Genomic DNA, 283395 nt, shown 5'->3' with positions numbered 1-283395 from the left:
TTGATGATGCTGCGTTGGGTCGCGCTACTGACTTCTGCGTCTTGCGATTGCGGCCGAGAAAGGAACACGTCTCGGCCTCTTGGGTTCTCGAGCCTGAAGACAAGGCTGCTATTTCTTACAAAGTTCACGAACCGAATTCGGCTTGCAATGTGCCGAATGTAATAACTGTGACACCTCACCTCGCCGAGAAGGCTAATGAGATGACCTCGACCAACAAGGATTCGAAAACCCTTCTCGACCGAGACTTGGATAGGTAATCGACCGTTCTCGCCGCAGTGCTGTTGATGCCAACGGAAGATACTGCGAGACCGACCGACTCTACGGTGACAGAGCTATCTATGCCGACTTAAGATATCACCGGTTGCTTCCACAGTGCTGTTGATGCCAACGAAAGATGTGTCAGCGAAAAAAGGAAAAGAAAAAGATCTCAAGTTGTGAGAGTTTGCGCAGGGCAATTTTGTATTGATTTTGTGGGGGTTTTTTCCATTGCTGAATGTCTTGTATTTATAGAAGCAGAACACCGAGCCCGAGTTCTAATCCTATTCGAACTAGGTTTCCTTCTCCGGATTAACGTTACCTCAATCAGTCCTACCTCTGCTAGGACTACGAATCTAGTCCTTAACTGAGCCGGATTCGCCTTCTAGTTTTACTGATCTCGTCGAGGGTCCCTATTGTATTAGGACTCGACTTGCACTCTGATTTAACCGATCTAGGCCTAGAAGCCCATGAGCTGAAGCCCCCATGACTTTCTCGCCGTAGTCTTCCCGGGCCGAAAGTGATACCTCCCTCGGCCCAAACTGCTATTTTGGGCCCAAACAGTACCACTCGTGTTTCGGTCACAATGAAAATTTTCTCCCTTCCCGGACGAGAATTTTTTTTTTAGATTCCCGTCATTCCACCTCGTATATGTACACGAAAACAAAACACGTAGCTGCTCTGTTTTGAAATTTAATTGCTTCCTAAATATTATGAAAGAATGGTTCCAGAATGAAACAAAAAGACTCCGACAAACATTTGCTTTCCCTGCCGTCAATAACTTTTGGATTCTATCTTCTAGGGCTGGGTTCGGTTCTTATCGGTTCGGTTTTTTGCCAAAACCGAAACCAAACCGAAATTTCGGTTCGGCCCAAATTTTTTTCGGTTCGGTTTCGGTTTTTTTCTGTTTTTTTTTTTTTTTTTTTTTTTTCCTCCAAAAAATGCAAAACAACCACAACATTACTTGAGTTATATGCCAAGCATCCATTTCTTTATTTGGTTCACAGAGTGCCTAGTATTTGGGTCATTGTTCAAAGTAGCCTTTCCTCTATGGAAAACAAATACAAAGACATAAACAAAATAAGAGACACAAAAGAATTTAATTCCCTTTTTAAGACTACACAGAGGAAGAACCATATGAAAATCCCAATGGGTCTTTGCTAAAACTTTACAACAAACCGAAAAACTTGAACTCAGCAATTTTAGGTACTAACCTTTCACCTTCATGCATTTTCTCACTAACCAAACATATACATTTTCTCACCTCAAAATCCCGAATATATTCAAGTAATTCAACTACTTATGATCAAGCAGATCGAGTTCAAATTTTCAAAACTTAAGCAAATACAAAAACATATATTCTTCAAGTACATCGCCAGGATTCAAAATTCTAAAAATTTAAAATTTACAAAATCATGAAATAATTCAACAAATTAAGATGTAGATCGAAACACAAAAAAAAAGCAAATAAGTTCGTCTAAATGTCATAATCGGACTCCAATATCGCATGCCCAGTGCCCACATTCAAATTCATAGTCAAGTCCACAATAGATCTAGAAAATTCCGAAACATATTCAAAGAAAAATACAAACTTTTTCACCTTAAATTACATAAATTTCAAATGGGTAACCATAAAATCGCCATGATCATAAAATTAAAAACCCATGAACTGACAAATAAATAAAACCCACAACCTTTGCTGCAGCAAAATCGCCATGATCATCGCAAGCTCTAACAATTCCTCTTTTCGTCGGGTCTCGAAAGGGGCGAGCGAAAATCATGATTTGGAAGAAGGAATCCGTGAGGAGGACATGAGAAGACTAGAGAGAAAGTGATTTGGAGGAAGAGAGGAATGAGAGGGAGAGGGAGACAGAGAGACTGAGGAAGCAGCGGACGGAAGAAAGAAGTGTGAGATCTGAAATGAAATGGGAGTGAGACGTCGGCTAGGGTTTGTAAAGTTAAGAAATTTTATAAAGCATTAAACATAAGAAACCTATAAATATATTACTGGTACAATTACAACAACACAAAGCCTATAGTTAAGTTGGCTAGCAGCACCTTACCCCAACCCGCAGGTCAGGGGTTCAAACCTTGACGCGGCCAACATATTTTTTTTTTTATAAATGATTTTTTTTTTCGGTTCGGTTCGGTCCGGTTCGGTTTCTGGACCTCAAAAACCGAAACCGAACCAACCAGATTCGGTTCGGTTCGGTTTGGCAGTTTCGGTTCGGTTTTTTTTTGCCTCGGTTCGGTTTGGTTTTCGGTTTTTTTCGGTTTTCGGTTTTTTGAACCCACCCCTACTATCTTCTTCTATGCGGCCTGAAAGAGGAAAAAAGGGATCTGCAAAATTATTTTGTGGTGGCTCCTCTTCCATCTTTAAATGGGCCTTACCCTTGAAAATTGAAAGGTAAAGTTCATTTAGGGATGGACAAACGGGTATAGGAACCATAGATCGGGGTGGGTAATCACGGTTCGGGACAGGTACAGGCCGGTTCTTAATTTTTAAAAAGAAAAACGGGGCGGGGCAGGTCCGGGCTTTGAAATTTTAGGGATGGCTCGATTCTAGAAGTATAAAAAAGGGTCCCTAGACCGGCCCGTTTGTAACATTTTCCCATTCATCTCCTGTCGATTCTCAATCTCATCCCTCTTGATCTCTCTCTACCACAACCTATCTCTCTTTCTCCTCGAACCTTGTTCTTCAAGTTCTTAATCCCAGCTAGGTTTTCCATAAATCATGCATTTTTAGCTTTTAGCCTAAAACCCCAATCTGGGTTTTGCTAATTTTCTCTGCATTTTCACTGCAAGGTTTGGGGCAACAACTGCCAAAAGCTCGCCGATTGCAGCATCAGGTTCGGCATGAACACCATGAGAGGTAAGTGGGGCCTGATTTATATAGTCACCGACAACTTAAAATGCGAGCTCATTATCAACAGCTCAGCGTCTACGTCATCGGTGGTGGATGCATCAACTATGGACCGTTCCTCCTACCTTTCTCACCTCCCTGCGATCTCCCTCCCTTTCTCTCTCGACAGTCAATGTACACTATCTTCCCCTATGAAGGTGGATGAGTTGAGGGGTCGAGATTCCTGAGATTGGGACTCTAGGGGCTTGAGGGATTCAACGTCGAAAGAGAGGACGGTGTGGCCTTGGTGAAGGGAATCGAAGGTGGCGATTTCACAAAAAAAAAAAAAAACCAAGGACGTGGCCCAAATCATGTCCGGTTCCTGTATTAAAATCCAGTGTCCTCGGCCCGTCCTGGTCCGTCTCTTTTAAACCCAAGTCTGAACTGGTCCCTTCAAAGTTGGATCCGACCCGGCTCGTGCCCACCCCTAATGTGAAATCTCGTCACCGGATGTTACGTATTACATATTTTGTATTTTTATTCATGGTTTCGACATGTTTGTATTTGGGCCGTTGAAATTTGTGGGAAATACTCTACTATTCTAAATCGAGTAAAACTATTGGTATTCTACATTTATTTACACTAAGAAGAATGAGAAGATTTGAACTTAAAACTTAATAGGTTAAACAGAAAGATCTTAATTACCAAAACAATTAATCCACAACTTGCTAATTCACTGTTAAATGATCTTATATAAAGTGATTGCTAAATAAATAAAAGCATACCTGAACAACGCATGTATATACATGGATGACATGCATGTATAAAATGTTGTTATTAACACCCTAAATTTATAAAAACACATGAAATTTTTCGTACCAATATCGAAACCCCTTACTCTATGTATATACACACACACACATTAACAAAAACTTATTGACCATATATTACCCATACATAATTGATGATTATTGATCAATATGTGGGTATTCAGGTGATAACCTGTCACATCCCAGTCTCGGCTCCGTCGTAGCACGATATTGTTCGCTTTGGATCCCGGGCACGCCCTCACGATTTTGTTTTTGGGAACTTTGACGAGAACTTTCTAGTGGGTCACCCATCCTAGGATTGCTCTCGCCCGAACTCGCTTAACTTCGGAGTTTCGAGCGAGTTCCCAAAAGGCCTCGTGCTATAGGAGGTGGCCATGTGCATATAAAGTACATCACCCCCTCTCCGTTGGTCGACGTGGGATGAAGTTGTATTGTAACATCCCACATCGCCCAGGGGAGTGGATCCTCTATGCCTTATATGTACATGCTCACCTCTATATAGCACAAGCCCTTTTGGGAGCTCACTGGCTTCAGGTTCTGTAGCTTAAGCTAAGCGAGAAAGGGGCCAGAGGACGGGACGGAACGGAACAGAACGGGACGGGACGGAACGGAGATGGAGCAAAGATGCCCTTAGATGGAAATAAAGAGGAAGAAGAAGGAGACGGAGATGTTATAATTTTATGTTCCACAGATGTGGAACGATTCGTTCCAAGGGGTGAGGCGAAACGAAAATTCACCCAAAATTCGTCCCGTGGAACAGCACGTTCCACCCGTTTTAGGCGCACCAAACGTGGGACGGAACGCCTCATCCCACTCCATTTCATTTCGTTCCACATACCAAACGGTACCTATATGTACATGCTCACTTCCATATAGCACGAGACCTTTTGGGAGCTCACTGGCTTCAGGTTCCGTAGGAACTCCGAAGTTAAGAGAGAAAAGATCCAAAGCATTCTTAGGATGAGTGACCCACTGGGAAGTTCTGCTCGCGTGAGTTCCCAAAAACAAAATCGTGAGGGCGTGATCGAGGCCCAAAACGGATAATATCGTGCTATGGCGGAAATAGGGCCAGACTGTGACAATTTGGTATCAGAGCCAATCTCTGGCCAGAAGTTTGCCGACGAGGACGTCGGGCCTCTAAAGAGGGTGAATTGTAACACCCCACATCGCCCAGGGAGGTGGATCCTTTATGCCCTATATGTACATGCTCACCTCCATAAAACACGAGGCATTTTGAGAGTTCACTGGCTTCGGTTCCATAGGAACTCTGAAGTTAAGCGAGAAATGGGCCAAAGCATTCCCAAGATGGGTGACCCACTGGGAAGTTCTGCTCGCGTGAGTTCCCAGAAACAAAACCGTAAAGGCATAATCAGAGCCCAAAGCGGACAATATCATGCTACGGCGAAGGCAAGGCCCGGGATGTGGTGGAGCTCGGGTCGGGATGTGACATAACTTGTCGTTTTCCTACAGTTGAATGGGATCCCTTTAGTGAGAGAAATTTTAGGATCCAACACTCAGACCACGCGTCTATACAAACTTTAAGGCACAAAAAAAAAAAAAGTTGGCTCCATTTATGTTCCATGTCATACAAGCCTATATGTTCTATAGAACACTTCTAATATGATTTTAGGCTCACAATGTCATAACAGTTAACATACATATCTTTCGTATTGTCAAGAAGATAAATAAACTCTTACATAACACAATATGACGTTCCACGCACGTAAACCGATGTATATACTATCTGGGATAACCCACTAACCACTATAGGCCCATTAAGCCCTACATAATCCCTAGTAATACATATTTTAATATTTAAGATCATTTTGTAGCCTATTGACCAAAAGTCAAATCTCTGATCAAATGTGGGATTCAAACCCTGTACAAGTCAATCTGGAATATCCTCACATGTATTCTCGATTCGTAACTTCTCAAGAGTCTCATTTATCTTCTAAAACAATATTCTGAAATTTTGAAACGATCTAACGGTCGGATCTCCACTAATTGCTAGAATTAGGTGACCATCAACGTTTGGTTTTACAAACTTAGAAATTCAATTTGGGAAGATCCGTATATCGGATTCCTAATCTGTTAGTTCCTATGGTCCTCAAATATTACGTATTATTATGTATTTAAGTTTGATGACGATCCAATGGTCGGATTGTCAATTCATATCATGACCCTGTAGCGGCTAACTAACTAGTCAACTACGAAACTATAATAGAACCTTATAATTTTTCTAATCGGATGTCAAATATGGAATCAGGGCATCAAAATTAGCCTAGGATGGTCAGGTGGGGTCTCGGCCCACGTGCTGTCGCACACGGCGGTTAGCCGTCTCGACTCGTGAGAAAATTCAACTATTTAAAAAAATTATCAAATTTCACAAGAAAGTAGAGTTCAATGAGAGAAACAACTTTCATACCTGGGCCGAAGTCCAATTCGGCCGAGAAACGCCTCAATTTACCCTCAATCCCACAAGAACCTTAGAAATATGTGGCTTCGATTTACCCTTTCCGATGCTCCTCCGCGCCATCCAAAGCTTGGGACTTGTTCCTGGGTTCAAGAGGAGTCGACCCATGGTGGTGGTCAACGGATTTGGCTTCAAAAACGACAAAATGCTGCCGTGGGTAACCTCAGACTCGGAGGCGAAGACGACATGAGTTTGTCATGAAATCTCGACCCCAGCCGCCAAACTTGGGTGAGAATGGAAGCTGGGATAACGTTAAGTTGATTAGTGGTGGTGGCAATGCCTAATTCGCTAGGAAAAGCCGGAATCGGAGTCGGGATGTGGGCGATTTAGGTCTAGTCATGCGGGTCAAGGAGGACCTGGCCGGTTCCTCTCCTTCCCCTCTTCCTCCTTTCCGGTTTCGTTATATTTTTTGTGTCAAATTAAAACAAACCGAACCATGCTCATCCGTAACCAAAACCGCCACTAAAAGTTTGGTTCGATTTCTATACCATTTGACTTTTTAATGGTAAAAGTTGAACCAACAACTACAATTTTCGTTAGCTAGTTTTCCATATCTTTTTTTTTTGAATTTTTTTTTTTATATTTCTACGGAAATATCAACCGTATCAAAGAAATTTCAAACATTGGTGAGTTCACAACCATGTGATCCAATGACCAAAGTTTAAAACTTTCCTCACCAAAGAAGAGATACTAAACCCGTTTTTAATTGAAAATAGATGAAAGTGAAATGGGACGTAGGTGATAACATTTAGCACAAAAATGTTTTTTTCCCTCCCTCCCACGGTGGATGGCATGACAACCTTTTGTATATCGTTTCGTGGCCAATAACCTCCCACGCCAAGTGTGATACAGACACTGCTTTTCCCCTTCGCTCAAAACTCAGACTCCGTTCCTCTCTGCCCTCCCTCTACTCTTATCTCCTCATTCGACAAAACACGGACACCGTCATCTCCAATTTGGCATTACCATCCGCATGTTGGTTCACTTTTAACCAATCTAGTTAAATTTATTGGTTCACTTTCTAATGCCTGATTGAAAGAGCTCTTCGTTGATCGGTAATGTTGACCACAAGTTGGCCCAGGATTTGAAAATTAGATTAGAAATTTCTGTTCTTTTTTGGCAAACAAAGAGAGTGACTTGCCCTGATTAAAAAAGTAGACAATACTAAAATCAATTCATATAAATTTACATAGCAATACTTTAAAACTATCTATTTAACTCAATAAGTTTCATAGTAATAGACTCCACATGGAGCTAGCAAGAAAAAGCAGCACAAGAAATGAAACAGCAAAACGGAGCACAAAATGCAGTCGTGCATGAAAGAGCTAATCAATTACGATGTCGTTGCTTGAGTTTTCTTTCACATATTACCACTTCGCACTTAACTATTCATATGCTAAGTTCAATATAGTCCAACTCAACAAAATAAGGAAAAAAAATAACAAGTAAAAGAAATACCCCAAACCTAAACCGTGGTAGGAGTTACTTGAGGAAGCTCATTAGTTTGTTCTTTTGGTTCCATTGCGAAACGTCGGATGATCATGTTCAGATGGTCTTTCAATTTGCCAAATGTATGAACAACTAATGCAATTGCATTTTCATACAACGTTTTGAGGTACTCGAATGCGTAGTCATTTCGTACAACTTTCCCAAACCAAACAACCCAGAGCAATCCGGCTACTAGCCCTAAAACTGGCACAAGGATCACCACTTCTAAAACCAAGGCAAGAGTTCCAAAGAGGAGGCTAATCTTATTGATGATTGATTTTGCCAAACACGAATCAGGGCCTCTAAAGCCAATTAGTGATCCGCCATAAGCGAGTATGGCAACGATAAGAGACACCATAGTTGGGTAGTTTGTATCGAACAGAGACTCATTTTTGGCACCCTGCTTCAGTTGGATGAAGACGCCTAGCATGGTGATGAGGGAAGAGATATATTTATGCAATACCATTGTAGAACGTTCTTCCTCCCTTGTGCTGTTATATATATGGTTAAACAGAAAATTAAATGGAATTAGAATATCTAGAAATTAATCAAGTCAATATATCAACTGAAATCAACTAAGTACACAAGCAATAGTAAGTTGTAACAGGTAGCTATCTAGCTGCTATTTTCTTAAATGATTGTTATAACGAATCGATCTAGACATTCGACGCTCTTAATTGTCAAAAAAAATTGCCTACACTTGTCAAGAGCTGAGTTCTTGATAAATTAACCGCTAATCAATCAGTTATTTTCTTCATTTTTAGGTTAGATACGAGGGAATGGAATCTTGGAACCCACCCTCTGTCACTATTTGGGGTAGTATCCCCCCCATAACTTAATAAGCTATTTCGGTACGTACAACGCATGAACCAATTTCATTTCCAACACAACATCGTCTATAACAAGTGTTGTTTTGGATGCCCACTTCCCCCATGGCCTCATCGCACAATAATATGGATTTATCGTTATTCAATCAAGTCGGGCTACATCCACTGCGTATATATGACATAAATATGTGCCATTAAACATGATATCCCAACATTTTCTCCAAATAAAAGGCGAGGAAAAAAAAAGGGGGGGGGGGAAGCAGAGTGTACGCTTACTCTTCCAGTTCCGAACGTCGAGGGACGCTAACAACAATGTCCGGGACACGATCCATCTGTATATGACACTTCTGTACAGAAGAAAACAAACACAAAATTCAGATCGTTAGATCGAAAACTCGTCACACCTTCACACAGATGCAAGAGCTCTGTTTTCTCTTTCCGAAAAACAAAAGCTCTGTTTTCTTTTCTTTTTCTTTTTTTTTTAATTTCCAGCGAAAGAGAACTCCAAAACAGAAACTAGAGACGAAGAATACGGTCAATAGCGGTTGTCAAGCTTAAGACAGTACATAAGATGGCAGGCAGATATTCAAATGCTACCGTAACCGGTCCGGTGTCAAGGCGAGCAAAAAAAGCCGGTTAGCTTTGAGCTACTCACAAAATGAAAGCACAAAAAAATAAAACAGCACTTACTTTTATGAGCACACAACGGTAGAACAATGGAAGGAGCTCAGTACAGTGTGAGTCGCCTGAAATGCAAATTACTGGATGAGAAAGCCGTCTCTGATTATACTCGTAGAGCTTCAGAGCAGGACTTGCAAATTGTGTGTGAAAGAGTGGGGCCAGGGTAATGTAGGGAAAGGAGAGCGAAAAGATCCTGGCTTGTCTAAACACTGATATGCCAAATATAATGACGTCAGATGGCACGTCAGTTTGCCAAAAAAAAAAAAGCAAGTGCTGTTTTTAATTTCATATAATTTTCATTTCTCCCTCCTTCCTCCCACAACCTCCTTTCATCCCTCTCCGTTACTTATTTTTTCTCAGATATTTTCTCTATCTAGCACAAAAACACATTAGAAAAGTAAATTATGTAAATTGCCAACACTTTTAGCAGGAATTAGGATGTCATTGCTTGAATTTCTTTCACATATTACCACTTCGCACTTAACTATTCATAAGCTGAGTTCAATATAGTCCAACTCAAAAAACAACACGTAAAAATAATACCCCAAACCTAAACTTAAACCGTGGTAGAAGTTACTTGAGGAAGCTCATCATTTCGTTCTTCGGATTCCATTGTGAAACGTCGGATGATGTTCAAATGCTCTTTCAATTTGCCAAATGTATGAACAACTGATGCAATTACACTTTGATACAACGTTTCGAGGTATTTACAGGCGTACTCAGCTACAACGTTCACAAACCAAACAGCCCAAAAGAATAGGGCGACTATCCCTAAACTTGGCACAAGGATCACCACTTCTAAAATCAAGGCAAGAGTTCCAAAGAGGAGGCTAATCTTATTGATGATTGATTCTGCCAAATCCAAAGTTGGGCGAGATTGGACGTGGAGTATGGTGATGAGGGATCCGACATAAGTGATTAGCACAACGATAAAGGACACCATAGTTGGGTAGTATGTATCGAAGAGAGACTCATTTCTGACTCCCTGCTTTAGTTGGAGGAAACCGCCTAGCATGGTGATGAGGGAACATATATACGTATGCAGTACATTTGTAGAACATTCTTGGTTTGTGCTGTTATATACATATAGTTAATAAAAAAATTAAATGAAATTGCATTAATGAATTATCTACAATATATATGGTTTCTTAATTAATAGAAAAATGTTAGGGAGACCATGCTTTTGTACTATTTGATGTGGCAAGTGATGTGTACATGTCATTTCAATTAATGAATTTATATCAAAGAATGTTGCGTATGTGTCACATTTCACATGAAATGGTACACTAATGTGATATAAAAAATGGGAACGTATGATCTACCTATAAATTAATCAAGCTAATAAATCATCTGAAATAAACAGATTAAGTAGGTAAGTTGTAACATGGTAGGTAGCTAGCTGCTATTTTCTTCAATGTTTGTTAATAACGAATCGATGTAGAGTTATAGACATTCGATGCTCTTAATTTCTCAATAAAAAAAATGCCTAGACATATCAAGAGCTGAGTTCTATAGATTAATTGCTAATTAATCAGTTCTTTTTTGGTATCCCATCATTTTCCCCAAATAAAAGGAATAAAAAAAAAGGCAAGCAAAGTGTACACTTACCCTTCCAGCTCCGCATGTAGAGAGACGCTAACAGCAATGTCTGGGACACGATCCATCTGCGTATATATGACACTTCTGTACAGAGGAATACAACAAAATTCAGATCGAAGACTCGTCATACCTTCACACGCACACACAGACACAAGAGCTCTGTTTTCTCTTTTCCAGAAACGAGAGCTCTTTTTTTTTCTTTTCGTTTTTAAATTCTGGCAAAAAGGACTCCAAAACAGAAATTCGCTACGAAGAATACGGCCAATTACAGCCGTCAAGCTTAAGACAGTACTTAAGAATGTCAAGCAGATATTCAAATGGTACCGTAACCGGTCCGGCGATGAATGCGAGCAAAAAAACGCGGTTACTTTTGAGCTACACTCCAAAATGAAGCGCAAAAAAAAAAAAAAAAAAAAAAAAAAACAGGGCACCAACTTTTGTGAGCAGACAAGGGTAGAACGATGGACGGAGCTCTGTATAGTGGACGTCGTCTTCAAATGCAAATTATTGAACCAGAAATATGATCTTCTGAGTGAAAAAATGCAACTGGGCCGAAGCCGAACCTAAGAGATATGCGTTGGAGACGGTGAGGGGGGGAATGGGTTCTTGTAGAGTGGTAGATGGCGTTAGAGAGAGAGAAAGCAGAGATGAGAACGTAGAGAGAGAAAATGTGTTCTAGTAAGAGAAAGAATGAAACTTTTAGAGAGAGAGAGGGGGAGAGAGAGAGAGAAGGGTTTTCTAGGTTTATAAAAAAGGAAGAGTAGAGACGGTGAGGGAGGGAATGAGTTCATGGATAGAGCGAGAGAGCTGGGCCGTTTGTATTAGAGAACTTTAACGAAAAAATTTCGGTGTTATTTATTTTAACGAAAAATCATATTTTTACATTAAAAAGTTAATCCTGATACTATTTACTTTACCCTTTATTTTGTCATTATCATTAAAACTCAAAATTTTCAAGCCCTTTTCACGAGTTTTTTTTTTTTTTTTTAAATTTTCAACCGTTGGATCAGATGAAATGAAGAAGTTCAAATGATAGAAATTAACAAAGAGTGTTGGAGAAGTAAAAAAAAAAATGTGTGAATAGCACACCCTTTCCACAAAACTATCAAGAAATATGAGAACAAAATCACAACATACATACATACCTATATACATGGCCAGTATATGAAAAAGGAGCAAACGGCCGGGGAATGGGAAAGAAAAGGAAAAATGTACTAACAGTTGGTACTCTGCTGTCTTTTTGTATGTCTAATTTGGTAATTTGAATTTTCGTTTAAACTCTAATCTATTGCCACATGTATGGCAGACATGAATTATAATGTTGCCGCGCTATGGTCTTTAGGGCGCTGTCCTGGGAAGAGGGAAAAATTATCCAAAAAGGAAAATATTAGAAAGTCCCTTCATGATAAACTTCAGCTGCTCTGTTTCTTTTCTTCTCTGTCACGGTTTGCTTTCTTTGAGATCTTCTTCTTTTTATCATCTTTATATATTGATTTGATAAACATGGAAGATGTTCTAATACCAACATGCTATTTCTTTTATGAAAGGTTTCCTTTAATTAAGCATGTTGTTTATCTACCTATGACACATGATATTTCAATCTACCTCCACCATATCTTTGAGTTTTTGTTGGGTTTTATTTACGTCTTAGATTAAATGTATTTATCTGCTTGTACCATTTTTTTTATAAACTACTTCTTCACAGGTTCTTTTTGTGTTTGAGAACGTAATCTACCTGCCTCTATTACAAATTTTATTTTCTATCTATAGAGTAGGTAAATATTGGGTTTTTTGTGTTTGCCCTGTAACGTAAGTGTATTATACCTGTCATATTTTAACCCTACAATGGAGGTATCATATACGCTTTCATTCTTTTTCTATTACATGTATTGTTGTTTTATTGGTATATACAACATTTCTTTAAACGGAAAACTAATGAAAATGACTTGAAAACTTTGAGTTTTAACGATAAGGACAAAATAAAGGGTAAGGTGAATAGTACCAGGATTGACTTTTTAGTGTAAAAATATGATTTTTTGTTAAAGTGAATAGTACCAGTAGCTTTTCATTAAAATTCCCTTCTTTAAAACTATTTTATTTTATTTTGAAAAAATAATAATTTCCCAGATAGGATGGAGGAGAAAAACTTGTGTGAAGCTTGGCTTGCTATTGAATTTTGTTGAGTAGCACTACAATCCACTCAAACTTCGCCACATGACCAGTCTTAAATATAATCATTTATCATTATTTTATATTTAACATTCTCATAATTTGACACACCCCGATCCTAGAATCAATGCGTGCTGGCCATCACGTGAGCGTGACGTAACCATAAGTGTGGTGCGGAAGCAAAGATAAGAAAATTACGAGAGAATAAAAACCAACTACTAGCAAGAATAACCAATATAGCATGCTAGAGTGAGTTAAAGTGTGAGTGCACACATAAATAGAGCTTAAGAACTAGGTGCAGTCAAGTAGGACTATAATTAAGTTACAACACCCGCAGGTTAGGGGAGTATGTCAGAATGCCGTAGAAGTCCTCGTTAACCACCAACTACTAACTAGAACCTGGAGGGGCGCAAAACAAAATTGAGTGGGTCAGTAAAACAAAGTTTTTCGAAAACCTTTCATTTAAAACATTACTAACCCATCGCTGTAAAACCTGTATACTTTCCCAGAAAATAGCATAATAACATAATATTTTTCATAAATCTCAAATCATCAATTTTTCTTAAACCAGAAAGTATGCCATGTTATAATTTCAAAAACAGAATGAATGATGCATCAATGTAACAGGTGACATAATGAATTAACCGGAGACCCTGCAGTTGGTCCTGTGCGGTTAATTTTATAGCTCAACATCCAATCCAACCGGAGTCACCTCGGTGACCTGTACGGCACTACACTGCATATAAGTCGGAACTACCTGAAATAGTCTGTATGACATAAATGGTGTAATAATACGCTCTAGTGCTTCTCTCATCAATCATCTGTGCACATAATCTAAGGTCACCTATCAGTCGGAACCCTCTCATGGTCTGTACGACATGTCGGAACCCTCACATGGTTTGTACGACATGCACCTACTTGGATCCAAGGTGAGCGTGCGGTGTGAGGTGAATAATATAAGCACTAACACCATGATTGCATGTTATGAGCTATTAACATAATACACATCATCAATAATGCACATGAATAACATAAAACTCACATGATACTTACCTGTGCATCCACAGCACCAATTCACATATATATATGCATCAATTATCAATTCATAATTCATATCATGCATGCATGGCATTTTGGAAACATACTTTCATTAAAAACTCAATTTCTGGGAAATTCAATAGCCTATAGGTATAAACAGAAAATACTGCCCACTCACTGATAAGTCGAAGGGTCGTAACCCCCGTGATGTCCCTGGATGCGCTCGTCCTCGGGATAGGTATCACCTATATGCGAAATAACTACAAAAACGTTATTTTAAAGCATATAACCAATAATTCTTAATAACTTCTCATACGATGCTCAATTTGGGTATATGAATATACCACAGTGACCTACTCGACGTCACGGACGTCGTGAAATTTTTAGAATAATTTTTTAGTGTCGCACGCGCCCCCACATGTCGTGGGTGGCACAGACCTACGCTCCCCCACGCGCGTCTTCTTCCTTAACCAGTCGCTGGACTGGTTTTTCCGGTGGCTGGAAACTGGGCAATTTTCAAATGCCTTGTTCTCCTTCGTTTCTCAACCATTTTTCACGCACTTTATATCAAAATGAAGCCCTAAACATGTAGTTTCACGCTATACTACTTTAAGGCTCTAAAAATCACGAAATCTCACCGGAAAAATTCCAAGAAAACCGGCCAAAGTCGAACCCAGTGATCCCGACGTCCAAAACCTTCAAACGAAGCACTCCGAGCTTCCTTGGGACCTTACTAAGCTCACTACAAGCTTAGAATTCCCTGAAAATCGACATATTACGATTGCATGAATAGTGACATAAAATGGGGGTTCGGGTTTCACGTGCTTTCAAAGGTTTCACGTCCTAAAAATTGTACCAATGAACTCACAAGGTTACTAGGAGTTCAAATCTTACCTTAGAACCTTCGATCCGTGAAGAAATGGGAGGTTCCTAGCTTGTCCGTACGTGCACAGTGCACGTGAAGCAGAAAAATCGAGAGGAGAGAGAGATAGAGACACGGGGAATGGCGAAAGAATGATGGACTGTGTGTGTGGTCCAACATACCCCATCACCATCCGTTTCTTTTTTAATCCCTAACCACACAAAATATAACCTAATTTTAATCCAACTTAAAATATTTTCCAAAAACTTAGGAAATAGGAAATATTCAAAACATGTCACACACACTTACCTTAGTAGCGTCAAGGGTACTTTCGTCCTTTCACGTCCTTAATAAGAAAATCTCGGGATGGGCTGTGACAATCTTCCCTCCTTATAGAATTTCGTCCCCGAAATTCATACAACCAATCAAACCACTTAATACTTATAAAACAACCTTGGATACATCTCTCTCATTCGATCTTCTGTCTCTCAAGTAGCTTCTTCCACTGAGTGGTTCTTCCACAATACTTTCACCAAGCTCACCGTCTTATTTCTTAGAACCTTGTCTTTCTAATCCAAGATAGTGACTGGTTCCTCATCATACGTCAAATTCGGATTGATCTCCAAAGGTTGAGGAGGAATCACATGTGAAGGATCTGAAACATAATGTCGAAGCATCGAGACATGAAACACATTATGAACTTTAGATAACTCCGGAGGCAACTCCAACCTGTAAGCAACTTTACCAATCCTCTCAATGATCTCATAAGGTCCTATGTACCTAGGACTTAGCTTGCCTCTCTTTCCAAACCGTACTACACCTCTCCAAGGTGACAATTTCAAGAATACCAAATTACCCACATCATAAACTCGATCAGTAGCATGTCTATCTGCTAAACTCTTTTGTCAATCTTGGGCCGCTTTCAGGTTAGCCTTAATCACCTGAACATTTTGAGTAGTCTCATCCACAATCTCGGGCCCTCTAGTACTCTTTCACCAACCTCTGACCAAGACAATGGCGTACGACAAGCTCTACCATAAAGTGCCTCAAATGGTGACATACCGATGCTTGAATGAAAACTATTGTTGTAGGCAAATTCCATCAAATCTAGGCGATCATGCCAAGAATCACCAAACTGCAACACTGAAGATCTCAACATATCATCTAACGTCTGAATAGTCCTCTCTGATTGTCCATTTGTCTGAGGATGATAAGCAGTACTGTAAAGCAATTTCGTACCCAGAGCCTCCTGAAAAGCTATCCAAAACTTAGAAGTAAATCTTGGATCTCGATCAGAAATAATATTCACTAGAACTCCATGATACTTCACAATCCTCGTGATGAACAGCTTAGCCAATTTATTCAGAGGATACTTTTCTCTCACTGGAATGAAGTGTGCTGACTTGGTAAGCCGGTCTACAATCACCCAAATGCCATCAAATCCATTTTGTGTACGTGGAAGCTTATACATAAAATCTATAGTTATATTTTCCCATTTCCACTGAGGAACGGGAAGTGGTTGTATCCGACCAAAAGACTTCTTTCTTTCAGCTTTGACTTGCTAGCAAACAATACACCTACTTACATACTCTGCAATTTCCCTCTTCATACCCAGCCAATAATAAAATGGTTGAATAGTATGGTACATCTTAGTTCCTCCTGGGTGCATCGCATAAGCCGAACAATGTGCTTCATCCAAAATTTCTTTCTTTAGTTCCTCGTTATTCGGCACATACATTTTATTCTCTTGCATAAGCATGCCATCCGATTCCCGAATCTTGAGGTCTTTCTTTTTCTCTTCATTTCTCAATTGAATCAATTCTTGAATCTCCTTATCAACCAACTGAGCTTTAAGTACACGATCAACCAAAACTGGCATGACTTGGAAACTAGCAAGAAAAGCCTCTCTTCGCTCTTCCATTTCCAACTTCACTCCAGTAGCTCTCAAATCTGCAAGTAGAGGAACACGGCAAGCATACAAGGCATTAAATCGACCTTGAGGTTTCCTACTCAGTGCATCAGCTACCACATTGGCACGACCCGGATGGTACTCAATGGTGCAGTCATAGTCACTTAGTAACTCCATCCACCTTCCCTGACGAAGATTAAGATCATGTTGAGTGAAAAGGTATCGAAGACTCTTATAATCTGTGAAGATCTTACATTTCTCGCCATAGAGATAATGCCTCCAAATCTTCAAAGCAAAGACAATGGCTGCCAACTCAAGATCGTGAGTAGGATAATTTCTTTCATGAATCTTCAACTGTCGAGAAGCATAGGCGATCACTCTGTTATGCTGCATTAAGGCACATCCCAAACCATTCAAGGAAGCATCATTGTAAATCTCATAGTTACCACTATCGTCAGGAAGTATCAATACTGGAGCATGAGTGAGGCAATGTTTCAACTGCTGGAAACTTTGCTCACAATTCTCATCCCAAACAAACTTAACATCCTTCCTGGTTAACTTCGTTAGTGGTCAAGCAATCATAGAGAAATCTTGAACACACCGTCGATAGTAACCTGCTAGACCAAGAAAACTCCGTACCTCGGTGACGGTTCGTGGCTGTTCCCAATTCTCCACTGCTGCTATCTTTTGAGGATCAACTTGAATTCCTTGTGCCGATACTACATGCCCTAAAAATGCCACTTGATTCAACCAAAACTGACATTTACTGAACTTGGCATACAACTGATGCTCACTTAATTTCTTTAGTACCAAGTTAAGGTGTCGAATATGATATGCTTTCGACTTAGAGTATACCAGAATATCATCAATAAAAACAATGACAAATCTATCAAGATATTGCTGGAATACTTCATTCATCAACCTCATGAAAGCTGCAGGTGCATTAGTCAATCCAAATGGCATCACCAAAAACTCATAATGTCCATAACGGGTCTTGAAAGCCGTTTTAGGTACATCCTCATCTTTAATCTTCAACTGATAATATCCAGATCTCAAGTCAATCTTAGAGAACACACATGCACCCTTAAGCTGATCGAATAAATCATCAATACGAGGCAATGGATAACGGTTTTTAATCGTTACCCGATTCAATTGCCTGTAATCAATACACAATCTCAAAGTTCCATCTTTCTTTCTTACAAACAATACCGGAGCTCCCCAATGTGAAGTACTAGGTTGAATGAAACCTTTATCAGTTAATTCCTGTAACTGAATTTTTAACTCTCAATTCAGCTGGAGCCATTCTATATGGAGTCAAAGATATAGGGTCCGTACCTGGAAGTAAATCAATCGAAAACTCCACATCTCTGTTTGGCGGCAATCCAGGCAAATCATCTGGGAATACATCAGGATAGTGCCTGACTACTCCAACTTCCTCAATACTGCTAGGAGCAACATCATTTAACACCACATGTGCTAAGTATCATTAACAACCTTTCGATAACAACTTTTTTGCTCTCATGGCTGAAATAACACCATGTCTCACCCCACTTCTTTCACCCACAGAAGTAACCTCTGGTAGTCCAGGACGAAGGAAAGTAATTGATTTCCCGTAACAATCTATATGGGCACGATTAAAATGCAACCAATCGGCCCCTAGAATCACATCAAAATCCACAATATCTAACGAGATAAGATTAGCTGGCATAACTACGCCATCTACCATCACTGGACACCCTGGATACACACTATCAACATAACATTTGTCTCCTCTAGGCATAGCAAACTCTAAATCAAATCCTAGAGGTGTAGGGTGAGGTTGTGTCATTTGAGCAAACGTATGAGAAATCACAAAATGGGTAGCACCACAATCAATCAAAACTCTAGCAAAGTGACCAAGGATGTTTAACGTACCCATGATCAAGTCTGGATAGTTCTGAGCATCCTGCAGTGAGATGTGATTAACACGTCCCTGGGCTTGCTGTCATCCACCACGACCTCTGCTTCCTTGATTACCTCACCACTGAGAAGTGCGTCCTTGGCCTGATTGGCTAGCCTGTCTAGACGGTCCTGCACTGCTAGCAGCACCCTCTCCCTGATGAGGCTGATTTCCCTGATACCGCTGAGACCCACTAGCTGCCATGGAAGAATATAAAGAATAACCTCCAGGATCTTAAGAATACCCAGACTGTAAATAAAGGTCCTGAGAATACTGATTCTGCCCGGAAGCATAGGGAGCAGCATCACCCTGATAGTGGTAAACACCACCACGACCTGTCTGACCCATAGTTCTGCTGAGTAGGTACTGAGGGTGGCATAGTAGACTGCTAAGGTCTCTGTTGATTATGGGGACACTGTGCAGCTCTATGTCCCATCTGCCCACAAGTAAAACAACCACCACCACCACCACTTCTCCTACATTCTCCATGATGCCTGAAGTTACATCGACGATACAACGGAGCACCTGAACCACCAGTTCCACTAAAATCTCTCGGCCCTTGAAACCTGGGTCCACCAGCAAATCTTCCACCTCTCCTCGGGCCTGTCACACTAAATCCTCCACTGGAAGAACTCGAGCTCGCTCCACTCCTCTTGAAAATCTGCGTCCTACGGGGTCCCGGAATGGAGATACCTTTTCCCCTGTCATCTCTCATCTGATTATCATTTTTCTCCTCATCATCCTCATTGTTACTGGGGAGGTTATCGGAATCCTCCATCCGAACCAGAATCTCAGAAAACTCATGATAATCGGTGCAAGGAAGTGCACTAGCAAAAGTCCGCCATTTCCTCTTAGTTCCCAGCTTAAAGCGGTGAAACATCTCTACCGGATTACCAGCTGTTTCAGGATCATAACGAGATAAGTCTGTAAATTTCCTGTAGTACTCATGCGTCGACATATTCTTTTGCTTCAGTCGGGCGAATTCTTGCTTCTTACGGTCGATATACTCTGGAGGGACAAATCTCTTCTTAAAATTCTCCTTAAATACCTCCCAATCAGATGCCATCTCTGGTGACATAAACTGAGCCTGATTCTTCCACCAACATGCTGGCTGTCGTCCCAAAAACCAAGAAGTGGTTTCGACCCGTCTGTTAGCAGGAAGGTTTCCCTGACTCTACATCACCTGAAAAGTCTTCTCAATATGATCTAGCCATTTCTCGGCCCCTTCATGCCCCTCATTTCCCATAAAGCGGTCTAACTTCAGATTGTACATGGTCTCCAGGGGTGTTCTCTGAGGAGGGGGAGGAGGACGAATTGCATTCTGAAAAGCATGGGCAATCTCTTCCCCTAATTGAGCTATATCAGGGAAGTTAGACTCAGAAGTACGACGTGGTTCCCTACGAGGCGGCATTGTTCTGACAGAAGACACCAAAAGATCATTAGAGCATTAACAATTATATAGGACTGCAACCTAGGCTCTGATACCAAACTGACACACCCCGATCCTAGAATCAAGGCGTGCTGGCCATCACGTGAGCGTGATGTAACCATAAGTGTGGTGCGGAAGCAAAGATAAGAAAATTACGAGAGAATAAAAACCAACTACTAGCAAGAATAACCAATATAGCATGCTAGAGTGAGTTAAAGCGTGAGTGCACACATAATTAGAGCTTAAGAACAGTCAAGTAGGACTATAATTAAGTTACAACACTCGCAGGTGAGTCCTACATTAGGGGAGTCTGTCAGAATGCCGTAGAAGCCCTCGTCAACCACCAACTGCTAACTAGAACCTGAAGGGGTGCAAAACAAAATTGAGTGGGTCAGTAAAACAAAGCTTTTCGAAAACCTTTCATTTAAAACATTTCTAACCCCTCGCTGTAAAACCTGTATACTTTCCCAGAAAATAGCATAATAACATAATATTTTTCATAAATCTCAAATCATCAATTTTTCTTAAACCAGAAAGTATGCCATGTTATAATTTCAAAAATAGAATGAATGATGCATCAATGTAACAGGTGACATAATGAATTAACCGAAGACCCTGCAGTTGTTCATGTGCGGTTAATTCTATAGCTCAACATCCAATCCAACCGGAGTCACCTCGGTGACCTGTACGGCACTACACTGCATATAAGTCGGAACTACCTGAAATAGTCTGTACGACATAAATGGTGTAATAATACGCTCTAGTGCTTCTCTCATCAATCATCTGTGCACATAATCTAAGGTCACCTATCAGTCGGAACCCTCTCATGGTCTGTACGACATGTCGGAACCCTCACATGGTCTGTACGACATGCACCTACTTGGATCCAAGGTGAGCGTGCGGTGCGAGGTGAATAATATAAGCACTAACACCATGATTGCAGGTTATGAGCTATTAACATAATACACATCATCAACAATGCACATGAATAACATAAAACTCACCTGATACTTACCTGTGCGTCCACAACACCAATTCACATATATATATATATATATGCATCAATTATCAATTCATAATTCATATCATGCATGCATGGCATTTTAGAAACATACTTTCATTAAAAACTCAATTTCTGGGAAATTCAATAGCATATAGGTATAAACAGAAAATACTGCTCACTCACTGCTAAATCGAAGGGTCGTAACCCCCGTGATGTCCCTGGATGTGCTCGTCCTCGGGATAGGTATCACCTATATGCGAAATAACTACAAAAACGTTATTTTAAAGCATATAACCAATAATTCTTAATAACTTCTCATATGGTGCTCAATTTGGGTATATGAATATACCACAGTGACCTACTCGACGTCACGGACGTCGTGAAATTTTTAGAATAATTTTTTAGTGTCGCACGCGCCCCCATGCGCCGTGGGTGGTATTATAGAGCCAATTCTGATTCTACCAAATCTGAATTAGGGCGAGCTTGCACGTGAAGTATTATAGAGCCAATTAGTGATCTGATGTAAGCAATTAGCGTACTGATTAGGGACACCATAACCGGATGGTCCGTATTGAATAGAGACTCATTTCTAGCTCCCTGCTTCAGTTGGAGGAAACCGCCTAGCATGGCGATGAAGAGGGAACATATATATTTATGCACCTTTGTAGAACGTTCACTTGTGTTGTTTTAAAGACAACGAGAAAATTAAAAGGAATTGCATTAATGAATCATCTATAATAATATGATGTGACAAGTGATGTGTACATACCACGTCAATTAATGAATTTATCTCATTGAATGTTTGTTGTACACATCACATGTCAATATATCTGTAAATTAATCAAGTCAATATATCATCTGAAATCAACTAATTGAGAGCGTATGATACATCTATAAATTAATCAAGTCAACGTATCATCTGCAATCAACTAATTAAGAACGTATAACATATTATAATTTAATCAAGCCAATATATCATCTCAAATCAATTGATTAAGTAGGTAAGTTGTAACAGGGTACCTAGCAAGCTGCTATTTTCTTCAATATGCGTATATATGAAACTTCTGTACAGAGGAACACAAAAACAAAATTCAGATCAAAGACTTGTCACACCTTCACACACACAGAGACGCAAGAGCTCTGTTTTCTCCTTTTGAAAGACAAGAGCTCTGTTTTTTTGTTCTTTTTGTTTTTGAAATTCCGGCAAAGGAGAACAAATCAGAAATTGGCGACGAAGAATATGGCCAATAGCGGCCGTCAAGCTTAAGACAGCAGTTAAGATGGCAAGCAGATATTCAAATGGTAACGAGTGAAATGCGAGGTAAAAAACGCTGTTACTTGAGAACTACACACACAAAATGAAAGCACAAAGAATAAAAGGGACTTACTTTTGTGAACCAGAAATATGATCTTGTGAGTGAAGCAATGCAACTGGGTGCCGTGCGGCGGTGATGTTGGGCAGAAGAGAAGGCGATCTGTCATTCTATATGGATATGGTGTATGAATAGAAAAGTAGCCCTACTTCGAAACATAATTTTCCCAGAGCGAATATTTTTAATTATTTTAATATTGTTTTTCTGTCAAAAGTCCAGGCCAGAGTGAATATTTTTAACATTGTTTTAATATTGTTTTTTCTATTCACTAATGTTTTAATATTGCTTTTCCATCAAAAGTCCAGGTGAATATTTTTATTCTTCTTTTTCCGCCTACATGGGAGTAAGGTATTAAATATCGATGATATCGGAAATATCGGTAGTTCAAAAACACGAAAATATCGATAGAAATATCGAGATATTATCGATATTGATAAAAATAATATGGAAACCACGGAAATTGTAAGAAAAACTTAGAAATTTTTATTGAAACTTTGCAAGATGTTTATTTAGTCAATTATCTATTAGTTTATCATACAAAATTGAAAGGAAATGCATTGCATGATGGATTTATCTGATTTAAGTTGATTATATAGCGAGCTGACAAACATTGTGAATGTAAAAAATATGTAGTAATTAATGAAAGAAATTTAAACACACCATAATCATTTATATATAATGAATTAGTACAATATTTTACACTTTATACATTGCATGGTAAGATACATGAGTGACTTAGTACCACATAGAGTTCCTATGAGGTTCAAAATTTTCACTATCTTCATCATCTCTATTTGTAGAGTAAGTGTATTGTGAAGAGTAGTCAGCAACCATGGCAATGGTTTTCAAGAACCAAAACCCAAAAGTCAATAGGAAACCGAATAATTCGGTATTTTTCGGGATGGGATTCCCGAACTTCAGGATGGTTTTGGTTTGGGATTTTTCGGTTTGGGTTTGGGACTTTTTCGGTTTGGTTTGGGATTTTCGGGAATTTTTTCCAGCCCTACCATGTAAGTGACCAAATAAAAAATAGAAAAATTAAAAACCACATGCCATTGACTAAGTAATTAATTGACACAATTTAAAATATAATACCACAAAAAATTTGGAATATGTGCAAATTTGTTTCTTGTAAAAAGAATTCAAAACAAAACCATATATATAAATATAGTAGCATATTATCACAACAACATAAGTGATATGGTGGTTAAGGCGTTAAGGAGTCAAATGGGAGGGGTTCGAATTCCTCTATGCTCAAAATTGAGACTTTTCAGAAATTTTCAAGAATTTTTGGATGTCATATCGCGATATTATCGATAATATCGCGATATTTTGACGAAAACTCATTGGATACCCATTAAAATATCGGTAACTCAAAAAATTTCGCCGATATTTTCGATGTTTTGGTCCTTGTATGGGAGCGAGAATGTGGTCCCTACACCCCTGACGAATTTACAAACTAAATGACATGAATGTGGTCCCTACACCCCTGACAAATATACAAACCATCCTAAATGACAGGAGTATCCGCCTAAAAGTGAAAATTGTGGGTGTAGTGAGGTGAATAAAATATGGTGGAAGATTTTCTCCTCTCATATTCTCATCGCATTCCCTCCCCTCATTTCATATATTGTTTTTTTTCTTATTATTTCTATAAAAAATAAATATAAGATATTAATGGCTAAACCGTAACCATTCAAATAAGAGAGGAATGAAGAAGAGAGAGATTAAGAAGGGAGAGAATCATCCTCTATAAAATATTGGACACATTGGTAGAACGACATGATTACCCCCTCCAACAAGAAGATAGACCAATCCCAAATGCACCTTCAGAATTCAGACCACCTGATTTTAATTGTGCAAAGTTTCCATAGAAAAAAAAAAATCCGGTTGTTTGTCAATATTATTATTTTATACTAGACTAATGAGAAAAATAGCGTGAATCCGAGACGCAATGAAATTAAGGAGAGATCTTTCGATGTGATTAAACACGGAGTGTTACATCACATATCATTAGACAAATAGTGGACTATATGCGCTAAAAAGTTAATAACTTAAATAATAAAAGTTTCAACCATTTGTATAAAAACACATAGTGTATCATCCGTTTCGATCACAATGAAAAATTTCTTGAATTTAAGAGGATTATCATAACCGTCAATGCAATCCTCGACTTGCTTTCTTATTTGTTATTAGTTAACGTTAAGAGTATTTTTTTCTAGTTTACTAAAATGAAAACCCAAACAATTATTTTGTAATTACGTTTCTACATGTTAGAATAGAGAGGGTCAATATTAACACTTGCATCCATTACGCAAATGGGAAGAGGCCCTTTTTTCTTGTACTACAAGTAATATAAAGTGATAAGCAGCTTCAAAGAATGAGTAGTGGTAAGCAGCTTCAAAGAATAAGAATACTTCTTTTGCTTTTTCTTTTTTTCTCACTAGTTTTGAATTTTTTGATGATCAAATTACAGTCTCTTTAAATGAAAATTGAAAGGTCTTTTTCTCTTTACAAAAAGAAGATTATATCTTAACGATTAATTTAAGTTACTTGAACATATCTTTGCTTTTGTTCTCCTTTTGATTATAGAAAGATAAATTCGCGATTGCAAATTGTTTGGGATGTCTAGAGACTCAAAAACTCAGAAAGGATTACGCATACTTCATGGTTCTGGGTTCGAGGGCTCCCGCACTTTATGTTATAAAGTTACACTCTCTCAGTTCAACAATATTCAAGTATTATTCAACTAATATAATCAAAGCAAGAGTTCCGAACAAGAGACAGATGTTATTCATGAATTCTGAGCAAGATTGTGTACATTTATTTCTTATGATTTCCTCTGCTTTTGATGAAATGCAGAGGCGAGTGGGTGTAATTGTATTCTCTACATGAGTTTAGATTTTCACCGAACTAAGACGCCGACGATGTCAGAATAACTCTATAAAACTTTGAAACTCCCAATTCCTTGAACCCGATTTCCAGAAAGTGAGATGTGCAATTTGAACCAAGGAGGAGTATTCACAAATCACTGAATCCATGCTCCAGAAAAGTATTAATTGAAAATGAAAGGAGGAGAGGATTGGGGTTCGATTGAACCTCTTTGGGTGGTTTTGCTACGCGTCTCCTTAGAGAGGCAGAAACAGTTATAGATATATAAAAAAAAAGGAAATGGAAAAGATAGCAATAATTAAGGCACGGTTAAATTCTAGCTGCACGAGCTCATTAAAGAGTATGTGACAACTAAATATATCATAGGAATTTATGTTACAAAACAAAAATTATAGACTAATTTGGTATTCATTTCAGTTTTAATTTTTAACCATTTTTTGTGTTATACATAACGAAAAACTACGTTTTCGAGAAATAAGAAATGCAAAAGAGTGAAGGAATGATGGTGGAAGAAATGTAAAAATAATGTGTACGAAACGTCACTCACGACAAAAACTTAATATAGGATAGTTATCACCATATCAAGTTTTTAATTTCATATAATTTTGTTCATTTCTCCTCCTTCCTCCCACAACCTCCTTTCATCCCTCTCCCTTACTTATTTTTCTCATATATTTTCTCTCTCTAGCACAAAAAATACATCAGAAAAGTAAATTAAGTTAATTACCAACTATTTTTGCAAAAATTAGGATGTCATTGCTTGAATTTTCTTTCACATATTACCACTTCGCACTTAACTATTCATAAGCTGAGTTCAATATAGTCCAACACAAAAAAAAATAACAACTAAAAATAATACCCCAATCTAAACCTAAACCGTGGTAGAAGTTACTTGAGGAAGCTCATCAATTCGTTCTTCGAATTCCATAGCGAAACATCGGATGATCATGTTCAGATGCTCTTTCAATTTGCCAAATGTATGAACAACTGATGCAACTACACTGTGATACAACGTTTCGAGGTATTCGCAGGCGTACTCAACTACAACGTTCACAAGCCAAACAACCCAAAAGAATAGAGCGACTATCCCTAAACCTGGCACAAGGATCACCACTTCTAAAATCAAGGCAAGAGTTCCAAAGAGTAGGCTAATCTTATTGATGATTGATTCTGCCAAATTTGAATTTGGGCGAGCAGGGACGTGGAGTATTCTAGAGCGAATTAGTGATCCGACATAAGTGATTAACGCAATGATAAGGGACACTATAGTTGGGTAGTTTGTGTCGAAGAGAGACTCATTTCTGACTCCCTGCTTTAGTTGGAGGAAACCACCTAGCATGGTGATGAGGAAACATATATACTTATGCAGTACATTTGTAGAACGTTCTTGGCTTGTGCTGTTATATACATATAGTTAATGAAAAAATTAAATGGAATTGCATTAATGAATTATCTACAATATATATGGTTTCTTAATTAATAGAAAAATGTTAGGGAGACCATGTTTTTGTACTATTTGATGCGGCAAGTGATGTGTACATGTCACTTCAATTAATGAATTTATATCAATGAATGTTGCGTATGTGTCACATGTCACATGAAATGGTACACTAATGTGATATAAAGAATGGGAACATATGATCTACCTATAAATTAATCAAGCTAATATGTAATCTGAAATAAACTGATTAAGTAGGTAAGTTGTAACATGATACACTACTATTTTCTTCAATGTTTCTTAATAACAAATCGATATAAGGTTATAGACATTCGATGCTCTTAATTTCTCAATAAAAAAAATGCCTAGACATATCAAGAGCTGAGTTCTATAGATTAATTGCTAATTAATCAGTTCTTTTTTGGTATCCCATCATTTTCCCCAAATAAAAGGAATAAAAGAAGAGGCAAGTAGAGTATACACTTACCCTTCCAGCTCCGAATGTAGAGGGACGCTAACAGCAATGTCTGGGACACGATCCATCTCCGTAAATATGACACTTCTGTACAGAGGAATACAATAACAAAATTCAGATCGAAGACTCGTCATACCTTCACACACACACGCGCACACACACAAGAGCTCTGTTTTCTCTTTACGAGAGCTCTGTTTTCTTTTTTTTTCTTTTCGTTTTTAAATTCTGGCAAAAAGGACTCCAAAACAAAAATTCGCTACGAAGAATACGGCCAATTACAGCTGTCAAGCTTAAGACAGTACTTAAGAATGTCAAGCAGATATTCAAATGGTACTGTAACCGGTCCGGTGATGAATGCGAGCAAAAAAACGCGGTTACTTTTGAGCTACACTCCCAAAATGAAGCGCAAAAAAAGAAAAAAGAAAAAAACAGGGCACCTACTTTTGTGAGCAGACAAGGGTAGAACGATGGACGGAGCTCTGTATAGTGGACGTCGTCTTCAAATGCAAATTATTGAACCAGAAATATGATCTTCTGAGTGAAAAAATGCAACTGGGCCGAAGCCGAACCTAAGAGATATGCGTTGGAGACGGTGAGGGAGGGAATGGGTTCTTGTAGAGTGGTAGATGGCGTTAGAGAGAGAAAGCAGAGATGAGAAGGTAGAGAGAGAAAATGTGTTCTAGTCAGAGAAAGAAGGAAACTTTTAGAGAGAGAGAGAGAGATAGAGAGAGAAGGGTTTTTTAGGTTTTTTGAAAAGGAAGAGTAGAGACGGTGAGTGAGGGAATGAGTTCATGGATAGAGCGAGAGAGCTGGGTCGTTCTTATTATGCTCACGACGAAGCTGAGACCGAAGCCGAACCTGAGAGATATGCGTTGAATGAACAAAAAGAAACACTGGTTTTCTCAACGCTGAGATGAGAAAGCAGAGAGAAAGTAGAGAGAGAAAATGTGTTCTAGTCAAAGAAAGGAGGCTTTTAGAGAGAGAGAGAGAGAGAGAGAGAGAGAGAGAGAGAGAGAGAGAGAGAATTTTTAGGTTTATAGAAAAGGAAGAGTAGAGACGGTGAGGGAGTGAATGGGTTCATGCAGTGCCGGTCTAGAGATTTTTGAGGCCCGAGACGACGTTAAAAAATGTGCCTTAACTTCACATAAGAAAATTATTTATTTTCACATAAAAGACATCGATAAAATTATACGTAGAAAAACATTTCGAACTCAATAATTTTGAAACACAGAAAGACTAATTTATTTTGTATCAAGAGAAGGAAACCAAAAAACTCCTGGCTTACAAGTAGATAAATGAGTTTTGTTTTCCATCTGAACTTTTAAAGTGTTTTTGTATAAATTGTGAGATGTTTTTTCTTATTTACTAACCTTGTCAATATGGGACTAAAAAAATAATAATGTTTTTTAGTCTTTAATTGATATGTATAAGTAATGAATGTGCACTAAATTAAACCTTATGATGACACATCATATGATTTGTAAATTTGCTCTAAAAATTTGGTCTACGCATTACTGTTTGTTGAATATTAGACTTGAATTTGAACGAATATTTAAAAATAGCAACTCATATAGCTACTAGCTAGTAACTAAAAATAAATTAACAACCAAACAAAAATTTGTTAAAATTGAAAAGAATAAACACACACATAGCATTTCAAACTTAGGACCTCTCGTTAATTTTAAACAACAAAAATCATTGCTTTTAATTAAACTTCTTGAGTATTTAACCAAATTTTATAAATTTATACTCTTACGAAAAAAAAATTGAAAAAATTGAAAAGTAAATAAGCACACGTGATGTCTTGAACCCAAGACCTTCTCATTAATTTCAAATTACAAAACCACCACTTCTAGTTAAATTCCTTTGTCATTAAACCAACTTTTTTAAATTTATACTCTTATAAAAACATATATAAATATATCATCCGAATAATTTTGGTGTCCCCAATTTTTTTGGGCCTTGGACAGTCGCCCTGCCCTGCACTGGGCCTGGCCGGCCCTGGGTTCATGGATAGAGCGAGAGAGCTCGGTCGTTCTTATTTATACTCACGAAGTCTACACCGAAGCTGAGTCCGAAGCCGAACCTAAGAGATATGCGTTGGGTGCAAGGAACCCACCTCCTTCTTTCCTTTTTATATACCTGTTCAAGCTGTGACATGGCTTTAGCCTTTGGTGACAATATATACTATCCATTTAACTAAAAAATTAATACAAAATCTTTTTTTTTTTAATTTTCTCGGCGTCTCCGGTAGTCACTATGAGCTCGCGATCTATCAGGTGAAAGTTATTTGTCAGTTTTCGTTTAGTTTCTCATGTTGGTTTGCTGATGTGGGAATACGAGTCTTATTTTACTTGATACTTACCTAATTATCATATTGATTACTTATTCAGTTTTTGTTGCTGATTTACTATAAATTGGTAAGAAAAATAAATATTGTTTGTTTGATATAGGGATGATAGTGCATCTGTTTGTATCAGTTGATTTTGCACTACTAATTTTGCACCGCATGCTCTTGTTGAGGTTAATTAATTTGGTATACCTGTTCAAGTCTTTATTGGTTATTTTTTTGGCATCATATACTTATGTCTATACAGATAGAGAGGCAACAATTTTTTGAGGCTCACGCATTGAGGGTAGTATTTCACTCAAAGTTGTTTGTTTGGAGGGGTGTTTAGTTAGTAATCCACAACAGTCATAACATGTGGTGTTAGATCCCAATTTATTTTGGGCACAATCCGTGATTACATTGACGATGGGCATCATCCCTAATAAAAACTGAGGTTTTTTACTACGTCCATATTCCAAAGAGGAACAGTGCCTGTGGTAAATGAGCTTTTGTCTTGTAGCGTGCGTAAGTACATAAATCAACAATCAACATCATGCCAGTATTGTGGTCTGTGAGGCCATCTTCAATCGAAATGGTTAAACATAACTCCGTTCAGAATTATAGTCATACAAAAAATTATTTTAAAATAAACAGTGAGGTTATACTCATGTACCATATCTAACCAAATGGGGTAAACATAGCCCCCTCAGTAATTAACTAATTCTAAGTTTATACTTTAAATTTATTAATTAATTTAGTTAAACTACTGTTGGATGTTTTCAAATCGAGCAGTTGAATTTGAATCAATTATTTCAACTGAGGATCTGGGTCCCAAAAAATGGCTAAAAAGAGCTACATTTGGCCAGCTTGATGCCCTTTTGGCTAAATTATAGTCTGAGTGGCTTTATAAAATTATAATCTAGCAACCGATTGTAAATGAGTTTTTGGACAAATTAAGCCATTTTTGGACTTTTGTACCTTTAATCTTCTCTACTAGAGGACTCTAGGCTCCTAGCATGGCAAGGAGAATTGTACTGGCCACCCTCCTCCCACCCTAGTGATGCTGTATTATAAACAACATATAGGATTACGATGTGAAAATTACATAGAAACAAGTGGCATTGTACTAATATTAATGAATAACAGGGGTTCCTAATTAAGAACACGAGTCAGCAACCGTTAGAATATCTTACCCACAACCTGCTAGCCAATTAAGAACATGAGCTTATCCAAGACCCTAGTTCTTCGCTCTTCTTCATTCCTCAATTCTTTCATACATCTACACATTTTTCCTCTATTTGTTACTCACAAATATTAAAAACAAAATAGTAATCAAACATGCATAATTCAATTCCACAAAAGCCTATCTAATCAAGTTAAAATGTCAAAACACCCCATAATCCAAAATTTTAGGCTTATTTTGCCTTGCGTTTACTTGGACTCACTCCAAAATTAACAACGCGTTCTAAACAGAAAGCAAAAACTTTTTTCCCAGCTGATTTTGAAAGAACAAAAATGAAAAGAAAAAAAAAAGCCTTCCACAAAACTATCAAGAAATATGAGAACAAAATCACAACATACATACATGGCAAAGTACATGAAAAATGAGCAAACGGCCGGGCAAAAGGAAAGCAAAGGAAAATATACTAACAGTTGTTAAAGTTAATGTATTCCAAACTTTGCGTCGGCTGCTTTGCCCTTTTATCGTACTAAAAACGGTTGTAATCGTGGGTTTTCACTTTAATGATTTTTTCTTCATAAAAAACAATTGTTAAGGTTAATACTAGTATGTCTAGTTTGGTAAAATAAATATTGATTTAAACTCTAATCTATCGCCAGATGTATGGCAGAGATTGTAATGTTGATGCGCTATTGTCTTAGGGAGCTGTCCTATGTACTGGGAACAATTATCCAAAAGGAAAATATTAGAAAGTCTCTTCATGAAAAACTTCAGCTGCTCTGTTTCTTTTATTCTCTGCCACTGTTTGCTTTCTTTGAGATCTTCTTCTTTTTATCATCTTTATATATGGATTTGAAAAACGTGGAAGGTTTTCTAATACTAACATGGTATCATAGCCAATCTGATCAAAGAGTGGGATGCTTTTTTATTCTCAAAAGAGGGAATATTCAAACTGAAATCCTAAAATCAAAATCTTCAAATCCATGGCTGGTTCAAAGAGTTTCGTATCTCGTGATCTGTGGAGCTTGATTGAAGATGGCCATGTGGTACCCTTAAGTATTGTAGTTTTACAGGGGCTCAGATTGAGGAATTGAAGGAAAACATCCAGAAAGATGCAAACGATCTTGGGGTCATTCAAAGTGGTATCTTGGACGAAATTTTTCTGGGACTATCAAATGAAACTAGTGCCAACTCTGCTTGGGAGGTGCTTGAGAAAGTGTACAGAGGCTCTACTAAGGTAAGGAAAGACAAACTCCAATCTTTGAGAAGAGATTTTGAGTGCATAAGAAAGAAAGATGGTGAATTGTTGGATAATCATCTTAATAGATTGTCTGAAATTATTAATCAAATGAAAGACTATATATGGTGAAACCTTTTCTAATGAGAGAATAGTTCATAAGTATCTAATTAGTTTACCACGAAAGTATGATAACATACTCTCAATCATAGAGGAGACCAAGGATTTGTCAACTTTGAGTGTAGAAGAGGTGATTGATTCACTCAAAGATTTTGCTGAGAGACTATTCAGGCATTGACAACAATGATGTTGAAAATATTTTACAAACACTTGCAATGAATCCAAAAACTGAAGCTAGTTCGAGCCAAAGCAAGGCCAAGCTCAAAGAAGAATTTGAAAGGCAAAAACAAAAGAGGTATTCATCAATTTCCCCCTTGAACTTGTGACTATTGGCCAATTTCCCCCATCAACTTTAATTTTGGCCAATTTCCCCCCTCAACTCTCATAATTAGTCAATTTGCACCATACTGTTAATTTTTTAATTTGATCATAATTAAACAAGTGTGTGTAAGAAACTAAATAAGATGTATGTTAATCATTTTCCTAAGTCTTTATCCTATTACAAATAGATTAAAATTTAGAATTTTACAATTTATCATAGATAGTATTATTAGTTATAATAAATCAATATGGAGTAATTTTATTTGATTTTTTACTATACAAAATTGATAACGAAAAGGATTGATGTGTGCATTTTTGTATGTGAATACAATTTTCTTTATAAAAGTGAAAGCTAAGTTCAAGTAAATTGCAGAGAATCGAGCTTTAGTGCAAAAATGGTTAGTCAATTCATAATTTTCGACTCCTTATTAAGAATAACCCATTTTATTGAAATAGGTCTGATCCATGAGTTTAGGATTATTATTTCTTCTTCTACATGCTTTAAACCCGATTCATAACTTTTTCTTATAATCAACCCATATCACATACTAATTGTATTATGTTTTTGTACATTTTACCCTATATTATGCAGGTGAGTTTATGTTAATTTTAGTACTTTGTTAGAAGTTATTAGAAAGATTGAAAGAAAAAAAAATAGATGGAAAATTAAAAAAAAAACAGTAGGTTGCAAATTGACTAATTATGAGAGTTGAGGGAGGAAATTGGCCAAATTAAAGTTGAGGGGGGAAATTGACTAATTATGAGAGTTGAGGGGGAAAATTGGCCAAAATTAAAGTTGAAGGGGGAAATTGGCCAATGGTTACAAGTTCAGGGGGGAATTGATGAATACCTCAAAACAAAAAGTGGGAAGGAAAGAGTAATTTCGAAGAGAAGAAAAAATTTGAGAAGGGTTCACATACTCAAAAGTGCAAAGTTTGTGACAAACCTCATTCTGGTGAATGTTGGTTCAAGGGAAAAGTGAAATACCATGAGTGTAATAGATTCAGGCATATACAAAAAGATTGCACCTATAAGGATAATCAGCCAGCTCACTACACAGAAAGCACAACGTGAAATGCCATAAAAATTGCTCCGCTATCCAACCCGATATTCCACTGCTGCAGATTTATATATCGCCGGAGAACTTCGTCAAACTAAGTGACTCTAAATATCCTAACAAGGATTGTATTCCAGAAAGTGCGTGCAAAAATGCTATACATAATAAAAATCATTCCTTACAAGTTCTCGAATCTTACGTCTCCTCCTCATTTTCTTATACTCATCTAGTGTCTACCCTCCTCATCCTTCTTCCGCTCCTTCCTTTATCAGTTTTTTTTTTTTTTTTCATTCAACTTTCTATTGCTTAATGGAAGAATTATATAGATCTTCCTCACCTTTTTGTTTTCTTTTTTCTTTATACTTTCCTTTTTTCTTCTTTCTCCTTCGTTTTGTTCTAAAACTTTTTCTTGATTAGAAATTTAAGGAAAATTAATAAAAATGATTTGAAAACTTTGAGTTTTAACGATAAGGACAAAATAAAGGGTAAAATGAATAATACTACGATTGACTTTTTAGTGTAAAAATATGGTTTTTCGTTAAAATGAACAGTACCATGTGTTTTTCGTTAAAGTTCCCTCAAATTTATTGCATCATGAAATCTTTTTTTTTGTGGTTTGCTACTTATCTTTTTTTTTTTTTTTTTTTTTTTTTTTTACTTCACGCATCATCTGTTTTTTTGTGTTTTCTTCAGTTTTTTCCTCATGTACCATCTACTTGTGCAGCCAGTGATACTCGCGCTGGGGATTATATAAGGGGAGGTGATGCAGGAAAAAAAACAAGGGTCTCAAAGAGACAGGGGGATAAATAACTTGGAATCACTCAACCTGTGATAGTGGAGTCCGATCAACGTTGCTAATTATGGATACACTTACACGATAAAGCCAAACACTTGATTGCAGAAAGTGAAATCACTCACTTCAAATGTAAAAGGCAAATAAACTATTTTTCATTAATCAAGTCTCCCAAATAATTGTATCACATCATAATTTAAAGGAAGTGAAGATAAAAGAAGCATAAATAAATTACAACTTTCTAAAAGACTGTCACTACCATATTCTAAATGAACTTAACAAATTTTTAAATAATTAAAAGTGCACTTTCATTATTATTCCAATTCCAATATATATGAGCAATCTCCAAGTTGTATGATTGCTCCCAAATCAGGAGGAGTACTTGTTACCTTCGAACATTTCTTACATCATTTCATAAAAGTTCATTGATATATTGTTTTTATAAATTAAATCGGTTAGTCTGGTCAAATGACCTCCAACCGAAAAGTTGTAGCTGACTTGGCAATGGGCAGCACAAACGAGAACGGATCCTCTTCGGAGCTAAAGCAGCCGAAGCCTCCTCCTCAATAAATGTACTGACCACCGTCCTTCCCTAGTGGTGCTGTATTTTAATTTTTAAACAACATATAGGATTAGGATGTGAAAATTACATGGAAATAAGTGGCATTGTGCTAATATTAATGAATAACAGGGATTCCTAATTTTCAATTTCTTCCATATTTAGTTAATGACATGCGAATAACAACCTGCTAGCTAATTAAGAACATGAGCTTATCCAAGACCCCGTTTCTTCGCTCTTTTTCATTCGTTATTTCTTCCATATATCTACATATTTCTCCTTATTTATTGCACACAAATATTAAAAACGAAATAGCAATCCAATGGGCACTAATTCAATTCCAAAAAGAAAAAGCCTATTTAATCAAGTTAAATTGTCAAAAACTCCCCACAATCCAATATTTTAGGCTTATTTTGCCTTGAGTTTTCTTGAACTCACTTCAAAATTAACAACGGGTTCTATGCAAAACACATAAACTTTTTTCCCAGCTGATTTTGAAAGAACAAAATTGAAAAGGGGAAAAAGAGTTTTCCGCAAGGGATGTGCTATCCACACATCCTGTTGTACTTCTCACACTTCTTTTTAATTTTCGACCGTCGAATTAGATGAAATGAAGAAATTCAAATGACAAAAATTAACAAGGAGTGTGGGAGAAATAAAAAGAGATGTGTAAATAGCACACCCATTCCACAAAACTATCAAGAAATATGAGAACAAAATCACAACATACATACCTATATACATGACGAGTATACGAAAAAGGAGCAAACGGCCGGGCAAAAGGAAAGAAAAGGAAAAATGTACTAACAGTTGGTACTCTGCTGTCTTTTTGTATGTCTAATTTGGTAATTTGAATTTTCATTTAAACTCTAATCTATTGCCACATGTATGGCAGACATGAATTGTAATGTTGCCGCGCTATGGTCTTTAGGGAGCTGTCCTGGGAAGAGGGAAAAATTATCCAAAAAGGAAAATATTAGAAAGTCCCTTCATGATAAACTTCAGCTGCTCTGTTTCTTTTCTTCTCTGTCACGGTTTGCTTTCTTTGAGATCTTCTTCTTTTTATCATCTTTATATATTGATTTGATAAACATGGAAGATGTTCTAATACCAACATGCTATTTCTTTTATGAAAGGTTTCCTTTAATTAAGCATGTTGTTTATCTACCTATGACACATGATATTTCAATCTACCTCCACCATATCTTTGAGTTTTTGTTGGGTTTTATTTACGTCTTAGATTTAATGTATTTATCTGCTTGTACCATTTTTTTTATAAACTACTTCTTCACAGGTTCTTTTTGTGTTTGAGAACGTAATCTACCTGCCTCTATTACAAATTTTATTTTCTATCTATAGAGTAGGTAAATATTGGGTTTTTTGTGTTTGCCCTGTAACGTAAGTGTATTATACCTGTCATATTTTAACCCTACAGTGGAGGTATCATATACGCTTTCATTCTTTTTCTATTACATGTATTGTTGTTTTATTGGTATATACAACATTTCTTTACAAGGAAAACTAATGAAAATGACTTGAAAACTTTGAGTTTTAACGATAAGGACAAAATAAAGGGTAAGGTGAATAGTACCAGGATTGACTTTTTAGTGTAAAAATATGGTTTTTTGTTAAAGTGAATAGTACCAGTAGCTTTTCATTAAAATTCCCTTCTTTAAATCTATTTTATTTTATTTTGAAAAAATAATAATTTCCCAGATAGGATGGATGAGAAAAACTTGTGTGAAGCTTGGCTTGCTATTGGATTTTGTTGAGTAGCACTACAATCCACTCAAACTTCGCCACATGACAAGTCTTAAATATAATCATTTATCATTATTTTATATTTAACATTCTCATAATTTGACACATCCCGATCCTAGAATCAATGCGTGCTGGCCGTCACGTGAGCGTGACGTAACCATAACTGTGGTGCGGAAGCAAAGATAAGAAAATTACGAGAGAATAAAAACCAACTACTAGCAAGAATAACCAATATAGCATGCTAGAGTGAGTTAAAGTGTGAGTGCACACATAAATAGAGCTTAAGAACTAGGTGCAGTCAAATAGGACTATAATTAAGTTACAACACCCGCAGGTGAGTCCTACATTAGGGGAGTATGTCAGAATGCCGTAGAAGTCCTCATCAACCACCAACTACTAACTAGAACCTGGAGGGGCGCAAAACAAAATTGAGTGGGTCAGTAAAACAAAGTTTTTCGAAAACCTTTCATTTAAAACATTTCTAACCCTTCGCTGTAAAACCTGTATACTTTCCCAGAAAATAGCATAATAACATAATATTTTTCATAAATCTCAAATCATCAATTTTTCTTAAACCAGAAAGTATGCCATGTTATAATTTCAAAAACAGAATGAATGATGCATCAATGTAACAGGTGATATAATGAATTAACCGGAGACCCTGCAGTTGGTCCTGTGCGGTTAATTCTATAGCTCAACATCCAATCCAACCGGAGTCACCTCGGTGACCTGTACGGCACTACACTGCATATAAGTCAGAACTACCTGAAATAGTCTGTATGACATAAATGGTGTAATAATACGCTCTAGTGCTTCTCTCATCAATCATCTGTGCACATAATCTAAGGTCACCTATCAGTCGGAACCCTCTCATGGTCTGTACGACATGTCGGAACCCTCATATGGTTTGTACGACATGCACCTACTTGGATCCAAGGTGAGCGTGCGGTGTGAGGTGAATAATATAAGCACTAACACCATGATTGCAGGTTATGAGCTATTAACATAATACACATCATCAACAATGCACATGAATAACATAAAACTCACCTGATACTTACCTGTGCGTCCACAGCACCAATTCACATATATATATGCATCAATTATCAATTCATAATTCATATCATGCATGCATGGCATTTTAGAAACATACTTTCATTAAAAACTCAATTTCTGGGAAATTCAATAGCCTATAGGTATAAACAGAAAATATTGCCCACTCACTGATAAGTCGAAGGGTCGTAACCCTCGTGACGTCCCTGGATGCGCTCGTCCTCGGGATAGGTATCACCTATATGCGAAATAACTACAAAAACGTTATTTTAAAGCATATAACCAATAATTCTTAATAACTTCTCATACGGTGCTCAATTTGGGTATATGAATATACCACAGTGACCTACTCGACGTCACGGACGTCGTGAAATTTTTAGAATAATTTTTTAGCGTCGCACGCGCCCCCACGTGCCGTGGGTGGCACAGACCTACGCTCCCCCACGCGCGTCTTCTTCCTCAACCAGTCGCCGGACTGGTTTTTCCGATGGCTGGAAACTGGGCAATTTTCAAACGCCTTGTTCTCCTTCGTTTCTCAACCATGTTTCACGCATTTTATATCAAAATGAAGCCCTAAACATGTAGTTTCACGCTATACTACTTTAAGGCTCTAAAAATCACGAAATCTCATCGGAAAAATTCCAAGAAAACCGGCCAAAGTCGAACCCAGTGATCCCGACTTCCAAAACCTTCAAACGAAGCACTCTGAGCTTCCTTGGGACCTCACTAAGCTCACTACAAGCTTAGAATTCCCTGAAAATCGACATATTACGATTGCATGAATAGTGACATAAAATGGGGGTTCGGGTTTCACGTGCTTTCGAAGGTTTCACGTCCTAAAAATTGTACCAATGAACTCACAAGGTTACTAGGAGTTCAAATCTTACCTTAGAACCTTCGATCCGTGAAGAAATGGGAGGTTCCTAGCTTGTCCGTACGTGCACAGTGCACGTGAAGCAGAAAAATCGAGAAGAGAGAGAGATAGAGACACGGGGAATGGCGAAAGAATGATGGACTGTGTGTGTGTGGTCCAACATACCCCATCACCATCCGTTTCTTTTTTAATCCCTAACCACACAAAATATAACCTAATTTTAATCCAACTTAAAATATTTTCCAAAAACTTAGGAAATAGGAAATATTCAAAACATGTCACACACACTTACCTTAGTAGCGTCAATGGTACTTTCGTCCTTTCACGTCCTTAATAAGAAAATCTCGGGATGGGTTGTGACAATCTTCCCTCCTTATAGAATTTCGTCCCCGAAATTCATACAACCAATCAAACCATTTAATACTTATAAAACAACCTTGGATACATCTCTCTCATTCGATCTTCTGTCTCTCAAGTAGCTTCTTCCACTGAGTGGTTCTTCCACAATACTTTCACCAAGCTCACCGTCTTATTTCTTAGAACCTTGTCTTTCCAATCCAAGATAGTGACTGGTTCCTCATCATACGTCAAATCCGGATTGATCTCCAAAGGTTGAGGAGGAATCACATGTGAAGGATCTGAAACATAATGTCGAAGCATCGAGACATGAAACACATTATGAACTTTAGATAACTCCGGAGGCAACTCCAACCTGTAAGCAACTTTACCAATCCTCTCAATGATCTCATAAAGTCCTATGTACCTAAGACTTAGCTTGCCTCTCTTTCCAAACCGTACTACACCTCTCCAAGGTGACAATTTCAAGAATACCAAATTACCCACATCATAAACTCGATCAGTAGCATGTCTATCTGCTAAACTCTTTTGTCGATCTTGGGCCGCTTTCAGGTTAGCCTTAATCACCTGAACATTTTGAGTAGTCTCATCCACAATCTCTGGGCCCTCTAGCACTCTTTCACCAACCTCTGACCAACACAATGGCGTACGACAAGCTCTACCATAAAGTGCCTCAAATGGTGACATACCGATGCTTGAATGAAAACTATTGTTGTAGGCAAATTCCATCAAATCTAGGCGATCATGCGAAGAATCACCAAACTGCAACATTGAAGATCTCAACATATCATCTAACGTCTGAATAGTCCTCTCTGATTGTCTATTTGTCTGAGGATGATAAGCAGTACTGTAAAGCAATTTCGTACCCAGAGCCTCCTGAAAAGCTATCCAAAACTTAGAAGTAAATCTTGGATCTCGATCAGAAATAATATTCACTGGAACTCCATGATACTTCACAATCTTCGTGATGAACAGCTTAGCCAATTTATTCAGAGGATACTTTTCTCTCACTGGAATGAAGTGTGCTGACTTGGTAAGTCGGTCTACAATCACCCAAATGCCATCAAATCCATTTTGTGTACGTGGAAGCTTATACACAAAATCCATAGTTATATTTTCCCATTTCCACTGAGGAACGGGAAGTGGTTGTATCCGACCAAAATGCTTCTTTCTTTCAGCTTTGACTTGCTAGCAAACAATACACCTACTTACACACTCTGCAATTTCCCTCTTCATACCCGGCCAATAATAAAATGGTTGAATAGTATGGTACATCTTAGTTCCTCCTAAGTGCATCGCATAAGCCGAACAATGTGCTTCATCCAAAATTTCTTTCTTTAGTTCCTCGTTATTCGGCACATACATTTTATTCTCTTGCATAAGCATGCCATCCGATTCCCGAATCTTGAGGTCTTTCTTTTTCTCTTCATTTCTCAATTGAATCAATTCTTGAATCTCCTCATCAACCAATTGAGCTTTAAGTACACGATCAACCAAAACTGGCCTGACTTGGAAACTAGCAAGAAAAGCCTCTCTTCGCTCTTCCATTTCCAACTTCACTCCAGTAGCTCTCAAATCTGCAAGTAGAGGAACACGGCAAGCATACAAGGCATTAAGTCGACCTTGAGGTTTCCTACTCAGTGCATCAGCTACCACATTGGCACGACCCCGGATGGTACTCAATGGTGCAGTCATAGTCACTTAGTAACTCCATCCACCTTCCCTGACGAAGATTAAGATCATGTTAAGTGAAAAGGTATCGAAGACTCTTATAATCTGTGAAGATCTTACATTTCTCGCCATAGAGATAATGCCTCCAAATCTTCAAAGCAAAGACAATGGTTGCCAACTCAAGATCGTGAGTAGGATAATTTCTTTCATGAATCTTCAACTGTCGAGAAGCATAGGCGATCACTCTGTTATGCTGCATTAAGGCACATCCCAAACCATTCAAGGAAGCATCATTGTAAATCTCATAGTTACCACTATCGTCAGGAAGTATCAATACTGGAGCATGAGTGAGGCAATGTTTCAACTGCTGGAAACTTTGCTCACAATTCTCATCCCAAACAAACTTAACATCCTTCCTGGTTAACTTCGTTAGTGGTAAAGCAATCATAGAGAAATCTTGAACACACCGTCGATAGTAACCTGCTAGACCAAGAAAACTCCGTACCTCGGTGACGGTTCGTGGTTGTTCCCAATTCTCCACTGCTGCTATCTTTTGAGGATCAACTTGAATTCCTTGTGCCGATACTACATGCCCCAAAAATGCCACTTGATTCAACCAAAACTGACATTTACTGAACTTGGCATACAACTGATGCTCCCTTAATTTCTTTAGTACCAAGTTAAGGTGTCGAATATGATATGCTTTCGACTTAGAGTATACCAGAATATCATCAATAAAAACAATGACAAATCTATCAAGATATTGCTGGAATACTTCATTCATCAACCTCATGAAAGCTGCAGGTGCATTAGTCAATCCAAATGGCATCACCAAAAACTCATAATGTCCATAACGGGTCCTGAAAGCCGTTTTAGGTACATCCTCATCTTTAATCTTCAACTGATAATATCCAGATCTAAAGTCAATCTTAGAGAACACACATGCACCCTTAAGCTGATCGAATAAATCATCAATACGAGGCAATGGATAACGGTTTTTAATCGTTACCCGATTCAATTGCCTGTAATCAATACACAATCTCAAAGTTCCATCTTTCTTTCTTACAAACAATACCGGAGCTCCCCAAGGTGAAGTACTAGGTTGAATGAAACCTTTATCAGTTAATTCCTGTAACTGAATTTTTAACTCTCAATTCAGCTGGAGCCATTCTATATGGAGTTAAAGATATAGGGTCCGTACCTGGAAGTAAATCAATCGAAAACTCCACATCTCTGTTTGGCGGCAATCCAGGCAAATCATCTGGGAATACATCAGGATAGTGTCTGACTACTCCAACTTCCTCAATACTGCTAGGAGCAACATCATTTAACACCACATGTGCTAAGTATCATTAACAACCTTTCGATAACAACTTATTTGCTCTCATGGCCGAAATAACACCATGTCTCACCCCACTTCTTTCACCCACAGAAGTAACCTCTGGTAGTCCAGGACGAAGGAAAGTAACTGATTTCCCGTAACAATCTATATGGGCACGATTAAAATGCAACCAATCGGCCCCTAGAATCACATCAAAATCCACAATATCTAACGAGATAAGATTAGCTGGCATAACTACGCCATCTACCATCACTGGACACCCTAGATACACACTATCAACATAACATTTGTCTCCTCTAGGCATAGCAAACTCTAAATCAAATCCTAGAGGTGTAGGGTGAGGTTGTGTCATTTGAGCAAACGTATGAGAAATCACAGAATGGGTAGCACCACAATCAATCAAAACTCTAGCAAAGTGACCAAGGATGTTTAACGTACCCATGATCAAGTCTGGATGGTTCTGAGCATCCTGCAGTGAGATGTGATTAACACGTCCCTGGGCTTGCTGTCATCCACCACGACCTCTGCTTCCTTGATTACCTCACCCCTGAGAAGTGCGTCCTTGGCCTGACTGGCTAGCCTGTCTAGACGGTCCTGCACTGCTAGCAGCACCCTCTCCCTGACGAGGCTGATTTCCCTGATACCGCTGAGACCCACTAGCTGCCATGGAAGAATATGAAGAATAACCTCCAGGATCTTGAGAATACCCAGACTGTAAATAAGGGTCCTGAGAATACTGATTCTGCCCGGAAGCATAGGGAGCAGCATCACCCTGATAGTGGTAAACACCACCACAACCTGTCTGACCATAGCTGCCTGATCCATAGTTCTGCTGAGTAGGTACTGGGGGTGGCATAGTAGACTGCTGAGGTCTCTGTTGATTCTGGGGACACTGTGCAGCTCTATGTCCCATCTGCCCACAAGTAAAACAACCACCACCACCACCACCACCACTTCTCCTACATTCTCCATGATGCCTGAAGTTACATCGACGATACAACGGAGCACCTGAACCACCAGTTCCAGTAAAATCTCTCGGCCCTTGAAACCTGGGTCCACCAGCAAATCTTCCACCTCTCATCGGGCCTATCACACTAAATCCTCCACTGGAAGAACTCGAGCTCGCTCCACTCTTCTTGAAAATCTGTGTCCTACCGGGTCCCGGAATGGAGATACCTTTTCCTCTGTCATCTCTCCTCTGATTATCATTTTTCTCCTCATCATCCTCATTGTTACTAGGGAGGTTATCAGAATCCTCCATCCGAACCAGAATCTCAGAAAACTTATGATAATTGGTGCAAGGAAGTGCACTAGCAAAAGTCCGCCATTTCCTCTTAGTTCCCAGCTTAAAGCGGTGAAGCATTTCTACCGGATTACCAGCTGTATCAGGATCATAACGAGATAAGTCTGTAAATTTCCTGTAGTACTCATGCGCCGACATATTCTTTTGCTTTAGTCGGGCGAATTCTTGCTTCTTACGGTCGATATACTCTGGAGGGACAAATCTCTTCTTAAAATTCTCCTTAAATACCTCCCAATCAGATGCCATCTCTGGTGACATAAACTGAGCCTGATTCTTCCACCAACATGCTGGCTCTCGTCCCAAAAACCAAGAAGTGGTTTCGACCCGTCTGTTAGCAGGAAGGTTTCCCTGACTCTACATCACCTGAAAAGTCTTCTCAATATGATCTAGCCATTTCTCGGCCCCTTCATGCCCCTCATTTCCCATGAAGCGGTCTAACTTCAGATTGTACATGGTTTCCAAGGTGTTCTCTGAGGAGGGGGAGGAGGACGAATTGCATTCTGAAAAGCATGGGCAATCTCTTCCCCTAATTGAGCTATATCAGGGAAGTTAGACTCAGAAGTACGACGTGGTTCCCTACGAGGCGGCATAGTTCTGACAGAAGACACCAAAAGATCATTAGAGCATTAACAATTATATAGGACTGCAACCTAGGCTCTGATACCAAACTGACACACCCCGATCCTAGAATCAAGGCGTGCTGGCCATCACGTGAGCGTGATGTAACCATAAGTGTGGTACGGAAGCAAAGATAAGAAAATTACGAGAGAATAAAAACCAACTACTAGCAAGAATAACCAATATAGCATGCTAGAGTGAGTTAAAGCGTGAGTGCACACATAAATAAAGCTTAAGAACAGTCAAGTAGGACTATAATTAAGTTACAACACCCGCAGGTGAGTCCTACATTAGGGGAGTCTGTCAGAATGCCGTAGAAGCCCTCGTCAACCACCAACTGCTAACTAGAACCTGGAGGGGTGCAAAACAAAATTGAGTGGGTCAGTAAAACAAAGCTTTTTGAAAACCTTTCATTTAAAACATTTCTAACCCCTCGCTGTAAAACCTGTATACTTTCCCAGAAAATAGCATAATAACATAATATTTTTCATAAATCTCAAATCATCAATTTTTCTTAAACCAGAAAGTATGCCATGTTATAATTTCAAAAATAGAATGAATGATGCATCAATGTAACAGGTGACATAATGAATTAACCGGAGACCCTGCAGTTGGTCATGTGCGGTTAATTCTATAGCTCAACATCCAATCCAACCGGAGTCACCTCGGTGACCTGTACGGCACTACACTGCATATAAGTCGGAACTACCTGAAATAGTCTGTACGACATAAATGGTGTAATAATACGCTCTAGTGCTTCTCTCATCAATCATCTATGCACATAATCTAAGGTCACCTATCAGTCGGAACCCTCTCATGGTCTGTACGACATGTCGGAACCCTCACATGGTCTGTACGACATGCACCTACTTGGATCCAAGGTGAGCGTGCGGTGCGAGGTGAATAATATAAGCACTAACACCATGATTGCAGGTTATGAGTTATTAACATAATACACATCATCAACAATGCACATGAATAACATAAAACTCACCTGATACTTACATGTGCGTCCACAACACCAATTCACATATATATATATGCATCAATTATCAATTCATAATTCATATCATGCATGCATGGCATTTTAGAAACATACTTTCATTAAAAACTCAATTTATGGGAAATTCAATAGCATATAGGTATAAACAGAAAATACTGTTCACTCACTGATAAATCGAAGGGTCGTAACCCCCGTGACGTCCCTGGATGTGCTCGTCCTCGGGATAGGTATCACCTATATGCGAAATAACTACAAAAACGTTATTTTAAAGCATATAACCAATAATTCTTAATAACTTCTCATACGGTGCTCAATTTGGGTATATGAATATACCACAGTGACCTACTCGACGTCACGGACGTCGTGAAATTTTTAGAATAATTTTTTAGTGTCGCACGCGCCCCCACGCGCCGTGGGTGGTACGGACCTACGTGCCCCCACGCGCGTCTTCTTCCTTAACTAGTCGCCGGACTGGTTTTTCCGGTGGCCGGAAACTGGGCAATTTTCAAACGCCTTGTTCTCATTCGTTTCTCAACCATTTTTCACGCATTTTATATCAAAATGAAGCCCTAAACATGTAGTTTCACGCTATACTACTTTAAGGCTCTAAAAATCACGAAATCTCATCGGAAAAATTCCAAGAAAACCGGCCAAAGTCGAAGGTTTCACGTCCTAAAAATTGTACCAATGAACTCACAAGGTTAATAGGAGTTCAAATCTTACCTTAGAACCTTCGATCCGTGAAGAAATGGGAGGTTCCTAGCTTGTCCGTACGTGCACAGTGCACGTGAACCAAAAAAATCGAGAGGAGAGAGAGATAGAGACATGGGGAAGGGAGAAAGAATGATGGACTGTGTGTGTGGTCCAACATACCTCATCACCATCCATTTCTTTTTTAATCCCTAACCACACAAAATATAACCTAATTTTAATCCAACTTAAAATATTTTCCAAAAACTTAGGAAATAGGAAATATTCAAAACATGTCACACACACTTAACTTGGTAGCGTCAAGGGTACTTTCGTCCTTTCACGTCCTTAATAAGAAAATCTCGGGACGGGCTGTGACATAATTATTTTTATACTAATTAATATATATCATACACCATGAGATCAATCTAATAGTTCTTTTTTTTTTCTTTTCCTCTCTCTCATTTTTCTTCCCAAAATTTTCAGATCTCCGTTGTCTCAGCATTCTCCTGTCAATTGAAAAACTCAAAATTAGACTAACATATTCTTAAAATACTCATAATAAAGAAAAGTAGATGTTGTTTCAAACACATAGCCAAATAACAGAATTCATATTATAAATATAAGGAAACCTCCTCACCCGAACCCAAAAACCCTAATACGCGATCAAACAAACTATTGTATAAAGAAAAAAAAAAGAGTTGTTTAAAGAACCAAAAACCCACAATTACCACTGGGTGCCGACATTTTTTTTTTAAAAGAAAAGCAAGAAACAGGGAGAGAATAAAATGAAGAGTCCTACAGAAAAATATAATTTGGAGGGAACATTTGGGAAGAAAAAAGGGGACAAGAAGAAATTAGATTGATTTTATGATGGATATTAATTAGTATAAAATTAATTATGAGAATGTGAAATATAAAAAAAATGATAAAAGACTACATTTAAACTTGCCATGTCGTGAATTTTGAATGAATTGTAGTGCTATTCAGCAAAATTCAGTAGCAAGTCAAGCTCCACATAATTTTTCTCAGAATGGAGAGACTAGTGGGGCCCAAACCCCTTTTTATCCTATATATGGTGGGTTGGTGTTAAGAATGTGTACATTTTGTATTTTAACCCTAAGATGGAGATATCATATATGAATATGATGTGAAAACCAGTTAAGAATCTTCTTTTAACTATGAGCAGTACTACACCTTCTTCTTCATCTCTTCATGCGTAAGTACATCCTATATCTAGCTTCCTAGCTGCGCTTCTATACTTGAAACTACTCCTACTTTTGGTTATGAACAAGTATTTTTTAGGTTTACAGTTTTGATACGTAGGCTTACTTTTCTAATCATATATTTATAATAGAGCACAAGCTGAGTTCAATATAGTCTCTCTTTAAATTATTATTATTAAGGAGAAGAGGGAGAATTTGAAACTATTACAATGATTTTGGGGAAGGGAGTTTCGAAATTATGTAAGGTTCTAACTAACGGATTTGGATCGTCTCCTGAGCTAATGGAGAGGATCCTTCTGACCAATCATCGTGGGCCGTTGGATTTTTATCCAACGGTTATAATTATTATAACTTTAAAGGGACCCCCTTGTTTGTAACTGTTGGATAAAAATCCAATGGCCCAAGATAATTGGTCAGGAGGATCCTCTCCATTAGCTCCGGAGAGGATCCAAATCCCTAACTAACTAGTATATGGGCCCACACACAAAATGTGTGCCAAATTTTTTATTTTTGTTATTAAATTTGGAGAGAGTAAGAGAGAACGTGAGAGTGGAGATGGAGGAAGAGAGGTTTTTTTTTTATATATAAAACAAAAAATAAAAAATTAGAGATGTTAAAATTACATGTAGGTGAAGCTTAAACAAAAAATAGCAAAATTTTGTTTTATGAAATTACGTTACTACCCTTAATTTTTTTTTTGTTGTGATAAAAGATTAAATAGTCTTTTCAGCCTATTTTGGTTGCAAAAAGGGTTATATTAATATGTAGTTTAGATAAGTCGTTTGGTAGTTTGAGAATTTTTAAACTGAAACATAGTTTTATTTGACTTGATAAATATTTATACATCAGAAAACTTAATCGTTTGATTGCATTGGAATGTGAAAGATGTGTGGATGCTTAAAAGATTGAAACTCTAGAATGTTGAACCCTTTTTTAATATTTGTGTTGGACTAGGCATAAACCAACCCAATCAAACCGATCAACAATGATTTGGTTCGATTTCAATGGTGATATTGATAAAAAATAAAACCGAACTATTAAATGGTAATTAGTTTTGTTATATTTTTTGTGTCAAATTGAAACAAACCGAACCATGCTCATCCGTAACCAAAACCACCACTAAAAGTTTGGTTTGATTTCTAAATCATTTGACTTTTTAATGGTAAAAGTCGAACCAACAACTACAATTTGCGTTAGCTGGTTTTCCATATCTTTTTTTTTCGAATTTTTTTTATATTTCTACGGAAATATCAACTGTATCAAAGAAATTTCAGACACTGGTGAGTTCACAACCATGTGATCCAATGACCAAAGTTTAAAATTTTCCTCACCAAAGAAGAGATACTAAACCCGTTTTTAATTGAAAAGAGATGAAAGTGAAATGGGACGTAGGTGATAACATTTAGCACAAAAATGTTTTTTTCCCTCCCTTCCACAGTGGATGGCATGACAACCTTTTGTATATTGTTTCGTGGCCAATAACCTCCCACGCCAAGTGTGATACAGAAACTGTATTAAATAACGATATGGATTTATCGTTATTTAATCAAGTCGGGCTACATCCACTGCGTATATATGACATAAATATGTGCCATTGATATCCTAAGATTTTCTCCAAATAAAGGGCGAGGGAAAAAAAAAAGGGGGGAAGCAGAGTGCACGCTTACGCTTCCAGTTCCGAACGTCGAGGGACGCTAACAGCAACGTCTAGGACACGATCCATCTGTGTGTGTGTGTGTATATATATATATATATATATATATATATATGACACTTCTGTACAGAGGAAAACAAACACAAAATCCAGATCGTCAGATAGAAAACTCGTCACACCTTCACACAGACGCAAGAGCTCTGTTTTCTCTTTCCGAAAAACAAGAGCTCTGTTTTCTTTTTTTTTTAGTTTCCAGCGAAAGAGAACTCCAAAATAGAAATTAGAGACGAAGAATATGGTCAATAGCGGCCGTCAAGTTTAAGACAGTACATAAGATGGCAGGCAGATATTCAAATGCTACCGTAACCGGTCCGGTGGTCAATGCGAGCAAAAAAAAAGCCGGTTAGTTTTGAGCTACTCACAAAATGAAAGCACAAAAAAATAAAAACAGCACTTAACTTTTATGAGCACACAACGGTAGAACAATGGAAGGAGCTCTGTACAGTGTGAGTCGCTTGAAATGCAATTTACTGCCGTCTCTGGATTATACTTGTAGAGCTTCAGAGCAGGGAACGTAATGGTTCTTGATTATATTTGTCGTGGGTAAAGTCGGGAGAAGGGCGAATCGAAAAAGTTTTTTAGGTAGAATGACCTAAATGCACCCGGTATTAACACCACATGGTGATTCTTGATTATACTTGGCAAAGTCGGGAGAGTAGGATAAGAGAAATTTTTAGTTACGACGAGAATACAAGTGGTACATCACGTATTTTAATAGGAATGGTGGAAAATATTATTTTTTAAGTTATTAACTTTTTAGCACACATATCTCACCATTTGTATAGTAATACGTTGTGTACCATCTCGTATACCGATCACACAGAAAAATCTCTCATATGGCAGGGTAGAATGACATGCACCCGGTATTTAACATTGACCTGGTGGCTCTTGATTTAAATATTTATTTCTATTTCTTGTTTGTTTTTTATTACAAATGATATGATTATTCCATACCAGAATAATGAGAGATGGATAGGGTGCCGGTGTGACGTGCTGTGCGCGGGTATAGTATATTAGTATGCCTGTGTTTGTTGGGTCAAAGAGATGAAAAACTTGGAATTCTTGACATAATGGGTAAATGAATGGTATGATTCCTCATCCAGAATCAGATTGCCTTGTCCTCCCAAGGTGTTCAATTCCTTCAAAACAAAGAATTCATTTTTTAACACAAGCGATATTCTACAGTAGTTTTCATTACGAACAGAAAGTCCGTATAACTGCTTTATTACTGTTTTACTTTTTTACTCTTGTTGTAATTAGTCCATTCCATACTAGTATAGAGCAATATCCATGTCAGCAAACTGAAAAAGAACTTTCGGAGTTTTGTTAGTACCAAACAGGTTGCTGTAGAAATAAACGGATTTGAAAATTAGATTAGATTTTTCTCTTTTTGGCAAACAAAAAGAGTGACGCCCTGACTTAAAAGAAGTTTAATTAGGTCATTTTTTTAAAGAAGAATGTTACGATATTTCATTGATTGATAAAAGGGCATTACAAATATATACCTTGAAGAACTCGACCCCAAAAGAATCTTTGCAAACTAGACCTAATAAATATTACAATAAAACATCACTAATCGCCAAAGCAATGTATTTCTACTAAAGGTAGACAATACTAAAATCAATTCAAATAAATTTACATAGCAATTGTTTGGATTAAAACTTAACCTTTGGGTTCAAGAAAGGAGTTGGCCCAAAGGGATGCCTAGAGGAGAGCCCGGCCTAAGCCCAGCCAAAGCCCAGAAAAGCAGAAAGGGCATTTTCTGACTTGGTGTAGCTCATGAAGACCACTTGCTTACCTACCCAAGGGCCAAGTGGTATAGAATGACCAGCTGCACAGCCCATAAAGTACTTTATGGTGGCATTACATGTAAAATAGCTGATGAGTCATCACCCTCAAACTGCATTCGGGCAAGGCTGCTGGTACAGGAGGCCAAGCCGAGTTGTCTATATAAGAAGAAAGAGAAGTCAGGAATAAGGACACTCAATCAAACAAACAAATGCAAGCACAAACTCTGCTCAAAGCCAGATTTGCCTTCAAAACGAAGCTGTAGTCAGCCAAGCCTTTATCCCTCTCGGGACAAGCCTTCATCCCTCGCGGGATAAACCTTCTTTCAAACCTTTGTAATATCTCTGCTACCCTGTTCAATCTTGTTGTAGTATCGATTCATCTTTTGTACTCTCTCTCTATCTCTCTCTCTAAGCTTTCAGACCCTTGACAAAACTATAAAGATAGGAACCTGCAGGACGAGCAGCCTTACCTGATAAGGTTTAACCTTGCCTGACCTTCTTTGCTCTGTTTTTGTCTTTTCATTCATTAAGCCTAGCAATATGTTGTATAATTCCATTTATATGCAAGTTATTTCTAGCAATATGACTATTAAAAGGCTTTCTCAGTACTTGGATCCGATTTGAATATATCTTCAGTGTTCAAACCAGATCCAAGTCCTAAGCCCTCGGGCATGCAAATCTGATCAGTTAAAAGTCCTTGGCCTCAAGGCATAAAAAAGAACCTTATGTGGACTTAACCCATCCATGACAGTCCTTGATAAACGAGAAGTCCGAAGTTACTTGGGGCGCAAGTAATCGACCTACCCTCTAGTTTTATTTATATTATATTATGATTATCATAAAACACTTGAGCATGGAATGGATTCTGATGGGAAGCCTCAAGGCCTACACCTAAGGCCCCACAAAGGCATCCATTTGGATTCATTCCGTTCTGCGATCTAGAGAGTTTGAGTATAAGAACCAATTCTGATGGGAAGCCTCAAGGCCTACACCTAAGGCCCCACAAAGGCACCTATTTAGGTTCATTCTACCTCTCGGACTCGGGTAATCAGAAGTATAATAGTTATAAAACTCCTGCAATCACGAGAACAAATATGATGTGTTCGAGCACTGGTTTAGTTATTGATGGGAAGCCTCAAAGCCTACACCTAAGGCCCCACAAAGGCACCTGTTATAACTAACGCGGTTTCTCGGATATATACATATATACAACTAAAACTTGACATCCATTTTACATCTGCCATGCTGAAGATGGCAATGGCACGCCTGAGCACCTAAAAGTTAACCTTGATTGTGAGCTTCAAGGCCTACACCTAAGGCCCCACAAAGGCACCTCTCAAAGTTAACTATGTCCTTCTCTTTCAGCCTTGCCAGACGAGCCTTGCCCGAAGAGTCTTGCCCGACGAGCCTTGCCCGACGAGACTTGCCCGACAAAGCCCGACAGTGAAGCAGAAGCCCGACAGCAGCCCTCAACCGGCGCCAACCTCCCGGGGAGCTGTGTGCTCGTCGGCCAGGGAACATCCCCGACGAAAATTCCTGACGCGAACATAGTTTTGGCATGCCCGGTGGGATATCTTTTTTATCAGAATATATATGACAAAAATGCCAGAAGATTTGCAAACCACGTTGCTACAAATGTTGCAAAGATTGGAGAAAGCCTCCACGGGCTCCAGAAACGAAACAGACTTGATTCTTCCCGAGGGAAAGAGACTTAAAACTAGCCAGCCAGATGAGGTGGTGGTGGACAAACCAGCAGTTCCCTTTTCAGATGCCCCTATAAATATGATCAATGTGGCATGGGTTGAAAAGGGAAAAGAAAAACTTACAAGGGAACCAGAGGAAGAAAGATTGGCTGAAAAACCTACAGGAGGGGTGATTAAATCACCCGAATATCCAAAAGCGGCCATAATCAAGGGGATGGTTATGTGTAGCAAATGCCAATGCGAGTGTGAGCTCGAAATTCCCCCGGTTGGAATCCTCATTGATCATGAGCTGATCAGGAGGAAGGAAGAAGATGAAAGGAGAAAAGCCCGCGAAAAGATCAGGCAGGCAACAATAAAAGACACTTCCCGAAGCGTTTTTCAACTATTAGGAGGTGATTCCCAACCCAAAGCGTTGTCAGAAGTATTTCGAAACCATAAAGCTTCTGAAGAGGCAGAAGATATGGAGGCCAAAGTACGAAGGGGTGAAGATCATCCCCAATATGGTCAGATGAGGAGGGAAATCAAGAAGATTGATGGGATAACAAATCCTGTCAGAAAAGGAAATTCTGCCCACATCGGGTGAAAATGGTACGTAGTCGGAAAGAACGGACAGCCTACCAAACCAATGAGAGCTTCCATGATCAGGAGGGTTCAAAGGCAGCACAAAGCCTACATGAATTCCCTGAAGACCCCCACAACATCCGAAGCCTCCAAAAATCAAAAGTTGGAGAAAACAGCATCTGGGGGAAGTAGTCAGCTCCGTTGGAGAAGTAAGAAAGAGGTGGAAAAGGCCAACAACAAGACAGAAGGTGAGGGGGATCACGTGCCGCAGAGCCAACACCCTGGGAAGTATAGGATCTTGAGGAGAGCTCAAGAAGATCTGATCATGGTGCCAACCCCTGGGTGGAAGCCAGAGCCTATTTGCGTTGGAACTGTTTCATCTGAGAGGAGACCACATTCTCTGCCATTGGTGGATCCTTTTGGTGAAGTTCCAAAACAAACACTGTATGCAGACATGAATCAACAGCAACAAGAGGGGGCACCAGAACCACTACTTCCAGCCGATGCAATGGCCTGGTTGGATGAATTTATGGACCAAATGGGGAGCAAGAAAGAAGATATGCTCGAGCCTAGTAATTTCCATATCAACATGGCATATGTATTATCCGCCACGTTTGGTGCCAGACCTGGTCAGCCCGCTACTATGGAGGGTGATTACTTGACGACTGAGCCAATGATAGCACATGTCAATGTGGAGGTAGCCGAAGAAGAAGAATCGGGCAAAGCCGAAGCATCCAAAGGGGGTCCTCTAAGGATTCATACAAATGAGATGGTGTTCAGCCACCCGAACATCTCGATGGCCAATCACTTGAAACCCATATACGTTACAGCTCATTTGGAAAGGGTGCCCTTCAAAATAATTTTTATAAATGGGGGAGCAGCTGTTAATGTGTTACCAACCAAGCAGATGAGGAAAATGGGAAGAGGCACGGAGGATCTTATTCTCACAGACCTCACGGTCTCTAGCTTCTCAGGCGCTATCACCAAGACTCATGGGATATTGCCTTTAGAAGTAGATTTGGGATCTAAATAATGCTAGCATTCTTTGTGGTGGACTGCATTTCCACTTATGGGGCCTTACTCGGAAGAGATTGGATCCACCAAAGTTTGGCCATACCCTCCACTCTTCATCAACAAGTGGTTGTTTATCATGAAGCGGGCACAGAATGACCAGGCTTTTGGGAGATGGTAGAGGCCGAATCATGGCCATTTCTCCCCACAGCCAATGTTGCGGAAGCAAGTTTCTACAACCCCAACGTAGGAATCTTGAAGTGTTCAGGAGCTGATCAGAACGGCCGCCCTACCAAGGTGACGGCCCAAAAGCTTTTGGAACAAGGAATGCTCCTTACTAAAGATGAGTGAGATAGACCTTGTATCATCCCAAATCCCCTACACCATCAATGACTGAACAAAAGAAGAAAGATCAGGTAATGGCAGTCATATCCCTGATTAAAAGACTGTTGGTGTATGGGAAGGGAAGGAGGCAAGAAAGTGAGCTCTTAGATAAGGAAGAGCAGGAATGGCAGGAGGAAGCTTCAACCAGCCAGCATGAAAGCAAGGAGGAATCTTGCAGAGAGGAACTGAATAGGGCTATTCAAATGCCCGAGTGCATATATGATCTAGACGGGCCAGACGACTTGCCCGAGAGCCCGGAGCTGGTCGAATTTTTGTGTGCAGAACCGGATAAGCCACCATCAGAAGTCCAGGATCATCTGGAAGTTATTGATCTAGGAACAGAGGAGGATCCGAGACCAATACAGATCAGTGGTTTATTGGAGGTTGATGATCGGGCAAGGATTATTTGTCTTTTGCAAGAATTCAAAAACTATTTTGCTTGGCATTATACCGAGATGCCAGGGTTAGATCCAACCTTGGTAGAACATAGAATGCCCATCAATGAGGGATATAAACCTGTCAAACAAGCACCACGAAGGATGTCAAAGGAGATAGAAGAAAAGGTCAAGGAATAGATTGAAAGGCTGGTAAAAGCTGGCTTTATTAGACCGGCCAAATATGTGGAGTGGTTAGCCAACATTGTACCCGTTTTAAAAGCTGTAACAAAAGCAGTACGATGTTGTGTTAATTACAGAAATATTAATAGTGCCACACCAAAATATGAGTATCCCATGCCCATGGCCGATTTATCCATAGATGCAGTGGCAAAACATAAAGTCTTATCTTTTATGGATGGAAATGCCGGATATAATCAGATAAAGATGGCTCCAGAAGATATACATAAAACAGCTTTTAGGTGTCCCGGTCATGTGGGGGCATATGAATATCTGGTCATGCCATTCGGGCTCAAGAATGCCGGTGCAACCTACCAAAGGGCAATGAATGCCATCTTTCACGATCTGATTGGCCAGAGCATGGAAGTATATAATGATGACATCGTGGTAAAATCTAAGATAGAAGAGCAGCATCTGGTAGACCTCAAGCAAGCATTGACAAGGATGAGGATCCACAAATTGAAGATGAATCCAAAGAAGTGCGCATTTGGAGTGAGAGCGGGCAACTTCTTGGGATTCCTGGTGCATCAAAGAGGTGTAGAAGTGGACAAGAACAAATCTCGGGCAATAATGGAGTCACATTCACCCACCAATAAGGTGCAACTCCAGAGGCTACTAGGCAAAATTAACTTCTTGAGGAGATTCATTGCCAATTTAGCGGGCAAGATCCAGCCGCTGACTCCTCTACTAAGATTGAAAGATAAAGAAAACTTCGAGTGGGGACCACCACACCAACAGGCCTTTGACAGCATCAAAGCCTATTTAACTTCTCCACCGGTGTTGGTGCCACCTCAAAGGGGGAAGCCCTTAAAGCTGTATATTTCTGCTTCAGAAAAGTTAATCAGAAGTTTGCTAGCCCAAAATAATGAAGGCGGGAAGGAGAAGGCCGTATACTACCTCAGTAGAATTTTGACCGAGGTAGAGACAAGATATTCTCCAGTAGAGAGATTATGCTTGGCTCTATATTTTACTGCCAGCAAGCTAAGGCATTACATGTTACCCTGTCACATACACATCATTGCCAAAACAGATGTGATAAAGTACATGTTGTCAAAGCCAATGCTAACAGGAAGGATTGGGAAGTGGATTCTAGCATTGTCAGAGTTCAATTTTCAATATGTACCCAAAAGGGCAGTCAAAGGTCAGGCAATTGCCGACTTCCTGACCGAGCATCAAAAATCTCAAAGTGAGGTGATCAATATCCCGGGAAGCCTGGAGGTTACTAGCATTTGGATCCCGCCAAGAAAAGATATTTCGGGCAAAGAAGATTGGGTCCAGCAAGAGATAAGAAGAGTAGCTGGTCTCTGGATCACTTTTTGGAAGTTGTATTTCGATGGATCTCACACTCAGAAGGCTTCAGGAGTGGGGATAATGATTGTAAACCCTCATGGGGTTTATCATTATTACTCATTTCTCCTCGACTACGAAGGAAATACTAATAATCGGGCAGAGTATGAGGCCCTAATAATTGGTCTGGAAATCCTGATGGATTTGGGGGCAGCAGAGGTAGAGGTCTTTGGTGATTCAAAGTTAGTAATAAACCAGCTAAATGGTGAGTTCAAGTGCAGAAATATCACTATGGCGGGGTATTACTTGGCAGCTACGCAATTATTGAGTTTCTGGGATTCTGAGATATCAGTCAATCATGTTCCCAGGGGATCCAACTTAGCGGCCAACGAAATGGCACAACTAGCCTCAGGAGTGCCAATATAGGAGAGGAAATATGGGGTAGATGTCGATATCCAAAGAAGAAACCTTACTTCTATCTTAGAAAGGGGATTCAGTCTGGATATAATGGTTCTAGAAGTCGAGATAGAAGATTGGAGATCACCTATCATTCATCATTTGAAGGATCCCTCTTCGCCTACAAGCAAGAAGAATAGACAGCAAGCCACCAAGTATGTCATATGGGCGAAGAACCTGCTAAGGAAAACTCCAGATGGGTTACTATTGAAATGCTTAGGCCAAGAAGAATCCATGAGAGTAATGGCCGAAGTACATGAAGGAATATGTGGAGCACATCAGGCTGGGACAAAGATGAAATGGTTGCTTAGAAGATACGGTTATTTCTGGCCCGACATGGAGAAAGATTGCAAGTCTTATGCCCGAGGTTGTGAAGAATGTCAGAGGCACGGACCTCTCTAACATGTGCCTTCGGTACCTTTAAATCCAGTAGTCAAGCCTTAGCCTTTCAGAGGATGGGCGATGGACTTCGTCGGGCAAATCTATCCAGCTTCTAGTAAAGAGCATACCTTCATAATTGTAGCAACGGATTATTTCACCAAGTGGGTGGAAGCATCAGTAGTAAAATCCATAACTTCAGCCACATTCAAGAATTTTATCGAGACCAAGATTCTGCACAGATATGGGGTGCCCGAAACCATAGTAACGGATCGTGGGCCATCTTTTATTTCAAAAGAAGTTGAGGAGTTTGCAAGCAAGTACAAAATAAAGATGATCCAGTCCAGTCCGTACTATCCTCAATCAAATGGCCAGGCAGAGGCCAGCAACAAGATCTTAGTCAACATTATCAAAAGAATGGTGATGGATAGTCCAGAAAAGTGGCATGAGAGGCTGGGGAATACGTTGTGGGCATACAGAACTTCCAAGAGGGCAGGAACTGGGACAACTCCTTATGCTTTAACTTTCGGGCAAGATGCAGTGCTCCCCATGGAGATCAATGTTAGTTCTGTTAGAATTCAAAACCAATTTGGGTTACATAGTGAAGAATACATCGAAGCCATGTGTCAAGGAATTGAAGACTTAGATGTAGTCCGAATTGAAGCCTTGAACCAGATTCAGGAAGGAAAGAAAGCTGTTGCCCGAGCTTATAACAAAAAGGTGAAGATATAGTCTTTGAAGGAGGGAGACTTAGTATGGAAGACAATCCTCCCGCTAGGAGCTCAGCTTTGGGGCTTTGGAAAGTGGAGCCCGACATGGGAATGTCCTTTCATTATTCGTCAGGTATTGGATAAAGGAGGATACTACTTGGCGGACCTCGAAGGAAATGGGCAGAAACATCCCATTAATGTTAAATTCTTGAAAAAGTACTGTCCTACATTATCGGATGTTAGAGATTGTTACATTGAAGATGGGGCAAAGTAAAGCAGGCTTCGGGAGTTTCATATGCAGTGTTTGTTCATCAACCATTCAAAGAAGACAGAAAGATAAAAGTTGCTGAAATAGTATTTATTTCATGTCGACAAATTGGTGAAATTAACAAAAGATTCAATTCCCGCGTATTACATTTGACTCTCTCTGGATATAGTGATGTTTTCAGCTGGTTTTCCGATGCCTTCATGAAAAGAGTCCAATCAGGTGATCGGGTTGTGCGGCCAACATGAGCCTGGTAGATGATCCTCCGACAGGACCGTCACCATATGTGAGGGTGAAGCCCGACTTATCACCACAACAAGCAGGAAGACAAGCCTTCAAGAGGAAACCGCTTGACCAAGGGTGTTGGAGATAGCAGTCATTTGATGAAAACCCCTTTTCTCACGAAAATGGAGTTTTAGGAAACCCCACTCAAAGCCTGATGAACCCATTTCTCAGTTTTTGAACGCTCGAGGAAGATGGAGGAGAAGGCCGAAGAGGATTTGATGGCTTGACAAAAGGAATTCCGAGCCAGAATTTATAGGCCCCAGAGGATAGTTCAAAGGTCGTGAGAAGAGCAAAGGGCACAGAATCGCCTTCATTCTGTCTCGAAAGCACAAGTTCCAAAAGATTGATATACACACATGCGGATATTCAATCAATGATGGCGCCTGGGATTCCAACCTTAACATTAATTGAAGGGGGCATTGTTTGGATTAAAACTTAACCTTTGGGCTCAAGAAAGGAGTTGGCCCAAAGGGATGCCTAGAGGAGAGCCCAGCCTAAGCCCAGCCAAAGCCCAGAAAAGCAGAAAGGGCCTTTTCTGACTTGGTGCAGCTCATGAAGACCACTTGCTTACCTACCCAAGGGCCAAGTGGTATAGACTGACCAGCTGCACAGCCCATAAAGTACTTTATGGTGGCATTACATGTAAAATAGCTGATGAGTCATCACCCTCAAACCACATTCCGGCAAGGCTGCTGCTACAGGAGGCCAAGCCGAGTTGTCTATATAAGAAGAAAGAGAAGTCAGGAATAAGGACACTCAATCAAACAAACAAATGCAAGCACAAACTCTGCTCAAAGCTAGATTTGCCTTCAAAACGAAGCTGTAGTCAGCCAAGCCTTCATCCCTCGCGGGATAAACCTTCTTTCAAACCTTTGTAATAGCTCTGCTACCCTGTTCAATCTTGCTGTAGTATCGATTCATCTTTTGTACTCTCTCTCTATCTCTCTCTCTAAGCTTTCAGACCCTTGACAAAACTACAAAGATAGGAACCTGCAGGACGAGCAGCCTTACCTGATAAGGTTTAACCTTGCCCGACCTTCTTTGCTCTGTTTTCGTCTTTTCATTCATTAAGCCTAGCAATATGTTGTATACTTCCAGTTATATGCAAGTTATTTCTAGCAATATGACTATTAAAAGGTTTTCTCAGTACTTGGATCTGATTTGAATATATCTTCAGTGTTCAAACCAGATCCAAGTCATAAGCCCTCGGGCATGCAAATCTGATCAGTTAAAAGTCCTTGGCCTCAAGGCATAAAAAAGAACCTTATGTGGACTTAACCCATCCACGACAGTCCTTGATAAACGAGAAGTCCAAAGTTACTTGGGGCGCAAGTAATCGACCTACCCTCTAGTTTTATTTCTATTATATTATGGTTATCATAGAACGCTTGAGCATGGAATGGATTCTGATGGGAAGCCTCAAGGCCTACACCTAAGGCCCCACAAAGGCATCTATTTGGATTCATTCCGTTCTGCAATCTAGAGAGTTTGAGTATAAGAACGAATTCTGATGGGAAGCCTCAAGGCCTACACCTAAGGCCCCACAAAGGCACCTATTTGGGTTCATTCTACCTCTCGGACTCGGGTAATCAGAAGTATAATAGTTATAAAACTCCTGCAATCACGAGAACAAATATGATGTGTTCGAGCACTGGTTTAGTTATTGATGGGAAGCCTCAAGGCCTACACCTAAGGCCCCACAAAGGCACTTGTTATAACTAACGCGGTTTCTCAGATATATACATATATACAATTAAAACTTGACATCCATTTTACATCTGCCATGCTGAAGATGGCAGTGGCACGCCTGAGCACCTAAAAGTTAACCTTGATTGTGAGCCTCAAGGCCTACACCTAAGGCCCCACAAAGGCACCTCTCAAAGTTAACTCTGTCTTTCTCTTTCAGCCTTGCCAGACGAGCCTTGCCCGAAGAGTCTTGCCCGATGAGACTTGCCCGACAAAGCCCGACAGTGAAGCAGAAGCCCGACAGCAGCCCTCAACCGGCGCCAACCTCCCGGGGAGCTGTGTGCTCGTCGGCCAGGAAACATCCCCGACGGAAATTCCTGACACGAACAGCAATACTTTAAAACTATCTATTTGGTACAAGTGTTAAACAGCAACGATATCTTCTCAGCAAGTCCCAAGTGGTTATTGGAACTTTATGAGTTTACGGCCGCAAAGCGAAAGTTATTGGAAGCAAGGCCTTTTCTGTTGAGTCAAATATATAGAAGACAAACCTACAACTCTAGGAATATGAGAATTGAATATACCATAGGAATTTAAGTTACAAACAAAAACTATAGGATTCGTTTCATAATCATTTCCGATTGGTTTTATTTTTCAACCATTTTTTGTGCTATACATAAAGAAAAAGTATGTTTTCGAGAAATAAAGAATGAAGAAGAGTGAAGGAATGATGGTGGAAGAAATGTAAAAAGAATGTGTACAACACAAAATGAAAACTAAAAATTAAAAACAATTTTCAGTTTTTTTCATCGAAGAAAATTATATAAAAAAAAAAAAAAAAACTTCATATAGGATAGTGATCACTATATCAAGATTTTAGTTTCGTGTATATATATATATATATATATATATATATATATATATAATTTTCTTCATTTCTTCCTCCTTCCTCCCTCAACCTCCTTTCAACTCTCTCTCTTACTTATTTTTCTCATATATTTTCTATCTCTAGCAGAAGAAATATATCAGAAACGTAAATTAAGGTAATTATCAACTCTTTTTTGCGGAAATTAGGATGTCATTGCTTGAATTTTCTTTCACATATTACCACTTCACACTTAACTATTCATAAGCTGAGTTCAATATAGTCCAACTCACAAAATAAGGAAAAAAATAACGAGCAAAAATAATACTCCAAACCCAGAACCTAAACCGTGGTAGAAGTTACTTCCTCATCAGTTTGTTCTTCGGGTTCCGTTGTGAATCGTCGGATGATCATTTTGAGATGTTCTTTCAATTTGCCAAATGTATGAACAGCTGATGCAATTGCACTTTTATACAACACTTCGAGGTATTCGCATGCGTACTCAGCTACAACGCTCACAAACCAAACAACCCAGAAGAATAGTGTGGCTAGCCCTAAACCTGGCACAAGGATCACCACTTCTAAAATCAAGGCAAGCGTTCCAAAGAGGAGACTAATCTTATTGATGATTGATTCTGCCAAACACGAATTAGGGCCTCTAGAGCCAATTAGTGATCCGCCGTAAGCGAGTATGGCAACGATAAGGGACACCATAGTTGAGTAGTTTGTATCGAATAGAGACTCATTTCGAGCTCCCTGCTTCAGTTGGATGAAGACACCCATCATGGTGATGAGGGAACATATATATTTATGCAAAACCTTTGTAGAACGTTCTCTGCTTGTGCTGTTATACATATATAGTTAATGAGAAAATTAAATGGAATTGCACCAAATTATCTAGAATATATTTGTAATCTTAACTAATAAGCAAATGTTAGGGAGACCACATTTTTGTACCATGTGATTTGAAAAATGATGTGTATATATCACGTGTGGTATAAATATGTGGTCACCCTAATATTAATCTAACTAATAAGAAGAATGGGAACATATGTAGGATATATCCAAAAATTAATCAAGCCAATATATCATCTTAAATACGTAAGCAAGTTGTAAAAATAGCAGCTCCCTGTTACGACTAGCTGCTATTCTTTCAATGTTTGTTAAAAACGAATCGATCTTGACATTCGACGCTTGTAATTTGTAAAAAAAAATGCCTAGACTTATCACGAGCTGAGTTCGATAGATTAATCGCTAATTAATCATTTCTTTCTGGTCTCCCTATCATTTTCCGAAAGAAGAAAAAGAAATGAAGGCAAGCAGAGTAAACACTTACCCTTCCAGTTCCGAACGTAGAGGAACGCTAATAGCAATGTCTGAGGCACGATCCATCTGCATAGACATGATAGTTCTGTACAGAGGAATACAAAAACGAAATTCAGATCAAAGACTCGTCGCACCTTCATACACACACAGAGACACGCAAGAGCTCTGTTTTTTGTTTTTGAAATTCCGGCAAAAGAGAACACTCCAAAACAGAAATTCGCGACGAAGAATACGGCCAATAGCATCCGTGAAGCTTAAGACAGAACTTAAGATGGGAAGCAGATATTCAAACGGTACCGAGTGAAATGCGAGCTAAAAAACGCTGTCCTGTTACTTTGGAACTAGACTCACAAAATGAAAGCACAAAGAATAAAAGGGCACTTACTTTTGTGAGGAGACGAGGGTAGACGAATGGAAGGAGCTCTGTAGAGTTTACGTCGGCTGCAAATGCAAATTACTGAACTAGAAATATGATCTTCTGAAAAAATGCAAGTGATAGGTGCGGGGATGTTGGCAGGAAGAGAAGCCCTCTCTGATTATCTTTATATGGTGTAGGAATAGGAAGTAGCATTTGCCCACAATGCCAAAGCCTTGGGGTCAGATCCTCTCCTGAGCAGATGGAGATGATCCCTCTCCTTACCAAGCTCATTGGACCGTTTAATTTTTATTCAACGGTTATAATTATTATAACTTTTAGAAAACTCTCTGTTTGTAGCCGTTGGATAAAAATTGAATGGCCCAATAGGCCTGGTCAAGAAGATGATCCTCTCCATTTGCTCAGAGGATCAAGCCCTTGGGGCGACAGGAAGAGAAGCCCTCTCTGATTATCTTTATATGGTGTAGGAATAGGAAGTAGCATTTGCCCACAATGCCAAAGCCTTGGGGTCAGATCCTCTCCTGAGCAGATGGAGATGATCCCTCTCCTTACCAAGCTCATTGGACCGTTTAATTTTTATTCAACGGTTATAATTATTATAACTTTTAGAAAACTCTCTGTTTGTAGCCGTTGGATAAAAATTGAATGGCCCAATAGGCCTGGTCAAGAAGATGATCCTCTCCATTTGCTCAGAGGATCAAGCCCTTGGGGCGACATACAGCAAATTGCCATGGACGACATCTAATATTTACCAAATTGCCATGGGAAAATTGCTGGACCACTTTTTATATTTACCAAATTGCCATGGGAAATTTGCTGGACTACTTTTTATATTTACCAAATTGCCATGGGAAAATTGCCATGGACGACATATGATATTTACGGCAAATTGCCATGGACGACATCTGATATTTACCAATTTGCCATGGACGACATCTAATATTTACCAATTTGCCATGGGCAAATTGCCATGGACGACATGCTACAACACCTCTAGACTAGAGAACTTGACTAATATTTAAAGAGAATTGTTATTTGCCACACAATGAGATTCATTTGTGGTCTGACTAATATATATTTGCACTACAAAAATTTTATTTTGTATTTTAAATTTTTTATAATTAAAAAGATAAATACATTTGTAAGAAGTGTAGAATAAAATTTTTAAAATCCTAACAACAGTTTCCTATTTAAAAAAAAAAACTTGACTAAAATATGATACGTCTAAAAAGATTAAAAACTTCTAAAAAGATTAAAAAAAAAATCTAAAAGGACAAAAAGCGACGAGCGCACAATATTACCGACGACACACAATATTACCGAATTGCCATAGGCGACACAATGGGCCTACCATCTACAACACTTCTAAACTTAAGACCTTCTAAAAATATGAAAAATATTCTAAAAAGATATAAAGCCACGCGTGTCAAGTTGTGACGTGGCCTTAAATTTACGTGATAATTTATCAAATCTGTACTTTTTTTGGGTAACAAAATTAGTAGTTGTTGAATCAAAGCTATACTTCATTATATCTATTTAACTGAAAAATATTCAGAGAATTATAGCAATATGCCAATATCTAAACAATACTCTGTATTACTTAAGAGTTGGCCGATTTGTTTTCAATAGAAACTTTTCCCTTACGCATTAAGTAATTAACTAAGAGTTACTCAGTATTACGATCTGATGGTTTTTACTTAAAAGTGAGAAATCGTAGGTTCGAATCTCGTGGATGGCGAAATCGATACCAAATTAGGCTACTCATTGTGTGGCTTAACCAAACTCCTCATTCCCTTAGTGTAAAAATATCTATGTACTAAAAAAAACAAAAAAAAACAAAGGCATCCCTTCTGGTTTTAGGGTTCTTCAGTGCCATGCAGTTTTATCATCAACTCCTTCTTTTTGTTATTGCTATAACAAAGAGTGTCGAATATGCTTCCCACGTTAATGGGAAGAGAAAGCATGTATGAAATTATAAATAAGTTAAACTGCTTTCTATATTGCTAATTAGTTTAATAGTTGGGATTTTTGAACATTAATCTTTGCAAAAGATTAGAATTAAAAAATAAAAAAAATAAAAAAACCTTATGCTCGATTACATATTAAATTTATACTTTTATTAAAATTTAGATTCTATTGTTGTTATTTAATGTCTCCACATTAAAATTTTAATTTTATTAATATGCACATATTAGTTCTTTCAATTATAAATGAACATAAATAAGAAAATATTAAAAGAAATTAGTGACACATAAATATGTAAATACATAAGTGTACCGAAATGTTTGTACCAATATATATTATAATGAATCTAAATGTATGTACCGAAATGTATTATATGGAATTAATGTACAGAAATGTACGTACTGAAATGTAATATGTTGAATTAATGTACATACAAGTATAAACAGAGACGGCTTTCTGATCCACAATTTGCATATTCTACAAGTATAAACAGAGACGGCTTTCTGATCCAGTAAATTGCATTTCAGGCGACTCACTGTCCAGAGCTCCTTCCATTGTTCTACCGTTGTGTGCTCATAAAAGTAAGTGCTGTTTTTTTTTTTTTTTTTGTGCTTTCATTTTGTGAGTAGCTCAAAGCTAACCGGCTTGTTTTGCTCGCATTGACCACCGGACCGGTTACGGTAGCATTTGAATATCTGCTCGCATTGACAACGTTCAGAGAAGATGTCAGAATATAAAACTTTGAAACTCCCAATTCCTTGAACCCGATTTCCAGAAATTGAGATGTGCAATTTGAAGTTTTGAACCAAGGAGGAGTATTCACATATCACTGAATCCATGCTCCAGAAAAGTATTACTTTAAATAAAAATCCAAATCCTTAAACCCATTCTCCAGATTGTCCACAATCATCAAAAGGAGGAGGGATTGGGGTTCGATTGAACCTCTCTGGGTGGTTTGCTACGCGTCTCCTTAAAGAGAGGTAGAAAAAGGAAAAAATAAAAGAGGAAATGGAAAAGATAGCAATAATTAAGGCACGGTTAAGTTCCAACCCCACGATCTCATTGAAGAGTCTGTGACAACTGAATATACATTAGGAATTTAAGTTACAAAACAAAAATTATAGACTAATTTGGTATTTATTTCAGTTATAATTTTTAACCATTTTTTGTGCAATACATAAAGGAAAAGTATGTTTTAGAGAAATAAGAAATTCAAAAGAGTGAAAGAATGATGGTGGAAGAAATGTAAAAATAATGTGTACGAAATGACACACGCAACAAAAACTTAATATAGGATGGTTATCACTATATCAAGTTTTTAATTTCATATAATTTTCATTTCTCCCTTCTTCCTCGTACAACCTCCTTTCATTCCTCTTCGTTACTTATTTTTCTCATATATTTTCTCTCTCTAGCACAAAAATACATTAGAAAAGTAAATTATGTTAATTGCCAACTCTTTTCGCAGGAATTACGATGTTATTGCTTGAATTTTCTTTCACATATTACCACTTCGCACTTTACTATTCATAAGCTGAGTTCAATATAGTCCAACTCAATAAACAACACGTAAAATTAATACCCCAAACCTAAACTTAAACCGTGGTAGAAGTTACTTAAGGAAGCTCATCATTTCGTTCTTCAGATTCCATTGTGAAACGTCGGATTATCTTTTTCAGATGCTCTTTCAATTTGCCAAATGTATGAACAATTGATGCAATTACACTTTGATACAACGTTTTGAGGTATTCGCATACGTACTCAGCTACAACGTTCACAAACCAAACAACCCAAAAGAATAGGGCGACTAGCCCTAAACCTGGCACAAGGATCACCACTTCTAAAATCAAGGCAAGAGTTCCAAAGAGGAGGCTCTTATTGATGATTGATTCTGCCAAATCCAAATTTGGGCTTGGACGTTGAGTATTCTAGAGCCAATTAGTGATCTGACATAAGCGATTAGCGCAACGATAAGGGACACCATAATTAGGTAGTTTGTGTAGAAGAGAGACTCATTTCTGACTCCCTGCTTTAGTTGGAGGAAACCGCCTAGCATGGTGATGAGGGAACATATATACGTATGCAGTACATTTGTACTATAGTTAATGAAAAATTTTGATGGAATTGCATTAATGAATTATCTACAATATATATGGTTTCTTAATTAATAGAAAAATGTTAGGAAGACCATGTTTTTGTACTATTTGATGTGGCAAATGATATGTACATGTCACTTCAGTTAATGAATTTATATCAATGAATGTTGCATATGTGTCACATGTCACATGAAATGGTACACTGATGTAATATAAAGAATGGGAAAGTATGATCTACCTATAAATTAATCAAGCTAATATGTCATTTGAAATAAACTCATTAAGTAGGTAAGTTGTAACAGGATACGTAGCTAGCTGCTAGTTTCTTCAATGTTTGTTAATAACGAATCGATATAGAGTTATAGACATTCGACACTCTTAATTTCTCAATAAAAAAATGCCTAGACATATCAAGAGTTGAGTTCTATAGATTAATTGCTAATTAATCAATTCTTTTTTGGTATCCCATCATTTTCCCCAAATAAAAAAAGAGGCAAGTAGAGTATACACTTACCCTTCCAGCTCCAAACATAGAGGGACGCTAACAGCAATGTCTGGCACACAATCCATTTGCGTATATATGACACTTATGTACAGAGGAATACAAAAACAAAATTCAGATCGAAGACTTGTTGTTTGGATTAAAATTTGACTTTGGGCTCAAGAAAGGAGCTGGCCCAAAAGGAGGCCTGAAGGAATAGTTGACCAAGGCCCGGCCGAAACCCAGAAAAGCAAAAAATGACTTTTCTGACTTGGTGCAGCTTATGAAGACCACTTGTTCACCTACCCAAGGGCCAAGTGGTATAGACTGACCAGCTGCACAGCCCATAAAGTACTTTATGGTGGCATTACATGTAAAATAGCTGATGAGTCATCACCCTCAAACCGCATTCGGGCAAGGCTGCTGCTACAGGAGGCCAAGCCGAGTTGTCTATATAAGAAGAAAGAGAAACCAGGAATAAGGACACTCAATCAAACAAACAAATGCAAGCACAAACTCTGCTCAAAGCCAAATTTGCCTTCAAAACGAAGCTGTAGTCAGCCAAGCCTTCATCCCTCTCGGGACAAGCCTTCATCCCTCGCGGGATAAACCTTCTTTCAAACCTTTGTAATAGATCTGCTACCCTGTTCAATCTTGATGTAGTATCGATTCATCTTTTGTAATCTCTCTCTCTCTCTCTCTCTCTCTCTCTCTCTCTCTCTCTCTCTCTCTCTAAGCTTTCAGACCCTTGACAAAACTACAAAGATAGGAACCTGCAGGACGAGCAGCCTTACCTGATAAGGTTTAACCTTGCCCGACCTTCTTTGCTCTATTTTTGTCTTTTCATTCATTAAGCCTAGCAATATGTTGTATACTTCCAGTTATATGCAAGTTATTTCTAGCAATATGACTATTAAAAGGCTTTCTCAGTACTTGGATCCGATTTGAATATATCTTCAGTGTTCAAACCAGATCCAAGTCCTAAGCCCTCAGGCATGCAAATCTAATCAGCTAAAAGTCATTGGCCTCAAGGCATAAAAAGAACCTTATGTGGACTTAACCCATCCACGACAGTCCTTGATAAACGAGAAGTCCGAAGTTACTTGGGGCGCAAGTAATCGACCTACCCTCTAGTTTTATTTCTATTATATTATGATTATCATAGAACGCTTGAGCATGGAATGGATTCTCCTACACCTAAGGCCCCACAAAGGCATCCATTTGGATTCATTCCGTTCTTCGATCTAGAGAGTTTGAGTATAAGAACGAATTCTGATGGAAAGCCTCAAGGCCTACACCTAAGGCCCCACAAAGGCACCTATTTGGGTTCATTCTACCTCTCAGACTCGGGTAATCAGAAGTATAATAGTTATAAAACTCCTGCAATCACGAGAACAAATATGATGTGTTCGAGCATTGGTTTAGTTATTGATGGGAAGTCTCAAGGCCTACACCTAAGGCCCCACAAAGGCACCTGTTATAACTAACACGGTTTCTCAGATATATACATATATACAACTAAAACTTGACATCCATTTTACATCTGCCATGTTGAAGATGGCAGTGGCACGCTTGAGCACCTAAAAGTTAACCTTGATTGTGAGCCTCAAGGCCTACACCTAAGGCCCCACAAAGGCACCTCTCAAAGTTAACTTTGTCCTTCTCTTTCAGCCTTGCCCGACGAGCCTTGCCCGAAGAGTCTTGCCCGACGAGACTTGCCCGACAAAGCCCGACAGTGAAGCAGAAGCCCGACAGCAGCCCTCAACCGGCGCCAACCTCCCGGGGAGCTGTGTGCTCGTCGGCCAGGAAACATCCCCGACAGAAATTCCTGACGCGAACACTTGTCACACACACACAGATTCAAGAGCTCTGTTTTCTCTTTTCGAGAAACGAGAGCTCTGTTTTCTTTTCTTTTTTCGTTTTTGAATTCTTGCAAAAGAGAACTCCAAAACAGAAATTCGCAACGAAGAATATGGCCAATTTCGGCCGTCAAGCTTAGGACAGTACTTAAGATGTCAAGCAGATGTTCAAATGGTACCGTAACCGGTCCGGCGGTGAATTTGAGCAAAAAAACGCGGTTACTTTTGAGCTACACTACCAAAATGAAGCACAAGGAAAAAAAAAAAAAAACAGGGCACTTACTTTTGTGAGCAGACAAGTGTAGAACGATGGACGGAGCTCTGTAGAGTGTACGTCGTCTTCAAATGCAAATTACTGAACCAGAAATATGATCTTCTGAGTGAAAAAATGCAACTGCGCACTGCCTGTGATCATATATATACATCGGTGTTGGAATAGGAATTTTACTTAGGTGGAATGACTTGTTCGAAACAGACATTTGACTAAGTTGACATAAAGGAACTAAAAACAAACTAAAGGCACTTACTTGTTTTAGCAGCCAAGGGTAGAAGAATGGAAGGAGCTTCTGAGTGAAAAATGGCAAGCAGACCATCTGAATTTGTTTTTTGTCCAGACGTCTAATAACAAGCATCCCAAATGACATGAGTATCACTAAAAAGCGATGTGAAAATTGAAAATTGGGACATGAGTATCACTAAAATTGAAAACATAAGTGAAAAGGATCATCCCAAATGACTCCACTATAAGTGAAAAGGATTCACTAAAAGTTGTGACATGTGTCACTAAAATTGAAGTGCATGAGCATCCCAGACGACGTACACTCTACAATGTATCAAAACATATTATCATTATTTGATCATGACAGCTTGAAAAAAATGTAACATGCGTAGTACAATTTAAAGTTAACATAATTTTTATTTATACATTTATCAAACACAGGGGCGTACAGCGCGCTAACATAAATAAAATGTCTTTCGCACGAACAAATGCACATGCAGAAAATCTAGTATAAAGAAAGAGAATTGATGAGAAGGTGTGTGTTGTAGAATTTCAGCAAATGAGAATGTGCATATTTCAGAACATCATAGATTTTGGACCTCTATCGTTGCTTTTCAGTTTTCTACCACCGCATTCGGCTCCGTCAAACATTATTAATGTAATAAAAATGCTTTCTGGTTTCCTTTGGAGTGAAACGCTACTTAATAGATTCTTATTCATCTAAAAGGGCTTTTACCTTGTACAACACGATAATGCGTAAGCACATTCATATCTATGAGCAGTACTACACCTTCTTCTTCATCTCATCATGCGTAAGTACATCCATATCTAGCTTCCTAGCTGCTCTTCTATACTTGAAACTACTCCTACTTTTCAACAAGTACAAATAAGATAAAAAAAAAATAACGAGTAAAAATAATACCCCAAATCTAAACCGTGGTTGAAGTTACTTGAGGAAGCTCATCATTTTGTTCTTTGGGTTATGTTGCGAAACGTCAAATGACCATGTTCAAATAGTCTTTCAATTTGCTAAATGTATGAATAATTGATGCGACTGCATTTTTATACAACATTTTGAGGAATTCGCAGGCGTACTCAACTACAACCTTCACAAACCAAACAACCCAAAAGAATCCAGCGACAAGCCCTAAACTTAGCACCAGGATCACCACTTCTAAAATCAAGGAAAGAGTTCCAAGGAGGAGGATAATCTTATTGATGAATGATTATGCCAAATCCGAATTCCGGCGAGCTTGCACGTGGAGTATTCTAGAGCCAATTAGTGATCTGATATAAGCAATTAGCGCAACGATTAGGGACACCATAGCCGGGTAGTTTGTGTTGAACAGAGACTCATTTCTAGCTCCCTGTTTCAGTTGGAGGAAACCGCCTAGCATGGCGATGAGGGAACATATATATTTATGCACCTTTGTAGAACGTTCTTCACTTGTGTTGTTATACATATATATAGTTAATGAGAAAATTAAATGGAATTGCATTAATGAATTTTCTACAATATATAATAATATGATATGACAAATGATGTGTACATATCACGTCAATTAATGAATTTATCTTATTAGATGTTGGTTGTATACATCACATACCAATATAGCTATAAATTAATAAAGCCAACATATCATCTAAAATGAACTAATTGAGAACCTATGATATATCTATAAATTAATCAAGTCAATATTTCTTTTAAAATAAACTAATTGAGAACGTATGATATACCTATAAATTAATCAAGCCAATAATATCATCTGAAATCAACTGATTAAGTAGGCAAGTTGTAACACGGTACCTAACTAGCTGCTATTTTCTTCCGTGTTTGTTGATAACGAATCGATCTAGAGTTCTAGAGATTAGACGCTCTTAATTTCGCAAAAAAATGCCTAGAGTTACCAAAAGCTAAGTTCTATAGATTACTTTCTAATTAATCAGTTCTTTTTGGTCTCCCCATCATCTTCCCCACGTAAAAGGCAAAAACAAAAAAAGTACAAGCAGATTATACATTTACCCTTCCAGTTCCGAATGTAGAGGGATGCTAACAGCAATGTCTAGGACACGATTCATCTCCGTATATATGAAACTTCTGTAGAGAGGAATACAAAAACAAATTTCAGATCGAAGAATCATCACACCTTCACACACACACACACAGACGCAAGAGCTCTGTTTTCTCTTTTCGAAAAAGAGAGCTCCGTTTTTCGTTTTGTTTTGTTTAAATTCCGGCAGAAGGGAACTTTCCAAAACAGATTTACGACGAAGAATATGGCCAATTGCGGCCGTCAAGCTTAAGAGAGTACTTAAGATGGCAAGCAGATATTCAAATGGTACCGTAACGGTCCGGTGGTGAGTGCGATTTGAGCTACACTCACAAAATGAAAGCACAAAAAAGGGCACTTACTTTTTTTGAGCAGCCAAGGTTAGAAGAACGGAAGGAGCTCTGTAGAGTGTATGTCGTCTTCAAATGCAAATTACTGTACCAGAAATATGATCTTCTGAGTGAAAAAATGCAACTGGGCGCTGCCTGGATGTTGGGCAGAAGAGAAGGCCGTCTTTGATATTTATACCGCTGCAGGAATAGGAAGTAGGATTTTGGTAGAATACACTTCTCCGAAACAGCATTTGGCTTGGCCATAGTCGATCGTTGGCCCAGCATCTACAATGCCTCGATTCTTTCTAAAAAGGTATTAAGGCAAATCATTCCCTACAATGTCTCGAATCACCTTTTCGTCTAAACTCTGAGGTTCTTTGTTTACTGACTCTTGTCAAGAGCTCTCCCCTTTTTGTCTAAAGTTTTGTTCTTGTCAAGTAAACTTTACCAAATGGGTTTTGCATCGACTCACGGATGGTTGTGGGTAGTGGGTTTTATATGTGCGGATTAAACCTTGGTTAAGTTAGAATTAAATCCTTGGTTAAGTTAATGTGCAACTGGGCGGTGGCGCCTGCGGACTCTGCTGAGTCGAAGAAGATTGTTTCCTTTCGTTTTACTGGAGTCTGGAGAAGACGATGTTGGATGATGGACCCTTGGGTAGAATGACATGATCATCCCCCTCCAACCAGAATATGACATGATTATCCTTCATATTGACCTTACCAGTGCATCTTCATAATCCAGACCATGTGATGATTTAATTTGAAGTTTCCAAAAAAGGAAAAAAGTAAAAGTTTCAAGCTATTTGTAAATATTATGACATGCTGGTTCCTGATTTTATTTTTTATTTTATTTTTTTGTTTGTTCTTTTATGAACGATATTATTATTCTATACTAGATTAATGAGAAGAATAGTGTGAATTTGAAATGCAATGGATTGAAGATGAATGTTCTAACCATCAAGGCAATCCTCAACTTGCCTTCTTATGTGTTATTAGTTAGAGGCTATTTTGATCCAGTCCAAAAATTTGAGCTGTTGTTGAATTTAGTCCTTTTTTTTTCAATTTTAATTATTATTATTTATTTATGCATCTTTACTCAAATTTTTAATTTGAATATAAAATCTAACCACTTTCATGGAAAATAGCTTAAAGAAAATTTATATGATAAATAAAATTAATCCACCTATCATCCATGAAAATAGTTCAAAGAAATTTCATCTTCCACATATTTATAAATCCATACTAGTATTATATTGATAGATATACATATATATGTAGTACCTTCAGCATAGATTAATTAACACAGTTAATTTGTGATGGCAATAAAAGAAAAAATTGAGATACGAATTAGGAGCATGAAAAAGGAGAAACAACATTTAATTATTATATTTAATTCTAAAATTGAGTAAAAGATAAAATACAATAAGAAAAGCTGATGTGTATAATGGACCTAATCCAACAAATAGGACTAAATCCAACAAGGGAGTCTTAAAAGATATTTTTTGCCTAAAAAGTCACTTCTGGTACTATTCATTTACACATTTAATTTGTCCTTTTGATTAAAATTAAAGTTTTTGAGCATTTTTCGTTAGTTGTCCTATCCAAAATAATGACTCACAAAATAAGACTTATATCACGTCTACTCTATTAAATGTTTTAGTGTTTTTTCTAGTTTACTAAAATGAAAACCCAAACAATTATTTTGTAATTACGCTGCTACATGTCAGAATTGAGGGTCAATATTAGCGATTGAATCCATTATGCAAATGGGAAGAGTCGCTTTTTTCTTCTTTTTTTTTCTTGTACTACAAGTAATATAAATAGAGTGAATTGATGAGAAGGCACGTGTTGCAGAAAGTTTTTTTTTTTTTTTTTTTATCTTCCTATTGCTTAATGGAAGAATTATATAGATCTTCCTCACCGTTTTTTTGTTTTCATTTTTCTTTATACTTTCCTTTCGTCTTCTTTCTCCTTCGTTTTGTTCTAAAACTTCTTCTTGTAATTTATTACATCATGAAATCTTTTTTTTGTGGTTTGCTACTTATCTTTTTGTTTTTTGTTTTTACTTGACGCATCATCTGTTTTTGTTGTGTTTCCTTCAGTTTTTCCCTCATGGATCATCTACTTGTGATGTAGGTCTCTAAAGTTTTTTTTCTTTTATGAAAGGTTTCCTCTAATTAAGCATGTTATTTATCTACTTATGACACATGATATTTTAATCTATCTCTACCATATCTTTGAGTTTTTGTTGAGTATCATTTATGTCGCAGATTAAATGTATTTATTTAATGGGTAAATTACATAATAGTCCTTCAATTTTAAGGTCTATTACAACCTCATACAACATCTTTAAAACATTTCACTTTCATACCTTACATACTATTTTATTTCAAAATAATACCTCCGTTGCATTTTCCATCCATTAATCCGTTAAGCGCTAACGTGGCTGCCAAATGTGTGCCACATGACAAAAATAATAATTTTTTTTTTTAAAAAAAACCTAAATCTTCTAACAAAAAAAAAAAAAAAAACAAAAGAGAAAACCCACCCTTGTGAACCCCCCCCCCCCCAAGAAACAAATCACCCCCCCCCCACCCCCCACCACGAACCAGAAACCCCCCCAGGGACCCTCCCTCCCCCACGACCCACCTCACCCAGAAACTCACATCCCTCCCTTCGCACCCACCCTCTTCCCTCCTCTACCACACCCCCACTCTCGTCTACACACTCCTCACTCCTTAAATCCACATCCACAGCGATGACGTCGTACACGGGATCTGTTTTTTTTTCTTTTCCCCAGGTTGCAGGTAGGGGGTCGGGGGAAGAAGATGAAGATGAAAGATTATCGTCTCACCGAAACTCTCGAGTTACAAAAATGGAGGCCAGTGTTTGTGGGTTTGGTTTTAGGAAACAAGAGCCGATGCTATTCCAAAGATGGTGTTGTGGCTGCTGGGGTTGACAAGGACAGAAACAGTGGGTTTGGTTTTAGGAAGCAGAAGCCGATGATATTCCAGAGATGGTGTTGTGGCTGCTAGGGTTGACAAGGACAAAACAGGAAGAGTGAGAGATGCACGCGTATAACCCAGCAATCCGTGCCAAATTAAACGGACAAAATTACCCTTTGAATTTTGAGAATTACCCTTTTAGCTGGTATTTTTGTAAGAGAATGCGTTGGGGGGGACCCACGATGGGGTATTGTATTAGTGATTAAAAGGGAACACGTTTGTAAATGTATTCAAATATGATAGCTGCACCCCTTGTGCTCTATTTTGTTCACTTCTGCTCAGAAAATGCGTTGGGGGACCCACGATGGGGTAATGCCTGTAATCCCTCCTAAATTTAATGCCTGTTGTCCAAAAAAGGAAAAAAACTCTTGAAAAGGAAGGAATTGGGGAGAAATACCTAAGACATCTAAGATTTGGATATGCATATATGGGCGTGGCCTACTCGTTATTATTTTTTTATAGCATGAAATTGAGCCATACGTACAAAACTACCCTCTGAATTTTTGAGAATTACCCTCCCAACCCAACCATTTGGCTGGTATTGTTGTAAATAGAGTGAAAACGAGTGGCAAAGAATTGATGGAAGCTACATTGCCTTTTCCCTTTCTACTTTAAACTAAAGTAATGTAAGCGGTTGGCCACGAGTTTTGCACTCATGAACACGTCAATATACCCAAGAGAGAACAGAAAAGTGTCCTCCTAAGGGATTGAAACCCATATGGAAATTTTGTGTATAGCACTATTTACACACAAAAATACTCAGATCTGGTTATTTACGTACAAAAATACTTGACCTAGTTGGAGCCTTTGGAGTAAGAGTTGTGTCTGATATTTCCTTTGCTGCAACATCACTTATACAAATGAAAGTCTTAGTAAACATTGAGTAGTGTGGAACTTCAAACAATAATAAATTTGAGATAAAGATATACATACCGTATTTTGGGACACATAAAAATGATTTCGGAATTGTTTGGGATTGCTTTGGTTTTCAAAGAGATGATAGGGGCACCTCGAAATTTGAGTCAAAATCTGATACGTTTTCTATAGAGTTTTTGTGTCATCACTGAGGTGTAAAACAGAGGACAATTGAAGGCATTAGTGAACATTTAAAATGCAGAGATTAAAATTAAAGACATTAGATAGATGTAAAATACACTTGTATTTATACGTAAGTAATAATACCAACTTTGACACTAAAAAAATAGTAGGTCATTGTATATTTAATTTAACTCCCTTTCCTGATTTCCTTTTCTCAGTTATAAAGAAGGCCTGAAATTCTCAGTGATAAAGAAGGTCCAAAAGGCCTGATTTGCTTGAACTCCGAAATTTGGATCAACTTTATGGTTTTCATGCATAATTTCGCTGATCGGAATCCAGTGGTGATGAGTGTTTTAACTTTTTTGTTTCTTTGGAGTATTTGACCATCCAAAGTGATCGCTCTCAAAGTCAATGGCTTTTGGCACCACTTGAGCGATCGGGTTCGTTTTGGCCCCACTGAATGTCTCATTGTGGGTTGCTTTTGTGTAATTTCTTCATAATGCATTAAGCCCCCCTCCTAACCTTGAATTTTAGATCCGTATGCATAGATACTCTGGTTTGCTTGAACTTTGAAATTTGGGCCAACTTTTTGGTTATCATGCTCGGTTCCATGATGATAACTTAATGTAATAATTTTATGTTCGATTTTGTCAAAGATAAATTTCAATAACATTGTTATGGTTAGCTAAGTGTGAGGTTGCTCAATCTTCTATTCTCTTAGTGTAAATAACACCGTTTGTTTAAAAAATAAATTACAAGCAAATTTGATGCTTATGATCTCAATGTCATTTTTTGTGACTCAATTAATCTTTTTTTAACTAAAATGTTGCATTCCAATACGATTTCAATTATCTCCAGGGTTGCACTGTGCTAATTGTTTGTTGCTTCATTACTTAGTACATTGACCCAACCCTACCCTACCCTACCGTACTTCGGGCTTTGTTCACACAGTGGGCCCCACTGACCAACTCCTCCATGGCATTCCTGTCCCCTGGTAAACATCGTAAACCCGTTAGAAATTATATAACATGCTTCTGACCTGAGTCTATTTTTGTGGAGAAATGGCTTTGTACAACACTGAGAGTGATGGTTCAAGAAGCTGGCAACCGACCTGCAGTGACTGTGAGCAGTAGCACCCCTTCATCTTTATCATCTCGCCATGCGTAAGTACATCCTCTATATCCAGCTTCTTATCTGCTCTAATATACTTTAAAAACTACTACTACTTCTTGTCACGTGAACAAGTATTTTTTCAATCACACTTCTTCATGTTGTTTTAGAAGGTAGCCCTTGTGGCCATGAACTTTTCAAAACTACTTATATCCGCTCTATCAGAAATATACTTGCAATTAACATATTTGTCACCATATAAATTTTAAGATTAGAATAATTCATTTTTTAATCATTATATAATAATTATCTTTACAAAAAAAAATTAATTAAATCGAAATCTTAAAATGATGCATATAAATGATAAATAAAAAATCCCCTGTTTTTATTTTTTGGCCAATTTTTTTTCGTGATACTTGTGGTGATACCCTACTTTTAAATAGACCCTTGGCATGAAAAAACTATTAATTGTAATCCCATGAAATTCGTTATCAATCATAGTCCAAATTGGATTTTTCCTCATTCTTCTGTTATTTGTAGGGGCAAAATTGTTATTTTCATTTTTATTGATTCCATCAACCAATCATAAAGCGCCATATGGACATAAAATTTATTTTTTTTAGAGCTACAATAAAAAATAAATAAACAATAAAATTACAAGGTTCATATTATCAGACTTTCTCGTATCAAGAGGGCTAAGAGTCCAAATTCAAGATTTAAAAAAAAAATATTAGGTTAGAATATAAGTTATTATGCAAACATTGTATTTAGTTTCATTTTAAGGATAACGGTGGTGGACGGGATAGCTAGGGTTATGTGAGAGAGAGGGGGGAAGGTGGTGGGTGGTCGTTGTGGCTGTGCCTGACAAAGGGCAGGGGTTGGGAAGGGATTTCTTCTTCTTTTTTCCCTCTTTTTTTGTTGATTATAAAAAAGTGGGATTACCAAAAAGAAAAGAAAAGAAAAAAAGAATGGAATGACCTTTTTACCCCTACATGTGGATGAGAGATTTTGACATAAATTTCAATTTGGACTACGATTGATAACAAACTTCACCATAAAGTTAAGATTAACATTTTTTTCACCACAGTGGTCGATTTAAAAGTAGTGTCTCACTATAGGGATCAAGAAAAAAATTTAGCCTTAATTTTTTTAGAGACGGTTTTTAAATAATAATCAAGAAAATGAACAATTTTAATTATAAAATTCGTGGTAAAAATAGGTTAATCTCATGGGATGGGATAAGATGATGCACCTTATGGAGTTGATGAAAGTATTTTCCTTTAGATTAAACTTCACATATTAAATGTGTGGCAGAGTACGTAGGTGCAACCAGAGCTTTCATTTATCACCGCGTCGAGCTTAGAATTTTATCTAAGAGGGCTTGAAATGGGATTACATTATATTTCCAACAAAGAAAATGTTGAACTATAAAGATTAAGTACAATTTTCTTTTCTTTCGCAAAAAATAAGTAGAAAGTTCCCAACTGAGTATTTGATTTGTTCAATCAATGTTATTTAGATGTACAATATTAACACATTGTAAATGGAAAAGGATCCCTGCTGGATCCTCTTTGTGGGGATCTTGGAGATCAAGCAATCATATTCATTTATCGTACATCATGTGGTCAGAAAAATTATATGTTAGAATCTCACATTGAAAATATGGGAGATTTCAATTCTAAATCACTGAAGCATTTTATGATAAAATTCAAAACCTAGTAATAGGTGCTTAAATTTGGACCATATTGATGATGCTTGTGGTGAACCATGATACGTCTAAAATGTTTATCACTATATACCTAGATGGAAAATGCTTATAACCCAATATAATTTTCTAACCATATATTTATAATATAGCACAAGCGAGGCCGGGGAACATGATCGTCAAAGTTCTTCAAGGGCATTGCACAAGCGTATTATCTTTGCCGTCCCCACGCTAGCCGGGTTTATCCAGCTTAGGTACGGAGCTGGAGCTGCAGAATATCTGTTGTCCACGGAATACGACATGTTAGTGGCTTTGATTGTTGCTATTGTGGTTTACATCAGTTCATGGGCACTGGCAGTCAAGATATTCCCAGCTCGTGAAAATCCAGATTTGTCGGAGTTCATGGATAAGATTAGCCTCTGGTCTGGAACACTCGCCATAACCTTAGAATTGTTGATCATCGTTCCAGCTTTGGGGTGGTTCGCCATGGCAGCATGGAGCATTTGCCTTGTGATTGCAGTAACAAAGTCCTACCATGAAATTGCAGATGTTTAGAAAAGTTTGTATCAGAGAGCACGTGAACAGCTTCTTCAGGTTTTTGACAAACTGAAAGATTTGTTCATGAATATTGGTGCAAGTGCAGGAGTTGTTGCATCCGGAATGTTTGACAAACTGAAAGAGTTCTTCATGAATATTGGTGCGAGTGCAGAAGTTACTGCGTCCGGAATGTTTGACAAATTGAAAGAGTTGGTTATGGGATCCGATCAGCCGAATGGTGCAAGTGCAAGTGCAGGAGATGTTGAAATAACATCCGCAGCAGTCTAGGAGAAGATAAGAGCAAGTCCACCCCTAAGGACTTTGCGCCAGCACCCAGCGCATTTATCCACTCAAGTGAACAGTAATAGACTGGAGTGAACAGTAATAAGCCAAGGCATCTCCACTCTTAAAAAAATGCGCTGGCACCCAGCGCATTTATTTGGTGTGTTTTTTTTTTTAAGTTTATTTCGGATAAGATTTTTAACCAATTTCAGATAAAATTTCAAATAAACTTTTAAAAAAATACACACTAAAATAAAATTACATACTCATCAAATAAACTATAAAAAAAAACACACTAAAATGAAATTACATAAACTCATCAAATACATTTTATTCTTCAACCACAAGCTTTTTGGTATTTTTTTTTCACACAAAAAGTATATGAAAGTTTTGGTAGAAAGTGTAGAAAATATTGAAATGTGGTGTAAGGTAGAAGATGAGAGTTAGGTATTTATAGAAAAAATAAATATTTTTTTTTTAAATTTTCTGTATTTTTTAATATTTTTATGTATTTTTTAATAAAATTTAATTTAGTTAATTAACGTGGACCGTTGATCTGTGATCGGACGGTATATTTTAAAAGTAAAATTTAAATTTTTTTTACCGTTGGAAATCCAACGGTCTAGAAAAACTAGCCGTTGGAAATCCAACGGATATAAGCATGCCACGTCGCTGATGGGATCCGGAGCATAAGTGGGCTGACAGCCCTGTCGGCTACTCGCGCCCAGGCGCGCTTGTCGTGCACGCGCCAGGCCAACAGCCCAGCTTCTTGCTCAGTCTCTTTTGGGCTGGTCCAGAGCCCAGCTCGGGTTGGGTACCTGTCAAGTTGAGGGGGTGGACTTGGTTGACAGGGTGCTGACCTTGTTTTTGTGCTGGGTCTTGGGCAAAGTCCACTCCGGTGGACTTGCTCTAAGTAAACTACCTTCGAAAATTGTCCACGTAGGGACCCACTTCTTAATAAAAATAAAAATAATAAATAGGAAATGTTCGTGAAACCAACATGGAAGACAAAATACTTTCCCTGTATTATCTCATCAGACTTTTCTTTCTCATTTCATGTCAAATTTCAGTTTTCTTTACCAATTGAGGCCCTCATCAACTTTTGTAATATATGTACATGTAGTATCAGTTTTCTTTACCAATTGAGGCCCTCATCTACTTTCATCTACTTTTGTAATATATGTATATGTAGTATCAGTTTTCTTTACCAATTGAGGCCCTCATCTACTTTTGTAATATACGTATATGTAGTATCTACAACATAGATTAGTTAACATGGTTAATATGTGATGACAGTAAAAAAAAATTGAGATACAAATTAGGAGCAGAAAAAGAGAGAAGTAATATTTAATTCTAAAATTGAGTAAAAGATACAAATATAATATAAAAGTTGATGTGGATAATGGACCTAGTTAATCTGTGTTAGTGTCAAGTCATGGTTGGTGGAATTTCCTTTGCTGCAACATCACTTATATAAATGTAAGAGTTGTGTCTGATATTTCCTTTGCTGCAACATCACTTATATAAATGTGTTTATACCATACTTAGGGTCTCCGTATTTAGATCTCGTACAAATACTCGAATAACTTAAAGGTAATTATGTAATAAAGGAAATGGCAAATATGTAATAAGTGAGGACCCTTATTTTATAAAAGGATTCATCACCCTCACAATTAGGAGAGGCCAATTCATAAGCCTACTCATATCGCCTAAGCTCTAAGCTCTCTCAAAGCTCTCACTCTCATATTCAGAGCTCTCTCTCTCAGAAATACAATATCAGTGTGGATGTAGCCCAAACCTTGAGGTGAACCATGATACATCTTATGTTATTTAGTTTCTTGCATATTCACAATTGGATTTACGTTGTTCCAATACCCCTCCGGTTTTGTGCATCAACAAAATGTAAAAGAGAAAAATAAAAGTCTTAGTAAACATTGAGTAGTGTGGAACTTCGAACAATGAAAAACTATCAACTTGATACGAATAAATTTGAGATGAAGATATACATACCGTATTTTGGGACACGTAAAAATGATTTCGGAATTGTTTGGGATTGCTTTGGTTTTCGGAGAGATGATAGGGGCACCGTCGAAATTTGATTCAAAATCCGATACGTTTTCTATGGAGCTTTTGTGTTATCACTGAGGTGTAAAACAGAGGACAATTGAAGGCATTAGTGAACACTTAAATACAGAGATTAAAATTAAAGACATTAGATAGATTTAAAATACATTCGCATTTATACGCAAGTAATAATACCAACTTGACACTAAAAAAACGTAGGTCAGTGGATATTTAATTTAACTCCCTGTCCTGATTTCCTTTTCTCAGTTATGCCTGAGATTCTCCGTTGACAAATGAGGCTTTAAGTTACAAAGAAGGTCCAAAAGGAGGAATTCCGCCCAATGGTACGGATATTATGGTTTGTTTGAAGTTGAACTTTGAAATTTGGATCAACTTTTTGTGGTTTTCATGCATAATTTCAACGATGGGATTCCCAGTGATGCTAGGGTTTTTTATTGGACGCATCCGATGATCGGTTATATTTGGCCCCACTGAATGTCTCGAATCATCCCTGGGATGCATTATGTAATTTATTCATATTGCCTTACGCCCCCTCTTTAACCTTGAATTTTAGCTCCGGATGCTTTAGACATTGTGGTTTGCTTGAACTTTTAAATTTGGGCCAACTTTTTGGTTATCATGCTCGGTTTTATGATGGTAATTTTAGATTCGATTATCTTCAAAGGTAAATTTAAATAATATTGTTATGGTTAGTCAAGTGTAAGGTTGTAAATTCTTCTATTCTCTTAATTCTTTTAATGTAGATAACATCGTTTGTTTAAAAATAACTCACAAGTAAATTCGGTGCTTATGATCTCAATGTCATTTTTTGTGACTCAATTAATCTTTTATCTATTAAAATGTTACATTCCAATATGAAAGAAGATCCTTCAATTATCTCCATATTTTGTGTAACTCGATTAATCTTTTATCTATTAAAATGTTACATTCTAATATGAAAGAAGATCCTTCAATTATCTCCATATTTTGTGTAATTTCTTCATATTGCATTAAGCCCCGTCTTAACCTTGAATTTTAGCTCCGGGTGCACAGATATTGTGGTTTGTTTGAACTTTGAAATTTGGTTTAACTTTTTGGTTTTCACGCGTAATTTCAACCACGACATCAAACACGACATTGGTTCCTTAGTAATAGTAACCCTACGCCAGGGATTAGTAATAGTAACCCTAATCTACTGGTGGGTGGAGAGGTTTGGGTTCCGTTCATACACAGTGGGCCCCACTGACCCGATTCCTCCATGGCATTCGTGTCCCATGGTAAACATCGTAAACCCGTCAGAAATTATATATACATGCTTCTGACCATGAATCTATTTTTGTGGAGAAATGGCTTTGAACAACACTGAGAGTATGATGATTCAAGCAGCTGGCAACCGACAAGCAGTGACTGTGAGCAGTAGCACCCCTTCATCTTTATCATCTAGCCGTGCGTAAGTACATCCCTCTATATCCAGCTTCTTATCTGCTCTAATATACTTTAAACTACTACTACTTCTTGTCACATGAACAAGTATTTTTGCAATCACATTTCTTCTTATCTGCTCTAATCCCCAGTTTTTTTTTCTTTTTTTAGAGATGGTCTCTAAATAATAATTAAGAAAATGAACAATTTTAATTATAAAATTCGTGGTAAAAATAGGTTAATCTCATGCGATAGATTAATTAAAGAAGAAATTAGGTTCTCATCCTTTCTTTTACTACTCCATTGATTAAAACCTTATTCTTTTTTCAATTTTTAATCAAGGTCTTTGGTATTAATAACATCATTAATTATTTCAATAATAAAATATTTTTATTTCTAAATATATTTATTTAATGTTAAAAATGTTACAATTAGTATATTTATATTTATGGCTAAATTTTTTATCATATATTTTTATTTTTAGTTTGCACTCATTTTTAATTTGCAACCCTTTTTTAATTTGTACCAATTTTCTTTACAATTTTAATTTGTACCCATATTTTTTTATTTATATGTACCCATTTTTAATTTTGCTAAATGTACCCATGCTAATTATATGTACCATTCATGTAATTTTTTTTTCAAAATTTAAATCTTAAAATGTACACATTCTTAAATATACCAATTTTTTATATGTAAAATGTACCATTTTTTTATATAAAATCGATTCAATTTTTTTTTCTAATCCATTTTTAAACTTAATTATATGGGTACATTCTTTTTTCTTTTATTTGAGAATGTATCCATGTTAAGTTTAATTGAAAAAAATTACTAATTTTATTAAGCCTAATATCTTTTCTTTTTTTTTTTGTGATTTTGAAGAATGTACACATGTTTTGATACAATAATTTTTTGGTTAATTTTGATGAATATACCCATTTATATATATATACACACACAACAGTATATTTATATTTTAATATTTTTAATCCCACAAATTAAGGTTTTTATTTAAAATCCATCAATATAAACAACTATAAATTTCAATTTTTAATTTAAAAAAATATAGTAACGTACATATAAATGAATTATCATATTAATTTCAAAGACTTGGATAAAAAATTAAAAACCAACAAGATTTCAATTAAAGAATATTCATCATTAAAAACCGCATCTAAAATCTCCCTTAATTAAATCATAACCCTGTCAGATGGGCTCTCAAAAATTACTCCCAATCTTTCTGACGAGGCGGGATGTCTTATCAACAACTTACTTACATATCGTCTTGCGATAAATCCGTAAATTCACGGGATGTCTTTCAACAACTTACTTACATACTCCCAAACGGGATGTCTTTTCAGCAGCTTACTTTATATACTCCCAATCTTGGGATAAATCCGTAAATTCACGGGATGTCACCATCCCACTTACGCCCTCCAAATCCTCCAAATTTTCCAAACTAATCACCCAACTCCTCCATTCCTGTCCCATGGTAAACATCGTAAACCTGTCAGAAATTATATATAGAGAAATGGCTTTGTACAACACTGAGAGTTTCATGATTCAAGCAGCTGGCAACCGAACTGCAGTGACTGTGAGCAGTAGCACCCCTTCGTCTTTATCGGATCTGGATTGTCTGCCCTCCCCATCCCATACTCTTTCCATCTCTTTCTATTTTTGTGATCACGATTAAATCACGTCAACATTTTATATTAATTTTTTAATATAAATAATAAAACAAAAAGCAATGAAAATATAAAATGTTAAAATGGTTTAACCGTGACCACAGAAATATGAGAGAATATAACGTAATGGAATGAGGGAGAGACAATCCAGGTCCGTCTTTATCATCTCGCCGTGCGTAAGTACATCCTCTATATCTAGCTTCTTAGCTGCTCTAATAAACTTTAAACTACTACTACTTCTTGTCACATGAACAAGTATTTTTGCAATCACACTTCTTCTTCTTGTTTTAGAAACTAGCCTTTGTGGCCATGAACTTTTCAATACCATTGGATCTGCGACTATTTAGATTTCAAAATTACTTATATCCGATAAATATACTTGCAATTAACATATTTGTCACTATATAATTTTTAAGATTAGAATAATTCATTTTTAATCATTATATAATAATTATCTTTACAAAAAAAATAATAATTAAATCGAAATCTTAAAATGATGCATATAAATGATAAAAAACAATCCCCAGTTTTTATTTTTTATTTTTTGACCAATTGTTTTTCGTGATCCTTGTGGTAATACCCTACTTTTAAATAGATCTATGTGATGAAAAAAGCTATTAATTGTAATCTTGTGGTGAAATTTGTTATCAATCATAGTCCAAATTGGATTTTTCCTCATTCTTATGTTATTTGTAGGGGCAAAATTGTTATTTTCGTTTTTATTGATTCCATCAACCAATCATAAAGCGCTATATGGACATAATTTTTTTTTTAACTTTTAGAGCTACAATAAAAAAAAAGTAAACAATAAAATTACAAGGTTCATATTAACATACTTTATCATATCAAGAGGGCCAAGAGTCCAAATTCAAGATTTAAAAAATATTAGGTTAGAATATAAGCTATTATGCAAACATTGAATTTAATTTCATTTTAAGAAGAATATTGGTGGACGGGATAGCTAGGGTTATGTGAGAGAGAGGGGGGAAGGTGGTGGGTGGTCGTTGTGGCTATGGCTAACAAAGGGTAGGGATTGGGAAGGGATTTCTTCTTCTTTTTTCCTTCTTTTTTTGTTGATTATAAGAAAGTGGAATTACCAAAAAGAAAAGATAAGAAAAAGAATGGAATGACCTTTTTACCCCTGCATGTGGATGAGATTTTGACAGAAATTTCAATTTGGACTACGATTGATAACGAACTTTACCATAGAGTTAAGATTAACACTTTTTTCGCCACATGGGTCGATTTAAAAGTAGTGTCTCACCACAGGGATCAAGAAAAAAATTTAGCCTTATTTTTTTTTAGAGACGGTTTTAAAATAATAATCAAGAAAATGAACAATTTTAATTATAAAATTCGTGGTAAAAATAGGTTAATCTCATGGGATAAGATGATGCACCTTATGGAGTTGATGAAAGTATTGTCCTTTAGATTAAACTTCACATATTAAATGTGTGGCAGAGTACGTAGGTGCAACCAGAGCTTTCATTTATCACCGCGTTGAGCTTAGAATTTTGTCTAAGAGGGCTTGAAATGGGATTACATAATATTTCCAACAAAGAAAATGTCGAACTATAAAGATTAAGTACAATTTTTTTTTTTCTTTCGCAAAAAATAAGTAGAAAGTTCCCAACTGAGTATTTGATTTGTTCAATCAATGTTATTTAGATGTACAATATTAATTAACACATTGTAAATGGAAAAGGATCGCTGCCGGATCCTCTTTGTGAGGATCCCGAAGATCAAGCAATCATGTTCGTTCATCGTACATCATGCAGTGAGAAAAATTATATGTTAGAATCTCACATTGAAAATATGGGAGATTTCAATTCTAAATCACCGAAGCATTTTATGATAAAATTCAAAACCTATTAATAGGTGCTTAAATTTGGACCATATTGATGATGCTTGTGGTGAACCATGATACGCCTAAAATGTTTATCACTATATACCTAGATGGAAAATGCTTATAACCCAATATAATTTTCTAACCATATATTTATAAAATAGCACAAGCGAGGCCGGGGAACATGATCGTCAAAGTTCTTCAAAGGCATTGCACAAGCGTATTATCTTTGCCATCCCCACGCTAGCCGGGTTTATCCAGCTTAGGTACGGAGCTGGGGCTGCAGAATATCTGTTGTCCACGGAATACGACATGTTAGTGGCTTTGATTGTTGCTATTGTGGTTTACATCAGTTCATGGGCACTGTCAGTCAAGATATTCCCAGCTCGTGAAAATCCAGATTTGTCTGACTTCATGGATAAGATTAGCCTCTGGTCTGGAACACTAGCCATAACCTTAGAATTGTTGATCATCGTTCCAGCTTTGGGGTGGTTCGCCATCGCAGCATGGAGCATTTGCCTTGTGATTGCAGTAACAAAGTCCTACCATGAAATTGCAGATGTTTTGAAAAGTTTGTATCAGAGAGCACGTGAACAGCTTCTTCAGGTGTTTGACAAACTGAAAGAGTTCTTCATGAATATTGGTGCAAGTGCAGGAGTTGTTGCATCCGGAATGTTTGACAAACTGAAAGAGTTCTTCATGAATATTGGTGCGGGTGCAGAAGTTATTGCGTCCGGAATGTTTGACAAATTGAAAGAGTTGGTTATGGGATCCGATCAGCCGAATGGTGCAAGTGCAAGTGCAGGAGATGTTGGAATAACATCCGCAGCAGTCTAGGAGAAGATAAGTAAGCTACCTTCGAAAATTGTCCACGTAGGGACCCACTTCTTAATAAAAATAAAAATAATAAATAGGAAATGTTCGTGAAACCAACATGGAAGACAAAATACTTTCCCTGTATTATCTCATCAGACTTTTCTTTCTCATTTCATGTCAAATTTCAGTTTTCTTTACCAATTGAGGCCCTCATCAACTTTTGTAATATATGTACATGTAGTATCAGTTTTCTTTACCAATTGAGGCCCTCATCTACTTTTGTAATATACGTATATGTAGTATCTACAACATAGATTAGTTAACATAGTTAATCTGTGATGACAGTAAAAAAAAATTGAGATACAAATTAGTTTTTTGTTTTCATTTTGCATAAAGTAATGTTTTATATGTGTTGTTCCACTCCCCCTCGCAAGAGGTTTTTTTTTTTTTTTTTTTTTTATATTACGGTGTAGCGCCTCTAAAATCATCTTGCAGTAGTTGTTCTTCATTGTAATAGCTAAAGCTATTCCGTTTACGTATTGTGGTTAATTAATTGCATTAAAGTCCAAAGTCAAGCTAACTCCATTTCATTTTTTTTTTTATTCACGTTTTGACTATTGACTCTGGCATTGGCCTCCTCTAAATTTCAACACCAAGCAAACTTCTTTTTTTTGTTAGGCTTTTTTTCTCTAACGTAAACAAACTTCTTTTTTTGGAGCAGCCTCTCCATAAATGGGGGTAAGGCTAGCCGACATTCACCTCTCCCAGACCCTGCGTAAAGCGGGAGCCTTGTGCACTGGGTACGATCTTTTTTTCTCTAACGTTTCAGTTACTCAGTACTGAATTGCTTAACTATTTTTCTTTCTATTTTTTTTCCTTCTTTTTAGTATTTCTTCTCCATAGGCAGTGCATCTCACAAACATGTAGGGAACCAAAAAAAATAAAAAGGAACAAAAACCTAACAAAGAGGAAATTATTTATAATACATCCATGAAAATTAAAGAAAACCTTATAATATGTTTCGAAGACACATTTGTAGTTACCAACATTAAAAATAAAATAAAATAAAAACATCCATGAGTTAAATTTTCTTGCAACATGAGCGCCATGCCATGGTTGCCACCCATTTGTTTTCACGTGATGCTTCAAGTTTTCATTGTGAATCTACAAACAATATGAGGAAAGCATCATTAATCAGTTCTTCTGGTCTCCCTATCATTTTCCACAAGTAGAAGGCAAAAAAATATGACACTTCCATACGCAGAAATACAAATACAAAATTAAGATCGAAGACACAATCAATAATCTATACGAAAAACAAGAGCTTTGTTTTTTGTATTTTTCTTGTCAATGTCGGACACTTCTTCGAAACAGCATTTTTCCACAGTCAATAATCTATATTGCTAAATTGAATATTCTATGTTGCTAAACTGAATTGCCTAAAGTGAAGCGTATATTGCTAAACAGAATTGCTCATGGTTCTGGGTTCGCAGGATCCTGCAGTTTATGTTACACTCTCTTAGTTCAACAAATTCTTCTGTAAACTTATTTTGACTAATCGTACAAGTTCACTCAGAATACCAGAAACCAAATTAAGGATTGTGTACAATTACAACTCCACGGCTTAAAAACTCCGAGGGAAGATCCATGCATGTTAGCTCTACTCCGATGCACTTCAGTATCTCTATGGAAAGGACCTCTCCATGTTTATTTTTGAGGAACAGGAGAATTATCAATCGGCTATCTTTGCCGTGGTGGACGCTTTGTCCTCTTACCCCAACAAGTTAAATTTCTCTCCTCAGGTCCCTGCAGCTCCTCGCATTTTGGTTGCTCAATCTGGGGCTGGCAAACTTCAGCCACATTAGTAGACGGTGTGCGAGTGTCCATACGTTTCCTCCCCCTTCCCCTACCACCCTTACCAGAATTTCTTTTTGACAAACTTGATTGCCAACTCCCACCAGATTCCCTAATCAACCCTTCAATTATTTGAAGATCATCGATCACCTCATTTTTTGATAAAGAAGCAAGACCGGGAAGTACATCTCTCTGGAAATCCTTCCGTTGCCTTCCCCTCCTCGATTGGCCTCTTCGTGGCCGTTTCGACAATGTCGCTTCTTCTGTGAGGCTGTCTGAATTTGGAGGCACATAGCATTGCTGCTCTTCTTTGGTTTCCACCAAATTTAATGTCATGTGCTCAAAAAAATCCATGTCAACGGGAAAAGCCTCTTCATCACAGGAAGTTTGCTTAACCTCTGCTGCATTTCCATTGTCAAGATTTCCATCATGCGAAGAAATTACTTCTGCAAACCAAAGAAGGGAGTTGTTTTCTGAAGCCTCCAGATTGCAACAAGTGGCTTTTTCCTGCATATCGGGAGCTTGGGATGATGAGATGGCAACCAGAGCCTCGGCTACAACTCTGATAAGGCCCTCATGAGGTGAGTCAAGAGGTTCCTTACGTCTTCTTTCAGTAGAATCTTCCCCATATATATTTGTTTCAACTATCACAGGTGCCTCCAAATCTGTCACAATTTCTGTCCTCATAACTGGGGAAGCAGCAGTCATTTCAGTTTCTTCTTCAGTTAAACATCTATTTAAATCTATTTGGTGTCTTGGACCAGAATTCTCATTTGAAAATCCCTTGTCTAGAACCAGACTGTCTGCTTTCAGTTGCTCTCTACACGTGCGCCTGCTTTCAATTTCTTTGGAAGATTTGCCATCGCAAAGTGGCACTGCTTCAAGCCAATGCAATCTTCCTTGTTGGCCTTCTTGGTTCCTCAGCCCATTGAGAGAAATTATACTTTGTTCACAAGCTCCTCCATGCAGATATTTATTAGGAGGAACATCATTCGCACCAATAGCAGGTTTGACATCCACCCGGTGACCTGACGTTGAATGGTTCCCTTGGCAGGCAAGGCTCATTGAGGGGTGCCAAGCCTGTAATTGATTGGCCTCCAACTTAGTGCGGAAGAAAAAACTGCTTTGGTGTGACACTTCGTCTTTCAGACTGGGAGTTGACGGTATTGAATTACAGTCAAGAAGCAATCTGTCCCGGGTAACTTCACTGCTTTGTGGCATCATGATTGAAGCCCTATTAGATTGTGTGGAGGTATTAACGGAAGTGCTTACTTGAATTGATGTTAAGTTCTCGCTCAAGCTACTTGGAGGTATTGTCCAATTAGGAGATGACTCGGAAATGGCTGCACCAGATTGCGAAGTCATAGCAGATGAACTTATATCGCTTTCAGAGATTTCTATACCAAAAAGTGTCCTCTTTATTTGTTTCTCCGTTTTATTCTGATCAGAAGTGAAAAGCTTAGCAGAAGGAGCACAGGTTACCGTAGCTTCGTTTTCTGACAATTCACATGGCTTATTAAAATCTTGAAGACCAAACTTTCCACCAGAAGAACTTCTTATTTGCTCTGAAAAAAAGCATATCAATCCGTTAGTCCAAAATGAAGAGAACTGCAACCCTTTGTAAGATTTTCCAATCTTGAGCCTTATTAGCAGTAAACTAAACGATGGAGGAAACATGATTAACTACTTGTTTGGTGATGTCGGTAAATGGTAAGAAATTCACCAGGGATATATTCATGTAGTCTAACCATGAAATAACTAAGAGAGTTTCTTCTCTAAAAATGAATTCTAGAGACAGACTCCCTGCCCGACCGCCCCCTTCCCTTTTGTAGATATAATGACCAGCGTGCATCTGATAAGAGTCGTATGTGCAGGCAAGAATTTGAAAGTAATGAAACTTGTAATGCGGCAAGATTGAACAATTATGGAATTTAGAGCTTAAGTACAAAATCTGAATCACAACGGAAGTAAACACGAAATAAGATAACTAGACCCTTACCATCTCTGAGAGCATTTGTTGACCACTCTTTTTGGATTTCATTCTTTAAATGCAGATCACCAACTCTTCCATCCTTCCCTGTTTGTGGGTTTTCAGGGAATTTCTTTGCAAAAGGCCACACGCCTTTGTACGCATTTGCAGATAAAACCTGCCTTTCTATCTCCTCTTTGGAGCTCGGTTGGTTGCCAGACATAACGACAGAAGTTGAAGCAGACACTTTGTCTATCTGAATAGGTTCATTCAGATCAGCCAAACCATTGCTTCTTACTAAATGCAAACCAGAGCTCGACACACTATTGTTATAGCCAGATTTGTCTGTTCCCGACCCCAAACCTCCTTCTGGTTCTTCTTCATCACTGAGGTATTCATCGGCTGGAAGTTCAAGATTGAACAATCTTCTTCGTGGCTTCTTCACTCTGGAATCCGAAGATTCGTAGTCCTTCATCCCTACTCTACTTTGGCTGGGGACACAGCTGTTTTGCAGGGTTTTTCCAATAGAATCGCGAGGAGGTTGGCTGATACAGGTACTCGATGCAGATTGCCTACCATAACTGGAATCCAACAAGGCTAAATTAGAAATATGCCAACTCTTTCTGTCGTCTCCAGTTGGAAAGCCGGATGATGAGAAAGTTGATTGTGATATCCCGGCTACTTTTTGATGTTTGAGAAGCTCTTTGCTTTTGATCTCGTTCATCAGGTCCTTTTGCCTTTCGTAAAGACGATGGAGTTCATTGAGCTGAATAAGAAAATCACAGACAAAGGCAAAGGCATTATACTACTGGCTAACGAATTTGAGCACTCAAAGTTCGACACTTTCTTACCAATATAAAACCGTTATTCAATCTTTCTAAATACTACGATAAGATCTATGACCATTACTACACTTTAGAACTCAACATATATAGGTTCTAGAATATACACCTGATGCCTGAAAATTGTCTCATGCTTCAGAATAGTTTGCCTCAGTTGCTCCTTATCGTGTCCGTGAAATCCATCAATAACTGGCCTTGTCAAGAACACTTCGTATTGTTGCCCATTCTTCAAGTTTGTGTTCTCGTGGAGTAGGGACCAGCTCCCATGGCCGACATTGCTGCTTAGATTCTGTATGGAACAATATTCCGGGAAATACATCTTCAACTGCACTTCAGTTCCCATTCCTGCAATTAACCCGAGAAGCATTAGCAAAAATCAACTTAGATATAGTGAGAATTCAACTTAGCCTCAGTACTGTCAACACAATCAGCAGAACCACATCATCAGATTGCACACTGAAACTCGACGCAACTCACTAGTTCCGAAATCTTTAGTCACCAGATAGAGTAAATCAGCAAGAACCAGTGAAATGCCTAGCTTTTAACACATAATTTCAAAGTTGCATTTCTTTTTCTAGTGATTATCATTAATCCTAGCTCCACATTAGCACATTTCAACCCAATGTTCCTTTCCTGTCCATGATCCATCCAAGATTCTGGTCAAAAAACGCGGCTGAATTTTCTCGAAAGGAAAGAATTTACTATCTTAAGATACAAGCAACTCCAAGTTACCATTCAAAATTTGAGTTATGACTGTTAATCTTACGGATTAAGAAATAAACAGAGTCCAAAATCTAAGCCTAGATTGAAAAACAGCAGATCCAAAGATATAAAATTATATATACATACATACATATATAATTATATATGTAGAGAGTCAAATATACAAAGAAATTTATAAAGAAACAGATGACAGATAACTAAATTACAAATTAATCTGCAGACTAAATTAAAAAAATTAAAAAATTGAAAATTAAAACAGAAAATTGAAAATTACCTCATATGGTTAATAATCTTCCACAAGGCTTTCTCAGGATTGCCCTACAAATTCACCAAAATTTCCGATGACCCACAAACCAATCCAACTCCATCAAACTTCACAGCCGCAATACAAAACAGCAGCAACAAAAGTAGGTACTTCTGTTCTGAACTAACATTAAACAATCAGAAAAAATATATAAATATATATATATATATATATATATATATAAGAAAACTGAGATTACTGTCACAGAGCAAATCAGATCTGCTGCTGGAGCAGAATCTGATGAGAAAATCAGAGAAAGAGGTTTCCTTTTCAATTTCCCATATCCCAAACACAGAAAGATCTTTCCTTTTTAATTCCCCCACACTCAGAGAACCCAGGAACCAACAACAACAAATGACTTGTTCAAGAACAACAGTGACTGGAATTTGTCAACTTGTGGTCTGCACATTTATTCTAATATTATGCCCCCCACCCAATTCTCTTTCTTCTTCTTTGGCTTTTGCTCCAATGATTTTTTCCCACATTTAATATTACTTTTTTTTTATGGGTTTTTAAGGAAATGCTAGATAAAGAAATATATTCTCTTGGTCACCCGATGACCAACGAATACATGATTATTCATTTTTCCATTTGATATGAAGGGTAGAAATATTCATTTAAGCTTTTTATCTAAATTGATTTTTGAGATTGGCATATATTTAAAATTAATAAGAGTAGTTTGAGATTATCTACCATTAATTATTTTGATTTTTCAATTTAAGCGAGATTTTCACATAATGATCAAAATGATTGATGGTGAACAATCTAATAGATTATTTCTATTGATTTTAAATTTCAAGGACTAAAGTAAGGAATTCTAACAATCTTAATAACTATTTTAGTTGAAAATTTTAAATACTATATTTTTAATTTTTAATCTCAGCTTTTAATGTTAAATTCTTCGTCAAATAATTATACATCTACGATTAAACCAAGTTACCGAGAGAACGAGACTCGTCAAAGACATAATCATATTTTAATTATCTTAATTCTGTGTTTTCAACATTTTCTAGATTCTCTCCACGTTCCGTGCTTTTTGGGTGAAAATGTATTTATATTCAGAAAGTACTTAAAAAGATGGAGACAACTGGGTTCACTGAAGCAACAACTTAACAGTTTCCGAAAGTGGCTGATTCCATACAATCATTCGATCTGCCTCGGAGTGTGTTATACACGCTAGTGATCATGTTCCGCCACGTAACCCAACCGTGACATTTGATGTCTGAGGTGGCCGTGTGTCTTTTCCACCTGCGTTGAAAAGAGCGTGGCTCCAGGTCTTCTACTTCAGACTAAACAAATATGAGAGAGAAATTTGAAAAGTGGAAACATTTTTGTATTAAATTTTTATTTGCACACAATTTAAAATTTTGATTGCTTTTTTGGATTTTGCTTTTGTTTTTTTTGTTTTGGTCCAAATCTGATTGGTCAACTCAAAGACTCAAGACTCAAATTCTTTTGGAAATTTAATTTTAATTTCATCCTTAATATTCAAATATATTTGCATTTTGGTTTTTTTTTTTTCTGTGCACAATATTACTACAAATTGACATGTTAAATACCATGCTAATCAACAAATCACAATGTTACATCTACTAAATAAGTCATTAATTCAAATTACCATCCTTTTGGAAATCAAATTTTATGTACTCATTTTGTGTGTGGTCTTATTATGACCTCTATTATTTATTGATACGTGTTAAATTTACGACAATAAAGTTAAGAGAGTTAAGTTTATTCACACATGTCAATGAATGATAAGTCACATAGTGACCACATACAAAAAGAGTGCAGAAGATTCTATCTCATCATTGTGTGTTCTTATCCATATAACTTGTGGAAATGTAGAACTTAGTTTATCCACTTATCCAGTCGTTCAATTTTAAAGAGGAGTTGATGTTATTACTTTAATTTATAAATTAGGAGAACAAAATAATTTGAATGAATGATTATGGTCCTGAGTTTCTTTTTCATATTCTCGCAGATGTAAACGTTACAATTAGTCTCTAATAAAGTTCTCCTTTGAAAACAAAAAAAATCGTACTTTATTATTTTTAGATTGTTTCTAAATTTTTCAATAAATATAATTGAATACGCAGGATCGTGCTTGGCATGACAATTTCAATTGTTCATTAAGTAAATAGGGTGAGATCTATAATAAGATTCATACTTCTTATTAATCAACACTTGTCAATTATGTACATAATTGTTACATACGTGAACGACTGATACTAGCAATATTGAATCCAACAACCGCAAATGGATTTCACCGGACCTTCCGACGGCCCATAAGCCCAAGGACCTTCTCCCAAAGGCCAACACTTCCCACACTCCTCAAATCAATCACACTTGGGCTACAAGCAGCCACAGTCCAATAACCAGATGTTATTTCATCCTTCAACTGCTCTTTCTCCCACCCACAGTACCCATCAAAAAACCTAAACTCCCCAAGCCCAACCATGTTCCTCTTCACCATCTCAGCCGCACACCCCACACTTTCCTTTGTCCCATAGTACAACCCCTTCATCACCTCATCAAAAACTCCACTCCTCCCAACTACACCATCACCCCCTTTGGGCCTCACCAAGAACAACCCCTCCTCCAACGGCCCGCCGAAGAACAAGGGCCGGTCCGAGAACGTGCCCGCCACGTCCAGAGCGGTTGATCGCGTTTCCTTGATCGACATGAGGGAGGGCCGGTTGAGTATGATGCCCCACGGTCCCAATGGCCCAGTGGACAACACCAGAATGACCGTCCGTTCGAATATGTGGACCCCGTCGAGCTTTTCGGTTGCAAGGAGTAGGCAGCCCTTTTCAGGCTCGTGGATTGCGTGAGCCCATTTGTCACCGACGGTGACGGGCTTAGGCTGATCCACCACAGTGTCAAGATCAAGTGAGGAAGTTGAAGTGGGCTCTTTTGGCCTTGATTTCTCTGCAGCTACCAGTCTTGCTCTGAATGATCGCCAATCTGCATCAATGGAAGGCTTGTGATCATCGTTGGACGGCGTTGATGACTCCCCGCGGCTACCTATCATTCGACAGAAACCCCGTTAGAATATGCAAGAAGAGCATGGAATTTTTCCCTGCTTGAAATAAAAAATCAATAGAACAACTTACATGTTATTGAAGATGGAATCCCAACTCTTTTGGATTGAAATTGAGTGAAATTTCTGTTGGGAGAAGTAACAGTTTTGGTGAAGGAATTTGAGGCAAGAAAACAAGCTTCCATTGATGAACTTTTGACGGTAGATCAAAGCTTCACAGATGGCAAGAAAAAAAGAGGAGATCATACACTGATATATAAGCTGATAATATATGCAAAGACTGAATGAGTGAGAATAAATGTGCACCACATGGTGGTATTTAATCCAATCCCAATCCATGTTGGATATTACTTTCTAATTTGCAAGCTTTCAAAGTATGGGCCAGTGGATATGACTTTACAAATGGCACAAAAGGACAGGGACCTCCTCCTCATTTGTGCGTAAGGGGATTTTCTAATCAATCAAACCAATCTGGGTGACGTGTCATACTTGTACCCAGTTGTTTGTTGGGCACTTGCTCACCAAACTTTGAAGCACAATAACTTGTTAGATGGAACGGAGGAGTTATTTGACGGATGTTACTGTATCAGTATTCTAAGTCAATAACACACTATTATGTTAAAAAAGTTAAAATGCATGGCAAATTGTTTTTAAGATAAGTTTTTCTTCTGTGAATGAAATAGCTTACAACACAGTAGTTCGATGTACAATTGTTTTTAAGATAACATAATTTCGTTAAGAAATTCAAGGTTGAGTTACAACTTACAGCATATCAGCAAGAGCGATCCTTTCTCATCCCCTTTTCCCGCTGTTTGATTGCGATATTATTTCCTAAATTTGGAATTGATGGCAGAGCAGTGACAAGCAGTGATATGGATACGGTGCTATACCTGTAGACACTTCCCCAGCTCTCTGCAAGAATTGTACTATTGTGACACAGTAAGGCAGTAACAAACTTATTATCTCACTGATAAAAATAAATGGCATTGATCATTGTTAGAGGTTAATTCCAATCTACTGATACACATAAGCAACAAATCAAACGATTGATCCCCTTCTATTTATCAACAAGTATACAAGTTTATAATCTAAGAACATTGGTGAGAAGTTTCCCCTTGGGAATTTTCCAATTAGGAGACTTGCAGAAGTGTTTCTGGCCAAGTTTAAGTCAGCTGATGCTCACCAAATAAATGTCTTTTACAGTTTATCCACCTATCCCATTGCTAATACTCCGCGATGACACATTCAATTGCTTGAAATCCACACGAAGTCTGTCGATCATCCCATACACTTCGTCAGATTTAGGGTGTAATTTATCAAAAACTGTAAATTCATGGACCTCTTCGTCCACCTCGATGGAACTAGCCCCAGAAGGTTTCTGGACTCCGGTGCTCCTCATTTGCATCCTTACATTAGCAACATTTGCCCAGTCACCAGCTGCAGCATAGATATTTGACAACATGGAAAAGTTTCCTGGTTCAGACGGGTCTAACTTAACTAGGTGATTAAGCACCTCCTCTGCTAGTTCCCGATCATTATGCATCCGACATGCCCCCAAAAGGGTACCCCATATAACAGCATTCGGTTCCATTGGCATGCTATGCACAAGCCTAAAAGCCTCCTGGAGATGCCCACCACGACCCAAAAGGTCAATCATGCAACCATAATGCTCAACTTCAGGTACAATCCCATACTCCCTCTCCATCGTGTTGAAAGTGTGAAGACCTTCCTCCACAAATCCTATATGTGTACAAGCACATAAGACCCCAATGAAGGTAACTTTATCCGGAAAAAACCCATCTTTCACCATTCGAGAGAAAAGCTCAAGAGCCTTCTCGCCATGCCCGTGCATGGCTAACCCTTGGAGCATGGCATTCCAAGACACCAAATCTTTTTTTGCTATCCCATCAAAGACTCTAAATGCTTCATCCAACACACCACACTTGGCATACATGTCAAGCAAAGCATTCGACACAGGAGTACTACACTTGAACTGAGTCCTCTCAATTGAGGCATGAACTTTCCTACCCAATCCAATCAAACCAGACTCTGCACAAGCAGCCAATATACTAATAACAGCACCATTATCAGGCTTCAATCCAGCTTCCTCCATTTGATCATATAGCATTATCGCCTCCTTCGCAAGCCCCTTCTCGGCATAACCAGATATAATAATAGTCCATGGAACCAAGTTCCTGAAGGGCATCCTATCAAACATCATTCTTGCCATACTCATATCCCCAGCTTTGCTATAACCAGAAACCAGAGTCGACCACGAGACAACATTCCTCTGAGGCATTTTCTCAAACAATTCAAAGGCTTCATTCATCTCCCCAGCCTTCACATACCCATCCAATATCGTATTCCAACTAACCGAATCTCTCCCAGGCATTTCTTCGAACAAGCGGCGTGCATCACTCAGCTCCCCAGCTTTTGCCAACCCACCAATCATTGAATTCCAAGACACAGTATCTCTCTCTTCCATCACCACAAACAGCTTCTTCGCCTCGCTAACACCAATCAATCCACACTTTGAATAAGTATCAATGAGCGAATTAGGCACGAAGATGTCCAACCCAAATCCAAATTTCTCAATGTGGGCATGAATCATTTGAACTACCGGCAGCCATGGCCGGCCCAAACAGGCTTTCAGAAGAAATGGGTAAGTAAAATTATCGGGATAAACCCCATTAATCTGCATATCGAAGAAGGCCGCGAAGGCCTGAGAAGTCTGCGAGTTCTGAATGTGAGCTCTGATAAGAGTGTTGTACAAGTGGACATTTGGGTAATCAATCTGATTGAAAACGTTTACCGCCAGCGCCATCTGCCGGCAGAGGGAGAAAGCGGCGATGAGCTTGGGCGCCGTGTGGATGTCCTGGTGCAGGTCGGCTTTGAGGATTTGGGCGTGGACTTGCTTGACGTGGCTGAGGTTTGTACATCTGTGGAGGTCGGAGAGCTTCTGGTCTAAGATCCGTCGCCGGGAAACCCACGACGGGGATCGAACTGGTACACACATTTGCATGGCGGGAGAGAGAGATTGGAGCAGAAAGTTTGGATCTTTTTGGGTTCAGTGTGGAAAAGCCATGGCCGTTATTATGGTTTGTGGGAAGCAGAGGCTAGGATTTGATTTTTCATCTCACACACAGAGAGAGAGAGAGAGAGAGAGAGAGAGAGAGAGATTTGAGGAGGTTGCTGAGTGGACTGACCCAATTTGCAAGAGCTAAATAAGTGGGCTTTTGCAGCCCAATCTCTAGATTCACTCAAATTTGCTTTGATCCAAACAAATTGATTTTGATTAACGTAAGTTTGGTCAATTGATCAGAATAATGGGCTCGATTCTGTCCTCCAGGAGAGATTTTTTAAGGTTTTGGGCTCATAAGCTAACCTAAGAGCACGGAACTCCAGGTCAGCATATGAGCCAAAAACTTGGAAAAATTTATTGTTCTCAAGCTCGTATTTTTTATAATACAAAGTTTAGGATATGTCATAGTGTCCTAAAGTAAAGGGTAGTGATTTTCACTATTTTTATTGTTCTTGTTTGCGCTCCTTACTTCTCTTTGTTTCTTTAGTTAACAAAAACATAAAAAATAAGATATACGAGTGCAAACAGACAAAAATGAGAGTGTGAAAATCGTCACTATGAACTAATTTTGGTTGCCAAATTCCCTTGTAGTGATGTCCAAAATATAGGATAGTTCAATCTAACACGTTTCCTTCTAGAAAAGACTCAATGAAGAGCATATGTCCTAGTTGCCTTCCCTACTAACTATTCCACTCAATTATATTCTTTCACCACTAAATGCTTAAACAAATCAAACATTAATTCAAATAAAAATCGAAATGTCATGTGATAAAGAGTTTAGGAATGAAAGTGGAAATTTCATGGTCGTTTTTGTCTTGTTCTTTTTTTCTTAAATAAACCCATGTGAGAAAAATTGTTCTCATTCTCAAATTGTTCCTGAAACACATTTAAAATGAAGACCAAACTTAGCAGGTCACTGGGTATGTGAGAACCATTATTTGTTCTATCCACCTAAGACACCGTTGATAATTATTTAGGATTCGTTTGAAATTATTTTTAAAATTGCTGAAAACGGTTTTTATGAAAGTATTTTTAGAACCAAGTTTTAGTTAAAAATGCAAGTGAATCTTAGAAAAACACTTGAAGTGCTTCCAAGAAGCACATAAATGGTGATTTTTACTTGAATCACTTTAGGTGCTTTTGGAAGTGCTTTTAGTCATTTTAAAAGAATGTATAAACGAGCCCTTAATTAGTGATATAACTTCCCACTCACGATGTCACAGTAAAGGTATTTTATATTAATTTTTTGTATAGTTGCACATATTTAATATGTAACTGCGTGTAAATGACATGAAATATCATAACTGTGACATATCACATAAGTTCCATTACAATAAAAAAAAAGGACATAAAATAAATTCACAGCCACGTAACGTTTTCATTTAATAATGCACTTCTATTTGAAGAAAAACTGTATTGAACTAAAACGTCACCGCAACGTGAACGGAAAGACTGGAACTCAAGTGTCGCACATGCTTACATCCAAACAAACCAATCACGACAAAAAGTCTCAGAAAATAATGTGCAGGGGTCTTGCTTTCGTTTGTGTCTTCAGCCTACCCACCACCAACTCAACCTCTACACCTACCCCCTCCTCCCTCCCCCTTCCAACCATCACCGTAGTATTTCTCCCAATTCCATACCTCCATTCTTTCTCCTGATTTCTCAAAGAACCCATCTCTCTCTCTCTCTCTCTCTCTCTCTCTCTCTCTCTCTCTCTCTCATCAATGGAGGCCAAGCTGCTGATGGCCTCCTCTCCTGCCGCTCTTTCAGCTCCCCATGTTTCCAATTCAAGACCCAATTATTTGTTTCCCTTGAAAGCAATGCAATCCAACAGCTTTGCATGCCTCAATTCCTCCTTACCAAAGAAACCAAATTTGTCTGTCCAGGCTGCTTCGACTTCCATTGGGTACAAATCCAGCAACCCTTTTGCCTAAACTTGTTGGGTTCTATGATTTTCTTTCTTTGCCCTTTTATGGATCTGCTGGTTATTCTGGTTTTATGAGAGAGATATGTGTGTGTGTGTGTATTCTGCTTTTGTATTGTTATTCTGGAAATTGGCATGCTTTTATTTTTCTGTGCACATAAACTCCATTGATTGATTGAAGTCTCTAATTATTTAATAAGCACCAAATAAGATGCGTGAAATTATTATTTTTTTTCCTCAAGTCTAGAGTAAATAATTGTTCAAAAATATTATTTTGAAACAGAATTTGGGAAAGGCTGCTCCTTTGTGGCTGAAAGGTCACGGTGAGTTGTGAAAACAGCTTCTTTGTAAAGGCGTAAGGCTGCATACAATAAACGTTTCCCCGACCCTCACAAAGCGGAGAGTTTTGTTAGCTTGAGGTCGCCCTTTAGAATTTAAGTACTTGATTATTTTTGTTATTGTTAGGGAGCTTTTGCTTGATAAATTGATTAATTAGTCAGGCTACTTCAAGTATTCCGATTAATGCAAGTTCAAGTAAATATCGTTTGCTCAAGTTTTCAAGTTGGTTCAAGTACAAGTAATCCAGTTAGTTGAGTGATAGCTTAATTGTTTACATTGAAAAAGATGTTTTTGAAAGTACTATGATTTAACTTTTTCTATGACCCCTTGGGGGTAAGAATGCTGGATCCGCCACTGGATGTAACCATAAAAATTCTCAGGAAGTGTTATATATTGCTTCAAATAGTATTTGTAGCTTAGATTGTTGTGATATCTGGCATGTCTTTGCTGTATATATTTTTTGATGTTTTTGCATAGAAAAGTATGTTCGTTGCCACTCAAATCCATCTTTCATCATAAAAATGCATATTATTGATTACTGGATGGATTATGAGTCTTGCTTTCAATTTACTATGGCTAGATTCTGATACTAGGCTGGCTATTGTGTAGATCATTGGCTACGAAGAAAAGGGTGGATGAAACCGATAGTTTGACACTAGAAGGTATAAGACATTCTTTGATCCGGCAGGAGGATAGCATAATTTTTAGCCTTTTAGAGAGAGCTCAATACTGTCATAATTTGCCTACATACGACCCCAATGCTTTCCCTGTTGAGTGTTTCCATGGCTCCTTGGTAGAACACATTCTTAAAGAAACAGAAAAGCTTCATGGCCAGGTATGTTAAACCGTAATGTGGACAATAAGAAAACTCGAAGAAAGGATTGTTCTGGGGTTTCTTATCGACTTTGCATTGTGATTAGGTGGGCAGATTCAGCAGTCCTGATGAGCATCCTTTCTTTCCGGATGACGTACCTGAACCAGTGTTGCCACCTCTGCACTACCCTCAGGTAAATATAACACACATTAGGAACGATGAAATTGATTATGCCCAAGCTTGTGCTTATCTTTACGGCAAGGCCATATGCAGGCCTGGCATGGCAATGGCCTCCCACATCCTCCATGTGGCTGTTTTCACTTTTTACAAAATTTTAAGAATATATTTAATAGTTTAGAAAATTCTGAAAACATGCGTTCTTTATCCCTCTCCTGCAAGGCTGCAAGGGACAAACTATGAGAAACATTTGAAAAGGTCTAGTAAATAACTTACTTGAACGGGGCTGATTGTGATCGAGAAAGTTGTGTTGAACATGGAGGTTTTGTTTTCTTTTTTGGCCGATGTGTGAAGCTCAACATGGTCTAAAGCACAGAAAACGGAGTCTTTTCATGGTATTACTTGCTCAGAAGAAAATTATATCTGAAACTATTTAAGAGATAACTCGATCTATAACATTCCTAGATAAATTTAAAATGTTAGTCAATTATGTGTATCCATCTGCAACAAAATATTTATTCAGAAAATTTGATTCTACCGAAAAACTTGACATATAAAAATCTAACACTGATGGGAAACAGTTAGAGGTCGCACTTGGTGCGATGGCAAGTGCCTTCGCCCATGAGCAGTAGGTCTCGGGTTCGAGACTTGGGAGCAGCCTCTCCATAAATGGGGGTAAGGCTAGCCGACATTCACCTCTCCTAGACCCTGCGTAAAGCGGGAGCCTTGTGCACTGGGTACGACCTTGATGGGAAACAGTTAAAGAAACAATGTCTTGTCGGTCATAGTTTAACTGAAATTTCACTACAATGAGCTAGCCCTTCCGATAGGAGAGCTTTCTTTATCTCCCCGTTTTCTGCATCTATCCTATTTGTACGACCATTGTTGTGTGGCAGCGGCAATCGTTGTTCTGGTTTTCTGAGTGGCAACCACTTTCATTCTGAATATATATGTCCGACTTGCAAACAGGTACTGCATCCCATTGCCAACTCAATTAATATAAACAGCAAAGTTTGGGAAATGTACTTCAGAGATATTATTCCAAGACTGGTTAAAGAAGGAGATGATGGTAATTACGGTTCAACTGCTGTTTGTGACACAATGTGCTTGCAGGTATTCAAATCCTACCCATCTTATCGTTCTCAACTTCCATTTCTTGTTCAATTTGGAAGGCGAAATAAGCAATGTCCTTCTTATATAGGTTAATAGATTCAGTAATTATATGTGAGTAGTTTTTTAAGTAGCATTTCTAAATGCTGACGTGGGGTGTCCTATGACGGCAGGCTCTGTCCAAGCGAATCCACTATGGTAAATTTGTTGCGGAGTGCAAGTTTCAGTCCAATCCAAAGTCCTACGAAGCTGCCATTATCGAACAGGTACATGATCTTGAATGGATTTCTCTGTCCTCCTCTGTCATAAGTAGTTTTGGATGTTCCGTGTGCTTAGTCAGTTTTCTTCATTTTTCAGAACAGGGACAAGGTGATGGCTTTGTTGACATTTCCGACGGTTGAGGAGGCAATCATAAAGAGGGTAGAAATGAAGGCTAAAACTTACGGGCAAGAAGTGACATTGTACGAAGGGGAAAAGAAAAGTCCCAACCTCGTGTACAAGATAAAACCGACCTTGGTTGCAGATTTATATGGGGAATGGATCATGCCAATGACAAAGGAAGTTCAAGTTGAATACTTGTTAAGAAGGTTGGACTGAAGGGCAGCTAAACTAGTCTTGAATATCTATTACTATCCGCGTACATAAATTTGTGCCTTTATAAATTGTGCTTATTTTCAGAAGCATGGGGAGCTGCTTATGCTTTTATCTGTTATTTGCTGGTTGATGTGGATGCTAAGATGGGAGGCAAAGACATGTTATTGTTGTATGATTAAAATAAGTACAGGCCCGTTCTGCAGCCTATATGTATAAGTTTTGCAGCCCACTCTAGCTTACTGAAGTTTTGAATGTTAGTGCCACCCAGCTAAAAATGTTGGGTTGTTCTAGACACCTAGTGAGGAGAAATTTTTCAATATGACAGGTATACAACTCGTTATTGGTTAGATGTTTTTCTTTCAAGTTTTCAACTAATTATACTACTACACTTAGTGTTGGGTAGTGTCCCCGGCATACCGAAAATTTTCTCCCCAATTAGAGACTGGTATTGGTGCTCAAAATTAGTCATAATTCACTTCTCAAGGTGTAAATATTTTCCAAATAGTTTGTAAGTGAAGAGGGCTAGGGCTAGTGAGGTTATGTTTGTACTGTTTCTGGAAGGTTTAACAATCAAATTTGCGAATGATATATGTGGCGAAAAATTTTAAAAACACTTTTATGTATAGAAGTGTTTTCTTAAGAAAATACTTCTTAGGCAAAGGCTTCCAAGTGTCTTGTGTTTCTCTTAAAAACACTCAATCAAAAGACTAAAGGCCCCTTAGGTCGCCAAACTAGGACGAGAGTTTCGCCTTTTGAAGCGCTAGTCGCATAGGGCGACCGAGCCAGGCTGAGTCAGAAAGGCTTTGATGACTCAAGGTTCATATTAGGGAAAGGAGAGCAATAAAAACGCTTATAAATAAAAGTGCTCGCATGTTCTTATTCTCAAATAGTCAACATTTTCAAATGATGATAACTAGGGGCGGATGCATTGAGGGGCAGGGAGCGTCAGCTGACCTCCCGAACTTCGGTAAACGTCTATGGATACCTTGGGTGCTGACTCCCGAACTTCGATGAATGTCCATGGATACCTTGGGTGTTGCCTTTTTGAAGATTAGAGTTGGTCTCATACATGCCCTCCAACTAACTTTAGGCCTACCAAGACTTGGTGAATGCCCATGGATATCTTGGGTGTTGCCTCTGCATACATTAACATATGTGCAGTATGCTTTTCCAAATGACTTCAGATCTGGCAAGACTTGATGAAATTGCGATATGCATGCTATTTCTGATAAAAAAAAATTTGCGCACTACACACGCTATTCTAACTAACCCACTAATATTATTTCCTGAATCTGCCACTGATGATAACCACTCTTTAAATTATGTCCTTGTTGGTAAAATATATAAATAAAACACCCTGGACAGCGAAAGCAGCTGAAAAGGCACATGCTTTACAACGTGCCAACGACAACCATCATAACCATATTTGATTTTTGTGATGGTAGCTTTGCATAACTTGATCTTGCTTTAGTCCACAAACTTTAATAAATCTAAAAATTGGCCGGCAAATCCTTCTGGCAGATAGCATTTGCTGAATATAATTTTCATATTAGGAAACTGAAAAAATATAATGCATAAGTTACTTTTATGATAAAAATTAATACTTAACAATAAATGAATAAGTTAATACAATATCAAGGTAGTTAGGAGTGGACCAATAATCTATCTCTCTAACCGTATTTACCCATAATATTGTTTACTTTTGGGAAAACTTATGTGCTTTTAGGTTTACTTGTTATTATGAAAATGTCACAATTGCAATCATCTTAGTCGAACATGGAAAGACACTATTGATTGAGGTCTTATTTTTCCCACCCAACAAAATTTAAATGCGTACGCTTTATGAACCTAACCAAACCTTATACATTGGTCATTAGTAGAAACAATCTCTTTATTTTATTTTTATGCAAGTGGTATTGGCCGGAAAGGGATCGTAGGGGTTTAAATATGCAACGTCGAGTGCAAGGTTGAATGCTCTCAATCATTTGAGCTACAAATGACTTGTAATAACTTCCATCGTCTTAGGCATGTCGTGTTAGAGAGGAATCTGGATCAATGTGATCACGTGTGTCATTAATTTATGCGTTTTAATAGAGTTGTATTACATAATATGTCATGAACTTAAGGTAAGAAACACACGTATTATAAAATAAGTAAATATAATCACAACACAACTGTGTGGTTCAAAATCACACTGAATTCCTCATCAAGTTTTGCTTCTCATTGTTTGGTTTCTTAAGAAATCTATAACCCACAAGTAACTCTGAGCTGGATTTCACTATTTTGCTCAAGATTTAACTTACAAAGATTGCCTAATTAACTTCAACAGCAGCAAAACAGCACATTCAGACAGGAGAAGCTTGTCCCATTGACCTGGTTTGAACACTGTCATCAACCAACACTGAATCTTAAATTAATTATTTTTAATCACTAAACACTCAATCTTTTATTAATTTATAACAATTAGGTTCTTGCATTTATGCACAGGCACACATAAAAGTTCAAATTAAGAAATATAATATTTGCATACAGCCATACAGGAACTCAAATTATCTGGATAAATAGCCCACGGTACTTGTAGATCTGGAAACCGAAACCTCATATAAACAAACTACCCCAACTAAACTAAAGGCCCAAAAAGCTCAAAAGCAAGCGGCTTTTTTAGACGGAGCTCTCTAGAGCAACTGCTACTGCTTGTGAGAGAGTGAGAGAGTAAGAGAACAATGGAGAAAGAGAGAGCAATGGCGGTGGTGGTGCTTTTGTGCTTGGTGGTGGTGGTGGAACTTCCAGAAGCATCAGCTACGAGATTTATGGTGGGAGGGAAAATGGGTTGGAACAGCAATGTCAACTATACAATTTGGGCTCAGGATAAGCACTTTTACAATGGAGACTGGCTCTGTAAGTTCATCTTTCTTTCTCTTCTCTCAGATCCATTAAGTTTCTGCCCTTTTGTTTTTTGTTTTTTTCTGTCAATGCTTATGGTTCTCTGTTAGTTAATTCTCAGCTCAAATGTTCTTGTTTTAGCTCTTTTTTTTTTGTTGATGTTGCTTTTTATTGTGTTAGATCTGAAAATTGCTTAATGGGTTGAGCTTAAAATCTGCTTTTCCATTTTTGTTTGACTAAAGAAAAGCATTTTTTTCCATAAGTTTGTTTCTTGATGTGTAAAGCTCAAGTTAAAATTCAGTTTTTCCTGCTGAAAATTGCAAGAAAAAGAAGCAAAGATTACAAGTTTGGTTATTCAAATTATATATGGGGTTGCTTTACTTAAGTTGTTATATACAGTTTGAATATAATCAGATTACCAATTAAGGAGCTTTTCTGAATTTTGTCTCTTGATGTGTAAAGCTTATGTAAAATCTCAGATCTGCAACTTTTTTCTAGTTGTTTTCCTCTTTGCTTTTGCTGTGAAGAAAAGCCAATGTCAGTTCAATTTAATTTCATATTTTTGTGTATCTTTTGGTTAGTTCTAAAGGGTGGTAGAAGATATGGAAATCCGGAAATAAACAAGAGTGCGCGGAAATCATTTCCTTATTAAAATGTCACCCTGCACAACACGAAAACTTAAAATAAGTACCAAAGATTAGTTTGCTACGAAGAAAACCTTATATTTTTATCCAGTTGGTAAATTTTTTTTCTTTTTCCTCCAGTTTTTGTTTATGATAGGAACCAAATGGATGTTCTAGAGGTGAACCAGACCAACTATGTCTCGTGCAATGCCGAGCATCCCGTTCACAACTGGACCACGGGAGCCGGAAGAGACGTGGTTCCACTGAACGTGACAAGGCACTACTACTTCATTAGTAGCAAGGGGTCCTGCTACGGTGGCATGAAGATCGCTGTTAAGGTCGAAAACATGCCTCCGCCTCCCAAAGCTGCCCCGCTGAAGAGCAAGAGCAGCGTCCTAACACCTTCCTTCAGATCCCAGTTTGTTTTGTCTGCGGTTTTCGCCATTGGCGCAATGTGGGACGCTTTGGTTCGGCTGTGAAGGCATATGATCCGTAAACTTATTCGCTAAACAGTGAGGATTATCAAAATCAAAATTAGACAATTCTTCTAGCTAAGTAAGCTGAGCCATTGATTTGGGAAGCAACTTGAGATTGCCATCCACTTTACTTAGATTTAATTTTTCTTTTGGTTTTTGGGGGTTTTGTGATTTGTTGGTGTTGTTTTAGTTTCACCTTGATGGAGTAGAAAGAGGACAGTGGTTGTGATTGAGGAAATTTTCAAGTGTTCTTTTCTTTTCTGGATGATTTTTAATACTTTTTATTTATTGGATCTTCATATGCGTTGATTACGGAAGTTTGTTGAAATTAATTGTAACTTATTTCGCGGTCCTCCAATCATGGAGCTGGATCCAGCCTTTAAGCGTGTTGTTTTGGAGATACTTTTCAATTTACCAGGGACACGGTTTTTTTGTACATCAAGTGTAATAATACAACCGGTTGTAGAATTTTTCGTCGTTTCGAGCTTCCCACAAGAAGAAAACTTGCATTAAATCCACATCACACGAGCATACGAACCTATGGACCAAAGATGAAAAAAAAGAAGGCATGGGTTCTTTGGGCTCATTTGTTCTCATTGCACTTCCATGTCATATCTAATAGGTGAATTAGGTGCACATGGGGCATTATCCCTTTTGCATGATTTCATTTTGCTCTGTAGAAGTTGTAACATGTAAGGGCAGTGTGTCCGTCCTTTTTCTACAAGTCTGACCTCAGTTTTTTATTAATTTTTCTTCAATAGTTCGGACTGCTTAGTAGTACGGAAAATTGATGGTTATGATTGAATTGTAAAAAAATTATTTTTGGTTACTTGTTAATCGAATGAATATAAAGCTGGACTACCTAGTAGTTCGGAATATTGAAGACTTACCAAATTTTTTTTTATACATTAGAGTGGTTCAAAGTATAGTATTGTTAAGAAATAATTTTTGTTTACCCATCACGTGGTTCAATATTCTAGTGGATAGGGTGTTGGGTTTCTATTCATGAGTCTCAGGTTCGAAACTCTTTCTCCCTTAAATCAATGTAATAGTTTTTCACCCTCTCCGTCTTCTTAACAATAGTAATTTCAATTTTTTTTTAAACAGAATTTCTGTTTACTTTCTTTTGTCTTTTTTTTATATTTTTAATTTTTTTTCTTGCTATCTTTGTTTCTTTGTAGGATCAAATTTGCTTTTATTCTTCCTTCTTTTCCTTTATTTGATACAGTACAAGTTCATCCTCTCTCTATCTCTTATGCTTTATGTTAATGCTTTTTTTAAAAAAAAAAAATTAGGCAGGCTTTAATTTTTTTTACTTTTCTTTAGTTTCTCTCTTCAAATCAATTCAAAATCAAACCAAAATCAAATTTTAAGAATCTGTTTGTTTGCTTTGCAGCAGGTTGCTTGCTTCCCCCCCCCCCCTTACAAGCCTTGTTCTGCACTGAACCAGTTACAATACCAACATCAAAACACTCCCAAACTTCAGAAATTCTCCTTCTCTTACACTCCGTGGTATCTTACTCTGAAAATTTTGACTGTTAAATTTATGTAATTGTATACTTGACGAAGAACCTAACTCTTAAAAAACTGTGAAATACAATTAAAAACTTCTAAACAATATATAAAATAATTGTAATGTCCTTTCATTTCATCATATTATTTTTCGAATGTGAGCATAAGTCTAAGGGCGTTTAGGCCAGCTATTAATTTTGATACGATAATTCATTTGGATTTTTGGAAACCAAAACTTTTGATTTTATTTTAATCAATTATTATTCTTCAAATTTGAGCATAAGTCTAAAGGTTTTTAGGCCTGCTATTAATTTTGATATGGTAACTTATTTGGATGTTTGAAACCAAAAATTATGATTTTACACTCAAGGTATGATTCTTTATAGATTTTCTACGACCTCACAGTTCAACGTTAATTTTTATGCCAACATAATAAAACTTTGTGCAAAAAATATAAAATGACAGAGAAATTATATAAATAATTACACATTTGAAAGAATCTTTTTAGCATTTCTCATACATATTTTATGCAGCATAATAAAAATCTCCTCAAATTCAATCAGTCAGTCAGTCTCAGTCGAGCAAGTGTAACGATTGTAACTGCTCTGAAACATTCTTTGTAGGATGGGAGTTGAGATGACTTGGACCCCACCAATGTCACCAAATTATTTGTAACCACCAATCACCTCATGCCACGTACCCAAATAAACCAAAAAGCCTTCGTGTCTCTCATGCAAGTGTGTAAGTAACCATTACGTAATCTTGACTCACACCCTCGTACTTTGAGCTCGAAAAGAAAACCCCCACGTTCCTCTCGAGGCAGATTACCATTCGTCCCTTCACCTTCCGAATAAATACCACCATTACCATCACCATTATTTGCCAAACAGTTATAAATTAGGGTTTACAGAGAAAGCAGACATTAGTGTGTGAAGTTAAGCGATGCGGATGATGAATTCGGGAGTGATGGTGGCCGTAGTAATAACGATGGGGTGGCTAATGGCGTCTGCAACCGCTATTCTGCATAAGGTGGGAGGCAAACAGGGTTGGGATCAGAACGTCAATTACACTGAGTGGGCGGTAAATGAACAGGTTTACGTCGGCGAATGGCTCAGTACGTTTGTCATCATCTCTCTCTCACAAAATATATGTGTATTTAACATCTTCTAAAACAATTCTCAATTCAAAATTTTGATAAATTATATTGAGAAATAAGAGCCTTGGCGCAACCAAAACGTTGTTCGTTTGTAAAGCAAAGATAAAATTGCATAATTGGAAACAGTTTTGTTGGTCTGAGATTGTCCCTTTTTTTTTCCTTTAGTTGTGCATTAGAAGTTGCTGACTTTGAGCATACATTGCTTTGTTTTCAAGTATTCAACTTTGACAAGAGGTACTACAATGTTCTGGAGGTGAACAAGACGAGCTACGAGAACTGCAATGATCAAGGCTTCATAAAGAACATAACCCGGGGAGGGCGAGATGTGTATCAACTCACAGAGGCAAGGCCGTATTACTTCCTCTCCGGCGGAGGTTACTGCTGGCATGGCATGAAGCTTTATCTGACTGTCCACGATGGGCTCCCACCTGCTCCAGAACTTGCTCCAGCACTTGCTCCGGCTACAAGTGTGGCTTGTCCTCCAAATTCACTAACCTCCTCCGCCGCTGAGATGTTGTTTCTATCCATTGCCCTTTGCTTAGCTTTAATGTGGACGCTCTAGCTAGTTAGTTATATATAAAAGCGAATTATATGTGGTGGTGATCAGGATCTTCTGTATGTTCTTTTGGGTGCAAGGCTATGCAAGGCATTTAATTGTAGCCTTGAATTGAATGAAATTCTTGAACTTTCATACCCAGATTCAACCCAATTTGCAATTTTTTGGTGTTCTTTATCCCTTGCGAATTTCTAAGCTTGCCCAATGCTTGGCATGTTATTTATTTATTTTTTATTTTTTATTTCCTTTTTCTAGCAAGAACCATTTGTAATGGTTTCTCCTCATTAACAAGACTTCGCTGAGATCTTTGAGCGTTGAAAATTTATGTCTGAGAGAGAAAGCGATGTATCATGTAGTATTATTTTGTTCTACTTTGTTTAAGGGAGAGAGAGAGAGAGAGAGAGAGAGCAGCAGCAGCAGAGAGTGGGTGGCGAGAGAGATTATTTGGGGATTTTGAAACGGAAAAAACATTAACAAACGACTCATTAAATATGTTGGGTAAGAGAATTATTTCAGTGTGTAGGGAACAAAGGCCGATACATCATGTGTTAATTTAATTTGATTAGAATTTGTTTTAGTTTTCAAACAATTATATTATTATACTTGTGTACCGCATAGTTCGGCATACTGAAAAATCTCTCATTCTGTAGATTGTGAACCATTTAATGAGTTGTAATGGATAATGGTTTGTATTCAATTGAGATTTTGAAATATTTTAAAATAGTTATAAATTCATGGAGTTTAACATATACGTGAATTTTTGGTGAAATCATTAAAAAAAATAAGGGCTGAGGCCTGATTCTATCAAGCCTCAAAAACATTATAAAATTCCTCTAAATCCATCAAAATTTATTATTATTAAAATACTTTAAAACCCAATTATAATTGAATACATTTGAAGTTTTATGAACTACTTCAAATGTAAATACACTCTGATTTCCATAGAATTTTATAAACTTTTTAAAAATCTATACCCATAGACTTCCATTGCATACATATAGATTTATAAGCTCATTTAAAATCTCTCTTCCAAATTTATGTCGTGTGTTACCCATTTACTTGTTTCTCCTTGTAAACATACTTTAAAACCCAATCATAATTGAATACATTTGGAGTTTTATAAACTACTTCAAACGTGAATACACTCTGATTTTCATAGAATTTTATAAACTTTTTAAAAATATATCCCCCTAGACTTCGATTGAATACATATAGATTTATAAGTTCATTTAAAATCTCTCTTCCAAATTTATGTCGTGTTTTACCCATTTACTTGTTTCTCCTTGGAAACGTACTTTAAAACCCAATCATAATTGAATACATTTGGAGTTTTATGAACTACTTCAAACGTGAATATACTCTGATTTTCATAGAATTTTATAAACTTTTTAAAAATCTATACCCCGTAGACTTCCATTGAATACATATAGATTTATAAGCTCATTTAAAATCTCTCTTCCAAATTTATGTCGTGTTTTACCCATTTACTTGTTTCTACTTGGAAATATTTCACAAGATAAATGTATCATCATTGCGTTCGCAAATGAAAGTTGACCCCATCGTTTAACTAACATGTAGCTCAAATGTGGTCCCTAGTAGTAGTAGTACTAGTAGTACTAGTAGTAGTGCTACCTCAAATGTGGAGCAAAGATCGAGTGTTGTACTAGATGATGTGGGGGGTGTGATCGTAGATATTGATGTAGCTTCAAGGATGGCAAAGAAGATCCAACGAAAGAGAGCGGAGGCACAACAAAATGAGATAGCCAATGAAGTGGATATGTACTTCAATGATCCACATCAAAGCCTAACATATGAGGGTTTCAATCTTTTGGATTGGTGGAAAGGAAATTGTGCTCAATATCCAACTCTTAGTAAAGTTGCTAAGGATGTATTGGCCCTTCCTAGTAGCACCGTTGCTAGTGAGAATGCCTTTAGTCTTGGTGGGAGAGTTGTTGATCCTTTTAGAACTTCCTTAACACCTAAAACGGTTGAGGCTTTAGTGTGTACTAGTGATTGGCTTAGAGGAAAGGAATTTTGTTTCTACAAGGAGCCTACACTTGACGAATTCCATTTCTACCAAGAGCTTGAACGCTTAGAAAGAAGTAAGTAAACAATTTAATTTCCTCTTTTATTTTCTTAGTATTTATTATCTATTAGACTATAATTCAATGTAAATGATTTGTGGTTTATTGTTTTAGGTACGGCTAATTTGGGAGGTGAGGAGAATACAACACACGAAAATGAAATGCCACCTCCACCTCCTCGACTACCTCAAGTTCAAGTTCAATAACGTCAAAATCAATCACTACCTCCACGACCATCCATTGTAAGGGGAATGGCTCAACCATCAACATTAAGGGGAAGAGCACAAGTACCAACAAGAAGGGAGCAACCACAAGCATCAACAAGATCTAGGGGCCGAAGGGGCCGAAGAGGCCAACAATCTTCATAAACTTTAAGCTTTGCTTTTTGGCTTTTGGTTTGTAACTTAATTATTGAAACTTTGGCTCGTATTTCTTTTGGGTTTGTTACTTTATTTATTTTAAAACCTTGGCTTGTAACTAATTTTTTTGCTTTTGGATTTGTTACTTAATTTATTTTTATTGCATGCATTTGTAGTAGAAATTGAATAGGCAGATTTATGCTATTGTTATTGTGCACAGATTTGTGCTATTGTCATTGTGCACAGATTTGTGCACACTGCACAGATTGGGCAGATTGGCACACTGCACAGATTTGCACACTGCACAGATTGGCACACTGCACACTGCACAGATTGTGTTATGGTTTTATTCGTTGAGAACTCTATGTCATTTCATGTTTTAGTTAGTTAGCAAAATTTCTCCTTAAAAAACAAAAACAAAGAAAAGATTTGTGTCTATATGGTTATATTCAACAGATTGGCAGCCCAAATACCATATCAAATTTTAGTCCAAAAGCCCAAAAGCCCAAAAGCCCAAAACTATTTTGGGATTCCCGATTTTCCCGAAATTCCGAAACTATTTCGGGATTCCCGAAAATTGGGATTCCCGAAAATTTGGTTTGGAATCGGGATCGAAATTGGAATTCCCGAAAATTTAGATTTGGGAATCGGGACAAGGGTTTTGGTATGGGATCCCATACCGAACCACCCCTATGTTATTGCTTTGATTTGAAGAGGGCTTTACCCAAATAGTTATAGGGGAAAAAAGCATGGGCCTTTAAAGCCCATTTTTGAGATAAGATGATAAAACAGCGCAGCGTCTTCTCCTCTGTTCTGCTCTGAGCTCTTCACAGTTTGCTTTCATGGCTTCCACTTACTGCTACTCACTTTCACTCCCTCCCATCCCCAACCCACCAAACCTCAACAAAATCCAACTCCTACCCACCAACCTTTACACCACGAACCCGTTTTCTCGCTCCATTGCTACAATCCGGAGCCCCGGAATCCGAGCTTCCAACTTGTCTTCTTCCACCGCAGTCCAAGATGAAGCTCGAAAGCCCAGCGAGGAAGCAATGAGCATCGACAATCTTTGCGGCTTCGTTAATCTGAACGTGGGAAATTGGCAAGGTTCCTTCTTTGTAAGTAACTGGTTTGGTCTCTAAAATTTGGGATGTGTTTGATTGAGAAAACGCATGAAAAAAAATGAAAAATTTACATGGGATTTTGTTTTATGTTTTGTTTGGCAAGACTGAAATTTTCTCAACTTTCTGAGAAAAATGCATGTAAATCTTGCTGGGTTGTTGTTTAATTTGGTTTTCTGGGATTAGTTAATGAAAGATTGAATTTTTATTCCTGCATTTTCTGGGTAGCCAAACAGATAATGTGTGTTCAGATAACAGGAATCATATGAATTCTGGTGTTTGATTAGTTCAGATTATTAATTAGTTCGAGTGATATTTTAGCAATTTGATACTGTTGGGAATCTGTTGCATAAAGTGAGTACAAAGCTTGCAGCTAGCTCTTATGGGGAAGATGAACTCATCAGTCTCATTCAAACGTAAGCTTCGGATAAGCGAAAAGTTTATGATTGGTCGAAATTAAATTTGTTTATTGAATATTAGTGAGCATGTTTAGTTTGTTCTGATGGTTTAATGATATCGTGCTTTGCAGATTATATATTAAACAAGCTCCATCAAGCACTTCATTTTCTGAATTAGATGAGGAGGTGGAGTGGGCGGAGTACAAAATTAAAGAAACGAACATGTTCACGGTGGACAAGTATCAGCAGGTGAGGTTTTCAGAGTGTTTGGGGATTGGATCACTGATCGGTTTCTGCCCCGTTAAGATATAGCTTAGAAACAAGTTTTGTGATGAATTGTTTTCCGTTGAACATCCGTTGTGATTAGTCTGCAGATTGGCTTCTTCCCCAATGAGAAAGCATTTTCGCTAAGGTACCAGACCGCTGGCATGTTAGAAACAGTGCTGAGACAGGGCGTTCTTGGGGAAGATGACACCGGTGAAGAATCACCAAAGTGAGTGGTTCCTCCGTCAGATGACGCTCTTTATGATTCACCGATGTAACTATACACAATGAGACTATAGTACTTAGTATAAAACATGTTTCTTGTCCATTGGTGTGATGAATTAAGGTGCATTTCGTCAATATGTTTTTTGTTATTTAGCTTCTTGTTTCTTTACTTTCATAATTATAATATGTTGATCTCTGTCCTCTTCAATTTTTGTTCATCGTGTAGAAATCTAAAGCTCCCTTCCCGTCGTCCTGCTATTGTATGTGAAAGTTGTCTGCATTCACTAGAGAAGGATATGCGAGTAAGAGCTTTCCACATCATGGACCCTAAAGGCATTATCGAAATGATTCTCATCTTCCTGGAGGAAAGAGGAGATGGCGCAGTTCTTCCTCCTGCCCTCTACAATAACGTGGTAAGTTTCACAAAGAAGGCTTGTATCAACGAAATTTTGGTTTTTATAGTTGCGTATTTGTTTTTCGGTGTGATGCATATAGTTAAGTTTCCTTGAATGGTCTCAGGAAAACACAGACAGGATTGTGCCATTTCTTGGTACGTGGAAAGGTCACTCCGTAACAAAACGAAGTGGTGTTTATGGATCAACAATGGCTGAAGCTGATATAGTAGCAACACTTGAGATGGATGATAATGGCCACGTTATTCAGGTATCTTCCACTCGAAGAAAATCCCTCTTGAGAGAACATGAAACGTAAAATCAGAATGCCTCATTGAGTCTTTTCTTCATCGTTTCATTTCTCATCGTTCATAAATTATGTCAGGGCATCACTTCCACCTCCGCTGCGGGTGATGTTACAACTAATGTGCCTTGGACGGGGATCAAGTCGGACAACTTGATTACTTTCAACGGAGGTTATCAGATGACTCTATTGCCCGGAGGCATGTACATGGGATGCCCGTGCGAGGTAGGAAACAATGTTGCAGAATCGTTGTCGTTCCATTTGGAGTTCTGTTGGCTTGAGGGACTTGGCAAGAGACAGAGACTGGTTCGCACTTACGATGTTGAAGGTCAGGCCGTCTCCACAACTTACTTCCACGAGACTAAAATGTGATCACTCCATCTCCACCGTAGAGACATACCTTTTGAAAGGGCAATGGATTCTTCCATCGATGGTTTTGCACCGTTCTTTAGAACCCCCATTTGATGAGCCAATTTGTATTTGCCTGAAGCCTTGAAGTAGTTGAAGAGTCGAAAGTCTTGAGACAATTTTTGTATGTCATTTTGCCATTAAAAGGTAAATTTTTAGAAGAAAGGTGAAATTGTCTATGAATCTTTCCCAATATGTCAATTCCTAAAGGAAATTTACATTAGTTTATGAGCTCATTTGGAAGTGCTTTTAAAATGACTGAAAATGTTTTTAAGGAAAATATTTTTGGTTCCAAAAGTACTTCAAGTGTTTTTTTTTTTTTAGGATTTACTTGTATTTTGACAAAGAATTGGTTCCAAAAACATTTTCACTAAAAACGTTTTCAACCATTTAAAAGCAGTTTCAAACGAACTTTATATTATTGGGACATTGCTTGGCTCATTCCCTGCAAAGAGTCATTCATCCTTCCTATAAATCAAAGTTTAACATGTATACGTAAACATCCCATAAAAATCACAGAAAGGAAAATCTCTATTCGCATGTCAAACTATTATTAGATGGAAAGTAGGAGCTCCTATTTTTAGAAGGAATCAAGTATTATCCTCGTCGTTAAATATTTTTTATTTTTTTTCAAAAGGAAAAGGAAAAGTGAAATTTGTGGATAAACAACTTTGATTTTGTTGAACCAGAAATAAATATTTCTTCACAAAAATTAGTACAAGTTGACAATATGCAGCACGTGTTGGGGACTTCATGTTGTAATTCACTCACTGATATGATGAAGCACAACTTGGTTGAAAATCTTGAGATAATGTCCCCTCGCCGTTGTTGCCGTTGTTGCCCCCAACCACCAAAAGTATGAAAATCCAAGATCCCCACCAAAGATTAATGCAACCACTCCAAGTCCCACCTTTCTGCTTCTATTACTGGTATGGGAGTGTGTACAGTTGCCATACTTTATACTTCTGGGTTATTTTATAAAGATTGCTTCTACAAAAAAAATCAATTAAAAATAAAGTCGTTTAGTTATTGAACTGTATAAAAATAGATACACGAAATTGACAAAAGCATTACGAACTATCTATGTATTTGCTATAATAAATTGACTAAACGATCTTAGTTTATTTTTTTATTTTTTGACAAAGATGATATTTACAGAGTGATTCATAATGTAAATGGTTATGATTATAAGCAGTGGCGGAGGCAGGATTTTAGGTGAGGAGGGGCCTCACATAAATGTGAAAAAAATTAAATAATGCATGCTTGGAGTTGTGAGCTAATTATTTTTGAGGCTCTAAATGTTTTTTCTATGTCGAAGTTAACCTTCCATTCTCAAGTCAATGAAAAATGCTAGGGATACTATATTTTTGGACCATATTTTAGAAACCACGTAATGTGACCCCGTTGATGATTGGATTCCTTATTTGGTTATTTAAAGAAGTAGTCCAACCATTAAGTACTATACAATTATGTGGTCACAAAATATGGCTCAAGTAGAAGCTATCTATAGCATCACTCCCAGTCAATATAGAATAGATTGGGAATTTTCGAACAAAAAATGAGAATTATGGATTGGGAATTTGGTGAACAAAATATATGAAATTTTCAAAATTTAGTAAAAAGTTAAAGAGAGCAAAGATAAAATATATAAAATTTCAAGAAGTGGAGAAGGAGAAACTCAAAGTTTATTATTCTTTAGTTGGCAATGTAAAAGAATATTTTTTTGATAAAACTAAACTAGACTTTAGATTTTAATTTTAAGAGCTATTGATTTGTTTATAAAATAAGATTGTAAATTTATTTTTAGGACGAGTGTTGTTGGGATTCAAAAGAAAAAGAGACTTCTTATTTTAACTATTAGTGAATAGCAATTAAGAGTTTTGTGTAAACTAAAAGAAGTATAATATTAAGTTTATCCAAATATAATACATAATTATTTAGAAAGGTTAGTTGGGGGATACTTAGTGAGGGTAGGCCTTGGCCTATGGTGGCCTTAGAGTGCCTCTGCCCCTGATTATAAGCATAAAACCATGTGATTCGAACTCAAAGAGTTTTGAGTAAAAGTTTTTACTCATTCTTAAGTAGCCAAATATTTTTCATATGTGACATATATAGAACTGCAAACTCAATTATGCATTGTCATGCTAATGTGAGTCGTGGGTTCCTCTGCACCTAAGTTCAAGTTCTTCTTTTCATAATTAGAATTGCAAACTTGATTATACATTGTCATGTAGTTTAAATTTTTTAAATGGGATTTTTGTACTCTCATTTTCACCTCTTACACTTCTCTTTTTCACATCTTACTCATTTCCACTACTGTGATAAAGGGCCACTTGCAACTCCAGCTGTTCTTAAATTGACATTTTTTTCAAATTTTAATTCATGTTCATAGCTTGCGTACGTCAACAAGTTAATTTAAGCATCCACATTCCACACGTAGATGTATGTATTAACAAAATATTTTTTTTATCAAATTATTAAAATATTAATGTCAATTTTCGAATTTTCTTCAATGTATATGACTACTAGAATGTTCTTTGCGGCAGCACTTCATTTACTTGTCGGTTGAGAAAACCAAAAAATGTTTTGATAATTATTAAATTATACGTGTAAAAATATAAATAATTAAAAAATGGAAGCGTAGCGTGTATTACTTTTATTATTTTCTTTTTTAATTTAAAATGTCGAAAAGTCAGAACACATTGCCGGTTGCTTGCATTGGCTGCCAAAATAAAATGATTGTGGTGGCTGCGCATGGAAAATAACTCAAGAAAACAAAAGAAAAGGAAGGGTGGTGATAAATGATAAATACAAAATTAAAATATGGTTTTGGAGAATTTTTTGTTTAGAAGAATAATTAAACTGAAAAAGACACATCTAAAAAAATTAAATTTGGAGAAATATCTCCTTTTTTTTAACGATCGAATTGTTAGTTTGTAGAATGGAGGATGACTTCTAAAATCAAATTCGCATGAAATGCATTAATACAATTATTTTTCGCCGTTGCGTTAAAACGTCGTCTGCTACACAATTGATGATGATAACCAAATCAGAGTGGGCTTTGTCTATCGTGGTTCCCCTGTCACTGCACGTCATAAAGCTAAGTGTTACATGCCATGTATTTTTAGAAAGAGGAGCCACTAATATTGCGGTCTAGTACTATTCTTCTTCACTTGTAAGTGAGAAGTTTTAAGTTCGATTCTCATTAAAAAGTGAATTTGAACCACATTATTGCTAGTTTATTATAAGGCTAAGCCCACCCCCTTCCCTTAGTGTAAATAATATCATTTGTTCAAAAAAAAAAAGGAAGAGGATTCTTCTCTCCCATCCTCATCTCTCTCTCATTTTTTTTCTTCTCCTACTTAAATGATTACGATTAAATCACGTCATCATGTTATATTGAATCTTTAATAGAGAAAAAAAAACAAAAAGCAAAGTGAGAGGAGAGGGAGGAGCATGAAGCGAAGGAAAATAAGAGGCGTGATAATCCTACTGTATTGTCTATACGAGTTTGTCATATGATCAAAACCTAGCTACTTCGCGGTCATTTGTTGTGTTTTACTTTTATTTTTATGATACATGTAAATTTTCTCTTCATTATATTTAGCAACGACAAAATGCCCTTTTTTCTTTAGATAGAAGCAATATTGGGGATCGAAGATCTAAACCCATAACTCAAATACAAAAATAAATACGCTTAATTACTTGAATTACAAATATTTTACGATTAAACTGTTTAATCACTTGAGTTACAAATATTTTACGATTAAACGAGGATTTAGAAGTGTTTAATCAAAGTGGTAGTTTGCCATTACATGGACTCTTGTGTCTATGGAGACTAATGTTTTTGTTGCGTTGGGGGGGTGGTCTTGATCCTAGATGCCGGCCTCCAAGGAGATCAAATTTCGTGCATCCAAAATGAGTGTGATTTGCCGTGATTACTGACTAAAATAATTAATTTTATGACAATAAAATTATAAAAAAAAAACAGAATTTTATAAACAGGTGTCCGTCAGCGGAGAGATCGCACTTGGTGTGATGGCAAGTGCCTTCGCCCATGAGCGGTAGGTCTCGGGTTCGAAACTTGGGAGCAGCCTCTCCATAAACGGGGGTAAGGCTAACCGACATTCACCTCTCCCAAACCCTGCGTAAAACGAGAACCTTGTGCACTGGGTACGATCTTTTTTAGGTGTCCGTCAGCGATTGAAACCACATAAGGACTAGTCTATTTTGTGTGCAGAAGAAGATTTGATCTCGTGTTAAAGGGCAACGAAAAGATCCCAAACATCCATCTGTCTCAAATTTCACTTTGGAGCAAATTTGCAATTTGGACATAACTAAACCAAATAATATCTCGAAAATAAAATATGTAAATTTTATTTTCTGCTCCGTGGACTTTCCGCTTCAAGTTGAGGATAGCACCGCACGAAACCACCAAGAAAAAAACCCAATCGGTTTCTGAGAGCAGAGCACAAAACCAAGCAAACAACACCACCTGCAGTACGAAACAACACAGAAAAACAGAGAGTTTTAGAGAGAGAGAGAGAAAAACAGAGGATTCTAGAGAGAGAGAGAGAAACAGAGGAAAAAGCTGCTTGCTTGATTGCTCGATATTACTATCAATGACCGCCAAAACCCAAGACTCGAACAGGGTCGCAGTTTCAGCTCCGCCGCCACAGAAGCAGCCACAAAGACCAGTGATAACACTCCCGCCGCGGCCGTCCGCGGAGGCCCTTTTCAGCGGCGGATCTGGGGCGAGCCCGGGTCCCATGACTCTTGTCTCGAGCTTCTTCGAGAACTACCCTGAGTCGGATTTCAGGTCCTTCTCTCAGCTCCTCGCCGGAGCCATGGGCTCGCCGGTGGGGTCCACAAGGGGGATGAACTTTTTTAGCGATAGCCCAGCTGATGGTTTGGGAAAATCAGGCGGAGGTTCCGAATATGGCGGGGAGGGCAGTTCTGGGTTTAAGCAGAGTAGGCCGATGAGTTTGGCGGTGGCTCGGCCGCCATTGTTTACTGTCCCGCCGGGACTCAGCCCCTCTGGGTTGCTTAACTCGCCTGGCTTCTATTCACCTCAGGTAAATTTTGTTTAATCTCTACGAAATTTACTGTCACTGTTGGGTTGGTAAAAGCTGAAAGCTGCTTTCTTTTGTGTTAAGTATTAAGAAATGATGAATTTCTTCACAAAATTGTATGTAACGGAAGTTTGATTTCTTCAAAAAAACATAAATTTTGTTGCCTATGCTCTTCACCAAAGTTGTGTAAAGATGTTGCTTTTTTAGGCGCAACTATATTAGTGCTTCCTGTGCTTGTGAGTGCTGAAAATATATGGCTTGTTTAGAAGCGTTTTCAAAATGATGAAAGCACTTTTGGGGAAGATGTTTTTGGGTTCTCAGAGCACATAAAGTGCTTCCTAGGTTTCATGTGTTTTTCCAGGTTTCATTTGCATTTTTAGTAAGGATTGATCCCAAAAAGATTTTCACCAAAAGCAGTTTCAGCCTTTTTAAAAGCACTTCCAAACGAGCCCATATAGTTTTGATTTTTCGATTGCTAATCATGTTCATTCTTGTAATGTGGTTATAATTCCTGATTAATGCTTCTTGTGATTGTACTTTTGTTAAAAGCTTCTCAAATCTGGTTAAACATATCAATATATTGATGCGTTCTTGTGACAGACCATATGGAACTAGACTTGTGTTGGTGTTATTCTGTATTGTCTTTCTACATGATACAATATGATTTCCGAAGGTCGGTGACTTGAATTAGCATCCGGTTTTCATTTATGTTTTCTTCATATCGTTGCAGAGTCCGTTTGGAATGTCACACCAGCAGGCCTTGGCACAGGTTACTGCTCAAGCTGCATTAGCCCAATCTCGTGTGTACATGCAACCTGATTACCAACCTTCTTCAGTAGCAGCCCCGACAGAGCCACAGGCATGTCAACCATCTTTAATGCCCGAGGAAGCTTCTCGGCAGCTTACATTGCCCTCAACATCTGATACTAAAAGTTCTGTGAGGCAATCCTCAGAGGCATCTCATTCTGATGGGAAATACCAACCTTCATCCACTGGTAGGCCTGCGGACGATAGCTACAACTGGCGGAAATATGGGCAGAAGCTGGTTAAGGGCAGTGAATTTCCTCGAAGCTACTACAAGTGCACACATATGAATTGCCCTGTCAAAAAGAAAGTCGAGCGTATTCCTAGTGGCGAAATAACTGAGATTATCTACAAAGGTCAGCATAACCATGAAGTCCCTCAACCGAGTAAACGCCCAAAAGATGGTGATCTGAATGGGCCTAAGCCTGAAAACGGATTACAAAGAAGGGTAGGAGATTCAAATAGGTTGAGTGAAAATGTAGCTTCTCACTCACAACCTGAAAGGGATCAGGAATCTACTGAAGCCGCTTCTGGACAGTTACCAGGGGGAATTGACAATGAAGAGTTGGGCGATGGGGAAACTAGAGAAGAGGGAGATGCTGATGAACCAAATGCAAAGAGAAGGTATTTTTCAAGACATTTTGCATAAAATCATAGTATATTGTTTACCTTACTTTCTTCTTAATATTAAAGTATCCTTGTAAATGAGCGCAGGAACATAGACGTTGGCGCATCTGAGGTAGCTTTGGCACACAAGATGGTCACAGAACCAAAAATCATTGTGCAGACAAGGAGTGAAGTTGATCTTCTCGATGATGGCTATAGGTGGCGCAAGTACGGGCAAAAGGTGGTCAAAGGGAACCCTCATCCAAGGTGGTAACTTCCTCCATATAAATATTTCTTACTTTCAGTTTTACGAATCGCATTATATGCAAGGGCAAGCAGGTTGTTCTCTCTACATTGTTTCTTACATGTTAATACTCACTATTAATGAAGTAATAGGCTTGCATCTTTCTCGGCCGAGTTAAAATGGGTAATAAATTATTCCGAGAATTCTTTGCACATTATTTGATTGATGGAGGTGAAATCAAGAACTATTAGATGATATATAGAGTTGGATTGGGGAAAATCTTTAGGGATTGGGATGAATTCAGGATTACTTATGCTCCGATTGATTGAGAAACAACTACTTTCTGATCTTAGAGCGTCACATCCTTAGCATACATTTAAGCAATATGTGAACAATTTAATTCTAATGTTTTTGTTTCCACTGGAGAAATGATTTCCTTTTTGTGAGCTTGTTATCTGATACAAACTTGTTAACAGGAGCTATTACAAATGCACGTTTGCGGGGTGCAATGTCCGTAAGCATGTTGAGAGAGCTTCCACTGACGCTGAAGCTGTCATCACTACATATGAAGGCAAACACAACCATGATGTTCCAGCAGCAAGAAACAGCAGCCACAGCACGGCCAATAATAGTGCATCACTGTTAAAACCACCCGCGTCCAGGGCTCCTCAGCATACCCTACAGAAGGGCAGAGAATATGGAAACAATGATCAGAGACCGGTACTTCTTCAGCTAAAAGAAGAACAAATAGTTGTTTAAAGTGCTTCAGCGAAATCCGTTATGTAAGTAAAGGTCAGTAGTCAAGTCCAACAACTAACACGATGCTAAGTAAAGGTCAGTAGTCAAGTCCAACAACTAACACGATGCAAAATGAACGAATACGGAGAATAAAGAAAGGAAAGGTTTTTAGCGTGGTGAATGTCACTGGTGTGTGATCTTTGTTGATATGCATTGCTGCACATGTAGATGGTTTATAGGTTTGGCTTCATAGGCCCGACATTATTTGTAAATACAAATACAGAAATAGGGTCGTATTTGTGTAGAATTACGTCACGCTGAAATGCGAATATACAAGTATACAACTGATGTATAAATGTGCTTTAAATCTACTCCGCTTTTTTCAATTATTTCCGTCTACGTTTTTTTTTCTTTTTCGTTGTATTTCTCATATGTAAGCTCGTGTGCCATTCATGAGATAGCAAATGTGAGACATCCGTTTCATGAGACAGGTAAAGGTAAGTTCTTAGGCTGTTTTTTGACCGGCACAAAGCGTAGCTACCTGGCTTTTTAGATGTTCGTACTTTTTGGTGCGTCCTTTTGCCGGTTGTCTTGTGAGTGGCACAAAAGCAACCAAAACAAGTTGAAGCAGGACAACTGATCTGCCGTTTGGGAGATTGTTTGTATTTTGACTGCGAAAATACATCCAACATATTTCTGGTAACTCTTTTTTTCTTTTTCTTTTTTGACAATCACGAAAGAAACCATCTATATCTGTAACTAGCAACTGATAACAAGGAGGAGCTAGCTAAAAAAAAGCCTGAACCCAAACAGTCAAATCATCAGCAACAAAATTCTTTTCATAGTAAATATGACGGATTTCACAAAATCAACTTTGGCGTATAAAAGCATGACAATTCAATGCTAAACTTTTCAGGGGGATTATCCACTTTTGCATTTATAATCAATTGCAGGATTCGATTTCACTATAATATTCTTAAATCATTTATTCTACGCAAGTTGCAACCTAATAAAAACACTCCAAACTTCACCGCATAGAATCTACCTTGACTAAGATTAGCACAAAAAACCAGAGGCCCATGCCCCCGACGAGATTTTGAGGACACCGCCAACACTAATGAAATTGACCACCCCCTTGCGACATCCATCAACATTAAGCTTTACCCATCCCTTAGGAGGAGGTTCTCAATGAAGAAAAACATGTGTTAGAAGGGGATTTATAGAGAAACCATATTCGCCTAAACCAATTTTTTAGGGAGAACAAAATCTTGTTAAAAAATACTTTTGTTTCGCTAGTGCCACAAGAACTAGGAAGTGATACACAAAATAAGTCTCCATTCCAAATTGTCCAAGACTAATATTTTGAAAGAGATTCTTTTACATATAAACTTATCTAACGAGCTACCAATACTATCCACATGAATATTGATACTTAGTACTTACCCCCAATTTTCCGATAACTTGTGGGTTGGTTTCAATTGTTTGGTAGCCCGTCCAAAATAATAAAAAACTGAAACTCACAATAATTTGAATCAATTAGTTATTTGATCAAATTTGCTTAGTTTCCCAACTCATAAAATCCAGCACGACTAATAATATACACCCTGCTTCTGGGTATAATCATACGTAGCATTGGGGCTGTTGGGCAGTTTGCCTGCAATCTCCATCACCACCCTCACCTCCCCATTTCATACAACATCACTCATCCCACAACTCACTTTCTCTCTCTAAAGTTTCTTAGGCGACGTGCTATTGGAACAACTAAATGTGTTTTCTGACAATTCAAAACGTTTCTGACTATGTTGTTAGAAAAATTCAAAAGCATTTACGTACTATGGAAATATTCTCTAGAGAGGCACCTCGAAAATACTTTCAAATGCTTTTTTAAAAAACACTTTTAAGTAAGCACTTGTGTGCGAAAGTACTTCCTACTAGTTTTGCTCTCTAAACTTTCCTTCTCTCTTCCCTGTCACTGTGCGACCGACAGTCCATTTTCCAACCAGACACTAAACACCGTGAAAGCATGAAAGCAACAAACAAACAACGGTTACATTCTTAAATTTCCCACCTTTTCCTCTTTTCCCAAATCACAAACCCCAAAAATAAAAGCAAAACACAAAAACCAGAGAAAAATTATCAAGAAAAACAGGGACCCACGTACGCAAATCACTGTCGATAAAAAAAACATTGTAAAAACGATGTTGTTGTTGCTTCCTCTGTTTCCGGACCGTTAGTCACGACATCCTCATAATCCCCCCGCACATCTCGCAAAAACCGAGGAGGGAGGACGACCGGCTCATTGGGACAGCCACCCAAATATGGCCGCCTCTGTTTTCTCAATTTTTTTGGCATCGAGAAAATGACTTCCTTAATGCTGTAGGGGTGCCCTTCCCTTCCCCCTTATCGACCCATCTCCCGATCTCCGCCGTTCGATCCCTCGGCGATCTCCCCCCACATTCTCCGATCGATCGATGCTGGCGGGATTTGGTGGTGGCGATAAATGGGTTGCATCAGCTCCAAGCGGGCGGCTGCCTCGGCGTCTCCTTGTTACGAGTACTCGGCCGCCGTCGCCGGCAATGGCTCCGTCCTCCTCGAGCCCTCTTCGTCCTCCTTAAAAAAGAACAACTCCGCCTCCGCTGCCAGCAACAGCAACAACGTTAGCCGATCCAAATCCAAACCAAAGTCCAAATCGAACTCTTCGGAATTTAAGAAGAGTGGTAGCAAGAGGGAACCACAGAATCAGAATCATCGTCCGGGCGACGTGTCGGAGGATCGGAGTGTCGTTGGCGGCAGACAGTCGAAGAAGAGCAGGAAGGAGAAGGAGGGGTCTTATCACAGCCATAATAGTCACAATGGCGGGAAAGGTAGTGCCTTTAGCTTCAGATTGGGTTTTTCAAGTCGTTCTTCTTTGGAGGCTGAGCAAGTCTCCGCCGGCTGGCCCTCTTGGCTCAGCGCCGCCGCCGGCGAGGCCATATACGGGTGGATCCCCCTCAAAGCTGATGCTTATGAGAAGTTGGAAAAGGTACATTTTGATTGATCACCTTCCCATTTTGCAGTAGTTTTAATGACATTATTAATTAATCACTAATAAATGCTAATGCGATGTTTATTACGTATAATATTCACATTTTAGATTCCATCACGCAGATGTTTTCCTTCATCCATGTTGGTTTTGATTTTGTCTGATACGAGCGATATACTATTTTAAACTAATCTAAATCGTGAGGTGATAAATTGAATTCGGAGTGAATAAGAGGATCACGTATGCACTATTGTCATTATGACTACGCCCACGTCCACACTTTTGGTTTTGATTCTTTTAAGTAAAACATATTTGCTTACTTTCTTCTTTGTTGTGCCCCAACTTCCAGTTTCTCGAGAGTGCGAAGTACGAGTGGAAAATGTATCCTCCTATCGAAAAATGTGTTTGTTCCAGTTGAAAGTGCACATCTTTAGTTTGTTTAAATGTGCAAGCCTTCAAGAATCTTGTATTGGTTTTGGTTCTTGATGTAATTCAATGTTAGTTTCTAATGGTTTGCGCTACATTGTTCTAGATTTTGAATTTGCTTACAGTTCATTGATTTTTTACATTAGTTCATTTCGAATGCGTGCAGATTGGACAAGGTACGTACAGCAGTGTGTTCCGAGCAAAGGAAGTCGAAACTGGGAGGATTGTTGCACTCAAGAAAGTACGTTTTGACAATTTTCAACCGGAGAGTATTAGGTTTATGGCTAGAGAGATCATGATTCTTCGCAGGCTTGATCATCCGAACATCATGAAACTGGACGGAATAATAACATCTCGATCATCAAATAGCATATACCTTGTATTCGAGTACATGGAGCACGATCTTGCAGGACTTGTAGCTAGTTCCGAGATCAAATTCACTGATATGCAGGTTAGTTTCTTGCCTAACAAGTTTTGCTGAACCGTATGAACATTGCCATACAAGTCAATAAGTTTGGTTGGTCTTTCTTCTGTGTAGATTAAATGTTATATGAGGCAGCTATTTTCCGCAGTCGAGCACTGCCACTTAAGAGGTATTATGCATAGAGACATCAAAGCCTCCAATATTTTGGTAAACAACGAAGGGATTCTAAAGTTGGGAGATTTTGGATTGGCGAATGTCATTAACTCAAAGAGCAAGCGACCGCTGACCAGTCGGGTGGTGACCTTGTGGTACCGTCCTCCTGAACTTTTGATGGGGGCAACTGAGTATGGAGTTTCGGTGGATCTCTGGAGCGTGGGCTGCGTATTTGCAGAACTGTTTCTAGGAAAGACTCTCCTTAAAGGAAGAACTGAGGTGATTACAACGTTAATGTCCAACGCTAAAAGTTTCTCTAATTATGAATTTTAATACAATCCTCATTAGCAATATGGGATTTAGAATTCGTAATGAAGTTAATAGCTCCCCTCTCGTTTTACAGGTCGAACAATTGCACAAAATTTTCAAGCTTTGTGGTTCGCCGCCTGAAGAATACTGGAAAACGTCTAAACTTCCTCACGCAACTATGTTTAAACCGCAGTACAACTACGAAAGTTCTCTTAAGGAGAGGTGTAAAGAGTTTCCAACTACTGCACTAGACATGTTAGAGAATCTCCTTTCCGTAGAACCTTACAAGCGAGGGACTGCCTCCTCTGCCCTAATGTCCGAGGTAAAATTCCATGAAAATACTCTCGAAACTTATGATGGCAAAATACTTTCAGCAGTGTATGAAGAGACGTTCTTAAAGTATAGAACTTCTGCCTTTGCTGATTTACTTGTTTATCGTGGCCTCTGTTCTTCCAGTACTTCAAAACAAAGCCTTATGCCTGCGATCCGTCACATTTGCCAAAGTATCCTCCTACCAAAGAAATGGATGCTAAAAATCGGGAGGAATCACAAAGGTAAAATTCTTCGTTTAAACTAAGGTTGTAGTTCAGATGTCTGTGGGACTCTGCAGGTGTTTTCCCATTTCTAATTGCGATGTTTACATAGAAGTGATTTCAAATGTAATACTTGTAGATTAAGACCACGCTTTAATGTTTACGTAGGCATAATTAGACGGCTGTATTACATTTTTCAGGAAAAGACCTGGTATTCGAGCACGAGAGACAACAAGGAAACCAAGGAGAGTCCGTAAGGCCTTGCACGAGTCAAATGGTTCGGCTAAAGTGGCACCAAAAGAGGTCTTTCTCTATCTCTTATTGCTTGCCTGTGCGTGCGTGTGTTTTTGTGTAATGGAAGCTAGAAGCAAGAAGCAAGCTAGTTCTAACTGAGTGATTTATCCTTCGACTGTGCAGGATGGGCAAGACGATCATACTCAATCTGCTCGTCGAATCAATGGTGGTAACCCGTTTATCCCAAAGGCGAAAGGAGGGCTTCTGCGCCGAGAGTCTAATCTAAAACCGCAATTTGATACAGTTTCGGAGAATTGCGAGTTGAATGCAGCACAAGGATACAGTACATTGTCTTCCGTACAAACCTCAGCAGCAAGCGGCTTTGCATGGGCAAAAAGGGGAACAGAGGATGGTACTAAATCTGCAGTTTCAGATGGCTCGAAAAGCCAGTTCAGTGCCCTCGATGCAAACTTCGCAAAGAGTACATTTGACCTAAAACAAGGATATAGAACTGGCAAGACTGCGATACGAAAGCTTAGAACTTTCGACACGTCTGAACTTGCTAGTACAGGAGAGCCAGACGATACAGGAAACGACATGGTAAGGACAAAGAACGCAACCATCGTCTTTGACACAGTTGATCCAAATGCTTTACACTTAATCACTACGACTTATCCTTCAACAATGTTATAGGATTCCGTTGTGGAAGAGAACCGTGCCATTGAGTTTTCCGGACCCCTACTTTCCCAACAGTGTGGAATCGACGAACACTTGCAAAGGAACGAAAGCCATATACGCCATGTATCTCGAAGATCAAGGTTCGAAAGAGGTATGTGCGCGAATCTTAATCCAAATGGAGCATAAATTATCGTGTTATTATACATATACCATATTAACTACTCGTTACATCGCTCATCGCTTATGTTACAGAGGTAGAACCCCAGCCTTTACAGGTGACCATATGAGACAGTGATCCGTAAACTTGGTACAAATATTTGTATTATACACGACAATGGCAAAGGCGATTACGTGTGATGAATCGAACTTAATTTCCTCAAGAGAAACGATGCAAGAGCAGGCAATGCTTGTTGAATCAAGCCATCAAGCATTGGAGCTCAGAAGACATTTTTCTCTTGCCACATTATTTCATGAGTCGCGTACACTCTGCGCCCTAAATCAAAGAAAATCGAACTTCTTTATACAAATTTGTGCAACACCACCATCGGGCATTTTTAGTGAACATCTTGGCAACCCCAATCAAATTTTTCACAAAAGCGAGAACTCTGAGCCTTGAACAGTTTGCCACTTCCATTTTTCAAGTGCTGCAGATTTTTTTTTTCTTGAATTATTTGATGGGCATCATGAAATTTAATTTATTTAAATGCAAATATAGTATTATGTTAAAGTCTACAAACAACTATTCTGTTTTATCTGTTTGATTAACGGTGTGATATCTCTAAATTACTCTTGATTCACAATATCTTAACCAAAGTGAATGCAAAGAAATAGTGATAATATCGTAACTAATTGACCTAACTCACATCTGCTGCAGCTCGTTGTCCTCCAATGGAATTGTTGGTTGCTTATGTATCGCTTCTTTGAGTACCATGCTATAGTGCTTTTCATATTATCAAAAATTCCAAATCAAACCTTGATTGCCTTTTGAAAAATGCAGATCAAGGGTGGACAAATTTGTAATTTCCTTGTGGAAATTAAAAAATAGGGGAAATGAAACTAAAACAAAAAATACAGAGACCAGGGACAATGAACTCGTATTGGATTTACCAAAAGCCAAAAAAAAAAAAAAGAAAAAAAAAACAAATTGAAAGAAACAAATGGTTTTTTTTCAGAGATTTTAAAAGCAATAAATTGGGTTTATAGATTTTAGAAGCAAGAAAATTGGGGGTTTAGAGAAAAAGGAAGATGTAGGGCAAACAGATCGCTTGTGCTGCAAAAACTGGAGCAGCAGAGCGGCCATGGAGCCCCCAACCGCAACCTCCCCCGTTAAGACAGAAGGCTGGGTTGTTAATGTGCGCCCAACGCACTAACGTGCGCCACGAATAAACCTCTCCCGTGGAATACCACGCCGCCTCTTCCTTAAGAGGGAAGCGCCCGGCCTCGGGCGTCATTTTCTCTTCTCTCCTCCTCCTCCACCTTTTTATACTCAAACCCTAATCACATTTCCTAACATGCCCTCGCTTTTTCAACTCACTGTCAGGTAAATGCTTTTTCTGTTTTACATTTTTTTTTTTGAGAGATTCTAGTTACTTTTTTATTTGCCCTTTATTTATTTATTTTTTTTAATTTAGTATTACAATCCAATCGAATTACTCTTCACTTGCAAGTGTGATGTCTTAGGTTCGATTCTCGCTAAAAGATAATTTGAACCACATATTATGGCTGTCACATTGTGAGGTTGAGTCATCTCCCCAATAACTCGTTTGGAAATGTTTTTAAAATGATTGAATGCGTTTTTAGCAAAAATGTTTTTAGGTTCTTAAAACACTTTAAGTGTTTTTTTCATGATTAACTTATATTTTTACTAAATATTAATTCCAAAAATAATTTCACCAGAAAAGTTTTCAATCATTTTCAAACGAGCTCTTAAAAAGTAGACCATTTCTCTTCCCACTTACTCAACCATCGTCACCCACCCATTTCTTACATCAAATTCATAACCCAACCATGGTTCGGTTTTGTTCGGTTTCAACCAATAGCTACAATTATAACCAAACCAAACCAAACTTATAACCAAACCAAACCAAACTAAACCAATCCGTTCTATAGTATGATTGTAATTTGGACATCAAACTGACCCAAGTTGGATGTGTCCACCCAAATTGGTTGGGCATGAACATTGTATCATCAATTCCATGTAAGTTGTGAACTTGTGATATAAAAGGGACTTGAAGGAGAAGATGTAATTGCAAACACATTGTTGCTCTGGTAATCCGAATATTAAACCTTAGACCTAATAAATCCTAACTCCTAAAAACTAGTTTTATCAAGCTAATGCTAATACATACAGGCTACAGAGTTATACAAGACTCACCAGTATACATGTATTTTAACGCTAATTAATCGCGATTATTGAAACGCTACTCCAAACGAACATCTCGATGACCAATTTCGCCAGTAATGTGTGTATATCCGTAAGTCTACGGCTCATCCTCTATGTCATTCATCGTCAATGGTCACTAGACTCGGTATTTGGCCGTGATCAACAAAATCAATCTTGTTCAGCCTCATACAACAGAGCAGTTCCTCCGGCAGTTCTTCCTGTTTTTGTGCCTACAAAAAGCGCGAAAAAAGCAAGTTAGTAACACGAACACAATTTGGAGACAAACCGATGAATATGCCAGCATTAGTGAATGTGACAGGGTTTCTGGTTACCTGGATGGTTAAACCCATGTCCAGAATTCCGTTTTTTAGACGTTCTCTAAAAGATTCGAGACCCTTCCTCGATATGTAGCTGAAGCGATGAATGTCCAGATCGATCTCAAAGTAATTAGGACCCTGCATGTGAGAGTGCTTGATGAAGTCAAACAAACATGGTATTTTTCAGTATTGTAGAACTCAGCAATGTCAAACGTTAAGTGTTTACCTTATAAAAATTGTGCTGAGGACGGGAAAGAACTGGTTTTTCGTTATATGCATTTACAAGCTTCTTTTCAGCAGAACTCAGACCGAGATCCTCAGGATTAACCAACCCTGCCATGATCTTTAGCCTTTCTCTAAAGGGTACAATGGAGTCCTTCGCAAATCCTTTAACCTTTTCCGTTTCATCGTCAACCAATTTCTGAAACATCACATAGATCAATGGACTGAGTATACCAACAGACTGAGTATACCAACAGAGAATCCAAACGTTAAGTCGAAGACAATTTCACAACGAGGTAATTCGAAATAAAGTTACCTTGATGCTGTCCTGGAATTGAGGAGAGATGTCTTTCTCAAAATTCTCAGAAACTTTGAAATACATTACGAGACTAATTCCTTCTCCATCACTATCACCAAGGAACATTGCAGCGGGATAAGTAGGCAACTGCAATAATGCAGAAAGCAATATCATAAGAATCTGTTGAGCACAATGTAAGTAATAAAACATACCAACATAAATTTGTTCTCTGAGAGCACCTGTATATTTACGATGAGGAACGGAGGCACTTTTCCATCGGCTTTTACTTTGGGAAGCTCAAGATGCTGGGCAATGTGATGTATCTTCTTGGGGCATACAAATAGATCAACACCTATTGGAGTATATGGACTGTAATTTGGAGCAGGTGACTTGCGTTTATCCCTGATCAACAGAAAATATTATTCTCATTAGAACAAAGAAAAGAGGTCGCACTTGGTGCGATGGCAAGTGCCTTCGCCCATGAGCGGTAGGTCTCGGGTTCGAGACTTGGGAGCAGCCTCTCCATAAATGGGGGTAAGGCTAGCCGACATTCACCTCTCTCAGACCCTGCGTAAAGCGGGAGCCTTGTGCACTGGGTACGACCTTTTTATTAGAACAAAGAAAACTTGAAAAAAGAGTAACTAGTTTCAAATTCAGTCGAGGTTGGTTTTCAGAAAGAAAAACCAAATTCATACTTGAAATAGTTCTCCCCACGGAGTTTAAAAGTTGAGGGTGGAATCTCAGACCAAGATCCTGGAGTCGGCTTTTCCACTCTACAACATGGAATGATATATCCTGGTCTAGGACGATACAGAAACCTTCTTGATTGACCTGCGGATACATCGATGATATGTTCAATTACAACAACAACAACAGCAAAGCCTTTTCCCACTAAGTGGGGTTGGCTATATGAGTCCTAGAACGCCATTGCACTCGGTTCTATGTCACAGATGATATGTTCAATTACAATATCAAAATTCTAAATTTTCTTCCTATTCAAAGACAGTTAAAAGTATTTGGTTACTTACATTGTTCAATGGTTTCGTCTGCATCACACGATCTCCTCTTAAAAGAAAGCCTGAAAACTGCCGATGGCTTTCTTTGCGCCTGTGGACCCAAACTCTGTGCACTTAAAATCTTATCGTTGAAACTTACAGAAGGTACCAATCGAGGTAAGCCAGATTTAAGCATACTGTCTTGAATTTTTTCATTAGAATCACGTCGATCCTCTCTAAGTCCTTTAAAGCTTCCATAAGAATGGTCCAAAATATTCTTCCTCTTGCTACGCAGTTCGTCAGCCTTCCCCATGAACTTATCTGATACACCTCCATCTATTTTCGTATAGCTTTGGTATTCTTCATACTTACACCCGTTATCCACAAAGTGTGAAGATCTTTCGTACTGAACGACTTGGCCACCTGAGATATTCCCAATTGGGTTGCCTCCTAATGGAAAACCATCTGTTGAACAAGGGAAGAAAATTAAAACCAAAACAAAACAAAACCGCTTTCCAATAAAACATGACGAGACCAATGTCTATACTCTCTGCGTGTGTGTGTGTGTGTGTGTGAATGTGTATAAGTGGTTGTAGGCTGATGGCCAATACCTCCGTGTATACTGATAAATTCATCATCCGAGTCGGACTCCAGAATACTCACCGAGTCGAACCAAGCTTCCTCTTGGGATATTACTGCAAGTGATAACTTTCAAATATGAGATTCAAGAGCTAAAATGATCATTAGTCAGCATTTTCGGTTGAAAGACGTTGAAATCTGAAGAAAATAGAGCACAAACCATTTGAATCATATTGGTGGTGCCACTGCATTTGGGTGAGTTGGAACGTCGAACTAGAAACCTTAGATCTTCTGCGAGTAGTTGTTGCACCATTCTCAAAGTCCATATGAACAAACTCACTCACAGAATAATCAGTTACGCGAGCTCCTGCATCGCTGTTTCTCTTCTTGGCACCGCTATTTCTTTTCTTGGTACCATCGGAAGCAGAGCAGGTTATCTTTCCATGGCGTTTGCTGACCCTCTGATGGTGTTTCTTCCGCGATTTAATTGTCCTGGACGGGGTTGACACGCAACCACCCATCGCTGCTCTTTCAGATCATACAAGTCCAACTACAACGATGTCATCACAAAGTCGTCCAATTTGTGTTCCTACGCAGAACAACTGAAACAAAACGCATCACAGAAGTATGAGATTTGCAGAACTTCTTCACTCTTTAAGGGGGAGGAGAAAAAACTCCAGAATCTGATGAGGCTTGATCAGCATATTTTTTGCTGTTGACTTCTTATTTACCACTTTAATGTTCTATTAAAGTATGATTAAATTACCTTAGATAACAAGCTATCAAATTAAGCATGCCTTACAGATGCTAATATGGTATTTGGTCAAGCAATTAGGATCCTGCTAATGTATCTTACATGTTTTAGGCTCACATTTCACTTGAAACAACTGATCTAATCTCAGAATTGCAGCACTAATAATGGCATAAAAAACTTCAAAAAATATATGAAAAATGAAAAGAAACAGAAAGAAGCAAGAGAATATCTCTGCAAAAGGAACCACTGCTAGTATCAACCAAAAAGTAAGCAAATTTCAAAGCACAAATTCTCAAAAGTTGCAGCATTACCTTCCCGGAAAACAATTCTGCATCTTTTTTTATGAATTTCAAACTGACAGATGCATACATTTAAGGGGGGAGAGAGAGAGAGAGAGAGCCCTTTGAGTTTCAAGGAAGCTCCAGTTTTAACTTCCAAAGAAGATATTAAAAATGAAAAGGTAGAAGAAACGGCAGGAGACCCCACTTGGGCCACTTCCACCGATGTTAAAGAAGACAAATGAATAGGTTTGCAAGCAATCATAAATAAAATGTTAAGATGACGCTTGTGTTATCCGGAATAGGATACTGGGATCCGAATGATGAATCAATAGTTTTTATTTATTGTATATTGTGCGGTTAGAATTTATTTTAAATTTTTTATTTAAAGTTGAATATAAATAGTATTTAATAAAAAATAACCGCACGATATACTATAAACATATATGATTGATTAATCATCTGGATCCCCATAGAGAAGATCCTTATCTGTGTTATTCCATGGGACAAGGATTGTCTGCCCTCCCTTTTTTTATGTCTTCTGTTTGTGTGATCACGATTAAGTCACGTCAACATTTTATATTACTATTTATTTTTGTCTTATTATCTTTATAAAAAATATAAAATATTAACATAACTTAAACGTGACCACACAAAACAGGAGGGCATAAAAAAAAAAAAAAAGAGGGCAAACAATCATTGTCCTATTCCATGAGCAAACCTACTTGTCCTTTCAGTTACAATTAATGAATTTTTAATGTCCAAATATCATAACTGAAATTGTTCATTCTTTTTATTATCGTCTAAATTTGTAATATATGTAAAAACTTATTTTTTTGCATTCTTATTAGATGATGATAAAGAGAATGAAGATTTTGATTACGAAGTTAAAGATTTTTTAATCGTAGAAGAAGAAGTTCAACTGGGTTCTGATGAAAGGACGCAAGCATTATACAAAAGTTAATATTTTTTAATGAAAAAGGAAAAGACCGATAATTCGTCCCCATCAAAAAGACAATATAAGTGTAAAAATGTGATATTTCCCGAAAACCCCAACAAACAAATATGAAATAAATCACAAACAATGTAGAAAATGCAGTTCCAAAAAAATTAAGAAAAAACTAATGCAAGTGCAACATATGGAAAGTGAGAGCCTTTATGGATGAAACTCAAGATTTAAATCTTCCAACAAAACCCCAGAAAATCAAACGCAATCAAATTTGAGGAAAAACAAAATCCAGTGCAGGATATGGAAAGTGAGAAACCAATAAATGGCCAAAAAATAGACAGAGATCGTTAAAAACATCAAGCCTTACCTTGTTACCGGAATGCTGCAGACTCCCTCTCTCCGAAGCAACAAAAACACAAGAGAGAGAGATTCAGACGGGCGGATGTGTCCGACTGCTACAGTGTCGGATCTGGGTCCCGTATCGGAGCTAGCTGCTTGTCTTTCTTGAAGCTTGGATTAGTTAAATTACAAAAAAATAAAATAATAAACACTTTAAATATTAATGGAAGAACAAGAAGAACAGGAGATACGATGAGAAGGGTTTTATTTTTTTTGCAGAGAGGGGGTTGGTGGCTGTTGTAATGTTCGCGTGTATATTGTTGGCCTTTGAGTTTAGCAAACTGTGTCCGAGATTTCGGTGGGAGAAAAACAGAGAGAGAGAGAGAGAGAGAGAGAGGGACAGAGGGAGAGAGTTGAGGTTGTCAATACTTGTCATCACCTTCAACAAAATCCGGATTTAGCAGATTTTTTCCCACTCATTTTTTTGTTTTTGTTTTTGTTTTTAAATATAAAAATAGATGAAAAATGCGTTTGACAAACTGTTTCGTGAAAATATAGTAAAAAACAAAAAACACATGCACCAATGTTTAGCTTAAGTTTTGTTTAACTTCAAATTATTATTTCTTCCGTTTTTCAAAACAATATTAGAGTTTTAATAAATAAATAAAAGTTATAAAAAAATACATTATAAAAAAAGTTAGAGGTTTAATAAATAAAATAAATTTAGGTATGCCACTACTATTGTCATTAATGTCGTTGTCACCACCATCATCGTCATTACCATATCCTCAATCATCATCACTTTTGTCACCATAGCTGCCGCTACCTTTACCAACTCACAAACGGCCATAATTGATACTGTCACCATCTTAGCATGACCACCATAACTTGTACGTCCGTTGCCACCATGCCCACCAGTAACACCACCATCTCGCACCACAATCACCACCACCTCCACCATATCTGCCAAATCATCCTCACCTCTCAACTACTATTTTCACATCCATCCCTCATAACCATCATTAACACAACTACCATCATCGTAACCACCACTACCACCACCAGGAAGCCCTCCACCATCGCCCTTTGCCCAGCTATTGCCACCACATATATCCCACCACTACTAACACCATTATTCTCACCGCTACTCCAACCCCTATTTTTACACACATCCCGCTTACCACCATCCTCATATTCGTTTTACAAAACAGTTTTTGAAAATCATTTTGTAAAACGTTACCCTAAATTTTCTAGATATCTTGTTGCTATCCGTCCTATGAAATATGAATTGTTTTTAGTTCCTTGGTTGTTAAAATGTTTACGCTTATTTCGAAGAATGTGTATTGTTAGATTCCCACACAAGAGAAACTTATTTAGACAGAAAACGACAGTGTGGCAATCTTTAAGCCACTCACACCTGTAATTCAATCCGTTTTACTATAATCATCATTTTATATCTCTAAGTTCATTCCTTTTCATAATTTTCTAATTGTTAGTGGAGTGTTAGTTTAACGATATTACCTTACTTGTGTTTCTAAGTCAAATGAAATTTGATGATCTCAGCCCTTCATCTTGATCTAAGCTTATGGGAAACCACAAAATCACGTGTGTTAACATGGAAAAAATTTCCATTCGATGGAAACACAGATGGTACGCCACGTGTTTTTATGTAAGTGATGAAAAATTTTGTTTTTTAAGTTATTAATTTTTTAACACACATATCCCACCATTTGTATAGTAATACGTGGTGTACCACCCCGTGTGCCGGTCACACTAAAAAATCTCTCGTTAACATGTAGTTAATGATTTTTTTTATTAACATGTAATTTAACTACGAGAATTCTAACGTACTTTCTAATGCAAGTAAGTTTCACGTATAATATCAAGACTAATCTTAATTAGAGAACTAGCAAATGAGCACGCACTCTGTGTGTGTGAACAACTGCCCACCTCCTCCCACGTTCTCCTCAAGCACAACCGCTTCAGTTCATTCAAACTATCCAAAAAATATCATGATTTCCCTTACGTGAATGAAAAAATGATGATGAGACAATTTGTAACATCCCACATCGCACAGGGGAGTGATCCTTAAATGTATATTCACATCTCTACCTAGCAAGAGGTCTTTTGGGAGCTCACTGGCTTCGGATTCCATCGGAACTCTGAAGTTAAGCGAGTAGCGCGTGAGAGCAATCCCATGATGGGTGACCCACTGGGAAGTTCTCGTGTGAGTTCTCAAAAACAAAACCGTGAGGGCGTAGTCGGGGCCCAAAGCGGACAATATCGTGCTACGGTGATGGAGCGGGCCCGGGATGTGGTGGATCCCGGATCAGGATGTGACACAATTTCTCTTAATAAGTGCATATTTTTAATCTTATATAAATATTTCGATATAAAATCACTATTTTGCCCTCTTTATGTAAATATTGTGTATCAAAAGTGAGGGCAAAATAGGGAAAAAAGTTCAAAAAATACAAAATTACTATTTTACCCCCCTCATGTCAACATTGTGTATTAAAAAATGAAGGCAAAATTTGAAGAAAATAGGGTAAAAAGTTGACAAACCCTCTTCTCTTAATAGAATAGATGTAGCTGTAATACGGTGTATAAGATTGTTATTCAACAATTGATTCATCGTATATATAATTCAACGTTGCATGAATTGGCATGGGCCACATGGTCACACATGCAAACTCGTGCTATAGTAATATGACAATTGGATGTGACCCAAACAAAAGAAATTGTCCGCCTGCTGTTTTGCATAATTATATGGTTTACAGCTTCATCCAGCTGCTTTTGCTTCCCTACTTGTTTTTCTTCTTTGCTCTTTCCTGCCCTCACAGACTCACAAGTCCACAAAATTATACCTATTTGGATGCATGCCTTATGAAAATACCAACTGCTACCAATGCTTATAAGTTACAATCAGCATCCAAGCAAATTTTACCATACTTTTCATCAATTTTAATTCCCTATATATTTAACCTTTTTATGGCTAAAACTTTTTTACAAGGTGAGACTATTCATACACCCCTTTTAACCCAAACAGCCCTCTCAATTTCCGGCCATCGGATTAAATTAATCAAAGAAGATTAAAAAACATAAATTAACAAAGAGTGTGTGAGAGGTAAAAATGGGTACCAAAATTTTTGTTTAAGCTCAAATAATGGATGCCATGCACATCACAATCATGCTAATTAAAGAAGTGTTAGATAGGGCAACGTGCATACAATTTTGAATCCTTCTTTCGTAACTTATAATAATTTAGAATATCATTTTGTTAATAAAAAAGTATGTGAAAGAACATTTTCTTTAAACTTTGCTATATTATTCTCTCCGATGGTAAGCCAATAATACATCAACAAAACTTTTCACTTTTTCCCAATCATGCAAGATTGTCGAAATGGAAATTAAAAATAATAAAAGAAAAACTAAGAGAGAGAGAGAGAGAGAGATCACCGCTCATAGTAAGAATTATCATTTGTTTTGGGGTGCGGGGGTAAATTATATGGTCTTTGAATCCCTTTTGTTAGGCAATATATACTTTACTCCTCACAAAGTCACAATAATATTAATTTTTTATGCACTTCTATAAGCAGTGGAAGTGCTAAATAGCTAGATAGGCTTTTTCTAAAAGCTGTTTTACTATTAGGGTAAGTGCCATTTTTGTTAAATTGTAAACTGAGTGGCATGAACCTAACTTGAATGGAAGTCGATGGAGATTGAGACGGAGATGTTTGTATCGCTTTTTTTTTTTTTTTTTTAATTTTATTTTTTATGAGATTCAACACCAAACACGAAAAAGACAATCTAAAAGCTATACGATGATTCATCTCAGCCGCAGAACTGTACTTAGGAAAAGCAAAAGTTAATTATTTTGAGTGCTAATCATTTCCATCAATAAAAGAAATCTCCACCTATGATTATGATCCTTGTATAGCTTAGTAAGAACTCACCTCATATAATAACTATCTCATTTCAACGTGCCGCACCACATATTGGTTTCAGAACATACTTGAAAAGTTTGATTTTCTTTTACTTTCTATAACGATGATCTATCCATGCTTCTCGTATGTAAGAAGAGTCTTTTTGTCAATTAATGTGGTTTGAACCACAACATACGTCAATTATGGATTGAACCACAAAATTATTTTAACTGTGATTCAACAAGAAACAAAATTCAAATCATGTCAACTACCATGATTTGCTTCTTATCATATTGTACATTTTCGCACTTCTCATATAATGAATAATTGTTGCAACTAATTAGAATAATTTGTTGTTAGAAATGATTCATTATTTGAAATAAAGCAGAACTGCTCCAATAGCTCATTTACCCTCTTTATTGGTCCTTCTAAAGTCGAACATTATGATGTATTTTATCACTCAACTTTTGGAATAAGAAAGCAGCTTATAAAGTTTTGAAGCATGATGATGACTTGAGGTAGTGGAGTTTGTATGTGCATGCATGCATTGCTTGCTCCAGTGACAAAAGTGCGTGGGTTAAATCGGGGGTGGTAAATCAAGGGTGGTGCTCTCTACACATTTATTTTTACTTTACACACTTGTTTTGTTAATTTATGTTATTTGATCTTCTTCAATTTATTCGATCCGACGATCAAAATTGAGAATGATGCGTAAAAGTATAAGATGATGTGTGGATAGTACACTCCTAAATTTACTTGATAAGTTGAAAACACAACTATTTTGTATCAGACAAGATCTAATTTGAAGATATTTAGAGATATTTGCAGTTTAATATTTGATCATATATAAGTTAAAGCTTAACAAAAAACAGTACAGTTTACGATAAAATTTAGTCCATATATAAGTGCTGCAAAATCCTCCCAGGTTGTGGTCTTGAAACTTGAAACAGATTAGGGCTTAGGACGAGAAACAACATTACAGGCAAAACGACATGAACCTTAAACCTCTCCTATCAATCACTAATATAATTTAAAGAAGTGGCTCTCTAAGCAATAAAGTAAATAACAGACGAAGGAAGTAGCGATGACATGCATGCACGTTCACAAGAAAGTGCAGAAAGCACGTGCCCTGCACGCAAATGCACGAGCATATTGCAGAGAAAAAGAAGTTGGATACATACATGCACAATTAATTAGCATCTTTTTTTAATAATGCAATAATGTGGGTTTATTAATCTAAGATCATCACCTGCACATGCATGTCTCCTGCATTATGCTGCATTATATAATATGTATGTCTATAAATATAAAGCCAGCATCCTAAAACGATGAAGCTTTTAATATATTAAACATGCCCCTTTCATTCTAATTGGAATGACTATATCGAAATATATATCTTCCAGTTTGTTCAAGACATTGCTGGAAACTTCATGTGTGTTAAAGATGATCTTCCCAGTTCTTTCTTGTGCCGTTTCTTTCTCTATTATAATTCCCCATTGTAACTCTCATGGCTACTAATTTAATTTCCCTCCTTTTCCAGGGTTCAAATACGGACATGCATAGCCAATTATATACGATTTTATATACATTTTGATCGAGTCAACTCATACGAAAGCTATATACCTAGTTGCATTTTTTATTTTTTGGTTAAGCTGCCCTAAACTAGCTAGTTGCATTCTGTGTGTTCTAAATGGTTTAGGATTTAGGGTTTAGGTTTAGGAAAATCAATGGTAACAAGATGACCAACCTAATTTTACCTAACATAAGTTGGCATCGATCTCTACTAAACTGGTCACTCTTACAAAATTGATAATCTCTAGAGATGTCATAAGAGCTAGATGTCTACAACTTATTTCACTAATTGCTAGTTGCCTTTTGATTTATGGGTAATGCTAGGAGACCAAAATTTTAAACCAAATTTGCAAACCAAATGATGTGTCTCCAATAGGAAATAAACACGTTAATCAACACTTAAGTAATAATTCAATCACTAATAACCATGTTATTTGATTTGCAAATTTGATCTGTCTAGCATTATCCTTAAGTTATATGTCAATATTTGATTAATATGTCGATATTTGATTAATATGTCGATATTTGAATCACACTGTAAAATGATTATTTTAGTCACTTTCCTCTTTATTTCCTACTTCCAATCTTGTATCCATCATTTCTTCCATGTATATATGGTTTTATCAAACGGAATTTAAAAGGTGTGTTTTAATATTTTGAAAAAACAAAAACAAAACAAGAACACTAAATTGTGTGGTCTTGGACTCTTGGCTAGGCTTATCTGAATTTTAACAATAGCCCATTTACTAGCTCACTCACCCGAGCCCGTTAACCCAGTTACCCAAATCTTCCCTCCATCCCGGGTCCCTTCTGCCCTCTTCTTCGAATTTTCTTCCCCACCGTTTACTGATTCACCATAACCTAATTGATCTCCATCCCTTCTGTCAAGTTTTTGGGGTTTTTTTTTTCTCGCCGACTGAGAGGAAAGTTTCAATCTTTCGTTGTAGAATTTGCAGAAAAGTTTCAAATTTTCAATCGCCGGTTGAAAGGGCAAGTCTCAGGTTAGTAGATTCGTTAAATTCTTGCAATTTCAGCATCTGGGTTTGCTTTTTAGGATCCATTTGGGCCCTCCAATGCTTCGTTTTACTATTTCCGTCCTGTTTTTTCAGATGAGTACTTTTGTTGGTTAATTTATTTTTGTGTTTGTGCTTGAATTTTGTATTATAATTAACCTTAATTGACTTTGATCTTCATATGACTAATTGAACATAATTGTCTACTGTTCTGCAAATTGTTTATTTTTTGTTTCAGCCAATGAATCTGTGCTTCAAACAGTTTCTCTATGTTTGCCTGCGCTTGTTGTATGCAGAGTTTTGTTTCCTTGTTCGAAGGAGTATACATTATCGTATACCGTCGTTTAGATTTCGATATGATAGTCTTCGATTGGTTGCATTTCTTAATTCTTAGAAAAAAAATAGAATCTTGCATTGTCAAGTTCCTGTCATATGGTTTATGGGTTTCGACGTTTTTATGCCACCTTAATTGCAGTGTTGTAACTTGAAAATGCTGTTTGAGGTTGTTTTTCATTTTCCCATATGCCTTGGCCGAGGAGGTGGGCCGTTCGTTTTATCCTTAAAGATGTTGTGAGACGGTTTTAGTTATCTGCTCCGTTCTGATCCTCAGGTCTTGTTGAACATCCTTGGTGATGGCATCTAGGCGCAATGTTCGTTACAGTCCTCTTGCTACGGATGATGATGATGTTTATGGAAGCCCCAATGACCCTCGGTTTGACTATACGCCAAAGTCTTTTGATAAAATCCCGTGGAAATCCATTGTTCTTGCTCTTTTCCTGCTTTCTCTTGGATCATTGCTTCTGTTTCTTTCATACTTCATTTTCACCGGTCACATGGGAGGGGAGCTGGCTCAAGCCTATGGCCTTTTAGCTCTTGGGGTTCTCACCTTCCTCCCAGGTATGTCTAAAGATATCTCCATTCCGTACTTTAATTTTACGTACCTTTTGTGACAACTTAGAGTTATATGACTGATCCGACTATATACTGAATGCTATATATATATAATTCAATAATTTTAGAGTTTAATATGAATGAATGAATCATTTCAAAGCATTGGAAAATTTGTCTTATCGATTACCTCACCATACGATTAGAGATAAGGAATACTAAATCATTTGGTTAGAGGAGACGGCATTTGATTCTCAAATCGATAGCCTCATATCAATTCCCTAATTCTTATGTTGAATTTCCTCTACTCTCTTTGGTAGAATGTTGAATTTCTTTTGATGTAACTATTTGAGCTTAGGAGTAAAGCGTAAACTGTTTACGAGTCTGGCAATTGGCTATCTGGAGACGTTTTCTGAAATTCTTTTGTGAACTTTGATATGCTGACTGGTTTCATTTGATTCTAAGTCTTAACTTATGCAAATGCTTCATACATGTTTCAGGTCATCGATTCACTGACTGATTTCTTTAAAAATATTGTGACCTGCAGGCTTTTATGAGACACGAATTGCATATTATGCATGGAGAGGTGCAAAAGGATACCGTTTTGCCTCCATTCCGGACTACTAGGGTGCTTTTGCCTTCAAATTTCCAAATAATGCTTGCGGTGAGAGGCACAGTCATGTAAAATCCATATTGTATAGAACAAATGAACGAACCATATGTAACTTCTTTTCCATTTACTTCTTTTTAAATGACTTGTTGCTATTGAAGCAGTGGCGCACGCACGTAGTTCATTGTACTGGGATTTGCTTTTCTGGCTTGTAGGCTGTAAAACTGTTTATCCAGCAGAAGTTTGTAGTTCATATTATTGTAGCCAAATTATGTCGATTTTTTCAATGTTTTGATTGAAACTGTGAGAATGAAACACCCTAGTTGGGGTGAATGAAATGTGCGGCCGGCCGGCCGGCCTACGGCGGGAAACCTGGAGCTATGGAGGGGTGAATGAACTGGAAAATGGAGGGTCTGTTTAGTAGATCAGAATCAACGATGTCATCACTGCTATCCTAATCAATGATGTTTTATAGAAATCATCAACGTTATAGTTTATGGAATGGATCCCTTCCACCAAATCCTACCAATAAACAAATCCGGACTCTTGAAATTTGATCAAACAACTAAAGTTATTATAACTTTTAAACGGCTTCCCGTTTTTAGCCGTTGGATCAAATTTCAAAAGTTCGGATTTATTGATTGGTAGGATGTAGTGGAAGGGATCCCTTTCCATAGTTTATAGAGTTCATAGGAATCATCACTAAATTAAATTTTACTTTTTCTTTCTGCAATAAAACGTGTGATAAGTGTGACATTTTATTTTATTTAAAACTTTTGCATAGGTTGCAGCTCCCTAAAATTTTTAGGGCAAAAGACTGTTTACTACCTTCATGTTTTGTGGTTTTCAACATTTAGTACATCAATTTTTTTTCGTCCCAGAGTCATACCTAAAGTGTAAATTTTGGGACAGTCTTATACATCCGTTAGTCAAACTGTTAAGTCTGCCGTTAACTGTGACGTGGCGCCCATGTGGCCAATGACTGGGCGCCACATGTCATTCACGTGAAAATTTAAAAAAAAAATTATAAAATAATATATATATATATATATATTATAAAATTAAAAGAAAAAAAAAACTGGGCAGATTCGAAGAAGAAGAAGAAGGAGAAGGAAGAAGGAGGAAGAAGAAGGAAGAAGAAGATGAAGGAGGAAGAAGAAGAAAAAAAAAACTGGGCAAATTCGAAGAAGAAGAAGAAGAAGGAAGAAGGAAGAAGGAAGAAGGAGGAAGAAGAAGGAAGGAGGAAGAAAAAAAAATAAAAAAACTGGCCAGATTCGAAGAAGAAGAAGAAGGAGAAGGAAGGAGGAAGAACGAGGAAGAAGAAGGGAAAAAAAAAAAAAAAACTGGTCAGATTCGAAGAAGAAGGAGAAGGAGAAGGAGAATGAGGAGAAGGAAGAAGGAGTAAGAAGAAAAAAAAAAGGGCAGATTCGGAAGAAGGAGAAGGAAGAAGGAAGAAGAAGAAGGAGAAGGAAGGAGGAAGAAGAAAGAAAGAAAGAAAAAAAAAAAAAAAAAACAAATCTGCTACCAAGATTCAGAGGAAGAAGAAGGAAGAAGAAGATGAAGGAAAAGAAAGGAGGAGAAAAAAAAAAAACGTTTTTTTTTTTAAATTTATTTATTTATTATTTTATAATATATATATATATATATATATATATTTTTTTTTTATAAATTTCCATATGAATGACACGTGGCGCCTAGTCATTGTTCACATGAGGGCCACGTCACTGTTAACGGCAGATTTAACAGTTTGACTAACGGATGTATGAGACTGTCCCAAAATTTACACTTTTAAGTATGACTCTGGAACGAAAAAAACTTGATGTACTAAATGTTGAAAACCACGAAACATGAGGGTAGTAAACAGTCTTTTGCCCAAATTTTTAAGTCCTCATCAATTCATCAATTTGGTCAAATTAAACGATTGTGGCTAGGGGAGGCACGTTATGGGTTATATTCTTGGCACTAATGAATCATATCAGAGAAAACTGAAAGGTCTCTGTAAGTCTTTTCACCTACTGTAGAGTAGACTGTTGTGGTGAAACTACCAACGGATTCCCTTTAAAAAAAAAATAGACATTTGGTTAAATTATTTTTTTTTATAACTTTTTAACTATTGTTAATGCCGAAAAAAAAGTTACTGAAAAAAATTTGATATAAAAATTTATCTACTTTTTTCTTCTTATTAAGAGAATAAATGCATATGAGATCAACTAAATATCTAATTAATTAAGTGTAATACTTGAAAATTTATAAATTAGATTGATTCGATTCACAACATTTCTTGTCTTAAGTAAATATTTCGGCTATCTTCTATTAATTAATAACTTACTAAATTTTTAAGAACTAAAAAAATTGTTATTTCGGTCAAACTTAAAACTTCGATTCATGTCAAGATAGTTGGCAGAAAAATTTGTAAAAACAGTTGAAAATCCAACGAAGACCAAATACATGAAACTCCAAGAACAATCATATGAAATCCCCAGTTTGCCCCCTCGGAAAGTGACTTTCACCGTTGTTTCACCGACCTTCGATGGGCGAATCAGTCATTTGAGGAGGAACTAATTAAGATTAGTAAATTAGATTAATACGAGTTGATGTTGATGGTGGCGTAGTGAGTGAAAGTCGGGAAGCGAAGCGAGAAAGAATAAAGACAACAGGTAATCCCTTTTTTCGAGTTTCTGGGTCTTTGAGGCTGCAATTTCCTCAATCCAATTCGAAGAGACCCATTTCGCCTTGCGTATTTGCGACTTCAATTTCGGGTTTAATTTTCTGTAACTCTCTCTCTTGTTTTCTGTATTATGTGTTTGTGTTGAATTGCATGAATCTTTGATTGTTTGTATAATTTTCCAATTCTGTGTTTTTATTGGTGGTTTCTGAGATCTGTTGCTGCTGGATTTGTTGGGTTTCTTTGGAATTAGGCAACCATTGGAAAAATTGGGGGAAAATTTTACAAAATTGGGAATTATTATTATTTATTCTGACTGAAGATTTTACTGATTGATTTGTGCCGAAAATGGGTTTCTGTTTCTAATTTGAAAGTGGGGGTTTTTCAATTTCCTTTTTTTTCCCCTGTTGTTGCTTATATTCCTCGAAGTTACTGTGTTTCTGGATTTTTACATGACTGATATCGAAATCGGCGATGGGAGGGCAATTCTAAGATAGATAGCTTTTTGCTCTTGTGGTGTGTTGGAGTAACGGAAAAATTCAAACTTTTTATGTTGTTTATGTGTGTGAAATCAAGTGTGGTGCCTTGCTTTTCCCATTCTGGTGGGGTTTGAGTAATTCTATATGTACACTTGAAGAACTAGAGTAGAGAGCCGGAGTAGAAAGAGAGAAGGGTGTGAAATATGGAACCAGGGGCGATTAGTTGGGACAATTAAACTAAGAATAAAATAGGAGCCAGTTGAAAGTGAGGATATGTATCATACAATTCTCAGGTCTTAAATTTATTCTTACTTTTTTAAATTCCAAGCGGGTATATTCGATATTTTTGATTTGATCAATGACTAAGAGGTATCTTTCAAAAGTATATATGGACATTACTATGTGACCTTAACTGTCATTATATGGTGGTGCATCTCTTATTACATAAATTCGCTATTGTCTCTCCCCACTAACCATGACCATGAGGATGTCTATGGCTGAGAGATATCTTCTTGCATGATATTTTGTTGGTATAGACTATATATTAACACTCCTAATGAGAATGTAACCTTGTGTTATCTCTTGTACATTTATCTGAATATTCGATTGTGTGTTTAGATTAGGAAAATGGATGGACCTGTTGGCCGTGGTGGTAGCAGTGCAGATACTTATTTACCAAATTACAAGCTCGGAAAGACTCTTGGTATTGGTTCTTTTGGAAAGGTTAAAATTGCAGAGCATGCATTAACTGGACATAAAGTTGCTATCAAGATCCTTAACCGCCGCAAAATAAAGAACATGGAAATGGAAGAGAAAGGTCAGCCCTCTATCTTTGTAAATCGATGGATGAATTTGATTACTTGTCTTATCTAATATAGAGTTCTGTCCTGAATTCAGAATATTAAACTTTTGGACTTGGTTGTATTATCTTTCCCTTTTCCCCTTAAATTTGATGCAGTGAGAAGAGAAATCAAAATATTGAGGTTGTTTATGCATCCTCACATTATACGACTCTATGAGGTCATTGAAACACCATCCGACATTTATGTCGTGATGGAGTATGTGAAGTCTGGGGAGCTCTTTGATTATATAGTAGAGAAGGGTAGGCTGCAGGAAGATGAAGCTCGTAACTTTTTTCAACAGGTGATTTGTCAATTGTCTTGTCGTATTTATTTTACTATTGTGTTGCTTCTTATATGAGTTAATATTTTTTTTGGCAGATAATATCTGGCGTAGAGTATTGTCACAGGAATATGGTTGTTCATAGAGATTTAAAGCCCGAAAATTTGCTTCTGGATTCCAAATGCAATGTGAAAATTGCTGATTTTGGTCTGAGCAACATAATGCGTGATGGCCATTTTCTCAAGACAAGTTGCGGCAGCCCGAATTATGCTGCTCCAGAGGTAAAAAGATTGCAGTTAGGTGTAGTTTGCATTCATTATTTTTGTATCTTGGCTTGAATTCTCTTTCCAATGATACATCTGTTTCATCTTTCATAGGTTATATCTGGCAAGCTGTACGCTGGGCCTGAAGTGGATGTGTGGAGTTGTGGTGTTATACTATATGCTCTTCTTTGTGGCACCCTTCCATTTGATGATGAAAATATTCCAAACTTGTTTAAGAAAATAAAGGTATTGCTAGATCTGGTTCTTTTGTTTGCTATAAAATTGATTTTTCAGTTTTCATCGGATATATTTTCCTTTTGTTTTCGAATTATATTAAGATCAAATTCTGTTGTGGTTTTTGTGTCCACTGACAGTCAATTTTTCCATTCACTATCTATATTAAACAAGCTATAGCATAGCATGAATCAAATAGTTATATGCATGCTGATTATTAGTTATCTGACCTAAGCCTATGTCATTTTGTCTTCAGGGTGGGATATACACTCTTCCTAGTCATTTGTCACCTGGTGCAAGAGACTTGATTCCAAGAATGCTTGTAGTTGATCCAATGAAGCGAATGACCATTCCTGAGATTCGACATCATGCATGGTTCCAGGCTCATCTTCCTCGTTATTTAGCTGTTCCTCCACCAGACACCATGCAACAAGCAAAAAAGGTTTATTTATATCTTCTGTTTACTTTTGTAAATTGCAGTTATAATAAATGCTCTGGTTTGTTCTTCAAGATGTGCCAAGTGATATTTGCCACATTGTTTAAATGGAATTGTGAAATATTTCGGTTTTTTGGTCCATAGTTTAATGTAACAAGTAGTTAACACGTAGCTGATCCTTGCTCACTGTACTCCATAGTTTACGTTCTTAAGTGTCACCTTTCTTTATGCAGATTGATGAGGAAATTCTTCAGGAGGTAGTTAAGATGGGATTTGACAGGAACCATCTGGTTGAGTCTCTACGTAGTAGAGTACAGAATGAGGTTTGTACCTTAGGAACTCATCCTCTTGATTTTCCAACTGAGACTTACTATCTGCATCATGTTTCAGGGAACAGTTGCATACTATTTGTTATTGGACAACCGTTTCCGTGTATCCAGTGGCTATCTTGGAGCTGAGTTTCAGGAGACTGTGGTATGTGTCCTCCGTTTTTGATATTATACCAACAGCTTGGTTAGAAACTAAAATTTCCTCTTTTAAGGCCCAAGACTAAGCCTGTTGGCCATAATCTAACAACGTGAAAGAAGAAAGAAGTTAGGGGGAACTTTTACAGCATTTGATACAGGAATATGATACATTTGTGAACGAACATAATTTAGGCCAAGATTTACGTGACATGATTGGGTCAAATTTATTCAAAAGCTTGAATTGTTTTTATCAAGCTCATCATATATTCTTCTCTGCTGTTCAGTTTCTGTCAAGATTTGGCACAATTTGTGTTTCATTTTTATTGATGTGGTCCAGGATTGTGGTTTCAATCGTATGCAGCAAAGTGAGACTGCTGCTTCACCTGTTGGGCACCGCCTTCCTGGATATATGGAGTATCAAGGAATGGGTTTTAAACCACAGTTCCCTGTTGAAAGGAAATGGGCTCTTGGACTTCAGGTTAAATTTCTTTGACTTTTGGCCAAGTATTATTATTTGGGAGCAACTCTTCTAGACGTTCAATGGAGTGAACTTCAAACTTTGATATGATTATTGTTGATCTATTGCTGCCTTTTATTACCAGTCTCGAGCACATCCTCGTGAAATAATGACAGAAGTCCTTAAAGCTTTACAAGAATTGCGGGTTTGTTGGAAGAAGATAGGACACTACAACATGAAGTGTAGGTGGGTTTTTGACAATACAGGTCAAAACGAAGGCATGATCGACAACCCTGTGCACGGTAACCATTATTTTGGAGATGAGTCCAGCATCATCGAAAATGATGGTGCTATGAAGATGCCAAATGTGGTCAAGTTTGAAGTGCAGGTAAGTTTTTGTTAGATCGCTCCCTAATCCCATACTTTTCTAGTTCCATTCAGTCATCAATCTACTATTGTCTTTGGTATTAAAGGAGTTCACTGCTCGAGCATCTGCCCAGAACATAATCCTGACATATTTTGCCGCTGTTTTGGGTATTAACAGCTTTTCAAAACTCGGGAGGAGAAGTACCTGCTTGATCTTCAGAGGGTTCAGGGTCCGCAGTTTCTCTTCTTGGATCTTTGTGCTGCTTTCCTTGCCCAACTTCGTGTACTTTAGAGGTAGAGAGCTAGGCCTTCAACAAGTCCTCTGTGAATCTATCGTGATGCTCGTGAAAAAACCTTTTCAACGTGTATATATAATCTGCCCTTCAGTTTGTGCTGCTGTACTTATTTCCGTCGCATTCCCCAGTTTTATATGGGTAATCGTGTTGTTATTGAGCCAGTATTCAACACTGGCCTTTGCCGAGTCATTTCTAGTTTGGTATATGAAGTGGGTCTGTCCTGAATTCTCCTCTTTACGAACACAAATTGGTATGAAAGAAAGAACTAACCTCCTTTGGAGAAATGATTTGACATATCCTTACAAGGAATTGTATCCTCTCCTGAGCACAAGCTCAGGATCTTGTTGACCAGCTCACGTGAACTGTTGGATTTTGATCCAACGGTTATAAACAAAGGGTCCCTCTAAAAGTTATAATAATTGTAGCCGATGGATCAAATTTCAACGAATCACGTGGGCTGGTCAGCAGGATCCTGAGCTTGTGCCCAGGAGAGGATGCAATCCCTCTATACAATTCAAGTGTATTTTAAAGTACTGTAATTTATTTATGAAACGAATACTTGTAGATGCTCCGGTTAGAAAATACGATAAGAGACAGAGACTCAAGTCAAAAAGGGTAGATGAAGACATGGGAAGGCTCGAGAAGACTTGGAAAGAAACTTAAAGTAGAGATATAGAGTACTTGGAGCCAGCAGAAAACTTGACATCAAACTGAGGATAAGGGTCTGTTGTTGTAGTTGTAAATGATTTACCATCATCAATATCAAATCAGTTGAAACGTCTACTTCAAGTTTTGCCTGCTTGTTATTATCTCTTGTGGTGTGCAAAAGCACAATCACTTTGCACCACGTTTGTGTTAATCTACTGTCAGCTTCGACATATAGATGAAAAGTTCGATATCTAATTATAATTGGTCAATAACCGCTCTAACTGGATATTTCATCAACTCTCTGAATTGCTATAATTTTAAAGGGACCTTGCAAATTATTAGTTTTGGGCTGTGTTTGTCTAACATGTGCTTCCCTTGGCTTATGTCCAATACGCACGAAACAAAACCTCAAATTTTCCAAATTATTGAATCAAATATACAATAAAACCTACTAATTTATTTATTTGTTATATTTTTTTAAAGAATCATAGGAAATGATTTCTGTACTCCTACACGTAGGAATTAAAATAAATAAAAAAAGAATTAAGGGGCAAAAACAAGACAAAGGTAATGAACACAGAAGGAAAAAAAATGATTTGAGGAAAACATATTCCTTTATTATTACTTCATCGGGTCGAAGTTTGAACCCAAGGTTCGAATTACATAAAATTCACTATTTCTTTTAAATATATTAGAATATCAGAAAATATTGCAAAGAATGGAATTCCAGATTGATATGTGGAATCAAATTAGAGCATGAATTTGGTAAAAAAATAAGAAAGAAGAAGAACTAATTAGTTGACAAAAAGCAGATTGGCGGCAGATCAAGTGAGCTCCAGAGTGACAATTCACCATCACTACTCAGAGAAACATCCATTGACGAACCCTGCTCCTCCTGTTTCGAATCATTTCGTTGGTGTTCCCCCGCCGCCGCCACAGCAACAACAACCTCCTCTTCTTTCTTGTTACTGCACGCTCTCTGAAGGTTGCTCAAACACTCGGACACCCCTCTACCTTTCCCATTCCCATTCACCGATCCGATTCTTAACTTCAAACACTCGGGAATCCCATTGAAGGCGTAGAGCGAAGCCGAAAACTTCCTCTCGTACTTCATTCTCTTCATGGCGGCTCTCAGCATCGAAGGCTCGTCGGTGTAGCTCTCAGCCTCCAGAACCGGCTCCTCTATCTCCTCAGCAATCTCGAAAGGCGATGGAGAGTAGCAGTTTGAGTTGGATGCTCCGATATCATCGACAAACTGGAAGTCTATAACTCCAACTTGATCTCCGTTCATTTCCTCTTCTTGTTCTTGTTCTGGATCAACATCTTCCTCCGATCCTTCTGCTACGAAATTTGCATCTCCGCAGCTGTAAGTCTGTTGCACCAATTCACTCAAGTTACCGTACTCTATGTGATCAGTTTCCTTGTTATTTAAGCATGACTCTAAGCTCGATGTCATGTAGTCAATGCTGCTTGCACTGATATGATCAGTGATGATGTCATGATTGTTGCTGCTTGTGATGTAGTAATCTTCGGGATCGTTGAGGAAATCCGTGTATGTTTCAGAGAATTCGGTTTTTGCTGCTTGTTCGTGAAGATTGTGATCGTGTTGGTGGTTGATGATAGGGAGAGGAGCAGAAGAAGGAGGAGAGCAAGAGTTGGCGTTGTTTCTTGCTTTCAGCCTCTGGAGGAGGAGGTTTGTGATCTTCGAGGGGAGCGCCGGGGTTGAAGACGGCGAATGGGAGCAAGGCCAGAAGTTGGTTCGGGTGTTGGCACCGCGAAGCAAGCAGGCAGCCTCATCGTAAGCCCTAGCTGCTTCCTCAGCAGTGTCAAAGGTGCCTAGCCAAACCCTAATTTTTTGAATGGTATCCTTGATCTCGGCCACCCATCTTCCAGAGGGTCTTTGCCGGACACCAACAAAGCGCTTTCGCGCCCTACGTGCTCCGCCTAGCTCGGCAACAGCGGAAGCTTCATTCACCATCTCTTCCCAACCCATGGTTCCCTCACTTGAAGTAGCGTTGTTGTCTTCCACTCCCTCACCAACTTTTCTCTTCCTTGCCATTTCTAGCTACTAGCTATTAAGTTCTTTTGAGTTTATGTTTTGTACTTGCAAGTGATTGATTTAGTTGAAGTTGGAGGCTTTGATGCTAATGTGCATATTTATATGTGGGGAATAGGAAGATTTTTTCGTAGGATTGAATATGAAATGGTCTTATAGCATTTGTTTTTATTTCTTTGTTCTTATTAATCTCGGGCTATAAACACTAACCTAATGGAAAGAGACCTGCAACTGTTAATTTTGACCAAGCCAAAGATGCCAATATGATCTCTCTTCTAGGCTATCATCATCATACAATGATCATCTCTATAAAAAACTCATTTAATTAAGAGATTGCTTAGTCGTTTGTGTGTATCAAACAAATTACCGATTTATCATAAGGACGTTACTTGTTATTATAACTGTTGATTTGTTCGACACATATGATTGACTAAACGGACTCCAAGTGAAATAAATTTTTTAGAAATAATTCTTCGATGATGATCAAAAGAATGAATTATCCCGATTATCTTATGACCTGGTGAAACAATGTCACATTAGTTAAAAATAAAACTTTCCTCCTTCGAGAAGGACGAGAAGACTGTTGTTATTTAAAAAATATATATCACAAAATTAATTATATGGAATTGTGAGCTTGAACTAGTCGTATCTTCTTTTACATGTATTTTATATGTTTAATAAACTATATTTTATAAAATTAGTGAGTTACGTTTTAGCACCAAGGAGATAAAAACATAGAAGTAAAGAAAGGGACTAATTGTACCCTTGTATTGAATATCTAAGTGCATCAGCATTGAGCAAAGCAATTAATCAAATGATGCCGAAGATGGACAACAAATGGAACCTAATTAGTTCAACATATGTTTAGTGAGCTAATTACAATTAGGGGCAGAATATCCTTATCAGTACAGGATAATTATATTAATTAAACCAGCTTAGAAAAAATTACCACCAAATTGATCACCACCCTTATTGAAAGTCATCTAAGGCAACTAGGGGTTTATTTAAGTTCATCTACCGGAGGAATGAATATCCACCGGAAGCATGTGATCCAATATCCTGACGGATAAGGTGTTGAGTTTTTACCCATCCGTTCCGGATTTAAAACTCCACACTTTCCTAGACGAAATCATGAAATGATGGATTAATCAAGGATATAGAGGGAGTCTGGTAGGAGAGAAGACGGAGAAATGCACAAAATGACATACGAAATGAAAATATAAAACTAGAAATGAAAATCTACTTAAAATTGTTTTTAGTTTTTATGTTTTGTACCATTCTATGTACATTTTTCTACATCTTGTCACCACCGTTCTGCTATCCTTGTTCACCCTTCATTCCCTCGTTGCATTTCCTTTTCTTTCTAACAAAAAAACAGAGAAAAAAAAGAAACTAAAAACGAAATGATTATCAAACAACATACAGTCACATTTGAAATTATATACAATAAGATTACCTTAATACAAGGGGATTGCAGCACAAGTGATTGAAAGAATTCATCCTTGCACGCAAGATCGCTTATCCAGTTCTCATTTTGAGTTCTCTATCCCACAATTTCACTCGTATAAAAATAATAATACTAACACTAATAATGTAAGTGACAATGACATTTTCATGAAGAGTAATGTTAGGTAAACCATTTTTTAGACCATAAACGATGTGATGTGTTACAAATAAAAAATAAGCACATTAATTAACATTTAAATAATAATTCAATCTTCAACAATCACGTCATATGATTTACAAAATATGGTTTAAATTGATGGTCTTCTTACCAGACCTTTTTCATGAAATAACGACACTGAAGACTCATTTGGAAATATTTTTAAAATGACTAAAAATGTTTTTGGTAAAATATTTTTAGAATCAATCCTTAGTAAAAATACAAGTGAATCTTAGAAAAGTACTTGTAGTGCTTCCTACAAGAAGCATCGGTTTTTATTGGAAGCACTTTAAGTATTTTTAGAATTTAAAATTATTTTTTTTTAAAAGTACGTTCAGTTATTTTAAAAGTATTTCTAAAAGATCATTAATTTCTAAATAATAATTTCGTGATAGTTCCAATTTGCTCTTCCTATCCCAATCAAAACCAACACAATGGATCTAGATTCTCTCCTAAAGCTAAAGCCACTAGCTTTCTTATGATGGGACAAAAATTAAGGGGCAAACATTCTTAATTTTTTTTATCTTGGATGTGACTTGTAGAACAACGCGTTTTATGTCACTTTCATGGCCATATAAGGTCAAAATTTACATTGCCTTGGGTAAATAACCTCACAATAAATTAACCCTACTAGGCTAATCATTCATGAAAAAAAGTTAAGAAGGTCGATTTTTACAAAGCCACCCCTACAAGGAAGCATGTCCAGCCCACTCTAGCACATATTTAATTACAAGATAAGTGTAATTTGATTTTTTAATGTCATATTATTATATAATCATGTGTTTTTAAACAAAAGTTGTGAACTAAGTCTCAATTTTAATCAGTTTTTTAAAGCTCTGTATAAAGAAACTATATTTTTGTGGCATTTTGTAGCAGTTTTTTTTAGCTAAAATGGTTCATGAGATTGACATAACTCTTTACTTTGATCTCTGAGATTTAAAATGGATAGAACTAGTCCTTAAGTTTGTCCACCTTAAATCATTTTGATATTTTCGTGAAAAATCTTCATCAAATAAGGAAAAATGACAAAAATACCCTCAATTTTTATCAAATCATTTTGACTCATTGTTTATTAAGCTGATGGTATTTTTATCATTTTAGTTATTTAATAAAGATTTTTCACAGAATTACTAAAATAATTAATGTTGAATAAATTCTAAGACAACTTCTATCAATTTTAAATTTCAATGACCAAAATGAAAAATTATATCAATCTTATAATCATTTTGACTAAAATACCTTTTTCTGCACCATAAGCTTCTTAAAAGCCATGTAAGACATTTGAGAGATGTTATGGGCGCCGAATAACCGTTTACGATCCTACGTTCAAATTTTCCGAAAACATCAAGATTAATAATTAACATTAAGCAGTTATCAACTTTGCTGGGTTAGTTAGTATTAAGAAGTTAGCAACTTTGTTGGGTTAACAGCTGATTTGACATCTGAGAAAGCACAAATTAGCAAGAACACATCAGTGAAGAAGATTTAAGACAAAAAACAACGATGTAAACACAAAAGAAGAAACAAAAAAGGGTAAAAAATATCAGGCAGCAAATCTAACGGATTGTATGGCGGCCATGGAAAAAGGAAGAGATGAACAAGTCCGAGGCTGCCGAATCTTTCGATTGTTCACATTTTGAAGTTAACCATGAAACCATTAAAAAATGAAAAATAAAAAGAAACGCTAAGAAGAATCTCTGAAAGTAAGGCTCTCTATGGAGAGAATTTCAATGTGTTCAAACATGAGACGGTACATCACGTGTTACTATATAAATGATCAGATACTTGTTTAAAATATTAACAACTTAAAAATAAAACTTCCCTCACTTATATAATGACATATAATGTATCATTTCACAGTTTAAAGTTAATTCTCATGCCAATATTATAAAATACTGTGCAAAAAAATATGAGGTCGTATAGAGCCCATGAAGAGTCCAATTTTTTAAAGAGTTTCATTAGTATTTTTCAAAAGTAATTACCTAGATTCTTTAAAATCTAGGAAAGTATTTACAATAAATTGGTTACAAGTTTCCAATAAAATTAAATCTGAAGGGATACACACTATATATACAATAAATTGTATATATATCTTGGCTTATTGCATCTCTTTTTGTCTGTTTAGTGTCCATGCAGTTTTATTTTTTATTAAAAGTTACATTATGTATTTTTAGAGTAGTGTTATCTACACGCTCATTTTTCTTCTCATACACCTCCCTTCATTTCTGGTTGTCGAATCGAATGAATTTATAAAGATCAATGGACAAAAAAAATTAATAAGGATAGTTAAGAGGTAAAAAAAATAGCACAACCTTATTTTTATTGTCTATTTAATGCCCTTTGAGTTTTTTTTTTTTTTTGAGTACATTGATATTTTTACATTAATGAGAGGGGGAGTTCGGCAAAGCCACACAATTAGCAGCCTAATTTGGTATCGGATTCGTTATCCACGAGATTCAAACCTAAGACCTCTCACTTCCAAGTAAAGAGGAATACCACTAGACCGTAGTCCATTGAATTCTATTTATTATCAGAAATTATAACCAACTCTATTTTAGCACAATTTACGGACACTATTCCTTTTTGTTTTCTTTCTTTAGTACATCTTTCCTATCAGTTTAGCGTCCACCCGGTTCTAGTTTTTATTGAAAGTAACAACCGTCCCTGCTTCTGCACAAGTTACATCACCATTCCTTTTTTCCCCTTATGAAGAAGAAAAATATAGATTGGACTGCACTTAAGGTTTGTGGTGCTGCCATGTCTGCGTGTCATGTGTTCGTCACCCTAATTAATTTAAATTACAAAGAACATTATTTAAAGTTAGCATGGAAAGGGTAGTTAATAACATTGCGTCAAGTTAAACCTAAACTTTTTATCATCCTAACGTTTTCTAAGGGACATTTTGACATTTGACCTAAAAAATAGGGGTACGTTTTGACCAAAAAATGTTTTCCAAGGAACATGTCAATAGCCCTTTGTTGTTGCTCCACGTGGAGGCCAGAAAACAAGCCAAATGTCAACATCCTTAAGCCTCCAATTTCTAAAATGTAGGCTGTTTCTGGCAGAGGGGACACAGTCCAGAAAATTAAGAAGGAAAAATAAAAGTGTGACATAAATCACATAAATTATAGGTAAGGTTGACAAATGTCAAAAGTCTTTTACGTTAATAATCTGGAAAAAATGGAACTGTTCCAATCTTCAAGAATGTTGTAGAAGTTGGGTTTTGAGTTGACAAATGGAACATCAGATTCAGCATGTTTTGGGAATTGGTTGCCAAAAGTTAGTTAAGTTAGTTGAGAGAGTATAAAAAGAAATTTTCTGTGTTGGGACACAACTGTAACCAATATCTAAAGCTAATCACATCCTGTCGTGCGATATTTCACATCTAAGAATTGAAATATCATTCAACACAAATATTTTTGCATGAAAATACACGTTATTCAAACCGCATACATCAATAAAGATGTGAAAGATTACTGATATTACAACGACAATCATTACGATAATAATAAATGTTTACCATACAACCGTACTTCTCGAAATCAAGGGTTTGTTTGGAAGTGATTTTGGAAAGCCAGGATCACTTCTAGACGAGAGGTGCTTCTCCAAAAAATTCACATGGTTCACAAGCCTAACTGAAAGATCATACTCATAACATTTTACATGAAAAAACAGACTCACCACACACATTTTTAGCCAAAACTTGTGTCCCCGTACTCGCGGCACAAGCTGTTTCGTTCTTCGTATTTTATTTTCGTAGAGACAGGTAAGTTCATTTTTATGTAACGAGACAAACCGCTTACCTCAGACGACAGATTGAAGAAGGGGAGAGCTGTGTCCATCAGTGCTCCGCGGATGCTGCATTGGCATCAGAGCTGGATCCCTATAAGCAGTGGTTAACTTTTCATAAAATGCAAAGATTGTGGGATCCTTCTCGTCTTCTCTATCTTTCTTTATCAAACACTGCATCAAAACGCGGTAATGAGGTTCTTATATACATGCCAAATCGTCGGCTGAGATTATATTCCTATAGTTTTTAATACAAGGGACCAAATTAAGAAGATTATAAACAGTTCGATGTCACTGTCAGATATCGATTGTCTGATGAGATAGGGTATATGCAAGGTAGAACCAGATTTGGAACATTGACTTACTATAACTCCGTTGCAAATGAAATAAAAAGATAAGTTGATAGCATTAGTACCGACATACCTCAGCTGGATAGTCTTGGAATATTGGAAGGAATCGTTTGCGGCAGTACTCATTGAAGAGAAGCGTGAGAATCGGAAGAGGAATAGTCAAAGTGGCCGCTAAGGGGAGCTCTTTGAGCCCAAACATTCCAATTGCAATAATGTGCATCAGCACCAAGGAAAAAATTGTTGAATTGTGCACTGTTGGCCAAAATCTTCCACCCGTTTCGTACTTGGGTTCATACACATTCAGAAACTGTTCAAAATTGTCAATATATAACATCAGAATATAAAGAACCAAAACTTGTTAAATACAACAAAATTTACAATAAAACTTCGATCAATGACCAAATATATACTTAGATTGTACAAAATATGAAGTAATGTTGAAGTGTCAGCCTACTTTTTTAGTACAAGTTAGTAACTCAACTGGATAGGATCCTATATGAGCTTCTAAGATCACTAAAACGAATTGCCAAAAATTCAAGACATAACAACAAAGCGAAAAATTGACCTTGCAGAAAGCTTTCCTTGTCTGAGGTTTGACAGTGCAAGAGGAGTTTGGGGTTGCACCAATTTTTTCATTTATTTCTCATTACCCTTGCACCAATATTTAGTCATGACACAACCTACATTTTGGAGTTTCAGTCTGATCCATTTGAAACGCTAATAGTTACTAAGAAGGACCCAATAAGTTGCATTGGGAGTTTTCAAAACATGAAGTTGTATTGTGTCCTTAATACCAACTTCCCACCCATGTCCATCTTCTCTCTAAATTAAATTATAGTTGGCTTATTATAGTTAGAAATTAATTTTTAAACAATGAGAGAGCATCGAACTAACCTGGTTACGGAAGATTATGTATCCCAGACAACAGTAAACCACGAGGAACGGGAGAATTAGTGGAGCGAGGAAGAAGTATGTTAATCCGAGGAGTCCAAAAAAGAGAACTTTAGGAATTGCACTGTGGTATGGAAATGGAGGAGCTTCAAATTCATCATCTTTTCCTGAAAATGGTCTTTTTATGATGCTCAAAATCAGGCGAGTCAAGCGGAAGAGTTCTGAAGATAGAAGACTGGTCCATCCAGATGTCACAACATATGCAATGAAGAATGATGCCTACATCCAAGATAACGAATCTATATAATACCCTTCATCATGAATTCGTGATGCAAACAATTGGTTTCAAAAGTAAAAAATATAGCACTTCAACTGATTCTCAAGTTCACCAGACAAATATACGATCATAGAAGTACCACTGGTCTTTGATTGATAACGATGATCGAGGATAAGTTTTTCAAAAGTTACGGATCAGGAATCCAAGTTCAAATTTCTGGTCTTAACTTCGTACTTTAAACAGTTGCACAACGTAATGAAGTTGCAAAAAGCAACTAAAAATTAATATGATTATTCTAGCGAGAGAATGATACATGCAAACATGACGTATGTATTTTTACCTGTGCTGGAACAGCATCAGCAAGTATCCCCGGAATCTTTTTGGGCTCAAGAAAGATTTCGAACCCATAGAGAAGTGTTCCTGATAGTGTATTTGCCAAGAAAAGATTCCATATTGTGAACCCCAACATCTTGCTGCATGCACTTTTTTGTATCTGACTGAAAGAGATGTATCCTTCCAAGGAAGACAACATTATCATGACGGGTGGCACAAACGACATGAACATTTGAAGAATAAGACTTGGAAGATATCCTGTTATGACTGCACTGACAACTGTTCTGCAAGTCAAGAAATCGTACGATTCAGCAGACGTTGTAAATAAAAGAATCAATTAGTAAAGCTGATAAATTTCTACTTACAGGTCCAGTATGCTTGTCAGAAACGGGAACCAGGTTTCCAACTGATTAAGATTGGTAAGGCCTTGCACTACTACAACTGGAATGAGGAATAGAACTGTAAGAGCAGTATATGCAACCACCACCACCAGCTTGGAGATCCATCTTTTCATAAAAGATGCAGAAAAGAAGGGCCAGTGAACATCCTGGGGCTCCGGAGCCCTCTCGGTAACCCATTCTATGGGATTTTCTCCTTGCTGAATGTGAAAAGCTACTGCAGCAGCAAGCCGGGACTTGAACGACACAAAGGCAGCTGCAACGTCCTATAATTAATATTTTTTGGGTATCATGGAACGAATGCATCAAATTTCATGTTCATATAAATCAAACAATTTCAGAAAAATCTATTGGAACTATGATTTTTTTTTTCCTCTAAAATTCCGACATGTCTTTTACAAGTCAACATGTGGGTTATTCATACAATTCCTAAAGCTAACATAACAAAAATAATAAGAGGAAGATTGTGCGTTACTCATTTCTATTATATTTCCCAGATACTTTTGTTTCACCTCTTGCGTTAAAAATTTGCTAAATGAAGTCTTAAGCAGAGGAGAACGTCTTTAATACCATTAGCAAACAATTACTATCACTCTCTTGAAAAAATAATAGTACGAATACCTTTCCTGCCACTGACGTTTGCTCCATTCTCACATTATCTTCTAAATCATCCAATTTCTTTCCATAGTAGTCTAAAGCATCAACTTTGCGTCCACACAGCCCCCAACAGCCCTCACGCCTTAATCTTTGCTGAGTATTAGTTTCTGATCTCAGGCGCATAAGCTTTCTGTATAGTTTCCCTGCCTCACTCTACAAAGAAAAGAAAATGAATTGTTCACATATCTCATTGATAGAGAAATGTTAACTGTTACAGTTTTGTTCAAATGCTGTCTGGTGTGATGTTTCAGAAACCCAAAAAATACAAGTACGACGGACACCCAGGCAGTGTGGGGTGAAGCAAGTAGAAAGGGACTCTGAAGTGTGACGTGTAATAATCTAAATAGAATACACATAATAATTACAGAAGCACCAAGCAGGGACTAAGAAAACAACCAAAAAATTAACTTGTTTGGGCTTTAGTCTGATACTCATTGAAAACTATTTAATTAAGTAATTAAATGTTCCAAAAGCTTAGCCTCGTAAAAACTAAAAAGTCAACCCAATGAAGATGACAGAACTCGAGAACAAATTAAGTCATAAAGCTTTCGTTTTTCAGCAAAGAATAATGAGGTATTAAGGGTACATAAACAGTTCTATCATGTCTTTGATTATCTGCCACATTGTCAGGATTATCCAATAAAGAATGCAATCGAGCATAGGCACACGTCAGGATTATAAGTGAAAAGCAAATGAGGTCTCACACTTATTTTCCAAAATATCAAAAATAAACTCCCACAATCAATTCTGACCCCTGTCGGTGTGAGGACAAAAGATTAAATCTATAACAGATACTTACAGTGAGTCCTTGGAGTTTGTTAGTTCGATGAACCACTGAATGTGAAAGATAAGTAGAAGGATAATTCTCTGTAAAAAAACTCTCAACAGTCTCACTGCAGCTGCTCCCAGATGATACAGGAACAGAACGAACTACTACTGTAAACTGATGAGGCTGAGGTTTGGATGAATAGAAATGAGCAATTCTTTTCGATGAGATATAGCTATACTCCTGCAGTTATAGTCATGAAGTTAAAATCACAATTGATTCTTTCTTTTCGATGAAACAGAAAATTGTGATGGAATAAGCCATGAAAGAGAAACAAAACCAAACTTACATAATAAAGAAGATAGCAGACAACTCCAGTGACAATGTATGCTGCACAAAAGTGAACCCATAACCTTGGGAAACCAAAAATAATTATCAGGGTATCTTCAGAATAATTTTACTGTGCCTAATATAAATATAACAAAATGTACTTGAAAATGATCTAGCAACAACAATGAGGAAAACAGAAAACTTCACATAGATGTACTTGATGAAGTTATTTTGAACAAGTGAGAAAGTTATTTAACCGACAAAAGTCAAATCTCGTCATGTGCTTGAACAACTTCGGTTTCACCTCCTAGTCTATGATTGTGAAAGCACAAGAAGTAAGAGAAAACTCAAATACAGTTGCAGATCCCTATCACAACATATACCAAGTAATATTACATTTGCAGAGTCTGGACAAATGCTTCGTGGGATGTGTGGGCACACGAAAAAAGGATAAGATTGGGAATGAGGATATCCAAGGTAAAGTAGGAGTAACCGAAATTGTAGGAAATATGAGAGAAAATCGGCTCCGGTGATTTTGAACATGTGCAAAGAAGGCCGACTGACGCTCCGGTTAACTCCGCCTATGTCTTACATGGCCGGTCCCAAGCCCGGATAAAGGAGGAGGGGGAGGGCGTCAGGTAGTCGACAGCCGGCACTCCATGATCACGTCGAATCCTTATGAAAATGAATCCAGAACAAAATCGCGCTAAAGCTAGGGCGTCACCCGTAAGTGGCGCGCTGTGTGGCCTGAGCACAGTGATAAGTGAGCAAGGGTCGCTGTATCTCCATCGGCACCCGGATGCAGTGTTAAATGAGCAAGGGGGCCATAGAAACTTCTTTTCGAACGACTCCACTCAAAGTTGTTTGGGAGCATATGCTCCTATCAACTTTACCCGGGACACACAAAAGAAGTACTTTGATCCTATTAGACGGGGGAGGGTGAAGAAGCTAGGACAGAAGGGTAGAGTTCAAGAGAGCAAAATGCGTTTAGGAACGTGGAATATAGGAACCTTAACGGGAAAATCTATGGAAGTAGTGGAAGTTATGGTGAGGAGATGGATAAATATTATGTGCCTACAAGAAACTAAGTGGGTTGGTAGTAAGGCAAAGGATCTAGAAAACTCAGGGTTTAAACTTTGGTATTCGGGCACAAATAGAACGAGAAACGGTGTTGGCATCATCGTGGACAAGACCTTGGTACAAGATGTTGTAGATGTCAAGAGGGTAGGAGATAGAATCATGGCAATCAAGATTGTAATAGGACAAGAACTTATCAATGTGATTAGTGCGTACGCACCTCAAGTAGGGTTGGATACGAGTTCGAAGGAGAAATTTTGGGAAGATCTTGGAGACTTGGTGCAAGGAATTGCTCAGACGGAGAAGTTATTTATAGGAGGAGATTTAAATGGACACGTGGGCAGGGAGACAGGCAACTATGGAGGTTTTCATGGTGGCCATGGTTTTGGGGAGAGAAACGAGGATGGGGAAGCTATCTTGGATTTTGCAATGGCATATGATCTCTTCTTAGCCAACACCTTCTTTAAGAAGAGAGAAGAACATGTGATCACCTACAAGAGTGGGTCGTCAAAAACACAAATAGATTTTCTTCTAATGAGGAAAGGGGATCGTATAACTTGTAAGGATTGCAAAGTTATACCAGGAGAGAGCGTGGCTAATCAACATCGCTTGTTGGTGATGGATGTACATATCAAAAGAGTAAGACAAAAGAACAAGACTTGGAAGTGCCCAAGGACTAGATGGTGGAATCTAAAAGAAGAAAAACAAGCCATTTTCAAAGAGAAGGTAATCACCCAATGTGTGTGGGATAGAGAGGGGGAAGCTAGCCAAATGTGGGATTCCATGGCTAATTGTATCCGAAAAGTAGCAAAAGAGGTATTAGGAGAGTCCAAGGGCTTTGCCCCACACCAAAAGGAATCTTGGTGGTGGAATGAGGAGGTACAAACAAAGGTGAAGGCTAAGAAGGAATGTTGTAAAGCCTTATACAAGGAGAGGACTGATGAAAATGGTGAAAGGTATAGAAAAGCGAAGCAAGAGGCGAAGAAAGCTGTCAGAGAAGCTAAGTTAGCGGCTTACGACGATATGTATAAACGACTAGATACCAAAGAAGGAGAGTTGGATATCTATAAACTATCTAGAGCAAGGGAAAAGAAGACAAGGGACCTAAACCAAGTGAGGTGCATCAAGGATGAGGATGGAAATGTTCTTGCTACAGAGAACGCGGTTAAAGACAGATGGAGAGGTTATTTTCATAATCTTTTCAATGAAAGACATGAAATGAGTGCTTCTTTAGGGGAGTTGAGTAACTCAGAAGAGTGTAGAAACTACTCTTTTTATCGTCGAATCCGGAAGGAAGAAGTGGTTGTAGCTTTGAAGAAGATGAAGCATAAAAAAGCAATAGGCCCAGACGATATACCAATCGAAGTGTGGAAACTTTTGGGAGAGACAGGTATAACATGGCTCACTGACCTTTTCAATAGGATTTTGAAAACGAAGAAGATGCCAAATGAGTGGCGAATGAGCACTTTGGTGCCTATCTACAAGAATAAGGGCGACGTACAAAATTGCATGAACTATAGGGGTATTAAGCTAATGAGTCATACAATGAAGCTCTGGGAGAGAGTCATTGAGCATAGATTGAGGCAAGAGACACGGGTTTCGGACAACCAATTCGGGTTCATGCCAGGGCGCTCAACCATGGAGGCAATCTATCTCTTACGAAGATTGATGGAAAGATATAGAGATGGGAAAAAGGATTTACACATGGTCTTTATAGATTTGGAAAAAGCGTATGATAGGGTCCCAAGAGACATTCTTTGGAGGATTTTAGAGAAGAAAGGAGTACGAGTAGCATATATCCAAGCTATAAAGGATATGTATGAAGGAGCAAAGACTGCCGTAAGAACTCATGAAGGACAAACCGAAAGCTTTCCCATAACTGTAGGATTACATCAAGGCTCATCCTTAAGTCCTTACCTTTTTGCGTTGGTAATGGATGAGTTAACACGACATATTCAAGATGATATTCCTTGGTGTATGCTTTTCGCAGACGATATAGTGTTGATAGATGAAACTCAGGAAGGGGTAAATGCAAAGCTTAACCTTTGGAGAGAAGTGTTGGAATCTAAAGGTCTTCGCCTAAGCCGATCAAAGACAGAATATATGGAGTGCAAGTTCAGTGCAAATGGAGGCCAAAACGAGTTAGGGGTGAGGATCGGAGATCAAGAAATACCAAAGAGCGACCGTTTTCGTTACCTAGGATCTATCTTGCAAAAGAACGGAGAATTAGATGGAGATCTCAACCATAGAATACAAGCTGGATGGATGAAGTGGAAGAGTGCATCCGGCGTGTTGTGTGACCGCCGTATGCCACTGAAGCTCAAGGGAAAATTTTATAGGACGGCAATAAGGCCGGCGATGCTGTATGGCACAGAATGTTGGGCGGTGAAATATCAACACGTACACAAAATGGGTGTAGCGGAGATGAGGATGCTTCGTTGGATGTGTGGGCACACGAGAAAGGATAAGATTAGGAATGAGGATATCCGGGGTAAAGTAGGAGTAGCCGAAATTGAAGGAAAGATGAGAGAAAATCGGTTACGGTGGTTTGGACATGTGCAAAGAAGGCCTACTGACGTTCCGATTAGAAGATGCGACTATGGGACAGAGGTTCAGGGCCGAAGGGGTAGAGGAAGACCTAGGAAAACTTTGGAAGAGACTCTAAGAAAAGACTTAGAATACTTAGATCTAACGAAGGACATGACACAGGATCGAGCACAATGGCGTTCTAAGATTCATATAGCCGATCCCACTCAGTGACTTGGATTTTCCAAGTCTCCAACCGAGAAGTTTTCCTCACTCGGGAAATTAAGGGAACACTACCCCAACCTACATGCTCCACTCAGAAAGCTTCAACATACAAGCTTTAACAAAAGAAAATTCAAAGAACTTAGCGAAGAAGGCTTTGGTGTATTTAACACAATACGTTGAAAAGAAGGAAAGCTTATTTATTGATATCCCCGATAAGCTACAAATATGTACATATACATGAGTCAAAATAAGCACACAAGAGGGAGCCTTCACAAAGGTTGCTTAGGAGAAGTCTCAGCAGTCGGTAGAGCCCCAGAAAGAGAAGGCACCGGAGGGGGATCATTTGGAGCCTCAGTACTGGACAGAACCCTAGAAGGAGGAGGCATCAGAGGTTGATCATTTGGAGCTTCATTACGCGGTACAGCCCCAGAAGACGAAGGCAATAAATGCCTTTGGAACAAACCCACAAATCTCTGATGATCAAGTAAAACCTGACCATCAGTTTCCTTCATCTGGTCAAGCTTCCTCTTCATGTTTGTAGCATAGTCATGTGCGAGCCGGTGCAATTGTTTATTCTCATGCTTGAGCCCTCTAATCTCCTGTTTGAGACTCATCACTTCAGCCGCCAATGATTCAACTTGGCGGGTTCGAGCAAATAGGCGTTGGGCCATATTAGACACAGAACCTGCACACTGAACACTGAGAGCCAGCGAATCCTTAACAGCTAACTCATCAGACCGTTTGGAAAGTAGTCTGTTATCTTTGGGAGTGAGAAGGTTCCTGGCCACCACCGCAGCGGTCATATCATTCTTCATCACGGAATCCCCAACGGTAAGAGGACCAGTAGGGGAGACGAAGGATGGGCGCCATATGTTGTCTGGAGAAGGCGGGGCTGCCTCTTCAACAAGGTTCAAGTCAAAACGACGGTCGGAGGGGCCAGACATTTTCAAAGGTGTTGAAGAGAGAAGAGGTCGGACAAATCAAGATCTTAGAAGTGCAAGAATGAAGCTTCTACTGGTGGAGATTCAAGTGTGCTTTGGAACTTAATGCCAGCCCCTATAAAAATCTGCACTCGACGAAGCTTCAGAAATCGAAGAGGCGCCTGCTCAGAAATCGAAGAGGCGTTTGCTTTCTCAAAAGCTGGGCTGCTTAGAGATCACGAGGGTTGATCTCAGAAATCGAAGAGGCGTTTGCTTTCTCAAAAGTTGGGCTGCTCAAAGACCACGAAGGCCGATCTCAAAAATCGAAGAGGCGCTCGCTTTCTCAAAAGCTGGGCTCCCCAGAGACCACGAGGGCCGATCTCAGAAATCGAAGAGGCACCTACTTTTCCAGCCTTGTCAGCACCTGTCACACGCACACTCAGTTTTGCGGAAATTATGGGCATTCTGTCAAAGACTTCTGGGGAAGTAGAAAACACATGAATCTTACTGTTCAATCACCCACTTCCCACACGCAACAATAGCTCATGGGTACCACAGATAACTTTGCCAAAGTTCTCTGCCAAAGTTGAGCACGTGAAGCTTGCAGCTCCCACTACATCGCTCTGACCAAGAAGGGTAAAAGAATAGCAAAGAAACAGCACTAACAAAGTTTAGACCCATAAACTTTGAAGGTCTAGCTACCATATTATTACCCACAAGGGTAAAGGAACAGTACCACTGCTGGATAATTGGAAAGTCCCTGTGTGTCAACCTCTGTGCTTCATGGCAAGGTAGACTAGCAAACATGCCCAACCTTTACTCACATTCGAGAAAACACTCCCAATAAGATTGCTTGCTCCAAAATCGAAGAGGCACCGTCCTCCGAATCTCGAGAGCCAGACTCCCAACATGACTACTTTCTTAAAAATCGAAGAGAGGGTAAAGGAACAGTACCATTGCTGGATAATTGGAAAGTCCCTGTGTGTCAACCTCTGTGCTTCGTGGCAAGGTAGACTAGCAAACATGCCCAACCTTTACTCACATTCGAGAAAACACTCCCAACAAGATTGCTTGCTCCAAAATCGAAGAGGCACCGCCCTCCGAATCTCGAGAGCCAGACTCCCAACATGATTACTTTCTCAAAAATCGAAGAGACACTGCTCCCCGAATCTCGAGAGCCAGACCCCCAGCATGATTGCTTTCTCAAAAATCGATGAGGCATCGTTCTCCGAATCAATCGAAGAGGCGCTCGCTTTCTCAAAAGCTGGGCTGCTCAGAGACCACGAGGGCCGATCTCAGAAATCGAAGAGGCACCTACTTTTCTAGCCTTGTCAGCACCTGTCACACGCACACTCAGCTTTGCAGAAATTATGGGCATTCTGTCGAAGACTTCTGGTGAAGTAGAAAGCACATGAATCTTACTGTTCAATCACCCACTTCCCACACACAACAATAGCTCATGGGTACCACAAATAACTTTGCCAAAGTTCTCTGCCAAAGTTGAGCACGTGAAGCTTGCAGCTCCCACTACATCGCTCTGACCAAGAAAGGTAAAAGAATAGCAAAGAAACAGCACTAACAAAAGTTTAGACACATAAATTTTGAAGGTCTAGCTACCATATTATTACCCACAACTGTAAAGGAACAGTACCACTGCTGGATAATTGGAAAGTCCCTGTGTGTCAACCTCTGTGCTTCGTGGCAAGGTAGACTAGCAAACATGCCCAACCTTTACTCACATTCGAGAAAACACTCCCAATAAGATTGCTTGCTCCAAAATCGAAGAGGCACCGTCCTCCGAATCTCGAGAGCCAGACTACCAACATGACTACTTTGTCAAAATCGAAGAGAGGGTAAAGGAACAGTACCATTGCTGGATAATTGGAAAGTCCCTGTGTGTCAACCTTTGTGCTTCGTGGCAAGGTAGACTAGCAAACATGCCCAACCTTTACTCACATTCGAGACAACACTCCCAACAAGATTGCTTGCTCCAAAATCGAAGAGGCACCGTCCTCCGAATCTCGAGAGCCAGACTCCCAACATGATTACTTCCTCAAAAATCAAAGAGACACTGCTCTCCGAATCTCGAGAGTCATACCCCCAGCATGATTGCTTTCTCAAAAATCGAAGAGGCATCGTTCTCCGAATCTCGAGAGCCAGATACCACAGACCACTTTTTCAAAGTGCTCTGACAGAGTTAAAACATGTGAAACTGGCAGCTCCCACTACCGTGCTATGACCAAGCAGGGTAAAGGAATAGCATTACTACTTGTTGTTAGGGAGACTCCTATATATGTCGACCTCCATCCCCAACGGACAGGCAGACCTGCAAAAATGCTCAACCCTTCATCATATCTGAGAGGGCACTCCCAACGAAGCCTTTCGAAATATTCAGCTTTCTTTCCCCCCGATAATACCTCTGCAAACAAGCTATACTAGAGCAAGAATATCTCATATCATCAGCGTTAAAAGCAAGAGTATCCCATATCATGCTTTTTCCCTGTCTTTTCTTTTGGCCTTGTTTTTACCTGCAAGACAAGGAGAAAGAGAGCAATCAGTCAGCACTTGGAATCAAGCTTCCAGCCAGGAACTGATTGCCTGGAACCCCTTACCTGATTACTTACCTGGCATTGCTCTCGAGTACTCATCTTCAACATCTTATGTTTCCAGGGAAGATTCCGCATCTGCTTGAGGAACAGATAGGGCAAGTGCGAAGGATACAAGGAAGCATGTGGAGACAAGCGTAACAGCACACGTGCCGATACATTCATTACTCTGTCAAAAGCAAAAGTATCCCATATCAGCAGGGTGGAACGTACTCTAGATTTGATGGACTTGTTTTGACCCTCAAATTCTTCAGTCGACCTTATACTCTGGAGGAAACCAGAAAACCCTCCAGCTCAGTTCAAGAATAAGCCTATGGAAAGTTACTTCTTCAAAAGCAAAAGTATCTCATATCATCTCTTCTCATTTTTCTTCTCTTTATCCTTCATGCTGCTGCAAGATGGGGAGAAGGTGAATAATCAGTCGGAGCTCTGATTGCTTACCTTGTCTGTCACCTCTTTCAGCAGACCCCCTAGCTCGGCGACTTGGGGGACTCCTACTACATGGTTTGTATCGCGCTTGACCAAGCCTGAAACTACAAGTAAGCTTCAAGTGAAATTGATACATTACCTTGTGCATCTCCACCAGTTAAAGATACCACCCCTGGATGGAGGAAGAGTACTTCCAGAGAAGATGCCACATCTACCTATGAGACAGATAAGGCAAGTCAAGACGACACCACACTCCGATACTTAGAAGTTTCGTGATTACGAGATCATTCTCCCACAATATTTCCTAATGTCATTTGTACTAAATCATTCACTTGTACTCACTAAATGAGAGCTTGAACCTATGTACTTGTGTAAACCCTTCACAATTAATGAGAACTCTTCTATTCCGTGGACGTAGCCAATCTGGGTGAACCACGTACATCTTGTGTTTGCTTTCCTATCTCTATCCATTTATATACTTATCCACACTAATGACCGGAGCAATCTAGCGAAGATCACAAAAAGCGATCGTTTTCGCTACCTAGGATCTATCTTGCAAGAGAACGGAGAATTAGATGGAGATCTCAACCATAGAATACGAGCTGGATGGAAAGAGTGCATCCGGCGTGTTGTGTGACCGTCGTAGGCCACTGAAGCTCAAGGGAAAATTTTATAGGACGGCAATAAGGCTAGCGATGTTGTATGGCACAGAATGTTGGGTGGTGAAGCATCAACACGTACACAAAATGGGTGTAGCGGAGATGAGGATGCTTCGTGGGATGTGTGGGCACACGAGAAAGGATAAGATTGGGAATGAGGATATCCGAGGTAAAGTAGGAGTAGCCGAAATTGTAGGAAATATGAGAGAAAATCGGCTCCGGTGATTTTGAACATGTGCAAAGAAGGCCGACTGACGCTCCGGTTCGAAGATGTGACTACGGGACAGAGGTTCAGGGCCGAAGGGGTAGAGGAAGACCTAGGACAACTTTGGAAGAGACTCTAAGAAAAGACTTAGAGTACTTGGATCTAACGGAGGACATGACACAAAACCGAGCGCAATGGCGTTCTAGGATTCATATAGCCGACCCCACTTAGTGGGAAAAGGCTTTGTTGTTGTTGTTGTTGTTGTAGAGTCTGGACAAAAATTCTCCCAGAGAAATTAGAAGACACATCGGAGACCTATATCCAAATGTCAACCTATGTGCACGCTTATTTTACTCCTTTAGCTTTAAATGTTCAAGCACATAGAAGAAAAGCATACAACTTGGTTACAACCATTGGCAAGGGGAATCCGGTATGTCCTAGGTTTTTCACTTTGAGTGCCTCACTAACTTAAAATGCCATAAATTCGATAGAATTGAATTCCAAAGAAAGGGAAATCACTGCATTCGGGAAACAATGTGTAGAAATATGACACTTAAACCCAGTTTAGATAAGGCAACAACCAAAAGAGTATAACAGACACTGTTCAAATACTGCAATTTCATGTCAAGTTAATAACTTTGGTTATCAAAATTTCCCACAATGAACTAATAATTACCATTTCGAGCCGGCATTCACATTCGAAATACTGAAGGAGTCCAATGACGTACTGGGCAAATCCGAAATATCCAAATCCCGGTTCAGCTGGTCCCCCAGAAAATTTATCGGAAGCAGAACCAAAACCCCAACAATCCCAGCAAACCCAAACACTCTCAAACTGCACCAAAACAAACAAACAAAGCACCCAAAATTAATCTCAACACGCACAGCAAACCCAAATACTCTCGAACTGCATCAAAAGCTCAAAACTGTTAGAGTATAGTGTTTTAATATTGTGACACTTGTCACAATCCTAGTATAGTTAGTTAGTTAGCTGTTATATGTAATAGTATATATATAAGAACTCATCATGTAATTACTTAATCAGTAAGAAATACAACATATAGTTCTTCTCTTCCTAAACTTCTCTCGAGTCTCTCTTTCTTTCTTCTCTGTTCTTGATTCAGTATACAAGATTACAGTATATGTTAATCATCTGATATAGGTTAACATGGTATCAATCGCCATTGTTGCTTACGCTTGAAGATACGATCCTCTGTTGCTTCCGCCTTCTCTGATTCGGATTGGTTTCTTTCTTCTTTCTTGATCCGAATTCGTCTTCTTCTATTTCTCATTTCTGCAATTTCTAGGGTTTCCTATCGTTCTTTTGCTCTTCTTTGGTACGTGCTCAATTCTGCACACCTTGTGTTTGTTGTATTGTCTCACTGACAAGTTGATCTTGAATTCACGATGGTGACTGCTTCACAACTACAACTCCTTCAATCTCCAATTACGGGCTTGATTTCCTCCATTTCTACGTCGGTTAATGTCAAGCTTGATGATTCGAACTATCTCAATTGGCACTTCCAGATGCAACTTTTGCTTGATAGCAATGGCATCATGGGGTATGTTGATGGTTCGATTGCCTGTCCATCTCAATATGCTTCGTCATCCGGTGAATCTGGTATCTCTTCTTCTTCTCTGAATGATGAATATATAGTATGGAAAATGCATGACCGAGCTATTATGCAATTGATTACTGCTACTTTATCTCCTATTGCCATGTCTTGTGCGATTGGTAGTACTAGCTCCAAGGATCTGTGGTTTAGGTTAAAGGAACAATTTTCAACTGTTTCTCGGACTAGCATCTTTCAGATGAAATCCAATTTGCAAACTATTAAAAAGGGGTCCGATTCGATTTCTCAATATCTTCATCGCATTAAGGAAGCTCGAGACTATTTGTCTGCTGCTGGGGTCTTTTTTGCGGATGAAGACATTGTTATTCTTGCTTTGAATGGTTTACCTGCTGAGTATAACACTTTCCGGTGTGTTATCAGGGGGCGTGAAAGTGTGATTTCACTGAAAGATTTTCGGTCACAGTTACTTGCAGAGGAAATCATTGTTGATAATTCAGTACATAATCCTCTTCTGACAGCTATGGTTGCTAATACAGGTTCCACTTACACAAAAGGGGCTTCGGTTCAGTCTCAGGGTTTCTCTCCTCATCATGGTCAATCTCAGGCAGTCACTGGAGGCTTTAGACCCTATAATGGGAACAAGAACAAGGGCAAAGGTCGTTTCAATCAGGGCTCGAGATTTTATAACTCTAGACCAGTGTTTTCCCCCATGGCACATATGCTTCCTACCTCTAATCCTGGAGTTCTTGGTCCATCTCCTGGTCAACCGTTTGGTCGTCCTTCTGCACCCATGCCTCACATTTGTCAGTTGTGCAATTCTGCGGGACATACTGCCCCATTCTGTGGAGCCTCTTCACATGAGCCAACAAAATGTCACATTTGTGGTCGAAGTAACCATACCACTTGGTATTGCTTCCATAATGATAAGGGTCCCAATTACATGGGAATGCATAACCCTTCTTCTGTGTTTCCACAGTCATCATATGTTATGCAACCACCGCCTGTTCAGTATAATTCCTATCAAGCTCCTCCTCAGCATTCCTCATTCACACCTTCTCAGTTTCATGCACCGCAACCCCCTATGCAAGCCATGCACACAGTGCACAACTCTGCACCTCAGTCATCCAGTTCTTCAGGTCCTTCTCAAGTGTGGCTCACGGACTCTGGGGCCACCAATCATATGACAGCTGATTTGACTAATCTGTCCCTGGCATCACCATATCCATCAAATGAAACAATTCACACTGCAAATGGGGAAGGTTTGAAAGTATCTCATGTTGGTCATTCTACTATTCATACATCAGTTTCTCCAATCAAATTGACCTCTGTGCTCTGTGTTCCTCAATTAACTCAGAACCTGTTGTCAGTACATCGCATTTGCCTTGACAATAATTGCTGGCTTATATTTGATGCTTTTTGTTTTTGGATTCAGGACAAAACCACAGGGAGGATCCTCTACAAAGGCTTGTGCAGTAATGGGCTGTATCCTATCCACTCTTTGTCCACTTCCAATTTCCAGAAGAATAATCAAGCTAAGGCCTTTCTTGGACAACTTGTTCAATCTGATTTGTGGCACCATAGGTTAGGTCATCCATCAAATAATGTTGTCTCTCTGATGTTGCATCAATCTAATGTACCTGTTCCCAAATCCTCGTTACCTATGCTATGTCATACCTGTCTAGAAGGCAAATTTAGCAAGCTCCCTTTTCCAAAGCATGTCAAGAAGTCAGTCATTCCTTTTGAAACTATTCATACAGATTTGTGGGGTCCTGCACCATGTATATCAGTGGATGGTTATAGATATTACACCATCTTTATAGATGAATGTACCAGATATTGCTGGATTTTCCCTTTAATAAACAAGTCTGATTTGTTCTCTACGTTTGTTGCTTTTCATTCCTTTGTTGTTACTCAGTTTTCTGCCTCAATTAAAATTCTTCAATCTGATGGGGGGGGAGAGTATACCAGTCTCAAATTGAAACATTTTCTTCTTGACAAAGGCATTTCACATCAATTATCTTGTCCCTATACCCCTGAACAAAATGGGGTAGCTGAAAGGAAGCATAGACATATCATTGAAACCACTATCACACTGCTCCAAACAGCCAAGTTGCCACATCAGTTCTGGTCTTATGCTTGTCAAACAGCCACCTATCTCATCAATCGAATGCCTACTGTTGTCCTTCATAACCAATCTCCTTTTGAGATCCTATTTGGGACATATCCAATACTTACACATCTTCGAATTTTTGGATGTGCTTGTTTTCCCCTTCTCAAACCCTATAATAGTACCAAACTACAAGCAAAAACCACAAAGTGTGTGTTTCTAGGGTATGCCACAAAATATAAAGGTTATCTATGCTATCATGTGTCTACAAAGAAAGTGTTTGTTTCTAGGCATGTTATCTTTGATGAACAACATTTTCCCTACACAGATTTATTGACTGCATCTTCCAACACAGTTTCCACTGCACATAGAGTTGTATATCCATCTCCTAGTTTCAATTGTCATGCCCCTATAGTTACTCCCGAAAATAGAATTGTCTCATTTATCCCAGAATCACCTCATCAACCTTCTGCCTTGGATTTACCTGAAGTCTCTCCAAGTTCTCAGTCCATTACTGCTCCAATCCAAGTCTCTTCTCAGATCCCTGTGGTACCTGATATTAGTTCCACTTCTGCATCAGAAATACCTATTTTTAATCCTGATACTCTGTCAGTAGTGTTGCCCATTCCTCCACTTAATTTGCATCCTATGCAAACCCGAAGCAAAAGTGGGATTTTCAAAAAGAAGGCTCTCTTAGCCAGTGTTCAGGATTCTGGGGGCACTGATCTATCCTTGGTGGAACCAGCTAGTTATAAGTCTGCCATCAAAGTACCTGTGTGGTTAGCAGCCATGAAAGAAGAAGTTAATGCTTTACATGCTCAAGGCACTTGGAGTCTAGTTCACTTACCAGCAAACAAGAACCTGGTTGGCTGTAAATGGATTTTCAAGATTAAGAGACACTCAGATGGGTCTATTGCAAGACACAAAGCCCGGTTAGTTGCTAAGGGCTTCAGTCAAGAACCCGGATTGGATTATGGGGAGACTTTTAGCCCTGTAGTGAAACCTACTACTGTACGGTTAGTTCTTGCTCTGGCTGCTCAGTTTAATTGGTCTCTTCGCCAGTTGGATGTTAAAAATGCGTTTTTGCATGGACTTCTACAAGAGGAGGTCTACATGTCTCAACCTCCAGGTTTTGAAGATCCAAATCATCCTTCTCTGGTGTGTAAGCTGATTAAATCTCTCTATGGTCTCAAGCAGGCTCCTCGGGCCTGGAATGACCGCTTTACTCAGTTTCTTCCTTCTTTGGGATTTGAGAACACATATTCTGACTCATCTCTATTTGTTAAGCATGTTGGTCATGAAATTGTGGTGTTGCTTCTCTATGTGGATGACATCATTATAACTGGCAATGCTTCTGATGCAATTACACAGGTCATTAGTGCTCTCACCACTGAGTTTGATATCAAGGACTTAGGCCTACTCCACTACTTCTTAGGGATTCAAATCACTAAGACTGCACATGGTTTGTTCCTGTCCCAAACCAAATATGTTGAGGATTTGTTGGTTAAATCTGAAATGATTGAAGCCAAACCGTGTGATACCCCATGTCTTCCTTACAACAGGTTATTGAAGGAGGATGGGGAACCTTATTCCAATCCTCCGATTTCCTGGTCCTCTAAGAAGCAACAAACTGTTTCTCGATCCTCAACCGAAGCTGAGTACCGAGCTTTATCGTTTACATCTGCTGAGTTGGATTGGATCAAACAGTTGTTAGTTTTTCTGCACATTCCCTTACCTAGTGTGCCTGTCCTCTTTTGTGACAATCTGTCAGCCATTGCCTTGTCTTTCAACCCTGTCCAGCATCAAAAGACCAAGCACATCGAAGTCGACGTCCATTTTGTTCGCGAAAGGGTCTCACAGAAACAACTATCCGTGCAATTTGTATCTTCTCAAGAGCAGTTTGCCGATATTCTTACCAAGGGCTTGAGTGGTCCTCTTTTCCGAACTCATTGCCGCAATCTCATGCTTGGTTCATCACCGCATGTTCTTGAGGGGGGATGTTAGAGTATAGTGTTTTAATATTGTGACACTTGTCACAATCCTAGTATAGTTAGTTAGTTAGCTGTTATATGTAATAGTATATATATAAGAACTCATCATGTAATTACTTAATCAGTAAGAAATACAACATATAGTTCTTCTCTTCCTAAACTTCTCTCGAGTCTCTCTTTCTTTCTTCTCTGTTCTTGATTCAGTATACAAGATTACAGTATATGTTAATCATCTGATATAGGTTAACAAAAACAAACAAAACCCAACTCAAATATACACCCAAAAATACTCTCAATACACCCAGCAATTAAACTCAACACACCCAGCAAACCCAAATACTCTCGAACTGCATCAAAAGCTCAAAACAAACAAAAACCCAACTCAAATATACACCCAAAAATACTCTCAATACACCCAGCAATTAAACTCAACACACCCAGCAAACCCAAATACTCTCGAACTGCATCAAAAGCTCAAAACAAACAAAACCCAACTCAAATATACACCCAAAAATACTCTCAATACACCCAGCAATTAAACTCAACACACCCAGCAAACCCAAATACTCTCGAACTGCATCAAAAGCTCAAAACAAACAAAACCCAACTCAAATATACACCCAAAAATACTCTCAATACACCCAGCAAGCAGCATATCACTATTTTTCTACCCCCACTAACCTGAAGATAAAAATGCGCATGAAGACGACAGCATCCAAGCTGGTGAGGGACAGAAACTCGTCCTCAGAGGGCTGCCACGCCGTCCTCACCCAGCCCACCGTCGGCAAGAGCCGCTCGAAATTGAACCCGTTGCTCTCCTCCGACGCTCCCTTGGCCGCCAACAAGCGCGGCGAATAGACGCCGAGGTTGCTGGGCTGCTTCTTGAATACTGAATACAGAGTGAGGAACACGAGACAGAGGGCGAGATTGATTCCCACCGACGTTAAAAGCGCCGAAAGGAGCATTGCTTCGGAGGAAATCGATCGACTTCAAATGGGCAGATTTCAATTTTCGAACTTTGATGGAGGAAAGCATTGGTAGATTAGGATAGTTATGAACTTCGAGCAGAGAGAGCTGTGGGTCAGAGCGAGGGCCAGGGGAGGGTAGGATGGGGATTTTGCGCCTGAGAGTTGTTTGTTGTTCTTCATTACCGACTTCGATTCGTGGTTTAATTAGACAACATTTTGCTTTGAACATAGGTGTTGCTAAGAGTAAAATTTTGGACAAAAAAGGGTCGGTTGTATGGGAAATACTTCAGGAAGTTACATGAGGTTGCAATTATTTGATATTGAACTAATTATTTATGAAAGTCGAATTTAAGACATTTTACGTAGAATGTGAAAATAAGTATGAGAATGTCTTTAGGTCATACGGCTTGTCTGCTAATGACAATATCTTGTGTAATTAACTAGAAATATATGAAACGTGAAGCGGGTAAAATAGAAAACAACATGTTAATTTGTGAATGAATTTTGGGTTTTATCTTTATTAATTAATGAAATCTACTTAGTCTTCTATCGCACAAAAAAAAATGATGGACAATAATGTAATTTCACATATCCAAATTTTACTGGTTTTTTTATTGAAACCTCACATACATGTGATGTTAAAATACCTCCAATATTAAAAAAATAAAAAATAAACCAAAAGCCTCCCACTCCCCAACACGTTCTCTCCCTATCCCTCTCTCCTTCTCATTTTCTAAAAAAATGTGTTATATACTCAAAGTGTGTAGGTAAATGTTAGAGGGGTGTATTCAATTGGGATTTTGAGGGATTTTAATTCTTTTAATGAATCTAGGGGTATTCAATCAGGATTTTAAGTGATTATCTGAAATTTAATGTGTATTCAATCAGGATTTTAAGATAGTTTATTAAAATCCTTAGAAATTCACGTGTATTCAATTAGAATTTTAAAGAAATTTATAACATTCCAGGTATATTCAATTACAATTAGGATTTAGAGAATTTGGAAAAGTTGAGGAATTAGAGGGAATTGGAGAGATTTTGTAGTGTATTTTAAGCATCCACAAATCTCACCTCTTCCCATAAGATTTTAAGGGAATTGAATCAAAATTTTAAGTAGAATCTCTACAAATCAGTTAAACTCCGTAAAAATTCATGGATTTATAAATCCATTAAAATCTCTCAAATTTCCAATTGAATACACCTCCCTTAGTATATATTTAAACACGGTAAATTAGGGAATCGAGTTTGAGTTTAAAGTCATTTTCACACTATGTTTGCTTACTGAAAATAAGAACTTAAATTTTGATACTTCACTTCTATGTATTTACTATAAAAGTAGTTTTCACCTTGAAATCCATAATCAAGTACTTGAAAATTACGAATCAAATCATAAGGGACTAGTTGAAGAAAACTAAAGTTCCATCATAAAACTAAACGACAATATAAGAATGAGTCCAATTAGTTATAAGCACATGCAAAGTCTCTTCTTTTTTAGAAGTAAGATTCATACTCTTAACACGCTCGCTCACTCACATATGACGAATTTTCAAGCCTATCACATAGAGAACATAAATTGGATGATGTGAAACACGTAAAACTGTTGAACTTTTCATATATAACAACTTATTATGATATCATGAAAAAAAATTCAGCATCTACTACAAAACCAATTAGTAATATCATAATATCATGAGTACCTCAATTAGTGTATAGACACATGCAAAACTCCTTTTTTTTTCGATAAGAAATTCATTAACATCCAAATTTAACAAGAGGGTGCACACAATATTAATACACCAACGAACTCTAACCACAGCGTCCCAGTTGTAAGCAAGAAGGGCCAAGTGTAGCGACCGAGCATCCAATGGCCGGTGAGTGTATCCGAAGGTGCGCACAAAATTAATACACTAGTTGGCTTCCTTTTTCGCGCACATTGCCGTTCCGATCGCTTCGAAAGCAAAGCAACACCACCACCGCCCTCAGCCGTCGTCTCTGGCTATCCATCTGAATCTCCAATCTCATCAGGTCTCTACCTCCGATTCGATTGATCTCAGATCGTTCAAATTGTTATCATAATCTCCAAATTCGATCAATTTAGGGCTTTATTTCTGAATTATTGCTGAAATTGTGTGATGGATTGAATGCAGAGAGAAATTTAGGGAGAGATGAGCAGCGTATTTGAAGGGTACGAGCGCAACTACAGTGAGCTCTCCGCCAACCTCACCAAAAAGTGTACGGCATCTGGTGCTCTCGATGGAGGTCAATTTTTCTCACTTTTCTTTTTCTTTTTTTTCCTTTTTTTGGGAACTTAATATATCTGTGTGTAATTCCCTGTATTTAGATGATTTTTTTTTTTTTTTATAATTTTGCTGGTGTAATGGATTTTAAGGATAAAGTTTGAGTCTTTTTGTTGATTTAAGCATGAGGGTGGCATAAACCTGATGGTGTATTGTAATGTATGTATTCAATTTGCCTTAATCACGCGAGAACCAAGTTCCCGTTATGATTGGTTGGGGAATACATTACAATAACTAATAACTTTTCAATGGGGATATGTGTATATTGGATCACCGGACTGCTAAGTTTCTAACTGTTACCGCTTTGCCGCAAAGTTATGATTCTTTGTTTGATGTTGAAAAGTTACTGGTAGCTATAGGCTTAGTGGTCTCAAAAGATGGTGAAAGTCATTAGGCTGGTAAAGCTTCCACCAGCTTGAATTATGCATAATATGTTAATAATGGTTGTTTTAAAAGTGGACTTTTGCAATTTAGAGGAGAAAACAGGAAAGAAAAGGATTGAAATTACTCGAGGCAATTGGATCGGATCTTGAATTGTGCAGGATATCTAATTTGAGATTGTGCTCAATTTAGACTCTAAATTTCTTCAACATTTGAATGGCATTGAAATGGATGGAAGAGGAGTTTATTCTGAATTTTTTTGGTTGTTGAATATTGTAGCACAGAACCAAGCGCAATGACGTTCTACGATTCATACAGCCAACCCCACTTAGTGGGATAAGGCTTTGTTGTTGTTGAATATTGTAGCAACACCCGCTGGAAGTTTGTGACTTGAGTATACAGAGGAAATGGTTTGTGCAGTATACATTTACTGAAAACACGTAATCTTCAAATTTCTATATATACGAAAATGATGGACTTAAGATTAATATCCCAAATTGTGCTTGTTGGGGGGTTTTAACATGCTTATTCTCGCTTATCAAGCTAAGTGATACTGACATTTTTGTGAACTATTGCCTCTATTCTAATCTGCAGAACAAAAGAAGCAAAAGATTTCTGAAATAAAGGCTGGAATCGATGATGCAGAATCTTTGGTAATTGATTGAACTATTCTCTTTGGGAGGATTGTTTTCTGTTATTTCATTGTACTTGGTACTGATGTGATGTTTCTTAAAAAATTTCAGATCCGGAAAATGGACCTTGAGGCAAGAAGTTTGCCACCAAATGTTAAGGCTGTGCTTCTTGCTAAGTTGAGGGAATATAAGTCGGATCTGAATAATCTGAAAAGCGAAGTTAAAAGACTTGTGTCTGGAAACGCGTATGCAACTGCCCGAGATGAGCTGCTGGAATCAGGCATGGCTGATGCTCTGACAGTATGTCTAAATCCTCATAACTTCCCTTTATGTTTCGAATAGTTATTTTAAGATATTAAATTTGATTCATTATTTGGTAGCAAGTTTGTGATGGATCTTGATATGTATTTGGCATGAAACTTGGAGTTCTACTTTTTTGAGGAAGATTTCACTTCGGTGTGCTACTTTAGTTATATCAAAATCTAATTCACTGGGTCGAGCAATAGAATCAGTGAACATGATCAGTTCTGGTTTGACATGATGGTCACTTCACTTGCTAATTTGAAACAAAGATTCTTGAAAGAAGCGTCCTTTAGCATTAATGTATCTCTACTTTTTATTGAGATGCACATAAATGATGAAAAGTTGAGTTACTTTGAAAATTGTTCTTCGCTTAGCACTTTCTTTTTTGTCATACTGATTAGCTTTTGCTCTGTTTGTGATAAATGATGATACTAGTGTGCTTTCCATGACATAAAATGAGTATCTCATGCCTTCTGCTGAATCTGCTCTAAGTGCTCATCCTTTCTTGATATTCTGGATAAATGATTTTACAATACTTACTGACGTATGAAACTTAAATAGGCATCAGCTGATCAAAGATCAAGGCTAATGATGTCAACCGAGAGATTAAACAAGTCCAGTGGCAGAGTTAAGGACAGCAGAAGAACCATGCTGGAAACAGAAGAGCTTGGTGTTTCAATCCTCCAAGATCTGCATTCACAGAGACAATCTCTGTTACATGCTCATACCACGGTAATTACCGTTTCAGGCTCTCTATTAATTTAGGGTTTTTTTTTTTAACAAATCTTTCCGCGAGCAATTACTTTTACATCTCTCGTCCTCTTACGTTTAGTGGCAGTATGCACACCTTCTCTTCCTTGAGTAATGTTTAAAAATATACTGATTTCCGTCTGGATTCTGGACATACCACCTTTCGAACATGATTTACTCAACACCTTTCAGACACGATTTCCTTTAATGGCAGTGCATTTATCTAACTGTTTTTTCCTTCGATTGCAGCTACATGGAGTGGACGACAACATAGGGAAAAGCAAGAGAGTCCTGACTTCCATGGCGAGGAGGATGAACAGGAACAAGTGGCTTATTATTGCAGTTATCAGCGTTCTTGTCATTGCGATCGCTTTGGTCTTGTACTTCAAACTTAAATAAGCCAAGACATTTTCTCTTGCCAAGCTTGTGGGTGTTTCGAACGAAACAGATTTTCATTTTTCCCGATTCTCCTTGTTTTTCGAGTGCAAATTGAGTTTGTCAAGATGGAGATCCTTGATTGTGTAGTAATGGAAACATATTGATACGTTCCAAACATTCTTTGTTGGTTGTGTAACTTGTGCTTACCATTAACGGACGTGTGCTTTACTCAACTCATGATTTGGATTAGGGCATGTTGCATACAGCTAATTAATCGTAAATCGGAATTTTTGCATTTGAGATAGACAATACTTCCCACCTTTCCGGTGGAAAAGTGCGAAAAGCAGCTCTCTACATTATGTTTGGACGAAGAAAATAAACTTGAAATTTAGATAAAAGTCATAATTTAGAAATTGACATGCTCCAATTTTTTTGTTTGGCTTCATAAACATAGAAATTTAGAATTTCTGCATTGAAAAAAACTTGGAATTTGGGACCTCCAATTCCCAAGTTTAAATTTCATGTAAATAAGTGTCATTTCTCAATTTCTATGATTGAGAGTTTAAAAATAACAAATCTCATATTTAATTCTATTGTTCTTTTAGGTTAACCAAACAAGAAAATTCACAAATTCTAAAAAATAAAATCTCGTTATTTCAATTACCGTCATTTTAAATTTCTTTAGTAATCTTAAATTTCTTCATCCAAATATAGTGTAAAGGAAAAAATGAGAGGTCCTAGTTTGATACTTCGAGAATCTGCTTGATGGAAACTACGGATGGAATGCAATTCCTAACTTGCCTCATCTGTGCACCAAAAGAGTGGAAAATGATGGTCCGTCACTACTTACCCCTCTTTTTTAAGGAAATGAGTAAGAAGGAAAGTCATCTTCTTGTAAACGTGCTATCATTTTTTCATACAAACGTGATAATTGAAACTGTTCATTTTTTTTACCGTATAAACGAAACGTGAATAAATTGGTTGTGAACTTATGTGTCCTGTTTGTCCAAAATTCCAAACATAAGATTTGCGAGTCTCAGCCTCTCTCATATGAGATGGCCAACCGACACTGTCTTGACATCGCTCCCCACCCGCCAACTCCGTTCTCTTATACGAGAATGCACGCGTCAATCCTCCGTCGACGTCGGAAAGAAGCTCCACGCCGCCGTTGTCACCAGTGGCCTCGCCGCCTCACCAGACTCATTCCTTCACAATGCCCTCCTCCATTTCCGCGCTGCACATGGCAGCCCATTCTCTGCCCGCAAGCTGTTCGATGAAATTCCCCACTCGCACAAAGACGCTGTGGACTGGACCGTCCTCATGGGCTGCTTTGCCCGCCACGGAATGCTCCAATCTGGGCTTCGTTTGTTCGTCGAAATGAGAAGAGAAGACGTGAAGGTGGACGACGTGGCCATGGCTTGCTTGTTCAATGCGTGTGCTCGGCTGGGCAATGCTGAGGTTGGGGAGCAAGGGCATGGGTTCGTGGTGAAGGTGGGTTGGGATTCTAGTGTCAAGGTCTGCAATGCGGCCATGGATATGTATGTCAAGTGTGGCCAATTGGGTATGGCGAGACGGCTGTTCGAAGCAACGGGGGAGCGGAGTGTAGTATCGTGGACTGTGATTTTGGACGGTGTGGTTAAATTCGAAGGCGTGGGAAATGGGAGAGTGGTGTTTGACCAAATGCCTGAGAGAAATGAGGTTGCTTGGACGATTATGATTGTTGGATATATGAGTATTGGGCTTATCGGCGAAGCCTTTTCGCTTCTTGAAGAAATGCTTTTCGGTTGTGGTTTGAGATTAAATTATGTCACCCTCTGTTCGTTTTTATCGGCATGTGCACAATCGGGAGATAGGGTGACGGGCAGTTGGCTTCATGCTTATGCTTTAAAGACTATGGTGAATGACATTGACATCATGGTTGGCACATCATTGGTTGATATGTATGGAAAATGTGGTAGAGTAGACACCGCGTTAAAAGTTTTTGAGCAAATGCATCGAAGGAACGAGGTGACATGGAATGCTTTGCTCAGTGGTTTAGCAATGCATGGAAGGGGTAAACTTGTTTTGAATATGTTTCCTCAAATGCTCGAAGAAGCCAAGCCAGACGAATTGACCTTTGTTGCTTTGTTGAGTGCTTGCAGCCACTCGGGCCTTGTTGATCAGGGCCGGCATTACTTTCGCAATCTTGAATCTTACGGCATAACTCCAAAGATAGAACACTATGCCTGTATGGTTGATCTTCTAGGAAGGGCTGGTCATTTGGAAGAGGCTCAAGTCTTGATCAAGCAAATGCCAATGCCTCCGAACGAGGTTGTTTTGGGTTCCCTTCTCGGTTCATGCAGAATCCACGGAAAACTAGAGCTTGGTGAACGCGTGCTGCAAGAACTGGTTCAATTGGATCCCCACAACACAGATTATCACTTCCTGCTTTCAAACATGTATTCTTTGGGAGGAAAGCAGGACAAGGCAAACCTACTGAGGCAGGATCTTAAGAATAGGGGTTTAAGAAAGCTTCCCGGAATAAGTTCAATTTATATTGGTGGCCAAGTTCATCAGTTCAGCGCAGGAGATAAGTCACACCCGAAAACAACGGAGATTTACATGAAATTGGATGAGATGATACAAAGATTGAGATTGGCAGGCTACATCCCAAATACCGATTCTCAAGTTTTCTCCGGCTTTGACAATGGAGACGATGATGCAGATAAGCAGGAGGAGATAGAGCAGGCATTGTTCCACCACAGCGAAAAGCTGGCAGTCTGTTTTGGGCTTATAAGCACGAAATCTGGCTCGCCTCTTTACGTTTTCAAGAATCTGCGTATATGTGTAGACTGTCATTCGGCTATGAAAATAGTTTCCCATGTGTATAACCGAGAGATTGTGATCAGAGATCGGAATCGATTTCATTGCTTCAAGCAAGGATCTTGTTCTTGCTCTGATTACTGGTGATATGTAAACAATGCAATTGGTGACCGGTTAGATTTCTTTTGGCCTATTTGCGAATTTTGAAGGAAACCCTTTCGTTGGTTATCAAAAATAATGAACGTAACCACCCAGAGTCTCATTATGAGTGGATTTTTTAATTCTTACGAGAGAAGGGTAATTTGGGTATTATGAAAAATTCACCGTTTTTGTCTTCTCCCTTTATCTATAGAAGAAGAAGAAGAAGATTATATAGTGGTAATGACGACTTAGCTCTCTTTAGGCTGATTTTTTTCACTTTCATTCGCAATTTTATAATTTTTACTAGCTGGTAAATTGAATGAATTAGAGGAGAACTAATGGACAAAAACAAGAGAAGATTGCAGGAGAAACAAAAAAAAGAAATGTCTACTCTATTCATTTAAAAGTTGTCACATGTATATAAGTTAGGTCCGTTGACTAGAATATTGTCCTATCTTGCATCAAGTTTTGAATATATATCTCATAAATTAAAGTAGTTTAGAATATCATCTTATATAAGTACTTTGCGGAGTTTCATACGTGATATTTTTGGATCTAAAGCTATTATCTAGCAAAGAATATCAAGTTGGGGATGTAGCTCAAATGGTAGAGCGCCCGCTTTGCATGCGGGAGGTACAGGGTTCGATCCCCTGCATCTCCATCTTTGTCTCCTTTTTTGCATTGTTATCTGGGATAATTTTGTATATGAATCAATTAAACCGAGATCATTTTGATATGAATCAATGAAATCGAGGTCTTGAGTTCAATTCTCGCCTCTCCTAATATCGCTTCTTAACTAGTTCCTGTTGACACATTCTCACGAACAATTTCAAATTTTATTATATCTTAAGAAACTTTGACACATGACATTTAATAATACAACGAATAAAAGACAACCTCTCTGTCTTTGTAGTGCTTTTTAGACTTCAGTCTTGAGCTTCTCTGTTTTGAACTTGTCATAATCTGCTAGCAACACCGCATCCAACTTCACGTCGTCCATCACCGTCGCCATCAGCTGCTTCAATCGAAAACATTGATTCGGTTACGGAACATGCTTGCCCACAATTCCATCAAACGTGTATAACAACAGGATTTTGAAGAACTCACCGATTCTGTAATGCTTCGCATGACATTGTCAGGAACCCAAGCCAAGAGAGGTGAGACGATAAAGCTCAAGTTTATATCAAATGTGTTTTGGAGCCAGCTTTGTGTGTCTATCTGAAAATAAGGTTCCTTTGATACTGAGGTTGAAGTCACTTGGCTCGTACTCAGCTGGGCCTAGGATTTCCCATCTTGTCTACAAAAAGAAAAAAAGAAAAAAAGACCTACTTTTTTTGGTTATAATATGTAGCCCTTTTTAAAGTGGGATCTCGCTCAACTGTAGATGAGAGGGATCTTTATCGACAACGTATCAATAATTGTATTATTGTCAGTATAACATGAACTATGCACCAACAGTGGATAACTGTTGATATCATCGTTGATATGTATCTATTCCACCTATAGTTGAGCGGGATCCCGGTTACGGAGAGGCTTGTGTGTGTTTGTGCATTATGGATTATCGTGTGCTACAATGTCAAGCTCATGGATTTGCATCTCAACTTGACGTATAATGCAAGGTAGACAGACAGGAACAAGACTTGCATGGCCGGCATGTGAATTCTCCACTCTTCCTGCAAACACATTCATTTTGACACTGATCTAGCTATCCCGGTAGGATATTTTCTCGTGTAATTTTCAAGTGCGAGTACTCTCTCTCTCTCTCTCTCTATGTGATCATATATCACGTTAATTATGGGGGAGATAGACATAAGGGGACACACAACCGGTTACAAGGCAAATTCTTTTCTTCTCGTGATTTGTCAATAATTAAATTTCACCCAACTGATAAAAGGATGACAAAGAACTGAGCAGAAGTTCAAATTTGCATAGAAGTTTAGGATGTTAGAGTAATATTAAACCACGAAAATGGAACAGTAGGCAGCCCATTAATTATTTGGGTTTTCGCTATGTCCGGAAAAACCGCTTTAAAAACCCGGTGTTCGTCCTCCAAGATGAAGCCTGCAAGTTATGCAAGAGCTTGTTTCTGTGAGTTTGATTGTGCTTGTGTTCGTGTGTCACAGAGAGAGAGAGAGAGAGAGAGAGAGAGAGAGTACCGCAGGAGATTCATTGAAAGGAGCATCAATTGTATATCTAAAGTAGAAGGTTAAAGGCTCCCTGTGCTTCGTCTTCTTTGATTTTAACACCGCTTCGGCGTGGCAAATCCTCTCCTGCTTCCTGATCGGCTTACCCTTCAAATTCTCCAGCCTGAAACGCATTGGGTGCTCTACTACATGCAACTGCTTCTGCAAACATAGTTTTAAGTACGTTTTGTTGTGCCTAGGAATGGGATACTAGAACCCTAGTCCAGGCGATGGGACGGATGCCTGTTTTCTAATGAAGAAAGTTTTTTCATATCGTTGTTGCCAACAAAGTGTATCGACATGTTATTGATGCATTTGTGACAATATGACTATGTTCATTCTAAATGAGAAAACAAGCACCCTACACAAAGAATTTTCGAGCATTTCCATTTCGATTGATTAGGAAGATGAGAATATTAATGAACCACTCTACTTGATTAATCTTTTGCACATGAAGTAGGGAAGTGATTTCCGCATGTGTGTTTTCTTTCTTTGAATACTTTTGTTTATTTATAGTTTTTGAGATGAATAAATCAAAAGAAAATCTATAAATATAATTAAACGTATACAGAAAAAGAAAAAGATCATGCGAAAACCATTACGCATGAAGCTGACTTGAAAGATTTGAAATGTCAAGTGTGTGACTGTTTATACCAAAACCAAAAAAGAGAATATTAAGTCTAGAGTACAATAGGGGAAGTGCATTTGATGAGGGTGGATGGGAAGGTGGTTGCATTTGATGGATATGGATTGGGAGGTGGTTCACTTTCACCAAAACAAGAAAGGGCAGCCCAAAACTTACAAAGTACAAAAATATATTACTCCAATAGGATGTATGTGGTGGTGTGATTGGTGATGGTGAAGGGCTTGGACAAGACTTCTATGTGTCCTTAGTCATAGCATGCATCACCTTGTGACTAAGTATCTATGACCAAATTGACTATTAAATGATGTCATTTAAGACGATGATACTGTTATTGATTGGTGATTGGTGATGGTGAGGGGCTTTGGACAAGACTTCATGTTCCCTAGCCATAGCATGCATCACCTTGTGCGTAAGTGTCTATGGACCAAAATTGACTATTAAATGATGTCGTTTAAGACGATGATACTGTTATTGATTGGTGATTGTGAGGGGCTTGGACAAGACTTCATGTTACCTAGCCATAGCATGCATCACCTTGTGCATAAGTATTTGTGGACAAAATTTGACTGTTAAATGATGTTTAAGACGATGATACTATTATTGATTGGTGATTCGTGATGGTGGGGGGCTTGGACAAGACTTCATGTTCCCTAGCCATAGCATGCATCACCTTGCGCATAAGTATCTATGGACACCAAAACTGACTGTTAAATGGTGTCGTTTAAAACAATGATACTGTCATTGACACCCCAAAACAGTTATCCAACATTCGTCTGTTGTAACAGCTCTGCAAGATAAAGGTAAAGTATCGTCTTTCAAGTTGGCGTTAAATCGGTCGAAGGTCCAAAGGGAAAGGGGTTTTTTCATCACAAGAAAAGTACACACATTAACCATCCATGTTGCAGGCCAAAGATGAATACACATAACAGAACAAGTTGATCTATATTATCCTGGACAAACCTAAAAGCCAAATCAAACGAATTCTTCAGCACAAGCAATTACATCTGATACGAAGCTTAAACGCTAAAAGTGACCGTGTAACGCCTCTTGCACCTTGAGAACACAGGATTTGAAATAGCTATGTTGCATATCTTATGCTTTCGTCGTAAAATGTTTTCAATATACTCGACTATCTTTGTTGGGATCATTCCCATGTTTTTAACTCCTAGGCAGAATACGGTATTCTTAGGGCCATTCTCTGAGCAAGCCAAGGCCTTCCTGGATCAGGATCAATGAAACGATGCTGGAGGAACTGGTCTGCTTCCTCATCTACCAGCTCTCTTGCCCATGTCACCCGTTTTGATGGGCAACTACCCGGTCCAAAACACCTGAAATTTGCATTCAATGATACAAGCTTATCAAACTCTGCCTCTATTCACGCACTCGAAAGAAACGTTAAACTTACAACAATAATCAGTATTTCAAGAAGTTGCTATGCACAAGAGCAGATAAACTAAGTCACAACCTGAGAGGATATAATCTTCAGAAAAGGAAAAGCCTGATGAACCCGATTAAAGTAATTCAAACATCTTTCCCATGTCAGTTCTGTTTAATTTAGTTTTAGGTACCCCCACATGAACCATCTAAAAGATAAACTAGTTTGGTTTGAAAAGATACAACGTTCCTCCGAAGTTATTCTAGTCCATGTCCATAGTATTGTAATGTGAAAATTTCTTCAGTTACTTAAATTTTCTATCGCATATTTGGGTATTCAACAACAATTCCAAATTTACCGAACGGAGGCACTGTAGAATAGAAGTACAATGCAAATGGACTAAATATGTATACCTGTATTCATAAAAGCAAGCAGTTCGTTCATTCTCTGTTTTACCCCAATTATTCCATCCTACATGTCTGATGCATCCATCCATAAATGTATACGCAAAAACGACTCTTCCAAAAGGTCCCCACGGTCGTCCCAGATATGCATATGAAGTCCCTCCATTTCCAGTGATTACACATCTGCAACAATTCAAGAAAACAGGGTTGGTTTTTTAATTAAAAGAAAACAATTCACCAATTGTTCATCAATGAAGTACACGAAAACACAACCAAGTGACTTCTAGAAAATTAATCAATGGAAAAGCAAAACGTAGACAAACTCCTCTAATCATTCACAATCATCCTATCTTGAGTCAATCAGATAAGTTATAAAATGTTGTCTTAGAAAGTATGGAACTCTAACTTGTATCAGAAAGACACAGGGAAACCGGAAAGTCTAAAGAGTCAAGAGAGTATCACCGCCATTCAAATATTATAGCATAAGTATCATTATTCTTTCTTTTCCATTCGCTGTTTTCGTTTTACGAGATAGTTACTTCTCCAAGCAAAGATATAACAAAACATAGTTATGAATCAATTGCTTGTGTAAGCCACAAGCAACTTCAACCAAGATGGGCGAAAGGTTAGCGAACTAACATACCTTAAGAATACATATCCCGTTGTCTCCTGGGAAGATTTCCTGCTTTGGGCAGTTATGAAACCTGCTGACTTACAGTGGATATGACAATGCTCCAGAAGCGCCGTGCTATTGCCAAAAATGAAGTCCACACTTCCTTCAACATAACAATCTTTCAGATACTGTTTTCCATAATGCAAGTACAGGGTATCCTGCATTAAAATTCGAAGGAACCCACCAATTAGACTGATAACTGCTCTCATTTATCCTCAAATACTCGTGATTACCCAGTAAAAACAGTAAAAGTTTGAACCCAACAAGAAATTTAAGAAAATGAACAGACTAATTGGGGCAATGGGTATACCTGCCATCCAAGGAACCTGCAGTTATAGAAGGCACATCGATCAGCTGTTACTCTAATTGCCACAGCTTGACCTGAACCCTACCGAACAAAACAATTGGAAGAAAAAGTTAAACACAAATGTTGAGAGTTAATGAAGTTCAAAGAGTGAAAGGAAGAGTGAAAGTGAAGGAAACTTCAAAGGACTTTTGTATTACCATAAAAGACATAACCTTGTACATTTCCAACCTCTAACAACAAAGTTTAAACATTCCCCAACTTCTCTAATGACAAGGAAGTTGGCTATCAGTAAAACCGAAAAAAAAAATAGAAGGACGGACTTTTACAGCTTCATTTCTCACATTTTCTATCCATTTCCAAAAGTACAGAAGTTTGTACAGAAAATGAGATTTTTGTGTTGGCTGAACATTCCAAACCTGGTTTTCCCTAATCAAAACAAAAAGGAAAAATCTTCTAGTCTTCCGATCACATCATTTCACTTTCCTTCACTCCCAAACAAGATTTCAAAAACCTGCGTCATCTAACGAAAACAGTAACTCCAACATTCATAACACTCCATAGAAAACAACGAAACCAAACCAAACCAAACCAACACAAACCAACAAGTTCAAAATTTCAACTTCAAACTACAAGTTTCACCATGCTCAATATACAAAAAAGCAATCAAAAGATGCAAACTTCGAGTAAAAACTAAGTGATGAAAACATAAACAAAGCTAACCTCAGGAGCGGAGTTCTCAAAAGTAATGTTCTCTACAATAAAATCCTCTCCTTCCACAATAGCACTCCCACACCCGAAAGTCCCAGTCCCAATCACCCGAGAAGCCTACCAAAACCCACAGCGTCAGCAAAACAATACCCTTCATCCACGTGTCAAAAACCCAACTGGGTAGCATTAACAAAGTGTAGTACCTCACCTGGTGGTGCTCGATTTTGGTGGCGGTGTTGTTCCAGGTGAGCACAGTGAGCTCCGGAGCCAGACCCGCGAGCGTGATGAGGTTCTTCGTCTTGGGCACGTACACCGGCTGCCTGTAGATGCCGCGAGCGACGCGAATCACGGTGCGACGGGTATTGCAGAGTGGGACGGCGTCTATGGCCTCCTGCACCGTCCGGAAGTCGCCGGAGCCGTCCTGCGCCACCCTGAGGACGAGGGCCGCCATTTCTGATGATCTGGGAGGTCTCTGAAGTGGGAATTTCGTTAATGTTTGTGTCTTTTACTTGCATGCAGTGGCAATTGAATCGATGGTGGCGGAGATAAGACGCAGAGAATCGGCCCAGGCCGACCGACAATGACAGTGGCGGAGATAAGACGCAGAAAATCCTCTTAAATGGGCTTTATCATGAAGCCCAAACTTGAGGCCATGCAGTGTGAAAATTGGCCGAAATGATATTTTTAAGTTTTAATTGCTGAAATGACCAGTATGCGTTTGATATATGATTGTTATGTGTTTGGTCCAATCTGTAAATTTCTACGCAAATTATACATGTGGGAGCTGTCAGTTTGGTGTCACATGTAAGTTTTTATGGCTCATGGTTGTGGGTATGTTATAACGTTAATCGTTAGTAGTGAAAATTATTAGGACAGATGATACATCATCCATTTCTGTTAATGATAAATAGTTTGGAAAAACTAAATGTAGTTAGTTTTGCTATTAGTTGTGGTTAGTTAGGATTGTACAAGTTTAGTTAAGGAAGCTAAGGGTATAAATGTAAAGAGCCAAAAGGCTATATATATGTACATCCATGTAATTGTTTATTCAGTAAATGAAAAACAATCTTACAGAAGAAGATTTGTTTCTCTTTATGGTATCTCGCCTTTTTGCTTCACAGCATCGTATCCATCTTCCGCATCGATCGATCTTCTCTTGATCGATTCTTGGTGTTTCAACTCTGATTCTTCACTCTTTCTTCTCTGATTTCTCTTCTGTTCGTCGATTGATTCTTGTTCGAGATCATGGCTTCTCCGTCAGATTCGTCCCCAATTGGATCTTCTCCGACTCCAAACCCTAATTTCTCTTCTAATCCTCCTTTTCTGAATTCGTACACTTCTCTGACGATTCACAACATTGGTAGTATGGTGCCGATTAAACTGAAAAGCTCCAACTATCTTCCATGGCGAGCGTTGTTTGCTCCTATTTTCCGGCGTTATAAACTTCTCGGTGTGATTGAAGGCACTGAGATCTGTCCACCGCCTCTCTTGGCTGATCGCTCACTGAATCCAGCTTTTGAAGAATGGTATGAAAAAGATCAAAATCTGCTGATCTGGTTGAATTCCACACTTTCTGAAGAAATTATTCCGTTCACGGTTGGCGTTTCGTCCTCTCGCGAGCTTTGGGTGAAGCTTGAACAGCGTTTTGGTGGTGTTTCGGAGGCTAATATTCATCAATTGCGCTCACGCCTTCAATCGGTACAGAAAGGCTCCAATTCTATCTCGGGATATCTCCAGCAAATCAAGGAAATTGCAGATTCCTTACATGCTGCAGGTGCTTCCGTCTCTGATCGTGATCTAATTGCTGCTACTTTACATGGTTTGCCTGATGAGTTTGAGTCCTTCATTGATTCTATAATGCTTCGTTTGTCTTCGACGTCTCTGGATGAACTTCACGGTCTCTTACTTACCAAGGAGCTTTCTATGGCTCGACGGAAGACAGTCGCTTCAGCATCTGTGGTTGAACCATTTCAGGCTTTTTCTGTGCAGTCTCAGCCTCCTCTGCTTCCTACTCCCTCGGCATTTGCTGCTCAGTCTTTACCACTTCACTCTGCCTCTCGGTACAACTCCAATCGTGGCAAGCCTCCCAGGAGTCAATTCATTTCCAATCGAGGAAATCGCAATTCTCGTGGTAATTTCAATCCTAATCGTGGTAATCGGATTTATCAAGGCTCGCGCAATCATCCCGGTTCTTCTACCTTCAAAGTTCAATGTCAAATTTGTGGATCTACCAGTCATGAGGCCCTTGACTGCTTTGATCGCATGAACCCCGAGATCTGTGGTCGTATTCCTCCGGCTAAACTTGCTGCCATGTGTGTACATCATTCTGCTAAACCATCTCAGCCTTGGTTAATTGATTCTGGAGCTACATCTCACATCACCAATGATGTTGCTAACATCTCTTCTCCTACTCCCTACACTGGAGAGGACAAAGTGTATATTGGAAATGGTAAAGGTTTATCCATTCATAATGTTGGTTCCTCTTCTCTGTATACTCCTCATCATTCTTTTAAGCTGCAGAATGTTCTTCATGTTCCTTCCATGGCACATAATCTTTTATCTGCTTATCAATTTCTTAAGGATAATGATTGTGAATTAACTCTTGACCCTTATGGATCCACTGTCAAGGATCGTACTTCGGGGAGGATGCTTTTGCGGGGACCGGTTAGAGATGGTTTCTATCCCCTGCAAAGTTCCAGTACCTCTTCTCCTTCGTTACACTCTGCCTTTCTCAGTGTTAAAGCTCCTGTCCAAGTGTGGCATCAACGCTTAGGTCATCCATCTTCTTCCATATTTCGCAGGGTCATCTCTACTAATAAGCTTGCAGTGCATGGTAAATCTTCGGTTGACTTCTTCTGTTCAGACTGTGCTCTAGCTAAGAACCACAAGCTTCCTTTTGGAGTGGCTTCTTCAACTTCAACTCGCAGCCTTCAACTGTTGCACTGTGATTTGTGGGGACCTGCTTCTGTTAAATCTAGTAGTGGTTTCCAGTACTACTTACTTCTGGTTGATGATTTTAGTAAATATAGCTGGTTTTTCCCTTTGAAAGCAAAGTCTGATGTATTTTCTACATTTGTTATCTTCAAAAACTATGTAGAAAATTTACTTGGGAATAAAATACAAACTTTGCGTTCAGATTCAGGGGGTGAGTTCACTGGTAACTCTTTTGCTTCCTTTCTTCGCACACATGGTATTCTTCATCAATTTAGCTGTCCGCATACTCCTGAACAAAATGGATGTGCCGAGAGGAATCACCGCCATCTTGTTGAAACAGCTCGTACTTTACTTGTTGCTTCTCATGTACCTCATGTGTTTTGGGTAGAAGCCTTCTCGACTGCCATATACCTCATCAATCGCCTGCCCATCTCTGGTCTTCCAATCTCTCCTTGGGAAATTTTATTTACTCAGCCGCCGGATTATTCCAAACTCAGAGTATTTGGCTGTCAATGCTTCCCATGGCTCAAACCTTATGTGCATAGTAAGCTGGATGCTAAGAGCAAGAGCTGTATATTTTTGGGCTACAGTCTTCAACACAAAGGCTATCGCTGTTTTGATCCTATTGACAACCGAGTATACATCTCTAGACATGTAATTTTTCATGAAGACGCATATCCTTTTCAGTCCCTGCCTCTTCATTACTCTCGGTCAGCCACTGCTTCTCCAGTTTCTTCTTCTTCCATGGACCTTTACTTTAGCAAGTTTACTCAACCTGCTAATCCAGGTGCTGCTACTTCATCTTCCTCTAGCCCGAGGTCTCTTTCTTCACCAGGTGCTTCTCCTCCTGCCTCTATGCCTGCCAGTCCTGCTGTCTCACCAACTGCAAATCCTAATGTCTCACCACCTGCATCTCTGCCTGCAAGTTCTGATGCATCACCACCTGTGCCACGCCCTCTTCCCATTTCTGTTAATGTTCATCCTATGATTACTAGATCTAAGGCAGGAATTTACAAACCTAAGGCTTATGCAGCAACTAAACATCCACTCCCAGTTCCTCTTGATTTTGTTCCAAGCACCTATTTACAAGCGTCTAAGTATGCTCACTGGAGGGCTGCTATGCAGGATGAATATAATGCATTACTATCTACAGGGACTTGGTCTCTCGTTCCTTCTCATTCCACTCAAAATGTCGTCGGCTGCAAGTGGGTGTTTCGTGTCAAAACAAAGGCTGATGGTACTGTTGATCGATACAAAGCCCGGCTAGTGGCCAAGGGCTTTCATCAGCAAGAGGGAATTGATTTCCAAGAAACTTTTAGTCCAGTTGCTAAACCGGTTACCATTCGAATTCTGCTTACTCTTGCTGTTCAACACAATTGGTTCTTAAATCAATTAGATATTAGCAACGCATTTCTTCATGGTGACTTAAAAGAGGTTGTTTACATGCAACAACCCCCTGGTTTCATTGATCCTCTCCTTCCAGATCATGTATGCAAGCTCAGAAAATCGTTGTATGGCCTCAAACAAGCGCCTCGCGCTTGGTTTGATAAACTGTTTCAAGCATTACATGCTCTTGGTTTCACCCAATCCTCCTCTGATGCATCTTTATTTGTATTGCCTGGTCCTCAGTTGGTTATAGTTCTTGTGTATGTGGATGACATTCTTGTCACTGGGCCTAACTCCACTCTCTGTCATCAGTTTATTCAGCAGCTAAGTGACAGATTTCCGGTGAAGGATCTTGGTCCTTTACACTATTTTTTGGGGTTGGAAGTTCAGAGGTCTTCCCACGGGATCTTTCTTCATCAAACGAAATATTTACTTGATCTTCTACAGCGGACAAATATGGAGGGTGCAAAGCCTTGCTGCACACCTCTTGGCTCTCAAAAACTGGATCACAGTGGGTCACTTCTCTCCAATCCGACTGAATATCGGTCTCTTGTTGGAGGTCTTCAATACCTCACCTGGACTAGACCGGACATTGCTTTTGCTGTTAATCAGTTATGTCAATTCATGCATGCTCCGCGTGATCAACACTTTCAGGCCGCTAAAAGAGTCCTCCGTTTTCTCAAAGGTTCTTTTTCCCAAGGACTGTGGTTTACCAAAGGTTCTGTTGCTCTCTCTGCCTACTCAGATGCTGATTGGGCAGGCTGCACATTTGATCGGCGGTCGACTACTGGTTATTGTGTTTTTCTTGGCTCTAATCTCATCAGCTGGAGTGCAAAGAAACAAAGCACTGTTGCTCGTTCTTCTACAGAAGCCGAATATCGGTCTCTGGCTCACACTGCTGCAGAACTCACTTGGGTCTGCAAAATCCTTCGTGACCTTCACTGTTCTATTCCTACACTGCCTACTCTGTGGTGTGATAACATCTCCGCCATTTCCTTAGCTTCAAATCCTGTATTCCATGCTCGCACTAAGCATGTCGAGATTGACTACCACTACATTAGAGAACTGGTTTTAGCTCATCTGCTTAAAGTGCGTTTTGTGTGCAGTGCTGATCAATTGGCTGATCTACACACCAAGTCCTTGTCCAAAACCAGATTCCGCTACTTGTGTTCCAAGCTTCCTCTTGGCATCACTTCTGATTCCTCCTCTCGCTTGAGGGGGTGTATTAGGACAGATGATACATCATCCATTTCTGTTAATGATAAATAGTTTGGAAAAACTAAATGTAGTTAGTTTTGCTATTAGTTGTGGTTAGTTAGGATTGTACAAGTTTAGTTAAGGAAGCTAAGGGTATAAATGTAAAGAGCCAAAAGGCTATATATATGTACATCCATGTAATTGTTTATTCAGTAAATGAAAAACAATCTTACAGAAGAAGATTTGTTTCTCTTTAAAAATAACCAATCTCCCTTATACTTTTTACTCCATCGTCGACATTTAATTTATACGTTACCAATATTCAATTCCAATTAATTCTGTTTGTACCATACTTCACCAATTCCGAAACCACCAAGTATCGATCAACTTCATACTTTTAGGGACCTATTGAAGAATTCATGTTGAGGCATCCCTACCGAAGCACAAGAGTTTCTCTCTAACGAGGAGGCCAATCACAACACAATACATGCCAACACTAGAAGAAAGCCCCTAGAGTCCCACATTGACCGCGGACGAAATCCGGAGATTCTCCTCAACTACAAAAAGAGACCATTTTCCTACAATTAATCCCTAATGTCATTATTGTATTTGAACTCGTTATAGAACTCAGTATTGATGATTATGTTTGAACCTATATACTGCGTAAACTCTTCACTATTAATGAGAACTCATCTACCCTTGTGTACGTAGCCCAACTTGGGGTGAACTACGTATATCTTGTGTTTGTTTCCTTATCTTTACATTTCTACATATTTACCTACAATTAGTGACCAGAGTAACCTTGCGAAGGTCATAACCTTAACACTTTATATTGTTCCAAAGTCTTACTAATTTTGTACATTAATATTTAGGGCTGTCGGTAAGAGTTGAACCCACGACCACGTTATTAAAAGCCTCATTATTTTGATAAGGTGCAAATAATTAGTAATATCCAATAATTACATGGACAAAATTTAACCAAAACCCTCAAAATAATGCAGACCACAGTAAAAGTCTCCGGCAAACAATGGGAATGAAGTAGTGTAAATTCCTGACACGGTATTTTCGCAGGAGAAATTGTCAACCACCATGTATGGAGCATTAACAAATATTTAAGACATAATATTATTCTCGTTGTCATTCGTTAATAACATTTGGAGTTGATCACCATTAGGAAAAGTTAATCTCCTTGATTAAATAATAATGGCGCATTACCGCTCGTACTACTCGGAGAAGGATACCGACGACGACACCGACATATTTGACGAGTACGACCCGACGCCGTACGAGGGGGGATACGACATGGGATTGACGTATGGCCGGCCTTTACAACCTTCGGAGGAGACGTGCTACCGTCACTCGTCGGCCTCCGATGATTACGATGAGCCGGAGTTCCCGTCGTACAATGAGCCGTCTGCGTACGACGACGAGGCTTTGGAAGAGGAGTACAGCAGCTACGCCCGACCATCGCACGAGGGCGACCAGTTCCGGAAACAGAGAGAGGGGAGGAAAAGCGAGTCTTTTGACGACGAGGAGCGTACTCCAGCAGGCGAAGGTGGCTATGGTCGCAAAAAATTGGTGAGACACTACTCTCTTTTTTCTTTATTTGGAATCTTCCTTTATCTGTTTAGTAAACATGCACGTAAGTTTTATGTGTTTACTTGTCCGTCTTGCACGTGATTAAAGAGATAAACACATGAAAAAACATAAACATCAAACGTTTTAAAATTTGGGATTAGGTTTGTCGAATGACAAGCACGTATGTTTGTGTTTATTATCGTATTGCATTACTTAAGCGGAATGAGAGAAACAACTATACATGCACATCAAATGACATGCATACAATTATACATAGTGTTTGTTTAGGTGTTTGTATCTAAATGTTGTGTTGTTAACTGTTGCATGCATGAAGTCTTCGTCGTGGTGGCCGGGATGTTGTACTAGCGACCAAGCAATTCAGTAACTAACATCCGTCGGGTACTCATATCCTGTTCCATCCTTCTTAATTTGATTTAAATTTATCTCAAATTATGATCGTTACAAATGAATGAGGATCCTCTTCGTAACCTCTTTGTAAGGATTCAAAGGATCATTCAATCACATCTGTTCATCATACATCGTACGGATAGTTTTCGTCAGGTACGGTTTATATTCAATTTTAAATAAACAAATTTACAATAACTTCTTACTGCACTATCTACGATGAACATACGTGATTGGAGGATCCTCGGGATCCTAACAAAGAGAATCCGAAAAAAGATCCTCATTTGTTACAAATGATGTATTGTCTCTACACGCAATGAATCAAGTTTTTGTTGTTTTATTGCCTTGAAAAATATTTACACACATGTACAAGTCTTCCTAGTTTGATTAATCGGATAATTAACTAGTATTCAATTTGAGGAGAGATTCTTCTGTACGGCAGACAGCGGCAAAGGCACATAAAGCGTCTTCCTCACTCAAAATTTTGAAAGTAAATTAAGTTTTTTATTTCTCAAAATTTTATCAAAAACATGTCATCCATAAAATTTAAGACATAGTTTCAGCAATATTACTCATCGAATAAATACTAATTCAAAAAGCACACCATGTAATGGTGGCAAAACCACATATTTAAGCCTCGCTTAACAACTCTGATTGTACCAATTATTTCAATCAGTACTGTACTAAGTATGTTGGTCAAATACGGTATAAGCCCAAAGGGAGGGAAATCCGAACCATTTCATTGGGCCCACAAAATTGTCCACAAGGCCCCCACTAAAAATTTCGGATAAGGATCAATGATTGGTTAAGCCCAAGTTATGTCAATTGGTTTACAAAATGACGGCCCAATAAAAACCGTCCGCGTGTCATTAACAAGAAGGCAACGACCTGACGCGGTTTTCCAAAGGCGAAAAAACCGTCGACAACTATAAATACACATCACCCAGAACGCATCCCCTCATCACTTTTGACAGTCGCACTTCAAAGACCAAATTCCCTCCAAAACGATGCCGTACTATACCCACGCCGAGGATGAAGTCACCGACTTCGACGAGTACGATCCGACGCCGTACGGTGGCGGATACGACATATACCTGACCTACGGGCGCCCTCTCGACCCATCCGATGAGTCCTGCCACCCTAACTCATCGCCGTCCGATGATTTCGATTACGATCGCCCCCAGTTCTCATCCTACTCCGAGCCCGCCGCTTACGCTGACGAGGCTCTCGAAGATGAGTACACTCACTACGCCCGACCCACGCACCGACCTGGACCAGCTGTCGGGTTCAATCCGGGCGGGGGACATCCAGAGGGAGAGTACGAAGGCAGGCCCCAGCCGGCCTATGGGTTCCAGCCTGGTGGGGAGGTTAGGCCCGAATCAGGTTATGGTCGGAAGCCGGAGTATGGACAATCCGGTTCGGAATACGGGTCTGGGTATCAACGCAGGCCCGAATCCGATGAGCCCGGCTCCGAATATGGATCTGGGTATGGTCGGAAGCCGGAGTACGAGGCGCCCGAATCGGAGTATGGATCTGGATACGGTCGAAAGCCCGAGTACGAGGCACCGGAGTCCGAATATGGATCTGGGTACGGTCGAAAGCCCGAGTATAAGGCACCGGAACCCGAGTATGGATCTGGGTACGGGAGAAAACCCGAGTACGAGGCACCCGAGTACGAGGCACCCGAGTCCGAATATGGATCTGGGTACGGGAGAAAGCCCGAGTTTGAAGCACCGCCAGCTGAATTCGGATCTGGGTATGGTCGGAAGCCGAGCTACGGTGAGGAATCTGGTTATGGCGATGAGCCGCCGAGAAAGCCGAGCTATGGTGGGGAAGGTGGTTATGGAGAAGAGCCACCGAGAAGGCCAACCTATGGGCGGCCCAGTTATGAGACTCCAGAAAGCGAGGAGAGGCCGAGCTATGGGAGGACTGAGTTTGAGAAGCCGGGTTACGGCGAAGAGCCGCCGAGGAGGACCGGTTATGGAGATGAGCCGCCACCCCCGAGGCCAAGCTATTTGAGGCCCGGCTACGAGGGCCAGGAAAGTGGGGAGTATGAGAAGCCCAGTTATGGGAGGAGCGAGGAGCAGGAGTACCACCGCCCTGGTGGTTATGAGAGGCGCGGCGACGATGATTCTGATTCCGAGCGTCCTAAGTACGGTGAAGAAGGCTATGGTCGCAAGAAATATGTGAGAACCTCGCTCTTTTAAATGTCATTTATATGTTTATATTCATGGTCGTCGTCGTACCCAGTGCACAAGGCTCCCGCTTTATGCAGGGTCTGGGAGAGGTAAATGTCGGCTAACCTTACCCCCATTTATGGAGAGGTTGTTCCCAAATATGTTTATATTCATGGTCATTCTATTAATTATTAATGATAAGCGGATTGCTTCATTTGAGTTAATTCAAGGCTTATAATGTTGGGTGATGAACATTTTAGGATTCGTTGATGTTTAGGATTGGATTGGACGACTCATTATATTCAACGTATGTTTAATAAGAAAATGAAAAACTGTTGTCCAACTCGAAGGTACCAGGATGGATTCGTTAAGACTTATCCCTTCCAATCCCCCGAAATGGTAGGATTAGAAGAGCTTAAGTTTTCGGCATGTCTAATCCCCTCACCATACCTTGAAAATTCTATCATATCGAAAATTAGACACCGAACGATCAAGTTGTCTTCTATATGACACTATCATTAGTGATTTAGATGTATTAGTGTGTTAGTTCGTAAGCATACAGCTTCATTAGTTCGTAAACATACATTTAATCTGTGCTCACGTACGAATCATATGAACTTGTCATCTGTTGGGTGCATTGTTTTGCCTCAACGTTTTTGTTGTTGTTCTAGTTTTAGACAATTTAAATCCCATGATGTTTCCGAACGTGTCCTCCATTTTGTTTTGAAAAGCTCGAATCTATGCAATGCATATAGGTCTTTGATGTTTCTGTTTCCTATCAACCTTACCCTTCTGTAGTCTTTGGTATTTGCCCATCACTGTTGGCTGGCATGCGTTATTTGCATCTGATTCTCTTATCTGACTATGACAGGGAAATGACGACTCAGATGACGATGAGGAGAAAAAGCAGCGCCGCCACAAGCACCACCATCGCAAGAGCTATGACGATGAGTGATCATAGTACTCGTCGCCCTTTTAACGGAGATGCATGCCGTACTTAATTAGCCACTAAATAAAAGGGTTTAGGCATGTTTTCCTCTGAGTGGTATTGTGCTACATGTTTGAGTGAGTGTACTATAAACATTTAAAGTTCTAAACTGTGGCCTTCCGAATTCAAGTGTGTGGTTGTGTGAGCATCGTTGCTTCTATATAAACATCCTTAAAACCGGATTGGATTGTTATATGCCTTTTATGTTGGGAGTTGTTGAATGATGATGACATCCCTTTGTGTTTCGATATTATCCTCGAATTTTATTTTATAAAAATCAACGAAATTCATTACAAAAATTATTTTGTTTAATTAACTACTAACCTCTTTTTTAATTACGGACGCTACGTGCTCCTTAAGAAAGGCTCTTTGCACGCATGAAAGCACGTTCTGAGAGGTTACAAAGAAGAATAAAGTAAGAAATACAGCATGGAACCAAATAGTGGTATGAAAAAAAATAATGAGACAAACAAATATCATTAATATAAGGAGACAAAGTTGTACAAAATGTACAAAAAATAGCAATTATTTAAGAGAGTCTGAATTGCTTAAAAATTGAGTTTTTCATAGCGCACAACACCCAGGAGAAAATTTCATTTGTAAACAATAAATAATGAGACAAACAATTCAATCAAATACATTGAATCCAATCTCTACGTTACCAATCAACATAAATAATCGATGTCGTTGTAAACCGTTTTAAATGGAAATGAAGAAAGTTATCTTACATAGTTACACACATGGCGACTCATGCTTAATCTATTATTTATTTATCCTGCAAAACATTAGGCAAATAATAAAAAACCATTCTCACAAATGACAACAAACAAAACAATAAGGAGACAGACTTGCACCAAACGTACAAATAGGACAAATACACATTAAGGGAAAAATAACCAAGAACAAAAAGATGAGACTTTTCAAAGCCTACCGAATAGAATCACCAAGCAATTTCCAGAGCATCAAGTGAGTTTTTGCAATCCTTCCTAAATCTGCAAAGAACACATGCATAACCATATAAGTACCTAATAAAAACTAAAACCAATTTGTCCTACTTTTGTGAAATTTCTTTGTTTTTGGTTGTGAAGAAAACAAAAGACTTTGATAAAATTTGAAAATCATCAATAAGGTTTCAGTTAAAGTGTATTAGCGGCTAAGAACTGCATCTAAATACTCTCTATCTGAAACTGAAACCTTATTCAACTTAAATATTTAAATTTCGAGAATTGTGCATAATTTTTTGAATTAAACTGTTTATAGAAATAAATCATGATAACTTAAACATATTATTATTTAAAAACTAGACGGAAATAGATGAGGTTACAACCGTCGTTTCCTCGCAAGATGAAATTGGATTTATGTCCTTATATCCTAAGAATTTTTTGTTCGGATTCTCTAAATCTGTATGAGACTGATTGTTTTGATATGTTTCCTATATTACCTAAGAATTTTTATCCAATTGCGATTACAAAAATATGATATATATATCTGAGTCTTCTTCCACAAAGAAATTCAGCGTTATATTCCAACAAACAATACCATTATGTCTTGGTTCATCAGAAATGTGTTTCTGCTAATAGTTATAGTGTCGTTGTTTCTAACTATGTGTGATGCAGTTCGTGTAAGAATGCATAACGATATTGGTCCAGATATACCGTTGACCGTCCACTGCAAATCCAAAAACGATGATCTTGGTACTCATGTGGTTCCCTTTAAAGGTAGCTATGACTTTTCATTTGGGTTACATCTTTTGGGGCGTACACAATTCTGGTGCAGGTTCGAATGGCTGGCTGTATTTCGCTACTTCGACATATACATACAAGATAGAGATGAGGGAGGTTGTGATGAGTGCACTTGGAGAATAGTACCGACGGGTCCATGCAGGTTGAATCCAGAATACAATTCGTATAACATTTGCTATTACTGGAACAAGGATGTTCCGACGGCATTTGCTCCTTAATTACTTAATTTTAATTTCTTTGTTCTTATGAGAGATGGATAATGGAACTTGGATTATGAACTTCATCATTTGGAATAACAAGAACTTTAATCATATTTTTTTTAATTTTAATGTTGGCGAGCTATGCTCTCTAACTATCAAATTTTATCTTTTTTTTTATTATGTCGACAAATCCAAATTTCTTGAAGTAAGATGGGATTTAATAAATCGTTTGCCCTAAACTGGTTTTTGATATATAGGATCTAGGGACAAAGATTTTGACAAACATTTTTACACTCTTTTATAACCTTTAGATCTTGTAATATTCAACGGTCTTGATTAAGAGTTATCTAGAGGATTTTAAACATTAAATGAGGTATAAGTTTATAATTAAGAAATAAATAAAAATTAAATCTAAGAAAAGAATAAAAACTGAGGAAATAATAAAAATAAAAAGTTTTGCAAACACAAGGAAGAAACGAAAATGGAGTTCGTCTTGGATGCAAATGCAGAAGCATGACCATCCGAATTGCTTCGTCCAACCGCAACACGTCAAATTCCTATCACTCGCGTTGTCAAACTTAGTGTCGTTCATTCAATTGATGGATACAAAATTTTGATATTAAAGCAAATCAAGTATCAGTCTGCTTCAAATCTTCGTTCCTCGCTCTTTCATTAAATTGACAAAACTAAAACCTAAATCAACAACTCTCACTACCACCCTCAAATTTTTTATACAATTAAATCTGAGTGTGGAATTGAAATAGAATCAAAGAGGTTTTTGGGCTTTTTACCGAAATATGAGAATGAAGACTCAAAAGACTTTGAAGGTATTTTGCACAAATCAATGGAGGCCTTTGTGCGCAAGGTTTTCTTCCTCTTTTTAATTTTTAATTATTTTTTTCTAGTTTTTATTCTTTATCAGTTTTTTTTCTTTTTCAATGTTAATTATAATCCACATAAGCATCCATGTTATTTAATAATTAAATGAGGACCCTTAGATGTTATGTAATCTAACGGCTTAAAAGGATGCAAAAAATGTTATATATATATAGGGTTTAGGATCAAGGGTCAAATATGGGGTAGCCCAATTACATATAAGTTATAAGCACATGCACAATCCTTTAGTTTCTCGATGTGGGATTCATACTCTCAACACACTACCTCACCTGTGGTGAATTTTCAAGCCTAGCATGTGGACAATGCAAATGGGTTACATGTAGCATGTGTGCCCGTTGTGCTTCACACACAGGACAACATGCTCTAATACTATGAAGAAAGTTAAGGTTCCATCATAAAACCAATTGGCAATATGCGGAGTAGACTAATTACTTATAACACATGCAAAGTCTCTCATTTTCCTGATGTGAATTCATACTGTTCAACAATTACTTAATAGAAGTGTAGTTAAAAAAAAAATTATTTGTTGACTTATTTATCCTTAATAAATGTTGTATTCCCTAAATAGAATTCTTTGGGCGTCAAGTATTTTATTTCTAGCATATTTTTGTACTCATTGGTAATTATAACTATGTAAAGACGTGTTTTCTTAAGATGAGTCTAAGAGAAATCATAACTTATCACAATATAAAGTTTACTCTAATACATAACTGAAATAATTTTTATTTACTTATTTATCATTAATAAATGTTGTATTTTCTAAGGGCACAAAATAATTTTTTTGTATATTTTGTAAGCATTGACCATTATAACTATGTGGATGCATGTTTCTTTATTACAATATGATGGTAAAAGAGCTGGTAAAATTAATGAGGCGTATATGTGGAAATGAAATAAATTTGTTTTCAACACATTAATTACATAATTTTGAGTGATAATGGAATAAACAGGACAAGCAATGAATGGGGAGGAGAAGTAGGGAAATGTAAGATGAAAAGGTGGCTGGCATTCTCTTTCTCTAAATGTGTATGTGGCTAACAATGATATATATGATGGTAAGCATCATCATAGTTTATGGTGGTAAGCAAAACTGTTCCCTTTTTAAATGTGTATGTGCCTTTTTTTTTTTTTTTCCATATATGTATTCTTATGTGTAGAGGTCGCACTTGGTGCGATGACAAGTGCCTTCACCCATGAGCGGTAGGTCTCGGGTTCGAGACTTGGGAGCAGCCTCTCTATAAATAGGGGTAAGGCTAGCCGACATTCACCTCTCCCAGACCCTGCATAAAGCGGGAACCTTGTGCACTAGGTACGACCTTTTTTATATGTATTCTCATGTGGCAAAAAATGTTGAGCATTTTTGGGGACAAAACAGCCACATTAAATTATTATTTCAGAATTCATATCAAATTGTCACTATAAAAGAAGGATGCATCCAAGTGTTCCTCCACAAAGAAATTTAGTGTTATACTAAACTTCAACCAAACAATATCAACATGGCTTCGTTTATCAAAAATGTTTTTCTGCTTGTGATTCTAGTGTTGTTCTTAACTATGTGCGACGCTGGAGTCGACTCCACTGTCACAATGACTAATGATTTGGGTGCAGAGTTGACCGTTCACTGTAAATCTGGAGACGATGATCTTGGTTCGCATGTGGTACCTGTTCAAGGCACCTATGAATTTTCATTTGGTACCCATGCTTTTGGGCGTACACTATTCTTCTGCAACTTCCAGTGGTCGGGAAATTCTCACTACTTCGACATCTACATACAAGGCAGAGATTTGCAATGGTGTGTTAAATGTAAATGGAGTATAAGACCAGAGGGTCCGTTCAGGTGGAATCCTTATCAGAAGACATGGGAACCTTTTAAGTGGAACGAGGATCATCCGAAATTAGTTGCTCCTTAATTATTTGATTTTTAGTATGTGAAATCTGCTCTTCTGCTTCTGGAAATAAATAAGAGCTTTGGTTATTTTTAATTGTAATTTTGAGAGCATATAAACGCTCTCTATCTATCAAATTTTATCTTCTTATTTATTTCTTTTATATCACTACCAATCTAAATTTCTCGAATCAAAGAAAATAAGATCGGATTTGATTCATCATTTTCATTGGATTCATTTCAAATTAGGCATATTTGTCGATTTGCTTTCCGAGCTAGTATAGAGCTGTCAATTTCCTCTTGAACTTTAATTTTAGCCCCTTGAACTTTAATTTTAACCGATTATCCCCCTTAACTTTTATAAATAGTCAATTCTCCCACTGACATTAGATTTTAAAAAATTTCATCTAATTTTTCGTCCACTTTGATACAGAGGCAACATATGTCAACTGCATAAGGGCAAAAAGAATGGAAAATTGGATGGATGAAATTTTTTAAAGTTTAATGCTAGGGGGAAATTGGCTATTTATAAAATTTTAGGGGGTTAATTGGCTATAATTAAAGTTCAGAGGGAAATTGACCAATTATAAGAGTTCTAAAGGATAATCGGCTAAAATTAAAACTTAGGTTGTATATCGCATATTATGTTAATATGTGTGATGCAGATTGGCCAAAAACTTATGTAAACATAACTAATGATATTGGTCCAGATATATATACCCCTGACTGTCGACCGCAAATCGAAAGACGATGATTTCACCCATTAGTTTTCCACGTAACAAGTTAATAACGCCTAACTCATCATCCTTTAATCCTCATGTACACTTAAAATATATAAACCCCATTAAAGGAGGGGAAGGATTTAGACCCAAGCGCAGATGGAATGATCTGGATTTTACTAGAGCCACCCTAGCACAAAGGTGGCTCCGCCCTTATTAGATTCTTTGTATGTTGATATATTGCATCTAAATGAATATATATATTTAAGTGCATAATTCATTCATAGTATTTTGTTTTAGTTTTTTAGGTGGTTTAAAACAATTTTGGTACATCAGATTATTATATATTTAAGTACCTAATTTTTCTTTTATTAGGAGACGTTGAATGCGGTTCTTAACTACCAATGTTCTTTGATGAAACCTATGTGATTTTCGGTTTTTTCTCAAAGTTCCTGACATTAATGTAATATTGTAGTTATTATATTTTAAATTAAAATGAAATTTGTAGTTATTTATATTAATGAGATTTTAAATAAAACCCATAATTTATGAGATTAAAAATATCAAAAAATAATTATACTCTCTAATATATTGTATATATATGCATGGGTACATTCATCAAAACTAACCAAAAAATTATTGTACCAAAACATGGATACATATTTCAAAAACACACACAAAAAAAAAAAGCTTAATAACATTATTAAATTTCTTCTATTAAACTTGACATATATTCTTAAATCAACGAAATATAATGTACCCATATAAGTTTAAAACATGGATTAGAAAAAAGATTGAATGAATTTTATATTAAAAAAGGGGTACATTTTACATATAACAAATTTGTATATTTAAGAATGGGTACATCTAAGATTAGAAAAATTAGAAAAATTATATGAATTGACACACCCCGATCCAGAGGATCCAGGCGTGCTGGCCGTCACGAGAGCGTGACGTAACCATAAGTGCGACACGGAAGCAAAACAATAACATACATAAGAAGGAATTCAAACCAAACTCTAGCAGAACAACCTACTAGAATAACAGGATGAGTTAAGGTAAACACATAAATTCAGAGCATATGTTAAGTGCAGTCAAGTAGGACGAAAACGCCTAGATTCTCTGGATCGGGGTGTGTCATGAATGGGTACATATATATAAGATTAAAAAATTGAAAAATTATTCCAATTTTATTTTTTATATTTTGGAAATGTTTTGAATTGAAAATTAATTAGGAGTTTAATAAGGGTGTGAGTATTAAAACACTAAATCAAATACTAATTTTTATTTTAAAAAATTATGTAACTAACATGTAATTCACTAATACATAAATGCTAGGGACTTTGATCAAAATCTAAAACTGATAAGATCTCCCTTGATGAACATTAGAAACTAGAGACCAAATACTAATTTTTCCCTATAAAAATTATTTATAAGTTTCCTTATATTAGCTGAGAATTTATATCTAATTGCCACTATGAAAATGACGATATATCCAAGTATTCTTCCAACAAATAAAACCAGTATGACTTCGTTCATCAAAAATGTGTTTCTGCTAATATTTCTAGTGCTGTTGTTTGTAACTATGTGTGATGCAGTTCATGTCAAAATGACTAACAATATTGGCCCAGATATACCATTGACCGTCCACCGCAAATCCAAAGACGACGATCTTGGAACTCATGTGATTCCCTTCAAAGGTGACTATGAATTTTCCTTTGAGACCAGTATTTGGGGTGGTACACAATTCTTCTGCAGGTTCGAATGGCTGGCTGTATTTCGCTACTTCGACATATACATGCAATCTAGAGATTCTAATGAATGTGATGATTGCTTTTATAGAATAGTACCAACGAGTCCGTGCAGGTTCAATCCAGAATACGGGGCGTATAACATTTGCTTTCTCTGGAGCTACGATGTTCCGAGAGCATTTGCTCCTAAATTACTGAGTATTTTGGTTTCTATATTGTTATGTGAGATGGATAATGGAACTTAGAGTACGATCTTCATCATCTGGAATAAACAAGAGCTTTGGTCATTGTTTTAATTTTAATGTTGAGGAGCATATACTCTCTATCTATATATCAAATTTATCTTCTTCTTTTTTTATGAGGACAAATCAATTTCTTTAAATAAGATGGGATTTGATAAATCATTTGCGCCAAACTTTTTTTGGATATATATCTACAGGTTTTTGAGTAATTGGATCCCCATTAAAAAAATAATAATAATAGAAATCACATGCTCAGACGTTGGTTCTCTTTTTTTTTTTTTTTTTGCGCCTCAACTAATTGAAGCCTTGATTGGGTTCATTTTTTATGATAACATAAACAACTGGACTATTGGTAAGTTAGAGTAGAAAAAGATTTTAGGTTAAGACGTGTAAGTTGGAGGTGGACTTGAGAAATATATTTATGGGCATGGATTGATTCAAATATATTTTTGGACATGGATTGATCTAAACCTTTTATTTTCGTTATTCGGTTTTAATTAACTAATTAATTATGTAGTTTATTTTTTATTTTTTAATTATTATTTTTTATTTTTTAGTCAAGCGATAACGTTAGTAAGTTAGATGTTAGATTAGCCATTGACGGAGCTCGAACCCACGCCGTCAAGGGCACAACATCTTTTCATCACTGTGATAGGGTTAGTTGCATTTTTAATTAAACTTAATAAGGAGTCTTTTATTAATTTGGTTTAACTAATAGCAAGTTTTTAATGGGTGGTAGTGTTATTCAGCATAGTTTAATGGCAAGTTGAGTATCACACAATTTTTTCTCCTATTCGGGGGTGGTGGAGTCATGTGCAACGTGACAGCAATGCAATCTCTCACTTTCACCTCTCTTACCCCTCTCCTGCAACACCAACACCGTCATCTTCTTCCTCCTCTTCACTTTCATATTCTTCAATTCCCAAACCTCCCTACCCCCACTCCCCAAATACCCTAACTGGATTCACATTGAATCCCCAATATTCCCCTAAAATGTTATAATGTTTCACCACCAGTGATTGAAAATTCCAGAGAGCTCTGAATCCCCCATTTGGTACCCCAAATATTCCCCAAAATCCAACACCCTTTTGAAAACCGAACGCTGCAAACCTCTGATTTTTTTAATCAACAGAGAGTGCAGTGAAAAGGATTGAGCTTTGAGGGAGAGAGGGACTTGAGAAAAATGAATGGGAGCCATACAGATAAAGAGAAAGTGATTTGGGATCAGATGCGGACCTCCACAGGGAACGAAATCGTAGGAGACCTGGAGACGGAACAAAACCGAAATGAAAGCTCAGGCTTGTCAACCGTCAACGGCGCGCCAATTTGGTCACATACACAAACGTCTATGACATCATCTGACACGTATATTAAACTTTGTGTAGATTTTCTGGTTTAAGGTTTCCATGTATATTTCTTAATGTATTCAATGTACAAGAGACCGGCTATGTATGAGAAGAGAGAGGAATGAGAGATAGGAGGGCTGGCTGCTGCAAGCAGCAGAAAGAAGAAGGCATGTTGCCTACCTCATCTAATTCTTACACAAAGACTTTACACCAATCAATCACCTCCCTTAATTCAAGAGAAAAACTTATTTATAATAATACATTGAGCCTTACTCTAGATATTACATTGAGCCTTACCCTAAAGATTTACCCTAGAGATCTAGAGGCCGGGAAAGAACACTTCAACAACACTTAGTCAACCTAAGAACTAAAATAAAAGTACCTAAATGGTCATTAATAATTTGGTATTTTAATTTAATAATCACAAACACCTCATGAGGTTTAATTGTAACCATATACATATAAAATGACAGCTTTCAAATGTTCATCCTCGGGTTTTATTTGTGAAATCTCATCCCTGAAATTTCACTATTCATTACATATCTCGTTATTACAAACGACTGGGTACAGGCATAATGAAAATTGGAACTTGGAACCAGAAAGATTTTACAAAACAAGTATCAATCACTTTATTCAAAGTAGAGGGCAAAGATAATATCACTAAATATAAAATATTATTGATAGAATAAAATAATAATAATAATAAAAAAAAGGGAGGAAGGGGGGAGAACTATCGAGAAGAATGGGGGGTTCTCTCCGGTTTGGGTAGGATCATCCCCTTTTCGTTGGATGTCGTCCCGTGCCGCCAAAACTATGCCTCGCAAAGTATGGCTACCCGAATTCCACATAATCAGAAAGCTTACTGATGTAAGTTCTTCTTCTGTCTTTGTTTATATTTCTTCAATTTGATAGCCGAGTGTTGTGGTGGTGAATAATTTGATCATGTATTTTACACACACTTCTTCTGTTCATGAATGGGGAGCAAGTGTGGTCCTTTGGTTTGGTTGATTTCAATGAATTGCAGCACTGTTGTTCTTTGTTGTCTGAATGCTTTTTGGGAAGGAAAATGAAAAATAATTTCATGAACCATTGTTAAACTAATGATTATGATGGTTAAGTGGAAGGGTTGCTGTCTTATCTGATGCATATTTATAGGTCTTTTAGCTTCGGTCGACACCTTTGCTTAATAATTTATGGCAGCGTTTAGACTTCATTTTCAGGTCCCCAGCCATGTTTGAAGTAAGGTGATTTAGCTGATGGTTCTAGTAATATTTGTTTCAGTGCATTAATGTAATGTTGATAATGGGGAATTGATATTTATATTATATTGTCTCATAATGTGAAGTTGTTTCTCTTCGTACTTGGTACAATTTTGCTAGAGTTGTTTGTATACATTTAGTCCGATGTGGTCCAGATTTTGTCTTTGTGATGATAGTGAACAGCCATGGTTTTTATATGAATGGTAGTGAATAACCATTGTTGATGAACACATAAATTTCATCTCATTAGTTTAACATTATTAAATCTTTTTGCATATGTCTGAAGTTGAACGAATACTTATATGTATGTATAGAATATTGAAGTGATGAAATTGTTTTTTTTTTTTTTGTATTTACCGTATACATATATATATGCATGCATATTCAAAGGAACTTGTATCACTGGAATTGATATCCTGCATTACCATAACTGAAGGCATGATTCAGTGAACTACGAATGGCTTGATCCCTTTAAGGTACGTAGGCAGTCTAACAAGGAGGTTAGATGCAACCATAAAGTATACGAAAATTACTCTGTGAACTGATGCTTGAGTTATGCTTTGTACATGTACTGGAGGTGGGGTATGTTAGGTATATGAATACTTGGTGACGTCACGTGTCGATCCTGAACGTATGTTGGGATCGGGACGTGTCATTATTTGTATAGTTTCTATTCCATGACATCATCTTACATGTATGTTAAAATTTGTCAACCTAAGACCTAATATAAAAGTACCTAAAAGCTCATTTAATAATTTGGTAATTTAATTCAATATTCACAAACACCTCATGAGGTTTATTAGGTTTCACAGAATGCCTCCAGTTTCAAAAATTACATGAACACCCATTAAGGCTTCAAAACTGTTCATCATAAGTGTGGACCAGTTGGTGGCTTTGCCACAACAGTCCACCATTTCGAAGGCCGGAAAGACTCATAGAGGCATTTCAACCTCCTCTGACCACCATCTTGGTTTATTAAAATGGCTAAATGGAAAGTCTATGGAGACTGGCTGGTTGGATGCTTTTTGTACATTACATTGACAAAATATCTGTACAATATATACACAACTAACTCTTCTAATCAAGCTTACATCAAAGACAAAAACCGTGATCCACTTTAAATGGGATTGACCTAGACTATTTGACATATATCAATATTTCTTAATATGGTTCCCATGTGATCCCATTAGAGGTACTTATAAGTTTTCGTTTAAGCCAAGTTTTGTGGGACTACGTAATTCTGGTGCAGGTTCGAATTGGGAACCAAATCTCAATTCTTCAATTGTATTATCTGGTGATAGTGGTCTATATTGCAAGATCATACACTTGGAAGCCTGATTGGATTCATTTTCTATGACAGAATTTAGGTGTTTTTCCTTCTGCTTTTCGGCAGACATTCACTTGCTTTCCCCGCATATACTACAGCCAATTTAGTAAAAGGAAGAAAACAAAATTTGTTTACCAATTTTCCTGTTGTAATCTACAATCATCATCAAGTAGTGCTATTTCACGTTAAGAAATAAACTTGTAACATTTTATATCTTCCACAATGAACTTAATTGCTATAATTCCAAACAATTGAGAAGTGAGTAATGTAAAATCAACAAGCCACAGCGTAAGTAAAGTTTGAGGAGTTTCGGGATTTTTCATTTTAGAAAAGCATGAAGAATACTGAGACTAAAATGCTTAAGCTTAAAAGCAACAAAACCTTGGGAGTTTGTGGAAATCATGTACCATCAGAATGAGATTGTAGCATATAGCGACAAAGTTTACGAGAGTGTCTAGTGTTCTGTTGGCATGAACCGTAGCCAAAGAACAATATTTACAAGAGCCTTGGAGTGAAAGGCAAGATACAATCAAGATCAGGAAGATTTTCTTTCCCGATTTAGTACTGATTGGCCTCTTCATTAAGTCCTAATTCTAGCTGGACACTGACACAGACATTGCCAAATCGATCGACTCTTACAAACTGTTCAGAGTTGTCCCACATCGGTGAGGGACAAGGTTTGCTATGTGCTTATATGATCTTAGGCTACACCTCATATTGCCAATTGGTTTTATGGTGGAACCTCAATTTCATCATGGTATCAGAGCAAGGTTGTCCACGTGTGAAGCCCAATGGCCACACGCGCTCCACGTCACCCAGTTGTTGTCCACGTGTAGGCTTGAAAATCCGCCACACGTGCGGGGGCATGTTGAGAGTTGTCTCACATCGGTGAGGGACAAGGTTTGCTATGTGCTTATATGATCTTGGACTACTCCCTATATTGCTAATTGGTTTTATGGTGGAACCTCAATTTCATCGCAAACTACATCTCTTTCTCTCCCTCTTACAAACTGATGCTATGTGCTTATATGATCTTGGACTAATCCCTATATTGCTAATTGGTTTTATGGTGGAACCTCAATTTCATCGCAAACTACATCTCTTTCTCTCCCTCTTACAAACTGATATAGCATTGATGATGATGCTGATGATGATGAAATGACGTTGCTTTCGTCAATTCTATGACGTTCTCCCCTCCACCAGTCGCATTTAAGCATTAAGTAAAAAATTCATCCATTTGCCCAAGTCTTTTTTAATTGCTCATAAGTGCAGTCGCATTTAAGCATTAAGTAAAAAATTCATCCATTTGCCTAAGTCTTTTTTAATTGCTCATAAGTGTATGTTTACGAAGTCTTTTTTCCTTAATCAATTCTATGTTTCCAAGTCCTTTTTAATTGCTCACAAGTGTATGTTTCGCCAAGTCTTTTTTTAATTGCTCATTTGCATCTTTCTTGGTAATTTACGAAGTCTTATTTCCTTAATCAATTCTATGTTTCCAAGTCTTTTTTAATTGCTCATTTGTATCTATATATTGAAAAGTTTGGCTACTCTATGTACACATGCAAAGGAATTACCAATTAGAAAGCTCATAGCACTGGCTGCTTCCCCCGCCTCTTTTGAAGATTTCCCCCAACTCAAATTGTGAGTGTAGTAGTTAGACTTACTTTGTTTCTTTTATTTTTCGTTGCTTTTTTCACATATATGCTCGATTATTGACATAAAATATCGTTGGATAAATAGGCAGATTGAACATGGCAACTACAGTTTTTCATACAGTTCTTAACCGTAAGAACTATGATGATTGGAGTTATCAGATTGAGACCTACATGTTGGCCGAAGATCTTTTGGACGTTTTACATCAAGTACGTCCTATTACAGAAAATGAAGAAATTAGTAAGGCTTGGAAGAGGAAGGATGCCAAGGCCTTATATGCAATCTGGAATTCTTGCGGGGATGATACTTATAGTCTTATCAAGAGAGCAACCACGGCCAAACAAGCATGGGATGCTTTGTCAGATGAATTGAAGAAGCCAAGTGAACCATCAGATGAAAATGGTACATATATACATGAAAATTTGAAGGAAATAAATATACGGCAATGGTTGTACAGTTGTAGGTGATCATTCTATATATTTTAATTTAAATGAGGAATATTTTGCAATTATTTTCACACTCATAAGCATTTGTATGAAGGGAAAAGAAAAAGAAAAATCAATATTGAACGATAACATCTATTATCTTAACATCAAAGTTTTCATTTTCAGAAAAGAAGTCAGTTCTTCATGCGTATCCACCTCCGATTGATCATGGTACTACGCCACCGTTGGCAGGGAAAGGTTGGACTGAAGGTATCCTCACAAATTCAGACTCCTATATAATTCTATTTAATAGTAATTGATGATAAAATTTTAAGTCCAGTATGACTAATCACTAACATCTCCGACAGATCTCAGTGATGTTAATAAGGGTTGGAATCTCCCTTGTATGTTTATATATTGTATATTATTTTGTTATATTTTTCGTAGAATTTCCCACTTGTCAAATTGTATTAAATTATTTTTATACAAGTATGGGAAATTTAGCAATTAACAAACATGGCATGCAGAGCGTGACCCAACTTTCGCCGAATATGTGAAGTCTGATGATTGGGGTAATGTGATCAACTGTCTTCGCAAAAATAGCCAGGCAGGAAGCGAAACACTTCCATTTGTGCGAAGTGGTACAGTTCTTCACTACGCAATCCAGAAGAACTGCAGCGTGCGCATTATACAACAGTTGATGGAGAAAATGGAAGAGGAACACTTGGATATAACAGACGATGATGGTTTAACAGCTCTTCATCTTTTAATAAGAGATTATCCAGAAAGGTTTGAAATAGCTGAAAGCATGGTTAAAAAGAACAACCGATTTGTTACCAATTCACCTCCCTTGTTCCTGGTGCCTTTTGTGGTAGAGGCCCAAGAGAAGCCGAATGGGGAAATGATGGCTCGCTCTCTCTATTCCCTCACTCCACACGAAGCACTAGAAGTTCCCTATGCTGCTCGACTGATTACTCTCGGTTTTAATTTCAACAGACCTGGTACAACTTTTTCCCCCATGTGATTTTTTTTTTGTTACAAATTTTATCAGTATACTTATAGTGTTCTTTTTTTTTCACGCTTCTATTATATGTAGATATTGCGTTGGATTTGATTCAACATTATCCAAAATTAGCCATGGCTATAGATTGCAATGGGAATATCCCCTTAGTAACATTGGCCAGTAAACATCTTGCATTCCAAAGTGGAAGCCGCCTCGGTCTATGGGAAAAATTGATCTATTTTGGTTAGTAAATTTGCTTTTTTTTTTTCTCTTTATATTTTTTTTCTTTATAAAAGATAAAACTTGATATAAGTCCAATTTTGTGAGTCACTATTAGGATTAGTCCACTTTACGTGACATTGGTCTAATGACTAAGATGACACATCATCATACTTTTATTTTTATACCAAAGTACCCCTAAGATTGTAAATAGTTATAAATATGTAAATGCACGTAATCTTTAAAACACTGCAATGTTATACACAAACTTGTGCATTAGTTTCAATTTCATGCATCTGTTTGTCAAACCGTTAATTTCACCGTTAAATGATGATGTTTTAAAGATGATGTATCAGGTTGTAATTACACTCAAACTTAAGAGTGCAAAATTTAATTTACCTTTTTTTTAATTGTATTACAGATTAATTGTACTTTTCATCTCCTTATATCACATGTTTTTTTTAATAAGAGCACTTCCAGCGTGTTCGAATCCCCCAGGGGATTGGTTGTAAAGTCTCCTCCCCCACCCAAAAAAACCCCTCCAGCCCAATTCAATCCAATGGGGCTCGGAGCCCACTTGGTCATCCACGCAAAAATCGATAGCCCTAGCCCCAGGGGTAGTGACACAAGGCTGATGTCATGGTGACGTCAGCCACTATTTTTTCTATAAACACTTACCATGTTCTTCCACCTCAATAACTTTCAACCAATATTTTATTATCATCCGAAATTAAAAATAAAAATATTTATTATTATTTTATAAAATACTAATACTAATATTTTAATACGAATTGTCTGGTCTATTTAGTTTAGGGGTGGAGATGCACTTGGACACTTACTAAAGGGATTGAGTTGCCTATAGTCAAGGGGGCTATCAACGCTGGAAATGCTCTAATCCATATTAAAGCCAGAATAAAATTCTAAAGAAAGATTAACATCATGCAACATGGTCTTCAAAAACAAATCCTAGTCATTTCGTATTTAAGAAGTTATATATGAAAAGACTAATACTTGCATTCTCCATTAAGGACATGAGCTCATTTTTCCACTTGCAAATAATATATCTTCACCGTAGAAATTTTATAATCGGAACTGTTCTATTTCTTAATCTTTATTTGAAAATCATCTTTACAAAAAATCATTCAAATTGGAGATTGTTTAGTCATCCAAGGGTATCAAATAAATAGATGGTATATATTTGATATGTTACTTAGTACCTATACCGTTAATTTATTTGATACATTTGTAAGATGCCACGATCTCCAATTTGAATGTTTTTTTGTAAGGATGATCTTCAAATAAAAATTAAAATTTGAACAATTTTGATTATGAAATTTCTACAATAAAAATATGTTATTTTCAAATGTGAGCTCATCCCCAAGAAAAAATGCAATAGATGCATGCCTAAATAACAAATGGTTGAGGTGAAAAGAAAAAATTGAGGTAATATTATTTATAATTTGGAAGATAATTAAGAGTGATGTTGTTGTTAATTGATTCTCTATCATCATGGTAAAGAAAGATAATTTAACTTAATTAAGTAATACAACTTACCATTTATTCTTTCTTTAATATCTCCGTTGAATCCATAGATGTTTAAGAAATTTTTCTATAATCTCACCCCTTTTTTTTAAAGGTACTGTAGAATGCATAGCTATTATATATATATATATATATACAATATATATATATATATATATATATATATACAAGATATATTTACACTAAGGAGCAAGGTGAATAAATTTTATACAAACTCACCATTTATAGAATTTGAACCTAAAACCTTTTACTTACAAGCGAAAAAAAATACCACTACATAGTAACACTAAATAACAACCCATAGCTAATTAACAAAATTCATTGTTATAAGAAAATTTATTGTTATATGTTTGGTTTGAGGGCTGAGTTATTTGGAAATGTTTAACACTGCTGGAATGGTTAAAGTAATCACTCTTAAAAAAATTTCAAATGCCTTCTGACGCCACGCTGCCGTCAGATGGGCCGTCCCTTTACTCTATCGGTTCTGGGCCGGCCTGTGGCATGGCTTGAGCTGGGTGCCAGCCTAAAGGGCTGAGGTGGAACTGATCTAAGGGTTATATGTTTGGTTTGTGACAGTGTACAATGTGCAGTAATAAACATTAAAGGCTTATTCACGACAACTACTCTTGAAACTCAAAGGCAGGTTCACTTTGCTCTAGGAAGTTTAAAATTATGTCACGTAACTCATTGAAACTCAAATTTAGTGAGACACTTTACGCCAGGGCATCAAAATCCGTTAACATCTGTAAAAAAATGTTGGCATGACATGCGTGAGACCCACTTATCTTGAATTGTAATAAGCATGAGGACCAAAAAATAATAAAAGATTAGTTTTGAAAAAATGTTAGACATTTAATCTAAGGTTGGAAAGGCTGTCATTCCGACAGAGATCTCAATGGGTGCAAATAGGTTGGGTTCCATGACATAATACACATACTATGACAAAAATCAGCATAGTACGAAGAATGACCCATTTATGGTAAATAAAATGGTTTTTATTTTTGTCATCAAATTTGACTTGTAAGTTGTAATGCAGGAATGGGTTTATTCCAAGGACTTGCGACGAAACTCCCAACATGTTTGTGTTCGGGTAGGCCACATATATATATATATATATATATATATATATATATATTCATATCGTTAATTGATTTATTTTTATGATTGTTTTATCAATAATAAATTATATTTTAATATAATTGTAATTTGTATTTTTTTTTTTGTGAACCTAGGAATCAATCGTATATATAAGATGAAACTGATGCATGAGCAGGTTCAACAATTTTTACCTCTCATGTGTAAAGCGAGTAAAGAAATTTTGACAACGAAGAAAGGAAGTACGAGTTATTATAAAAGAAAGAAATTGGAAGAAGCACTGTTAGTGGCAGTAGAACAAGGGCATGTAGAGTATATTACTCATTTCTTTGAAGATTTCTCATATCCCGTACATTACATGAATGATAAACGCCAAAGCCTGTACCAAATTGCTGTTGAATGCCGTCACCACAAAGTTTATAATCTTATATATGCCCTCTCTCACTCCGATAAAATACAGGAAATAGTGGGGACGAAAGATAAGTTTGGCAATAATATGCTACATACGGTAGCAAGTGTTACCCCATTGTCACATATTTATCACATTCAGGGTGCAGCTTTACAAATGCAAAGAGAACTACAATGGTTCAAGGTGACTATTTATCTATCTATCTATATGCTTGTATTTATGAAATATTCTGCTTATACATTGTTTATATATATATATATTTATTTATTTTATTTATTTTTATTTTTTTTGTGGCTATAAGTTTAGTCTCATTTTCTCCTACTCCTTCACATATTTTTGTTATTTTATTTATTCAATTTATAAAAAAAATACAGAAATTACTCTCTTTAAATATAAAAAAATAAAAACAAAAAGAAAACATTATTATTAACTACATACTGTACTATCATCCTACGTATTTTTAACTAATGATTTTGGGTCATGTAGTGTTTCAAACGACAAATGTGTAAGGATTTTATACGAAGAGATACGGATTTCATAGTTACATCATAAATTATTTGTTGCAAAAAATGCAGGAGGTGGAGAGTATTGCAAATCCTAAAGATTGTGAAGCTGTAAACAAAAAGAATATGACACCGCGAGAAGTATTTATAGAGAATCACAAAGAAATGTGGAAAGAGGCAGAAAATTCAATGAAGGAAACAGCAACTTCTTGTACAGTTGTAGGTGCTCTTATTGTCACCATAATGTTTGCTGCAGTGTTCACAGTTCCTGGTGGAAATAATGGAGATACAGGTCTTCCGACATTCTTAACTAAAAAGGTATTCATAGCATTTGTATTTTCAGATGCAATCTCACTTTTTTCTTCCACAACTTCGATTATTATGTTTTTGGGGATTCTCACATCACGTTATTCTCAAGATGATTTTTACAAATCTTTGCCCACAAAAATGATGATAGGCCTTTTCACCCTACTTTTATCTATTGCCTCCATGATGATTGTCTTTTCTTGCGCCCTTTACATTATGCTTAACGGGAAACTATCAATTGTTATCGCAAGCATTTTGATTGCTAGTGTTCCAGTTACCTCCTTCATCTGGATACAATTTCCGTTACTTGTTGACATATTTATTTCTACGTATGGACCAAGAATGTTTGGTGAGAACAAAACAACGTGGTTTAGATTCCTATGTGATCTTTAGTTAGGTTTGGATTTTCTACATTTTAAGAAACATGTAAAGAGAAGCCAATGTATGCGCTTTCTATTTGGTCATTATGTATCTCTTTTGAATTCCCAGTTCAATTTATATTTTTAAGTTTTGTTTTTGGGTGAATTTATATTTTGAGTTAATTACTAAGACAAGCTCTCTGTATGGGCTCAATTTTTTTGTCGGTAAAATGAATTCATTGAAGCAAGCCAAAAGGAGGAAACGTACAACAATGTTTGTTTGTGTGATAATTTCACCCGAAATAAGTTATTTATTTATTTTACACTTAGAACTTGATGATTACTTGAATATGAAAGAACCATATCCTCCATAGTCAAAATATACAAATCTTAAATTCTTTCAGCATGACCAATTATCTTATGAGTTTTAAGGTCTTTAAAATAACAATAGGTGAGGTAGAAGTGAGCAAAACAATGTAAGGTGATAGGATTTTTAGCACATGCATAATTAGGTTAAAATCACATAAAAATACTTACAAGTTACAAGAGGACAATGTTATTGTAGCATAAACGCCTCAAGTAATGTCATTCTTCTCAATGACTGATATGAATAATTTGTGCTAAAAAAATTCTTAATCAACTATTAAATAAAAAATTTAAGAAAGTTGAAATTGTGAATTAAAATACCAAATGCGAATAAGCAAAAGTATTGAGATCAACAATAATGAAAACAAGCAAACAATAACCGGTTTTAGAGAATCAAAGTTAAGAAACACAAGTATTTAGCTGTCACCGTTAACAATCAGAGGTAGTCCTACTAATTACTCATGAGTTAACACATGCAATTTTGAAGAAGTCTTCCTAATACGTATTCTACTTATGGCATTCAAGTTAGAACCTATATCTAACATGCAATCCGTCTGTGACATTCAGATCAAATATAAATATGCAAGACTCACAAAGTTTTGTGAATACCATGCAACCCTTACGAGCGTAACATTCGCCTTAACTTACAATTCTCAAGCACAAGAAGCATTGACCAATTTCAGGGTGACAACCAACAGAAATTGCATCCAATCACTTGTCTAAACATCCAAATGGTAACTAGACATTAAGATATGAGAATTACATAAAAGCATGACTGAGCAATTCCGAACGCTGATAGAGCATTCAACGGAAACCTTATGCTCCCACCCAGCTGCATCCAGGAGTCTTACTAGCACCGTTAACATTCATGCGTCGCCTCATCGCATTTGCTTCCATTGTCCTTCCGGCCGCGACATAAATATCACGAAGGAGAATGTAGTACCCGCCTTCATCTGGTTTCAAGTCTAACAGCCTATTCACGACCCTCTCGCCCATACCAGCAGCATCCCCATAAGTTCTGGAAGCTGCAAGCAGTGTTCCCCAAACAACATCGTTGCTCGGGATTGGCATATTACTAATCAACTGTATGCTTCCTCCAACCGTCCTGCCTTCCCTAACATATCAACCATGCAACCGTAATGCTCAATTCGTGCCTCGATTCTATAATCTGTTTGTATTCTCTCGAATAGTCTGAGCCCTTCATCTACCAATCCCTTGTGTGTATACGCAACTAAAAGGGCTAAAAATGTGACCCTATCCGGTGCAACACCAGCAGCAGTCATGCACTCAACAAACCAAACGCATCATCGGCATTGCCATGGTTTGCACATGCTGAAATCATCGAATTCCAAGTGACCAAGCTCTTCCGGCTCATCTTATCAAACACTTGCCACGCTCGATCCATGCATCCACACTTCGCGTACATGTCAATCAGTGCATTGCAGAGCGAAACCATCCACACAAACCCATTGTCATCAATATATTGGTGGATGCATACCCCCGTTTCCACATCTCCGGAATCCGTACAAGCTGAGATTATCGGGCATCACTCCCTCACGATTCATCTCCCAAAACAAATCAAGCGCTTCTCTCGAATACTTTGCTTGGGAATACGCAGAGATCATAGCAGTCCAAGAAACCACATCCCTCTCAGGCATCTCATCAAACACCTGCCGTGCAAACTCCAATTCCCCTGCTCTCACATGCGCAATAACCAAACCCGACCACGAAACAACGTCACGAGCCACTGCCTCATCGAAAACTCGCCTCGCCGCAACCGGTATCCCTCTCACCCCATATATATGAAACAATGCGTTCTATACAAACAAATGCGCGCAAAACCCAAACTTCAACGCAATCCCATGAATCTCATCGGACCACACAATCGGAGCCGCATCAATTTTCATTCTTGACCGCGATTTCAGCAAAAGAGAGGTCGCACTTGGTGCGATAGCAAGTGTCTTCGCCCATGAGCGGTAGGTCTCGGTTCGAGACTTGAGTAAGGCTAACCGACATTTACCTCTCCCAGACCCTGCGTAAAGCAGGAGCCTTGGGTACTGGGTACGACCGCGATTTCAGCAAAAACGTGAAGGTAAACTCATCTGGATCGACGCAGTTCAGCCTCATCTGGTTGAAAAGAACCACCGATTGCGGCGGAGACGAGCTTCTAGAGTAGCCCCGGATGAGGGTGTTGTAGAAGAAAGTGTTTGGTTGGGGCATTTGATCGAACAGGCGGTGGGGGTAGCTTAAGTCACCGGAGGGCGAGATGGCGGCGAAGCGGAACATCTTGGCGAGGACGATGGCGTGGTGCTGGAGGTTTGTGACGACCACGCGGCCGTGGATTTGCTTGAGGTGTGTCATGGAGGGGCAGCTCTGGGCCTTGTAGGCCAGGCTGAAGCTCAGTCTTGCTTGCCATTGTTGATGCCCTAGCAGCGGCATGGGTTCGTTGGTCACTGACACATTGGTTCAGTTTTATCAACGGTATTTTATGGCGTAGGATTATTTTCCTCTTTTTTTTCCTCCCATTCCCTCCCGTCTTAATTGAACGGTCACAGTTAAGCCACGTCAACCTTTTATATTAATTTTTTATAGCAAGAGAAAGACAAAATAAGAAATTATGAGAGGAGGGGTGGAAGAGGATGTAAATAAGAGGGAAGAGAATCACAGCCCATTTTCAATTTGTACCGTATAGCTTAAAGATTGATGTTTTTTTCATGCACTTGTAAAACCATAATCGAGAAATTTACTTAATAAGTGCACAATAACATTTTTAAAGTTTCAATAGCAACTCCTGATAAAACAACTTCGATTTTTGTAAATTGGAATCAAACTTATGCGGTAAGCCGGAATATCCAAGACAGCAAAGAGGTGAGTGCATTTATTGTGTTTAACATATGAATCTCATGAGTTGATGATTCTCGTGTCATATGACTCTCACAACTATAGAGCTCACATTCATACATAAAGTTATAGACAATGTTATAGAAATCAAATTCGACAACATACTTCCTATGTACGAGAATCGAAGTGACATAACCTAATGTTTTTTATACAACGATATATTAAATTTCCCAATGATGTTGATGAAGTCAGTCAGTTTTCTGGCTCTGGAAAAAGTACAGAAACCAGTTTCAACAAAACAAACAAAAAATTTGATAGGATTCCTTCCTAGAAGCTAACCTCTCGGCAGAACAAATCAATGCCCAAATTACAATTTGGCATCAAAATACAGGGAACAAAAAATAGTGTGCGTATGTAACTGCAGAAATAAATTTGAAAAAATAAATACAAAGTGGAACTAGAGGAGCTTCTTCCTCTCAAAGAACATCTTGAGATGCCATAGTTGCAAACCAGCCACTGACAGGCATACAAAAAGCGAAAGCCCGCTAAAAACCGCCATCTTGGAGTTGGTTGATCGATTAAGTTGTTGCATTCCTTCCTCCCTGAAGTACGGGAACGGTCAAAAGTAAGTATAAGAGATGAGGGAGGGAACAAATAAGGTTCAATATTTCGACAGAAAGCTGCCTACGAGTTTACATTTTATTAAGCCAACTTAATATGTCCTGCTCAGATTTCAAACGGTATCACTTTAAAGGCAAAGGAAGACGATTAACAAAACAAAGAGGAATACGGAGCAAAGACAACAAATTGTGAAACTGAGCCACATGTACAGAAACTATTTAAGCACAAGATGTATTGATTTGGTACCTTTCACGAAGATAAAACATCTCATCATGAATTGATGACACAGTATCGTACAATTTTTTCAGCTCAAGTTCCATCGTCTAGCACAAGGAACAAAAATATATCAGCACAAGACATAAAACCATATCTTTTGATCAATATACTCTAATCTACAAAAAAATTAAAATACCAATTATTGAGAATCATAAGAACAAGGATATACGACATATCATTGTTCAAATATGATTAGGCTGCTACTTATCTTTTGTCCAATAACAGAACTTAGTATGTACGGTAAGTTTTGGATGTTGCGTGATTTTCATATTTCGATATCCATTCATAATGCTTTAAGGATGCCAACTCCATAAATACGAGCCTTTGAAGCCCACAAGAGACAGGCTGATTGTTTTTACATTAAAAGAAGAGTTCTAAAGTTTATTCTTAATTCCTTGGTACTTCTTGTGAATCTAACAAGTTTTAGAAGTCCTACGTTCTTCGTATTATACATTCGTAATCAACAAGCATTTGTATTCCTATTTTAGGTTCTCTAACATCACATTTCCTCATATAAGTATCAATCATGAAAGAGTCAAGTTTACGCTCATGCCGGAATTCACAAAAGGGGCATAAACACACAAAAAATGCATCAATGTGCAATCAAAATAGTGCTTACTTCAATTTGCCCCTTCTTGGCAACCTTGGACCAGTCCTTAGCAGCAACACCAGTTTTCCAGTCAAAATCAATCGTCACCGTCGTCGAGGGCTTATGATCTGACACCCAAAAGCAAGCAGAATAATCACCAGTCTCTGCAGCAGTAAACGCAAAATTACCCGACTCCACATGATCCCCATAGTGATAGTTACTTCCATAAGGTGAGGTCACCTGTTACAAACCAATAACACCACCAGGTTAAATCTCCACACTGTTTCCAAAAAATCCAACTTTACAATGCAAATCATCAAACCCAATTTACAGAAATCCAAATTCTGAATCAATGCTTTGCCTAAACATTAAACTTCAATCTGAAAAATTCAATCTTTTCGCCACATTCGACTCCGAAACAGATTCGAAACAAGATTAAACACAAAACCCAATTGTAAAATTGGTAAATAAAGAAAACCCAGATCATATTTTCAGATATGGAAACAGACCCGGATACAGAAATGGTTTGGAGATTACCCTGATAGTGAGCTTATGCGAATCAGGTATAGGAAATCCCTCCTTGGGATTGACGACGGCGTACTTGCCGACGGTCATGGAGCTGCTCTTTATGTCGTCGGAGATGCACTTGGTGGCGCCCGATTGGAGGTCGAACCGCATGGAATGCACCACCGTCGACATTAAACCCAGAATCAGAATTATACTAAAATTGATTCGCGACATTTTGAGCGAGAAAGAGAAACCCCGGCCGTGGGTGGTGGCTCCGATGGAGGAATTTGGAAGATTTTTGGTCGGAATTTTTTAGCTTCTCTCCAAACGGTGGTGGAGATCCGTTTTGTTTGTTAACGTCTGGGTTTCTGAGAGTAAACTGTAAAACGCTCTTTTGGTTGGTATCACGGAACCAATCAGGTGCCGACATGTCAGCTCATTTTGGTTCCCTTTTAGTTATTCTATTAACACCCTACAATTTATAAAATATAATGTTACACTATGTTTGGATGAGGGAAATAAACTTGGAATTTGTGATAAAAATCAGAATTTATAAATTGATATGCACCAATTCCCTTGTTTGGATTCATAACCATAGAAATTTAAAATTTTCGCATGGAAAAAAACTTGGAAATTGGGACCTCTAATTCCCAAGTTTAAATTTTATGTAAATATGTATCATTTCTTAATTTCTATGATTGAGAGTTTAAAAATAACAAATTACGTATTCAATTCTATTGTTCTTTTAGGTTAATCAAACAAGAAAATTCACAAATTCTAGAAAATAAAATCATGTCATTTTAATTTCCATCATTTTGAAATTCCTTAGTAATCTTAAATTTCTTCATCCAAACATAGTGTTAGAGATACTATCTACTTAAATCATATGACGTGGTTGTTGATAGAGGTGAAAACAGAGAGGGGTTGAGATGTGGTGGCAAGTGTAGGACGACGACTTCAGCGACAGCGGTGATAGAGGTGAAGGCGTATTCGGGTAGGTGATGGGCCATACCAATGTTGATGACGGAGGTAACCAGAGATGCTTGGTCGTCGAATTGGGGCAGTTTGGAATGCTCTTTTGTTTTTGGGGAGGAGATGTAGGGGTGTCTTTAGAAGAATGAGGGACAAAGTTAGGATTTTTTGGATGTAGGGTGTCTTCATAAAATTGGTGTGTGTATAAAACCCTTGATGTATTGCTAATGTCTTTTTTGGGCAAGAACAAAATATATTAATGAAACTTCTTATTCACACTATGTCAACCTTACCATGTAGAAAAGCTAAGTAAATCCACTTGATATTTTTGTACTAGTGTAACACATATGAAGTCGAAATTTAGAATCTGATTAAACTTGTAAAAGTTTGTAATTTAAATTGATTAAAATATATATATATATATATATATATATATATATATAGGTTTATCAATGAATTTTATGTTTGATTTCCATACATCCTAATTTTGCTTTATCGTCCCCCAACAAAAGGTCATTTGTTAAAATCAGATCACAAATGTCAGCTCACTTCTCTGGCAAATGATATCATAATTTACATCTAAATGATGGTGAGCCAATCGAACTTAGTGCATAAAAGAAGAGCACACTCATCTAGCTAACTTAGCCAAATCATTAATGTTGGATGGCCTTGTTCGTCGATCCTAGATATTTATTTTTTAAAAAAAAAACAAGAAATACATCATGTGAATGTCTAACATTCATACTCAAATTCTCATCTCTGCAAATTAGAAGAGTAATGTTAAGGAAATAACATATTTATATCACATTTGTATATCATTACATGCGGCAAGTGATCATACAATTAACTTGTAATAAAATAAATTTATTAATTAATATGATATGTACACATCTCCGCCTTCTTAGGACTTTCCATAATATATTAATTAAAGGGTTGTGATTTTCACACACCCTTAACTACTTTTCCCACACCTCTTCCTATTTTTTAGTACTTAATTGGTATCCTACTATTTAATCTTCCATATATACCCCTCCCTATTTAATTTTTCATTAATTACCATAAAAAAGTAGGAAGGGTATATATGGAAGATTAAATAGTAGGATACCAATTAACTATTAAAAAATAGAGAGGGGTGTGGGAAAAATAGTTAAGGATGTGTGAAAATCACAACCCTTAATTAAAATATCGGGTAAAAAAAAAAAAAAAACCCTCAAAGTTGCTTTTTGTGGCGACATTATGCTTGTTTGCTTTGGCCTACCATAGAATTTTCAAATTGGCATATTAATTTTGGAAGGTTGATTTTGATTATGATTATGATTATTAGATGGACGGATAAGATTGCATTTACAGTTGGCAATGTGAATGTGCATGTCCCACCTATAATTATATACAATCACATTTGGTGCAAAAGTGCACAACTTGTCTTACCAAATTACATTAATTAAACCTAATTACCAAATCACATTATTTAAATCCTAATGCATATCTGACTGTTTATAGTCGTGCCCTCCGTCAAAACACCGTCCAACTACCATACTTAATTATTGGTTAGGCAACTAAATTAACAATTTTCTTTTTAAAACGAAGACAATATCTACTGAATAAGAGTAGAAATTTTAAGTGAAAAGTTTGAAGTTCGAATTTTTCAGATTGCGAGTTTGATATCTTCACCATTTATTGTAAATATATTATTGGAATCAAGGACGAAAGATTGAGAAAAATTAGTTTATTTCAGATGCTCGCCAAATCTAAAGAAAAAAAGGAGTTACTCCACGTATTGCCTGACGTAAAATTGATAGTGAATTTGTGTCAGGTGAAAGAAGCAATCCACAGAAAGATTTGGCGGTGTCATCAATGTGTGTGTATATTACCTAACCAAATTAATACAACAAATGTTCATCATATCCTGTATATATATTATCTGATTATGTTACGTTCATTAACTATTTTTTTTTTAACTCATATGACTAACAATAATTATCCCTGTTCGAGAGTTGGACCATTTGCGTTCATTTTTGTGCAACTCAAGTGTTCACAAGAGAAAACGACTCGTAAAGAACGAATCAAATTAAAGATCAAATCTTGGAAGGAAACGTTGAAAAGACAGCTAATTAAATATAATCTAGTCTTAATCAAGTAGACTTACTCATGTTACGTCATTGACAACATTCGTCTTACGCACAATTAAAGGCATAATGCGTGCAAATTTGTCATCTGTCATCCACTGAAATAGCATTTGGTAACAACATAAATCCGTGACTACAGGTAAAGTTGCATTCATATCATATGCATCATTTTCTTGCCAACCAAACACTATTTTCACTTTATTGAACCTTTTTCTGTTGCAAAAATCCATCCATTGAAGACAACAAAAAGCAGGGCCACAGGTGTGAGGTGTGGTTGCAACATGTAAATAACAAAGGAGCAAGGTAGTGACCGATATTTAATATCGACGGACGTGGGTTAAGTTAGACAACTTAAGGTAGTTTGCTTGCTCACTTGCATTGAGTCTATTCTCGTTCGTAGATTTAAAAAAATAAAAACTTTAGTAGAGAAGCTTCCAAAAATAAAGAATTCTACATGTGATTTTGATACGAGACAACCTTCCTTACATGTATGGCACGTCTTCTTCCTCCAATCTGACATTTGACCAGAAGCAATGTACAAAAAAGCAAGAATGCAACGCGCTTTCCTAAATAAAACAAAGCTCCAACATCACCATCTCTGAGCTTCTTTTGTTTTAAGCGAACTCGAGAACTCGGGTGCAGGAGTGAATGTTTGTAATCAAGTGAGCTACATACTCATTGAGGGCTTCATTAGAGGAGGAAGAAGATGAAGTTCGGAAAAGAGTTTGTTTCGCAAATGGTGCCGGAATGGCAAGATGCATACATGGACTACAACTCTCTCAAGCTTATCTTAAAAGACATCCTGCGTTTCCGGAAGAAAAATGCATCATCGACGCCAATGGCGGCGACTTCGGCAGGGTCGACACTAAAGAGGAGGGTGTCACTCTATAGAGCATTCAGCGGGCTGACAAGCCGGCAACGGGGCTCGCTGAGGAAGAAGGAGGACGAGGAGATACTTGTGGGTGAAGAAGGTGAGGAAGGGCAGTGGCAGACAAGGTTTTTGATGCCGGCCGACGAGGGAGGAGAGTTTGAGGTTGTGTTTTTTAGGAGCCTGGACGATGAGTTTAACAAGGTGAATTGCTTTTACAAGAAGAAAGTTGGGGAAGTCGTGGAGGAGGCTGAGGAGTTGAATAGGCAGATGGATGCTTTGATTGCTCTTAGGTTAAAGGTTGATAATCCAGAGGTGGATATTGGAGGGACTGATTTGGCAAGCAATGGGATTTCTTCAGTCTCAGCAGTTCATCCCACAAGTGGTAGAAAAACAGGTAGGTTTTCTGATTCTCTTGTTTTCTTAGTAGATTCCGTGATTGAGAGTTTGAAATTTTGTGTGTAGTTTTTTCAGTTCACTTGGGGAGGAAAGTGATTTTCCGAATTCCCCTTTTCACCTTCTGCACTCCCATCTTTTTACAGAGCTGTAACTGAACAAGGAGAATCAATAACATAATTAAGAGGAGTGCAGAAGGTGAAAAGAGGCGCATAAGATTTTTAATTAGTAAAATATATGATATGTTTTTCTTTTTTTTCCTAATATTTTGAAGTACTGGTTATGATTGTGAAGGGGGAGAAGATATGGATGTGATTAACGAAGTTGAGATGAGCGATGAAGAAGAAATGGAAGATGATGAAGAGAGGGGAGGCAAAGAATCGGAAACCGATGACCGGAAAGCCAACAGAGGGACGGTGGATATTCAGGGGCTTAAACCACCACAACTAGAGGTTCTAGATCATATAAAGATCAACATGATACCTGAAACTCCAGTGTCAACAATTAAAAGCATATTCCAGCAGAATTACTTATCATTCAGCAAGAAACAGCTGAGGAAAGTAGAAGAGCAAATGAAACAGGCTTTTAGTGAGTTCTATCAAAAGCTCCGGCTTTTAAAAAGCTACTGGTAACATTGCAGTTCCTGATTACATTAATATTAAAACTAAAATTAGTGTTATGTATGATTGATTATGTTGCTAATGGATGGTGCAGTTTCCTTAATCAATTGGCTTTCTCAAAGATCATGAAGAAATATGACAAGGTTTGATCGCTTTGTTTCCGATTCATCCATTCCAAATTGAAGTTATATATTTAATGTTTCAATCATACTAACCGTGTGTTAGTGCAGTTCTCTTCAAGGAATGCATCGAAGGTTTACTTGAATATGGTGGATAATTCTTATCTCAGTAGCAGCGATGAAGTGAGTAAATCTTTTTCTTATGATCCAAACGATTACTATGACTCCAAACCATTGCCCGTCTAAAGCTTTTTTTTTTTATGATACATCTTTCGGCTTCTCAGGTTACTAGGCTTTTGGAAAGGGTGGAGACTACCTTCATAAAGCACTTCGCAAATGGAAATCGAAGAAAAGGAATGAAGACATTAAGGCCGAAAGCTAGAAGGGAAAAGCATAGAAGTACATTTTTCTTGGGTAAGATTTGTGCTGTCTGAATGAAAAGTTATTTGTTCTCTCTTGGTTTCCATATCGAGTGGACCTTATGCAAGATATCGATGATCATTTGTTGTGTACCCACAGGGTTGCTCTCCGGGGGCTCCATTGCACTTGTAGTAGCCATCATTGTGCTTATGCATGCAAGAAATATCCTTGAGAGTGACGGGCGTGTTCTGTACATGGAAAACATATTTCCCCTGTACAGGCAAGTGTTTGCATAATAGTTATCTCATCATATCTACATCTGTGGAGAAATTTAAACCTGCATAGCTATTTGTTTCGTGACGATCATTCATTTCCCCACTTTTGCAGCCTGTTTGGATTCATTGTCCTACATCTGATCATGTTCTCAGCGAACATATTCTTTTGGAGGTGCTATCGTGTAAATTATCCATTTATCTTTGGCTTCAAGCAAGGGTCAGAGATTGGTTACAGACAGCTTTGCCTTCTCAGTTCAGGTATTGCAATTCTCGCATTGGCTGGTGTCATCTCAACTTTGGATATGGAGTTGGATCCAAGAACAAAAAGCTTCGTAGCCTTGAAAGAATTAGTCCCCCTGGGCCTAGTCATTGTAAGAGTTAGATTCTTCAATAAGACGGATTTCCTTTGTTAAAACAGTTTGCTCATGAATCTTTTTCATGGAAATATTGCATTTGCAGGTTGTGCTTCTTATAATGTTTTGTCCTTTCAACGTTATATATCGTTCCAGTCGATATTTCCTCCTTCTATGCATATCCCATTGTCTTCTTGCTCCTCTTTATAAGGTAACCAGAGCCGAACTTCTTCCTGTGGACATACTATTCGAATACACTTATGTAAAAGACATTAAAATTTTGTTTGTTTTTTCGGTAGGTCACCCTGCCGGATTTTTTCTTGGCAGATCAGCTTACTAGCCAGGTATTGACACTACCTGTGATTCGTTTAGTGTACTGATACTTGTGTTGCTTATGATCGAGTAACGTTGTACATTTTCATTCAGGTTCAAGCTTTCAGGAGTTTGGAATTCTATGTTTGCTATTACGGTTGGGGGGACTTCAAAAAGAGATCACACAACTGCCTCGACAGCCACGTTTTTAAATCCTTCTACTTTGTTGTAGCAATTATTCCTTATTGGATCCGTTCGCTTCAGGTATTCTGCGCTCGAAACTCTTTAATTCCTCCTTCTTGAAAGTATGGTTTTAACTGTTCTTTGTTTGCAGTGTGTGCGACGCTTGATAGAGGAGAGAGATGGAATGCAAGGGTTAAATGCGCTGAAATACTTCTCAACAATCGTTGCAGTAGCCATGAGAACAAGTTATGGTCTGAAAGAAGGGATGACATCGAAAATCCTTGCTATAGTTAGTTCAGTTGTGGCAACTGTTGTCGGTACATATTGGGACATTGTCATCGATTGGGGTCTTCTGCAACGAAATTCTAAAAATCCTTGGCTGAGAGACAAACTCCTCGTATCAAACCACAGTGTTTATTTCATAGCCATGGTAGGATTACAACTTACAAACTGACTTCTTCAGCCCTTATGGAGTGCCATTCGTTCCTTCTCGTTTTAATTTTGAATAATGTGACATGCAGGTGTTGAATGTTGTACTGAGACTCGCTTGGATGCAGTCAGTACTGGGAATTAGAGAAGCGCCTTTTGTCCATAGAACAGCCTTGACTGCGATGGTTGCCTGCTTAGAGATCATTCGTCGTGGCATATGGAACTTCTTTCGGTATGTTCTACTCCTCTCAGCACTTAATCCTCTAAAACCGAACAACTTGAACTGGTATCGACTACCAACCATTCAATGTTTTTTTCTGAGCAGGTTGGAGAATGAGCACTTGAACAATGTCGGAAAGTACCGTGCGTTCAAGTCTGTACCCCTACCCTTCAACTATGAACGTGATTACACCAGGAGCAGCTGAACATGTCTCATCACATAGTAGTTTCAAAGTTGTGATTGTTCTCCTCAATTTTGTATAGAAGAGAGAACAAAAGGAAAGAGGACATACCCTATCTTGATTTGTTATCAAGTGTTAAAACTTTTCCGACTTTTTTCTCAAACCACCAATATTCTATTTTAAACTAATCTAAACTGCAGATGAGAATTCAGGTGCATAACGATAACACATCCCGTTCCAACCAACGTGGCTATGTCCTCTTGTTGAAGCAGAGGCTTGAAAGATCAGCACCCAACTTGATGCCCCCATTCAGTAGCTGCAGTTAATTTGGGGGCCCAAAAACCTGTGGATATAATTGAAGTTGATGCCACTTAGACCATCTTCAAAGAGAATGTCAAATATGTCAAAAAAGATTAAAAGAAATTTAGGTGTTCTTCAATGGATATGTTATATATGATGTGGCATGTGAGTCATTTGACATTTACTTTCTAGTTGTCTTTTTTGACAGTAAACAAAGGAGTCAAATATATTTAATTGAAATTTTTAATACATGGGTCCCATTAACAACCAATAGAATAAAAACAACAATTAATTTTGATTATTTTTTAATAGTTAATGTAAGTCTAAGCCCAATAAAATAATAAAATAAATATTGGCCACGTCCATTGGAAAATAAGAGAATTTAATACTTGTATTCAATTTGGCACATCAGTCATCAAATAAAACTTTGACATATACTCTTAAAATGTAGAGCAGCCAGAGATTGGTATCCAATAATAGACAAGAATGGAGGAGGCCACCAATTGGTCCCAACCCTTTCCTTTGTCTTCCCAAAAGAAGACCAACAAATTTGAAAAGGACCCAACAAAGAAGTGGAATTTTTTTTAGTTGGGTTTACTCTCCACTCTAGAGGTGGGCAAACGGGTCCTGGATCCGCGGGTAGGGGCGGGTATTAGCGGTTCGGGGCGGGTCCTAATTTTAAAAAAGAGAAACGGGGCGGGGCGGGGCGGGTCTTTGAAATTTTAGGTTCGGGCAGGTTCCAAAAGTATAGAAAAACGGGTACCCGGACCGGCCCGTTTGCAAAAATACACTGTGTTGGGTACTGTTACTGTCCCAGGCCCACTTCTTTTTGTCCCTCCCCGTGATGGTTCTCTCACTCTCGAGAACACACACCCAATCTCTCGAACCTTCTCCCTTCTCCCTCATTCCTCTTCTCTGTTTCTTCTCCCCCCATCTCTGCAACTCTCATTCCGGAGCTCGATCGCGCTGATGTCATCCCAGGCCGGCCAAGTCGGAATCTACGGCTACACGGCCTACTCCGCCAGCAAGTTCGGGCTCCGTGGCTTGGCCGAGGCTCTGCAGCAAGAGGTGATTTCTCACGACATTCACGTTTCTCTCGTATTCCCGTTGGACATAGACACCCTTGGCTTCGCAGATGACTTTGCCGCTCTTTCTTCCCGAGACGCAGATGACTTTGCCGCTCTTTCTTCCCAGGACCAAGACTCGCAGTCTCTCTCTTCTTCCTCGGACACCTTCATACTCGGCTTCGTCATCGCCAACATCGTTGGAATTCAATACTCTCATTTCTCTCTCACCCTTTTCTCTCACTCTTTCACAGTCTCACTCTCTACACGTCCCTCATTTCTCTCGGATCTGTCATGGATCCGAGTGTTCTGTGCAAATAAAGCTCTTTGTCATGGATCTGAGTGGTATTTGCACACTCGTAATATACTCAGACCGACATGCATCAGTCACAGATTCGAGTGGTGTTCGCCGGAGACGTGACGATGCTGAACGGCGCGACGGTGAAGGTTGTCGCTGGGCATCTAGGTTTCGCATCGGAGGAAGATAGACAACGACGTCGTTCCCTTCCGTTGGACCCGTGGACCCGGCCCGAACCGCCCGTTTCAAACAGGCCGGGTTATGTCCGGTTCCAACTTCAGAAATTTCAATACCCGCCCCGCCCCGCCCCGTTCCATTTTAAAGCGGGTCCGGTCCGGTCCCTTCAAATTTGGGCCCGGCCCGGCCCGTGCCCACCCCTGCTCCACTCTCTAGTAGCATAAATATTTTCTTGGTCACAAGATAACCAAAAAATGCACATTCACAGTTGAATTTGATATTAAGGGATGCTTTTTTAGTGTTGTAATTGCAAATTTTAATCAAATTTAATGATAGTGATCACGCATTCTTTAGTCACCTAATAACTACGAGAACATTCTTTAGTCACTTGATAACTATGAGGGACGAGACTCCTCTAATAGGAGATTTTTTAGTGTGTCGGGAATACAATTCAGTACATCAAGTGTTATAATACAAGTGTTTGGATACTTGAAAAAAAAAATTCAACCAGTATTATGACACTTGGTATACGGACCTTGTTACCGGCACACTAAAAAATTTCTCCTCTAATTGTGGTTGGAGTTATAGGGTGTTAAAAATAATTGTCATTCTTACTGTGCCATGCTACAAAAATGCAGCAACAAAGGAAAATAATTTCCGCACCTGTTTCTTTATATGCATAATAACGTGTGCCAAAATCGCTACACATAATAAATGGACTGTAAAGAAAGGTAACAGGGTGCAGAATCTAGTACAACATTATAAATTTCAAGCAGATGCTATTTAGAAAACTGCACAACATTATGCTATGATAAATTTCTCCATCGGCTCACAGCTTATTTGATGTGCTAAGTTTACAATTCAGAGCCTTTTTATGATTCCAGTTGCTACAAGAATCGAAAACAAGATCATACGAGACAACGCTGAAACTAATAAGATGAACGCTGTTACGTACACTGTCGTTCCCTTGATCAGAAACGGAGGATGTACTACAGAAACCGATAGGATAATACTATAACTGGTCATCCTCCTCTTCGCTTTGCCAGCTCGCTACAGAGTTTGATGTAGAGTTTTCGGCTGTGACAGCGCCAGTGCTCTCCTCGTCCTGGCTTCTAAAGTGATTTGAAAGTGACCATGGACCGGAAGTGGAGATTGGTTTTTGAAGGCCTTGAATGGCCTTCATTGCAGCAACGGTTCCACGATATATATATCCATGTTTGTCTCCATGTTTGAAGGTGTCTCAGATGCAATATTTGCCGAATCATTCGATTGTGGGGTTTGAATGACTTCTGTCTGGGGTGGTTGTTAGTTTATTTGATATGTTTTCTCTCTTGCAAACAACTCGAGCATTACAACGGTTAGTCATGCAACTGGAGCTCACACATTCATCAAAGTCATCTCAGCCATTCATCTTCTTATAGTTTAGGATTCTAACACATGGCATTCATAGCCTTACATTGAGAGCCTTACACTTGTCATTCTTTGACATAAGTGAATACACAAATAAAACACAAGGCTTATTTCATCAATACTAATAAGCTCACAACTTACAATTCAACACTCATTTTTAAGTTTTGAGCTGATTCCACGACAAGCATGTCCTTAAGGTAGTTGAACCAATCCTTGGCTAAAGCCTTAGTGAATATATCTGTCATTTGTTCATTTGTAGGACAATACACCACGTTAATTATCCCTTCCTGTAAAGCATCCTTAATGGAGTGATATCTTCTATCAATATGCTTTGTCTTTTGATGAAACACAAGATTTTTAGTAATTGCAATTGCAGTTGTGTTGTTACATTGCAATGGAGTTGCTTCAATTTAAAACTCTCCAAAATCTTCAAGCACAAACCTAAGCCATATTGCATGTGCAGTGGCTTATGCCTTTGATGTATTCCGCCTCTGCAGTGGAGAGTGCCACACAATTTTGTTTTATAGGATCCCAAGAAAATACCCCAAACCCAAAGGAAAATGCATAACCAGAGGTACTGTTACACCCACCCCCAATTTAATTTGTATTTTCACTAAGTTTGAGTTTATCTTGCTTTTAAAATGGTTTTTGGGTCTTAATTGGTGAGCCCAAGGGGCCCAACCTTGATTTTTGTCCCCTGAGTCTCTCTTATCTCTTCCCTTTCAGTCCTCTCTTCCTTCCCTTTCCCCGTGCTCTCTCTCTTTGCACTCTCCTTCTGTCCGAGCTTCACACACACACACACACACACACACAAGCACCCTCATCTCCTTCATCATCAACACCACAACAACAACAAAACATTATCACCATCACCCTTGTGTTCTAAAAAACGAAGAAAGGACACCCCAAACCCCTCTCTTCCATTCGGCCGGTACTGTTCATCGTCTTCCCCAACGAGTCTCTTGATTTTTCAACATTGGTAAGCTTTTAAAAACCCTTGGGATGTATTTTAGGGTTAGATTGAAGCTTGTTTTAAGTTGTGTATACGTTTGAATCACAGAAAATAGCTCGGGAAAGATTTTCCAATTTTTCCGGCGAGCACCGCAAATTTCAAGGTAATTTTCGGCCAAACCATGGTGAGTTGGCTGGCATGAAAGGTGTCAATCTCTTCATCTCGTTGAGTACTACAACTTTCCTTTTTGTTTCACCCAATTTCGTTCAGTATTGAAGAAGTTATACTCATTTGAATCTTACCTATTTTCCGGCGACCTCCGTGGCTTTCGAGGCGTTTTCCGGCCAAATCACGGTCAGTTAGACGTCGTGTGAGGTACCATTATCTTCGTCTCTTCGAGAACTACAACATTCATTTTTGAATCACTTTTTTTGTTAAGTATTAACAAAGTTATGGCCGTTTAAAGTTTGTGTAAATTCGGCCAAATCTGGCCTTCTCTTTCGAATGGGTCCGGCGACCCACATTCCAGAAAACCCAGGCCTTTTAGGCCATTTAGAACTGGGGCTTTAGGCCCGTTAGATCCGAGCCCAAGCCAAACCCTTTTTCCTTTTATTTTGTTTTAATTTTAATTGTTTAATTATAAAGGCTTTTGGGCCATGTTTAAATTAGGGCATTCGACCCTTTCCCTTGTTGAACCCAGAAACCCTTAGGCTAAAAGCCTTTGGGCCTTTTGAACCAGGGCTTTAAGCCCTAAAACCTAGGGCCGTAACCCAATATACCCTTTTAGTTTAAAGACCCTAAACCCAATTATTTACCCTAGGCCTTTTATCAACCTAATTCCCTAACCCATTAACCTAAACCCATTAACCCTTTATCCTAAGCCTAAACCTAACCCAAGTCCTAACCCTAAACCCTAGTCGGCCCAAAACCCTTTATGGAGAATATTTCGTTAGGGAATATTCAAGGAATATTCTATTGACGTTTACGAAATTTATCCGGGACCCTTCTTAGTGTAATTCGACGTTCTGAATCCATTTCCAATGTCCATTTTCCCAAATTCAATTACTATTATATAGTTTTATTAATTGAGCCATTTATGTGCTTAGGGGCAATTATAGTGACGTTTCTGTCTTCGCTAGTTGCGTGGCTCTTCGACGGCGAAGTACTGTGAGTGGACTCCTTCTAAAAATGCATGTTTTAATTAGGGGTGGGCAAACGGGTCCTGGATCCGCGGGTAGGGGCGGGTATTAGCGGTTCGGGGCGGGTACGGGGCGGGTCCTAATTTTAAAAAAGAGAAACGGGGCGGGGCGGGGCGGGTCTTTGAAATTTTAGGTTCGGGCCGGTTCCAAAAGTATAGAAAAACGGGTACCCGGACCGGCCCGTTTGCAAAAATACCCTGTGTTGGGTACTGTTACTGTCCCAGGCCCACTTCTTTTTGTCCCTCCCCATGATGGTTCTCTCACTCTCGAGAACACACACCCAATCTCTCGAACCTTCTCCCTTCTCCCTCATTCCTCTTCTCTGTTTCTTCTCCCCCCATCTCTGCAACTCTCATTCCGGAGCTCGATCGCGCTGATGTCATCCCAGGCCGGCCAAGTCGGAATCTACGGCTACACGGCCTACTCCGCCAGCAAGTTCGGGCTCCGTGGCTTGGCCGAGGCTCTGCAGCAAGAGGTGATTTCTCACGACATTCACGTTTCTCTCGTATTCCCGTTGGACATAGACACCCTTGGCTTCGCAGATGACTTTGCCAATCTTTCTTCCCGAGACGCAGATGACTTTGCCGCTCTTTCTTCCCAGGACCAAGACTCGCAGTCTCTCTCTTCTTCCTCGGACACCTTCATACTCGGCTTCGTCATCGCCAACATCGTTGGAATTCAATACTCTCATTTCTCTCTCACCCCTTTCTCTCACTCTTTCACAGTCTCACTCTCTACACGTCCCTCATTTCTCTCGGATCTGTCATGGATCCGAGTGTTCTGTGCAAATAAAGCTCTTTGTCATGGATCTGAGTGGTATTTGCACACTCGTAATATACTCAGACCGACATGCATCAGTCACAGATTCGAGTGGTGTTCGCCGGAGACGTGACGATGCTGAACGGCGCGACGGTGAAGGTTGTCGCTGGGCATCTAGGTTTCGCATCGGAGGAAGATAGACAACGACGTCGTTCCCTTCCGTTGGACCCGTGGACCCGGCCCGAACCGCCCGTTTCAAACAGGCCGGGTTATGTCCGGTTCCAACTTCAGAAATTTCAATACCCGCCCCGCCCCGTCCCGTTCCATTTTAAAGCGGGTCCGGTCCGGTCCCTTCAAATTTGGGCCCGGCCCGACCCGTGCCCACCCCTAGTTTTAATTGTAGAAATGCATACATGGAAAAGCATAATTTAATGATTATGTTCTATGAAACGTTTTGAGATAACATGCTTACTGAGGCTATTTTGAATTATTATTATTTTTCCTATAACCCATGTTCTTATGGAATATCCGATGAATGACGATATAATATTTAAAATATGTTTCGAACACCTCTTTATAGTATAGATGATGGATGAATTTATACTATGAAGTTGTTTTTCAAGATATATATGTTCAGTGTTTTTGTACTTACTTAGTGGTCATTTCCGCTAAGGGACGTAGGGATAGATTCCGGTCTGTCTCGGGCAATGGTTTGGTATTGGCATAGGGCCTGGAGTGTGTTTCCTCTGGCTATTTAGCACAGTGACGGGGAGCCAGCATGGGGCCTGAAGTGTATTTTCCTCTGACTGTCTGCTCAGAGACTGGGAGTCGGCATGGGGCCTGTGGGTTATCGGACAATTCACTAGTGATTATTATATATACAAGTTATGATTTGAGACATTGCACGGCATGCTAGGTTTCGGAAAACCTATGTTTATCATGATATATATGTATTTTTATAAAACCTGGGGGTTAGTATGTTGATAATTGTTTTACTATATATATATATATCAACTTGGTCCACTCATGTTTGTTTTACGCCCCCTTCAGGACTTAGAATCGAGGCATACAATCCCAGCATCAAAGCACTTCCGCATTGGCATATTCGAGTCCTCTCCGTGTAGGACCCATTCCTTGTTCATTCAAATTTTATATTATTTCTTTTAGTATTCTAGTTAGTTGTATGCTCTGAACACGTTCATGAAATGCATATTCATTAGTCTTTTATATTTATAAGTCTTATTTACTCCTTATTCTCAGCATTTACATTCAATAAATGGCTTTCGTCATCCTTGGGTGTCGGCCAATACGTACTTATCCTGGTATTTGGAGAATATTGGGATCGGGGCGTGTCAGGTACTCTTGCTGTCATCAAGAGATCCACCCCAATCACGGTCACAAAATCCTATTAACACAACATTATTTCCTTTCACATAATCCAGAGTTCCCTTGATGTATCTAATAACCTAGCAAGAAGACTAGCTGTATACATTATATTTGGTCTGGTAGCAGTGAAATATAATAGACTTCTTATAATTCTTCTGTATTGTTCTTCATTGGTAGGCCTACTTCCATCATCCTTGCAAAGTTTTTCAGATGAAACAAGAGGAGTGGAGACAAATTTGCACTCATTTAAACCAAATTTACTCAACAAAGAAGCAGCATACTTTCTTTGGTGAATAAGGGTACTTGAGTGAGTTTAAATGCTTCACATACCAAGAAAATGGTGCAAAAGGCCCAAATATGTTGTTCCATACTTAATCATCATATCTTATTTGAACTCTTCCATCATCTCATTACTGTTACCAGTATATTCTATGTCATCCACATAGATGGATACAATCAATATTTCTTCTTCTCCCTTTGTCTTGATATAGAGAGTTGCTTCACTTTGACTTTTCTCAAATCCACACTGTGCAAAGTAGGTGTCAATTTCTCCATACCAGGCTTTAGGTGCCTATTTCAATCCATAGTGTGCTTTGTGAAGTTTATACACATTGTCCTTTCTTTCCTTGATCACAAAACCATCAAGTTGATCCACATAAACCTCCTCCTCAAAGAGACCATTTAGGAAAGCAGATTTAACATCAAGTAGCTAGAGTTTCCAAATCTTTTCGGTAGCCAAATCTTTTTCGGCAAACTTCCAGATCCAGCCATTGTGAGCTCAGATGTATCGAAAACAAGTAGTTTCAGACCACAGCTGAACTTTCGGCAAACTTCACCTGACCTTTAGCCAGCCCAGATGTAGCTCAAAAAATCTAACGTCAGTACTGCTTAAATTCACGGTTCACACTTAGCTTAGATTGATCGAACCTGGCTCTAAGGCCATGTTAGTGTATTTGATATTTGTAAGTTTTGATTGAGGAATTCACTATGAAAATTGAAGAAGAACAAAAGGAATTTCACACAAGATTTTGGAATGCTTCAGCCTTTGCAAGTCATAGAGGAGAATTTCATATTTTTTTCTCTCTTGCACACAACTCAAGCACTACAACGGTTGGTTATGCAGCTGGAGCTCACACATTCATCAGAGTGATCTCAGCTATTCATCTTCCTATAGTCTAGGATTCTAACACATAACAATGATAGCCTTACATTGAGAGCCTTACACTAGTCATTCTTTAATAACACTAGTGAATACACAATTAAAAACACAAGGCTTTATTTCTCTAATACTAATCAGCTCACAACTTACTATTCAACAGTGGTTTCACTTGTGTGGTTGGTGTACCATCAATGACTTCTGCTTCCAATGGGAAGAGAAGCTCGAGAGTTGCCTCGCATTCACGGACTAGCCTCGTGATCTAGTTGCATGAAACGTAAACTCAACACTCCTCCAGTTCGTTTATCGTACTTCTTTAGAATTTTGACAAGCGCTATTGAGCCAGAAGACACAGCTGATTTTAGCAATAGATAACGCAGATATAGAATGAAGAAATTCACTGATACTAACGGTTGTACAATACAGGTTAGATATGGAAGGTGAAAAGAAATAGCTGCTGTACCTCTAAAATTCCACCAGCCATGTTTTTTGAGAAGCACCATCTCCCCATGAATGGTGACAAAGTCCTTACGGATGTCCATCACTTCTTTCCTGAAGGTCTCTGATGTAAAAACTCCACCACTGCTGCTCCTTTCCCCGACTCTCTCGATTCTTCCTTTCAGCTCCTGCCATTATTGCAGTTTGCAGATGAGAAAAGAGAAAAGAGAAACGATAGTTGCCTTCGCATTCAAAATATCACATTGCAACATTCATGCTGTGCAGATAGCTCCCATCATAAAGATTTTCCTATCAGACACTTAACTAATACACCAATAAACTCTACAATTTTCAACCAAACATAAGCAGATAACCAGGAAAAAGAAAACAGCATAGTATTAAGCGAAACAAGCAAAACACAAATACAGTCTTCGATTTACACACTGTTCGTTGATCCACAATAGATATCTTAGTTCAGAGAAAAAGTACTCGACTTTAATGATCAAAAGAGAAATTCAAATAGCTGAGACTCGAGACTCGACCTGTTCATGACGAAATAGTTAAAACTTCCCTAGTTTTCCTTCATTATGGATGCCACCACTCTATCTCAACAAATCGTTCCAGCCACACATAATCCTTACAGTCATATTGTTTCTCAATTGCCTAAAAACGCATACAGATAACAGCGGCATGTCTCGTATCGCTGTAATTTCACTCCTAACCATCTTCACAATCACAGGACCGCCAGAATTAACTAACAGTTCACCTCCTAGCTTTAATTTAGGTGTCCCTCGGACATGAATATTCTCATTTTTGTTTTAGCTAAAATTTATAGATGCCATCCTCCTCCTACTGCTCGTGACTATCAGTTATCTTGGAAACTTCTCCCTACGAATCCTACCATCAACTCTGACAAAATTTCCATTTCTTTACTCAACATATATAAGCTAAATATGGTGAGTTATCTAATCCAATCCGTTAACAAAAAGAAAGAGATGGAATTTTTGTAGCACCCATGACAGGCATGCCAAATCCATCAATTACCCATCCAAATTAAAGCGCATATATACACACACACATGCAAATTCAAGAAAATAAGAAGAAAAAAAAGTCAACCATAAGAACCTGGAATCGTATAACGAACTCCTCCTCCTTATCAACATAAAAATCGTTTAACTTCTTCAGCTCCTCATTCAGAATCGGAACGAACAGTCCCCCCAAGGGAGGGAACTCGCCACTTCCATCGGCAACGGCCAGATGCGCATTTGCCGGCTGAAACTCGAGGTGGCGAGGGAGGGAATCCACCGCGGCAATGGCGGCCGTGGTGGCGGGCAAGCGCTTGAGGAGCTTCTTCAAGAGCTTGTAGCAGAGGAACTTGTCCCTCCACTCCGGGAGTGTCTCCTCCAGGTGGGTCCTCCTGAACTTCGCGAGTTTCATCGCTTTTCAACAGACTGTGGGAGACAAAATTCTCACAGGATTTTGCTGTTTGTGAATCAAATGATTCATTGTTTGACTTCATTTATATTACGAGAGAGGAATTTTTAATTTAGAGAATGTGAGAATATTTCTCAAGTGGTGGGAATATTTGAGGAAGGAAAGGTGGTGGGTGTGTTTTCTCAAGTGCATTTCTTGTTGCTGTGGATTCGGACTTCGCATCTTTTTCCTGGTAAGTGTTGGATTGGCATTTTCTTCTGTCAGAATATTCTCCAAATTTTTAAGATTTATCTGCTTGATTGTTGTGTTGTTAGATTTTGTTTGGAGATTCCAATCAAATCATTTGTTTGCAGTGATTTTTTTAGGAAATCGTCCGACGCATATTCTCGTCCTCCAGAATCTGCATAGAATGTTTCAACATTCGAATTGATAAATCCGTCACCATTGACAACTTTGAATGAAGGCTCAAAAATGGTATGTGTTATCCCAAGTCGGCCGTCTCCATGAGAAAATAAAGTTTAAATATCATAAATTCTTAGTCTTACTCCAACTAACACTTAGGCTTTTGTTATAAAACCTCACGTACTGCACAGGTGATAATTGACCACAGGTTGTAATTATAAGGGAAGTGGACCTTCCCGCATTTGTCACAATTTGACACAATTCTCTAACTTATGATAACTTTGGAAGTTTCCAACTCATATCTCGAAATTCTAGCATGCTCTGGTGCACCCTAGGTATCAGAATTTGCAGGCATTAAATTTTGTGTCATGTCTTCCATTAGTTCCAAGTACCTTATATATTTTCTTTAAGTCTCTTTCCAAGTCTTCCAATGTCTTCTTCTACCCCTTTTACCATAAGTCTCCATCTCCAAACCACCTTAATTGATTTTCTCTCATCTGATCTTCAATTGTTGCCACTTCTACTTTACCTCGGATATCTCATTCTTAATCTTATCCTTTCACGTGGGTCCACATATCTTACCTCGGATATCCACACATCTTACCTCGGATATTGCTGGCTTTTCGTCCATAGAACAGCCTTGATTGCGATAGTTGCCTTCTTAGAGCCTCAGAACTTAATTCTCCAAAATCGAACAACTTGAACTGGTATCGACTGCTAACCATTCAATGAACAATGTCGGAACGTATCGCGCGTTCAAGTCTTCACCCCTACCCTTCAACTGTGATCGTGATTACACCAGGAGCAGCTGAACATGTCTCATCACATATTAGTTTCAAAGTTGTGATTGTTCTCTTCATTTTTGTTTAGAAGAGTGAACAAAAAGGAAAGTGAACATACCTTATCTTGCCGTTTTTGTTTCCAACTTTTTTCCCATACCAGCGATATTCTATTTTACACTAATCTAAATTGTGAGAAGGGATTAAGGTACATAACGATAACACATCCCGTTCTAACCAACGTGGCGACGTCCATGTCCTGAAGCAGAGTTTTTGAAAGCTCAGCACCCAACTTGAACCCCCATTCAATCGCTGCAGTTAATTTGGGGGCCAAAAAACTTGTGGACTGGTATCCAAAAATATACAAGAATGGAGGAGGCCACCAAGTGTTCCATGTTGGAAAACTAGGAGTACATAATATTAACAGGTTTCCGAGATTACTAACAGATGTCAACATGATACCTGAGGCAGCCATTTCAGAACAAGAAAATGATATCTTCCACTCGTTGAAAGACTTAATGTTCTTAAGGTGATAGAACCCAATAATGCAGAACTTTTCTTTACAAGCAGGGAGTCCTCATATAAATTAACATTCACCAACTTTCCTCTATCATGGAGAGTTGGTTTTTGTCAGTTAACAGCAGTTTCATCAAATAAGTGGGATATTAGTTATCTCCACAATTGATATCCATATTTCCTTAATAATAGGAAGCAGTTTTTTCCACGTTTGCAACTTACGTCAAACTGTATTGTTACCAAATACATTTCGTCCTTCACTAAATGATAGTTTAGTCCAATTAAGTTTCTAACATTCTCCCCCTTGGACGTAAACTAATCATTTCATCGAAATGTTATCACAATTACAATATTGACTCCTTAGTGATCACATCCAGTTACACGTAACTTGCTTCCCCACATCTACCAGTATTAGTTCAAATGTCGAACTCTAGAAAACCATGTGCAGCTCATTGGCACATGCACTCTAAAATCACTATCATTTGAATCTAATTTGTATGATGTCAAACTTTCAATGAACTTAACATTCATTTTTCTATGAATCAATTCAATCAACTTTATGGATCATCTTTGGATGTTCCTTTACTGAATTGAAAATCATATACCACTTTGTGTTATATAAGCTATATAACTCAAAATAATCATAAAGATTCAGCACATGCATATTTATTACTGCAACTCAATCTTAAACCATCACTTCGTAATTGTAATGGCATACTGACAATCATGCAAATACATATAAATACACATTCATACATGCAATTACCCAGTGTACCTTTATATTAAAGCTAACTTTATGTTGCCTTCAACCTTAATCACTAGATACTAGCTTTTCAAGCTTCTTGTATAATCATATGAAACCAACATGCTCTTTGGAACATCAGTCAGTTGTACTAATATATATTATAAACTGAATCAACATGGCATTATTTACAATAACCACATGGAAAATAAGATAAGCCAAGCATCAGGTCCAGATGCTATCAAAATTACACAACATCGCTTTCTTTACTCCCACATTTCAGTTGATTCAAAACCATCATGCAAACCCATGTTTGCTACGTGGGCATCCTTATCATGCACTCCCACATTTCAATAGCCGTAAAAATGTTATACCCTAAAAGATCGCAAACCATTCATACATTCCTCTCCTTGGAAAAGAATATTGACATGTGTTGAGTTTTAAATTCATAATTTACAAAATCCAGTTCCTGAAGTCTCTTCACTTTGGTGAAAAACATATGTACACAAGTTGATATTACAAGGTTATACTATTTATACATATATTTGTGCCTTTGCATTGGTTCATCTCAAGCTTAAGCAATGTAGGACAACTCATTCCTTATTTAAACACACAATATGTCAATTTTGCTTCATGTTTGCAGAACTCGAGATTTTTAATCCATATTGATTATCTCCCACAGCAACCAATAATATGGCTATTCAATTCAGTTAATATATATTTACTATACATTATCATATAGCACAGCAGGCTGAGAACTTGATTTACATGAATTTACTTTACCCATTCAAATGGAAATCAAAGGCAACAGACTTACCCATGTAAGGGTTATGTCAGGCATCAATCACATATAGAAATAACATGTATGATTCTTATTCCCATAGATGAATCAATTACATGCACTGCAAACTGATATCAAGTATTTCTATTTTTCCCTTCATTTACTCACACACATACAATTTTTGAGCAATTGATAACTTGATAACAAGAAAACTAAGGGGTTTTGGATCAGATTAAACCAAAATAGTGATAGGTTGATTCCATCAAAATTCAGATGCCAATCAGATTAAATCACTCATAAATACATCAAAATTTTGTGATACTCACAATCTGGCAATCGAAAAAGGTACCATTCTCTTTGTCTCGTCGAGAAGTATGATTTTTGTTTTTGAATCACTTGATTTCGTTGAGTATTGAAGAAGTTATAAACGTTTAAAGTTTACCCAGTTTCCGGCAAGTTTTCCAGTTTTCTATCGGACCAGTCAACTTTGAGGCTATTTTTCGGCCATCTCCGGCAACCATTGGGCTTCGAAATAGGTATAATCTTATTCTACACTTTCCTATCTTCATTTTGATATATTATGGGTCGAATTTGGTTAAGAATCGATTGAGTTACGAAGCTTTGAAAATTGCTCAAACTTCCGGCCAAGAGCTCCGAGACACTTAACAGAGTTTTTAACGGAATGACCAAAATGATGGATGGTGGACAATCTCAGGGACCACTTTTATTGATTTGGAATCTTAGGGACCAAAGTGACAAGTTATGCAAATCTCAGGGACCATTTTGATGATTTACCCTTTCAAATTTGTCTCCTTAGTAGTTGGTTTACTCTCTGCTCTCTAGTGGCATAAATATTTTCTTGTTCACCAGATAACCAAATTTTAATCAAACAATTGAATTTGATATTAAGGGATGCGTCGCAAATTTTGATCAAACTTAATGATAGGTGATCAGGCATCCCTCAGTCACCTGATAACTATGAAGACATTCTTTTGTCACTTGATAACTATGAGGGACGAGACTCCTCTAATAGGAGAGATTTTTTAATATGTTAGAAACACGGTCTGGTACGCCAAGTATTATAAGGAAAACTAACGAAAAGTAAAAAAAATAACTTTAGTTTTAATGAAAAAGGACAAATGAAAGTGTAGTGAATGGTACCAGGGAAAGGTAAAAATGTAGTTTTTCGTTAGAAGTGAACAATACCGAGAGTGTTTCATTAAAACTCCCTATAATACAAGTGTTTGGATACTTGAAAAAAAAAATTTCAACCAGTATTATAACACTTGGTATACGGATCGTGTGACATTGAAAATTTTCTAGTCTAATTGTTGTTGGAGTTATCTATATCTATATTATTAAGAGAACCCTCATTGTCAACTTTTTTCCAATTTTTTTTTCTATTTTGCCCCTCATTTTTTATACACAATATTGACATAAGGAGGGCAAAATAATAATTTTGTATCGTTTGAGCTTTTTGCCATTTTTTCCTATTTTGCCCTCACTTTTGATACACAATATTTACATAAGAAGGGCAAAATAGTAATTTTGTATCTTTTGAGAAAATAACAATTATATCCCTATTTTCCCTATTTTACCCTCACTTCTGATACACAATATTTACATAAGATAAAAAAATAAGCACTTATTAAGAGAAATTGTCTCACCATCATTTTTTATACAAGTAAGTGAAATGATGATGTTTTTTGGATAGTTTGAATGAACTGAAGCGGTTACGCTTGAGGAGAACGTGGAAAGAGGGGGGTTGTTGAAGAAGCTTTAATTTTATACCTTTTGACAAAATCACACTCCTTAATAAAAAAATAAAAAAAATGAAATTATTCACACACATAGAGTGTGTGCTCATCTTTTAGTAGGGTATTAAAAAAAGGGAACTTTAACGAAAAGTAACCGGTACTGTTCACTTTAACGAAAAACCACATTTTTACACTAAAAAGTCAATCCTGGTACTATTCACTTTACCCTTTATTTTGTCCTTATCATTAAAACTCAAAGTTTTCAAGCCCTTTTCATTAGTTTTCCTTTAAAAAAAACTGTCATTTTTACTGTGCTATGCTACAAAACGGCAAAAATAAATAAAAATAATTTACGCACTTCTTTTCTTTTTATATATAATAAGGTGTGCCAAAATCGCTACTCATCGACCAAAAAGGAAGATAACAAAGAAGAGCAGAATTTAGTACAACATTATAAATTTCAAGCAAATGCTATTTAGAAAGGACAAGGATTGTCTGCAACGACGCACGGAGGACGTACTGCAGAAACCGACAGGATAAGCGCTGCTATAACTGGTCATCCTCATCTTCGCTTTGCCAGCTCGCTACAGAGTTTGAAGTAGAGTTTTCAGTGACAGCACCAGTGCTCTCCTCGTCCTGGCTTCTAAAGTGATTTGAAAGCGACCATGGACCGGAAGTGGAGCTTGGTTTTTGAAGGCCTTGAATGGCCTTCATTGCAGCAACGGTTCCACGATATATATCCATGTTTGCCTCCATGTTTGAAGGTGTCTCAGATGCAATATTTGCCGAATGATTCGATTGTAGGTTTGAATGACTTCTGTCTGGGGTGGTTTCATCTTGTGTGGTTGGTGTACCTTCAATGACTTCTGCTTCCAATGGGAAGAGAAGCTCGAGATTTGCCTCGCATTCACTGACTAGCCTCGTCAGAAGTTCTGTTGTAAAGAAAGGCTGGTGAGCTAGTTGCGTGAAACATAAACGCAATACTCCTCCAGTTCGTTTATCGTACTTCTTTAGAATTTTGACAAGCCCTGTTGAGACATAAGACACAGCTGATTTTAGCAATAGATAACGCAGATATAGAATGAAGAAATTCACTGATGCTAACAGTTGTACAATACAGGTTAAATATGGAAGGTGAAAAGTGGCTGCTGTACCCGTAAAATTCAACGAGCTATAACTTTTGAGAAGCACCATCTCCCCGTGAATGGTGACAAAGTCCTTACGGATGTCCATCACTTCTTTGCTGAACTCGGTCTCTGATGTAAAAACTCCACCCCTGCTGCTCCTTTCCCTGACGATCTCGATTCTTCCCTTCAGCTCCTGTCATTATTGCCGTTTGCAGATGAGAAAAGAGAAACGATAGTTGGTACTTGTAGCCTTCGCATTCAAAATATCACATCATAATGATTTTCCTACCAGACACTTAACTAGTGCACCAAAAAACTCTACAATTTTCAACCAACATAAGCAGAGAACCAGGAAAAAGAAAGTGAAACAAGCACCACAAAATACAGACTTCGATTTACACTTTGTTCGTTGATCCATGAGAGATATCTTAGTACTCGACTTTAATGATCAAAAGAAAAATTCAACTAGTTGAGACTCGAAACTGGACCTGATCATGATGAAATAGTTAAAACTTCCTTTGTTTTCCTGCATTATCTATACCTTTTCACAAAATATTCAAAAATCCTTGGCCTAAAAACGAATACAGATAACAATGGCATGTCTCGTATCTCTGTAGTTTCACTCATAACCATCTTCACATTCACAAGACGGCCCGAATTAACTAACAGTTCACCTCCTAACTTCAATAGTTTCACTTTCCGGTGTCCCTCGGACATGAATTTCTCATTTTTGTTTTAGCTAAAATGCACTTGTTTACAGATGCCATCCTTCTCCTCCTACTTGTACCTATCAGTCATCTTAAGATCCTAAGCTCTCGTTTAGTGTCTAAGATTAAATTGGATAACTCACTAGATACAAAGTCTCTTGAAAGAAGAAATGGATGCATATTCCAAATTCCCGTCATAAAGGAAACTTCTCCCTCCAAATCCTACCTTCAATTCAGACAAAATTTCCATTTCTTTATACCACATACTAAATATGTAAATATAGTGAGTTATCCAATCCGATCCTTTAACAAAAAGCGAAGGATTGAATTTTTGTAGCATCCATAACATGAAAGCCAAATCCATGGACTACCCATCAAAATTAAAGCGCATATATATATATATATATATATGTGTGTATGTATGTATATGTATATACACATGCAAATTCAAGAAAATAAGAAGAAAAAGGTCAACCATAAGAACCTGGAATCGTATAACGAAATCCTCCTCCTTATCCATATAGAAATCGTTTAACTTATACAGCTCCTCATTCAAAATCGCAACGAACCAATATTGGAGTCCCGCTAAAGGATGGAACCCGCCACCGCCACCTCCATCACCAGCAGCCGGATACGCATATGCCAGCTGAAACTCGAGGTGGCGAGGGAGGGAATCCACCGCGGCGATAGTGGCTGCGGTGGCGGGCAAGCCCTTGAGGAGCTTCTTCAATAGCTTGTAGCAAAGGAACTTGTCCCTCCACTCCGGGAGTGTCTCTTCCAGGTGGGTCCTGAACTCCTTCCCGAATTTCATCGCTTTTCAACAAACACTGGTGGATTATATTCTCACGGGATTTTGCTGTTTCTGAATCAAATGATTCAACATTTGACTTAATTTATATTAAGAGAGAGCAATTTTTAATTTAGATAATCTGAGAATATTTCTCCGAGTGGTACGAATATTTGGAAAGTGAGAAGGAAAGGTGGCCGGCGGTTTTCTAAGTGCATTTCTTGTTGCTATGGATTTGGATTGTTCTTCTTTTTCCCAAGTATTTGGGTTGGCATTTTCTTCGTATCAGAATATTCTCCATGTGTTTTAATCTGATTGTTTTTTATGTTAGATTTTGTTTGGAAAATCCAATCAAACTATTTGTTTGCACTGATAATTTTGGATACTCCTCTGCCGCATATTCTTATCCTCCACAATCTGCAAAGAATGTTTCAACATTCGATTTGATAAATCCGTCACCATAACAACTTTGAATGAAGGCTCCAACCAACACGAGGTCTTTTGTTATAAAATCACACGTACTGTGCAGTGGTAATTGACAAGACAATATCGATGTTTATAAAAGTGGATCTTTGGTCCGTCTTTCTGATAATTTGACACAATTCTCTAACTTATGACAACTTTGGGAGCTTCCAAATCATATCTCAAAAATTCTAGCATGCTCCAGTGCACCTTGGGTATCCGAATTTGCAACAATTAAATTTTGTGTCGTGTCTTCTATTAGTTCAAAGTACTTTATATCTTTTCTTCAAGTCTCTTTCCCAATCTTCCTAGGTCTTCTTCTACCTCTTTTGCCACGAGTCTCCATCTCCAAACCATCTTACCTGATTTTTTCTCATCTATCTTCAATTGCTGACATTCACCTCTCCCAGACCCTGCGTAAAGCGGGAGCCTTGTGCACTGGGTACGACATTTTTTATCTTCAATTGCTGACACTTCTACTTTACCTCATATATCCTCACTCTTAATCTTTTCACTTCACGTGTGCCTACACATCCAGCAAAACATTCTCATCTTCGCCGCACTCAATTTTTACACGTGGTGTGATCGCCCAACATTTTGTGCCCTAAAATATTGTTGGCCTTTCACCGTCCTATAAAGTACACTAAAAATCTAGCGTATAGAACACACTAGAGTATACTAAAAATTCTCTTCTATGTTGAATATATCATTCCAGCTCAACAATAGTTAGTTAGATAGTTGATAATGTGGCTGTGTTGTTATAGCTGTTATCGAATTAGTTAGTTAAATAGCTTAGGCTGCAAGCTAGTCATGATGGCTATATAAACTGTATTCTCATAGTTGTAAAAATTAATTCAATATCAATGTAATCAATCACTTTCGCTCTCTTCGATACATGATCTTTCTGCATTTCTGTGTTTTTCTGCATTTCTGTTAAATATGGTATCATCGCCGGAGGTCGATCCTTGGTGATTTTTCCGTCTTTGTTCTTCCGCGCGTAGTGTGTTGTTGCTCTGTTTGTGTTTGATGGGTTGTCTCAGCTGATTGCCGAAGAAGTTTTGGTTCTTGATCTTGTTCTTTAGTTGTTGTGAATCTGCTATAACAAAGATTGCCATGTGCGTTCCTTGGTGGCCATCATCTTCCGCTCATGGTGGTTTGGTGGAGGTTCTCCGATGGGGTTTTCCGATCACGAGCTCGAGTCTAAGGTTTTGTTACTAAATTTTGCACTCTATATGTTTGCTTAAATGCCGCAGTAAAAAAAAAAAAATTTGTTTCCTCGATAGGGTTTCTTGTATGCAAGTTTATCTGTTAAGGCCGATAGCCATTTTCTGCAAGATTGTTGAAGGAAGACAAAGGCCGATATCCATTCCTTTCTATTGCGTGATTAGTTCTTGGTTGTTTGAGATTTGTGCACTCAAAAAAGGTCGATTGCCAAGAGTGTGCTGAATGCAATTTGTTTCCTCTATAAGGCCGATAGTTGGAGTGAAAAGTTCTGTCTCAGATATTGTGTGTTACTCCTTAAAGGCCGATAGCCGGAGTAACGTTCTTGAAAAGTTTTGTTTGTTGTTATTGTGTGCAACTCCATTAAGGCCAATTGCTTGAATGCAGTTCTTGTTCCCTTTCTTCATTGAATGCCGATTGCCGAAGATGGGTTTGTTTCTTGATTTCTGTGATTGTAAAGCTTGTTGTTTGATCATTCTCGATTGTGAACAAAGAAGAATTTGGTTAGAGTAATCAAAATGTCTGAAAATACAGTGGAATCTGTGAAAATTGAAGGTCTTCTAGGAATGTTGATTGTGAAATATTGGAAACCTTATCGCAAAGAAAACAGTAGCTACAGCGGTGTAGAAATCAATTTGAGAGGCTGAAATTCTTTGGGAAGTTGATTGATGAGTATGAAATTGATAATGCAGATGCATGAAGACACCCTTAAACACCAAGAACAGAGGATTAATTGATTATGGGAGCAGGGCTAGGAGTACATGGACAAGAAGGATTTCATTGTTCTGCATTTCTCAAGCATTCATTCAATCTCAAACTGGGAAACCCAGTTGAGATTGAGGGGGATGTTGAATATATCATTTCAGCTCAACAATAGTTAGTTAGACAGTTGAGAATGTGGCTGCGTTGTTATAGCTATTATCGAATTAGTTAGTTAATTAGCTTAAATTGCAAGCTAGTCATGATGGCTATAGTATATACACTGTATTCTCTTAGTTGTAAAAATTAATTCAGTATCAATGTAATCAAGCATTTCTTCGATACATGCTTTTTTTCAAACCAATGTATACCTCATTTCAATTGGAAATTGCTATTAGCACTTGAAAGTGTCATCCTTGACTCTTGCTTATATCTTGTTTACTCGTGTCGTGAGGGTCACAATAGAAAATCAACCATGGTTTATAACTTCACATTCGTCGAAAAACATTTCGAACAATTCTAAAATTCTCATTCAACTTCAAATCATCCAAACACGAAAAAACAAAGCCAGCATTAGTCATATTGGAATGATAAGGTATTGGAAAAGGCAGTTGCAAAAGAAAACCAGACAAAGTTTAGGGTCCGGATGGAGTCGACAACGACCCAACGACTGGACCCGAACAGAGCATTTGGTGATCAAAATCAATTCAGGCACCAACGACAATGGAAAAGAGAAATAAAACAGAAAACAGCATATTAGGCGGGCCACGCTCTATATGGTCTCCAGGGCCTGCAGTATGTCAGCCTTGAGATCTTCAAAGTCTTCGACTCCGAAGCTGAAACGGACCAAGTTATCCTTGATCCCGTACTTGATCCTATCTGACTGGCTGAGATCCCTGTTTCAAGAGCATCAAAACACCGCAATCAGAAGAAATCATTGGCCTTTAACCGTCACTACAGCCCGCCTATATAAATCAAGCAATATCAATGTATAAAGGACCAAACAGTTGCTCAACTAAACATCCATTACCGTAAACTTCAACAGTTCAACTTAAATAATTTCGGCTACATTAGTTGGTTAAGCTTCGCATAACATGCTTTAAATGTTGCTACACGAATACAACATGTAGACATCTATCCAGGCTACATCATGTTTCCATAGTAACAATATTTTTTGGTAATAACAATTTTTCTTTTACCAGAAACATATTTTTAACCAATTAATGCACTTCCATCTAGCGTGGTTACGAAATTAACTTTAGACTAAAACCCTGAAACTAGGGATCTACACACATTACCTGGAGTGACTCGATATGGTGATATGTCAAGATCACAGATCTACCCAATTTATCATACTCAAACACATAGCGTAACAGCGTCAAATTTATTCAGCCACCATATGATAAGGAATTAGAAGATAAAGAATTAGAGGGAATACCAGTAAGACATTATGGCTGGCTGATCCACAATGCTCTCACAGCCACCAAAGGATGGGGCAATATATGGGATTTTCAGTGCATCCACGAAATTAATGGTTCTCGTCAAGTCTCCATCAATCTGCATAATCAACTAATATTATTAACCAAATGTACATAATAACAGCAAACCAACAAGGGACAGCGCCGAGAATGTTCACCTCAAAACTGACAACACCACCGAAACCAGTCATCTGCCTCTTGGCAAGCTGATGTTCAGGATGACTAGGCAAGCCAGGATAATAGACATGCGCCACCTGCCAATAACATTTTCAATAACATCAGTTTTCAAATACAAAGCGGTGAATGCCAACATAAAATTTTGTACTATAATCTTTCCAACAATAATCACACGCCAGTGGCCTAATTAGTTAGCCTCCCATTATTTAATGCTACTTAAGCTTACAAAACACATACCTTAGGATGCGCCTCTAAAATTTTGGCCATCCTCAATGCTGTTGAATTCTGTTGCTGTACACGAAGATGCAAGGTCTTCATGCCTCGAATGATCAGGTATGCAGCATTCTGTTGATGAAGAAAAAAAAAACAAATATTATTATCATGTAAGCTTAAAATTCATGTCAGACTTAAATCATTAAAAGTAATAAGTGGGCTTGGAATCATTTGTTCTACATTCTTCATGGGCGTACAACTTAACATCACCAATCTACTCAAAATGACAGTCGACAATAATAAGAGACGAGAAACATATATAACCCACAAACATGACTCACCGGGTTGAGAGCACCACCCAAAATGTGATGCAAAATACGAATTTCTGAAACCAATTTCATAGAACCGCTAATGCAGCCAGCAAGGACCTGAAATAAGATATTGATACTTGCTTAGTATTTACAATAATTGACAACCTGAGTATTCACACTCCAAATGATTAGGTTCGACATGTGCTGACTTACATCATTGTGGCCACCAATATATTTCGTTGCAGAATGCACAACAAGATCTGCCCCAAGGGCAAGGGCTTTCTGGTTGAGAGGTGTGGCAAAAGTGCCATCTATACAGACCAATGCCCCTTTTTTGTGACAAAGCTCTGAAACCAGCTTAATGTCAACACACCTGAGGAATGGATTAGTAGGAGACTCTGTGAAGAAAAGAGACACCTGCACCAAAGTAAATTCACAAACAATCAGGGTCACAATATTTGTTTGAGTTATAGTGAACTTCAAAAAAGCAAGCTAAAGACTTTTTTCTTACTGACTTTGTGCTCTTCCAATGCAGTTTCCAGGGCTCCCATATCAGCAGGGTCAATGATTGTGGCCTGCATAGAGAGTGATAAATATAAGTATAACACTATCAAAGCCTCACCTGAAATTTGAAAAGTAACACCTATATCCTGTTACAATAGATTACTAATCATTCCAAAAAATTGAGAACAGGATATTTTACCGTGATCCCCATTTTTGGAAGAATGGTCTCAATGAAAATTCTAGTCTTCCTATAGCAGTCCGTGGTGGTCACAATATGCCCACCAGCTGGAACCAATGCCATCAACATGACAGTGCTAGCACACATTCCAGACGCCAATATCATTGTAGATTCCGCTCCCTCAAGTGCACTGTATCATCACCACAACAACATGGCCTCAATAAGCATTCAACGTATAGATTCCAAACACAAAAGGCAGGCTTTAAATACAAAAGAGAATGAAAGAAAATGCAAACCTGATCTTCTCCTCAACAACCACTGTCGTTGGATTTCCATACCGCCCGTATTCAAAGCTTGTTGCGCGTTTCTCCTGCAACAGGGTAAAAGAACAATAAGCCAAAACCATCACAGAACATCAAACACCAGCTACCCAATACATAAAACACAATTCTTTTTGGTCTTCTCTCTTAAAGTTTCAAACTTTTGCAGCTATTACAGAAAAAGTTAACACCCAAAATATGCAGTGAATCGTAAGAAAGTTTAATACAATATATGTATATATACATGTATATATATGAAATGCATGATTGCATACCTTGAAATCAATGAGGTCAGCCGTTTTCTTAAAGAAGTAGGCAGAAGTATTAACCACTGGGGTTGTAATTGCATCAGTTACTATGCCGCGTCCCAATCTTTCACCTTCACAAAACCAAAACAAAAAAAAACCCAAATTTTTACTCACACGCTAATCACCGCATAATTATCAAGATATGAGCTTCTTAATTGGAACAATAAGCCAATAGTCCAAGCAAATTATAATTGAAAAAAAACCCACAAATTGTAATTAAGTTACCAGCATGAATCGCGAGGCTCCCATCGGAGCTCAAGAACGAGGCCTCCTTCAAATCAGGCAAGGCCTCCCCCAACTGTACACCATTTCCAAACACCGCCACCTCGTCGCCGCCCGAAATCTGGGCCGGATCGACGGGAATGGCGGAAGTGGCGGCGGCATCGACGGCAGTAGCCGACGGCGCCGCCGGCACGCCAGAGTTGGGGGTGTTGTTCGACCAAGAGGCGGCGACGATCTGGGCGACGCCGATGTTGCTGCAGTTCCTCCGGGCCTTGGTGCTGAGCTGGCGGACGAAGTTGGGGGGAAATCTGAGGATGGGAGAGGAGAGTCGGTAAACCGACGCTGTGGGGTCGACCCGACCCGAAAGCCTGGGGCGGGCGCCGGGTTGGGAGGAAGAGAAAACCCTAGGAGGATACGTGCAGACGGCCATGAGTGAGTGATGGATCGAGCTTCTGGGATTTGGGATTTGCCAGGAAAGGAGGTTGGGAAGAAATGGAGGAGAGTGAGTAATGTGTTGACCGCTTTAATACGCGCCTTTCTTTTCCGTACAAGAATTTTTTTGGTTTTATTTACCGACTTGGTACAGTTGGGTTGATGCCGACGTGGAATCCGACTAGCAACATGTATTTTTACCAACTATTTTAGTATAAATAAACGTTCTTAATCACGTGAATTAGAATCTACTTATTTTTTTGCAAGATATATTTTACATTGTTCGATGTACTACATTATTCATCTTTATGAATATTTAACCAAGCAAAAGCACTCAGTGTTAGGAAATTACAAATTTCTATATTACGTGAGACATATATGAATTTTTTATAATGTATTATTTTAGAAAAAAAAAGGAAATTGTTAATTTTATTGGATATTGATTGTCGAGGTTCTACTATAATATATGGAAGAAAATTTGTGATAATTTTACATTATAGTTGAAGTTATTAAGAGCATTTACTTTTGCATATGAGATTCTAAGTTTGATTATCTGTCCCCCACAATCACTAATATATTATTAGCCACACAATTTAGTAACGACTAGTGCTCTTCACAAACTAATTTTTACTTTTCAAGCACCCTTCTCAATTCTCGATCGTCGGATCGAATGAACTGAAGAAGATCTATGGCAAAAAATTAACAAATATGTGCGAGAGGTAAAAAAAAGTGTAAATAGCACTATCCTTTAGCAACACTTTGCAGGAGAAATGTTAAGGAGACTTTCTCAAAGTCAAACTTTTCATAGACTCTATGTCACTCACATTGTAACGTTAATTTTTGTATCAATATTATAAAATATTGTGTCAAAATATAAAGTGACAGAGAATCTATAGAGATATCGTAGATAAGTGAAGATAATATTAGATATTAGGTGCAAATATGTCGCATAAAAATTTTCCATATTGCAAGTAACGAGTAACAAAACCAACAAGAAAATCAATCGAGGGTTGAAATTGTCAAATATGTCTGCTCCTATTCAACCATCCCATGCATTCTGCTTCCTATTTTCATGGGAAATATAATTTACAAGTAGAAAATTGGCAACGTCTCTCCATCGGACGCCGGAGGCTATGACTTATGATCCCATTTGATCTTTTAATTAAAAATGTTGGATAGCTGTTCAAATCAACTGTCCCAACTGAACCTCTCGAGTCTTTGTTTATAACAATTCTCTTCTTCATTGTATGTTCAATGACGGTATAATTGTTTAAATACGTGTGCATGTGTGACTTTTGGTCATGGTTTTTGCTAGCGGCACAATTGTATGTGGTTCTTAATCATTGATTCTGCTATTGATCAAAGAAAAAAAAAAGTAATTAATTTTATCAGCGGCGAAATCATTCACATACTGGTGTGCAACTCTCAGTCGTTCATGTACATACGAACTCTTCTATATCAATGGTGAAACTTGAGAGCCGCCTGGGCACATGGGTGTCTATCAATCCTAATAGAAAGATGTCATCAAATCCTAGCTGGTATTCGTTCAACTTTAACACTAGACACACTAACATGCTGGGTAGCAAATGGGGCTAGAAAGAATCCAAACAAGAAAAGGTAGTGGAAAGCAACAGTAAGAGCCACACAAACACCTATTCTGTGTGTGACTAGATTTTTTGTCCTTTTGTTTGTCACATATATTCTATAGATATTTTGATTAGAAGATACGACTATGAGACAAAGATTCACCGTAAAAGGGGCAGATAAAGACTTGTAAAGAAACTTTAAGAAAATATATAGAGTACTTGAAGTTAACAGAAGATTTGACGTAAAACTGAGTGTAGTAACGTTGTAGGATTCATATAATTGACCTTAATTAATAGGATAAGGCTTCGTTATTGTTGTACTCTATATTATCCCCTCTATTATTTGTGCTATTGCCAAAAAGAACTTGGGACCTAAGTTAAACTTACTCCTACAGAAAATGAAATCAACAAGGTACGGTTGTGACAACAAATTATTGTCAAAATATATTTGTATCTACTCTATTGTATTTTTGTAAAGAATATATCTGATCGTCAAAGAAATAGTACCGAACATAGTTTATCATTTTAATTTTTCCATTCAACATTAAACTAGAATGCAAAGATAAACATTCTTCATCTCTGAAGCTATGAGCCTAAAACCTCGCTTCTTGTAAACCATTTTGGCAAGTTAAGAACACTCATATGGGTAGACAAAGGAATCTTATCTTTTAGCCAACGCTAGATGGTCGGTTTGTCTCTCATTTTTTTTTTCTTCTAAAAAAGGATAAGCTAGTGATTTTATTGGACAACAATCTGCTTTTTTCAATGGTTGTGAAGACTCGTAAAGATATTTCGGCATTCTATAACTACTATTATGCAATTCACATAGTGTTAATAATCGAACTTAGAATGTATCGTATGGAATACAAGTCTAGAATTCATTTCCAACAAATATTATCCCACGGTGATTTGGTTTGTCTCTTACCTAGATAGACCATATAGAGCTTATTATTTTTGTTGGAAGGTCTCACAGTTTCCAAGGCACACGAATAGTAAATGAGTAGAAGAGATCAATTCTTAGATATGAACATTTAAAGAAATGAAATATGACCAAAATGATGCCTTAAAATTCACACAATAATATATGTCTGCATGCTGCATGCATTATCGTCTACATGTTCATTTAATATATAAAATTAATTAAGCAAATCAAGTATTATAATGGTGGGAATCGGATCCCTCTAGACCCAAAGGAATTGAGCTCAAGAATCAAATGATCCGAGCTATTGAAATTTGATCCAACAGCTACAAACAGGAAGTCACTCTAAAAGTTATAATAATTGTAGCCATTCGATCAAATTTCAATAGTCCGAATCATTTGATCCTTAGGCTCAGTTCCTTTGGGTCCAGAGGGGATCCAGTTCCATAATGGTGAAGCAGATGTGGATAAGATTAATTGTTTAAGCAATGTATTTACTCTTTTGTACTTAAACTTGAATCTCTATCTTCGTAGATTAAAATCTCTACTATTCTTACGATTTTTCTCTGGTATCTACAAGCATTGAGTGTCGACATTTTTTTAAGTTGTTGGATCAAATCCAATGGCTATCGATCACCAATTTGAACACGTTGAATCGATCGAATCCAAAGATCATTGTGCAACGACACTCGGGGCTTGTAGGTAACATAGAAAATCGCCCTCCTTAACCCTCAAATATCATGCTGCTTGAGCTTAAGACTCTTAAGACTGATGAAGCCCTCAAATAATCGATCAGGTGACTGAAGATAGAGACCAAGACACTCAAGATAGTGCATTGCGCTTGCAACATAGAAGTTATTTCCTCCCAAATAACATGAACAAGAAATGTAAAGCCACGTTCAGTGGCGGAGCCAGAATTCTGAATGAGGAGGGGCATTTCACAAATATGTATATATATATATATATATATATATGAGTGTGTGTAAAAGGTTGAATTCATAACATGTTGACATATGCAATTTGTGTAATCCTCACAAAACTGAAAAAAAATTCTCTTAAATTCAATACTAAGAAGAAGAAAAATGTAAAAACCCAGACAACCAAGTAAGAGGTAGGTTGTGGAAGGCTAAAAAAAAATACAAAGAAGTAGAAAAAGAAGGAAAAGGGGGAGAGGTCTGCAAATAAAGAAGGTGGGTTGCTTTAGAAAATTATAGTGTATATATTACTGTTAGGTGAGAGAATCGAACCAGAAGTGGGGTTGCTTTTTCCATTTAAAATTGCACATCTCTTTTAAAACTCTCATGCCAAACTTATTGTTTCATTAGACAGCCAAAAAGATTTAAAATCAAAACAGCCTAACGACGTCGTTTGCTTCATCTTCTTCCATGGGGTTCACACCTCAGATGAAGTTAGGATGGGCCGGGGACTACCCTAGTCCCTTGGTGGCTCCGCCCCTGGCCACGTAAGAGAGATATAAAGAAAAGTCGAGAGAGGCACAACCGTGAGTTACCCACTTAGGAAAAGGCCCATTTCAAAATGGGCTACATTCCCAATTCAAATTGAAGCCCATTTCCTAGCCCAAAATTATGAGCTACACACTTAGTAAAAGGCCCATTTCCTAGCAGTTGGCCCGCGATATTTTCCCTACGACGAAATTCAATACTAACCATACGATTACGCGGCTTCTCCCTCCAGCCGTTGGATAAAGCAGCTTCCCCAGCCAACGCCCTAATTTCAGAAACCTGTATAAATAACCCAACGGTCCTCTCCCCTCTCAGTCCTCTGATCCGTTGGCGGCTCAAATTAGGGTTTGGGACTACTTCCCAAATTCAGATTGCAAAGGTATCGTATTATCAATCTATAAAGTTTCAATCTTTGTTGAATTTACAGAATTATTGTTTGGTTTTAATTTGTTTGTGGCCCCAAAATTCTAATGTGAAGCAAAAATTCCAAAATTCTTAATCATATTGCATTTCTAGCCCTAATTTGTGGTTCAAATGTCAATCAAATGAATGAATACTGCTGTAGTTTTAATTTTAAGAAGATTTTCAATGTATGGATCAGAAAATTGAAAGTTGATTTGGTTGGTTTTTGGGGAATTTTAATTTTGCTACTGGACTGTTGTTTCTGTTGGTTCCCCAATCCAGTTTAACTCGATGGTAAATTGTTATTAGGTTTGATTGTTGCACTATTACCTAGGCTCCATGACCATATGGAATTGTTGGGTGCCTAATTTCAATGTGCAAAAATCGACGTTGGGAGCCGCTTTGCAGCTTAAATTTCAAGTGTTCTGCTGCCAGTAAAAACCCATACATTGTTCAATAAATCTTGTTAATGAATGAATATTCGATCCCTTTGCTAGAGAAGAAGATCACACGCTCGGAGCTCAGTCATAGAGCAGTGGCGTAGATGTAGTTGCCACTAGCAATCTAAGTCAGCGGTTTGTGGTTCGTCATGTCAGTCTTGTGAACCAGCATTAGTTTTGATATTGCACCGGAGCAAGGCTCCGTGACCATCAAATTATTGGTTGCCTAGTCTCAGTGTGCAAAAATAGACTTTGGGATTCACTTTGCAGCTTAAGCTTGTAATGTTTCTGCTGCCATAAATGCCCACACATTGGTAATTCTTATTTATGAAATCCGTTAAGCTCACTAGAACACTAGAAATGTTCATGTTTCGATTTAGTTGCCACTCGCAATCTAAATTAGTACTCAGTAGCTGGTATTTTGTAGTAGTTCCTCAATGGTGCCAACTTGCATTATGTTTGATTGTTGCTCTATTACCTAGGCACCATGACCATCAGAATTATTGGTTGCCTAATTTGAATGAGCAAAGATAGACGTTTGGGATCCGCTTTGCTGCTTAAACTTTTAATGTTTCTGTTGCCAGTAATGCCCTCACATGCTTAAGTAATATTTGGCTTAGTTAGCCTCTGCAATCACATTGAGAACAGGTTAAGATGAAGGAAAAGGGACGATCATAGTCCCATTTTGTTGTTTGAATGTGGAACTTATATTTTGGAATGAAACCAATGAATCCTCCCCGAAAGTTAAATAAGTTAATCTACAAAACTGAGTTTTCAACACTGACCTAGATTTTGTTCCCAAGAAGCTTTTGTTTATAAGGTTTCTGCGGTGCTTGCATCTGATCCTGTTTCTTGGTATTAATATCGGTTTGTCTACGCAGGTTTCTTACGAAGACTTTAGGGCGCTGAATTCAGGAATCTGAGCACCTCATTCTCATTGTGAAGAAACCAAATCGTTGACGAGAAGTGTGCTTGAGTTGTGGATAACTGCAGTGTCAATTATTACAGTTCTTACCCTGTGTATTTAGAATTAAGCTATTACTTGCAGCTATGTTGTTGGACTCGATTGTTTGTGATGAATAAGAAACGGAAATTGTTTTATCTTAAACTTGTCAATATCGTCGCTCCCTCTCTAGCTTTGTATTTTCTTTCTCTTTGTTTTCTCTTTGTTAGTTTTAATTTTGCAAGGAATGCAATACTGGCAGTGGTTGGAAAGTTTGGGCTGTTGGGCAACCCTTTGCGGCATTACCTTAAACCCCTGTATTGTTTCATCACTTCATCGCTGCATTCCTGCAACTTTTGTCTCCCATCTTACCGATGGGTATTGACAGAAGAAGAGTATTTAGAAAACTGAGATGAGTCTTGACAAAAGAAGAGTATTTAGAAAATGATAGGGTGTGCTATCCACCAATTTCTTTTTACTTCTCATACATCTCTAGTTAAAAAGAGCCGAGAAAGTCTGACTGCAAAGTTGAATAGTTGGTTAAGTAAGTCTTTGAAGTTTGGACATCTGTAAGAAGGTCATTGCATCCTTCTTGATTGGGGAACTCATTTAAAGATGATGGACCCCCTTATCATTTTACCAAACTTCAAAACCGAAAATTTGATCATGGCCACAGAAATCTGTGACTTCTCCTTGTGAGACCCCAAATATGCTTGAGAAATGATTTGCAAGATGTATTCTATAGTATGTATGTATGATGATGATCTCAATGCTTTTGATGAGTAGAATAATAATTGGTGTCACCCCATTCTTGTAACATAGTTATTTTTTTCTGCAGCCCACTTTATATTCAAGTGCAGTGACTTTTCAGTACCTTACACTGTGGACCCTTCATCATTTATCAAAGTTCCCACTCAAATTTGATGCAAGGGAAGATGATATTTCAAATTCACACTACGTGTAGGGTTTAGGGCATTATGACACACATTTTAGTGTAAAGATAAGTCTCACACATAATTGTATATGCTAGCATCAGTCATCTATATATGAGTGTATGACAGTGGACCGTTAGAATCTCACATGCATCAATAGTACAAAAGCTTGCAATGTCGTTCGTAAACACACTAAACTAATTGTGCACCATTAATGTAATCTAATACACACATGCCTCGATCTAGAATGTGTTCACAACTATCCCCCGCTCAAAATCAGATATCGATTTCAATTTGGACAAAATTTGGAAATTAACATATAATAAATCTAGTGAATTATGCAATTCAGTTCAATACTAGACCCCAATAGAAACCCTATATGTATTGCTAGAGAGCATTGCGACACACATTTAATTGTAGAGCTAGGTTTCAAAGAGAATTATCAATTATGCTAGCATTATAGTAGCATGACGCCTATGACCATGAGATGTTGATACGTCACATGCATCGACAATATGAAAGCTATAGCATACGTCCTACATACTCGTGTGTAGCTGATGCATTATGATATCCACATACCTCAACGATATAAGCACGGGTGGAAAATAGAAGTCGATTTCAGTTAACTTGAATTTGATCTTAAACAGATGAATTAAGGCATTCATTGTAAAGATCCTTTTCATTTATTACATTGAACTGGTGTGAAGTTTGGAAGCAGAAAGAGCAGTACAAAGTGATAGAGCTGCAGTGGTGAAGTGTTGCATAACTAAGTGAAACTAAATAATTCATTTTCCACTTTATACAAGTTGATGCAAACCACATGCTGAAAAAATGCGATAGGAGCTCATTGAATGCGCAAGGTTGGTCGCAGTCGAGGCGATTAAATTGGGAGGATGAAGTTGCATTATTATTATTATTATACACTGAAATAAATGTTCATGTCCAAAAAATCTGAAAAAAAAAAAGATAAGAAGAATGCTGAAATATATATTTAACGTTGGAGGATACGTCGTCTCTGACATATAAATTGTGGCTAAAATTCACCATTGCTCCACCCTCCATACGTGGTCTCTGACATATGACCGAACTCGTTCTGGTCATTTATAATGTGATCAATAAATACAACATATATACGTACTCATTTCTTCTTTTTCTGAATTTTCTCACAAAACCAAGACTGTTAGCATGTATTCCACAACTTTAGAGAGGTCGTTGGCACGACTGGGTGGTGGAGGCTTGAAGGTGGTATAATTGGCAATTGGATTAGTTTCCTCACACCCCCAAGACTGTTAGTATGTATTCCACAACTTTAGAGAGGTCGTTGGCACAACTGGGTGGTTTTTTTTTTTTGGGGGGGGTGTGTGGCGCATCTGTGAAATTCCACCGACAACACAGAGAAAAGAGAACTGGGGGGGTTAAATTATGGGGTGTAAAGGAAAAGGATTTTGCATATATTGTCTGTCATGTCCAATGTTAAATGCATGGTCTGAGTTTCTCTCCTATGTTGGTGAAAATGTACTTGAAAATTAAATTTGCTGTTAAATGAAGCAAACCCTAGCTTTTTCTCCATATAAATTCTGTTTGTGTCTGGTCTTTACTCACTGGATCACTTTGAACGCAATTAGCAATATACATTGTTATTGCTAGCAATTAGTATTTGTGTGACCAACGATAGCATAAAATTTCTGTGTTCAGAACTGGACACGTTGAAGTTGTATCAATCAATCATCCATTTGATTAGCCAATATGTCCAATTTATTTTCTCGGATTTTTAAGCTTGCAGACCAAATATTAAACCCAACCCAAAATATGGACCATATTTCGATTTTCAATTTCTGTTTGGAACTATATACAGTAATCAATTTTCAAATTGTTAAAATGGTCTGTTTTAATATAATGTTGTCGATATCTTATCGGTACATCGTCATCTATTAATCTTTATGTCTTCAATATTTTTCGATATATATTTTATTTTGATCAGCTCAACAATTAAGATTACATTATTATTTTAACCAATTTATCAATACTTATTATAGTGACAAACACTAGTTAGTCTAGTCCTACATTGTTCATTTTAAGTTCATAATATGCTATATTTATCTATTACACAGCTTTGATCATTAAGTTAGTTGATCAAAATGACTTTCGAAGTGCCATATTTTGTTTAGGATCAAAAGTTGTCATTTGATGAGTAATATAGAGGTTTATGTTAAAGTGGAAGATAAATTAACCTTTGAAAAGATACTTACAAACATCACATTCTATATCAATCGATCTAGGTCATAGTTGACAATAACGATATCATATCTACAGCTTAATTACTATACTACGCCAGACTATTTTTCGATATACAGCCTTCAGCAAAGTACTGTACTACTGAAAAGGAAATTGTCGCTGTAGATATTAAGAAAGCTACCAAGTTGAACACACCAAATGGTTTCATGTATAGAGAATAGAAAAAGGGTCGACCAAAAAAAACAGAGAATAGAAAAAGAAAGTAATTAAAATGAAAATGAGTAGAATCTTTCTTTCAAATAAAATAGAGAATTAGGCAATATTAGTTCTTCTGAGTGAAATGATGTGAGATGCAGTGTCCCGAAGGCAGAGAGTCCTATACTCTTTGAGGGCCACCGTCCCTGATTAGAATAAGCAAAAACAAAAAAAAAAAAACTTACAACTAGTCATGCGTGACATAAAACCAAAACCCTTTTAACAAACAAAACAATATACAACTTAAGAAACAAAAATTACCTTTAAGAAAACCTAAACTAAGAAGCCGAAAAAGGTTATGAGAATGAGCAACTGCAAACAGAAGTTATGTAGACCTTAAACAAGTTACACAAAGCATGAACGTGAGGGACTACTAGTAAATTAAACCAAATTAAACAGCCATATGCATGCTTAATAGGGCTCATTTGGAAGTATTTTTATAATGTCTGAATGCGTATTTGGTGAAATTTAATTGGGTATGATTCTTGTAAGAAACACTTCAAGTGCCTTTCCAAGATTTATTTACATTTTACTAAGGATTGGTTCTAAAAACACTTTCATTAAAAGCACTTTCATTTATTTTGAAAACACTTTCAAATGAGTACATAAACAATGCAAAAGGGCAAACATATACGTACGTGATTCCATTTTTCTACCAAAATCCATTTAGTTTTCTTCCCCCTCTCTCTCATGTAGAACAATATTAATTTATAGTGGCCGTCACAAAAGCATTAAGTTTTTAATGCCACCGCCATGTTAGATGGGAAGAGGAAGAGTACTAGACTTGGGAAATTGACAAGAGTGTAGGATTTTTTTCTTCTTGGTCAACTTCTTTTATCTCTATAATTTACTCAACGTGGCATTAGCTTTCATTTCGTTTATGATTTGTGTTTCCTGTTATTTGCAATACAACTAAAGCATAGAGAAACAGGAAAGTGGAAAAAAAAGGACTCAGAAATTAAAACCTCTTTTAATTCTACCTCAAAAGAACAAATTGACATAGCACCAAACATCAGTAAAGTCGGTCATAAAAATATCTTGTATTGGACATGTCCATATAAATGTCCTGTGTAGTTTTAAATAGCATAAAACTAACCAAACAGAAAATCTAATTTCAAATAAACAAGACTTTGGCATAATCAAGTTTACTAGAGCAGAGTGTAATTTTTTCGGCTATTTGCCTTCACGTCCAAGTGAATCTTCTATTTTCTAGTTTATATTAGACAATAATATCGCTCGAAGGGAAAACAATCCAAAGAAATTCCGGGTTAACGGATACATTCACTCATAACCATAAAAAAAATCAAAGTACAGATGAACAATGCTGAATATATTGAAGAAAACTATACGAGACTGATACGTAGTTTGCAGCTAGATGAACGACTCTCTAACAAGTTAAAAGGGAGAGACGTATTAACATTTGATGTGAGAGCTACAGCCAGCCAAAACTGTAATTATTTTGCTTTCACGAGAATACACCAAGCATGCATGCATGTCAAGCATATTTTATTACATTTTTCTGGTACCTAACCTATGAAAATTGCATAAGCAACCAAAAACTGCTTCGGCAATAGCATGAATTCATGAACGGAAATTAAGCAAATGATTTGCTTTTGGTAATTTGATCATGAGAGGAGCTGAATTTGTTGCACACTTTGATTTAATTCCCAATCAGAACTCCAATTAATCCGAAATGATCACATAGAGGACATGGCAGTGGCTACAGAGTTCATCATCAAAACAATGGAGATTCTGAGGGGGAAGAGTTCACCAAATTGAGAATACTATTCCAGTAATGCTTATTATCTTCGTAGTAGTCACTACCGCTACCGCTGCCACTTCCACCACCGTTATCAGAATCCCCGCCGTGATCCCCGTCTGACAAACTCTGCACCTCATCAGAGTTGTTAAGCAAGAGATTAGTGAACCCTTCTTGATCAGCAGCTGCCATGTCAGCAGCCACATAGCCAACTTGATGATCAATAGCAGTAGGCCATGCACTCCCAGCGTCCATGGACATTGTGATGGTCTGATGATCATGAACTAACCCTAATGAAGTGAAAGACAAATGGGACTTCCAATCTTCTTTATCCCCACATTCTTCCTTGGTCTCAGAAGAACCTGAACACCCAACAAACTCGATCATCGCCGGCTTCATAATCGCGGACCCCACTGCGGAGGACGATGCGTTATTAACGTTAGTCTGATCGGAATTGTAATTGAGCGTAGATGTCGAAGACTCGAGATCAATATTATTATTAGAAGGGTTTGATGACGGCCACTTAATCTGAAGTTGAGCTGAAGTCGAACCCGAAGACGAAGAATTCACCAGAACATAGGTATTGGGGTTTGTGGTGGTGAGCTGATGGAGTAATGAGGAGCTGTGGGAGCGGAGCTTTGATTCTCTGACGAGGCGAGCCTCGGCTTCGAGCCGAGCGCTCTCCCACTGAGCCATGTGGCTGAGGTTGGAGACGTTCTTGGAGTGACCGTCGGCGCTAGGGAGTAGGGCGTCGTTCTTTGGCTTGTGCGTGACGGGGTCGATGCCCATTTTGGCTAGCCTCTTCTTAAGATGCGTATTCCAGTAGTTTTTTATCTCATTGTCTGTTCTCTTTGGCAAGTGAGTTGCTATGGCCGACCACCTGATCATCAAAGACAAATATTAGCACCAAAATACTATAAAAACAACGTAAACTACATCGATCTCATAAGTATTTTTATTTCATTTATCTGTTGTAAGCATTATAATATAAAAATTGATTTAATGGGCAATTTAACATTCTATTTACTTATTCGTTGATTCTTCTTTGATCAGTTGAATTTAAAAAAAATCAGAAACGATTAGGAGTGTGCACAATAAGAAAATTTGAAGAGGATCATTTTCATTAAAAGATTGTGACCCATAAATAATGAACTCGCAGTCAGAAGATTCATGACTCAGAATTCAGAACAGCAGTGAATTATCATGTTATGGAAAATGGTCGCACAAGTCAAAATTGTGAATAAGTGACAGGTCGGAGTTGAGTGGTTAAAACTAATTGCGAGATCAAGGCTTTCACATTTAAAAAGTCGAAAAATTTAGCTTGAGACTTCTTAACAAATTCTAGCTTCTACATTGTCAAGGTAAAGAAAAATAAGAACATATTTGAGAGAAAGGATTAACAACCATGAAAAATAAGACTACTAATTAACATTTGGTAACAATGTCTACCAGAGGTCCAGAACTAATAAGACTAAGACAGTTGATAACAACAAAATTGCATAAGACCATGTGGTCTAGCTACACTGATAGGGGAGTTACAGTGTTCAAATCGCAGGGACGACAATTGTTGATTTAAAAAACAACAAATTAAGCGACAATATAAACAATTGTACTCTACCTGTTCCCTAATAGGGCATGGAGTTGAATTATGGTTTGTTCTTCTTGCAAACTGAACTTTCCCCTCTTAATATCAGGTCGAAGATAGTTAGTCCATCTAAGCCTACAGCTTTTTCCACATCTCTGAAGACCTACACACATTTAGTTAATTAAACCGTGAAATTAACAAATAATTAAGTACTTAAATTACACATGTTATGTAATTACATACATTCTTATAGTATAATATGTGGGGAAATGCAAGTGGAAGTCTCACCAGCTTTTGTTGGGAGGGCACGCCAACTTCCATGGCCGTGTTCTTCAATGTAAGCCAAGAGTTTCTGGTCTTCTTCTGGAGTCCAAGGTCCTTTCTTCAAACCCACCTTGTCACAGCACGGTGATCGACCCATCAGAATATTCTGAACCCGCAAAGCAAAGTAGTAGGTTCTGCTCTTGTTTATACAGCTAGACTTACCTTCGGCAAGAGAAAAAGAAGATGATATATTATATATGGATGGAGGAAATTAAATAGAGAAAGGGAAGAAATGGGCGTATATATGCATTGGGGATGAGAAAGGTCAGCGACATAAATGGGATAAAGAAATAAATTTTGATCAGAGAGTAATAGTGTGGTACATTTCTCATGACAAAACTACCCTCTTAACCTTCTATCACTTTGTAAATATTCACATAAACATTTATTAGAGCGGATGTGCTCTTATAGTATATCCGAGTTGGACATGTTTATTTAGTTACAAGAAATATAAATTCAAATCATGTTAACTAAAGTTTGAGTTCGAGAATCATTTCGCTTCTTAAGTTTTCACTACGCGTATTACCACATGTGAAATCAGAAAACTATGAATTTGTCATTGACATCTGTACTTAAATACTAAACATGTATCTATTAGTACATTCCACTGACCTACTTCACACAAACCAAAAGTTTAAATCTCTCTATCTTGAATGGTCCAGATTTCCCAATACATTAGCTCCGGACTTCAAAATCTAGTATATAATATGCCAAGTTCTTTAATTTGCTTTATATTAATGGCTAAGAGAATTGTTTGCTCTATCAGGAAAGTTTATTAATGGTTTATCTTTATCATATCGTCTTTCAACTTAAAAATTTTAAGGGCAGGATCTCTTTAGCAGATATTATCAAGAATAATTGCATATAGGATCAGTCCTCGTTTTCAAGATGATTTGTTTTTCTTTACACCTTCTTTCTTTTCCATGAAATTTTATGGTCCACTAATTTATATATAACTTTGACATGTATGTCACAGTCTTGCAATATGCATTCCCCATTTCCTGCAGATTTTGCAGTAGACCCATTTATGACGAGAATAGTTCTCGATTAATCAACAAACCTATTAAATTCCAAAATATGTATTTTTTTTTTTTACAAGGGACCCTTCATAGTGGTGTGGACAAGAGTTGAGTTCTTACATGACAGCGTGGATAAATCTCGTCGATGACTAATATAACATTTAATTTAACAAAATCTATCGTGTGACAATATATATATATATATATATATGTATATTAACAAATGATATTATCTTCACTAAAGGGGATCGAGAGTTCGCTAAGCCTCACAATGAGCAAGTAATAATGTGATTCAAATTTACCTTTAACGAGAATCGAACATAAAATCTCTCACTTACAAATGAAAATGAATATCATTAAATCGTAATACTAAGTTACTTAAATTTCAAAATATTGATGCTCAATGTTCTTCACTTATTTTCTTCTTCTTCTTGACTTTTACTTTTGAAAAAGTGAGAGTAACTCCTTAGCAAATATTTTCTTAAATAAATATATTTTTTAATGATCATATAAAGATTATTCTATAAAAAAATTAATTAATTAATCGATCTCATAAATCAATGACTTCGACAAGAATTTAAATTTTGATGTAGTGTCCACTTATCTCATACATATGGATAATTAAATCTTCAATTTGATTATTTATTTTTCATTAGTCACCAATGTAAAGATCCATTCTATAAAATTAATTTAAATAGATATTGATTATAGGTTCGAGTCATGGAAACAACATTTTTGTAAAGTAAGAATAAGGCTGTGTACAAAAGACGCTCATTTTTCCCCCGATCCTCGCAAAATGTGAGGCATTAGTGACTTAGGGTGACCCTTTTTTTTCTTGATTGGTCACCAATTCTATCTCATAAATCAATGATTTCAATAAGAATTTACATTTTGTTGTAGTGTCCACTGAACAATTCTGATTTTTAATGACATGGCAAGAGATTTATGAGATTCGAACTTAAAAAAGTCTCATTTATAAATAAAGAGAAATATTTAAATTGTTGTACACAAAGGGATGTAGAAGCATGCGCAACCGTGAAGCAGACACAAGTATTTTCATTTTTTTTTAAATATTAAATGTCATTGGTTGATTTGTTTAAAGTTGATTATTTTATTCTTAAATATTAAGAATTTTGTTTTCTTTAAGATGAGTTCCAATAATTCTAAAATTATTTTAAATTGATGCTCCATTTCTCAAACTTCCAAGTTCTACATGCATAACTAATTTACATATCCATTTCTAATACAAATAACACCTCAGACTTTATCTTCCATGCAGACCTAGGATTGGAAATATTTTTTCGATAAATTGAAGACACGGTCTGGATTTCAAACGTTAGGTCTTGGATAGGATGATCAACCCACTTTCCACAAAGATAATGCCTTGTTTTTTGTGGGTAATTTGATTAGCTAGCTAGCTGAATGTATCAATACAAATCCTATAGATTTATGCTATGCAGTCCATCAAATATTAATTGAAGCCATTCTCCAGAGAGGGGCAACTGGATATAACTCCTAGAACAAGATCATTGGCCGCCTCTAGCAAGTAATTATTCTACACAAAATGCTACTCCTAGAATTTCAGAATCTGCTCAAATCTGCTTTGGGTTTCAACACTAAAAGAGGTAAAGATTTAATGTAAGCATAAGCACAGACCAGTGGTCCACGTCTTATTTAAGTGTGACCTAGTCACCATTAGTATTGCTTGGTAGGTGCATAATATTAGTAACAAAAAAAAAAAAATAATCAATTCACAACTTTCAATCTTACTTTTTTCCTCTACTACAAGAGAAAAACTTGAGTGGGTTATCCAATCATGTCATTTCTAAGCAATTTCTCATACATGAGATCTTTTGTAACTCAATCACACTTATCCTCATGCTAGCTAGTCTCATTCAGTGTGAAAGTTATCTTGGTTAGATAAGCCTACTGAAATTTCTCTCTAGTTGCTAAGCAACTTTAAGAAAAGACATGGAGCACTTGAAACGAACGAAAGACTTTGGTCAAAACCTAGTGCATTGGTGTTCTAAGATTTATACAGATGACCCCACTTAGTTGAATAATACTTTGTTGTTGTTGTTGCTGCTAAGATAAATAAATTAACTCATATGTAATGATGCAAACTAACTAGCCATCCTCAGTGAAGTTAACTTAATTGGTTAGGGTATCCACATGGAACCCCTCAACTCATTCAAGTCACACCATGCTCGAACTAGCCTAGCATGGAAGTTTGCACAATTGGGTCAGCTTATAGCTGATCTTGGAATAACACTAGCAACATGCATATATCTCTTGCCCTAGCTAGTTAGGGTACCTAGTTAAGCCAAGTCCTTGTTGCTATTAAAACGGGGGATAAAGTGTCTTTATAATGCTTTCATAAGTGTCACATTCGACTTCATGAATCTGTAGTCCCTCTCCTACATATGGATCTAGCACCTTAATTAGCAATGCATAGATCAATCGCTTAATTATTGTAGCTCAAAGTACTCTTGTACCTAATTTTCTTCTTCTTCTTCTTCTTCTTCTTATACACCCATAATTTGATCACACTAAACAATATACGTGAAACTGTAATTGACAAAAAAATGAACAACTACAACATCGTTACGAGAATTTAAATAACACTGCTTATATTTAAAATTTGGTATTGCATATAAGAAAGTAAAATTTTCAAAGATAAACAGTGGTGTGGGTCAGTGGGTCCGAAGCCATTACTGAACCAGGTCCAAAAGTTGCCCTGCCGAAAGAGGTACACTCGAAGGTGGTGAACGGTGATGGAGACCTGTAGAGGCTGCTCCTGCTGTAAATTAATTAACAAATACAAATTTGAAAGCAAAGGAATCTCAGAGGGCAGCTTGGTAATTCGAGAACAAAGCAGGACTAAACTAATTTATTGAGATGGGCTCTACGGCTCCGTGGGGTTAATATCTTGAATGATATGTAAAGCATGAAAAGACAAAAAAGGGGTCCCATGGAGGGGCTAAAATAGAGAAACCCTTATAATTAAAAAATAATTAAAATACTTGTTTGTGTGTGGCGTGGAAGTGCAAAACTACAGAAGCAGAAAAATGTGAAGTAAAATATGATACTGGCTGGGGTGGGGAAGGAAAAGAGGACAATTGGGGACACCATCTTAAATTCTACTTGATGACTGCCAGCTCTAGCCATTGTATATGGTCCAACAAGTTCTTTATGACCCTCTTAAATATGAGAATGCCAAGATTCCGATTTGATACACCAAATGTTATAATATAAGTTATTGAAAATTTGAAAAAAAAAAATTTCAAGCATTTGTATCCTGACACTTTGTGTACTATAGTTGTTCCTGGCACACTGAATAATTTCTCCTTAAATTGAGTCCCATTTTACACTTGTCAAAGTATCATACCTCAACGTGCATATATATTGGCACATCAAAACAAAAGATGAAAAGAAGTTTGTCTCAAAAATATTATTCAGAATTGCAATATCAGTTTGTTATACACTCGGTGCGAGTTTACCATGATTATTTTAAAGTGTTAATAACAGTTCAAAAACTTGTGTATATGTAGTAAAATTATACAGAGATATACGAAAACAACGGTTAAGAGCATATGGTCCATTCACACCATGGATAGGACTTATAACATGTAGCCACGTGTTTGAGACTATTTTTGAAGGGTTTGGACCGCACGACACACTCTTTTTTACACACTTTTTAGGGATCATTTCATAACTTTTTTCAACGATATGAACTGTCTATATTTCAAGCCGTCATTTATAAATCATACTTACAAAAACTTAGACAAAACCAAAACTATTGAGACATTCATTTAGAGTGAAGAAAATAGATGAATACAGTTTCACAAAGAAACACTAAAATGACTACCATTTAATCTAACGGTCATATGATTTAGATTTTTGGTAGATATGATTTTTTATGGAAGACTTAAAAGATAAAAAGTTTGGACCGTTCAAAAAAATTATATAGTGGGCCCTATAAAAATGTATGTCAAAAAATAGGTATTTCAAGATCCTAACCAATTCTTGAAAGAGTTAAAAATACTAAAAGCACTTCTGTATGTTTTTGACATAAACCTTATGAGTGTTTCTTCTAGGTCATAGAAATGCTTTCTGGATAACAATTTGACATGTGCTTCTTTATGAATCACTTTCAAGTCTTTTTTTTTTTTTTTTAACCTAAGTTTTCAATAAAAGTTTCAAAGTGTTTTTAATAAAAACACTTCTAGCAAAAACTTTTATTATGAGCAAAAATATTTCCTAAACAAAAAATCTCAAACAAGCCTGAAATCTTGTTTATTTGCTCACTTGTAAATGTTTTAGGCCGATTCCAAGTCAATGTAAATATGTACCAAAATGCTCCGTCTTTGTAACTAGGCGAGTTTTGACACCACTTATTTGATTTGTGTCATTTTGTAGGTAAAAGATATATCTGTTTCTTGGGTTACAATGAAGATGTGAATTTCAAATGAATCAAAAAGTGTGATTAAAAATTAAAAACAAAAGAAAAAAAGAAACAAATGTCGTAGTAAAAACGACAATACTAGGTATTGAGTATTGACTCGTCACCACACTAACAATACTTGGGTGCTGATCAGTCAGCGCACCAATTGAATGTCAACACCTGTCATTAGAACCCCCTCCTAACAATTGCTGTCGTGTAAATTATAAACAATAATATTAGTAAGTACAAAAAATAAAAAGCTTGCATCACAAGAAAAAAGAATAATATTAATTGTTTTTAAAGAGAATATAATTGGTCACTATGTGACTGGTTGTATTGGGATACTCGCATCACAAGCAAAAATAAATAAAAATGTAGTTGTCTTGGAGCTACATAAGGAGACCAAAACCGAGATATTCCAGCTAGAATTAATCCAAATACAATTAAAACACAGAGTATACCATGAAACTAAAATATTGACCTTGTAATGCAAACAATCAAAAACCTTGAAACTAAATACCAGTTTCAACTTTCAGACATAATCAAGAAAAGCAATTGAATTTGTATCAAGCAAAACATGAAGCCACCAAATAGTACTGCTCATCCGATTATCTTTTATAAACCCTTCAAAAAAAAAAAGATTTGATTAATAAACGGATTAAACACAAGATTAAATTTAACTTGTTGCTGCCACTATTAGATAAATCTTCTCACATTTTGCTGCGTGCAAATTACCTTCCTCCTCCTCTATATGTGTTGTGGTAATCTAGGAACTGGCGTCGGCCAGCAAGTCAGCACATATGGGAAGCAGTACGAGTAAATTCCTCCTTAATAATCTTGTCATCCATTCTTGACGAAATTTTTGTGCGAAGGTTGAACATGAAAGGCTCTCCATTTATAGTTAGATAACAAATTTCATCGATATTTGGATCCAAAATTACACTTCCCATTGTTGACTTTTTGTGTATATAATATACATGTAATTTTGGGATTTTTAGTTTAATATGATTTTATGTAAATTATTTCTTTCCTTATTGATATGATTGTAATAGCTTATAAACCCCTCCATGAGAGATGAATAAGATACACAATTATTCCAAAAGAGCATTCTCTTCTTGGCACCAGAGCCTAGGTTAGAAAAAAGAAAACAAGTCGCGTTATGCGCAGAACCAAGAACCACCAGTTGCACAGCTAGTTGTGCAACACACCGTCACACCAACGAGCGACGCTGTCGTTGCTGATCCGAGTTCACCAGTTGCGCATCTAGTTGTGCAGCGCACCGTCACACCAGCGAGCAATGTCGTCGTTGCTGATTCGAGTTCACTGAGCCGATCCCTGCAGTCACCCACTACCATCTGTTGCTGCATCGCATACCCACAAACCGAGATCCTAATCTAGAAACCTTGTCGTTGCAAATCTCGGTTGACAACCACGATTTCTTCTGCACCAGAAACCGACCAGTCTCTTCCTCGCGTCTACGCATTTGACTCATCGTACCATCTGTAGCCTAACCTATGTTCTGCTAAACTAATTTGATATGATCCCTGCATTTATTTTTTTATTTGCGTGTTTTGAAGGAAGTCCCCACGTGCATTTATTTTGCTTTGCGTGTTTTGAAGGAATTCCCAGGAGTAAGGAAAGAAAAAAAGAAAGAAAAAAAAAGAAAAAAAAAAGAAAAAAAAAAGGAAAAAAAAAAGGTTGTCTTTTTTTGTGTTACTGTTTGTTTTTTGTTCCAGGGATCTCACATTGTTGACCTAGTTAGTTTGGAATCTTGGCCCTATCAATCACCTCAAACGTTGCACTCAACTCACGCAGAGTAATGACACGTTGGACTCGTCATCTCCGCTGTAATGAGTCGTGTGCATTGATTGCCAAAGCTAAGGTAGCTTCTGAACATACAAACAACGATGGTAAAGCTTTAAAGGTTTCTGCATCTGTTACGAATAATACATGGATAATTGATTCTGGTGCTACTGAACATATGACTTGTGATTCTAGACAAGTACAAACCCTAAAACCATCCACCAAAACTGTTGTAAATGGTAATCCTGCCCCCATTATTGGGGAAGGCGTTGTCTCCCTTTCAAATACCCTTAATCTTGATACCGTGCTTGTTGTTCCTTCTCTTGATTATAATTTATTATTTGTTGCTCAAATAACCGTCGCCCTACATTGTCTTGTTATTTTTTGGCCTTCTTTTTGTGTTTTTAAGGATATTCGGACTCGCAAGACGATTGGTTATGGTATCAGAAAAAGGAAGCTTTACTACTTAGAGCTGATATCGAACAGTACCTAGATGTTGAATCAAGCTCTTACTATGGAAGGGTCTCAGGGAAAGCGGAATAAAGCTTCGGAGATTTGGTTGTGGCATCGTCGACTTGGACATGTTTCTTTCGGTTATTTACAGAGGTTGTTTCCTAGCCTATTTGTTAAGAATGACGTTTCAAGTTTTAAATGTGGTGTTTGTGAACTAGCTAAAAGTCATCGTACTTCGTTTCCGTCTAGTTTGACAAAAAGTTATGTTCCATTTATGATAATCCATTCTGATGTTTGGGGACCATCTAAAACTGCTACATTTGGTGGTGTTTATTGGTTCGTTACTTTTGTTGATGATTGCACACGTATGACTTGGGTTTGTTTGATGAAGTCAAAGAGTGAAGTTACTTCCTTGTTCCAGCAATTTCCCAAAATGGTGCAAGTGCAGTATAAGTCACAAATACAGGTTCTCAGAAGTGATAATGGTGGCAAGTATGTGAACTCTGAACTTCGTGCCTTTCTTGATCATCATGGTATTGTTCATCAAACTGCATGTCCATACACTCTACAACAAAATGGGGTTGCAGAGCGCAAGAACCGTCACATTCTGGAGGTTGTCCGTGCTTTCTTACTCGAGGGGCGTCTCCCGTTATCCTATTAGGGAGAATCTCTCACCTCGGCTGCGTATCTCATTAATCGCGTTCCATCCCGATCAGTTGATTTTCAGACACCTCTTCAGGCTCTCTCCTCACATGTTGATGCTCCTGAAATTCCAAATCTTCCACCTCACGTGTTTTGTTGTGTGGCTTTCGTTCATCTCCATAAACAGCAGAGGAGTAAGCTTGAACCTCGAGTCTTACGGTGCGTATTTGTGGGGTATGCCTCTAATCAGAAAGGATATCACTGCTATCAACCTCCGACGAAAATGTTGTTTATCACTGTGGATGTTGCATTTCATGAAAACGATATGTACTTTTCCCATTCCGAGTCTGTGCTTCAGGGGGAGAATCAGACAGAAGTTCAAACTCTTGATTATACTATTCCTGATGTGAATCATTTAGGTTTAAGTGGTGATGTATTGGAAACAAGTGGTGATGATTCACAAGAGAATAATGATGTGAATCATTTGGGTTTAAGTGGTGATGTATTGGAAACAAGTGGTGATGATTCACAAGAAAATAATGATGTGAATGACTTGGAATTAAGTGGTAATGCCTTGGAGTTAAGTGGTGATCATTCACATGAAAACAATGTTGATGAGCCAACACCGCCGGTAAAGAAATTGTCTTCCTCACCATTGGATAACTCGCTGCCAGCCTCCTCACCATTGGACAGCTCATTGTTGCCAGCTATCTCACAGTCGGTCTCACCACCCTTGAGCCCCAATGATCATAATCAATCGTTTTCGATTCCGGATGCACCACCACCACATCGTCTCCCTAACCGTGTCAACCGAGGTATTCCTAAACTTACTTACGAAGATGATCCTAAATGCAAAACTAGGTACTCGGTGAATAGACCCAACCAAGAATCTAATGTGTTATACCCGTTAGGTAATTATGTGTCTACCAACCACCTATCAGAATCAAATAAGTCATTTGTGTTTCAATTATCTATTGTATCTATTCCTAACAGTGTGTAGGAGGCTTTAGCTGATCCATGTTGGCAAGCAGCAATGAATGAAGAATTAAAGTCGTTGAAGAAGAATGCTACCTGGGAAATCACGGACTTGCCAGCTGGTAAGAAACCTGTGGGATGCAAATGGGTCTATATTGTCAAGTACAAAGCTGATGGGACAGTGGATCGTTTCAAGGCAAGACTGGTAGCAAAAGGGTACACTCAAAAATATGGAATCGATTATACAGATACATTTGCCCATGTGATAAGCTCATATTTATATATATTTTACATCAAATTCACTTGTCTTTTCTTAGTTAGTTCCTTATATTTTTGAGCTATTTACTTTGTTTTTGTGTTTTGTAGGATTTGTCAAGCAAATAAAAGAAAAATAGCACAAGTGGGATTTTAAGTAACAAATTCGTCAAAACTGCTTGTGCAGGTCAGCTGACTTTGGAAGCAAGTTGCGAACAGCTCAGAATGAATTAGAAACTGAGCCTTATATTCTTGGAAAGCTACGGATGTCTATTTTCTGGAACATTTCGCGGATTGTTAATATTTTTTTTCTAGAAGAAGTTATGGCCGTTTTAGCACTGAAAGGTTTCCAAGACGCTGAGCAGTTTGTAACTGCATTGAAGGCAATAAATCCAATAAAACTAGCAGCCAAAACTGATGCAGCTAAGAACAAGCCAGCTGACACCTCTTCAAATATCAGATGAAATGGAAATAAAGATGAGGATTAAGTGGGAGTAATTGGCATAAAGGTTGCCCAAAAAGTTACAATTGTTTTACCATTTCCTCTCACTTATTGTCATCACTAAATGGCTGTTAGTGGGGTGAGTTATGGAGCAGAAATGGGGCAGCAAGCATGGGCATAAAGGCTGCAAGTTGCAGCAGTAAAAGAGAGTTCTTGAGAGGAAAAAAAATAGAAAAAAAGGAAGGAAAGGAAGGAAAAAAGGCAAGGCTGCTGCGTTGAGAAAGGAAGGAAGGGAAGGAGGAAATCTTGGCATTCTCTTCTCTCGGTT

At 37.8% G+C, this 283395-nt stretch overlaps 30 protein-coding genes, 3 long non-coding RNA genes, 1 other non-coding gene and 2 pseudogenes across 42 annotated transcripts; 20 read left to right on the top strand and 16 right to left on the bottom strand.

Moving 5' to 3' along the window:
• Nucleotides 1–14378: 14378 nt before the first annotated feature.
• Nucleotides 14379–38732, bottom strand: LOC126610211 (uncharacterized). Its single transcript, XR_007618428.1, has 3 exons — nt 38655–38732; nt 14841–14931; nt 14379–14447 (listed from the first exon to the last, which is right to left on the bottom strand). It is a non-coding gene; the product is annotated as an uncharacterized LOC126610211 (long non-coding RNA).
• Nucleotides 26356–28472, bottom strand: LOC126610207 (uncharacterized). The gene is made up of 3 exons (XM_050278201.1): nt 27964–28472; nt 27535–27609; nt 26356–27006 (listed from the first exon to the last, which is right to left on the bottom strand). The coding sequence occupies exons 2-3, from the start codon at nt 27588–27590 to the stop codon at nt 26481–26483; spliced, it is 582 nt and encodes a 193-aa protein (XP_050134158.1). The 5' UTR covers nt 27591–27609; nt 27964–28472; the 3' UTR covers nt 26356–26480.
• A 38109-nt stretch (nt 38733–76841) lies between the features above and the next one.
• Nucleotides 76842–79125, top strand: LOC126612365 (uncharacterized). The gene is made up of 3 exons (XM_050280764.1): nt 76842–76918; nt 78339–78341; nt 78723–79125. Exons 1-3 carry the CDS (start codon nt 76842–76844, stop codon nt 79123–79125), a joined length of 483 nt encoding a protein of 160 aa, XP_050136721.1.
• A 3674-nt stretch (nt 79126–82799) lies between these two features.
• LOC126610474 (uncharacterized) lies at nt 82800–87243 on the top strand. Its single transcript, XM_050278530.1, has 2 exons — nt 82800–82903; nt 86571–87243. Exons 1-2 carry the CDS (start codon nt 82800–82802, stop codon nt 87241–87243), a joined length of 777 nt encoding a protein of 258 aa, XP_050134487.1.
• A 1414-nt stretch (nt 87244–88657) lies between these two features.
• LOC126612364 (uncharacterized) lies at nt 88658–93378 on the bottom strand. 2 transcript variants are annotated; one of them, XM_050280763.1, is made up of 5 exons: nt 92885–93378; nt 91997–92232; nt 91076–91811; nt 89730–90641; nt 88658–89669 (listed from the first exon to the last, which is right to left on the bottom strand). In XM_050280763.1, exons 2-5 carry the CDS (start codon nt 92228–92230, stop codon nt 88963–88965), a joined length of 2589 nt encoding a protein of 862 aa, XP_050136720.1. In that variant the 5' UTR covers nt 92231–92232; nt 92885–93378; the 3' UTR covers nt 88658–88962. The 2 variants fall into 2 exon arrangements, with proteins under 2 accessions (XP_050136720.1, XP_050136719.1); XM_050280762.1 differs by having other exon boundaries at nt 88658–90641.
• Nucleotides 93379–95064: 1686 nt separating this feature from the next.
• LOC126611640 (uncharacterized) lies at nt 95065–96282 on the bottom strand. The gene is made up of 2 exons (XM_050280002.1): nt 96028–96282; nt 95065–95938 (listed from the first exon to the last, which is right to left on the bottom strand). Exons 1-2 carry the CDS (start codon nt 96137–96139, stop codon nt 95178–95180), a joined length of 873 nt encoding a protein of 290 aa, XP_050135959.1. The 5' UTR covers nt 96140–96282; the 3' UTR covers nt 95065–95177.
• Nucleotides 96283–96598: 316 nt separating this feature from the next.
• Nucleotides 96599–99143, bottom strand: LOC126611639 (pentatricopeptide repeat-containing protein At3g29230). 2 transcript variants are annotated; one of them, XM_050280000.1, is made up of 2 exons: nt 97138–99143; nt 96599–96880 (listed from the first exon to the last, which is right to left on the bottom strand). In XM_050280000.1, exon 1 carries the CDS (start codon nt 98974–98976, stop codon nt 97159–97161), a length of 1818 nt encoding a protein of 605 aa, XP_050135957.1. In that variant the 5' UTR covers nt 98977–99143; the 3' UTR covers nt 96599–96880; nt 97138–97158. The 2 variants fall into 2 exon arrangements, with proteins under 2 accessions (XP_050135957.1, XP_050135958.1); XM_050280001.1 differs by having other exon boundaries at nt 96599–96866.
• A 1393-nt stretch (nt 99144–100536) lies between these two features.
• On the top strand, nt 100537–104344 carry LOC126610907 (chorismate mutase 1, chloroplastic-like). The gene is made up of 6 exons (XM_050279068.1): nt 100537–100945; nt 101912–102137; nt 102223–102309; nt 103263–103406; nt 103577–103669; nt 103761–104344. Exons 1-6 carry the CDS (start codon nt 100764–100766, stop codon nt 103998–104000), a joined length of 972 nt encoding a protein of 323 aa, XP_050135025.1. The 5' UTR covers nt 100537–100763; the 3' UTR covers nt 104001–104344.
• A 2222-nt stretch (nt 104345–106566) lies between these two features.
• Nucleotides 106567–108291, top strand: LOC126610912 (lamin-like protein). Its single transcript, XM_050279073.1, has 2 exons — nt 106567–106895; nt 107645–108291. The coding sequence occupies exons 1-2, from the start codon at nt 106721–106723 to the stop codon at nt 107980–107982; spliced, it is 513 nt and encodes a 170-aa protein (XP_050135030.1). The 5' UTR covers nt 106567–106720; the 3' UTR covers nt 107983–108291.
• Nucleotides 108292–110298: 2007 nt separating this feature from the next.
• On the top strand, nt 110299–111351 carry LOC126610911 (lamin-like protein). Its single transcript, XM_050279071.1, has 2 exons — nt 110299–110605; nt 110863–111351. Exons 1-2 carry the CDS (start codon nt 110434–110436, stop codon nt 111207–111209), a joined length of 519 nt encoding a protein of 172 aa, XP_050135028.1. The 5' UTR covers nt 110299–110433; the 3' UTR covers nt 111210–111351.
• Nucleotides 111352–114425: 3074 nt separating this feature from the next.
• LOC126610906 (uncharacterized) lies at nt 114426–116981 on the top strand. The gene is made up of 7 exons (XM_050279067.1): nt 114426–114764; nt 115089–115183; nt 115297–115414; nt 115540–115658; nt 115881–116067; nt 116174–116317; nt 116432–116981. The coding sequence occupies exons 1-7, from the start codon at nt 114489–114491 to the stop codon at nt 116720–116722; spliced, it is 1230 nt and encodes a 409-aa protein (XP_050135024.1). The 5' UTR covers nt 114426–114488; the 3' UTR covers nt 116723–116981.
• A 4137-nt stretch (nt 116982–121118) lies between these two features.
• LOC126610902 (probable WRKY transcription factor 3) lies at nt 121119–124611 on the top strand. The gene is made up of 5 exons (XM_050279058.1): nt 121119–121833; nt 122561–123258; nt 123349–123507; nt 123961–124276; nt 124319–124611. Exons 1-4 carry the CDS (start codon nt 121381–121383, stop codon nt 124241–124243), a joined length of 1593 nt encoding a protein of 530 aa, XP_050135015.1. The 5' UTR covers nt 121119–121380; the 3' UTR covers nt 124244–124276; nt 124319–124611.
• A 1729-nt stretch (nt 124612–126340) lies between these two features.
• On the top strand, nt 126341–130740 carry LOC126610899 (cyclin-dependent kinase C-2 C-like). The gene is made up of 9 exons (XM_050279054.1): nt 126341–127244; nt 127837–128121; nt 128209–128526; nt 128651–128878; nt 129013–129110; nt 129290–129392; nt 129507–129923; nt 130017–130152; nt 130254–130740. Exons 1-9 carry the CDS (start codon nt 126723–126725, stop codon nt 130286–130288), a joined length of 2142 nt encoding a protein of 713 aa, XP_050135011.1. The 5' UTR covers nt 126341–126722; the 3' UTR covers nt 130289–130740.
• Nucleotides 130741–132192: 1452 nt separating this feature from the next.
• On the bottom strand, nt 132193–137527 carry LOC126610901 (uncharacterized). Of its 2 annotated transcripts, none has more exons than XM_050279057.1 (10): nt 137144–137527; nt 135016–135397; nt 134828–134911; nt 134250–134681; nt 133917–134052; nt 133461–133623; nt 133240–133368; nt 132928–133122; nt 132717–132839; nt 132193–132614 (listed from the first exon to the last, which is right to left on the bottom strand). In XM_050279057.1, exons 2-10 carry the CDS (start codon nt 135314–135316, stop codon nt 132501–132503), a joined length of 1677 nt encoding a protein of 558 aa, XP_050135014.1. In that variant the 5' UTR covers nt 135317–135397; nt 137144–137527; the 3' UTR covers nt 132193–132500. The 2 variants fall into 2 exon arrangements, with proteins under 2 accessions (XP_050135014.1, XP_050135013.1); XM_050279056.1 differs by lacking the exon at nt 137144–137527 and adding an exon at nt 135861–136016.
• Nucleotides 137528–143380: 5853 nt separating this feature from the next.
• On the top strand, nt 143381–145411 carry LOC126610914 (uncharacterized). The gene is made up of 3 exons (XM_050279075.1): nt 143381–143614; nt 144237–144523; nt 145062–145411. Exons 2-3 carry the CDS (start codon nt 144259–144261, stop codon nt 145139–145141), a joined length of 345 nt encoding a protein of 114 aa, XP_050135032.1. The 5' UTR covers nt 143381–143614; nt 144237–144258; the 3' UTR covers nt 145142–145411.
• A 2303-nt stretch (nt 145412–147714) lies between these two features.
• Nucleotides 147715–152193, top strand: LOC126610903 (SNF1-related protein kinase catalytic subunit alpha KIN10). Of its 4 annotated transcripts, none has more exons than XM_050279062.1 (11): nt 147715–147781; nt 148887–149085; nt 149227–149411; nt 149489–149671; nt 149768–149899; nt 150144–150329; nt 150557–150646; nt 150714–150797; nt 151128–151268; nt 151393–151635; nt 151792–152193. In XM_050279062.1, exons 2-11 carry the CDS (start codon nt 148896–148898, stop codon nt 151903–151905), a joined length of 1548 nt encoding a protein of 515 aa, XP_050135019.1. In that variant the 5' UTR covers nt 147715–147781; nt 148887–148895; the 3' UTR covers nt 151906–152193. The 4 variants fall into 4 exon arrangements, with proteins under 4 accessions (XP_050135019.1, XP_050135018.1, XP_050135020.1 ...); XM_050279061.1 differs by having other exon boundaries at nt 147724–147883; XM_050279063.1 differs by having other exon boundaries at nt 147748–147895; nt 151152–151268.
• Nucleotides 152194–153141: 948 nt separating this feature from the next.
• Nucleotides 153142–154616, bottom strand: LOC126610904 (ethylene-responsive transcription factor ERN2-like). The gene has a single exon (XM_050279064.1). The coding sequence runs from the start codon at nt 154614–154616 to the stop codon at nt 153348–153350; it is 1269 nt and encodes a 422-aa protein (XP_050135021.1). The 3' UTR covers nt 153142–153347.
• Nucleotides 154617–159712: 5096 nt separating this feature from the next.
• On the bottom strand, nt 159713–179546 carry LOC126610898 (CSC1-like protein HYP1). Its single transcript, XM_050279053.1, has 10 exons — nt 179068–179546; nt 173391–173549; nt 164087–164150; nt 163771–163980; nt 162936–163124; nt 162282–162580; nt 161924–162200; nt 161310–161585; nt 160489–160722; nt 159713–160239 (listed from the first exon to the last, which is right to left on the bottom strand). Exons 1-10 carry the CDS (start codon nt 179349–179351, stop codon nt 160081–160083), a joined length of 2151 nt encoding a protein of 716 aa, XP_050135010.1. The 5' UTR covers nt 179352–179546; the 3' UTR covers nt 159713–160080.
• A 1622-nt stretch (nt 179547–181168) lies between these two features.
• LOC126610910 (vesicle transport v-SNARE 13-like) lies at nt 181169–184328 on the top strand. The gene is made up of 6 exons (XM_050279070.1): nt 181169–181379; nt 181502–181613; nt 182627–182685; nt 182776–182964; nt 183529–183699; nt 183967–184328. Exons 2-6 carry the CDS (start codon nt 181520–181522, stop codon nt 184114–184116), a joined length of 663 nt encoding a protein of 220 aa, XP_050135027.1. The 5' UTR covers nt 181169–181379; nt 181502–181519; the 3' UTR covers nt 184117–184328.
• A 651-nt stretch (nt 184329–184979) lies between these two features.
• On the top strand, nt 184980–187178 carry LOC126610900 (pentatricopeptide repeat-containing protein At5g15340, mitochondrial). Its single transcript, XM_050279055.1, has one exon. The coding sequence runs from the start codon at nt 185146–185148 to the stop codon at nt 187042–187044; it is 1899 nt and encodes a 632-aa protein (XP_050135012.1). The 5' UTR covers nt 184980–185145; the 3' UTR covers nt 187045–187178.
• Nucleotides 187179–187626: 448 nt separating this feature from the next.
• TRNAA-UGC (transfer RNA alanine (anticodon UGC)) lies at nt 187627–187699 on the top strand. Its single transcript has one exon. It is a non-coding gene; the product is annotated as a tRNA-Ala (tRNA).
• A 258-nt stretch (nt 187700–187957) lies between these two features.
• On the bottom strand, nt 187958–189691 carry LOC126610473 (uncharacterized; annotated as a pseudogene).
• A 1016-nt stretch (nt 189692–190707) lies between these two features.
• Nucleotides 190708–193928, bottom strand: LOC126610909 (pectinesterase 31-like). The gene is made up of 6 exons (XM_050279069.1): nt 193543–193928; nt 193347–193451; nt 192630–192707; nt 192290–192477; nt 191656–191829; nt 190708–191195 (listed from the first exon to the last, which is right to left on the bottom strand). The coding sequence occupies exons 1-6, from the start codon at nt 193783–193785 to the stop codon at nt 191033–191035; spliced, it is 951 nt and encodes a 316-aa protein (XP_050135026.1). The 5' UTR covers nt 193786–193928; the 3' UTR covers nt 190708–191032.
• A 6062-nt stretch (nt 193929–199990) lies between these two features.
• On the top strand, nt 199991–201174 carry LOC126610913 (uncharacterized protein At5g39570-like). Its single transcript, XM_050279074.1, has 3 exons — nt 199991–200429; nt 200764–200828; nt 200930–201174. The coding sequence occupies exons 1-2, from the start codon at nt 200055–200057 to the stop codon at nt 200812–200814; spliced, it is 426 nt and encodes a 141-aa protein (XP_050135031.1). The 5' UTR covers nt 199991–200054; the 3' UTR covers nt 200815–200828; nt 200930–201174.
• A 563-nt stretch (nt 201175–201737) lies between these two features.
• Nucleotides 201738–204194, top strand: LOC126610905 (uncharacterized protein At5g39570-like). Of its 2 annotated transcripts, XM_050279066.1 has the most exons (3): nt 201738–202921; nt 202985–203020; nt 203883–204194. In XM_050279066.1, exons 1-3 carry the CDS (start codon nt 201842–201844, stop codon nt 203964–203966), a joined length of 1200 nt encoding a protein of 399 aa, XP_050135023.1. In that variant the 5' UTR covers nt 201738–201841; the 3' UTR covers nt 203967–204194. The 2 variants fall into 2 exon arrangements, with proteins under 2 accessions (XP_050135023.1, XP_050135022.1); XM_050279065.1 differs by having other exon boundaries at nt 201755–203020.
• Nucleotides 203176–203675, top strand: LOC126610915 (uncharacterized). The gene is made up of 2 exons (XR_007618647.1): nt 203176–203410; nt 203491–203675. It is a non-coding gene; the product is annotated as an uncharacterized LOC126610915 (long non-coding RNA).
• A 4140-nt stretch (nt 204195–208334) lies between the features above and the next one.
• Nucleotides 208335–208748, top strand: LOC126610472 (S-protein homolog 5-like). The gene has a single exon (XM_050278528.1). The coding sequence runs from the start codon at nt 208335–208337 to the stop codon at nt 208746–208748; it is 414 nt and encodes a 137-aa protein (XP_050134485.1).
• An 8370-nt stretch (nt 208749–217118) lies between these two features.
• LOC126610471 (uncharacterized) lies at nt 217119–222915 on the top strand. The gene is made up of 6 exons (XM_050278527.1): nt 217119–217422; nt 217632–217715; nt 217973–218446; nt 218542–218691; nt 221442–221896; nt 222289–222915. The coding sequence occupies exons 1-6, from the start codon at nt 217119–217121 to the stop codon at nt 222913–222915; spliced, it is 2094 nt and encodes a 697-aa protein (XP_050134484.1).
• Nucleotides 222916–223844: 929 nt separating this feature from the next.
• LOC126610004 (pentatricopeptide repeat-containing protein At1g74630-like) lies at nt 223845–225770 on the bottom strand (annotated as a pseudogene).
• A 505-nt stretch (nt 225771–226275) lies between these two features.
• LOC126609639 (transmembrane emp24 domain-containing protein p24delta9-like) lies at nt 226276–228452 on the bottom strand. The gene is made up of 4 exons (XM_050277490.1): nt 228112–228452; nt 227605–227814; nt 226956–227032; nt 226276–226690 (listed from the first exon to the last, which is right to left on the bottom strand). Exons 1-4 carry the CDS (start codon nt 228313–228315, stop codon nt 226546–226548), a joined length of 636 nt encoding a protein of 211 aa, XP_050133447.1. The 5' UTR covers nt 228316–228452; the 3' UTR covers nt 226276–226545.
• Nucleotides 228453–231613: 3161 nt separating this feature from the next.
• LOC126612031 (phosphate transporter PHO1 homolog 9-like) lies at nt 231614–235645 on the top strand. The gene is made up of 13 exons (XM_050280326.1): nt 231614–232444; nt 232738–233071; nt 233158–233206; nt 233294–233365; nt 233467–233596; nt 233702–233814; nt 233922–234188; nt 234277–234381; nt 234470–234514; nt 234597–234746; nt 234817–235095; nt 235187–235326; nt 235420–235645. The coding sequence occupies exons 1-13, from the start codon at nt 231886–231888 to the stop codon at nt 235517–235519; spliced, it is 2343 nt and encodes a 780-aa protein (XP_050136283.1). The 5' UTR covers nt 231614–231885; the 3' UTR covers nt 235520–235645.
• An 8421-nt stretch (nt 235646–244066) lies between these two features.
• On the bottom strand, nt 244067–246264 carry LOC126612040 (SPX domain-containing protein 4-like). 2 transcript variants are annotated; one of them, XM_050280337.1, is made up of 3 exons: nt 245751–246264; nt 244660–244822; nt 244067–244530 (listed from the first exon to the last, which is right to left on the bottom strand). In XM_050280337.1, exons 1-3 carry the CDS (start codon nt 246069–246071, stop codon nt 244439–244441), a joined length of 576 nt encoding a protein of 191 aa, XP_050136294.1. In that variant the 5' UTR covers nt 246072–246264; the 3' UTR covers nt 244067–244438. The 2 variants fall into 2 exon arrangements, with proteins under 2 accessions (XP_050136294.1, XP_050136295.1); XM_050280338.1 differs by having other exon boundaries at nt 245760–246264.
• Nucleotides 246265–251385: 5121 nt separating this feature from the next.
• On the bottom strand, nt 251386–253856 carry LOC126612037 (SPX domain-containing protein 4-like). The gene is made up of 3 exons (XM_050280335.1): nt 253364–253856; nt 252200–252365; nt 251386–252073 (listed from the first exon to the last, which is right to left on the bottom strand). The coding sequence occupies exons 1-3, from the start codon at nt 253688–253690 to the stop codon at nt 251592–251594; spliced, it is 975 nt and encodes a 324-aa protein (XP_050136292.1). The 5' UTR covers nt 253691–253856; the 3' UTR covers nt 251386–251591.
• A 2699-nt stretch (nt 253857–256555) lies between these two features.
• On the bottom strand, nt 256556–260283 carry LOC126612033 (cystathionine gamma-synthase 1, chloroplastic-like). The gene is made up of 11 exons (XM_050280329.1): nt 259763–260283; nt 259505–259608; nt 259206–259279; nt 258931–259099; nt 258743–258802; nt 258441–258644; nt 258258–258344; nt 257941–258048; nt 257685–257780; nt 257487–257605; nt 256556–256944 (listed from the first exon to the last, which is right to left on the bottom strand). The coding sequence occupies exons 1-11, from the start codon at nt 260187–260189 to the stop codon at nt 256821–256823; spliced, it is 1572 nt and encodes a 523-aa protein (XP_050136286.1). The 5' UTR covers nt 260190–260283; the 3' UTR covers nt 256556–256820.
• A 4134-nt stretch (nt 260284–264417) lies between these two features.
• Nucleotides 264418–266102, top strand: LOC126612042 (uncharacterized). Its single transcript, XR_007618949.1, has 2 exons — nt 264418–264538; nt 265883–266102. It is a non-coding gene; the product is annotated as an uncharacterized LOC126612042 (long non-coding RNA).
• A 4525-nt stretch (nt 266103–270627) lies between these two features.
• LOC126612035 (transcription factor MYB16-like) lies at nt 270628–273255 on the bottom strand. The gene is made up of 3 exons (XM_050280333.1): nt 272999–273255; nt 272744–272873; nt 270628–272005 (listed from the first exon to the last, which is right to left on the bottom strand). The coding sequence occupies exons 1-3, from the start codon at nt 273129–273131 to the stop codon at nt 271102–271104; spliced, it is 1167 nt and encodes a 388-aa protein (XP_050136290.1). The 5' UTR covers nt 273132–273255; the 3' UTR covers nt 270628–271101.
• Nucleotides 273256–283395: the final 10140 nt, after the last annotated feature.

Source organism: Malus sylvestris, chromosome 17 (genome assembly GCF_916048215.2).
Source record: "Malus sylvestris chromosome 17, drMalSylv7.2, whole genome shotgun sequence".
Lineage (NCBI taxonomy): Eukaryota > Viridiplantae > Streptophyta > Magnoliopsida > Rosales > Rosaceae > Malus > Malus sylvestris.
The sequence above is the reverse complement of the archived record's forward strand: the minus strand, read 5'-3'. Positions and strand labels throughout refer to the sequence as shown.

Coding starts and splice junctions, on each gene's coding strand:
- LOC126610207 (XM_050278201.1), bottom strand. CDS start 27,590: ATGGATCGTGTCCCAGACATTGCTGTTAGCGTCCCTCTACATTCGGAG. Junction 27,007..27,534: donor CTACATTCGGAGCTGGAAGG/GTAAGTGTATAC, acceptor TGTATATAACAG/CACAAGCCAAGAACGTTCTA.
- LOC126612365 (XM_050280764.1), top strand. CDS start 76,842: ATGGTTCAAGAAGCTGGCAACCGACCTGCAGTGACTGTGAGCAGTAGC.
- LOC126610474 (XM_050278530.1), top strand. CDS start 82,800: ATGGCTTTGAACAACACTGAGAGTATGATGATTCAAGCAGCTGGCAAC. Junction 82,904..86,570: donor TCTTTATCATCTAGCCGTGC/GTAAGTACATCC, acceptor TTTATAAAATAG/CACAAGCGAGGCCGGGGAAC.
- LOC126612364 (XM_050280762.1), bottom strand. CDS start 92,230: ATGGGAACTGAAGTGCAGTTGAAGATGTATTTCCCGGAATATTGTTCC. Junction 91,812..91,996: donor AGACAATTTTCAGGCATCAG/GTGTATATTCTA, acceptor TTTCTTATTCAG/CTCAATGAACTCCATCGTCT. Junction 90,642..91,075: donor AACAAATGCTCTCAGAGATG/GTAAGGGTCTAG, acceptor GCTTTTTTTCAG/AGCAAATAAGAAGTTCTTCT.
- LOC126611640 (XM_050280002.1), bottom strand. CDS start 96,139: ATGGAAGCTTGTTTTCTTGCCTCAAATTCCTTCACCAAAACTGTTACT. Junction 95,939..96,027: donor GATTCCATCTTCAATAACAT/GTAAGTTGTTCT, acceptor GTCGAATGATAG/GTAGCCGCGGGGAGTCATCA.
- LOC126611639 (XM_050280000.1), bottom strand. CDS start 98,976: ATGCAAATGTGTGTACCAGTTCGATCCCCGTCGTGGGTTTCCCGGCGA.
- LOC126610907 (XM_050279068.1), top strand. CDS start 100,764: ATGGAGGCCAAGCTGCTGATGGCCTCCTCTCCTGCCGCTCTTTCAGCT. Junction 100,946..101,911: donor GCTGCTTCGACTTCCATTGG/GTACAAATCCAG, acceptor GCTATTGTGTAG/ATCATTGGCTACGAAGAAAA. Junction 102,310..103,262: donor CACCTCTGCACTACCCTCAG/GTAAATATAACA, acceptor ACTTGCAAACAG/GTACTGCATCCCATTGCCAA.
- LOC126610912 (XM_050279073.1), top strand. CDS start 106,721: ATGGAGAAAGAGAGAGCAATGGCGGTGGTGGTGCTTTTGTGCTTGGTG. Junction 106,896..107,644: donor TTACAATGGAGACTGGCTCT/GTAAGTTCATCT, acceptor TTTTTCCTCCAG/TTTTTGTTTATGATAGGAAC.
- LOC126610911 (XM_050279071.1), top strand. CDS start 110,434: ATGCGGATGATGAATTCGGGAGTGATGGTGGCCGTAGTAATAACGATG. Junction 110,606..110,862: donor TTACGTCGGCGAATGGCTCA/GTACGTTTGTCA, acceptor TTTGTTTTCAAG/TATTCAACTTTGACAAGAGG.
- LOC126610906 (XM_050279067.1), top strand. CDS start 114,489: ATGGCTTCCACTTACTGCTACTCACTTTCACTCCCTCCCATCCCCAAC. Junction 115,415..115,539: donor CGGTGGACAAGTATCAGCAG/GTGAGGTTTTCA, acceptor ATTAGTCTGCAG/ATTGGCTTCTTCCCCAATGA. Junction 115,659..115,880: donor ACCGGTGAAGAATCACCAAA/GTGAGTGGTTCC, acceptor TTCATCGTGTAG/AAATCTAAAGCTCCCTTCCC.
- LOC126610902 (XM_050279058.1), top strand. CDS start 121,381: ATGACCGCCAAAACCCAAGACTCGAACAGGGTCGCAGTTTCAGCTCCG. Junction 121,834..122,560: donor CTGGCTTCTATTCACCTCAG/GTAAATTTTGTT, acceptor ATATCGTTGCAG/AGTCCGTTTGGAATGTCACA. Junction 123,508..123,960: donor AAAGGGAACCCTCATCCAAG/GTGGTAACTTCC, acceptor ACTTGTTAACAG/GAGCTATTACAAATGCACGT.
- LOC126610899 (XM_050279054.1), top strand. CDS start 126,723: ATGGGTTGCATCAGCTCCAAGCGGGCGGCTGCCTCGGCGTCTCCTTGT. Junction 128,122..128,208: donor TCAAATTCACTGATATGCAG/GTTAGTTTCTTG, acceptor TCTTCTGTGTAG/ATTAAATGTTATATGAGGCA. Junction 128,879..129,012: donor CCTCTGCCCTAATGTCCGAG/GTAAAATTCCAT, acceptor CTGTTCTTCCAG/TACTTCAAAACAAAGCCTTA.
- LOC126610901 (XM_050279057.1), bottom strand. CDS start 135,316: ATGGGTGGTTGCGTGTCAACCCCGTCCAGGACAATTAAATCGCGGAAG. Junction 133,624..133,916: donor CGTGGGGAGAACTATTTCAA/GTATGAATTTGG, acceptor TCTGTTGATCAG/GGATAAACGCAAGTCACCTG. Junction 132,615..132,716: donor ACATGGGTTTAACCATCCAG/GTAACCAGAAAC, acceptor CGCTTTTTGTAG/GCACAAAAACAGGAAGAACT.
- LOC126610914 (XM_050279075.1), top strand. CDS start 144,259: ATGGCATCTAGGCGCAATGTTCGTTACAGTCCTCTTGCTACGGATGAT. Junction 144,524..145,061: donor GGTTCTCACCTTCCTCCCAG/GTATGTCTAAAG, acceptor TGTGACCTGCAG/GCTTTTATGAGACACGAATT.
- LOC126610903 (XM_050279062.1), top strand. CDS start 148,896: ATGGATGGACCTGTTGGCCGTGGTGGTAGCAGTGCAGATACTTATTTA. Junction 149,086..149,226: donor CATGGAAATGGAAGAGAAAG/GTCAGCCCTCTA, acceptor AATTTGATGCAG/TGAGAAGAGAAATCAAAATA. Junction 150,647..150,713: donor GTAGTAGAGTACAGAATGAG/GTTTGTACCTTA, acceptor ATCATGTTTCAG/GGAACAGTTGCATACTATTT.
- LOC126610904 (XM_050279064.1), bottom strand. CDS start 154,616: ATGGCAAGGAAGAGAAAAGTTGGTGAGGGAGTGGAAGACAACAACGCT.
- LOC126610898 (XM_050279053.1), bottom strand. CDS start 179,351: ATGCTCCTTTCGGCGCTTTTAACGTCGGTGGGAATCAATCTCGCCCTC. Junction 164,151..173,390: donor GTGAATGCCGGCTCGAAATG/GTAATTATTAGT, acceptor TGGTTTCCCAAG/GTTATGGGTTCACTTTTGTG. Junction 160,240..160,488: donor TCCAAGACTATCCAGCTGAG/GTATGTCGGTAC, acceptor GTTTTGATGCAG/TGTTTGATAAAGAAAGATAG.
- LOC126610910 (XM_050279070.1), top strand. CDS start 181,520: ATGAGCAGCGTATTTGAAGGGTACGAGCGCAACTACAGTGAGCTCTCC. Junction 182,686..182,775: donor TCGATGATGCAGAATCTTTG/GTAATTGATTGA, acceptor AAAAAATTTCAG/ATCCGGAAAATGGACCTTGA. Junction 182,965..183,528: donor GCATGGCTGATGCTCTGACA/GTATGTCTAAAT, acceptor AAACTTAAATAG/GCATCAGCTGATCAAAGATC.
- LOC126610900 (XM_050279055.1), top strand. CDS start 185,146: ATGAGATGGCCAACCGACACTGTCTTGACATCGCTCCCCACCCGCCAA.
- LOC126610909 (XM_050279069.1), bottom strand. CDS start 193,785: ATGGCGGCCCTCGTCCTCAGGGTGGCGCAGGACGGCTCCGGCGACTTC. Junction 192,708..193,346: donor TTGAGAACTCCGCTCCTGAG/GTTAGCTTTGTT, acceptor TTTGTTCGGTAG/GGTTCAGGTCAAGCTGTGGC. Junction 191,196..191,655: donor GCTTGCTTTTATGAATACAG/GTATACATATTT, acceptor TGCAAATTTCAG/GTGTTTTGGACCGGGTAGTT.
- LOC126610913 (XM_050279074.1), top strand. CDS start 200,055: ATGGCGCATTACCGCTCGTACTACTCGGAGAAGGATACCGACGACGAC. Junction 200,430..200,763: donor GCTATGGTCGCAAAAAATTG/GTGAGACACTAC, acceptor GCATGCATGAAG/TCTTCGTCGTGGTGGCCGGG.
- LOC126610905 (XM_050279065.1), top strand. CDS start 201,842: ATGCCGTACTATACCCACGCCGAGGATGAAGTCACCGACTTCGACGAG. Junction 203,021..203,882: donor GCTATGGTCGCAAGAAATAT/GTGAGAACCTCG, acceptor TGACTATGACAG/GGAAATGACGACTCAGATGA.
- LOC126610472 (XM_050278528.1), top strand. CDS start 208,335: ATGGCTTCGTTTATCAAAAATGTTTTTCTGCTTGTGATTCTAGTGTTG.
- LOC126610471 (XM_050278527.1), top strand. CDS start 217,119: ATGGCAACTACAGTTTTTCATACAGTTCTTAACCGTAAGAACTATGAT. Junction 217,423..217,631: donor TGAACCATCAGATGAAAATG/GTACATATATAC, acceptor TTTCATTTTCAG/AAAAGAAGTCAGTTCTTCAT. Junction 218,447..218,541: donor TTTTAATTTCAACAGACCTG/GTACAACTTTTT, acceptor TATTATATGTAG/ATATTGCGTTGGATTTGATT.
- LOC126609639 (XM_050277490.1), bottom strand. CDS start 228,315: ATGTCGCGAATCAATTTTAGTATAATTCTGATTCTGGGTTTAATGTCG. Junction 227,033..227,604: donor CCAAGAAGGGGCAAATTGAA/GTAAGCACTATT, acceptor TCCTTGTGCTAG/ACGATGGAACTTGAGCTGAA. Junction 226,691..226,955: donor ATGTTTTATCTTCGTGAAAG/GTACCAAATCAA, acceptor CCCGTACTTCAG/GGAGGAAGGAATGCAACAAC.
- LOC126612031 (XM_050280326.1), top strand. CDS start 231,886: ATGAAGTTCGGAAAAGAGTTTGTTTCGCAAATGGTGCCGGAATGGCAA. Junction 234,515..234,596: donor CAGATCAGCTTACTAGCCAG/GTATTGACACTA, acceptor ATTTTCATTCAG/GTTCAAGCTTTCAGGAGTTT. Junction 235,327..235,419: donor GGCATATGGAACTTCTTTCG/GTATGTTCTACT, acceptor TTTTCTGAGCAG/GTTGGAGAATGAGCACTTGA.
- LOC126612040 (XM_050280337.1), bottom strand. CDS start 246,071: ATGAAACTCGCGAAGTTCAGGAGGACCCACCTGGAGGAGACACTCCCG. Junction 244,823..245,750: donor TACGATTCCAGGTTCTTATG/GTTGACTTTTTT, acceptor CAATAATGGCAG/GAGCTGAAAGGAAGAATCGA. Junction 244,531..244,659: donor TGGCTGGTGGAATTTTAGAG/GTACAGCAGCTA, acceptor CTGGCTCAATAG/CGCTTGTCAAAATTCTAAAG.
- LOC126612037 (XM_050280335.1), bottom strand. CDS start 253,690: ATGAAATTCGGGAAGGAGTTCAGGACCCACCTGGAAGAGACACTCCCG. Junction 252,366..253,363: donor ATTTCGTTATACGATTCCAG/GTTCTTATGGTT, acceptor CAATAATGACAG/GAGCTGAAGGGAAGAATCGA. Junction 252,074..252,199: donor TAGCTCGTTGAATTTTACGG/GTACAGCAGCCA, acceptor ATGTCTCAACAG/GGCTTGTCAAAATTCTAAAG.
- LOC126612033 (XM_050280329.1), bottom strand. CDS start 260,189: ATGGCCGTCTGCACGTATCCTCCTAGGGTTTTCTCTTCCTCCCAACCC. Junction 259,609..259,762: donor GAGCCTCGCGATTCATGCTG/GTAACTTAATTA, acceptor GGTTTTGTGAAG/GTGAAAGATTGGGACGCGGC. Junction 258,803..258,930: donor TTCCAAAAATGGGGATCACG/GTAAAATATCCT, acceptor CTCTCTATGCAG/GCCACAATCATTGACCCTGC.
- LOC126612035 (XM_050280333.1), bottom strand. CDS start 273,131: ATGGGTCGATCACCGTGCTGTGACAAGGTGGGTTTGAAGAAAGGACCT. Junction 272,874..272,998: donor TGCCCTCCCAACAAAAGCTG/GTGAGACTTCCA, acceptor AAATGTGTGTAG/GTCTTCAGAGATGTGGAAAA. Junction 272,006..272,743: donor CATGCCCTATTAGGGAACAG/GTAGAGTACAAT, acceptor TTTGATGATCAG/GTGGTCGGCCATAGCAACTC.